At 42.3% G+C, this 285,746-nt stretch overlaps 7 protein-coding genes, 5 long non-coding RNA genes and 8 other non-coding genes across 31 annotated transcripts; 11 read left to right on the plus strand and 9 right to left on the minus strand.

Moving 5' to 3' along the window:
- Nucleotides 1-1,039: 1,039 nt before the first annotated feature.
- On the plus strand, nt 1,040-33,981 carry TAF12 (TATA-box binding protein associated factor 12). Its single transcript, NM_001287043.1, has 6 exons — nt 1,040-1,148; nt 16,991-17,242; nt 18,956-19,033; nt 26,242-26,356; nt 31,923-32,011; nt 33,504-33,981. Exons 2-6 carry the CDS (start codon nt 17,075-17,077, stop codon nt 33,537-33,539), a joined length of 486 nt encoding a protein of 161 aa, NP_001273972.1. The 5' UTR covers nt 1,040-1,148; nt 16,991-17,074; the 3' UTR covers nt 33,540-33,981.
- Nucleotides 33,982-37,090: 3,109 nt separating this feature from the next.
- LOC111093260 lies at nt 37,091-40,935 on the plus strand. Its single transcript, XR_005355915.1, has 3 exons — nt 37,091-39,388; nt 40,040-40,184; nt 40,655-40,935. It is a non-coding gene; the product is annotated as an uncharacterized LOC111093260 (long non-coding RNA).
- Nucleotides 40,678-43,793, minus strand: RAB42 (RAB42, member RAS oncogene family). The gene is made up of 2 exons (XM_038531365.1): nt 43,549-43,793; nt 40,678-42,751 (listed from the first exon to the last, which is right to left on the minus strand). The coding sequence occupies exons 1-2, from the start codon at nt 43,785-43,787 to the stop codon at nt 42,328-42,330; spliced, it is 663 nt and encodes a 220-aa protein (XP_038387293.1). The 5' UTR covers nt 43,788-43,793; the 3' UTR covers nt 40,678-42,327.
- A 6,362-nt stretch (nt 43,794-50,155) lies between these two features.
- LOC610012 lies at nt 50,156-53,440 on the plus strand. The gene is made up of 4 exons (XR_005355914.1): nt 50,156-50,463; nt 52,107-52,183; nt 52,686-52,736; nt 53,313-53,440. It is a non-coding gene; the product is annotated as an uncharacterized LOC610012 (long non-coding RNA).
- On the plus strand, nt 51,235-51,369 carry LOC119870559. The gene has a single exon (XR_005356228.1). It is a non-coding gene; the product is annotated as a small nucleolar RNA SNORA16B/SNORA16A family (small nucleolar RNA).
- Nucleotides 51,862-51,992, plus strand: LOC119870564. Its single transcript, XR_005356231.1, has one exon. It is a non-coding gene; the product is annotated as a small nucleolar RNA SNORA44 (small nucleolar RNA).
- LOC119870567 lies at nt 52,210-52,342 on the plus strand. The gene has a single exon (XR_005356234.1). It is a non-coding gene; the product is annotated as a small nucleolar RNA SNORA61 (small nucleolar RNA).
- Nucleotides 53,169-53,242, plus strand: LOC119870573. Its single transcript, XR_005356238.1, has one exon. It is a non-coding gene; the product is annotated as a small nucleolar RNA SNORD99 (small nucleolar RNA).
- Nucleotides 53,441-53,724: 284 nt separating the features above from the next.
- Nucleotides 53,725-79,580, minus strand: TRNAU1AP (tRNA selenocysteine 1 associated protein 1). Of its 3 annotated transcripts, XM_038531362.1 has the most exons (9): nt 79,469-79,580; nt 78,853-78,950; nt 70,405-70,504; nt 69,739-69,791; nt 67,978-68,109; nt 66,562-66,681; nt 63,007-63,169; nt 62,783-62,816; nt 53,725-54,597 (listed from the first exon to the last, which is right to left on the minus strand). In XM_038531362.1, exons 1-9 carry the CDS (start codon nt 79,493-79,495, stop codon nt 54,461-54,463), a joined length of 864 nt encoding a protein of 287 aa, XP_038387290.1. In that variant the 5' UTR covers nt 79,496-79,580; the 3' UTR covers nt 53,725-54,460. The 3 variants fall into 3 exon arrangements, with proteins under 3 accessions (XP_038387290.1, XP_038387292.1, XP_038387291.1); XM_038531364.1 differs by lacking the exon at nt 67,978-68,109; XM_038531363.1 differs by lacking the exon at nt 66,562-66,681.
- On the plus strand, nt 71,483-71,582 carry LOC119870577. The gene has a single exon (XR_005356241.1). It is a non-coding gene; the product is annotated as a small nucleolar RNA U13 (small nucleolar RNA).
- Nucleotides 79,581-83,697: 4,117 nt separating the features above from the next.
- Nucleotides 83,698-100,004, minus strand: RCC1 (regulator of chromosome condensation 1). The gene is given in 10 exon segments (NM_001205212.1): nt 83,698-85,256; nt 86,215-86,367; nt 86,701-86,820; nt 87,077-87,232; nt 87,725-87,847; nt 87,962-88,058; nt 89,104-89,283; nt 89,463-89,650; nt 91,203-91,284; nt 99,929-100,004. Coding segments are annotated over 9 exon segments (1,266 nt in total). The 5' UTR covers nt 91,276-91,284; nt 99,929-100,004; the 3' UTR covers nt 83,698-85,080.
- Nucleotides 99,985-133,555, plus strand: LOC111093268. 4 transcript variants are annotated; one of them, XR_005355918.1, is made up of 4 exons: nt 99,985-100,372; nt 109,580-111,653; nt 128,592-128,900; nt 132,926-133,555. It is a non-coding gene; the product is annotated as an uncharacterized LOC111093268 (long non-coding RNA). The 4 variants fall into 4 exon arrangements; XR_005355919.1 differs by lacking the exon at nt 132,926-133,555 and adding an exon at nt 129,760-130,398 and having other exon boundaries at nt 109,580-112,331; XR_005355917.1 differs by having other exon boundaries at nt 99,986-100,372; nt 109,542-112,331.
- SNHG3 (small nucleolar RNA host gene 3 (non-protein coding)) lies at nt 108,871-111,613 on the minus strand. Its single transcript, NR_038068.1, has 3 exons — nt 111,557-111,613; nt 110,341-110,374; nt 108,871-109,470 (listed from the first exon to the last, which is right to left on the minus strand). It is a non-coding gene; the product is annotated as a small nucleolar RNA host gene 3 (non-protein coding) (long non-coding RNA).
- LOC119870551 lies at nt 109,550-109,753 on the minus strand. The gene has a single exon (XR_005356222.1). It is a non-coding gene; the product is annotated as a small nucleolar RNA SNORA73 family (small nucleolar RNA).
- On the minus strand, nt 110,479-110,683 carry LOC119870553. The gene has a single exon (XR_005356223.1). It is a non-coding gene; the product is annotated as a small nucleolar RNA SNORA73 family (small nucleolar RNA).
- PHACTR4 (phosphatase and actin regulator 4) lies at nt 118,133-216,678 on the minus strand. Of its 5 annotated transcripts, none has more exons than XM_038531370.1 (15): nt 216,461-216,678; nt 191,726-191,779; nt 149,504-149,531; nt 148,346-148,519; nt 147,703-147,783; nt 140,499-140,663; nt 139,362-139,763; nt 133,694-134,291; nt 132,156-132,340; nt 130,732-130,885; nt 129,035-129,090; nt 127,840-127,901; nt 125,478-125,615; nt 124,795-124,871; nt 118,133-120,353 (listed from the first exon to the last, which is right to left on the minus strand). In XM_038531370.1, the coding sequence occupies exons 4-15, from the start codon at nt 148,485-148,487 to the stop codon at nt 120,338-120,340; spliced, it is 2,076 nt and encodes a 691-aa protein (XP_038387298.1). In that variant the 5' UTR covers nt 148,488-148,519; nt 149,504-149,531; nt 191,726-191,779; nt 216,461-216,678; the 3' UTR covers nt 118,133-120,337. The 5 variants fall into 5 exon arrangements, with proteins under 5 accessions (XP_038387298.1, XP_038387295.1, XP_038387296.1 ...); XM_038531367.1 differs by having other exon boundaries at nt 149,508-149,531; nt 216,461-216,590; XM_038531368.1 differs by lacking the exon at nt 149,504-149,531 and having other exon boundaries at nt 216,461-216,590.
- Nucleotides 158,559-167,478, plus strand: LOC111093269. Of its 2 annotated transcripts, none has more exons than XR_005355920.1 (3): nt 158,559-158,709; nt 166,163-166,434; nt 167,171-167,478. It is a non-coding gene; the product is annotated as an uncharacterized LOC111093269 (long non-coding RNA). The 2 variants fall into 2 exon arrangements; XR_005355921.1 differs by having other exon boundaries at nt 166,181-166,434.
- On the minus strand, nt 160,188-160,607 carry LOC119876077 (60S ribosomal protein L39). Its single transcript, XM_038531373.1, has one exon. The coding sequence runs from the start codon at nt 160,547-160,549 to the stop codon at nt 160,394-160,396; it is 156 nt and encodes a 51-aa protein (XP_038387301.1). The 5' UTR covers nt 160,550-160,607; the 3' UTR covers nt 160,188-160,393.
- LOC119870589 lies at nt 184,086-184,221 on the plus strand. Its single transcript, XR_005356246.1, has one exon. It is a non-coding gene; the product is annotated as a U4 spliceosomal RNA (small nuclear RNA).
- A 31,842-nt stretch (nt 216,679-248,520) lies between the features above and the next one.
- Nucleotides 248,521-256,641, minus strand: MED18 (mediator complex subunit 18). Of its 2 annotated transcripts, none has more exons than XM_038531371.1 (3): nt 256,463-256,641; nt 255,743-255,885; nt 248,521-249,425 (listed from the first exon to the last, which is right to left on the minus strand). In XM_038531371.1, the coding sequence occupies exons 2-3, from the start codon at nt 255,813-255,815 to the stop codon at nt 248,872-248,874; spliced, it is 627 nt and encodes a 208-aa protein (XP_038387299.1). In that variant the 5' UTR covers nt 255,816-255,885; nt 256,463-256,641; the 3' UTR covers nt 248,521-248,871. The 2 variants fall into 2 exon arrangements, with proteins under 2 accessions (XP_038387299.1, XP_038387300.1); XM_038531372.1 differs by having other exon boundaries at nt 256,476-256,635.
- Between the last annotated feature and the right edge of the window lie 29,105 nt (nt 256,642-285,746).

Raw genomic sequence — 285,746 nt, forward strand, 5'->3', positions numbered from 1 at the left:
GATGGTGACTGGAATGGGAGTTTGGTGGGATTTTAAGATAAAAAGACAAGGAGGGCACTGGGGCACCTGGCTGGCTCAGAAGAGTGTGAGACTTTCAGGGTTGGGTTTGAACCCTATGTGGGATATAGACATTACAAAAAAAAAAAAAAAGAGAGAGAGAGAGAGAGACAAGAAGGGCAGGTTACTGCACTGATACATACAGGCGGGAGACATCTCTTCTGATTACTGTGGACAGTTACCATGGCTCACTTTGGGCTGTCACAACCCTTTGTACATTCTTTTACGTTTGTGGGTTCTTCTTCATCTTAGGGTAAATGCCACATTGGCTAGGACTGGGTCTTACATGCCTATCACCTGACATAGGGTTAAAAATAAAATTATCCCAAAGCGCTTGCTAGAAAAACCAAAACCATCAGTTCAATGGTTACATACACGACAGAATCGGGCTTTACAGGGAGACTTCTGAGTTCAGGTTGAGACTGCACAGCTAGAACCTTAATCTCTCACGGGTTTTCTTTAAAAGATTAAATAAATGATAGATACATCGGAAGGGCTGAGCAAAATTCCTGGATGACAGCAAACACTCCATTGATATTATGAGTCGCCGCCAATCCACAGGTACAAACGGTGTCTCGTCTCCAGGTTGTTGCGTTGCCAATTCCCTTGTTGAGGAGCAACAGGATTACGTACGGGGTGATGCGGTCCCAGGTGGTATCTCTGTCCCGAAATCAAGATAAAGGCACCAACTAAAAATGGCGACCTCTCGACCCTCGGAAGGCGTCAATTACCGGTAGTGCTTGCGATAATACGACAGGCAGAGACGGCAAGAAGCAGCCAGGGCACGGTTCCTAACACCTGGCTAGAGGGCGAAGGGCTCGCCCACGCTGCCAGTCAACCACCAGCAGGAAAAACCACCGCGGCCGGAGCGCAGTAACTGCCCAGGACCGCGACCACGTGTCAGAGGGCAGTCTGCGCCTGCGCAAGCCAGGCGCGCGCCCGCCGGCCGGAAGAGCCGCGCGTTTCCGGGTTGGAGGCGGGGAGCGGTGCCGGAAGTACTCGGGGAGGGCCGAGCAGTCGGACCGGCTGCTGAGACGAACGCTTCACTGGGGCAGTCTCCGCATATCATGGGGAGATAGACGCTGCTGCCTGTGAGTCTTGGGCCCTGGCAGTTGAGGAAGAAGAGCGGGAGGAGGGAGTCAGGACCCAGACCCACAGTGGGTCAGTGTTTGAAGAACCAGGTTGTGGAGGAGACCGGGTTGTGCGAGGAATCAGGCTGTTGGGACGGGACTAAGGGGCTCGGGGCTCGGAGAAGACGCGGCTGTGGGGACCGGGGCTGGAGACGGGACTTAGGGAACGGGGATGGATGTGAGTTCCCCGGCACCTGATGGAAAGCGGGGTGCGAGGGACAGGATTGTGAGGACCCGTGCTCCTCGAGAGGAGAGGGTCGGAACGGAAAGGGGCGTGAAGACACGGGCTTCCGAAGGGTAAGAGCGGAGCCGCGAGGACTTGGGCTCCTAAGAGACAGAAGCGGGACAGTGAAGATCCACGCTCCTAAGGATTCAGAAACAGGGCAGCGAGGACTCAGAGAACACTTGGGTTTGGAAGGAACCGCAGCGGGCAGTGAAGATGGGCTTCTCTGGGGACGGGATCAGGGCTTGGAGACTCCGAAGTACCTGAGGGAACCGGGCAGTGAGGACCCGAGCTCCCCCAAAGCGGGGAGTGTAAGGGGTCATGGCTGCGAGGAGATCAGCCTCCAAGGGAAAGGGAGAGAGTTTGGAAAAGATCTAGGGATCCGTTTTTTTCTTTTTTCTTTTTTCTTTTCTTTTTTTTTTTTTTTCTTTCCCCATCACATTCTCTGAATCCTGAGTGGTAAAGGATGTATTCAGGGGAAGAAGACCCTTCCTTCGCGCTGCCTGCTCGGCGTTTGGCAGGCTTTTCTTGTGTCAGATACTTTATCTAGGAAAGCCCACATGCAAGCATCTCCGTTTTCTGCTTCATTCTTAACGAAGCTCTGATGTGAAGTCGAAGCCGTTTGAACTCAGTTCTATGCTCGATAAGTGCTTTAAATACCATTCCACTCGACCCTGATGGAGCACAGATCTCTGCATATCAAACCAAAGAATGTTAGACGGGAGGACAGGATGGCCCAGAAAGATAATCTTTTTTAAACTCCTGTTTTATATGTAAAGAGGCTAAGGTCCAAAGAAGGCACAGGATGGAGGTGAGGCAATGATTGATTAGATCATAATTTTGATAATAGTACCCTGCTGTGCCCAGGAAGTAGGAGAACCTTGGCTAATATCCTTGAAAACATGCTTCTGGAATCTTTGCTTTAACGTCAGACTCAAGAGGGAAATTTTTACAAATTGAGTACTTTGAGGCTTGTCACTATATTGACCTCGATACCATGAATCTCACTTAACCAGTTGAGAGAACCTTTAAACCCATCCGTCCACCCAAAGAAATACAGTAAGCTGTTTGGAAAGTTGAAGTTAAGTAAGTTGTATCCTGTATTTTTAGTATAAGCATTTACTGGAGGTGGCTGCTTTTAGGTAAAAATGTCAGGGATACTTGGGCCAGTCACTTCCCTTCAATAATATCTTTTACTGAAACCTACTCAGACCAATTAGGCACCATCATAAGCACTTCCAAATGTTGTATCATTTAATTATCACAGCCCCACGGGTTAGATGTTGGGAGTCCCATCATACAGATACGGAAATTGATTCCGAGAGATTAAGTCACCCTGCCTGAAAACACATGGTACTAAGTGACCCAGCCCCAGTCAAACCCAGTTATGTGTTTGACTAACTTTTTTTCAACTTTTCTAATTGAATTCTTCTCCATATATCAGTTTGCCCATCAACAAAATAGAAATAAGAGTTATACAGAACATATCATTGAATGAAAGCACTCTCCTCCTCTTTAAGATGTCTCTTAATGTCAAGTACTATAACTTGTTAGGGTCCTTGTCTAGTGTAGTATTTGAGGAGAACTAAATTACTGTGTTTTTAAATAAGCATAAGGCAGTCAAGATAGAAAAATGGGACCTGAATAGAGCTTTTCTTCACAATAGAGTAAGATATATTTAATTTTAAATTGAAGAGGCCAAGAAAGACCAAATTGAAGAACAAGAACTTAAGTTGGATTAACTTTACAATTAATTGTAACATGAAGTAGATGATCAGGGAAATTGGGCTAACTTAGCTGAAACTATTGTTTTCTCCCAAAGGGTTAGACTATTTGCAAATGCCTCTACTGTATGCAAGTGATAAAAACTTACACCAAATTATGAAGTAAAGCATGCCCATGCCACCATTTCAAAGTACTTGATGGTTTAATTAATGGTAACTTATTCCTGAGTTAATATCCTCATTTACATTTGCAAAATGTACTTATTTCACTCATTTGTGGCTCTAGCATTGAGTTATTATAATAGTATTTCAAAGGACCTGATCAGAAAATCATTGTTAGAGCAGATATGAATATAGAACATATTACTTTTGACCTGCAGTCTTCATGGAAAGCCCCCAGATACTTTGGAGATAAGATTCCAGCAGTGTTTAGATTGTACTGTACGTGCAGTACAGGTGCGCTGGGTGCAGAAGACAAACTGAAATTGGTACATATGAACTTAATCTGAAAATCTTACATTAATTCTTAAAGCCAGAAGGGATTTTAAAATTTGTCTGATCCTACTCAATTATAGATGTAGAAACTCTGGTCAAAGGAAGCTTACATAACACAGTGGCAGAAGTAGGATGATACCCAACCCTCTTGACTTCAGTCTTCCCTATGCCATAGTACCCCTCATCAGCCTCTTGTTGACTATTTACCACTACCATTTTATTTTTTAGTCACTGTTGTTTTTTTTTTTAATGTCTATAGTAAAAAAAATGGTTATAGGAGGCCATATCACATACTACAATGGGAAAACCTTTTAGTTTTAATATGCTGATTTTTTAGAACTAAGATCTAGAAAAGAAGAGCATGTATATTATATAATATTAGCAAACATTTATTTGTACTTTCCATGTGCCGGGCACTCTTCAAGGTGCTTTATATACAGAATCTCAATATATTGTCACAATAATCCCATGAGATATACTTTATGACTAAATTTTTCAAATGAGGAAATTATTTAGGCATAAAGAGATTAGATAACTTGCTCAGGGACATAAAGCTAATTAATAAGTGGCAGAGTTGGTACTTGAACCCAGACACTGCCACCAGAGTCCATGCCCTTGATCACTCTACTGCCTTTCTGTTAAATCAAAACTACCTAAATGGGACCAAACTAGTCAAAGAACTAGTGGGAAAAAAATTCCATGTTTCTGTTGCTCTCAAGTCTTACAGAATGCAATTAGTTGATTTTTTTTTTTTTTTTTTTTTTTAGGCTGGGAAATAGGAGTTCATTTAGATACATCTAGAAGCAGTGAGGAGAGAAACAGGTAGAAAACCCAGTCATTAAGTTAAGTCAGTCACCACAATGATAGGGCTTTTATGCTATCATCCTGGTAGTCTCCTTCACCCCAGCATTTGTTTAAATAACTCCTAAACATTTCAGAAGTTAAAGGGTTTTAAAGACAATCTGGTCTTCTACTCCCTTACTCTCTTCACTTAAAAAAATATATATATTTTAAAGGGAGGGAATCTGTAGGGTGCTTGGCTGGCTCAGATGGAGGAGCATGCAATTTTTGATCTCAAGATTTTAAGTTCAAGCCCCCAATATTGGGTGTAAACTTAGAAATAAAATCTTAAAAAAAAAATCTGTTAATGGAACAGATGTCTCTAAAAGGTATGGTCTTATAACTAATACAAGCCATCCCCACATCTCTTACCCTCTGAAAAATCAGATCCTCTTTATACAGTAATAGAGTTATAACTCGGTTTTTGTTTGAGGTACAAGCTGTTAGAAGGAAAAGCAGTTAGGGCTTGTTGTCCTGAGCCTGTCAACCATAGTTTAAATGCAGCTGGTAAAGGGGAGGGTGGATAGACCCAGTATTTATTTATTTATTTGTTTGTTTGTTTGTTTGTTTGTTTTTTATGATAGTCACAGAGAGAGAGAGAGAGAGAGGCAGAGACACAGGCAGAGGGAGAAGCAGGCTCCATGCACCGGGAGCCCGATGTGGGATTCAATCCCGGGTCTCCAGGATCGCTCCCTGGGCCAAAGGCAGGCGCCAAACCGCTGCGCCACCCAGGGATCCCTAGACCCAGTATTTAATTGAACTCCCAGCCACATAATCTTGTTTTGATAAAATTACTAAATAATTTTTACTCTTGATAACTGGGGCATGGACTTTCTGGACTTATTTTGTAAATCCCATAGCGTGTGATTTCCACATAGTAAATGCTAGTTTACTATTATAATTGTTAACTGTCCCACAGTTAATGTCTTTGTTTTTACACTGTACTACTTCCCTATTTCTTGGCATTCCAAGTAAGTGAGCATTAGAAATTTGAGTAGCCCAAAGGCAACCATGGTATATTACATAATAGAATTCAGGTTATTTACAGTCACTTCATTCCATTGTGCTTGGTCAGCATCATCCATAATTTGACTTGATGAAAGTTGTCAGTAAACAGGTAATTTGGAAGTGGAGGCACTGACCATTTCAGAATTGTTGTGATGTTTTATTTTTAAATTTCCGTACCAAAAATCCACCCTTATGAGGGTACAGTTCTATGAGTTGTGACAAATGCATACTGTCACATAAGCACCATAACACTCTTACCTAAAAGTTCCACCACCCCCAAAATTTCCTTTATGCTGCTCCTTTGTAGTCCAATCCTAGCCTACCCCAAGCCACTGGCAACTACTAATCTGTTCTCTCCATCCATATAGTTTTGCCTTTTCCAGAGTGTCATATAAATGGAATCATACAGTTAGTAGCCTTTTGAGTCTTGCCTCTTCCACTTAGCATATGCATTTGAGATTATCCATGTTGTTGCACATATCAGTAGTTCTTACTATTGCTAAGTAGTATTCCATTGTATGGATATATAGTCATAGTTCACCCATTGAAGGATACTGGATTGTTTCCAGCTTTTGACAGTTATAAATAATGTTGCTATAAACATTCACATACCAATTTTTGTTGAATATAAGTTTTTATTTCTTTAGGGTAAATACCAAAGAGTGGGATTACTGGGTCATATAAGTATATATTTAACATTTTTTTAAAGATTTTATTTATTTGACAGAGCACAAGGAGGGGGAGAGGGAGGCAGGCAGAAGGGGAGGAAGAAGCAGGCTCCCCACTGAGCAAGGAGCCCGATGTGAGGCTTGATCCCCAAGGTCCTGGGATCATGACCTGAGCTGAAGGCAGGACGCTTAAGCCACCCAGGCAACCCTATATATTTAACTTTATAAGAAACTGCCGGGATGCCTGGGTGGCTCAGTGGTTGAGCGTCTGCCTTCAGCCCAGGGCTTGGTCCTGGAGTCCCGGGATCAAGTCCCACATTGGGCTCCCTGCGTGGAGCCTGCTTCTCCCTCTCCCTCTGCCTATGTCTCTGCCTCTCTCTTTCTCTGTGTCTCTCATGAATGGATGAATAAAATCTTAAAAAAAAAAAAAAAAAAAAAGGAAAAAGAAAAACTGCCAAACCGGGGTGCTTAGATAGCTCAGTTGGTCAGGCATCTGCCTTCCACTCAGGTCATGATCCCCAGGTCCTAAGATCCAGCCCTGAGTCAGGCTCTCTGCTTGTCAGGGAGTCAGCTTCTCCCTTTGCCCCTCTACCCCACTTGTGGTATGTCACTCTTTCTCCCTGTCTCTCAGATAAATATATAAGATCTCGAGAAAAAAAAAAAAAAACTTCCAAAGTTTTCCAAAGAGATTGTACCATTTTACATTCACACAGAAATATATGACGTTTTCAGTTATTCAATTACTTCTCCAGCACTTGTCTATTTAACAAAAATTTTATTATTCTAATAGTATTTAGTGGTTACTCATTTGCCTAATTGCATTTCCCAGATGACTAATGATATTGAGTATCTTTTCATGTGTTTATTTGCCATCTGTATATCTTCTTAGGTGAGGGATCTGTTCAGAATTTTTGCCCATTTTTTAATTGGGCTGTTTGTTTTCTTATTGTTTAATTTTGAGAGTTCTTTACATATCCTGGATACAAGTTGTTTGTCAGATATGTAATTTGTAAATATTTTCTTTTAGTCTATGACTAAAGTCATAAGTCATAAAGTCATTTGACATATGACTAAGTCAAAAGACTTAGTCTTTTGTCTTTTTAAAAGATTTTATTCAAAAAAAAAATAAAAGATTTTATTCATTTATTCATGAGAGAGAGAGAGAGAGAGACAGGCAGAGGGAGAAGCAGGCTCCATGCAAGGAACCTGATGTGGGTGGGACTCGATCCTGAGACTCTGGGACCACACCCTGAGCCAAAGGCAGACACTCAAACCGCTGAGCCACCCAGGCATCCCTTCCCTGTGCTTTCTTGTAAAAGTTTTATAGTTTTCTATTTTTAAGTCTGTGATCACTTTTGAGTTTGTTTTTGTATAAGGTGTGAGATATAAATTAATGTTCATTTTTGTTGTTACTGATATATTTTTTTGTTATTTTTAAGATTTTTTTTTTTAATCTTAGACATGTGCAATGTAGGGGAAAGGCAGAGGGACGGGAGAGAGAATCTCAAACAGACTCCCTGCTGAGCACGGAGCCCAACAGAGTGTGATCCCTTGACCCTGAAATCATAACCTGAGCTGAAATGAAGAGTCGATCACTCGACTAACTGAGCCATCCAGGCGCCCCGATTTTTTGTTATATTTTTAAAAACAGTTGTCAGAATTACCTATTTTTTCAGAGGAAACAAATCCAATAGTATGCTAATTCTTTTTTCATAGATAACATATGCAGAATTTGAGGTGTATAATGAAAAGTAAATATTCCCCTTTGGTCTCATAGGCCACCCAGATACTACCGTTCCCCTCCCCACCAAGATAATTGCTGTTATCAGTTTATGTATCTTTCCAGGAATAATTTATGCATTTACAATTATATGTCTTTTTTTGTCTTTTAATAAATGACAACAAATTATACTCTTCCATACCTTGCATTTTCTTATTTATTTATTTATTTATTTATTTATTTATTTATTTATGATAGTCACAGAGAGAGAGAGAGAGTCAGAGACATAGGCAGAGGGAGAAGCAGGCTCCATGCCGGGAGCTTGACGTGGGATTTGATCCCGGGTCTCCAGGATCGCACCCTGGTCCAAAGGCAGGCGCTAAACCGCTGCGCCACCCAGGGATCCCTATACCTTGCATTTTCAATGAACAGTGTATCTTAAAGGTCACTTCATGAGCTTCCTTGTTTTTCCAAAGCAGTTTTATTGAGATGCTATTCACATATCATACAATTCACAATTATCAGATGTACGGTTCAGTGGCATTTTTGGATATTCAGGGTTGTGCAGTTATCATCATAATCTAATTTCAGATTATTTTTATCCCCCCTAAAATCCTCTATTATCAGCAGTCAATCCCTATCCCTCTCCTACCCCCCTCCGCCCTGGCAACCACTAATCTACTTTCTGTGTGTGTAGATTTGTCTATTCTGGACATTTCATATAAATGGAATCATACATGTGGTCCTTTTTTTTTAACATGTGGTCTTTTTGACTGAATTCTTTCATTTATTATTTTTTTTAATTTTTAAAATTTTATTTAAGTAACTCTACACCCAACATGGGGCTTGAACTCACGACCGAGATCAAGAGTCGTGTGCTCTTCTGACTGAGCCAGCCAGGCAGTCCTGGATTCTTTCATTCAGCTTAATATTTCCATGAGTCTTACACTTTTCAATATATTTCACTATGTGGTTATACCTTAATTTATTTAACTAGATCAGTTTTTTTTTAAAGATTTTATTTATTTATTTGAGAGTGTGAATGAGTGAGCCTGAGAACACGAATGGGGAGAGGGGCAGAGGAAGAGGTAGAATCAGAGTCCCCTCTGAGCCCAGAACTCCAGGATCATGACCTAAGCCAGAGGCAGACGCTTAAGTGACTGAGCCACGCAGGCACCCCTATTTAGCTACATCACTTTTTTTTTTTAATTTTTTAAAATTTATGATAGTCACACAGAGAGAGAGAGAGAGAGAGTTAGAGGGAGAAGCAGGCTCCATGCACCGGGAGCCCGACGTGGGATTCGATCCCAGATCTCCAGGATCGCGCCCTGGGCCAAAGGCAGGCACCAAACCGCTGCGCCACCCAGGGATCCCCAGCTACATCACGTTTGATGGACATTTAGGTTGATATTCCTCACATGTATAGTATTCTGTTTACATAGAAGTCCAAGCTTGGCACAGTGGAAGTATCATAGCCAATGACGTTTATCGGAGGCCGATTATTGCTAATTGAAACCTTTACATAGAAGCCCAACTATAGGACAGCCCCGGGTGGCTCAGCAGTTTAGCGCTGCCTTCAGTCCAAGTCGTGATCTTGGAGACCCAGGATCAAGTCCCACGTCAGGCTCCCTGCGTGGAGCCTGCTTCTCCCTCTCTCTGCCTGTGTCTCTGCCGCTGTGTGTGTGTGTTATTCTCTCATGAATAAATAAAATATTTTTTTAAAAGTCCAACTATAATATAAATTGCTAAAGATGGAACTATGGGGGCAGCCTGGGTGGCTCAGCGGTTTAGCGCCTGCCTTCATCCCAGGGCGTGATCCTGGAGACCCAGGATCGAGTCCCACATCAGGCTCCCTGCGTGGAGCCTGCTTGTGTCTCTGCCTCTCTCTCTGTCTCTCTTTCTGTCTCTCATGAATAAATAAATAAAATCTTTAAAAATAAAGATGGAACTATGGGATCAAAACAATATGTTTTGCTTTTTTTTTTTTTTTTTTTTTTTTTTAAGAGAGAACACGTGTGAGCAGGGTGAGGGAATGCCAGAGTGAGAGAATTTTTTTTTTTTTTTTTTTTTGAGGGAGAGAATCTTAAGCAGGCTCCATGCACAGCATGGAGCCCAACTTGGGGCTTGATCTCATGACTTTGAATCATGACATGAGCCAAATCAAGAATCAGACACTCAACTGACTGAGCCACCTAGATACCCTAATACATCTTTTCTAATTATGGTAGTACTGCCAAGTAGCTGTTTGTAGAGACCAACAAATTTAATATCCTCCCCCTCCTGTCCAACAATGTGTGAAATGACTATTTCTTTATAAAACTTTCAAACAATATGTATACAACTTTTTCATCATTGCCAAAGGAAGATTTTTTTTTTTTAAAGATTTTATTTATTTATTCATGAGAGACACAGAAAGAGAGAGAGAGAGAGAGAGAAGCAGAGACACAGGCAGAGGGAGAAGCAGACTCTATGCAGGGAGCCCGATGCGGGACTCGATCCTGGGTCTCCGGGATCAGGCCCTGGGCTGAAGGCAGTGCTAAACTGCTGAGCCACCAGGGCTGCCCGGAAGAATGGTTCTAATTTGTATTTTTATTATGAATGAGAATAAGGATTATTTCGTACCTTTAAGGACTATTTTAATTTATTGTACTGTTGGGGTTTTTTGTTTGTTTTTTTGGTTTGTTTTGCAATTTTTCTTTGGGTGTTTGGGTGCTTATTGAAGTTTAGGTATTTTTTATATGTAACAGAAATTAGTCCTTTGTCTTTGATACATTCCATATATTTTTGCTAGTTTGTCTTTTGTCCTTTAACTTTATTATGTTTGTTGCCATGCAGACATTTTAATTTTTATATAAAATTTGTTTTTCTTTCTTTTCATTTTTCTTTTTTAAAAAGATTTATTTATTTATTAAGGAGGGGTGGTGGCAAAGACATAGGCAGAGGGAGAAGCAGGCTCCATGCAGGGAGCCCGATGTGGGACTCAATCTGGGGACTCCGGGATCATGACCCATGCCGAAGGCAGATGCACAACCACTGAGCCACCCAGGCATCCCTATTTATTTATTTTTCAAGCATTTTTTTTTTTATATGATTGAACATGTCAGTCTTTTATGGCTCCTGGGCTTTGCATCATCTTTAGGAGGGCTTCTCTCTCTCTGTCTCTCTCTCTCTCTTTTTAAAGATTTGATTTATTTAGAGAGAGAGAAAGAGGCCAAGTGAGTGGGAACACGAGCAGGGGTCAGGGCGTGCAAGAAAGAGAAAGAGAATCCCAAATGGACTCCACGAGCCTGATGCAGGACATGATCCCACAATCCCGAGCTCATGACCTGGGCGAAACTCAAGAGTTGGCAGCTTAACTGACACACCCAGGCGCCTGTGAGAAGTGCTTTTCATTTACTGCTGAGAATATTTTTTCCTGTTTTTAAAAGTTGAGACAATTGTAGATCTATGCACAGTCAATAAGAAATAATACAGAGGGATCCCTGGATGGCGCAGCGGTTTGGCGCCTGCCTTTGGCCCGGGGCGCGATCCTGGGGACCCGGGATCGAATCCCACGTCGGGCTCCCGGTGCATGGAGCCTGCTTCTCCCTCTGCCTGTGTCTCTGCCTCTCTCTCTCTCTGTGACTATCATAAATAAATAAATAAATACCTTAAAAAAATTAAAAAAAAAAAAAAAAAAGAAATAATACAGAGAATTCCCTTGTGAACTTTGCTCAGTTTTCCCCAATGGTAACGTTTTGAAAGATTGTTGTCTACTGTGACAATCAGGATATCAACATTGGTATAATTCACCAGTCTTACTCAGATTTACCTAGTTTTACTTGTATTCATTTGTGGGTGTATATGGATTAAGTCTATACAATTTAGTCATTTTTGTAGATTATTATTTTTTTTAGCAAAAGGCGAAAGATTTATTCAATCTGAAAAGAAACCAGAGTATTTTTTTTGTAGATTCTTTAATCCATCATTACAGATGATGATTCCATCACAAAGGTCCTCCTATTGCCCTTTTATAACCACATCTGGTTCCCTGCCACCCAGTCCCTGACAGCCTCACTAATCTGCCTCTCTCTAAAATAAATCTTTAAAAAAAGAGTTGCATGCCCTATTGACTAAGCCAGCCAGATGCTCCTCCCTTTTTCATTTATTTATTTATTTATTTTTAATATTTTATTTATTTATTCATGAGAGACACAGGGAGAGAGAGGCAGAAACACAGGCAGAGGGAGAAGCGGGCTCCATGCAGGGAGCCCGAAATGGGACTCGATCCCGGGTCACCAGGATCACACCCCAGGCTGAAGGCGGCGCTAAACCGCTGAGCCACTGGGGCCCCCCTCCCTTTTTCTTTTTAAAATGAACTATTTCTTAGAACAGTTTTAGCTTTATAGAAAAATTGGAAAGATAATACAGTTTCTGTACACTCTGCACCGAGTTTCTCCATAATAACATCTTACATTAGTAGGGCACATTTGTTCCAAGTAATGAACCAATATTGATGTATTGGTTCAGTATTATTGGTTCAGTATCATCGGTTCGGTATTATTAACTGAAGTCCATGATTTATTCAGATCTTAGTTTTTCCATTTGTCTTCATGTCTCTTTTGGCTCCTCTGTGATAGTACATACTTAAATTTTTTAAGAAACTGCAAACTATTTTTACAGAGTGGCTATACTGTTTCCATTCCCACTGGCAATGTACCAGTGATCCAGTTTCTCTTCATCCTTGTCAACATTGGTGCTATCACTATTTTTTATTTTAGTCATACTGATAGATGTGTGGTTTTATCTCACTGCAGATCTTTTTTTTAAGATTTTATTTATTCATTTATTAGAGAGAGCGCACAAGCAGAGGGAGGAGGAGAAGCAGGCAGGGAGCCCCATGTTGGGCCTGATCCCAGAACCCTGGGATCATGACCCCAGCCTAATGCAGACACTTAGGCGGATGAGCCACCTCATTGCAGGGTTAATTTGCCCTTTCCTTAGTAACTGAAGATGTTGAACATCTTTTCCTGTACTTCATTTGCCATCTGTGTATCTTTGGTGAAATGTCTGTTCGTATCTTCTCTCCGTTTTGTGACTGAATTACTTAAAAAAAAAACCGTTGAGTTTTGAGAGTTCTTTACGCATTCTGGTTACAAGTCTTTTGTTTGATATGTACTTTGTAAATATTTTCTCATAGTCTATATCTTGTCTTTTTATCCTTTCCACATGGGGCTTTCACAGAAGAAACTTTTATTTTGATGAGGGCCAATTTTCCAGCATTTCCTTTTATTGATTGTGCATTTGGTGTCAAGTCTAAGAACCTTGCCTAGCTAGAGCCCAAAGATTTTTTTCCTAAAAGTTTTATTAGTTGTACATTTTACTTTAAAGTTTATGATCCCGGGGATCCCTGGGTAGCGCAGTGGTTTGGCGCCTGCCTTTGGCCCAGGGCGCGATCCTGGAGACCCGGGATCAAATCCCACATCGGGCTCCCGGTGCATGGAGCCTGCTTCTCCCTCTGCCTATGTCTCTGCCTCTCTCTCTCTCTCTCTCTCTCTCTGTGACTATCATAAATAAATAAAAATTTAAAAAAAATAAAGTTTATGATCCGGGGTGCCTTGATGGCTCAGTTGATTAAGTGTCTGCTTTTGGCTCAGGTTGTGGTCTCAGGGTCCTGGAATCGAGCCCCACATCAGGTTCCTGGCTCAGCAGGGAACTTGCTTCTCCCTCTCCCCCATGCTTGTGCTCTCTCTATCTCTCTCCCTCTCTCTCAAATAAACAGAATCTTAAAATAATAATAATAATAAAGTCTATGGGATCCCTGGGTGGCGCAGCGGTTTGGCGCCTGTCTTTGGCCCAGGGCGCGATCCTGGAGACCTGGGATCGAATCCCACATCGGGCTCCCGGTGCATGGAGCCTGTTTCTCCATCTGCCTGTGTCTCTGCCTCTCTCTCTCTCTCTCTCTCTCTCTGTGACTATCATAAATAAATAAAAATTTTTAAAAAATAAAATAAAATCTTTAAAAAAATAATAAAGTCTATGATCCATTTTGAATTAGTTTTTGTACAAAATGAGAGGTTTAGATTTCAGAATTTTAAAAAATCTCCTATATTCTAGCATATTATTTTATATTTAAGGTTTAAATATTTGATCCAACAAATATAGAGGAGAGTATGAAGGGAGGAATATATAGTCCCCTCTCATTCCAGGTGGATCAAATATTTAAATTTTAAACATGAACCAGATGTTTTCCAGATGTACTCATATACCATAATTTATTCAATGATCTATATTTTCCCTCTGCTAAATGGAATGAACATTAGTATATAGGTTTGCGTGGGAGCACAAGTATTCATTTTTCTGGGATAATTACCTGAGAGTATAATCCTTTACTTATTTTGGTGAGGGGTGGGAGATTTGATTTATCGTCCTTAATTGTGGTATGATTTATATACAGTAAAATGCACGGATCTTAAATATTCAGTGTGATGTATTTGACATAAGCCCATGTAATCATCACCCATCTGAATGTAGTATTTTAGGAGATCCCTGGGTGGCCCAGTGGTTTAGCGCCTGCCTTTGGCCCAGGGCGCGATCCTGGAGTCCTGGGATCGAGTCCCACGTCAGGCTCCTGGCATGGAACCTGCTTCTCCCTCCTCCTGTGTCTTTGCCTCTCTGTCTCTCTCTCTCTATGTCTATCACGAATAAATAAATAAATCTTTTTAAAAAAATGAATGTAGTATTTTAAATCCAACCCAATAAAGGAATGGTCTAGGAAACTAAGGGCAGTGTCAGTCTGGTAATGAGTGTCTGGTTATTATCTGTTTCGTTTTGTTTTGTTTTATTTATTTATTTTTAATTTTTATTTATTTATGATAGTCACAGAGAGAGAGAGAGGGAGAGGCAGAGACACAGGCAGAGGGAGAAGCAGGCTCCATGCACTGGGAGCCTGACGTGGGATTCGATCCCGGGTCTCCAGGATCGCGCCCTGGGTCAAAGGCAGGCGCCAAACCGCTGCGCCACCCAGGGATCCCACGTTTTGTTTTGTTTTAATGAAAGAAGTAGCTCGCTTATACAGAATTACTGAAAATGCAGAAGTATTGTTGTTCGCTCTTCAGCAAAACAGTGTAGTAAAGTGCTAGTTTCTGAGGGAGAAACTCAGATTTTTCTTACATTGCACGGATTCGTTGTATTTCCTTAATAGCCAGCCATTGGAGCGATTCTTTAAGGTTAATTCCTAAATTTTTATTTTTATTTTTTAAAAGATTTTATTTACTCATGAGAGAGTGAGAGAGAGGCAGAGACACAGGCAGAGGGAGAAGCAGGCTTCCCACAGGTAGCCTGATGTGGAACTCGATCCCAGGGTCTTAGGATCAGGCCCTGAGCCAAGGGTAGACACTCATACACTGAGGCACCCAGGCATCTCAGGTTAATTCCTAATTTAATAAATGATTATTCATATTTGGTGCTGAGAAGATAGGCTATTTTTTGTCTACAGGTCTTAGTATAGAAACTCTATTATATGGAAATCCCTGTTTAAAAAAAGTCTTATTTTGAGCAATACTCAGTTCTATTTGGGAAGCCCCTTGAAGGTTGTGGGACTGTTATTTGAAAGGTATAATATGTTCAATATGGTAAACATACTGATAATCTTTAATAAAGCTCTTTCATAGCTTGCTGTGGGGAAATAGTTTGGCTTTATAGCATTACAGAATTATTACCATGTTAACAATATTTCCCTATCCTGATTCTTCCATTAATAACATTTATGGGTAAGGAAAAAGAAAGCATATGGTTAAAAAACAAACAGGTGACCCAATGTTCTGCTGTCCCCCTCAGCTGACTCTTGGACAAGTTTCTGTTGATCACTTAACCAGTGCATAGTTAGTTGCTTTTATTAAGGGCAAACCAGGAAAGGTGATTTCTCAGAGAGTTAGTTTGCTGGGGAGGAACTCAGCAATAGGGGGCAAGAGTTGATGGGTATAGATATATTCGTTCAGGTTGCTAAGCTTCAACAAGTTCTGAAAACCACTGCCATGATTCCTGCAGGTTCGTTTCACCATTTTGGCAAGTTTTCATATGCTGCTAGCTTACTCCTAACAATAGAACATTGTTTTATTGGAAGAGAATCTATATCACTATAATCATCATTAATTTCAAAAGTTGTGTGTGAAAGAGATGGAGATGTCCAGTATGAATAGGAGACAAGAACAAGGATGTGTTTTGCCACATCCAGTTTGCTAGGATCCTGGTCAGTGAAGTTGTGCCAGGCCACGCAACTGAAATAGTCCTGTGGCAAGGGTGGTGGTTGATGCCAGTTGTTCATTTACAGGTAGCTTTTGAAAATGGCTGCCTCTCATTTCACCGGGCTCACAGCCGTTGCTGATGTAATTAAAGATCTAGACACTCAGATAGCTGTAAGTAAGCTCGTTGAGGCCACTGTTGGCAGAACTCAGTAAATGTGCTTCTGATCTTGATGACACCAAAGCTGCTGTCCACAGAGTCCACTTCATGGCTTTAAAATTTAGGAGTATTGGCTACTCCAGGCTAGGGACTCTGCATGTACTTAAAAGAGTGCTAACACTCAGAGAAAATTTGCTCTTGATGACAAAGAACAGCTTACTTTTAACGGTTGCTAAAAATTGTGTTTATTAGACATAGACCTGACATAGATTTAAGCATGTTTTGAAGTGCCAAAATGAACTAATCTGTTTTCTTAAGTTTTGTGACTGGGTTTTAAGTATGTTATTGTGCCATGACTTATTTGAATTTAACATTATTTGCTGTTCAAAAATAATGCATGTAGTACCTAACCAAGTATTCTATTTTTACAAAGTCTTCAAAAATGTCTTACTCATTCTAGTTTATTTTTGTACATAGATTTCTCGTTTCATTTACTTTCTTCCTTATTTAATTTTGTGGACTATTTCATTTCACTTTTGGAGAAGAGATGGTTTCTAAATATGAGGTGAGAGCAATGAACATTCTTCATTCCCTCCATTTTTAATGTACAGGTACCAAATGGTGACTGTCCCAGCTACCCTGGAGACCCTTCAAGTCTGACAGACCTTCTATAATTTTACTTTCACACCTTATCCTTTATTAAAGGTGTTTCTGGAGCTAGTTCTCTTGTTTTCCTTCTACAGTTGATTGGCCTTGGTCCTCACAGCTCCAAAAAGAAACAGGATCTCGATAAGCTCTATGAGCTGAAGTCCAAAGCTCGGCAGATTATGAACCAGTTTGGCCCCTCAGCCCTAATCAACCTCTCCAATTTCTCATCCATAAAACCGGAACCAGCCAGCACCCCTCCACAAGGCTCCATGGCCAATAGCACTACAGTGGTAAAGATACCAGGCACTCCTGGGACAGGAGGGCGTCTCAGCCCTGAGAACAATCAGGTATCATCTCTTCCTTTTCGCTCTCCTAGGCATCTCTTATCTGTGATTTGAACCAGTAATGCTTTGAGAGTTGTTGATCTCAGATGCTACCTCTTCCTCTCAGCTGGAAAAGAAAGCCTTTTTTTTCCCTTTGGACTTCTAAAGTTCTTTATCAAATGATCATGTACAACATTGATCAGTGTTTACTCTGCAGTGTTTATGTGTGTGTATGTATATGTACATACAGTTACACACAAACAACGTATTGCCTATGACAGGTTTTTATATATGTATATAGAAAAAATATATATATGCTTCTTATATGCTATATAATTCTTAAATAAAATAGTAAAATAACTAATGGATTCATTATTCATTATCCCTGTAATAAAAATACCATTGCTTCTAGTCTTTTCTCCTTCTAGTTCGTCCAGCTGCTGCCATTATTAACTTTCTACACTGGTTCTAAAATCAGCACCCCACCCCCACTCCTTTCTGCCCATGATTCTGATTCTGCCCTCCAGAGCCACAAGAGGCAAGAAATAAGTATAGTCTCTTGTCTTGGGCCTTGTAGGTGGGATAGAATAGGAGGGAGAGACATTTCAAGAAAATGGTGGGAGGGACTAGCAAAGATAAGTAGGGAGGGTTGGGCAGATAGGAAGCTAACGTGTGTTTAATGTGGAGTCTGTTGGAACAGGAGGGAGGTAAAATTGTATAGGAGGGTCATGGGAGAATATACTGGGCAGATACTAGTTAGTCTCCTCTGAAACTTTTGATCATTAGACAGTCTTTGCAAATATTTAATAGAGGAATAAGAGTAACAATAAAAAAAAGTCATGTCTTAGGAGGACTAACTTGGCAGTATGTGGACAAGAAACGTAGGAACCATGGCAGACTGAGAGAAGACAAAGTCTAAAACTTTCACAGTAAATCAAAACATAGAATGAAGACTTGCACTAAGGGGTAATACTAGAATGGATAAATCTGACACATAATTAACAAATATTCATCTAAAAATTTTGTTCTTTATTTCCAAGATAATACATGCTTATCACAGAAACTTATACAGAAGAATAAAGAGCCCATAATTCTACTGCCAAGCCAAAATAACTATGATTAGCATTTTGATGTATATTGTTTAATGGCAAGTGTATGTGACATGACATTTCCTTTATGAAAGAGAGATCATAGTTGTACACACACAAATATTAGACAGAGATGAACAAATGTTCCCTGCCCTCAGGGAGCTTTCAGCCTATTGAGTCAGAAACAGGCAAGCTTATAAATATAGGCAGTGACTGAAGGGTGCACTGGATACAGTGGAGGCCAAGGAGTGATTCCTTTTACCTGGGTGGGCTAGGAAAAGCAGAAAGAAGGCACCATGGACTGAGCAGATAGGAGGAAGGATGGAAGAGCATGTCCAAAGGCAACAGAGGCACGGTACAAGTTGTGGTCAGAAAATTGCAAATAGAAGGTAAGGCACAGTGAGCAAAAGAGACAGAAATAAACTGACAGATGTTGACCTCTCTTGCACACTGCTCTTTCAGCCTTTCCCTGGGCTACTTCTGTCATGAGAGTATAGTCTTATAGCATTCTACTGGGTCAGCCACACTGTTAACTTCTGGAAAGTAGAAACTAAACCCAATACATAGACAGCATTTCTTCGTTAGAGGGTAACACGGTGTTCTGTTTCCTTAATACTTGGCTGAACAATCTTCTCCCAATTAACTGTAGGTATTGACCAAGAAGAAATTACAAGACTTAGTAAGAGAAGTGGATCCTAATGAGCAATTGGATGAAGATGTGGAGGAGGTAAGGTGGGGTTGGACACCCCATAGTCCATGTCCCTGAGAGCCAAAACAGGACAGTGATTAAGAGCACACACTTTACAGGCAGACAGATCTGAATTTGGATCTTGGATCTGCCGCTTCCCAGCTTTGTAGCCGTGGACAAGTCACTTAAGCTTTCTGAGACTCTATTTACTTTTGTGTTGGTGGAGTATGGTACTATTTACCGATAGGGTTATCCTGAGAGTCCCATGGAATCACTGTAAAGCAGTCATCTAGGAGAATGCCTAGCACTTTATACCTAGCAGCTGCCGCTACTTTTGCTTGGCAAAAAGGATTTAGTTTGCTGCTCATAGGCATTCACTTTCAACAATTTTGGTTGTTTCTATAATATTCCTCCATATTTCTAAGTAATACGCTGAAACAGATACTCTTTGATTTCTGTCTACTGACTTCTGGTAGATGAGAATTTTGTTAAGCCACTCGCACATGTCCATCCTTGCTTTCCTTTCCCTCATTTTTCCAATATAGTTTGATAACTCAGAAATTTATGGGGGGGTGGGGGTGGGGTCTTGTTGTTGTTGTTTGTTTTTGTTTGTTTTGCTTTTCTTCCCCCCAGTTGTGGTAAAAAGAAAAATAGACGTCACCTAAAATGGAAAAAAAAAAAAAAAGAAATCAGTATTTAAATTATTCTGACCAAGTACATATTGTTCACCACTGAACCAAGTCCTGCTTTGTACTACATATAAAAGTTGATAATTGACTTTTTAAAATTTAAAGATATTATTTTTTTATTTTTAAATTTTTTATTAAAGATTTTTATTTAGGGGAGCCCCAGTGGCGCAGTGGTTTAGCGCCGCCTGCGGCCTGGGGTGTGATCCTGGAGACCTGGGATCGAGTCCCACATCGGGCTCCTTGCATGCTTCTCCCTCTGCCTGTGTCTCTGCCTTTCTCTCTCTCTCTCTCTCTCTGTGTCTCATGAATAAATAAATAAAATCTTTTAAAAAAATAAAGATTTTTATTTATTTGAGAGAGAGAAAAAAAAAGAGTGAGAGAACGCATGAGGGAGAGAGAGAGAGAGAGAGAAGCAGATTCCTCGCCAAGCAGGAAGCCCGATGCAGGGCTTGAGCCCAGGACCCTGGGATCGTGACCTGAGCCAAAGGCAGACTCTTAACCAACTGAACCACCCAGGAGTCCCATATTTTATTTTTTTAAGTAATCTCTGTACCCAATATGGGGCTCAAACTTACAACCCTGAGATCAAGAGTCGCACACTATACAGACTGAACTAGTCAGGCCACCCCCTTGATTGACTTATTTTTATTTAGTTTGTGCCATTTTTGTTCTCCTTTGCTATCAGCTCCAGTATACACCAGTATACACCTATCAACATTGTTTTCCAAATGGAAAAATAATCACAGATTTGGGTCCTCCCCTCCCTTAGATTTCACTCTCAGAAACCTCCAATGTTCTGGTCTGATTAATTTTAGGCCCCTTGAACAAACCCCTCCTGCGTCTTCCTTTTGCTATTTTTTTTTCTCTTTGGCTCTCTTATTTCCTAGATCCCACATCCTCTTCTTTACTCCCTTTTTTTGTTAGAGCACTTTTTTGTTGTTGTTGTTGTTACTGCCTACAAAAGGATGGATGAGAGGCAAATGTTTGAAAATATCTACATTCTTACCTCACACTTAATTTTTAACTTGAATGGATTTAGAATTAGATTATGAAAGTATTTTTTTCCTTTCAATCATGAAGGCATAAACTCCATTGTTTTCAAAAATCTATTAAGAGATCATGCAGGGCGCCTGGCTGACTCACTCCATAGAGCATGTAACTCTTGACCTTAGGGTCATGAGTTCAGCAAGGAGCCTGCTTAAAAAAAGAAATCTTTTTTTAACTTTTTAAAAAAAAATATTCTGTTTATTTATTCATGAGAGACACAGAGAGAGAAGTAGAGACGGAGAGGGAGAAGAGTAGGCTTCTCGCAGAGAGCCCGATGTGGGACTCGATTCTGGGACCCAGATCACGCTCTGAGCCAAAGGCAGATAGGTGCTTAACTGCTGAGCCACCCAGGCACCCCAAAAGAAAGAAATCTTATGTTATTCTTTTTTTTTTAATTATTTATTTATTTATTCATGAAAGACACAGAGAGATAGAGGCAGAGACACAGGCAGAGGGAGAAGCAGGCCCCTCACAGGGAGCCTGATGCGGTACTCACTCGCTGGACCGTGGGATCACGCCCTGAGCTGCAGGCAGACGCTCAACCCTGAGCCATCCAGGCATCCTGAAATCTTATGTTATTCTGATTCTGATTTTTTTAGTCTTCCTTTTTTTTATTCTGAAATTTCATACGAGCCTTAGTATGTATCTTTTTTCATTTATTGTGCTGGGCTCCTGAATCCTTCTTTTACTTTGGGAATTTGAGTGCCTTATCTCCAGGATTTTTTTTTTTTTTTCAGATTTTATTTATTTATTAGAGCACAAGCAGGGCGAGGGGCAGAGGGAGAGAGAGAAGTAGACTCCCCACTGAGCAGGGAGCCTGGCATGGGGCTTGATGCCAGGACTCTGAGATTGTGACCCAAGCTGAAGGCAGAGGCTTAATTGAGCCACCTAGGCACCCATGTGATGATCTTATTTATTTTGGGGTTTAGAGTTTCTTTTTTTGTGTGTGGGTTTTTTTTTTTTTTTTTTTTTTTGCCTTTGCTGAGGAATATGTAGTGACAGGGAAAAGAAATACAGGTTACAAAAACAGTATGACTTCATTTTTATTTTCATTTTTTAAAAAAGGTTTTATTTATTTATTCATGGGAGACATAGGCAGAGGGAGAAGCAGGCTCCATGCAGGGAGCCCGATGTGGGACTTGATCCCAGGACTCCGGGATCATGCCCTGGGCCAAAGGCAGGCGCTATACTGCTGAGCCACCCAGGGATCCCTATTTTCATTTTTTTACCAGAGGGAAAATATTTGCTCTCTTTGTGTGTATGTGTGGGGGTGGGGTGAGGGTGGGGGTGGGGTAGCAGTTTTATTGAAGTATAATTCATATACCATAAAATTCACTCATTTGAAATTACAGTTCAGTTGTTCTAAGTCTTTTCACTGAATTGTGCAACTCTCAACACAATCATTTTTAGAACATTTTCTTCACTCCTTAAGAAAACCTATACCTACCTGTTGGCAGTCACTCCCATTTTTTCCCAACCCCTACAGCCCCCCCCTTTTTTTTTAAGATTTATTTATTTATTTATGATAGGCAGAGAGAGAGAGAGAGAGAGAGAGAGGCAGGCAGAGACACAGGCAGAGGGAGAAGCAGGCTCAATGCCGGGAGCCCAATGTGGGACTCGATCCCAGGACTCCAGGATCGGGCCCTGGGCCAAAGGCAGGCACTAAACTGCTGAGCCACCCAGGGATCCCCCCCTACAGCCCTTAAGCAACTAACTGCTAATCTACTTTCTGTCTCTGTAGATTGGCCTACTCTGGACATTTCAGATAAATGGAGTCATATGATATGTGGTGTTTGTGACTGGCTTCGTTTATTTAGTATAATGTTTTTAAAGTTCATGTTGTAGCAGGTATGAGTACCTTATTTCTTTTTATGGCTGAATACTCTTCCATTGTTTTTTTTGTTTGTTTTTTAAAGATTTTATTTATTTATTCATGAGAGACACAGAGAGAGAGAGAGAGAGAGAGGCAGAGACACAGGCAGAGGGAGAAGCAGGCTCCAAGCAGGGAGCCCAACATGTGACTCGATCCAGGGTCTCCAGGATCATGACCTGGGCTGAAGGTGGCGTTAAACTGCTGGGCCACCCGGGGCTGCCCCAATACTCTTCCATTGTATGGACATATGTATTTTGTTTATCCCAGTCATCAGTTGATAGATTGTGCCCACCTTTTGGTTACTATGAATAATGTTGCATAAACATTCATGTGCAGATTTTATTTTTATTTTTTTAAAGATTTTATTTATTTGTTCATGAGAGGGCAGCCCCAGTGGCACAGCAGTTTAGCACCACCTGCAGCCCAGGGCATGATCCTGGAGACCCTGGATCGAGTCCCACGTCAGGCTCCCTGCATGGAGCCTGCTTCTCCTTCTGCCTGTGTCTCTGCCTCTCTCTCTCTCTGTCTCTATGAATAAATAAATAAAATCTTTAAAAAAAAATTTTTTTTTTATTCATGAGAGACATATATAGAGAGAAGCAGAGACACAGGCAGAAGGAGAAGCAGGCTCCATGCAGGGAGCCCAATGTGGGACTCAATCCTGGGACTCTGGGATCACACCCTGAGCCAAAGGCAGACGCTCAAGCGCTGAGCCACCCAGGTGTCCCTCATGTGCAGGTTTTAAACAAATTTTTGTTTTTTCTTTTTTTTTTTCTATATTAATATATAGGCGTTTGTGTAGAAATACGTTTTCATTTTTCTTGGTAATATACTGCAGAGTGGAATCGTGGAGTCACGTGATAACTATGTTTTTATAAACTGTTTCTCAAAAATGCTGCATCCTTTTAGATTCCCACCAGTAGTGTGTGAGATTTCTATTTTCTTACATTAGTTTTTTGATAATTTCTTCTCTGCTTTTGCTCTTTCATTCTTTTTTTTTTTTTTAAGATTTATTTACTTATTTGAGAGAGAGAGAGTGAGGGAGAGAATATCTAAGCAGACTCCCATTGAGCATGGAGCTTGAGGCAGAGCTTGATCTCCTGAGCCATGAAATCAAGACCTGAGCTGAATCCAAGAGTAGGATGCTTAACTGACTGAGCCACCCAGGCGCCCCATCTCTTTCTTCCATAGTGACGGTTGTATATTGAATCTTCGGCATTAATTCTCAGGGATTTTTTGTCTTTGCTCTCTTATTTTTCATTTCTTTAAAATTCTGAGTTCTACTTGATAGGAAGATTTCCCTTAGTTTATCTGTTAAACCTTTTTAAGTTTTTTTGTTTTGGGGGGGTTTGTTTGTGGGGTTTTTGGGAAAGATTTTATTTATTCACGAGAGACAGAGAGAGAGGCAGAGACAGAGGGAGAAGTAGGCTCCTCTCAGGGAGCTCAGTGCAGGACTCTATCCCCGTGCCAGGATCACGCCCTGAGCCGAAGGCAGATGCTCAACTGTTGAGCCACCCAGATGTCTGGGGGTTTTTTGACATAAAAATTTTAATTCCCATGAGGTTTTCTTATTGACTAATTGGTCTTTTTTTTTTTTTTTTTTTAAGATTCTGTTTTATAAGTAATCTCTACACCCAAAATGGGTCTTGAACTCACAACCCCAAGATCAAGAGTTGCATGCTGTATTGACTGACCCAGCCAGGTGCCCCTAATTGATCTTTTTTATCCCCAAGCCACTTTGTTCTTATTTTATGATTGTAATATCTTCTCTTACCCTTCTCTCTGAGGAATTAGATTTTTTGACATTTTCTTCTTTTCCCTGTATTATCTTAGTGTCCTCTGTGTCCATTTTTTTCTCCTTTGGTTTATTTTCTTTTTAGTGTTGGAGATTTTCTTCACATGTTTGGTATTCTTGACTATCTGTTTTTAATGACTAAGCCACTAAAAAACTGATTCTCTACATGTTGGTATCTGTAAGTCTTTTCTCTGGAGTCATTTAGCATCTCCAGAGAAAAGTCCTCTAGGCTCCTATCTGGAGGGTTTATCTCTAGCTTCTGATATTCTGGGAGCAAGACAAGAGAGAAAGGCTGTGTCTGTCCCCTACCTCTGCTGTGTCTGGTTGTTCTAATCCAGAGCCATGCCTATTCAGTTCTCTAGAGAATAAACCTGTGTTCTAGGTCAGATGTGTGTGGGGAGGAGTAACTTGTTTGTTTTTGGAGAATGGGGGCATGGGGTCCAGTCTGTATATAGACCTATAATTTCCCAGTTTTTAGTTCCATGCCTCAGCCCAATTTTCCTTGATAGATGACATTTCCAGATCCTGGATCTTTTAGGGATGTCAGGGGGCAAATCAGTTCAATTCTCACTGGGGTCCCCTCTGTGGGCACTTATGTTGTACCTTCTGTGTGCTAAGTCAGATCCCAATTTTCCTGTTACCTCTTTGGCAAAAATTTACTTTGAAAGTTTATTGGGATCAGGTGCCTGGATGGCTCAGTGGTTGAGGTCTGCCTTTGGCTCAGGGTATGATCCCGGAGTCCCAGGATTGAGTCCCACATTGGGCTCCCTGCAGGGCGCCTGCTTCTCCCTCTGCCTATGTCTCTGCCTCTCTCTGTGTCTCTCATGAATAAATTTTTTTAAAAAGTTTATTGGGATCTCTTAAGTTTTTCTCTCCTGTTCTTATTATCTTTGTGGATTTATATGTCTTTTTTTTTCCTTTACTGTTATTTTAGTGCATTTAGGGAAAGAGAGGAGGTTATTTTTGAAATTGGTCTGCCATGTTTAATCATAAATCTCTCCGTCGGGGGTACTTGGATGACTAGGTCAGTATAGCATGTGACTCTTGGTCTTGGGGTGGTGAATTCAAGCCCCATGTTGGGCATAGAGCTAACTTAAAAAAAAAAAAAAAAAGCGAAAGGAAGGAAGGAATCTCTCCATTAGATGGCATCCATTTGATTTCATAGGAAGATGACAATGTGATAGTGGCCTAGCAAAATAAGGAATGTCTTCTGTGGTTTTAATTTTATTTTTGGTCAGTAGAGGAAGCCATGGGGATTGTATTAACTGATGAAAATTCCAGTTTTTTCACATAGATTTTTAGCTTCGCAATTCTGACTTTACTCTTCACATAGTCCAGGATAATTGATAATGAAGTAGAAAGAACCCAAGTTTTGGATATGGAACCTCAAAGTCAAATCGTGATTTCACTCTTTAACAGTTGCATGTCCATGAGTTAGCACCCCTCTGTAGAAGGAAGATAAAATCCATGCCCCATTTTTTTCCACAGGATTATTATAAGGACTTTAGAAACTAAGAGTGAGGAAGTATAATGATTCACTTTTGTTTTCCCACATAATTCTGAAGAAAACATGAGAGTGAGGGTGAGGGCTGGTTGAAGCCTCTAGGTAGAAAGTATGAGAGTCCTCAGAATGGTGTGAGTTGCAGTCTACCTGCTTAATGAGTTGATGTGTTTCTAGTGTTGTCCTCACTCCTCCTCATCCTCACCTTAGCCCAAATGCTGATTCCAGGCCTTCTAATAGAAAGCCTAACAAAATACGTGATTCAAGCAGACAGTTGTCTCAGCAACAGGAGCTTACTCTGCCAATGTCATGGTTACTCTCCCCCACTTTTGTCTTCCCCAGATGCTGCTGCAGATTGCTGATGATTTTATTGAGAGTGTGGTGACAGCAGCCTGCCAGCTTGCTCGGCATCGCAAGTCCAGCACCCTGGAGGTGAAAGATGTCCAGCTGCATCTAGGTATGGGGTCTTGTTTCTCCCTAAGGCATCCACACCCTTCCTCCTTCAGGACTACCAGGAAAGTGTAGTGAGAGGAACTTTCCTGTCAGGATTAGACTTTGGGGCTCTGGGGTAGATGTATTCATTCAGTAGTAGCATTACACAGAGAAGAGAAATCCATCGATGGTCTGGAGAATGAGCCTGTACGCATTGGGTTTGCCACTTTCTGTCTGTTATCACCTTGTCTTTCCTACTTACTTTCTCTTAGAGCCTCTTTCCTCATTTGTAAAGCAGAGATCATAATATCCTTATAGAGTGATAGTGAAAATTATGGGTTATGTTTTAGGTGACCAGCTTGGGGCCTGGCACAAAGTAAGAGTTTTGTAAATGTAGCTATTATGTCTCCACCATTTAAATAATGGTATTTCTTTCCTAGTTTTTAGCCTATTTATGCATTCCCCTTCCCCAAATTATAAGCATAATATACATATAATTAATTCAAGCTTGGGTTTTTCTGATAGATGCTTGTCTAACATTGATAACCATAACCACTTGGGAAATGAATAAGCTCCTCTCTGCATTGATTACAATGTGCTCAAAATAAAGTGAACAATCTTGTGAGTACAAAGATAATCAGGTCAAAAAACAAAACAAAACAAAACCAAAGATAATCAGGTCAACTGAATGAGGCAGAAGATATTAAGAGATTCAGTATAGATCAGCTCATGAGTCATTACTGAAAGGCTTTCTTCCCAGTGTCAGGAAGATGTGGCTTGGGGAGGAGCTGGTAGTCTTGGTAGAATAACACATTTCTGGTTAGCATTGCTGCAGGCATTAGTAACAGATGACAGACATTCCAATTATCTATTATTAGGTAACAATCTTAAAACGGTAATAGTGGCTTAATACAGTAGCAATCGTTTATTCTGTTCATATGTCTGAGGGTTGACTGGCTTAGCTAGGCGGCTTTGCTGAGGGTCTCTCATATAATTAAAGACAAGTGGTAGCTGGGGCTGAGATTGTCTTGAAAGAAGATGTATTAGTCTCCTAGGGCTGCTGTAACAAAGTGCCACAAACTAGGTATCTTCAAACAACAAAATGTAGGGACGTCTGGGTGGCTCAGCCGTTGGACATCTGCCTTTGGCTTAGGGTGTGATTCTGTAGTCCTGGGATCCAGTCCCACGTCAGGCTTCCTGCATGGAGCCTGCTTCTCCCTCTGCCTGTGCCTCTTCCTCTCTTTCTGTGTGTCTTTCATGAATAATTAAATAACATCTTAAAAAAAAGTATTCTCTCACATTTCTAGAGGCCAAAAATCTAAAATCGAGTTATCAGCAGAACCATGATTTGTCCAATGCTTCTACAAAGAATCCTTCCTTTTCCTAGCTGCTGGAGGTGGCTAGCAGTCCTTGGCATTCTCTGTGTATAGCTGCATCACTCCATCTATGGCCTTCTCCCCTGTGTGTGTCCCTCTCACTGTCTCTTCTCCTCTTGTAGGATGCCAGCCATACTGGATTAAGGGCCCACCCTACACCCGTACAACTTTGTCTTAATTAATTGTATCTGCAATAACCTTATTTCCAGTATATTCTAAGGTACTGGGGGTTAGGACTTAAACATGTTTTTTTGAAGGACACAGTTCAACCCATAACAGTTTCATCATGTCCAAGTCTGATACCGGTGCTAGAAACTCTCAAAAATCTGGGACACCGGGGGCACCTGGGTGGTGCAGTATGTTAAGCATCTGATTCTTTGTTCCTGCTAAGGTTATGATCTCATGGTTGTGAGATCAAGCCCCAAGTCAGGCTCAATGAGGAGTCCACTTGGGATTCTCTCTCACTCTCCATTTCCTTCTGCCCCTCTCACTCATGCTCGCTCCTTTTCTCTTGCTCTCTCTCTCTCTCTAAAATAAGTAAACCCATAAAACAACAACAACAAACTTGGGACTCCAAAGGTCTCCCTCTCTTTGTAGTCTCTTGACTGTGCAGTCTGAGGAGATCTGGACTTCTTACCTAGTAGCCAAAGGCTCCCAAGATGAATGTCCCATAACCACCTGACAGAAATTACACAGCCTTTACTAACCCAGTATCTGAAGTCACACAGCATCATTCCTACTGAATTCCATTCTTTTTTTACCCCTAAAGATAGATAGATTGATTGATTGGTTGATTGGGAGGGGGCACAGAACCAGGGGGAGGGGCAGAGGAAGAAGGAGAGAAGCAGACTCTCCAGTGATTCAGGGCTCGATCTCACAACCCTGAGATCAGGTGACCCCTGAATTCTGTTCTTTGAGGCTATCAAAAAGATTTGTCCAGATTCAAGGGGAGGGAACACAAGCTCCACTTCATGATGGGAGGCACGTAAAGGAATTTGCAGGCAGACATGTTTTAAAACCATCACAATGCAAATTGACAGAGACAGAAAGTAGAATGGTGGCAACAACGGGTTGCAGGAGGGGAAATGGGGGCTTATTTAATGTGTACAGAGTTTCAGTTTAAGATGATGAAAGCACTTTGGAGGTGGATAGTGGTAGTAATGGTTGCACAACAATGTGAATATGCAGAATGCCACTAAACTGTATACTTGAAAATGGTTAAAATGGTAAATTTTATGTATATTTTGCCATAAAAATCCCACATACAACAGATTATATTACTTTGAGAGTTTAGCATTCCTATTTTTAAAATTTTTTGTATTTTAATTATTGAAAATAAAATTGGAATGTTGTTTGTTCTTTAAGGATGAGAAGTACTTACCACAGTGACAAGAATACTCACAAATCTGCATGGCCAGAGGAGCTTCTGTAGCAGGCCTAATAGAGACTGAATCATAATCAGAAGATTGCTTAGTGGGGCATGGGATTGTAATGTGGGGAATTAGGGAACCACCTAGATCTGCTGAACACCCCCCCCCCCCAACAAAGATAGGCTTGCCGGTGGGGCTGTAAATTCTGGACACCACCTCTCTCGTAACAGACTGGGATGGGTACAACTGGGTTTGCTTCTAACCGGATTTCCTATGCTTGTGTAACTAACTAATATTCCCTTCTGATGTACAGTCTTAAGAAGTTTAGAAGTTCAATGACATAATGTACATAGAATGCTTTGTATAATGCTGCTATATGCCACACATTTTACTATACCTTTTAATCACTAAATGATTGTTATTGCTATTACATTAATATTACATAAAATATAAATACATACGTATTTAAATATTTTGCCACACACACATAATGTGTGTACATTCTTGCCTGGTAGCTACTTTTTTATTTTTTTAAGATTTAAATGTTTTTGATTTATCTTTATTTTTTTAAAGATTTATATATATATATTTAAATTTTTTTAAAGATTTTATTTATTCATGAGAGAGACAGAGAGAAAGAGAGGCAGAGACACAGGCAGAGGGAGGAGCAGGCTCCATGCAGGAAACCCAATGTGGGACTCAATCCCAGGACTCCAGGATCACACGCTGGGCCAAAGGCAGGCACTAAACCGCTGAGCCACCCAGGGATCCCCTTATTTTAATTTTTTAAAAAATATTTTATTTATTTTGGAGAGAGAATGAATGGGGAGAGGAAGAAGGAAAGAGAATCTCAAGCAGACTTGCACTGAGTGAGGAGCTGGATGCAGACTTGATTCCACAACCCTGAGATCATGACCTGAGCTGAAACCAGGAATTGGATGCCTAACCACCTGAGCTACCCAGGCACCTGGATTTATTTGTGGGAGAAAAAGTCTTAAGCACTGAGTGTAGAACCCAAAGTGGGGCTCAGTCCCACGACCTCAAGATCATGACCTGAGCTAAAACCAAGAGTCAGTCACTCAACCGACTGTGACATTCAGGTTCCCCTAAGATTTTATATATTTTTTTAATTATTATTATTATTTTTTATGATAGTCACACAGAGAGAGAGAGAGAGGCAGAGACACAGGCAGAGGGAGAAGCAGGCTCCATGCACCGGGAGCCCCATGTGGGATTCAATCCTGGGTCTCCAAGATCGCACCCTGGGCCAAAGGCAGGCGCCAAACCACTGCGCCACCCAGGGATCCCCAAGATTTTATATTTTTATGGAATCTCTATACCCAATGTGGAGCTCAGACTCACAACCCTGAGATGGAGTCACATGCTCCACCAACTTAGCCAGCCAGGCACCCTTCTACTCTCTTCCTTTAAAGAGACTTTGCAGATCCATATCCTGACCCACTGAGTGTTGATTGTAATTTAATTCTCAAAGAATATCTCAGTGTCACTGTCTTTTTTTTTTCTTTATTAGAGAGAGAGTGCACACACAAGCAGGGGAAGTGGCAGAGGGAAAGGGAGAAGCGTGCTCCCTGTCTAGCAGGGAACCCAATTGGGAGGTCAACCCTGTGATCATGACCTGAGTTGAAGGCAGACGATTAACTGACTGAACCACCCAGGCACCCCTTTCAGTGTCACTTTCAAGTACTGACAACAGATGATATTAGCAGAAAGCTTCAGACATTTTTATTTTCAAGAAATATTTGAGGAGAGCTGTATGTAAAATTATTCTAGAACCAAACATGAATCACTCATTCACCCAATAGTTACTGTACATTAGACACAAAGTATTACCGTAAAACCACTAATATTCAATTCGATTTAAGTAAGTGCTGTGCCTGGGGCAAAACAGATTTGCAAAGCAAATTTTTCAGTGCTTTTGGGGAGTATGATAAAGTAGACTTAATCCCTAAATAATCTTGCATAAGTCTAATTTTTATATTGGGTATACTTAAAGTGCAGCACACTTAGTAGCTATGCCAATTACTGACATAGTCAAGTAAATAAAAATCTCTGCCCTCTTGGGACTTCTGGTGGCACTCTGACAAGGATGATCATATCCAGTGGCACCAGGACACAGGGCTGTGGCATGGACATACCTATGTCTATATCCATATCTCCGTGAATATATCCCAGGCTCTGAGATTGCCTTATGCCCTTGAATGCCCTCAACCCTCCTGTGAGGCTGTTATTACAGTTGTTACTACCATGTAAAAGATAAAGAAACTGAGAAACTGAGACCTGGCACCATCCAGCTCCACAGTGAAACAGCAAAGTTGGGACTCAGCTCTTAAATCCCGAATGCTAGGAATGCCTTTCTGCTCCTCATCTTCCTTTGGGTTTGAGAGAATTGACTTTGAACATAGGAGTAAGGCAACTGAAGGGGAGTCTGGCTGATTCAGGTAGAGTATGTGACTCTTGATCTTGGTGTCATGAGTTCAAGCCCCACGTTGGGCGTGGAGCCTACTTTAAAAAAAAAAAAAAAAAAAAAGAGGAACAAAGGACTTTCCTCTTTTGTGGAGCTGCATGGAAACCATAGGGCCCAGCGCTTAGAGCCTAGACTATTCCTTTGACTTTGCAAGAAGGTCGAATGATGTCATTTAAAACCTTGGAGGCACCACATGTGATTCACCCATTTGTATTCCACAGAACCCGTCTGCAGGGCTACTGTTAATTACTGTAGTTGGTCACTCATATTAGTCCTCCCTGACCCTTGTCTGAGGGTCACACTGCACCTGGATACTGTCTTCCCTGGTCTCTCATCTCTGTGCTGGCCTCTTCCTTGCAGAACGCCAGTGGAACATGTGGATCCCAGGATTTGGCTCTGAAGAAATCCGACCCTACAAAAAGGCTTGCACCACAGAGGCCCACAAACAGGTGAGGAGTTGTCAGAACCGCAGGGCAGCCCCAGCTGATCCCTTGAGCTGTGTCTCTGAGAGAGTGCACATAGCTCCTGTCCCTGCAGTTGTCATATCCTCCACACAGTAAGCTCCGCTCCCTGGACCAAAGATCAGAGAGGGCAAGAGGCAGTAGGACTCCATGGGAAGAGCAGTCAGTTATTTCTCTGGTACTCTGCTGTTCCTACATGAGGTCTCACTCAGGTTTTTTTCTCAACCCTGATGGATGTCACTTAAAGCTGTTGATTGTAGGTTCTTCTAATATGGCCAGAACTTGCCCCTTCTACATCTTGTCCCTAATGAAATCTTCCTGCATTATGGCTGATTTGAATGTTGTAAGTGGCCCTCTGACAATAGGGCAGTTTAAAGGAAGGAGAGCTATGCCGTCCTTGTGCTGGAGGGTAGCAGCTAAACTGCTGTGCCAGGCATTTTAGCCTCTGTCCCTCTGACTACAGACCTAACGGGTCAGTAAGAGAACCTAACTCCACTTCTGCTGTGGAACAGGTTGCCCCTGCCATTGGTCAGTCTGATGGCAAAGATGACTTCCTTTTGATAAAGTCTTATTTTAACTGGCTGCTCTGATTTGAAAAATGAGCTATTTTTCCAAGTGTGATGGGCACATTTGGGTGGTTCTGGCTGAGTGTCTCTTGCTTGTCCATAGCCTGGGATCTCTGGAGTGTGTATGTTTACAAACCTCACAGAGGAAGCCCTACAGGAAAGCCACCAATAGCCTGAATCAAAGGGGACCACAGTATTCTTCAGAAGGGAGTCCCTCCAGACAACGGATGGCTCTGTTTTCCAATTATCCACTTTGCAGCTCTATCTATGTATCTATTTATCTATCTCTCTATCTCTGTCTCAGCAAGTATCATAATATTAGGACAAGCTCTTGGTCAAAAGAGTATAAGCAGAACAGTCAAAAGAGTATAGCAGAGCAAATTAGTAATTTGGCCAGTAGCTGGTATTAGTAAAATTTGAAACCCATGACCTGAATATTTTCCTGATGGGTCGTGGTGGAAATTGTCAGTGTACATTTCCTTCATTGTAGGTCACCAAGTGTGAAATATCAGCTCTCTTTATGTGTGGCAGCAGGTTTGAAACAGACCCCTTCCCTGTTTTCTTCATCCTCAGAGAGATTAGGGTGGGGGAGCCTAGAAAACATGTTTTGATGGCCTGTCCCTAAGTCCCCAAAAGGCAAGAATTGTCATCTTCTGTTTTTAACTTTTTTGCTATCCTGCTAACCTATGGCACAATTTGGGTCTTTTGGTCAACAAAATGGATCTCCTGGCCTGTCTAAACATCCCTTGGGGCCCTGAAGACTGTTCTCAGGCTCAGAGGAGCCTGCCGGGCTTCTCTGTGCATGTGGGTTCCTGAGAGCTCCAGTCTGTGGTATAGACCGCACCCTACATGGGTGACTAGGTGCAAGTTCCTGACTCTAAGCTATGTAATTGGTTATTTTGCTCTCCTTTCAGAGAATGGCATTGATCCGGAAAACAACCAAGAAATAACACACGGAAAGGTCAGGGGATGGACAACAGTGTATTTGGAGATACTTGAGCTGAGACCTCAGCCATCTCATCCTTGGATTTTTTTTTTAATGCTTTACAGAGAAGCATATATTTTTTATTAACAGTGCAGCAATATCTATAATGACTGAGAGGATCTGCCAAAAGAATAAAGCCTCCTACCCCAACTTCCAGTCCCTTTTCCCTGACGTCTCAAAGAAGAGCAATGTATCTTCCAGAGAAGATTTTATTTGTGGTTTATTATATAAGTGATTGAATATTGGACGAAGCATTATGGTCTTGTTTGGTGAGACAGTATTAGCAGGATTTGTAGAGGTTTGTGTTTCCTTCTCCCTTCCCCTTTTCCCTGTACTTTGTAATGTCAGTGTTTATATGAATATGACTTTCATTTGCTTTTCCAGAATAAAGAAGTTATTAATCGAAAGACAGGGTACATGGCTTCCAGCCTTTGAAAGGCCAGAGGGAGTTGAGGACAAGCAAGGCTGGATGTAGCTCTGTCAGCAGGTGGCAGCACCATTACTCATTTCTGTGAGGCCGAAAACCCAGGAATTTTTCTATTTTACTCCAAAGAAGGCCACACCATCAGTAGGAGTTTGAGTCTGGTCTCTCTGCCATAAGAATGGGGCAGAGTGACCTGTCCTCGTGAACGCCAAGCTGAAGAGGCATCCTGGTTTTGGCAAAGCCTTTTCTGACCCTCTCTTCTGGATCTCCTGGCATTCATCGTTGGTCCTAAGAAAGGACGGCAGTGACCTGGGGAAGAGCCAAGCCAGTCTGCGCAGGTGCATTGTCTGTTCTAGTTGCTGATACCCCTGATCTTGGTATTTTCACCATCCTGCAGAGGAAGCCAGGCCCCTAAGGCCTCCTGACCTTCTGTAACACCCGGCATCATCCTGTCCTGAGCCCAGCATAGCCCTTGTGAATTGTCAGGGTTCCTTGGGCTTCAGAGGGCATGGCTGTTTTATCCAGGGGTTACCAGCACGGGCACATCCTCCTTGCCCTGCTTTTCACTCCCTCCCACTCAGAATTTGACCCCAGAACCCCTCTCTTCAAGCCCGGTAGATCTCTTGAGGCTGTGCTGATGGTCCTGTTGCTCTTGGTCACGGTCTCAACATAGCATGCAGAGAGGCAGCCAGCTTCTCCCCTTCCTCCAGCATCACCTGTTGCCCAGGCACCAGGTCTCTTTTGTGGCCTCCAACCGGGAAGTGGATGTTGAAGGGTTTCACTTTTTCCTGAACCTCCCAGTGCCACTGAGTGACTCTCTCAAAGGATGTTCTGTTGGTGATCTCAAACAGCAAAAGGCCTCCTGCTGTGTTCCCAGATCAGGAGCAAGTCACTGATCTTGACAGCCAAGAAGGAATCAAGAGTTAGTTTTGAATCCTCCATTGAGGACAGAAAGGGACAAAGGAATTGGGGCAATTTAATGAAGAGAGCTGGGGTAGAGCCCAAAGTTCTCAATTCTTGATCAGCTGTGTGACAGGTAAGTGACTTCATCTATCATGAGTTGTCCTACTTGTATGTAGAGAGGCTTATGCATTCAGCAAATATTTATAAGCTGGGCCTGGGCTTGGGCCTGTGCTGGGCAATGGGCTACACTGATGAATAAAAGCACAGGGAGCAGTCCTGCGATAGGGTGAGTGTAAAACTGGACTTGCCTGGGGCGCTTGGGGGGCTCAGTCAATTAAGCATCTGATTTGATTTTTGGCTCAGCTTGTGATCTCAGGCTCCTGGGATAGACCCTGCATGGGGCTTGGGCTCAGCATGAAGTCCGCTTGAGATTTTTCTTTTCCTCTGTCCTGTGTGCTTTCTCTTTCTCTCTCTGGAATAAATAGATACATCTTAAAAACAAAAACAAAGCAAAAAACCTGCCTCTGTGTGCCAGGGTGGCTCGTCATTTAGGTGTCTGCCTTCATCTCAGGTCATGATCTCGAAGTTCCAGGATCAACCTCTGAATCAGGCTCCCTGCTCAGCGGGGAGTCAGCTTCTCCCTCTGTGCCTCCCTCCGTTCCTGCACTCTCTCTGTCTCTCTTGCTCACTCGCTCTCAAATAAATAAAATCTTTAAAAGCAAAAACAAAAGAACCTACCTCTGTGCCTAGGGCTACAAAGGAGAGGTCGACAGGGTGAGAGAGGGAGTCTGACCAGCTGAGTTGAGTGACTCAGGTGAAGGCGTGGAGATCTCTGAGGGAGAGAGACCTGCCTGGAAGCCATCTCAAGCAGTGCTGTGAGGTGGATCAGGTCATGCAGGGCCTTGCAGGCCCCAGCAAGAGTGGGCTTTACCCAGAAGGTAGCGGGAGCAACTGCAGGCCCTTAATCAGATTTGTGTGTGGAGAAAAGGTCACTCTGGCCAGGCAGTGGAGAACGAATAGCTGGGAGGGGAAGAAGACAAGTGTGGAAGCGACAGATCCTTTAGAAGGCTGCTGCCTGATAGAGGTGGTGGTAGTGAAGTGGAGGGCAGGGGAAATCTGAAAGATGGTTGTGTGGTTCATGATCTTTGGTGGCTGTGTGTAGGGATACAGGACAGGGCATCACCATGTGATCTGTAAGGCCTCCTCTGACTTGGTGTGACCATCCCTGCTGCAGCTCAGCCCCACCCTGGGCACGAGGCTAAGTAACCACACCCACTTGACTGAGTCCCAGAGCCCAGCATGATGTGGAAGATAGGGCATTAGGGCCAATGGACTCCTGTGCTCCAGTGTCCTTGCAGAGGGTCCTTGTAGAATGCCTCCAGGTGCCATGTGCTCTGCTAAACACCTTCCATGGATAATCACATTGTGTTTTTCCCACAAGTCTGAAATAAGAATGTGCTTGGTATATGTCACTCACTTTAATTGTAGTATCATGTAATCCCAGGTTTCTGGGTGGAGGGTGGGGGCAAGACTTAAGGAGTTTAAGGAACTTACTCAGGTCACACAGCTTGCTTCAGTGCCAAGGCTTTAGCCAAGTCCATCTGACTCCGGAGCCTGCACTCTTAACTCTGCCTTAACTCCCCCTTAGTCCTATGGAGACAAAATGGGGGTGACCGAGAACAGCATATGCAAAGAACCAGAGGCGTAAAGGTCAGTGCATCAAGATGGCTCAAGCACAAGGTCTAACACTGGGAGAGGACGGCCAGAGATGAACAGGAAGTAAGCTCAAGAGGCGAGCAGCTTGCAGGTATAGTGGCAAGGTCCAGCACCCGGGCTTCAGAGGCTTGCATGTGCATGTGTGTGTGTGTGTGTGTGGTGTGTGTGCAGTGTGTCTGTCCGTCTTGCAGGGGTGGGTGTAGTGTAGGCAGCCCAGCAGACTGGCTTTGGGCTTCCCATCCCTCTTCTGCCTGAGTAATACCTTTTATTTTTTTTTTAAGATTTTATTTATTTATTCATGAGAGACACAGACATAGGCAGAGGGAGAAGCAGGCTCCCTGTGGAGAGTCTGACGAGGGACTCGATCCCAGGACTCTGAGGTCACGACCTGAGCCAAAGGTCAGGTCAGTGAGCCACCCAGGTCACAACCTGAGCCAAAGGCTCAACCAGTGAGCCACCCAGGCATCCCTTTTTTTTTTTTTTTTCTTTTTTTAAAGATTTATTTATTTCTTTATTTGAGAGAGAGGAGAGAGTGAGGGCAGGGAGCAGAAGGAGAGAGAGGAAACTCAGTATAGAGCCCAGTGCGGGATTTGATCTCTGAGATCATGACCTGAGCCGAAATCAAGAGTCAGACACTCAACTGACTGAGCCACCCAGGTGACCCTGAGCAATACCTTTCATAATTGTTGGACATTTTAGGCCGAATAGAAAGACTCCCATCTGATAAAAGGATTCTGATGCTAAAAACAGGCATATAAACAGGTTGAAAACCATGCAGGTGCTAGGGACCGGTGGGGTTTTTGGTGGAGGACTAATGTCATTGTGTTGACATGTTAAAAGCCTTGCTCTGGCTGCCAGTGTAGAGAATGGAGTAGGAAGCAGGTGGGAGAGGGACCAGCCAGGAAGTTGCTGGAGTTATTTTGGGCTAGGAGTAAAAGAATATGGCGTGCGAGGTTTTCCTGAGAAAGTATTAACCAAAAGATAGAGGTAGAGGCTGGTTGCAACAACACAGGTGAGTTTTGAGGATACAGAAGTTGCCATTGGGACCAGAAAGCCATCCTGGAAAGTCCCCTGTACCTGCATGAGGTGAAGCGGGAAGGAGGCAGCTGAACTGGACCGAAGCCTTACAATTGCCTGTAGTTAGGAAAGAAATTAGGCCCTGGTGTCACCCACTGCAGCCCCGCATTTTATAGGTAAAAACATGAAGGTCTGGAGAGGTCATTATGACCTGTCTGAGGTCCCTGAGCAGGCCCCAACCCAGACCTATGCTCTTGGTCCGTTGTCCATCCTTCTCATGGGAGCCCTGGCCTTGAAACGCTACTGTCTAGTGGAGCAAAATAAGAGATAACAGAGCCTGAAATCTCCAGTTGTCCTGAAGACTCAGAGAAGGTATTGATACATTTGGTTAGGCCAAGCCTTGAAGGATGAACCAGAGTTTTGACAGAGATGGAGGAAGGACATTCTAGTGCAGGGTCTGACACGAGAAAGACCCAAAGGGAGTTTATTAGCAGAAGGAACTTAACATTATTGTGCACTTCACATACGTTGTCCTATTTAGTCCTCCAATAAAGCTTCAAGGTTGGAATTGTTCTTGTTTTACCATGAAGACCAAGGCTCAGAGGTAGAGGACAGAGGCTGGGTTCCCACCCAGACATCTTTAGTTCCAGCCTATGTGTGGAGGGTAGAATGTGTCTTCACTCTCCACCCACTAGGTTTCAGTGGCTCCCAGTATGGGTAGGGTCTTTGGAAAGGGTCCCATGGGTGGCCGACTGTCTCTTCAAAAGGGCAAAAGGCATGGACCCAGGCCTGAGAGCCTGACCTTGTCCAAGTCGCTGTGGCTGGAGGGTTTAGTCAGGGTGCGGCTTTGGAGACTGAGTTTTGCTTGCTCAGACTACTAGGGATAGACCCAAAGGGAATGATTCTGGAACTTCATCCTTAGTATGGAAGCAGAGCCCAGTTCACATCTCCAGAGGGGGGGTCACGATCTTCAAGAACTTCGTTAGAGCATGGAGCCCTTGTTATTTCCCCACAGTGTTTTTACTCTGTTCCTTTACAGTGATCAATAAAACCCTGAGGGGAAGAAGAGGACTTCCATTTTGTGGATTCCTAATGTGTGACCAGCACTACCTTTCATTTCTCACCTAAACCTTTCTAAAAGCCTGTGAGTTAGGTATTACCAGACTCATTTTCCAGAGAAGTCCACTGAGGCTTGCAGAGATGAAGTGAGTTCCCGGGTCCCACAGTTACACATAGTGGAGCTGGGAGTTAGACCAGGCTTGACTGCAAAGCCCACCCTAGTTCAGGCAGCTGGGATGCTGTGGTTAAGAAGTGATACTTATCTGAGGCCAATCCCGTCACCCAGGTAGAAGGGAGAGGGCTGGGGGCCATCCAGTGGAAGGGAACCGCGCAAAGCCCGGGGCTGCAGGTGGTTGGGAATTTGTCAGGGCAAAGTGGAGGGTTGAGGTGGTGTGGGGAGGCAGCACCCACCAGCTCTGGGAGGGCCAGGACTATGGGGAGAGGATTTGAGTTATACTCTGCGGTGATACGGAGCCAGGGAAGGAAACTGGGAAGGGGAGCACCCATGTCAAATGTACTTTAAAAACTTCCCTCTGGGGCACTGCGGGTGCTGAATCAACAGGGGCTACCCTACAGGCCTCGAGGGAGGTGGCCCAGCCTACACCAGAGACTGCAGGGCCTGACCTGTGACAGCAGTGGCACCCAGCATGGAGGCTGCTTCTGAGCTGCACTGGGAGGAGAGTCAGGGCTGCCAGGTGGGTCTGCCCCGCCACTGCTCTTCTCTGCTCTTCCTCTAGCCACTGGGCTGGGCAGGGCTGCTTCCTTCTGCTACCAGAATTCTACCCATCGAAGACACTTGCAGTCTCCAGAGGTTTTGCGACACTGAGAGGGGTTTGTGAGGTTGGGACCAGGGCCCTGAGACACAAGTTATGACCTTCTGGGCCTGGCCCGAGGCAGTGGACAAGGCTGTTGGAACACTCAGTTGGCCTGGTTTTAGCAGCTGAGCCACATCAGTTTGCCATCATGGACTTTAAGGTCCCTGTCTATGAAATGGACGGCTCAGCCCCACCTCACAGGGGTTAATAAGCCATAGAAAGAGCCCACAGTGCATGAGCTCGTGTGTGTAGTAGGAATTCACATAATGCCTCATTTAATCCTCACAACACCCCTGTGAGATCGAAACTACTGTTCTCCCCATTTAACAGATGGAAAACTGAGGCTGAGGAGCCTTAGAGATGTGACTGCAGCCTGCTGAACAGTCTTCCAGGGGAGGCATCTGGGGACAGTGGGCAACATCTTCTTGGAGAGGGACCCAGCCTTGGGTGGGCCTGGGCTTCAGGCTTGTCCTCTGGTGGCCAGATAGGATTTGGACAGGGGAAAAGTCAGTTTTTTCTTCCTCTCTTTAGGGATTTGGGTCGGTTCTGAACACCTGACAGCAAACTCCTCACCTCCATCCTCAGGACCAGCTGCTCATCTCCCAAACAAGCTCTGGTTTACACTGTACTCCTATCAGGGAAGCTCAGAGATGAGAAACCACAGACCAAGCTGAAGGTCACTCCCTGCTTGTTCATTTAAAGTAGCTCAGATCTCCAGTAAATTACTAGAAAGAGCCCAGCTCTTTACCTGTCCCTTGCCTTGGGACTTCTCCCTCTGCTTACTGGCTTCAGTTAACCTCACTGGGCCTTAGTCTGCACATCAGTAAAATGGAATAGTAGTACCTACCTCACATGGACATAAGTCCTCAATGTTGGCCACTGCTCCTCATGCCCAGACCTGCCTCTTAGCTTGGCCCCTCTCTTCCCTCCCCCAGCTCTCAGCTCAGGGAGGCCCTCCTGTCCCATCTCTCACACCTGTCTCCAAGATCTGTGGGCCTCTGGCACTTTTACAACTGGAATTTAGTTCACTTATTTACTCATTTTTTTTCTCTCTCCCACTAGAATGTCAACCCCAGGGGAGCTTTTCTTTTCTTTTTTTCTTTTTTCTTATATATATATTTTTTAAAGATTTATTTATTTATTCAGAGAGAGAGAGAGAGAGACAGAGACACAGGCAGAGGGAGAAGCAGGCTCCATGCAGGAAGCCCGACGAGGGACTCAATGCCGGGACTCCAGGATCACACCCTGGGCTGAAGGCAGGTGCCAAACCACTGAGCCACCCAGGGATCCCCCAGGAGAGCTTTTCTGTCATGTTCGCTGCTGCATCCTCAGAGCTCAGAACAGAGTAGATGCTTATTAAAACAAAACAAAACAAAACACAAACAAGTCATACCCCTCTCCCTCTCCAAGTGGTGAAATGAGGGTAACTGCCAACCTTGCAAGACTATCTTAAGGATGAGTGATGTTTTAAAAGAGGAGGTGGTGCATGGGGAGACCCACCCTGGCTCAGCCCCTTGGAGAGGAAGCTAAGAAACCCACCCTGACTGGAAATCTCCCAAGAACCCTTGAAGAAGGGATAATCAGTCATATGATACTGAGGAGGAATCTGGGACCGATTAGCTCCCCAGGTCACAAAGTGAGTGACTGTGTTTGTGGTCTTTATTGTGCCCACTGGCACAATGGCCCCTCCTCTACACTTGCTCATATTACCAACATAAACCCCATCTCCAGGAAGCCTTCCCTGATTGCCCTAGGACATTCTCTGCCTAGCAGCGCCTGTTCCCCTGGAGGCAATTTCTGAGATGAGGATTAGTGGGCTGACATTGATTAGAGGATTGTTGAGATCAACACCTGTTTGGGGGAGGAACTGTAGGAAGTGGGACTGAGCAGAGGGAGACTTTAGCTGTGAGGTAAGAACAATGGGCTCAATCAGCCCCCTGAAGAGTGATGATGCTGGGTTTGACCTTCAGAGCTGGGGCAAGAGAGCCAGGCCTCTACCCCTCAGTAGATCAACAGATCAACACTGGATGCAGTCAGCCCTGAGGGGTAGGCAGTTCCCGGAGGGTGCTGTGAGCACAGCATCATCACTGTCATCACCGTTAAGAGCAGCACTCCCAGCAGCTGGGGGAGGGGGGGGTATTGGAAGTGGGAGGAGGAGGCTGTGGGTGTCCGCTATTTCCTAGCGTCCTCTATTGTCTGACCTAGGATGCTCGCTTGCCTTCATCCCTGCCTCCCAGATCCAGATCCAGCGCCCGGCCTTGGAAACGGGGCATTGGGCAGCAACCCTGAGTTCCAAGGCACACTTTAAGACTCATCCAAGTCTGAGGACCTAAGGAGGCTCCCAGGTAGGCTTGCCCTGAAATTCCTCGCCCGTATGGCAGCGTCCAGACTCAGTGCGTCTCAGCGTCCAAGCTCAGGAGCACTGCCAGAAATGTCACAGAGGAGAAAGGGTGGTGAGGACAGTTCTTGTCATTCAGTTCTTATGGTATGGCTGGCTCTGGCTGAGCATGTCCCCCCATCCATTGTCTCATTTTCACACACCCTCCCAACCCCCACTGTGGCAAGAGCCCCACTGACAACTGAGGAAACATGCTGAAGGACTCTGAAGGACATGAAGCTGCACACCTGGCTTCTTAGAGCTTTCTAGCAGAAAGGGGCTGAGCTCTGAAACCCCAGAATCCAGGAGGTGTGACTGCTAGGATAGTTTATATTAACCCTTTGGATACATCCTGCCATTTGCTCTCAAGAAAGATATTGACACTCCCCATCCCAGCAGCACTTTTGAGGTTGGCACTGCTATAACCCTTTCCCTCCCACAGTCAACACTGGCAAGGACCTGGGGGCTGCTGTCTTGGGGGGGCCCTGGGGACTTGGGTCTTGTGGATGAGCCGGACACCCCCCCAATCCTCCTCCATCTTGATGTCCCCCTGCTCCAGGGCCTGCTGGATGGAGTCAGCAATGGTGTTGAAGGCCAGGTCCACATTGCAGTTATTTTTAGCAGAGGTCTCCATGAAGGCCATGCCCAGGGAGGCAGCCAGCTCCTCGGCCTCCTGAGCAGAGACACAGCGGGTGCTCCGCAGGTCACTCTTGTGGCCAATCAGTAAGAAGATCACTTTGTCGGGGCCCTGAGTGGCTATAACCTCCTGATGCCAGTCGCAGATATGTTCAAAAGACTTCCTGTTTGTCACATCGAAGACCAGTAGGACACCCACCACATTTCGGTAGAAGGACCTGGTGATGCACCTGAAGGAGAGGGAGTGAGCTGGGAGACGTCTATACCTTCAAGGCCCCCCAAAAGGCAGGGCTTTCCCTGCGCCCAAGCTCCTCATAGCTCCCTACACACTGCCAGGTACTTCTCTGCTCCGGTGTCTGTCTCTCACAATATAGTGCCTGTGTCTCAGCCATGGAACAAGCTCGAGTCACATCCTCTCTGGACCATTCCTCCATTTCTGGAGGAAAAGGGATGTTTTCCTGGAGCGCTTTTTTTTTTTTTTTTTTTTTTTTTTTATGATAGTCACAGAGAGAGAGAGGCAGAGACACAAGCAGAGGGAGAAGCAGGCTCCGTGCACCGGGAGCCCGACGTGGGATTCGATCCCAGGTCTCCAGGATCGCGCCCTGGGCCAAAGGCAGGCGCCAAACCGCTGCGCCACCCAGGGATCCCGTTCCTGGAGCTTTTTACAGCTTTTTGCTTCCAGTTCTCTGCCTGGCCAACTCCTAAGGCATGCTTCCAGGCTACCCCAACCCTCTCCTCCTTTCCCGTGTCTCTGATCCTTCTCGCTCTGCTCTAGTGGGCTCTCTCAGCAGCCAGGTCACCCATCCCTCAGGTCTCCGTGGCAGGGCCCTTGCGCCCTCCCAGCGCCAGGGTGTCAGGCCTCTGGGTGAGGGGCTTGGCCCACCGGCTGCATCTGTGGGACGAACGACTCCACGTGGAGGGCCAGAGACCAGGGCAGGGGCCCCTAGGTCTGTACCTGGACCACTGAGGCCGAGCCCTCTGGGGGGACTGCCTCCCCCCCAGGTCCCTCATCCCGCCCCGCCCGCACCTGAAGCGCTCGTGGCCCGCCGTGTCCCAGAGCTGCAGCTTGACGCGCGGCCCGGCCCGCAGCTGCAGCATGCGGCTGTAGAACTCGACGCCCACCGTGGGCGCCGGCTCGGGCTCGGGCTCGGGCTCCGGGGTCCCGGGCGCGCCCGCCACGTAGCGCCGCAGCAGCGACGTCTTGCCCACCGCCGCGTCCCCCAGCAGCGCGATCCGGAACTGGTAGCGGCAGCCCCCCGCGGCCATGGCCTGGGTCCCGCCGCCCCGCCGCCCCGCCGCCCCGCCGCCCAGCCTTCGGTGGCCACCTGCCCCGCCCCGCCGTCGGAGGCTGGCAGCCAGGCCCCGCCCCCTCGCCGCCCCGCCCCGCCCCGCCCCCGGAGCCCAGCTCCTTGCCCCGCCCCTCAGCCCCGGGCGGCAAGACCCTGGGCACGTTCCCGTCCTCTCTGCGGGCCCCAGTTTCGTCCTCTAGTAACCCCTACTACGCGGGATGGGAGATTAAAGAAGGCAATGTGGGGAGGAGGACGAGCGAGGCCCGAGAACCAGACAGGCGCTGGCCCGAGCTTAACGCCCCGAGCGTCCAACAGTCTCCCCCGGGCCGGCTTCTCTCAGCCCCACTCTCCGGGCAGTTCCCTGGTTGGGCCCCTGCGGCTGGAGCTGGAGACACTAGTCTAGAAAGTTGGTGGCTTACAGGTGCCCCTTCCCCACCCAGGTGATCCTTTCCCGGAGCCCCACTGGCCCTGGCGCAGGGCCTCCCAGGGCCTTCCGTTCAATGGTCAGGTTCAATGTTCAACAGCCACCCCCCCCCCCCCCAGGTCCTCAGCACCTGCCCGGGCTAGGCCTCAGGGCTCAGGGAGAGATGCCAACAGGGCTGGTAAGCAGGCGGACATAGGCGAAAGCCATTCCAGAGGGAGTGCAACTGGCCTGTGGAGCGGACAACTTACATTTATGAGGCCAGAGGGTCAGTTCTTCACGCTCAGCGGGCAACAACTTTGAGAGGGCCATAGTGTGCCCATTTTAGAGCCAAGGAGACTGAGGCTTGTCTCAGGTCACAGAGCAGAGCTGAGACTCACATATGAGTTTGTCTCACTCTTCATTACCCCTTGAGCCCACAAAGGGGACTGCAAACCAAGTACCTAGAGGACGGAACACAGTGATCAGGTCCCACTTGGGTTAGTGGCAAGGGTAAGCCATCTCCAAGAGCCAGTCTACCCTCTCCAGTCAGGGCCAAGGTTGGGTTTCTGCTAGTCCCAAAACAGTTCCTCTGTTGGTTTACTTTATTTTTTTAAAGATTTTATTTATTTATTCATGAGAGAGAGGCAGAGACCCAGGCAGAGGGAGAAGCAGGCTCCCTGCAGGGAGCCTGAAGTGGGACTCCATCCTGGGACTCCAGTATCATGCCCTGACCCGAAGGCAGACGCTCAACTGCTGAGCCACCCAGGCGTCCCTCCTCTGTTGGTTTAATCTCACTGTGCACTGTGGGTGGACTTTACCAGTTTCACTTGTTTTGGCAAATTTGTGGTGAGAGAAAATCCTCACTATTGCAAAGTATCAAATCATCATGTTTCCTTCTCACAGAACCTTGCAAGATGTTGCTATTCTGGTCATATTTACAGATGAAAAAATTGAGACTCAGAGAGTGACCCTGAGGTTCCAGCGTCACTAAGGAAGACTAGCTGCCAACTTTTCTCAAGGTCAAAGCCTTTTTTGCTATTTCTGTTTCTGTCTGGACAGGTTGAGGATCTGGGAAGGCCCAGATTTTCTTCTAGCTATTTTTTAAAATGTATGTATGTATGTAAATAAGTAAGTGATGTCTACACCCAAAGTGGGGCTTGAATTCATGACCCCTAGATCAAGAGTCACATGCTCTACCAACTGAGCCAGCCAGGTGCCCTTCTTCTGTTTAACTCCTAACAAATCAATAACAAGCCATTTTGACAGGTCTCCACGTAATCACCTGCATGGTAGAGCCGAGAGGGGCCCCTATCTCTGCTCATCCCCCACCTCTAGGAGTAGTAGAGAGAGAGGAGCCTGAGAATCCAGGAACCCTGAGGAGCCTCAGGAAAAGTGTGTTCTGGGAAGAATCCTTCCTGCCAGCTTCGCCAAAATCAGCCTGCCCCACTGATGCCTCGATCGAGATATTTTCTCTGTCTCACCCTGTTTAGCTGGAAAAATATATTTCTTTAAGATTTTATTTATTTATTCATGAGAGACACACAGAAGCAGAGACACAGGCAGAGGGAGAAGCAGGCTCCATCCTGGGGATCTCAGGATGCCGGGATCACAACCTGAGCTGAAGGCAAGATGCTCAAACACTGAGCCATCCAGATGCCCCTGGAAAAATATTTTGTGTCAAGTCCCTAGGATGCCTCTGGCCCCTTCTTTACCCACCACTGGTACTCTGAGCTCCAGCCATGCTGAACATCTTTCCTCCTCTCAGCCCTCTGCTGGAAACACTCTTCTCCTCTTCAAAGGGCTAACTCCTACTTCAGACCTTAGGTTAGATCCCTGTCCCTCAGGAAGCCTCTCACTGGCCAATGAGGTCACATGCTCTTCTGTCCACTGCAATAGCTATCTCCTTCCTAGGTTACTTGAGGGCAGACATGAATGGTTGTATCCTCAGTGTGTAGCACAAAGGAGGAACTCAGCAAATAGTTATGCTTGAAAGGATGAATGAAAGTGGGTAAGTGCTATTGAGTCATTAATTAATTCAGTCAAATCCCACAAAAGGGCTGGACTGAGGGAGCTACAGGGTCAGCATTGCCTCCTGCAGGATGCTGGGTCTCCCAGGAAAAGTAAGAGCTAGGGAGTTCCAGGAGGAAGGGCGCTCCAGGCAGGAGCAGCTGGAGCAGAGGCAGAGGGGCCTGAAACAGCTTGAAATGCAGTTTGAACCCAGCATTCCCAGAAGCCTTTGTGGTCAGCACATGGGCAGTGCACTGTCAGCATTCAACTCTTTGAACTTCCTCTCTCAGACACTCCCTGCTGTGGGCCAGGGTCAGGTGCCTGCCCCCCCACCCCCACCCCCACCCCCCAGCATCTAGCCCCAGAATCCAGATGTCAGCAGACCTTGCCAGAGACTCTCACTATGTGACTAGGGGTGGGGCCAGTGATGTTTCCTCCCTACCCTGCTTCCCCTTCTGCTAAGTAAGCAAGTCATAGAGCCCACCTCACAAAGTAGTTCTGGAGAACATGCAACACAGCAGGCGAGTTGTACACATTTGTATGAGATCTAGGTGGTCTTGGCCAAGTTTTATTCAGTAATTAATTCATTTATTTGTTTTGTTTTAAAATATTTTTTTAACTTTTTTTAACTTTTTATTTATTTATGATAGTCAGAGAGAGAGAGAGAGAGAGAGAGAGAGAGGCAGAGACATAGGCAGAGGGAGAAGCAGGCTCCATGCACCAGGAGCCCGACGTGGGATTCAATCCCGGGTCTCCAGGATCGTGCCCTGGGCCAAAGGCAGGCGCTAAACCGCTGCGCCACCCAGGGATCCCAATTTGTTTTGTTTTAAAATATTTTATTTATTTAGTCAACAGAGAGAGAGCACAAGCAGGGGGAGTGGTGGGCAGAGGCAGAGGGAGAAGCAGGGTCTCCACTAAGTACACAGCCAAGTAGAGATGGATGCAGGGCTTGATCCCAGGACCCTGGGATCATGACCTGAGCCCAAGGCAGATGCCCAACCAACTGAGGCACCCAGGTGTCCCTAATTAACTAATTTACATAGTAATTATTTGAGAAGTGCTAACTATCTTTTATATACCAGGCACTTACACAGCAATGAAAATTAAAAAAACAAACAAACACAATTCCTGTTTGGGGGAGCTCACGTTGTAATGGGGAAGACAAAATAAATCCATACATAACATGATAGCAAAATGCCACAAGTGCTATAAATAACCAAGGGCAGCCCGGGTGGCTCAGCGGTTTAGCGCCACCTTCAGCCTAGGACGTGATCCTGACGACCTGGGATTGAGTCCCGCGTCAGGCTTCCCGCATGAAGCCTGTGTCTCCCTCAGCCTGTTTCTCCCTCTGCCTGTATCTCTGCCTCTCTCTCTCATTAATAAATAAAAATTTTAAAAAATCTTAAAAAAATAAATATCAAGCAAGCAGGACAATGGCTTGAAGGGTGACAGGGTGCTGTTTCAAAACAGGGTATTCTGAGGAGGTGACTAGAACAGAAAACCAGGGGCTGTGAGGAAGTGAGTAGTGTGGTTGTCTGTGATATCCAGAGGATAGTTCCAGGCAGGAAGAACAGCAAGAGCAAAGGCCCTGAGCTGGGACCAGGCAAGGGGAGAGAATAATGAGGAAGCAAGTGGTGAGTGATGAGGGTAGAGAGGAGGAGGAGTCAAATTATCTGTGGCTTCAGAGGCCATCATGGGACTTCAGCTTTTATTCCAACTGTCTTGCAAAGTCAGTGGTGATTTCGGAGCAGGTGAATAATTTAGTGTAAATTTTTTATTGGTTATGTTTTCTATTTTTATATCTTAATGGAGGTATAAATGACACACAGTAAACTGTACATATTATAGAGTACAATGTAATCAGTTTTGATGCAACTGTGCATCCATGAAACCATTACCACAATCAAGATAATGAACATATATCACCTCATGTCCTTTTTATTTTTATTTATTTATGTATTTGTTTTAAGTAACCTCCATGCCCAGTGTGGAGCCCAACACAGGGCTGAACTCATGATCCTGAGATGAAGACCTGAGCTCACATCAAGAGTCAGACACTTGGGACGCCCGGGTGGCTCAGTGGTTGGGCATCTGCCTTCAGCCCAGGGCGTGATCCTGGAGTCCAGGGATCCAGTCCCACAGCGGGCTCCTTGCATGGAGCCTGTGTCTCCCTCTGCCTATGTCTCTGCCTCTGCCTATGTCTCTGCCTCTCTCTGTGTATCTCATGAATAAATAAAATCTGAAAAAAAATTAGAACACAAAAAGCACAAAGCATAAATAAATGGACATACTGGACTTCATGAAAATTAAAAACTTGGGACGCCTGGGTGGTTCAGTGTTGAGCATCTGCCTTTGGCTCTGGGCATGATTCTGGGATCCGGGATCGAGTCCTGCATGGGGCTCCCTGCAGGGAGCCTGCTTCTCCCTCTGCCTATGTCTCTGCGTCTCTCTCCCTCTCTCTGTTTCTCATGAATGAATGAAGGAATGAATGAATGAATGAAGGAATAAATAAATAAATAAATAAGAAAATTAAAAACTTTTGGTCTTTAAACACGGTAGCTGGTGTGTTGAGACCAGACTATGGGGGAGACCTGCAGAATCAGGGAGACTAATTAGGAGGCCAATGTAGTTGTGAGTCCACAATGAGAGCGTCAGTGGAGGTAGTAAGGGACGGGCTTACCATCCTATTTATTTATTTTTTAATTTACTTATGATAGTCACAGAGAGAGAGAGGCAGAGGAAGAAGCAGGCTCCATGCACCGGGAGCCCGACGTGGGACTCGATTCCGGGTCTCCAGGATCGCGCCCTGGGCCAAAGACAGGCGCCGAACCGCTGCGCCACCCAGGGATCCCGGGCTTACCATCTTAAAGGTGGAGGACACAGGATTTGCTGATGGATTAGAAGTGGGACGTTAGAGAAAGAGGAGACCAGGGTCACTCCAAAGATTTACCGAGATGGGGAAGAGCAGGTGTGGGGGAGGGAAGCCTGTGTTCTGAGAAGCTTATTTACTAGCCACGTACAGGTGTCCAAGAGGCTGCAGGTTGGAAGGTGTGGAGCTCAGGGGACAGGTGAGGCTGGAGAAGCACATCTGGGAGTCACCAGAAAGCTTCTGGCCCTCTCAGAGTCTGTTGCTTTTTCCATAAATGAGAATGATAGTAGTACCCACTTTTTAAAGTGTATATTAAGGATAAAAATGAAAGAATAGTTTAAGCACAGAATAGGTATTTACTTCTTGACAACTTGTTTTACACTGATGCTGGCTCATTCCATGGACAAAACAAATGGATGGCACAGTGCACAGTGACTCTGCGTGAGGTCTCTGCGGTGGACTCGAGGATTCCTGTCCTTATGTCATTAGCTACCTGGGTGATGCATGCCTCAGTTTTTTTATCTGTAAAGTGGGCATAACCGTAATACCGACACGCGGGGTTATTATGAGAACTAGCTGAGATAACGGAGCATCATTTACGCGGCGCTCAGTAAAGGTGTTTATGTATTAGCGGAAGAGGCAAGTGTTGCACAAATAACGCGGTCAGCCTCCGCACTCGGTCGCCTCCTCCGCCCAAAGACGCCCTCCGAGCGGCCCCTCCCCACTCGGCGGCTCGGCGGCGGCTCCCGGCGGTCGGCGCGAAGTCCTGTCGCTGTCCACAGCGTCACCTCCCGGCTTCGGAAGCCTGACGGAACTGCAGCGGACACGGCGGCTCCGCTTCACCGTGAGCCTAGGGCCCGGGGCCGGGCGCCCAGGGAGCGCAGAGCGCGGCGGAGCGCGGCTCCAGCCTCGGCCGAGAGGACTCCGCACGCGGTTAGGGCTGCGAGCGGGACCCGGCGCCTGAGGGCGGGCGGACTACAACTCCCAGCGGTCTGCGCGGCGCTTTGCTCCTTTTGTCGCGCGGCCGCCAGGGGCGAGGCCTATATAAGCCCCCAGCTGCGGCGCGGCCGTCCTTTTTCCCAGCCGCCGTGGTGCTGGCAAGTCTTGGCGCCGAGCCGCTGCTCTGCCGCAACGCACGCTCATCCTCCCCCCACCCCGCCTTGGCGTCGCCGCCATTGGCCCCGCACGCACCGCAGCCTCTGGCCGAGGCCACGGGATGTTGGGAGCGGCTCGGAGCTGCCGGGCCTCCCGGCCTGCTGGGACTAAGGCCCGGAAGGCCGGGTCGGCCGCATGCGCGGTGAGAAGGGCCGGAGCCCGGCGGGGCCGCACATGCTCCCGCCCCGGCCCGCGTGTCCCTGCTCTGCGGGGCGACGGGTGAGTAACGGCAGTCCTGGGCCTGAAGTGGCTTAGTTGGGGAGACGCCGCTCTGGGGTGTTCACCAGGACTTCAGATCTGAAGTTGAATCTGCCGATTACAGCTACCCGTTGGGTGACTTTGGGGAAGTAGCTTCACCTGTCATCTGGCTGCACAGCAGGTTGAGGAGTTCATGCAGGTGGATTAAACGATAGGGTTTCTAGGGGTCACGTTTTAGAGCCCTTGAGGTCCTAATTAGTAGGTAACTTAATTGGTCTTAACGTATTTGTAAGATAAATGGTCCTGTGTAGATTAAATGAGACAAAACTGGTACATAGTAAAATAAAAGTGGTAACTGGGACTATCTGTTCTCAGGATTCCTCGCTGACTCTGTCCGTAGAGCCTGTGACTTTTTTTCCCCCAGATTTTTTTGAGGGAGCACGGGGAGCCCAACCGGAGGCTCCATCCCAGGACTCTGGGATCATGGCCTGAGCCAAAGGCAGCCACTAGCCACCCAGGTGCCCCAGAGCACGAGACTCTTTATCTCAAGGTTGTGAGTTGATCCCTAAATCTCGATTTAAAAAATAATTTGTCTTTGCCTGGCTGGAACTGAGGACAGGAAGATCAAGACTTAACCTGAGCTGAGCACCCCCAGGCGCCCCAAGGGTATCTTCTCTTTATTTGGTCGCCAGTATATTTCAGTAGATAAATTCCAGTTGGGCAGTAGTGCGTGGCTTTTATGGGAGTCTGACCGTTGGACAGCAGTTGGGGCGGTCTTGGGACCTGAATTGCCCTGGCCCTTATCGAAGCTGCAGCTGCTTCCACATAGCTGCTGTGGTCAAAAAGGAGCCCAGAGTGACAGTTTTCCTTGACGGTCGCCGTTCTGTTTGATGTAACTGATCTGCAACATTTCAGGAAAAGACAGTTCCTGTTGAACCTTCCATTTCTCAGGTATAGGTGGAGTCCTTTATTAAAATCGACAGGTTTCCAGAGGCTAGCAGGAACATTCTGTTGATGGGGCCTCGCATATAGTTATTGTCAAAATAAAACTTTTGGGAAGTAAGTTGCTGAGACCAAAAGCCAGTATGGAGGCCAGGGGAGCAGGTTGGACAGGTGTACTGGGAAAATCTAGAGGCATGTGGCACAGATCTCAGCAGTGCTTTGGGTCACTGCCTTGAACGGTGTAAGGCATAAGTACCAGGTTCAAAAACCACACCTTGGATTCTGAAGACGAAGACCATGAGAAGGGAACAGTAAGATCATTCAGGACAACTGTTTTCTCATCTTAGCTGTGCCGGCTGAAGATTCCAGGATGACTTTGAAGTTGAGCTTTCTGGTGAGGATTCTGGGGTCATGACTGATGGAACACAACCACCTCGGGACCTGGTAGGTCTCTGGGAACTACCTGATGGGTCAGTTCAGCATGTTTCCAAGGGCTGTGGCCGGTTGTGGCCATGGGATCTCCAACTGCATGCGAGAGCAACTTGGAGAGACTTTGACAGCACAGGTCAGCATAATACCTGCAGCTGCCACTCGCCTTTCCTATAACCACTCAGGACCTGGGCCAGAAGCCTTCTGCCCCAGTCTAGGTGTTTCTGTAAATGTCCATGTGGTTGGGTGTACTGGATCAACTTTGTTTAGAGCTTTCACACTTTTCTCTGCAGGCTGCCCCCAAGTGTCCTGGCAGCGTCTGTAACTGAAGAATCCAAGGATACCAAGGTGTTGCTGTCCTTTAGACAAGGTAAGTTAGATGTTGAAGACAGCCTGACCCTCCGGTTCCCTTTCCCATCGGATCTGAACGCTGGTCTTGGTGGTCGTAAAAGGAGGAAAAGGAAAAGTGAATCTGGCCCTGCAGTGCTTATAGTCTGGTATATAGCTTGTGGGCTAGTTTCAAACAAGGTTTGAATTCTCTTTAAACTGGTTTCCTCTTCTCTAAAATGTGATTGTCTTAGGCTCTTTTTTTTTTTTTTTTTAAGATTTTATTTACTCATGAGAGACAGACCTAGGCAGAGGGAGAAGCAGGCTCAATCCCAAGACCCTGGGATCATGACTTGAGCCAAAGGGAGAGGCTCAACCACTGGGCCACTCAGGTGCCCCAATAATCTTAGGCTTAAAGGGGGGATGTATGTAAAGCTCCAGGCAGCTGTAGTGCTTGCTGACTTAATTCTGTGTTTGATAAATATCAATGGCTTTCTTGTCTCTTGATTGAGTGTCCTTTTCGGTTGCGGTTTTTTTTTTTTTAGATCTGTTCCCAGTAAAGTTGCCCTTGTCTGTGATTATGGATCCATAGTCGGGTAAGTTGGCTACCTGAAACTTCCATAGCTTCCTTGCAGCTTTGAGTAGTGCTTGAGCTTTGTGAATCCTGAGTAGTGTAGTGAATCAGTATAAGCCTACTCAGGCCTTTGGGAAAGTGTTAGCTTTTTCATACATCATTTACACCTGACCTCCCTGTGTGCCCTACTGGCTGTTAATAGCCAGAAGATAAAAATTTGCCCACTCTTTTGGAAGGCCAAGAGCACATGTGCTAGGAGTAGAAGATACCAGATGCCAAAGCCCTGCACCTTTGGTGGCAAGGGCTGGTTGCTGTGAGTGTACTGTAGTGGTTTGAGCTCATGCTGAAGTTTGGGGAAACCTCAAAACATGGAATCTTACTGGCCCCTGTCCTGGGAGAATGGGAGATGGGTTGGGTAAAAACAGATAGTTCATCTAGCAGGTTTTTTAGGCTGACTGGTCCAGGATGAAACCTAATCTGAGTGGACATCTATGGATGATAAATGCGGATATGGGACTGAGACCAGCTCTTCAGAAAAACCCAGCGTGGCATTAATTAATTGGGGATGTTAACACGCTGGCTTATACTTCCTTTTTAGGAGAGAAACACTATGGGATGAGGCAAGTTGAAAGACAACAGATGATTTTAGTGAAGAATCACGACCTCTGTATTTCTGTGAATGCTGGCACAGGGCATGTAAGTGACCAATAAAAAATTTGGAGTATGTTTGTGTCTTGTCTTTTTTTTTTTTTAAGATTTTTAATTTTCTCTATTCAGAGACAGGCACAGGCAGAGGGAGAAGCAGGCTCCATGCAGGGAGCCTGATTGGACTCCGATCCTGGGTCTCCAGGATCACGCCCCGGGCTGCAGGCGGCACCAAACCACTGCGCCACCAGGGCTGCCCTGTGTTTTAATGTCTCTTGAATTGCTGGATATTCCATACCATTACAGTGTCCATCTTTCCATAAAAATAGGTTGACCTCTCAGGACAATATGATCAATTCCATAACTGCCATCGTATATAATATATCCTTTAATAGGCCTGAAAATTCAGGCAGAGCCTAAGACATGTCCCCTAAAACATCTGAAGGCTTTTTCTGACTTAAGCTATTTATCTTAAGTTGCCCTTGTTGTGGCCCTTCCCCGATATACAATTTCCTGTTGCACAGAAGTAGGGAAGTTCTGATTTTCCACATGGGTACTGGAGAAATTCATACCCATCAAATGAAATTAAGGTCAAGAAACAGGTGAGCCAGGTACACAGAGGTCACAATTAAGACCCTCAACATGGGTTTGTCTGAGTTGCTCTGGGAGCGTGCCCCTAAGTCTAAAGCCTTCTAGTCTAGATTTAGCTGGTTCCATGCAACTTCCTTCCCAGCTGGAAATCTAGCCTGCAAACTTGGCGGGGGGGGAGCTCTGGGTTAAAAAAAAAAAAATCCGAATCCACTTTTATTAATAACCCCAAACTCTCCTTTATCTCCAAGAGAGTATAGATAACTCAGCCTGGGAAGTTGTTTAAATACAATTAGAACCTTGCTCAACAGTGCACCCTGGTTTTCAAACTGGGAAGGCTGATGGGCAAATGAAGGCAGCGGTGTTGCAGGAATGTCAATCTCAGAAGAGTTGATTACTAAAATCTTACAAAACATTTCCAGAAGGGTAAAAGTTCTTCCAATATTACTGTTAAAAAGGAGTCTCTCATCTCCTTCACACAGTCCATCCATTTCGGCTTGTCCTCTGTCCTGACTACATCATGGCAGGGATTTCTGAAGATACGCTGTCGAGGGGCTGCCAGTGACAATCCATAAGGGCATCATATAGCTCCTCACTCTGCTCCATGAACTCCTTGTTGGCCTCTGTCACATCCAACTGCGGCATGGGATCTGCAAGAGAAGTCAGGGTGGGTTCAGGGCACCCGGAGAAGCACTCCAAGGCTTGGACTCCATTCCCTCCTCCCAGGGCTTCCTGTTCCCCACACCCAAGTTCCCTGTCCTTTGAGGATCAAAGTAGAGTCTACTTAGAGAATGCAACAGTAATACTCAAATAATGGTGGCTGTTAGTCCATCTCGTATCTCTGGACTTTACATGCCCTGGCTTTCCTAGTGTGGGCCTTCAATTTTGGGTTATGGAAATCTGATCAAAACTACGAAGTCAAAAAAAAAAAAAAAAAAAAAAAACCTACGAAGTCCAGAGCGCTATTCTTCAAAGGGAACATTATAGAGCAATGAAAATGAGCCTCGGCTGCATTCAACTTGGTGGATCTCACAAATGGTGTTAGTAATTTACCAGGATGCGCACCGAGTAATGTATAGAATTGTCAAGTCACTATACTGTACACTCGGAGCTAATAGACCTATATGTTAATTATAGCAGAATTTTACTGAAAAATGATGTTGAATGAAAAAAGGACAGTACATACAGTACAACTGCATTGTATGAAGTTAAAACAGGCAAAACTAAATCATGTTACTTAAGGATGCAGATCTAGGTGGATAAATGGTTATCACAAAAGTCAACAGTTTTCCCTAGCAGGGTTGTGACTGGGAAGGATAGCTTCTGGAGGCTGGCAATGTTCTCGATCCAAATAAAGGTTTCACAAGCAATTGCTTTATAATTACAGAACTGTATACTTGTTTTACATACTTTTCTGTATACATTATTTTTCACAAAGAAGTTTTAAAACTCCTTAATCACTATGACATAACCCTTTATAGACTTTTACTTGTAGTCTTGTGTTGGTTTAAAATGCACACACACAGGGCAGGGCGCCTGGGTGGTTCAGTCAGCTAAGTGTCTGCCTTTGGCTCAGGTCATGATCTCGGGATCCTGGGATCAAGCTCTATGTGGAGTTTCCTGCTCACCAGGGAGTCTGCTGCTCCTTTTCCCTCTGCTGCTCCCTACTACTTGTGTTCTCTCAAATAAATACGTAAAGTCTTTTAAAAATAAAATGTACAAACATAACCATTCATTAAAACACTTATTTTACAATTAGAGAAATTAAAGAGGACCTAACAAAATAGACATCCTGTGTACAATGGAATATGTTGCTTAAGATAGCAATACGCCCCAAATTGATCTACAGATTCAATGTAATCCCTTGTCAGCTGCTTTGTTTAACAGATGGAGAAGCTAATTGTAACTTAGATGGAAATGCAAAGGATTCATAATAGCAAAAAAAATTTTGAAAAAGAACAAAGTGGGCAGCCTGGGTGGCTCAGCGGTTAGTGCCGCCTTCAGCCTGGGGCATGATCCTGGAGACCCTGGATGGAGTCCCTTGTGAGGCTCCCTACCTGGAGCCTGTTTCTCCCTCTGCCTGTGTCTCTGCCTTTCTCTCTGTCTCTCATGAATGAATGAATGAGTGAATAAATCTTAAAAAAAAAAAAAAAAAGAAAGAAAACAAAGTTCAAGGACTTCTCCATTTCAAAAACTATTACAAAGCAACAGTAATAAAAACTGGCAGTGGCTTAAGGATAGACATGCAGATAAATGGAATAAGTTTTAAGAGTCCAAACCCACGGTATAGATTTATAGTAAGTTGGTTTTCAACAAGGATACCAGACAACTCAATGGTAAAGAACAGTTTTTCAACAAATGGTGCTGGAACAACTGGAAAAAGCACAAAGAATAAAGCTAGACTCTCCATACTTTACACAAGAATGAACTAAAAATGATTTAAAGAACTAAATGTGGGATCCCTGGGTGGCGCAGCGGTTTGGCGCCTGCCTTTGGCCCAGGGCGCGATCCTGGAGGCCCGGGATCGAATCCCACGTCGGGCTCCCGGTGCATGGAGCCTGCTTCTCCCTCTGCCTGTGTCTCTGCGCCTCTCTCTCTCTCTCTGTGACTATCATAAATAAAAAAAAAAAAAAAAAAAAAGAACTAAATGTAAGAGCTAAAACTCTAGGGATCCCTGGGTGGCGCAGCGGTTTGGCGCCTGCCTTTGGCCCAGGGCTGATCCTGGAGACCCGGGATCGAATCCCACGTCGGGCTCCCGGTGCATGGAGCCTGCTTCTCCCTCTGCCTGTGTCTCTGCGCCTCTCTCTCTCTCTCTGACTATCATAAATAAATAAAAATTAAAAAAAAAAAAAAAAGAGCTAAAACTCTAAACTTTGAGAAGGAAACAGGCGTAAACAAGCAGTACCTTTTAGATATGACACCATTTAAGCACAAACAAAAGAAAAAATAGGATTTCACAGAAATGAATGTTTGTGCTTCAAAGGACATTATCTAGAAAGGGGAGTGATACCTCATGGAATGGGATAATTTGTAAAACATATGTCTGATAAGGAACTAGTATCCAGAACAGAATATAAGGAAATCTTATAATGCAACAATAAAAAGACAACCCAATTTAAAAATGGACAAAGGGCTTGAATAGACATTTCTCCAAAGATCTACACACACACACAGCCAATAAGGATACGAAGATGTTCAATATCATTAGCCATTGGGCAGCCCAGGTGGCTCATCAGTTTAGCGCCGCCTTCATTCAGCCCAGGGCCTGATCCTGGAGACCCAGGATCAAGTCCCACACCAGGCTCCCTGCATGGAGCCTGCTCCTCCCTCTGCCTGTGTCTCTGCCTCTCTCTCTCTCTCTCTCTCATGTCTGTCATGAATAAATAAATAAAATCTTTAAAAAAAAAAAACCATATCATTAGCCATCAGGAAACTGCATATCAAAACCCCAATGAGGGATCCCTGGGTGGCGCAGCGGTTTGGCGCCTGCCTTTGGCCCAGGGCACGATCCTGGAGACCCGGGATCGAATCCCACGTTGGGCTCCCGGTGCATGGAGCCTGCTTCTCCCTCTGCCTGTGTCTCTGCCTCTCTCTCTCTCTCTGTTACTATCATAAATAAATAAAATTAAAAAAAAAAAAAAAAAACCCAATGAGATACAACTTGAAGCCCACTAGGATGGCTGTAATAAAATTGAGTAACAATCTACTGGTGAGGATGTGGAGAAACTGCAGCCCTTGTAGGAATGGAAATGGCGCACCCATTTTTGGAAAAGTTTAGTGGGAATGGAAAATGCTGCAGCCCTTTCAGAAAACTCTGGTGGTTCCTCCAATGTAAAGAGTTTGCCATATGATCCAGCAATTCCACTCCTATATAATGAAAACTTATTTATGTCCCCATAAAAACTTACACATGAATGCTCATAAGTAGTATATTCATAATACTATAAGTGGAAACAACCCAAACATCTATCAATAAAATGGATATCCACAGAATGGAATGTTGTTTGGCCATGAAAAAGAATGAAGTAATGACACACTCTACAACACTATGGTTAAGTGAAAGAAGCCATTCACAAAGGACCACACATTATATATAGTTCCATTTATTTAAAATGCCCTGGTGCACCCAGCTGGCTCAGTCAGTAGAGATGCAACTTTACTTTTAATCTCAGAGTTGAGTTCAAGCTCCACATTAGGAGAGAAGCCTACTTAAAAAAATTTTTTAGGGATGCCTGGGTGGCTCAGCGGTTGAGCCTCTGCCTTTGGCTCAAGGCATGATCCCGGGTCTAGGGATCAAGTTCCATGTTGGGCTTCCTGCATGGAGCCTGCTTCTTCTTGTATCTCTGCCTCTCTGTCTCTCATGAATAAATAAATAAAATATTTTTTAAAAAGTTTTTTTTTAGGGCACCTGGGTGGCTCAGTGGTTGAGCATTTGCCTTTGGCTCAGTTCATGATCCCGAGGTCCTGGGATTGAGTCCTGCATCAGGCTCCCTGTAGGGAACCTGCTTCTCCCTCTTCCTGCGTCTCTCCCTCTCTTTATCTCTCATGAATAAATAAAAACCTAAAAAAATATATTAAAAAAAAAAAAAAACCCGCCCAGAATAGGTACATTCAGAGACAGAAAGTAGCTAAGCAGTTGCTGGGGGCAGGAGGGGCTGCATGTGGAGAGGGACTGCCACTGGTCTGGCCACTGGTCACAGGAATTAGTGGTAATGGGTACACAGCTGTGTGACCCTTCTAAAAACTACTGGAGGGCAGCCCCAGTGGCGCAGCGGTTTAGTGCCACCTGCAGGCCAGGGTGTGATCCTGGAGCCCGGGATGGAGTCCCACGTCAGGCTCCTGGCATGGAGCCTGCTTCTCCCTCTGCCTATGTCTCTGCCTCTCTCTCTCTGAATAAATAAATAAATTAAAAAAAAAAAAAAAAAAACTACTGGACTGTATGTGTACCTTAAAAGGTGAAATCTGAAAATAAATAAAAAGGGTAAATAAAAAGGGTAAAGTCTGTTATGTGAGTTATATTCCAAAAAACAAAAACCCTAACGGGGCTTTTACTATGTATCTTATTTTATACCTGGCCCTTTTTTCACTGAAAACATTTCCCTATGTCAATACTTGTAGAAAAAGACCAAGGGAAAAAAAAAAAAAGACTACATCTGTTTAAGAAATCCTCTATACACATTCATCTGGACCACTGATTATCATTTGGGGTAAGATCTTTCAAGGTAAGGGATACCTGGGTGGCTCAGCGGTTGGGTGCCTGCCTTTGGCTCAGGTCATGATCCTGGGCTCCAGGATCGAGTCCTGCATCAGGCTCCCTGTGAGGAGCCTGCTTCTCCCTCTGCCTATGTCTCTGCCTCTCTCTCTCAGTCTGTGTCTCTCATGAATAAATAAATATGAATCTTAAACAAATAAACAAACAAAAAAGATCTTTCAAGTAAAATTACTGATCCAAAGGATATAAACATCATAAAAACTGTAATATAAAATAAAAAATTGGGGCAGCCCAGGTGGCTCAGTGGTTTAGTGCCACCTTCAGTCCAGGGCGTGATCCTGGAGACCCATATCGGGCTCCCTGCATGAAGCCTGCTTCTCCCTCTGCCTGCGTCTCTGCCTCTCTCTCTCTCTGTGTCTCTCATGAATAAATAAATAAAATATTAAAATAAATAAAATAAAATACTAACTTTTTAAGAAACACAGTATGTATTTTATATATATAAATTCTTTAAAAAATATATGTATTTTTTAAGATTTTAAAGTAATCTCTACACCCAAGTTGGGGCTCAAACTCACAACTCTGAGATCAAGAGCCAGCCAGGCACCCTAAGAAACAAAGTATATTTGAATTTAAAATTGCCTATTAATAGTGTGATGGTTAAATTTTTATGTGTCAACTTGGCTAGGTTCTAGTGCCCTGTTTGGTCAAATACCAGTCTAGGTATTGGTGTGAAGGTATTTTATATATGTGATTCACATCTGTAATGAGCTGATTTTAAGATTATCCTTCCGGTGCCCAGATGGCTCCGTGTTAGGTATGGAGCCTGTTTAGGATTTTCTCCCTCTGCCCCACTTCCCCATGCAAGTGCTCTCTCAATAAATAATCCTCAATAATATGGGTGGGATGGGATGCCTGGGTGGCTCGATGGTTGAGCGTCTGCCTTTGGCTCAGGGCATGATCCTGGGATCCAGGATCAAGTCATGTCGGGTTCCTGGCGGGGAGCCTGCTTTTCCCTCTGCCTGTGTGCATCTCTGCCTGTCTCTCACATGAATAAATAAAGTCTTTAAAAAAAAAAATATATATATATGTCGGTCTCATTATCATTTGAAAAAAAATTTTTTTTCATTTGAAAATTTTAAGGCCTTAATTTTGGTGAGGTTTCCCAAAGAAGGAATTCTGCCTCAAGACCATAACATAGAAATCCTGCCTGTGTTTCAAGCTTGCTGGCCTGCCTTACAGATTTACACATCCTATATCCTACTGGTGATATAGTACAGATCGCCTCTGATACAAACAGCATGTTTAAACTTTTTTTTCTTGTGGTTTACAGGCATGTGTGTTTCTTTTGCAAATTATTTCCAGCTTTCTCACTACTCTTAAGAATCTGTTTCCTCTTCCAAACCAGTGCCGAATCTTTTCATGTAAGTCCTATGCCTATTTCTGCACCCAGAAGGATCTTTTCTCTTGGAATTTTAATCTAATTATACAAAGGTTTGAGCATTTACAGAAGCTCCCTATGGAAACTATAAGAGAGCCTGACCAGTCTGGTTTCTCCACTAAGCATAGGTAACAACTTACAGGAACAGTTTAGGAAAGAGCTCGATCAAGGGCAAGCATTTGTGTACGCTGAAGTCCACAGATACATATACAATAGAGCATCCTTCCTCAGTCTGAAGACAGGGCCTGATGAACCATGGCTCACGGAAGCCAAGGAAGGGACAAAGAAGAGCAATGCTCTCTGCTGTGGCCCCGCTGGGTGGTTATTAGGTTGAACTGGGCGGGAGGCTGTAGGACTCAGTGGTAAAAGCACTCCAACTGAGGCAAGACAGCAGGGGTTCCAGGAGTGACTCCCATCAACCTTTAACAAGTAATTTGAATCCTTTACCTTATTTTTTTTATTCAGTAAAACCAGAATAAATTGTACTTACCTCAAAATAGTTGTGAAGTTTAAATGCATTAATAGATGTAAAACAGGAAAAAAAAAAATAGATGTAAAACAGGGCCTGCACATAGTAAAACCTCCATGACTTAGCTATTATTAACTCCCCAAACCTCAGTTTTCTTTTCTGTAGATTGGGGATTATAATGGTACCAATCCACCATCATAATGTTGAAAGGTAGCAGGGCCTGGCACAAAATACGTTTGGTATTAATATATTATATTAATAGATGAGAAAGAGACTGGAAAATTCTAATTCTAAGGAGTTACACAAAAATATTATAATCAGGTTAAGATTAATCTGCTCCTGGAGGGAGAAGTCAGAGACTGAGCATAGAAAGTCAGGAACTAAAAAAAGAAAAAAAAAAAAGAAAGTCAGGGACTCCTGGCCTGATTCAGCATCTAACTCACAGGGTGTGCTTGAGCAGAGCACTTGGGTGGCCAGTTCTCCATGTGTCAACTAGAGCTCCTGTATTTTGCTGGCCCACCTCCAAGGACACTGCTGTTAGAGACAGATGACAGCATGTGTATACAAGTGCTTTATTACTATTTTTTAACTTTTACTTTATATATTTTTTTTAAAGAGAGAGTATGCGTGTGAAAGCAGGGGGTAGGAGGAGGAGTAGAGGGAGAATCTTAAGCAGGCTCCATGCCCAGTGTGGAGCCCGACGGGACATGGGGCTCAATCTCATGACCTAAGCCGAAATCAAGAGTCAGATGCTTAGCTGACTCAGCCACCCAGGTGCCCTAAGATTTTATTTTATTTTTAGTAATCTCTGCACCCAACATGGGGCTTGAACTCACAACCCCAAGATCAAGAGTCACATGCTCCACTGTTGAGTCAGCCAGGTGTCCCTAAATTTTACTTCTTTAAAATTTAACATCTATTCAGAAACATATTAAAATTATTTTTCATAGTTTTTTTAAAGATTTATTTATTTATTCATGAGAGACACAGAGAGAGGCAGAGACATAGGCAGAGGGAGAAGCAGGCTCCATGCAGGGAGCCCGATGTGGGACTTGACCCCTGGACTCCAGGATCATGCCCTAAGCCGAAGGCAGACGCTCAACCAGTGAGCTACCCAGGCGTCCCAAACCTTAGAAATCCTTTAAGTATTAATGATCTCATTTGAAAAGTCATTTGTTTAAAGATTAGCAATTCCTTCAGTTTTACTTTCCTTTTTCTTCTGTTAAATTCAGTAAAAATGACAATAAATGCTTTTAATTAAAAAAAAATATGTCTATTATATGTAGCAGGATCGGGGTGATTTTCAATTTCTTCTTAAGATGTTACCATATTTTCCAAATTTTCAATCATAACTATTACTTGAGAACAAGGAAAAAAATGTAATATAAAATATAGAGAAAAAAATTAAAAGGAGATAAAAAAATGAATTTTATAAACTATCAAACAAACATAAGGCAAGAGATATGCTGGACACCTACAAGTGGGGATTGAATGTCCCACATCTAGGAAGTGACCGGCTCGGTCCCCTGTCGAGCTGCTTCCTCTAGGCTCCCTGGGACTGCGCACACATCTCTGGAGGACACACTCACTTCTTACTATAATTATGCACGTGCTAGTTCTCATTCCTCTGCATCTAGCTAAAGGCACAGTGGCAGCCACAGAGCAATCACCTGACAAAGGAAAGAGGAGTGAGAAAACAAACTTCCTTCTTACCTTCCAACGCATCATCCCCAACTTCTTCGTATGTCTGCCAAGAGACCAAAAAGAGGGTAAGAAGCAGCATAAATTCCTGGCCCAAGACAAGGAGGCCTTATTTTTGACAAAGAGGTCACTTCATCTTTCCTCATTTCTTCTGAAGCCCAAGCTCCCATCCTCACTAATCCCGTGATGGAGGAAGACATGACCCAAGAGGACCAGATCTGCCAAACCATGGTTACCTGCATGGTGCTCTGGGTGTAGCCATACTGGGGGTAGCTGTAGCTGTAGCTGCCTGTGTTCTGGTCATAACCCCATTGGGCGTAGTAATTCTGGTACTGCTGGTAATACTGGTTGTAGCTGTAACTGTACATCTGACTATACTCCACTGGCTTCACACGGCTCCTGAAACAAAGAAAGAAGCAAAAAATAAATGAACACAGGCAAACATTGCCATCACATGGCACATCTACATGGCCAGGGGCTGTCCGGAGTGCTTCCTGCAGATTAACCCATTTAATCCCCACAACAACCTGATTCAATAAGAATACACTTATTCCTATTTTTACAGATGAGGAAACTAAAGTCCAAAAAGGTCACATAATTTGTCCAAAGTCACAGAGATCCAAACCCAGGCAGTTTGGCTCCAGAGCCTAGGTTTCAGAGTCAGGGGTTTTTAACGGTCTCTTATCAAATCTTGTCAGTACTAAAAAAAAAAAAAATATATATATATATATATATATAATAACCATCATCATCATCATCATCATCATCATCATCATCATCTCGTCAGTACTGACTTGTCTTCTTCTCAAGATCCAGGTTAGGGGGTGGGGGAGATGACTGTTTTTCTGCCAGCCACAAAGGCTCAGGTGAACATGGCCTGAAAATTTTGAGTATAGGATGATCCAGGAAACATTTCAAACTACAAAATGTCTAATCACCTCTTTCCCCCAAAGATGAAGTGTTCCAGTAGCCTTATCATCACCACTATAGTCACAGCTATTGTTTATGGATTAGGTACTCAGGATTTGGGTCCACTGTTTTTCATATACAGGCTCCTATTTTAAGTCCTGTACAACCCTATGACAGAGCTATTATTCCCATTATACAGATGAGAATACTGAACCTCTAAAAAGGTTAAGTGACTCACCCAAGGCCACCCAGGACTGGAGCCAAAACCCCAAGACTCATTTCTGAACACTACATCATTACATACAGCACCTGTCCTGACAGATACAAGACATCTTGCCAGGCTCCTATACACGTGCTGCTGAAGTGAGCACTTGCCAGGCTCCTATATCCTGAGCTCACCAATCAGGGCTGAGGCCCAGGCTCAGTGGATAGCTTTTTTCTTGCTAACCACTTGCTACCCCAGCCACTGCCAACCAAAGACAGAATGTCAAGCTTGCAAAGGATGCATTGCTTTCAAAAATACACAAAACCATGTATGAGTAGGCTTATGAGACAGGCCTGGGGTCTGAGCAGAAGTCCTAGACGAGAGAATCAGAACAACATGGCAATGCGCTTCCAGTCATCATACTCCAAAAAGCCAGATTCGTAAGTGCAAAGCAACGTGCAGGAGGCAGAAGCTCAGACCACCATGCCAGGTGGTTTATAAAGAGAATTATAACTGTCACATGGTGTGGAATGCGCCTGCGTCCTCATGACTGGTGTATTCTATTTCCATGGTGAAGCCAGAGACGAAACCAAGTCATAAGCAGGAGTTGAACCACCACAGCAAACCCTGTCACAGGAACCACAAATTCTCAATGTCTGAACGAGCTCTTCACAAGCTCCTTTTGAGTTCAATGTCTACATGGTGAGCAGGACTTGGCCAGAACAGTTAGACAATTCCACGTCTGACTGCCTTAGCACCACTTCCTGATGGGGAGGCTAGGCCCTCTCCCTGCCCAGTGCAAGGCTGGAAACTACTAATGTTCCCCTCTGTGACTACCCCCACCATGTTTCCAAGGAGTCTGCTACCCTCCTGATACGTTCACGTAACTGAAGGGGGTCTCCCTGGCCTGGGTTTGCACATTTCTATTCTTTCTCCACACTGAGCTCTCACAGATGAACTCTCAAAGGAACCTCTCACTGCCCTCAATTCCTAGTGCTTGATAGCACCTCCCTAGACACAGGCACCAAATTCTGACAACAATGATCAACCAAGAAATGGAACAGAAGTAACCTCCTTGCAGAAGGGACTTTGTTTCTCTTGTTTATAGCTACAACTCCAAACTCTAGGTCAGAGCCTAAGAGTTTTAGGGAATCAGTCACTGTTGATCAAATAAATGGTAACACATCAGAAACCAACACCATCAATTATCAGAGGAACTGCAGGCTACCCTGCAGCTGTTAAAATGTATTATGAGGATGTGCAGCTATGTGGGAAAGGGAAGGTATATATAAAGAAAACCAGGGGGAAAAAGAATGAGCACTATTATAATTAAAAATGAATAAATAAATAAATAAAATAAATAAAGAAATCTACCACATGTAAATTGATCCACACGGAGTGTGTGTCTATATCTATATATTACAGATGTTTATGGAGAAGCCTGGAAGTCAGAAATCCTAACAGTCATTTTAGAGTAATGAGGAAATTTTTCTTTTAAATATTTTCTTTAATGGTTTTATATAGTGGAGTTTATTGGTATTTTTAAAATATTTTTTAAAATATTAATTTATTTGAGAGAGAGAGAGAAAGAGAGCACAAGCAGGGGGAGGGGCAGGAGAGGGAGAAGCAGTCTTCCTCACTAAGCAGGGAGCCTGATGTGGGGCTTAATCCTAGGGCCCCGGGATCATGACCTGAGCCAAAGGCTCAGGCTTAACCAACTGAGCCACCCATGCTAGTGGTTTAGAACAAATGACTTATATAGTACTATAAAACAAATAACATTTTGAGGGGAAAATCACGCAGGCTGACCTCCATGTATTGAATCCAGCCAAGCAGCAAAGAACCTCCAAATCTTTTGCTGCTTTGAAAAACCTAGCTATATGAAAGTCCTGTCCTAAGAATGTACCCTTCCAACCCTGGCATGGAATTTCTCAGCCTTGGCATTACTGACCTGGGGGCAGAACAAATAAGTCTGTTGTGGGAGCCATCCTGTACAGTCTAGGATGCTTAGTAGCATCACTGGTCTCCACTCATTAGATGCCTCTAGCACCTCCCCACCCAAGTTGTGACAACCAAAATTATCCCCAGGTGTTGCCAATATCTCCTGCGGGATAAAATTGTCCCCAGTTGAGAACCACTGCTTCAAGCCAAAGGACAGAAGATTCTACGCAGAGAATAGCTGTCTTCTACTGAGTGAGAAACTTGCTTGGAACTGTAAGGGAAGAAGGGCTTTCCACCTGGCAACACAGGTAGGATAGTGATGTATGTAATATTCTGTAATGTTTGGATCATTACCTCTTAGCCATTCTCATAGCTAAAATTGGATATAATTTTCTTTCCTTCTCAATTCTTATTAATTCTGTGGATAAATTTCTAACAGTGACACTGCTGGCAAAGAGCAGGAACATTAAGTATGCAGAGACCAAATGCCTGCTCAATACTGCTACCAGCAATGTCTGAACATGTTTGCCTTTGCTGGTCACAGCTCTGCCCCAACCATAAACTTCCAGAGGGGCAGGGTTATGCTCGCTCGTCTTTAACGAAAGCCTGGCAAATAACAGGCCTCCCTGCAGTCTCCCATCCGGGATGTGGAAGCTCCAACAATCAAGTGGATGAGGAGCGTCCAGGCGGGCATCAGTCCAGAGGCCCTCTATCTTCCCGCCAGCGCAGCACTCACGCTTTGGGGATTGCCACGCTCAGCCGCACTGGTTTAGACCCCAGGCCGACCGCTCCCTGGCATTCAGTCAGAGCTCGCTTCTGTTCCAGTTCATCTGTGAATTTCACAAAACCATAGCCCCTGCAGGAAACAAAAGCACACACCCTATTTAGATCACAAATGTGATGTAGGTGAAGTCTAAGAACGGAGGAGCGGGGGAGTCTATCAAACTCTGCAGGAAGGGATGAGAGTCCCATCAATAGAAATCCGCCGCCGCCGAGCAATGCAAATACTCCAGCACTGCAGGATCCTGAGACTGGAGGAACCCCCACTTTAGTTCACCATTCCCCTCCACACCTTCACTGATGGGATCCTTCCCGAACAGTGGCTTCCCTCCCAATCCACCGGAAATACTGTCACCATCATCATGGTAGCAGTGGTGGTAGTACCAGCTGTAGTTCACTGAGCAAAATTTTACCACATCCGCCCTGTAGAACAGGTATCACGTTAGGCAATGGGGCTCAGCAATCACAAGCAGACAAGCTTCTTGCTCTGAGGGACTCATATTCTCTAAGATTTTATTTATTAGACAGGGAGAGAACACCCATGCGCACGAGTGGGGGGAGGGGCAGAGGGGAAAGGACAGGAAGAGGGAAAGAATCCCAGTAAACTCCACGCTGAACCCAGATCCTCTGAACCCAGATCCTTGCTTGGAGCTGGATCTCCCGACCCTGAGGTCATGACCTGAGTTGAAACCAAGAGTAGGTCGGAACCAAGAGTCAGACACTTAACCAACTGAGCCGGCCCAGCACCCCTGGACTCATATGTTACTTGGGAGATCAACAAATGATAGCTAACATTTCATGCATACTTATTTCCTAGGGGCTCTGCTGAGCATTTCCCCAGGCTTATCTCTTCAAACTGCCCAAAGATTAGATAAGAGTAGTCCGCATTTTACTGAGAAAAAAACCAAGTTCAGAGGGATTTAATCACCTGCCCAATATCATTGTAGAAGCAGGATTCAATCCAGGTTGTGAGTTTTTAACTCAAGCTGTGCTTATAGCTATTACTCTGATCAAGAATAAGCCTTTCTTGCGGTTTCTCCACTTTTGAAGTAACAGTAATAAATAAAATGGCAAACACCTCTCAAGCATACCCTATCTGCTTTATTTACATCACATCATGTAATCATTAGGTCAGCCCTGTGAGCAGGCACGATTAATCTGCATCTGTTGTACGGATGAGGAAATCGGGTCAGGGGTTGGGTAACTTGTTTACTGTAGTATCCCTAGCCAGTACTGGAGTCAGGATGCACACCACAGTCTGGCTCCAGAGCCTGTGCTCTTAACCACCGTGCTACATGGCCTCACTCTAACGCCTCCATCTATGACACAAATGCTGGAACAAGGTGGGCATCAGTAACAGGTAAGGCCTTACTTAGACACGCCTGTCTGGTCCAAAACCACCTTGCCTCCTCGACAGGAGGGGTAGACTTTGACGAAGAATTCATACAGCATGCCATCATCCACATCTGGGGTCAGGTCCCCCACAAAGAGGGAGTACTCAGGGCTGAGAGGAGAGAACAAGATTCAGAGACAGACACCAAAACCTCTGTTCTAACAAGCTCTTCTGGCTCACTTTAAGAAACCTCTCCTGGGCCTTCTCAGGGAACAGCACATCTGATGGGTCCTTAATTTGTTGCATTGGCAGTCCTGGCAGAAGTGTTGTGGAAGCAGCCCCCGTCCCAAGTGCTTAACCCACTGAACAAAACCTGTCTGGCTTTAAATATTAGAAGAGTGCAGGTGGGGGGCCCTGATCAGAGGTCCTCCAGAGAGAAAACTAGACACTCTGTATCTGCTGCAAATGTTTTAAGTAATCTCTATGCCCAATGAGGGGCTCGAACTCATGACCCTAAGATCAAGAGTTGTGTGCCCTACCAACTGAGCCAACCAGGAGCCCATCACTGCATGTTTTTAATTCAAACAGTAAAAGATAGATAATGAGAACTGGACCTTATCTCCTAAGAATGAAAGCATAACTAAAATGAAATATGTCAACTTTTAGAACATAGGTCAGCAAACTTTTTCTGCGAAAGGCCGGATAGTAAAAATTTTAGGCTTGGTGGGACACCTATGGTCTCTGTTTTTGTTTCCACATCCTTTAAAAGCATAAAAACTATTTTTAGCTCATGGGTGATACAAGTCAGGTCACATTTTGTCAACCTCTGTTCTAGAAAAATTATTAAAAAAAAAAGTAAACTCATTCTTAGTTCAAGTATGATACATATCCCTTGTTTAAATCAGAATACACAAAAAGACAAAGAAAAATATAATTACCAATTTCCCAACAACTCAAAAGTAATCACTACGAACACTCTGTTTTATATTTTTGTCTTTGGCTTCTTTTTTTCTTTTTTAAGGTAGACTCTACCCCTCAGCATGCAGCCAAACGCAAGGGCCTAACCTCACAACCTTGAGATCATGACCTGAGCTGAGATCAAGAGCTGAACACTTAACCGACTGACCCATCCAGGCGCCCCTGGCTTCTCTTTTAGAATTTACAAAACTCAGGTATGACTCACTTGTTTTGTTTCTAGCATTTTTTCATTTTCAACCTATCACTAACTTCTTAATGTGTCTTTATTTGCTACAAAATGACATATTAATGGATATATAGTATTCCAATTAATGAACATACTGTCATTTAAGCCACTTCTCTATCATTAAATTATTTGGTTTCCCAATTTCTCCCATTATATGTAACATTTCAATGAATACTTGAGGCCAATCTTACACACATCCACATATAAATTCTGAAGTAGAATTAGGGGTCAGTGGGCACAAATCCTTTTAAATCTCTTATACATTGTTTTAAAGCTTTTGAAGAGCACCCTGAAAGAATCGATTTATGTTGCTACAACAGGTCAATTCTTATTGAATGAAAAAACATCAATACTGTGGTAGTAACAGGGCAGAAGGCAGGACCAAATATAGAGAAGACATGGGACTTGACAAGAAGCACACAGGGCAGGTCCACTAGATGAAGAGGATAGAGAGTCATCCTTCAGGAGGAAGGCAAAGCAGACTAACCTCGGCCCCCCAACCTCCTTTTAGGTAGTGACCAGCATAGTGATGCATCCTGTCTCTATCCAGACATTTCCTGGGGCTTGGAGCTACCTTGGGACTATCCCGTACTTACCTGTTATCTGGTTGTTTCCCATAAGTGGCATAATTCAGCTTAAAACGTTTTGCCTAGAAATTTAAAAACAAACAAACTAAAACAGAGAAAGGTGTTTCAAAAGTCTAACAATATTTGAAAAAAACTGAAATAAATTACCTTGGCCAAAACATCTCCCCCTCTCTAAGCCTCAGCTTTTTCTCCTGTATAAAATGAGGGGGTGGCACGGATGACCGCTAAGGGCATTGCCAGCTCCATGATTCTATGAGCCCAGGTGTGCCAGCGTGATGCAGCTGTAAGCTAAGTAACTGTGGGAAGAGCAGAATGTAACTCTCTTGAAATGTGTCCTCACTGCTGCCAGCCTGTTCTATTTTCTCAATCAGGCAAGAGGTCTAGAGTTTCAAGTCTTCTGTTAAGGGAGGCAGCGGGGCAGGGTGCAAAAAGCACGGATTTTAGAGGCAACCAATCTTCAGTTTGTGTCCTGCCTCTGCCACTTACTATTTGTGCTGCCTCAGACATGTTACTCCACTTCCCTGAGCTTCAGCTTCCTGGACTGTCAAAGATAACGATGCCTACTGTGCAGGGTTGTTACAGGATTAAATAAAGTGAGGATACAGCAGGGATTCAAAAAATGAGTTATCGATGACAATAAAAATGGGAACATCATCATTATCCAAGTGTCCTTACAGGTGTGGCTCCCGGAAGGGGTTTCCCATTAATTTTATGCAAACACTTCTCAGCTGTGGCCAAATCTGCAAATTCTACAAAACAGTAGCCAGCTGGGATTCTGGAAAGAAAGCAAACAAGAGGAAAAGAATGGTTAAAGATGGGATTCCTAGGTGAGACTCAGCCCTGGCCTGAGGAGAGGGAAAAATATTTTTCTAATCAGAGCCTATACTGTTTGTGTTCCCTGCCCTATTCCAGTTCAGAACTAACATACAAACCTAAATATAAGGAATGCCCATCTGGGTCAGTCTCAGACTCAGCTTATTTATGTACTGTATCATCTATGAAGTACTTTTTTTTTTTAAAGATTTTATTCATTAAAAAAGGCAGAGACACAGGCAGAGGAAGAAGCAGGCTCCATGCAGGGAGATCGATGTGGGACTCGATCCCGGGACTCCAGAACCACGCCCTGGGCCAAAGGCAGGCGCTAAACTGCTGAGCCACCCAGGAATCCCATCTATGAAGTACTTTTGCCAAAAAGATTTAAAACTTATTTGAGAGAGAGAGCACGTGCATGCACAAGCAGGGGGAGGGGCAGAGACTTGGAGAGCAGGAGACTCCTTGCTGAGTGCGGAGCCTCATGATGACCCTGAGATGATGACCTGAGCCAAAACCAAGAGTCAGATGCTTAACCTATTGAGCCACCCAGGCGCCCCTAGGAATCAAACCCTTAAATCTAATGTCCTGTTTATAGGAAACATTAGGGACAGAACAAGTAAAACACCACCATAAGGAAGCAAATAAAGGCAGATCCCAGGGGCACCTGGGTGGTTCAGTGGTTGAGCATCTGTTTTTGGCTCAGGGTGTGATCCTGGGGTCCTAGAATGAGTCCCACGGTCAGTCTCCCTACAGGGAGTCTGCTTCTCCCTCTGCCTATGTCTCTGCCTGTCTTTCATGGATAAATAAAATCTTTAAAAAACAAACAAACAAAAACAGATTCCAGAATGTAGGCCCTTATGTAAGACAATTAGTCTCACCTCTAAAAATCCAGGGTTATGAGAAAAGGAGTGTGAGCTTTCCTATACTTAGACAGGAAGTGATCCTTTTGTAGTTCATAAGTGTGATGACTCAGTGTTTATACTGTCGTGACATGTACCTCCCTCAAACTCTTACAACCATGGCACACGACCTGCCTGACATGAAAAAAAAAAAAAAAAAGATTAAAAACCACTATAAAACATATTCTGAGGCATCTGGGTGGCTCAGTCAGTTAAGCCTCCGACTCTTGGTTTCAGCTCAGGTCATGATCTTAAGGTCCTGAAATCCAGCCCCGGGTAGGGCTCTCTCCTCAGCAGGGAGTCTGCTTCTCCCTCCCTCTCACTGTGTACTCCCACTCTATCAAATAAATAGAATCTTTTTATTATACTTTTTTTGTCACATAATTGTCCATCTATCCATCCCTCTACTTACTTATCCTTATTTACTGATATATTTCAAAATTGTAGATATTGATATACTTCCCTCAATTACTTCAACAGGCATTTTATTCAATTATTGTTTACAATTCTTTCTTTCTCTCTTTTGGTTTACAAGCAATGAAATATACATGCAATGAACTACACAAATCTCCTAGACACTGAGTTATTTTTACTACACATAAATTTTGTACATTCTATAATTTTAAGTAAATGGAATCATACAGTAAAAGGCTTCTTCATTTAGCATAATGCTTTTTTTAAAAAAGTAGGCTCCACACCCAACACAGGGCTTGAACTCTGGACCCTGAGATCCAGAGTCACATGCTCCACCAACTGAGCCAGCCAGGTGACCCTTCATTTAGCATAATGCTTGAGAGTCATTCATTTGTTGTTAGATTACTAGTTTGTTCTTTTTATCGCTGAGTGGTATTCACCAATATTTATCTATTTATCTATCTGCGGATACCTGGGCTGCTTGCAATTTTTGGCCATTGTCATAAAGCTGCTATGAACACTCTTTTCAAGTCCTATTTTTAGTGGATAGAAGTTTTCATTTCTCTTAAGTAAATACCTAGGACTAGACTTGCTGACTCATAGGGCAGATGTATATAAGGAACTGCCAGACACTTGCCCCCAGCAGCTATACCATGTTTTAGTCTCATCAGTGATGAATGAAAGATGTGGGTGCTTCACATCTGACTGCCTTCTTTTTTTCTCTTTGAATTTAAAAAATTGTAGTTAAATATATGTAACCTTGGGGTGCCTGGCTGGCTCAGTTAGTAGAGCATATGACTCTTGATCTCCAGGTTGTGGGTTTAAGCCCCATGCTGGGTGTAGATATCACTTAGAAATAGAATCTTCAGGGCATGTGAGTGGCTCAGTGGTTGAGCATCTGCCTTTCGCTCAGGTTGTAATCCCAGCATCCGGGGATTGAGTCCTGCATTAAGTTCCTACGGGGAGCCTGCTTCTCCCTTTGCCTATGTCTCTGTCTCTCATGAATAAATAAATAAAATATTTTTCAAAAATCTATGAAAAGGGAAGCCTGGGTGGCTCAGCGGTTTGGCGCCTCCTGGGAACCCGGGATCGAGTCCTGCATCAGGCTCCCTGCTTGGAGCCTGCTTTTCCCTCTGTCTGTGTCTCTGTCTCTCTCTCTCTTTCTCTGTATCTCTCATGAATAAATAAATAAAATCTTAAAAAAAAAAAAAAAAAGATAGTTCCAAATCTTATTTCAATAAAGTAGAAAGTGTTACAGAATGTGTTTTCAGGGGCACCTGGGTGGCTCAGTGGTTGAACATCTGCCTTTGGCTTCGGTTGTGATCTGGGGTCCTGGGATTGAGTCCTGCATCAGGCTCCCAGCAGGGAGCCTGTTTCTCCCTCTGCCTATGTCTCTGCCTCTCATGAATAAATAAAATCTTTATTTTTTTTAATTTTTATTTATTTATGATAGTCACAGAGAGAGAGAGAGAGGCAGAGACATAGGCAGGGGGAGAAGCAGGCTCCATGCACTGGGAGCCCGAAGTGGGATTCGATCCCGGGTCTCCAGGATCGCACCCTGGGCCAAAGGCAGGCGCCGAACCGGTGCGCCACCCAGGAATCCCAGATAAAATCTTTAAAAAAGAAAAAGAGAGAGAATGTGTTTTCGTACAGTAGCTAATTATCTCGGGTTTTCTGTCTACAAGAGCAAAAATAAGAGATATTTAGGCTAGCATGATCTACCAGTCAGAAAATCTGTTCCTAGAATGTGCAAATAAAAAGCCAGTGGAGACAGTATGTAGAGAACTGGGGGGATGGAGGTACCAACTCTAAAGAGGAGGGAGCAGCAGAGCCCTGGCTTCTCAGGGAAAGGATAGCACACTCTTGGCTCTCCCTGAGAGAAGCTCTTCATCCCTGCCCTGGGCTGCAGCCCCTCAAACCTCAGGATGAAAACTGGGGGCCCGGTGGACTAGGGCAGCTCTACCTGAGACATTCCATGGATGGGCACAGGGTTCTGAGACTGCTGATCAGACCTGAAGGCTCAGAGTCAAGGTGTGTTAGTGGCCTCATGCAGCAGGGGGAAACCCCTCCATGGCTCGCTCTCACCATATTTTCTTCCATACTGCTGCGTGGGTGCTTCTCCCTTTCTTTTTTTTTTTTTTTTTTTTTTTTTTTTTTTGCTTCTCCCTTTCCACCTGTCCTGTCACATCCTGGCATCCCACAATCCAGACAGGGACAGGTAATGAGTTCTCTATGCCTGTCTTGGAGTCACTGAAAACTTCCACTGCATTTCATACAGAAAAACTTACAGAGATAGGCCAGTGGAAATGCGTGTCCTTGACAATTTCAGAGAACAGGCATGGATCTATATAAATATGCTCCTGTCTTGAGTGTTCTACTGCTAGGAGCTTTGAGGAAGTTGGTTAGCAGTTACTACCTGTTGTGGTGCTGGTTTTTCCTCCGTCCCTCCACACTGTATATATGTATGTGAATGGCCTCACGGCTTCCCTGTTTTTTCTCATTTCATAAAATGGTTGAAAGACGAAGGAAAAGAAAGAAAAGAAAGAAAAGAAAAGAAAGAAAAGAAAAGAAAAGAAAAGAAAAGAGAAAAGAAAGAAAAAGAAAAAGGAAAAGGAAAAGGAAAAGGAAAAGGAAAAGGAAAAGAAAAAGGAAAAGAAAAAGAAAAAGAAAAAGAAAAAGAAAAAAAGAAAAAGAGGGATCCCTGGGTGGCGCAGCGGTTTGGAGCCTGCCTTTGGCCCAGGGCACGATCCTGGAGACCCGGGATCAAATCCCACGTGGGGCTCCCGGTGCATGGAGCCTGCTTCTCCCTCTGCCTGTGTCTCTGCCTCTCTCTCTCTCTCTGTGACTCTCGTAAATAAATAAAAAATTTAAAAATAAAAAGAAAAAAAGAAAAAGGAAAAGAAAGAAGAAAGAAGAAAGAAAGAAGAAGGAAGGAAGGAAGGAAGGAAGGAAGGAAGGAAGGAAGGAAGGAAGGAAAGAAAGAAAGAAAGAAAGAAAGAAAGAAAGAAAGAAAGAAAGAAAGAAAGAAAGAAAGAAAGAAAAAGGAAGGAAGGAAGGGAGGGAGGAAAGAGAGAAGAGAAATAAAAGAAAATCGTTTCTTAGGTAGGAAGCTGCTTTTGGCCCCTCTGACCAACATAGTAGTCTTGAAGCATTCTTAGCCCACGTGACTGATTAACTAAACCTTTGACATTTAAAGATCATGCATTCTTTCCTAGAAAAAACAGAAAACTTCTATGTGTCACCATGCTCTCCTACACCACTATGGGCATCAAGGACGCAAATCCTCTTGCACAACATCTCCCCATCCCTGAACCAGAGCCCACTGCAATACCTCCAAGCACTGTGATAACATCTGTTGCTGGCACCATTGAGACTGCACGTAGTCAAGAGTTGTCATACACCACTGCATTCCCTTAACTGATTAACTACCTTAAATCACTTTAAAAATCTCTGGGCCAGGAAAAAACTTGGAATTAGCTTTTGGACAAGAGTCTGCCTTCTTCCCAGGCCTCCTGAATAAAGCTCATCTTCTTTGTCAATCAAAACTGATCTCTGGGAGGGGGTGGAGCAGAATCAGGAGGAAAAAAATAAGAAATAAAACTCTCATCTCTAGAATATTGGCCTTTCCAGCTACAGGCAGCCGAGCTTGGGTTTCAGTAATAGGTACTGGGATTCTGAATACACAAAGGTTTACCTGTCAACCAAACAGCCAGAACTGACCACACTTCATCTCTCTCATCTATATTTTTCAACCATTTGATGTTTTAGCAAGCTGCTTTAGTAGAGTTCCTGGCAGAGTAGCTGCTCAGTAAACACTGTCAAATTGATTTTAAAAATTCTTTTTTTTTTTTTTTTAAGATTTATTTATTTATGATAGACAGAGAGAGAGAGAGAGAGAGAGGCAGAGACACAGGAGCAGGCTCCATGCCAGGAGCCTGATGTGGGACTCGATCCCGGGACTCCAGGATCGCACCCTGGGCCAAAGGCAGGCGCCAAACCACTGAGCCACCCAGGGATCCTCAAAAATTCTTTTTCTAACTAAAACCCTAAGGAAAACTAAAAACCCTTCAGGAGAATGAAGAATGTAGAGGCAATATAGCACCACTATCTCAAAATATTCTCTGCATTTTGTTTTGCTTACATATTTACTGTGTCATTAGAATGTAATTTTTTTTTTTTTTTTTTTTTTTTTTTTTATGATAGAGATTGAGAGAGAGAGAGAGAGAGGCAGAGACACAGGCAGAGGGAGAAGCAGGCTCCATGCTCCGGGAGCCCGACGTGGGATTCGATCCCGGGTCTCCAGGATCGCGCCCTGGGCCAAAGGCAGGCGCCGAACCGCTGCGCCACCCAGGGATCCCCAGAATGTAATTTTTTTTTTTAATTTATTTTTATTTTATGATAGTCACAGAGAGAGAGAGAGAGAGGCAGAGACACAGGCAGAGGGAGAAGCAGGCTCCATGCTCCGGGAGCCCGATGTGGGATTCGATCCCGGGTGTCTCCAGGATCGCGCCCTGGGCCAAAGGCAGGCGCCAAACCGTCTGCGCCACCCAGGGATCCCCATTAGAATGTAATATATATAAACTCCATGAGAAGAGGGACTGTGTGTGTCTGGTTTGTTTCAGCCATGTACCCAAGGAACCTAGAACAATAGCACATAGTACTGTTTCTAAAAATAACGTTTTAAGTGAATGACATAAGAGTTAAGGGCACTCATGATTTTAAGTCTTGGCTTGTCATTTATTGCTCTGTAAACTTGAAGACAGTTAAGAAGCTTCTCTAATAATAGTATTTAGCTCAGACGTTTTTGTCATTAAAAAATACAATTTACAAATTAAAAAATGGGGATCCCTGGGTGGCTCAGTGGTTTAGTGCCTGCCTTTGGCCCGGGCCATGATCCTAGACTCCCAGGATCAAGTCCCGCATCAGGCTCCCTGCATGGAGCCTGCTTCTCCCTCTGCCTGTGTCTCTGCCTCTCTCTCTCTCTCTCTGTGTGTGTGTGTGTCTCTGATGAATAAATAAATTAAAAATGTTTAAAAAATAAATTAAAATTAAAAAATGATTTTAGGGGCACCTGGCTGGCTCAGTCCATGAAGCAGGTGACTCCTGATCTTGGGGTTGTGAGTTTGAGCCCACATTGGGTGTAAAGATTGCTTAAAAGTAAATTTTTTTTTTCTTAAGATTTATTTATTGGAAAAAAAAAGATTTATTTATTGGGGCACCAGGGTAGCGTCTGACTTAATTTCAGTTCAGGTCATGATCTCAGGACTGTATGATTGAGTTCTACATGGCGCTCCACACTCAGCAGAGAGTTTGAGACTCTCTCCCTCTGCCTGCTGTCTCTCCTCAGCTCGTGCTCTCTCTCTCTCTAAAATAAGTAAATCAATAAATCTACAAAAAAATAGTATCTTAAAAAACTTATTTTTTTGAGAGAGCACACGCAAGGGGGTTGGACAGGGGAGACAGAGATAATCTTTTTTTTTTTTTTTTTTTAAAGATTTTATCTATTTAGGATCCCTGGATGGCTCAGCTGTTTAGCGTGGCCTTCAGCCCAGGGCGTGGTCCTGGAGTCCTGGGATAGAGTCCCACATCGGGTTCCCTGCATGGAGCCTGCTTCTCCCTCTGCCTGTGTCTCTGCCTCTCTCTCCCTGTGTCTCTCATGAATAAATAAATACTATCTTTAAAAACAATTTTTTAAAAAAATATATTTGACAGAGAGAGCATGAGCAAAGGGAGGGGCAGAGGGAGAAGCTGACTCCCCGCTGACCAGTGAGCAAAGCACAGGGTTCAATCCCAAGACCCTGAGATCATGACCTGAGCAGAAGGCAGACATTTAACTAAGTCACCCATTTGCCCCAGAAAAAGATAATCTTTTTTTTTTTTTTAGAAAAAGATGATCTTTTTTTTTTTAATATTTTTTTATTTATTTATGAGAGTCACACACAGAGAGAGAGAGGCAGAGACACAGGCAGAGGGAGAAGCAGGCTCCACGCACCGGGAGCCCGACGTGGGATCCGATCCCGGGTCTCCAGGATCGTGCCCTGGGCCAAAGGCAGGCGCCAAACCGCTGCGCCACCCAGGGATCCCAGAAAAAGATAATCTTAAGCAGGATCCACACCCAGCCAAGAGCCCCCCACTGCAGGCTTGACCTCAGGGCCCTGAAATCATGACGTTAGCCAAAAATCAAGAGTCCAGGCTTAACGACGGAGCCACCCAGGCACCCCCACCAAAACATGATTTTAAAGTGCCTACTGCCTAGCAGATCACGATCTGTTTATATTTATAGAGAATTTTCCATATGCCAGACACTGCTTTAAATGCTGAATGCGGGGACGCCTGGGTGGCTCAGTGGTTGAGCATCTGCTTTTGGCTCAGGTCGTGATCCTGGAGTCCTGGGATAGAGTCCCGCATCAGGCTCCCCGCACGGAGCCTGCTTCTCCCTCAGCCTGTGCTTCTGCCTCTGCCTCTCTCTGTCTCTCATGAATAAATAAATAAAATCTTAAAAAAAAAATAAATGCTGAATGCGAATTAACTCATTTAACCCTCACCATAACTCCATGAGGTCTATAGATGGTGTTATGATCTCCATTTTCATAGTCACGGTGAAATGGAAATGGAGAGGTTTAGTAATTTGCCCAAGGTAGCACAGTAGACATAACTTTCACTCTGGCTCTAGGGTCCAGTCCTTAAGCAATGGGCAGCCTGGGTGGCCCAGCGGTTTAGCGCCACCTTCAGCCCAGGGCGTGATCCTGGAGACCAGGGATCGAGTCCCGCGTCTGGCTCCCTGCTTGGAGCCTGCTTCTCCCTCTGCCTGTGTCTCTGCCTTTCTCCTGTCTCTCATGAATTAAAAAAAAAAAAAAAAAAATGTTAGCATCTCTAACAGTCTATTAACTATTATGAGGGGTTGGAAGCCCCGAGTTGTCCATGTTTACATTCTCGAGAATGACCGCAGCACGGTCTATAAAGGGACAACCGAGAAGATCGAAGGAGAAAAATGTACCCAGTGAGGCGGTTTCGGATAATTTTGACGCTCATCACCGTCTCCCCCATGGTGGCAAAGGCTCTGGAGATGAAATTCTCATCCATGTAGGGCTCCAGCTGCGTAAACACAAGAGCAGGGCAGTCAGGGTAGCGTCCGGGCGCCTCGCGGCGGTCGGGGCCGGGCTGCGCGCGGCTGGCGGGGGCGCGGTGAGGGGAGCGGGGCTCTTCATCCACTCGGCGGCCCTGAGTCCCACCTCCCACGTTCCAACGTTCCAATCCTTTGCCTCCCTTCCCGTCACACTTGCTCCCTGTGGGGAGCCCCCTCCCTGGATCTAGGACCCCTAACCCTCCAGTCCACGGGCCACAACAGCCTTCAGCCCGTGGGATTCTTGCCGTTCCATCCCCCCGGGGCGCCTCCCGTTCGCTTCCAGGAACGCAGGCGAGAGGCCAGAAAGCGCCCTCCTCAGACTCCGTCCCTTCACCTAGATTTTGGGACGCGCCTGTGTCACCCAAAGGGCCGTCCTCCCCGTGCACTTCCACCCTTCTGGGATTCGAGGACCCTGCCCCTTCACTCTTCCTCCCCCGGGACGCCAAGACCCGCCCTCCTCGGGCCCGGGCACACCGGCCTCACTCACGTCGCCCATCCACAGGCTTGCCGCCATGCCCGCAGGCCGGCCGGGACTCCGCGGCCCGACGAGGCCCGCGCCGGCGCCACACCGCGGGGCCGGGGCCGCCAGGGAGCATGCGCCTCCGCCGCCCTCTGCGCACGCTCCGAACCTCGGCGCCCAGGGCCGCGCCGGCTCCGGCCGCGCCGGGTTTTGCCGACCGACCCGGCTGGTGGGGCGCGGAGCTCCCGGCTCCCTGAGGGCGGAGCCAGCGGGAGTCCGCGGAGCGGGCGGGAGCGGGCGGGGCACACGCTGCGCCGGCCTGGGGTTGCTCGGCTAATTGGTTTTCTCGGGTTTCTTTCTGATCATGTTTTCAAACACACACACTTACATTTACAATTGCAAAACTAATGTGTGCTCATTGTAAAAACAAAAACTGAAAAACCCTGCAAATATATGCACACTAAAAAAAGTCCCCAGGAAGATCCAGTTCCACTGTGTGACCTTGGGCAAACCCGGACAGGTCTGCCTCAGCCGCCCCCTCCCCCGCATCCCATTTCCCAGTTTGCGAAACGTGAAATTTTTTGTTGAAGTTGGATGGAATTCTTCCTCCATCATTCCTGTACATAGCCCTGGGGTGAAAAGGGGGGGGGGTTTACGGGGCGTGTAAATTGGAGCAACCCTATCATCTCATCCAAGCAATCCCCACGTCCTGTCACTGTTTTCCAGAGTCCCATAGCCACTCTCTAAATGCAAACCTCCAGCTCTAATTTGTCCCAGAACAATGCCCTGTCCCTAGAAGGCCCTCAGCAAACAGGATTTCAATGCCTAGGTAATGCCGGCAGGTTAACCCCAAGTCAGGGACTGTCCCAGGCCAAAGCCTCACTTTGACGCCCATTTCTCAGAATGGGGAGCTTCTGTGAGTAATTTTCAACTTTAACAGGGACGCTCATGCCGACAGCTTGAAGATGCCTTTCTGGGGCTCCCTCTTGGCTGGTGAGCCACTCGGGCCCTTCCTTACCAGTTTTTACCTCCTAAATTTAGGGCGTTGGGCCCGGAAGTCAAGTGCTTACTGATTCAAAAACTTGAGATCCAACCAACAGCTGCCACATTTCCAGTTCATCCTACTTATCACAGCAGTGTAGTTGTCAGGGCGCTTTGGCTGTCAATTGCAACAAACGGAGCACCAATCCCAGCCCTGCTCTAATTATTTTGGCAAGTTACTTAACCTGAGACTAATACGGATAATAGTAGTGCTCACCACATAGGGTGCTGTGAGGAGAAAATGAGAAGTTGGGAAAAGAACTTGGCCCAATGCCTAGTGTCCGGTAAATTCTCCAATATGGCATTTGGAGGCCTTCAAATTATAACTGAGGGCTGCTTATTCAGTAGTTTGCCAGCCCCTTTGCGGTGCTCTTTGCTTACTGCAAGTGGAAGACTTTTAAACATTTGCTTTTAATTTAGATTGTAAGCTTCATGAGACAGGGATTTGTGTGTTTTGTTTCTAATCAAATTTCTACAACAGTGTTGTTTGGGGATAATGGTAGACACTGAGAAAATGTTTGCTAATTTTATGAAATAAACAATAAACAGGGATCCCTGGTGGCTCAGCGGTTGAGCTCCTGCCTTCTGCCCCCGCGTGATCCTGGAGTCCTGGGATTGGGTCCCACATCTGGCTCCCTGCATGGGTCCTGCTTCTCCCTCTGCCTGTGTCTCTACCTCTCTCTCGGTCTCTCATGAATAAACAAAATCTTTTTTTAAAAAAGTAAACAGCAGTCCCTTACCCTATCACTATCCTCAATTCCCACTCCCTTCAGAAAATGTTTCCATGTCTTCCTAGAATCTGCGCATTTTTTTTTTAAAGATTTTATTTACTTATTCACGAGAGACAGAGAGAGCGAGGCAGAGACACAGGCAGAGGGAGAAGCAGGCTGGCTCCACTCAGGGAGCCCGACATGGGACTCGATCCCGAGTCTCCAGGATCACAGCGTGGGCTGAAGGCGGCGCTCAACCGCTGAGCCACCGGGGCTGCCCTATCTGCACATTTCTACATGATATACTTTCTCAATGGTAGTTTCAGATGTTTTAGCAACTGTCCTTCATTCATACGTATACACTTCTCCATCTTCTGATTATAATTTCTGGCAAAGCAGGACCACCTGGCTGGTTCCGTCAGTGGAGCATGCCACTCTAAATCTCGGCGTTGAGTTTAAGCCTCACGTTGGGCAAAAAAATAATTTTGTCAAAGCAATATGAACATTTACAACTTTGTAAATATTTATAGCAGAGCCACATCTTATACAATGATTACATTTGTTTTGGGATAAACAATCCAGGTTGGAGGAGGATGGAGGAAAAGATAAAAGAGTACTTGATGCATTTCAACAAAAGGAAATTGATACTTAGGGACACCTGAGTGGCTCAGCAGTTGAGCGCCTCCCTTCAGACCAGGGTGTGATCCTTTAAGTCCAAGGATGGAGTCCCACACTGGGCTCCCTGCATGGAGCCTGCTTCTCTCATGAATAAATAAAATCTTAAAAAAACAAAACAAAAACAAAAACTGACACTTAAGTCGGGCGCTAAATACTCAACACCAAAAAAATGTACAATTGTCATAAAGGCATAGGGAGTATTATAGAGTACCATGTGCCTGACACTGTTCTAATATATGTAAAGCACCTACAGAGAGCTTTAAAACGCTCACGTGCAATACAAGGAAAAGGAAGTTCTAGGCTCAGGTAGAGGCTGATGTAGATTCCAGCCTAGTTTGTGCATTAGTAGGTAGCTTCTTGAACTCAAGCAAGTCACAAATCTCAGGGACTGTTTCCTGAAGGACAAGTCTGACTTCAGAGGGCTGATACAGGATTAAAAGAGCTATTATTGCATGTAAAGTGTTCAGCACAATGCCTAGCACATTTTACATTCCAATACAGAAAAGCTGTTAAGAACAAGGAATTTTCAACATGCTATACTGTCAAAAGGAAAAACTTCAGTAAATCTAATCGAAATGGGCTTTTTGGGGGGGAATGAGGAAGAGCAGACACACAAGTGTTTCTTTACAAAGAAGATATTATAATCAAGAGACTTAAAAAAAGAGAGAGACACTTTTAAGAAGTTAATTTCCCATCAGTATAGTGCCTGTATCAAAACTAAAACCTCAACGGGAAAAAAAAAAATCACAGAATACATTTGAAGTTCTTTTACATCATATTCATTTTTCCTTCCAAGTCACTGACATCCATGAAGAATCCTTCTGGTGATAATAAAAACTTCCTGTTATATATGTAACAGACCTTCACTGTCTGTTACAGCATTGTCCCCTGTAACTTTCCGCAATTACAAAAATGCTCTATGTTTGCATAGCCCAGAGGCACTAGCCATACAGGACTACTGAGGACTTGCATAGCCCAGAGGCACTAGCCATACAGGACTACTGAGGACTTGCATAGCCCAGAGGCACTAGCCATACAGGACTACTGAGGACTTGCATAGCCCAGAGGCACTAGCCATACAGGACTACTGAGGACTTGAAATGTGGCTAGTGCAACCAAGGAAATTAATTTTAAATGTTTACAAATTTTAAGGGATTCAAATGTAAATAAACACATGTAACTACTGACCACCATTATTGACATGTCAGCTGTATGATTTGGTTGATCAAATGGCTGGGAAAATCTACATTAATACACGTTGTATGGGGCGCCTGGGTGGCTCAGTTGGTTAGACATCTGACTTGACTTCAGCTCAAGTCACGATCTCAAGGTTGTGGGATCAAGCCCTGTGTTAGGCTCTGTGCTCAGTGGGGAGTCTGCTTCAGATTCTCTCACTCTCTCTGCCCTTCCCCCACCCCCCTCTTTCTCTTTAAAATAAATAAATCAATCCTAAAAAAATGGATCTTTAAAAAGGGGCAGCCCAGGTGGTTCAGCAGTTTAACACTGCCTTTAACCCAGGGCCTGATCCTGGAGACCTGGGATCGAGTCCCATTTCAGGCTCCCTGCATGGAGCCTGCTTCTCCCTCTGCCTGGGTCTCTGCCTCTCTCATGAATAAATAATTTAAAAATACACATTGTAAGCAGTCTTAGTTATTATGAGGGACGCCTGGGTGGCTCAGCAGTTGAGCGTCTGCCTTTGGCTCAGGGCATGATCCTGCAGTCTCAGGATCGAGTCCCACATCAGGGTCCCTGCATGGAGCCTGCTTCTCCCTCTGCCTCTGTCTCTGTGTTTGTGAATAAATAAAATCTTAAAAAAAAAAGTTATTATGCAGTTAATCTTGTTTAATCAATTACATCAGCTGTTGAAAATGATATAACAGCAAGCTTAGTATAAGTATTTATAGATATGTACTGTATTCAAATCTTGGTTTGGGATTAGGATATGAAAAGATCCATTCCATGTCTCTTACATTATGCAGCATAATTTTTTTAAAAAAAATCCAGTGAGTGATTCCTGAAACATAAATACCTAAGCAAAAATCAACTTTTTCTCTTTTTTGATTTGTATGAAACAGCCACATCAATAGCTGACTGGCACATACCATGACATTGCAACATCACTTAAGTCCTAGCTTTGACCAGGTGCATAGGTATGGTTTTATTCTGCTCTTCCCAACACAGCAGGTGCTCCCTTAAAAAAGCAGGGAGTATGTAAAAAACAAGTGGCCTGTTTTATAAAACTCTAAATTTATTCAAAGTGTTAAAAGATTTCACTCTCCCCTCCAAAATACTTTACATTTTTAAAAAATCAAAACAGTTTTCTATTTTCTCAGCCACTGTACAAGCTGCTGCTTCCCTTCCTGGGCACCAGCCTCTGGCCCTCTGACCCCCTTCCCCTCCCTCCCTTCACTTTCAATATTGCTATAAGTTTGTTTATAAAACTTTCCTTCCCCTTCCCTCCATGTCCTGCCCTGCAGATGTAGCTTCCTTTCCAGACTTCAGGCCCTTGGCTGCAGGTAAGGCAGGTTGGATGGGCAGGATACTCAGGCAATACCTGAAGGGCAGAATGCTTTGTGCTTCTGGGATAAAGGCTGATTGGCTTTTTTCTTGATCAAGTGGAGGATCATTTTTTCTTCCCCATGAACATCTGTTGAGGGCCACATATTTGGCTTGGGGTTGCCCATGGCTGGGCAGCCCTGCCCCATCTCAGGTTTCCCCCAGGCATAGGTCCATGACAGCTGGGTCTGACCACCATACCATTTATATGCCTGTGGATTGTGAAGGACAGAGTGGCACATGGCTACAGTAGGGCCTGAAGATCCCCAACTTTTCAGAACGTGGGCACCAAATCCCGAGGGGAGGAATTTTTGGTTTTTGGCAGGCAAAACCAGGGTCAGCCAGGACCATGGGAGGTAGGGATGAGGGAGAAAGGTCTAACCACAGAGCTCTGGGGTGAGCAATGTTCCGGCTGCCGAAACCCCCTCCCCTCTTCCATTCCCTCCCACCTCCCCTTCATCCTATAGGTTGCAGGATGATTCAGGAAAGGAGGATGGAAAAGAGGAAAAGGATTCTGTTCTGCTGATAGGAAAAAGGCAGGAGATGACAGAGCACTCGGGGCTGGGGGAGGCTTGCTGGAATCTGTAGTTTTCATAGCTTCTCAGTTCCAGGAGAGAGGGTGGGGGGCCGGGAGCCAGGCCCGCAGAGGCTTCATCAGCTCTGTTCCTTGTCCTTGACTAGTAAGACTGTGTGCTGGCCCCCACTGGACACAGATAAGACCACACGGTTCTCCAGCTGTTTGCCTGTCATCTCCACTGGGCTCCAGGCATCGTCTTCCTGCCCTGTGCCCAGCTGATAGTTGGTGCCCATGCCCCAGGCAAACACACGACCTGCAAGGGAGAGAAATGGGGGCAGCTGTCTCTAGGATCCCTAGCCCCACCTTCCTATATCATGAGAAGCCTGGAACATGAGGGTAAATTCTGGCTTTGGCCTGTAGTAGCCGAGCAATGTCCCTGCCTCTGGGAGTTCAGGGGAGCTGGGAGCCAAGGAGAGGATGGATTAAAAAAACAGCTTTGTCAACCAGAGACCACAGTCCTTACATATTGCCAAAGACTTCTCCCTTCCCCTATGCATGGCATTCAAGGCCCTACATGACTGGCCACTCCCCAAACCCTTACACTAACCTTCCATTCCAAGGACCTCTGAGACCTTTGAGACTGCTCTAGACATTTCTGTGCCTGGGATGAGCTCCATTGCTTATCATAAAGGATTGAGCCTTTAAGGTGTAGTACAAGCTCTACTTCCTCAGGAACTATTCCCACATAATCCCAGGTCAAGCGCTTCCATCAGCTCCAGGCTTCTCAAGGTGTCCATGGCTATCCCACTCACCCACTCAGGCTTTGGTGACCACCTAGTTCACACCCTCCTCTCCTGTACCTGCCAGAACCCTGGTCCTTCTTTCTCCTAATAAAAGTCTAAGTACAACTCCCTTGGAAGGTGGCAATACTAGGCTATAAATCAAGGGGTCACCTTGGTGGAAAATGTAAAGATAAGCCTGAGTTAGGAGTCTGGAGACCTGGATTTAAGGCCTATTGGCTGTCTGGGCCTCAGTGATATGTCTCTCTTTATTATTTTTCTATGCTACAAAACAAATCACCCTCATTAAAATAATCTGTTCACTCATTTTACGTTCATCAAAGCCAGAGCTTCTGACAGTCGAGAGAAAAGCAACGTGCTCTCTGCACCTCAGCTCTATTTGATGATGGACCTCAGAGCCTGATGAGCTCTGGGGGTAAGAACCATGACCCCCAAAACTAAACCACACCAAGTGCAGGCAGCCTCACTTACCATCCTTGGTCACAGCATACCCCACGGAGGCCCCACAAGCCACTGAGGAGACAGCAGGGAGCCTGGAGATGAGGGTGGGTATGCTCTTCTCCTCAGCACCCTCCCCAAGGCCCAGCCGCCCATACTCAGCCCGGCCGAGGCTGTACGCTTTTCCTGTGGGAGGGGGGGAGAGATGAAAAGTAGCAGAAGGTACACTCCAGGTAGACCAGGTTAGGGTTAAGTTCCCGTATCCAAGGGAGCTGGTCCCCACAACCAGGGCGGTGAGAAGCAGGTCTGCAGCATCTCTCCAGGTTTTGGGGGAGGCCTGGGAGAACCTCCTTAGGACCCCACTGAACTCATGCTTGGAAAAGTGCCAGGACTCTGGGGGATGGGGGTGGCCCTCAAGGACCCACATCTGGCCCAACCAATGGAGCAGATCCAGGTTCCAAGGACCATGGTCTCAGGAGTCTGGCCAGGAACACTCCACCCCTGACCCAGAGGTCCCACCTTCTGAATCCATGCAGACTGTATGATGCTGGCCACCAGAGAAGCCCACCCAGGACTTGGTAGAGTTCTTGAAGGATGTCAAGTTTTGGGGTACAAAGCAAGATTCTGTCCCTGGGGTTCCTGGGAGGAAAAGGCCAAGATAGAGCGGTCAGGGGTGAAGCTGTCCAAGGAGGGGTCCTTCTTCATCCCCTCACACAGTGAGGCTGCTTCCCTCACACAAACACCAAGGTACGGATAGTCTCAATTTACAGATGACAAAACTACAGCTCTGAGGGGTTAGCTCACCCCATCAAGGATGCATGACGAATGAGTGGAGAAGCCAGGATTGGAACCCAAGTCACTCTGGGCTATGCCAGGTGTAGGGCTTGGGACTCACCAAGCTGATGATAGTTGGAGAGGCCAAAACCATATACATGGCCCTCACAGGAGATGGCAAAGGTGAAGTAGGCACCACAGAAGGCATCTTGGAATCTGACATGACCCCGGCTTCCTCTGGATTTCAGCATCACACACTTGGGGACCAGGAGTCGTTCTATAGGCAGAGAGGAGGCGAGAGTCAGTGGCAGACACATACAGCTTCTCTCTCTGCCCTGCGTGTTTTTTCCCAAAACTATAGCCCTTGCAGGGAAGCTACACAGGGATTCTTTTCCCTTTTCCCTATTAAAAAGAGGAAACTGAAGCCAAGAGAGTACAAGTGCCTCGCTCAGAATCCCAAAGCCGTAAGAGGTAACATTTACACAGAACCTACCATGTGCCAAACATTCTATGTTAACCTATTTCAGTTCACCACAACCCAATGAAGTAGGTTTAGAGATGAGGAAATATGTCCAGGGTCCCAAAGCCAATAGGTAGTAGAACCAGGATTCAAATCCAGGGTGGTCTGGCTTAGAGTCAGAGTTCTCATCTATCTCCATAGGCCTATCTGATGCAAGGCTAAACACACATAGAGACTCCCTCCTGCATCTGACCTTCACCAAGGGGTGGCTTGCCAAGTTGCCTGGCCAAAGGGACCTGAGCCACCTACCAAGGCCCTGACGGCCACCACGGTTGGCAAATAATTCAGGCACACGGCCCAGCTGGCCCTGCTCCCCGCAGCCCAAAGTGTAGAGGTCACCATCAACTGTCAGCATCACCAAGTGGTCATTTCCTAAGGGGGAGAGGAAGGTAGAGGATACAAGGCTTGTCTGTAAGGCCCAAGACAAGCCCAGCCCCAGAACAAGTTTCTCCAATTCCTGCCTAGAGTGAGTACCCCCAGACTCACCTGAGGCCACCTTCACTACAGGCATAGTCAGCTGCACTTGCACAGGCACCATGCTCTTCTTCATGGGCTCCAAGAGTCCAATCACACCATTATTGTCCTAGAAAGCAGGACACAGCACTTACCAGCCAGTCCTGGCTGCCCCAAACCAGCCAGATCCAGGCTTGCAGGCAACCACAGAGCTGTCTGGTGAAGGGCATTGGTGCCAGATGGGGATAAAGAAGTGGGCAGGAGCCAGGACAAACAGTGAAATACTTAATGAATGAAATCATATGTGGCTTGTCATTTGCATTAAAATAAGAAAGGAATAGGGTAGTGGATGGGAGTAGAGAGGAAACAAGCTTGGCAAAGTTGATGACTGTGAAATGAGGAGATGGATGTTCAATGTATTTTTCTGATTACTTTTATGTGTTTGAAATTCTCCATAAAAAACTTTAAAAATAGCCCTGATGAGGAAACACTTTTGTTTTTGACGTTTCAAAATAAACTAAATACCGAAGTATCACAATTTTAATGTTGACTCTACTGTTTTTATTTTTACTTTTTCTACTGTTTATTTATTTATTTATTTATTTTATTTATTTATTTTTTTATGATAGTCACACAGAGAGAGAGAGGCAGAGACACAGGCAGAGGGAGAAGCAGGCTCCATGCACCGGGAGCCCGACGTGGGATTCGATCCCGGGTCTCCAGGATCGCGCCCTGGGCCAAAGGCAGGCACTAAACCGCTGCGCCACCCAGGGATCCCTTTTTCTACTGTTTAAATTACACTCCCTTCCCTCAGAAATTCTGAGATGTGACAATCCTTCCCATGGACCCCCAAACCCCTGACAGATGTAGAAGAGGGCCTGGGAGGGCAGAGGTTGAAGGCAGGGAGATGGGTGAGAAAGCAGGCTGGCTTCCTGGGTAAGCCTCAGCCCAAAGGCATCCTTGACCCACTCCTTTTCAAGATACACACTTCCTGATACAGATTCAAGGAAACAGCCAATGGTGTAGACGGCTGAAGAGAAGAGACCCGGTCTGAGCCCAAGCTCTGCCTCTGGGCCATGATTTCTCTACCATTAAGTACAACAAGGAAGTGGAAATGGATTATCACTGGGGTCTCACTAGTCAACCTCCATGCAGTCTTCCAGACTTGGTCTTACCCGGAAGGAGCCCCAGAGGAAAACTCGACCATCCTCAGTGAGAGCTGCTGTGTGACTGTCTCCTGCTGACACCTGTACCACTTTCTCTTGCAGTTCCACTTTCCCGGGGACCATCTCTGAGCCCTCCACTGATGTGTCCCGTCCCAGGGCTCCTTCATCGTTGCAGCCGAAGGAGTAGACCTGTGCCCAAGATGCCCCCATTAGTGGAAGGTCTGGCTTCAGTCCATTCTTGTTTAGGCAACTCCCTGCGCAGCTAACCAGCTCCATCTCCACAGAATAATGTGTGTGGCTCAAAGCTCCTTCCCCAAGCCCCCCAATCCTGGGCCCGGTCCAATCCTGTGCCACCCACCCCAACATACCTGGCCACTTTTGCTTAGACACACAGTATGCATGCCCCCAGCCTCAGCTTGCACGATGTCCTCCGGAATGGGCACCAGGGCTGGTTTCTTCCTCTCCATCACATTCTCGCCCAGCCCCAGCTGGCCCACGTCGCCCTGGCCCAGTGTCAGCACGATGCCTGGTTCTGTGCTGTGGGACCTATGGGAGACTGAGGGATGAAGAAGATGGCTCCTGAGTGTGCACGATGACAGGAGGGAGGAGAGGGTCACTGCATGGGCTCTGGAACCACACAGACCTGGGTTCAAGCCCCTGCTCTGCCACAGACCAGTCATAGGATCTTTCTAAGAAGCCTGTCTCCTCATCTATAAAATATGAATAACAAAAATAACTCTGTCACAAAGTTTTTGTGAAAACTAAAAGCTGAGCACGTTATTAATGTGAGGGAAAAGATGGAAACATGAAGACACTCAATACTGTGATATAAATCTTGGTGGGGACGGAAGAGAATAGTGAGGATGCATATAGCTTTCCTGAATGGCTCTAAGTTCTCAGGAGTCACGGTGCCAACAGTGAGGACTCAGGTAACGTCTACCCTTTACTGACTGCTAACTCTATGAATGTTAAATTGCTTCCTAGTCCCTTAAATTATGCTACAAACCTTCTATATTTAGGCTTCTGTTTTACAGGAAAGCAAACAGACTCAGAGAGGTTAAGTAACCTTCCCAAGGTCACGGAAATTTGCACTGAAGCCAAAGGGAACCTACGTGGGTCAGAGCACTGTCCCTAGCCTCCATCCTCCGGCTGAGACTTAACGCCTAGACATATTCCCCAACCCTTCCGCTCCTATCTGGGAGCAGCCAAGCAGCTGAACAGGGAGGGGCAGGAGCAGGGGCAGAAAACCAGCAGATGAGGAAATGTACAAGCCAACCAGGGGACTGCACCGGGCCATCTGCTGGCCAACGGCGGTCGCCGCGGGCCCGGACAGCCAATGGCGTCCAGCTCCTCCCCCGGGGGGCGTGGCCACGGCTGCCAGGGCCGTGACGGCTGCGCAGAGGGTGCCCTGGGCAGGGAGCCACATGGTCGGGTTGTCTGGTCAGGAGGGCTCAGCCTCTGGGCACCTGGAACACGACGGGAGGCAACGGCCCTCACTGCCTGGTTACGACGGTCTGCAAAAGACAGACACTGTCTGAGTGTGGGTTCACACTCTCCCCTCCCAGATTGGGGGTGGATCTCTCTCCTCCCCATCTCCCTCCACAGTCCCAGGAAGGGGGGAAACACAGCTACCTCCCTCAAATGTTAGCAAGATATTATCTCTTTCCTCTTAACAGCCCAGTGAGGTTGGTGCTGTTCTTGCCTCTATTTTATGAATGGGGAAATTCAAGCTCATTGAAGTTAAGTCACTTGCCCATAGCTACAGGGCTAGAAAGTGGCAGAGCCTGGACTTGAACCCATTTCTGGAAGTCAATGGTCCTAGCCCTAGAGCATTACTGCCTAGAGCAAAGTCCTAGCTAGGGTCTTGTTTTGGGGGCTGGTTGGTTGTTGTTGTTTTTGCCAGTACCGCTGTGTAGACAAGTCTCTGCTCCTTCATGATTTCCAGAGGGTGGGATTCAGTAAGCTACAAGAGACCCTCCATCTGGGTGGAGTTTCTGGGCTTCCAGGCTCCTCAGCCTCAGATGTCGAGAAGGAAGGAGCCCAATCCTAGATTCTGGGGGCTCCAAGAGGCCCTCTCCATTCGGAAATAAAGGCCAATACCAACTTACCCTTCACCTTCTTGCTTTTGGGGAGAGCATCTTCTGGGGGTGACCTTCTCTTAGCTATACGTTTTGGTGGCATCTTCCTTTCCTGAAAAACCGAGGCAAATATTCCATTTCAGAAATGGCAATCATTTTCCTGCCCTAACTAGGCAACATTTGCCAAAACCCCAAAAAACATAAGAGGAATTCCAGCAATTCTACTTAGAATTTATCTGAGAAAGCAGCCACTTAACTGACAGAGCCACCAGGTGCCCCAGACATATTTTTTTCTTTGTACCTTTCTATATTATCTAAAGTATCTGACAAATAACTTTACATATATTTCTAAGTTATTTATTATTTATTTTAGGTTTATTTATATATTTTTGTAATCTCTACACACATGGGACTGAGATCATGAGTTGCATGTTCTTCTGACTGAGCCAGCCAGGCACCCTATTTTTTATTTTATTATAAAAAATAAAAATCTTAAAAAATAATAATAATAAAATAAAAATAAAAATCTTGAAGAACAGTATTTTTTTTTTTTTGTTTTTTTTTTTTTTTTGAAGAACAGTATTAAGTAAAGTACCTTTCATAGTACCCCCCCCCCCCCAACCGTGAAATAACCACTAGTAACTTTGGTAAAGACTACTGTTATCAGATCAAAAAAAAAAAGTTATTTTCATTACATAAAACCAAACCAGACCATTTATGCCTTCTGATCCAAAAGTGCCACTCCTGGGAGGAACCTGGCTTTCCTAAACAATCTAGTAAGAAAGAAACACTGTATATACTCACCAGGTGTTAAATAAGGAAGGGGGGAATGACTGATGGGCGAAAGAAAGGTTCTTGGACCTAGCACCATCCAGGATAGCTGAGAGCTTCAGCCTCAAACCCTTCTCTTATTTGGCGGCTGCTGCCCCACAATGGTCTCCCTGTCTTCCTCAAGGCTGCTGAGAACAGAGACATTCTCCCCAGCTCTCTCAATTCCAATCCAGCCCAAATTGTGTCCAAAGCCTTCTTCCTCCACATACCCAGCCCTGGAAATAAATCTTTATAAAGCCCTAGTCTTTAAGATTATAAAAAGCAGGGATCCCTGGGTGGCGCAGCGGTTTAGCGCCTGCCTTTGGCCCAGGGCGCGATCCTGGAGACCCAGGATCGAATCCCACGTTGGGCTCCCAGTGCATGGAGCCTGCTTCTCCCTCTGCCTGTGTCTCTGCCTCTCTCTCTCTCTCACTGTGTGCCTATCATAAATAAAATAAAATAAAAATTAAAAAAAATAAGATTATAAAAAGCAGTCATATTGTCTAAGCCTAGTGTTCCCAAAATCTGGACAGTAAACCCTCTGGAATGGACAGCAGGGGCCAGGGCACTTTAGAGCTATCCTGATAATAGAAGGGGTATAGCCTATGCCAGTGAAGAGTCTCAGGACCAGAATCAGTGCTCAGCTACTTTCTAGATGCTTGACCTTGGGAAAAAACTTAATCTCTTCATGATTCAGTTTCTTCCTCAGTAAAACGGATAATTTTACCTACATCTTTGTTATGTGGGATTAAATGAGCTAATACTATAAACATAATAAGTTAATATTGGCATTATAACATGTAGAGCCTGCCCCACATAATGCTTGAACAGTTCTAATCTAATGCAACCCACCTCTCTTCCATTTTGTAGCTAAGAGATGAGACTCTACCCAAGATAATAAATGGAATAGGAACTCCAAGAGCCCTTCTCAGGCTCACCTGTGGGCCTAACCATCTCTTTCTCCACCAGGTCCTAGAGCATCAGCCTCTCCAGCTCCCCTCTGCATGAGGGCCAATGGCCTCTGAATTTCTGAGCACATTTCTGCTAACTATCCTTAGGGAGAATAAAGGATTGAAGATAAGAAAGTAGCCAGAGGTTTAGAATCCTCCTAGCCTATGTAGCCTAAGTTTCTACAGATTGTGACTGCCCAGTTCTGACTCTGATAAAGTGGCATTTCTGAATGTCAGCCAACTGTTTATTCTCTAGGGGTGACTCCTCCTTTCCAACCCGCCTCTTTGAGACCCCCTCTTACCATGCTAAAATGCACATCCTCTGGCATTAGAGGGAACCGGATTTACCTGCCAGAGCTGTGGCTTGTTCACCCTGGCTTTTGTGACCATGGTTGGCCAGCAGCCTTGACCTCTCTGAGCTCTATCCTCTTTATTTATTTATTTATAAGAGTATTTATTTATTTGAGAGAGAGTGAGAGCCAGAGAACAGGGGGAGTGGGAGAGGGATTTATTCCACAAATATGTGAGTGGCTATTACCGGTGCTTTGGCTTTGGGCCAGGTATAGCAAGGAAAAAGGAGATTAATCCTCTCCCTGTTCTCATGGAGTTTACATTGTAGCAGGAAAGAAACATTAGGGGTGGTGCTGAGTGAAAAATAAGCAAGGTGACATAAGAGATAACCTGGAGGTGAACAACAATGTGAGTGTACTTCACAACACTGAGCTATATGCTTAAAGATGGTTAAAATGGGAAAAAATGGTTAAAATGGTAAATTTTATGCATACTTTACGAAAGAAGAGAAAGAAAGAGAGAAAAAGAAAGAAAGAAAAGAAAAGAACTTGGGTTAGGGGAAGAGAGTGGTCAGAAGGTGCCATTTAAGCTAAGACTTGAAATATGAAAAAACCAGCAGGGCAAGAGCAGGACAAAAGTAGCCTAGTAAATGGTGTGGCAAGTTTGGAAACCTGAAAAAAAAAAAAAAAAAAAAAAAAAAAAAAAAAAAAAAAAAAAAAAAAAAAAAAAAAAAAAAAAAAGTTTGGAAACCTGGAGAGGCCAGTGTGGCTGCAGCTGGAGAAGAAAAGGTCAGCTGGCACAAGGTGAGCAGGGGCTGGGTCATGCAAGGCCTTCTAGGGAAAACAGAACAACTTTAAGAAAGTCTTTATCGGATTTACATTCTTAAATGGTTGTTCTGGCTACTGTAAAGAAACTGGAATGGACTGGCAGAGGAGGCTATTGCAGGCATCCAAGTGAGAGATGATGTTGACTTGATCTGGTCGGTCTGTCTGAGGTAACAGAGAAAAAGGAGACAAAACAGATCAACTTAGAAGACAGATTTGAGGGATCCCTGGGTGGCGCAGCGGCTTGGCGCCTGCATTTGGCCCAGGGCGGAGACCTGGGATCGAATCCCACGTCGGGCTCCCGGTGCATGGAGCCTGCTTCTCTCTCTCTCTCTGTGACTATCATTCATAAATAAATAAATAAATAAATAAATAAAGACAGATTTGATTCACGAATTAGATGTGTAGTAGAGTGAGGGAGAGGGAGGGATCCAGAATGACTTTCTTCATCCTAAAAAAATCCAAGGGATCCCAGGGAGGCCTACCCAGGTTCCCCCTAAGCGCTTGGCCAAACACAAGGACTCTGAGGCGTTGGCTTAAATGACTTGGAGAATGGAATGGGGCGCCTGGCTGGCTCAGCTGGTGGAGTATGTGACTCTTGATCTCAGGGCTGTGAGTTCGAGCCCTACACTGGGTACAGAAATTACTTAAAAATAAAATCTTTTTTAAAAAAAATGACTAAAAGGATGGCAGAGTTCTACATAGTGAGCTGGGACAAGTGGGAGAGGAGACTGGAGAGCCCCATTTTACCAGGTGTTTTCATTAAGTCTGAAGTTGCTGGGAGCCAACAAAAAGGGATGTTAAGCATGCAGAGCTGAGTGGGTTAAGGGGTGTAGGATAGAACAGGTATCCCTTATTTCAGGTAGACAGCTTGTATTTTTGGCCAAGCTGGCAGCCAGTTCACCGTGTCCAAAGCCCTGTCCTACCAAAGGCAAACCTCCTGTCGGCTCATTAGAATGACCTGTAGAGGTCAGCTGTGCCAGGGAGGGAGAGCATATAGTAGCATGGAAAAGCACTCACAACAAGAAGTTAAGTGAACATAGGGAAGAGGGGCACCTGGGTGGCTCTGTGGTTGAGCACCTGCCTTTGGCTCAGGGTGTGATTCTGGGGTCCTGGGATCGAGTCCCACATCAGGCTCCCCAGAGGGAGCCTGCTTCTCTCTCTGCCTACGTCTCTGCCCCTCTCTGTGTGTCTCTCATGAAAAAATAAATAAAATCTTAAAACACTCACACAAACACACACACACACACACACACACACAGAGAGAGAGAAAAGAATTATATCAGCATACTGGTGCTGATGCTAGGCTGACCTGTAGGCAAGGCCTGGAGGAGAGACAGAAAAATAAATACGAAGTGGTTGGTATCACGGGGCACTAACAAAAACGTGTTACTGTGGGTTGGAACCCAGTGAACATCTCCTTAGTCACCTGTGTTTTGGCTAATATCGTGGAGCATCTCACTGCAAGCTAGGCACATTTATCCTACTTTACAGATGAGGAAGCTGAGGCTCAGAAAGGTAAAGTATCTCATTCAGGACTAGAAAAGGAAGTGAAGGTCTCCACCAAGTTGGTCACACTCCACAAAGCTAGTGCCCTTGCCAAATTCTTCCCCGAGCTCCCCATTCTCTCACCTGCCTGGGACCTGTCTCTTATATCCTCTCCCCAGGAAAAGGCAGCCACTTGGCTCTGGTCTTTCTGATCCCCACCCCATGTCATTCCATAAGTCATTCAAGATCTTTCTAAAAGTTGAACCTGAAACAAGCAGCTTCCTTGCTCAGATTCCCCAATGGCTCCCTTTGCCTGGAAGATAAAGCCCATATTTCTTAGCCTGGTGCAAAAGGCCTCCAGAGTCTGGTAATGACTTAACTTTTGGCCTCATCCCTTCTCTGTCAAATCCTCCTTTCCCTTCCCACAGAATTTTGGACTGCTTACTGTTCTCTCCATACTGTTTGCATCTCTATCTCTTCCCATCCCTTATCCTACTGAAGAATGTCTACTCAGTCCCAAAGTCACCTCCACTGGTAAATCTTGATCCCTCCTCTCATCCTAAACTAACCATTCTTTCCCAGAGAAACTGGGACAGAGTTTTGGATCTTGACTACTCTAATTTACATGTTTGTCCACCATACCAACCTAATCCTTAAAATATGAGCCATTCTGGTGGCACTGGCCATGCCTAACTTCTCTATGCCAACAACCTCTTACTTCTCACAACAAGTTGAAGGACTATAACTCTTAATCCAATTGATGGGCCTGAGGCTCACAGAAGTAAATTTATCTGCCCAAGTTCATACAGCCATAAGAGAGTCAGGAACAGAACCCAGGTATATCTGATTGACTTAAAAACCGGCCAAAGGCAGGCCATGATCCAGACAGAGGTGAAGGCAGCCCAGGCAGGCCTTCCCAATCCTCCATGAGCTTGGCCAAACATGATACTTGAGGGCAGAGGCCAACGAAGTGGATGAGGATAGTGAGACCAGAGAGGAGACACTGGGTCTGAGCGAGTGGGTCAGGTGGGTGTGGGAGCCACTGAAAGATGTGAGGAAGGCCAGACCTGAGTTCTCTATGAGCCTCAGAATATTTGCCTCTCAGATGAAGGCCTCTGGATACTGCAGAATGCTGTTGTGGGCAATCCTGGAGGTAGGGCAGGAGATGAGGGCACCTTCTAAAAGGTGGAGCCCCTGGGGGCACCTGGCTGGCTCACTCAAAAGAGCATGCAACTCCTGATCTCAGGGTAGTGAGTTTGAGCCCCATCATGGATGTAGAGATTATTATTATTTTTTAAAGATTTTTAAAATTTATTCATTCATGAGAGACATAGAGAGAGAGAGAGGCAACGACACAGGTAGAGGGAGAAGCAGGCTCCATGCAGGGAGCCCAATGTGGGACTCGATCCCAGGACTCTAGGACCACGCCCTGGGCCAAAGGCAGGTGCTAAACTGCTGAGCCACCCAGGGACCCCCCAAGATGTAGAGATTATTAAAGAAGTGAATAAATAAGCTTAAAATAAATAAGTAAAAATTATAAAAGGTGGAGCCCTGCACCTATTACCCATCTGCAAATCCTCTATTGCACAAATCAGTCCTTTGTACAGTCTCCTTTTTTTTTTTAAAGATTTATTTATTTATTTATTTATTTATTTATTTATTTATTTATTTATTCATGAAAGAGAGAGAGAGAGAGAGGCAGAGACATAGGCAGAGGGAGAAGCAGGCTCCATGCAGGGAGCCTGATGTGGGACTCGATCCCGGGACTCCAGGATCGCGCCCTGAGCCAAAGGCAGGCGCTAAACCGCTGAGCCACCCAGGGATCCCCCAGTCTCTTTCTCTAACTGCTCTGGGTGTGTTTTCTTAACCACACACTAAGTGTCTGGGCTAGGAATAAGTAGCAATCTTTGGTCCACCCCTTACCCCTAACAGACAAACACTGCTTCCATCCTCAGCAGCATACAGTCTGGGAGAAGAGTGAGACACAGTCACAAATAAGTAAAAGATATAGAGTGAACTTCCATGAATATCCAACTATAATGCCCTCTGAGTAAGTGTGTTCACCCTAGTTTTAAAGATAAGAAAGTCGAGGGCAGCCCCGGTGGCGCAGCGGTTTAGCGCCGCCTGCAGCCCGGGGTGTGATCCTGGAGACCCAGGATCGAATCCCATATCTGGCTCCTTGCATGGAACCTGCTTCTCCCTCTGCCTGTGCCTCTACCTCTCTCTCTGTGTCTCTCATGAATAAATAAATAAAATCTTTAAAAAAAAAAAAAAAAAAAAGGTTAAGAGAGTCGAGAGGCTCAGGAAAGTGTCCCAGGCCACAAAGGTGGGATGAGATCCCAGGTCTCCTGACCACTCCTGACCAGGATCTGAGCATCTATCTCCCTTCCTTCCCTCCCCTCTTCTGGGGAGAGTGAATGAAGGCACACCAGACTAGACAGTCTACCAGGGGCCTGGTGCTCCTGTTGTGACCTCCTATGACCTCTCCACAGCCTCTTTTCTGCAAAAAAAGACAGCCCTCTCTCTCTGACCACAGCAGCTGTCCTGGCCACCACCCCACCGCGCCTACATGAGGAGGGCAGACACTTGCCCGACAGTCTCAGAGGCTTAAGAATCTCTTTGTGAGAAAGGTCCCCAGGAGGAAAGGGAGGAGACAGTCTCATGTGTCAACAAACACTTGCTGAGCTCCAATGTGCCAGGCACAGAGCTGGTATCCTTCACTCCTGGAGTTCCTCACCAGAGGAGCCCCCTAGTACACAGAGCTATGCCTGGGGGAAAGGGGCTTGAGCTTCCACCAGATGTTAGAACCACTGCTTTATGAAAAATACAGGATATTAATAATTCTCATCACATGCATCTTAGCTTCATTTTACAGATAAGGAAACTAACACCCAGGGAGATTGGGTGGGTGGCCCCGGAGCACCCAACTAGTAAGCTGCAAAGCCCAACAGTATTCCTGCTCTTGGGATGTCTTTGTAACCAGAGCAGATGATGGCATCCCTGGGTGGCGCAGCGGTTTGGCGCCTGCCTTTGGCCCAGGGCGCGATCCTGGAGACCCTGGGATCGAGTCCCACGTCGGGCTCCCGGTGCATGGAGCCTGCTTCTCCCTCTGCCTGTGTCTCTGCCTCTCTCTCTCTCTGTGACTATCATAAATAAATAAATAAATAAAACTTAAAAAAAAAAAAAAAAAACAAGAGCAGATGAACTGAATTCATCTTTCTAGACTCCATTCTGACGCCCTGCTTGGGTGACACCTGCTCCCCTGCAGTGTTCCTTGGTCTTGCACTCCAGACCTTTCAAGACTTGCCGTACTGTCCCGTTACTCTTTGTGCGCCAGACTTAAATATCTGTGGAATTCGGGATCCCAACAACTCACCTATACCTTCATGCCTTTGCATGCTCCTGCCTGGACTGCACTAACCCCTTCCCCGCAGTCAGCTGCATAACCCTACTACGTTGTCCTTTCACCTGGAAAGCCACCCTGACCCTCCTGGGCAGGCCTGGGAGACCGCCCCCCCCCCCCCAAGAGCCCCCGTACCACTCCGTACACTCAACTTCCGCTAGGGCACAGAAGTCCCACTTGGTCGGAGCACCTCAATTACTAGCAGGTGAACGAATGACTTGCCGGCAGCAGCGCCCCTGGCTCCAGGGACATACTCGGTGACACACGGGACCGTAACGGAGGCCCCCGGATGGGTGTCCCCGTGGGGGCCGGGGGCTGTGTAAGGGCCACGCGGGGCCCTTCTCACCATTGTTCCCCAGCCCCGGCCACTCAGCACGGAGCAGCCAGCCAGTAAATAATCGGCTGACAGACGAGGGGATGCGAGCCTCCCAGCACACCTCTCCAAGGGCCAGCAGTCCTCGTCCCGGCGCCTGGTGACCCCCGCAGAAGCCCTGCGTCCCTCAGGCACACGCTCTCTCCGGGCAGGATCGCTCCCCTGCTCTGCCAAACGCATCCTACAGACGAACGCTGGACCAAATCCCTTTCCCGCTCCGGAAGGGCAGCCCCTGCGGGGGCGGCGGGTCCCGGGCCGCGAGGAGCGCGGGTCTGCGCCCCAGGGTCACCGCGGCCGCGCGCTCCCGGCCCGCCGCGCTCGGGCCGTTTGAATCTCCCGCCCGCGCGGCCGCCGCGGGCCGGGCGAGAGGCGCGGCGGCTGGGGGGCCGCGCGGGCCTCGCCGGAGCCGGGCGGGGCCGGGCGGACGCCAGGGCGCCCCGAGGGGCCGGGGACCCGCGCGCCCGCCCCCGCGCCTTCCTGCCGCCCGGCTTCACGTGGGGCCGGCGCCGCCGACACGAGCGCGCGGGCAGCAGCCCCGGCCCGCCTGGGCTCCGGCTGCGGCCGCCCCGCGCGCCGCCCCCCGCCCCGACCCCCCGCCCGCGACCGGCGCGACCCACCTCGCTGCAGGTCCGCCACAAGCAACTCCTCCGCTCGCCGGCCCCGCCGCCAACTGCCCCAGAGCATGCGCTCTGCGGGCCTCCGGCCCCGACCCCGGGCCAGAAAGGAAAACAAAGAGCCCGGCGGCCCCTGGCGGCCGCCCCGGGAAGTGCAAGTGGCGCGCTCGGGCTGGAGCGCTCTGGACCCGGCTCGCTCCGCCCACGCCCCGGGATTGTGCGTGTGTATTTCCGAGGCTCCAAGTCCCGACCCGGGGACTGACGACCCGAGACAACTTGAAGCCAGGGTCGGCTTGGGAAGATCTGGTGGGGCAGGGGCCGCACGGAGGAGAAAGGTCTTCCCTGCTCTCCAAAGGGTCCCCGTCAGAGAAAGATGAGAAATCAGACTGTCAACCACCACGGAGGGGCATCTGGCTCAGCGTGGGGCTTAAAGGAAGGCTTTTCAAGGTAAGTCTAAGCGGGCAGGGCAGCTAGGACACGTATCCTTTGCGATGACAGGGAACCGATGAAAACCTGGGGTGGTTGCGGGAAATTGCCAAGGTATGCCCTGGGCAGGGGGTGCCCGGGGAGTGAGCTCAGAACGATGGAGGAGGAGGAGAGTCATCACGATGCAGGGCCTCGTGTGTCTAAGGACTACACCCTCTGTTCCCAGGCAGTGGGGAACTAGGGAAGGGATCCGAGCAAAGGAGTGACCTGAGCAGAGTTTTGTTTTAGAGCAAAATGGAGAATGGAACTGGGGAAAGGGGAGACCAAGAGTGAGGGGAGCAAGAGAAGTGTGGGAGATTAGCTAAAAAAGAAGATGAGGGTGTGGATTGGGGTTGGGTGCTCTCTTGTTAACAGTCTTTCCCCAGGATGGATACAAACAGTTCAGGATGTCAGGTGTTCCCTGAGGTGACCTCCTCTGGCCTTTTGACTGTGTCTGGGGATTTCTGAGGTCAGGGCAGGGACCCCTGCAGAAGGGTATTTTCTCCATTTCATGTTGATTCTGACTCTGAAAGTCATTCAATCATACCTGAACTTTTGATGAATATTTACCAACTGAATTTCTTCTACTATGCAGAGCCCACCCCAAAGTACTCCCCCATCTTCAGGGTCTCTTACCTCTCCAAGTTTACTTCTGCCTCCATCATGGACTCCTCTTTTGGATGATATGCTGTGAAACTTCTCCAAATTTAAGCCTGGATCTTTGATCTCTCTGCTGTCTTCTTCCAAGATCTTACTCATTCACATGGCTTAATGTAATTATAAGAATGATTATCACCAATTTTGTAGAATCTTTTACTTTGTTAACTACAGAAACACATCCACTCATGTCCATGAGCTCATTTGTTCCTTACAAAACCTCATGATTGTTGGAAAATGAGACAAATGAGGTTCATAGAGCTGAGGGAAGTTCTGTAGGGTCAACCAGAACTCTTGTTCTTTTAAATGAGAGGACAGTCCAAATGGCCTGATTCTGACCTCCACCCTAAGTTTCAGCCCCATATCTCTTCCCAGAAGACCCAACACCAAAAATAAATCATGTTTTTATTTTCTCCCCTCCCAGCTTCGTCCTTACAGCCAAGATTAAGGTTCTCTGAGAAGTAAAGATTTAATCCTTAACTTCTTTTCTGGTTCTTCCTCCTTCTCTCCTCTTCATGTTTCTGTTTCTGCCCCTCTGGTCTAAAGCACCACCCTCCTGGCTTCTACTTCTGGCTCTCATCCCTTCCCCTCCATTTTGTTCCACCTAGATCTCCCCACATTAGTCTCCCTAACTCATGGCTGTGAGAACATGCCCTGCTTAGAAATCTTGGAAGACTAATCTCTAAAGATGGTATTTCTTTTTTTTTTTTTTTAATATTTTATTTATTTATTTAGGATAGTCACAGAGAGAGAGAGAGAGAGAGAGAGAGAGAGAGGCAGAGACACAGGCAGAGGGAGAAGCAGGCTCCATGCACCGGGAGCCCGACGTGGGATTCAATCCCAGGTCTCCAGGATCGCGCCCTGGGCCAAAGGCAGGCGCCAAACCGCTGCGCCACCCAGGGATCCCAAGACGGTATTTCTTCACTGCTCTGCTTGGAGCACCAGGTGGCAAATGTCCTATTCTCCCCTTAGCCTCTGCAGTGTACTCTGAAGGTGCCCATATTCATCCTACCTTCTCGCCTTATGTGGGCTGTTTTCCCTAACAAATGCCTTTCTTCCTGCCTTGCTGAGGTCTTGATGAATCTTTTTTTTTTTTTTTAAGATTTTATTTATTTATTCATGAGAGACACACACACAGAGAGGCAGACAGAGGTAGAGGTAAAAGCAGGCTCCATGCAGGGAGCCCGATGCAGCATTCCGGGACCGTGGGATCATAGCCCAAGCCGAAGGCAGACACTCAACCGCTCAGGCATCCGAAGTTCTTGATAAATCTTAAGGCTCAATTCAGTTCCCATCTCCATGAAGCCTTCCTTGGCTTCACTTTATCTTTTCCTGTTCTGAACCCAAATACTAATTTTAATTTTTTCACATTCTATCATTATTTTATTTATTGAGCACAAACCATAATAGGAATAATTAATTGAATCTGGCCTAGGAGTGTCTCAAATGATAGACGTGAAAGACATTGAAAGTTATTATAGCTGTATTCCATATGCATAGAAGTTAAGAAGAAACGTAGAAGTTAAAAAGACCCAAAGTGAATTTCTTGGCAGTATCTAAGATTGCAAATATACTGGATGCTATTAACAATAGATTCGATATTGTAAAAGCAATGATTAGTAAACTTGAGGGCATAGCAATAGAATCTATCCAAAATGAAACACAGAGAAAGAATTTTTAAAAATTGAAAATACTATCAGTGAGCTATTGAATAACTTTAAGTGGCCAAATATACAGGAAAGCAAGGAGGAGCTGGGGACAGAGAACATATGAAGAAATAACAGCTTAAAAATTTGCAAACTACAAACCTAGAGATCTGTGATAGGTAATTTTATATGTCTACTTGGCTAGGCTGTGGTGGCCAGCTGTTTGGTCAAATGCCAGTCTAGAAGTTGCTGTGATGGTATTTTTCAGATATGATAACCTTTAAATCAGTAGACTTTGAGGAAACAGATTACCTCCTGTAATGTGAGTGGGCTTCATCCAATCAGTTGAAGGCCTTAAGGGAAGGCATTCTACCAAGACTGCATGTAGGCTCAAGACTGCAGCACCAACTCTTGTGGGAATTTCTAGCCTGCCAAAGTGCCCTACAGATTTCAGACTTGCCAGCCCCCGCAAATACATGTGCCAGTTCTTTAAAATAAATCTCTATCTATCTACACACATACCTCCTGTTGGTTCTGTTTCTCTAGAGAACCTTGACCCACACAAAATCCAAGAAGCTCAAGTAACTCCAAGCACAAGAAACAACATACATCAAAATCAAATTGCTTAAAACCAATGATAGAAAATCTTAAAAGCAGTCAGAAAAAAGACATGTTATATACAGAGAAACCAAGGATACAGTGCAACATGTTAGGTACAGAGGAACAAAGACAAGGATACAATGCAAACAAGATGACAATGGAGCAACATCTTTAAAGTACTCCAGCAAAATTATATCTAATAAGGTAAACCCATCAAAAACATCCTCAAAAATGAAGGTGAAAAGAAGTTATTTTAATATGTACAAAAGCTGAAAGAATTCATCATCAGGGGATCCCTGGGTGGCTCAGAAGTTGAGCACCTACCTTCGGCCCAGGGTGTGATCCTGGAGTCCCGGGATCGAGTCCCACATTGGGCTCCCTGCATGGAGCCTGCTTCTCCCTCTACCTATGTCTCTGCCTCTCTCTCTGTGTCTCTCATGAATAAATAAATAAAATCTTAAAAAAAAAAGAATTAATCACCAGTAGAATCATTGTAAAAGAAATGTTAAGGGAAGACCTTTGGGCAGAAGGAAAATGATACCAGACGAGAATCTAGATCTACACAGAGGAATGAAGAGCACTAGAAAGTACCTTATTTCACCTTCATTTTTTCTTTTTTTTTATTTACGATAGTCACACACACAGAGAGAGAGAGAGAGGCAGAGACACAGGCAGAGAGAGAAGCAGGCTCCATGCACCAGGAGCCCGACGTGGGATTCGATCCTGGGTCTCCAGGATCGCGCCCTGAGCCAAAGGCAGGCGCCAAACCGCTGCTCCACCCAGGGATCCCTATTTTTTTCTTTCTTAAAACTGTAAGAAGGATAATTACCTCTTTTTTTTTTTATGAGAATTACCTCTTTAAACAAAAAAAAAAATACGGGTTTTATAATATATGTAAAAGTGATACATGTGACAACAATACTAAGACTATGAAGTGATAAACATATGGTTCTTATACTATCCTAAGTGAAGTGATATAGTATCAATTAACATGGACTCTGATAAGTTGAAGATGTATACCATAAGCCCTAAAGCAACCACAAAAATAACAAAGTTATAGCTAGTAAGCTAACAAAGAAGGTAATATAGAATCAGAAAAAGATGCTACTCTTTTTGGGGGGAGCAGTGGGAGAGGGAGAGAAAATCTTAAACAGGCTCCACACCTGATGCAGGGCTCAATGCAGGGTTCAATCTTGCAACCCTGAGATCTTGACCTGAGCTCAAATCAAGAGTCGGACACTTAACCAACTGAGCCACCCAAATGCCCAATACGCGTTTTTTAAAAATATATTTATTTGGTTATTTATTTATTTGAAAGAGAGTGCACAGAACTATGGTGGGGTAGGGGCAAAGGGAAAGGAAGGGAGAGAGAGAATCCGAGGCAAGACTCCCTGCTAAGCAAGGAGCCTAATGCAGGGCTCAATCCCACAACTCTGAGATCACGACTTGAGCTAAAATCAAGAGCCAGACACTGACTGAGCCATTCAGGTGCCCCTGATACTCATTTTTTAAAAGGTAGAATAACAAGACAAAAGAAACAAAGAACAGATGAGACAAATAGAAAACGTAGATCAAGATGATAAGACTCAAACCTAAGTACATTAATCATATAAAATAAGGATCTAAACACTCCAGTTAAAAGGCAGAGTTTATCATAATAAATTTTAAAAGACCCAATTATACACGACTTACAAGAAATATAGTTTAAATATAAATACACAAATAGGTTAAGAGCAAAAGGATAGAAAAGACATTCTGATAACACTAGTCAAGAGAAAAAACGCTGGAGCAGCTATAGTAGTAACAAAGTAGATTTCAGGGCAAAGAATATTATTGAAATAAAGGAAGGAATTTCATAAATGATAAAGGAGTCAACTAATCAAAATATACAAGCCTGAACTGATATGCAACTACTAACAGAGTTTCACAATACGTGAACCAAAAACTGGAAGAACTTCTTGAAGAAATAGACAAATCCACAAATATGGCTGGAGATTTTGATAACCCACTCTTGATAATTGATGGAGTAAGCAGGCAGAAAACCAGCAAAGATATAGTAGGCTTAAAGAACACTCTCAACCAACCAGCTTGACTGATTACATTTATAGAATGTTTCACCTGTCTTCACAGCAAAATATATATTCTTCTCAAGTGCCCAGGATACATTTACCAGGAAAGTCCATGTTGTAGGTCACAGAACAAGTCTTGTAAATTTAAAAGGATTCAAGTCGTATGAAGTATGTTCTTAGACTACACTGACATTAAAGTAGAAACCAAAAAAAAAAAAAAAGAAAGTAGAAACCAATAACAAAGATCTTTGGAAAACTCCCAAGTATTTAAAGACAAATGCACTTTTAAATTTCCCATAGGTAAAAGAAATCAAAAGGGAATTTGAAAGTATTTTGAGCTGAATTAAAATGAAAACACAACATATGAGAAGTTGTGGGATACTGTTAAAGCAATTATTAGGGAAAACTGATAGCACTAAATGCCTATTAAAAAAAAAGAAAGCTCTCATATCAATGATCTCAACTTCTACCTTAGGAAATGGGGGGTGGGAAACATTATATGGTCTCATTCATTTGGGGAATATAAATAATAGTGAAAGGGAATAGAGGGGAAGGGAGAAGAAATGGGTAGGAAATATCAGAAAGGGAGACAGAACATGGAAGACTCCTAACTCTGGGAAACGAACTAGGGGTGGTGGAAGGGGAGGAGGGCGGGGGGTGGGGGTGACTGGGTGGGGTGGGGGTGACTAGGTGGCGGGCATTGAGGGGGCACTTGACGGGATGAGCACTGAATGTTATTCTGTATGTTGGCAAATTGAACACCAATAAAAAATAATATTATTTAAAAATAGAAATGGGGGTGGGGAGAGGAAAAAAAGAAATGACTGGAAGAGGGGTGTCTGCGTGGCTCAGTCGGTTAAGGGTCCAACTCTTGATTTCAGCTCAGGTTGTGATCTCAGGGTTATGAGATTGAGCCCGGAGTGTTGCTCTGTGCTGAGTAGGGAGTCTGCTTCAGAGTCCCTCCCTCTGCCCCTACCCCTCCCCACTCATGTGCTCTCTCTCAAATAAATAAATGTTAAGAAAATAAAAAAAAAGAAATGAGGCAGAGTAAACTCCACTTAATCAGAAGAAAACGAGATAGAAGCAGAATCAGTGAAATAGAAGATAGAAAAAAAGTTTGCCATGTGCCAGGCACATACAGGTACTGAGCTTATATATATGGTCCCATTCCTTGAGGCCAAGGAAGGGCTCTCACTCTTTCAGGAAACTATGCATTTCTACTTTATTTTCCAGTGTCTAATAAAACTGAGTGCATGGGTTGTAATTCATTACAACTGAAACTGAGATTTTATGGTGAAGTGGTTATTATATTAGCTTAATAAAAAAAAAGTGGTTTAAACCAGGTAGAAATAGAATTTTTTGAGGCATGACATAGGTTGAAAATAGGTTCTGTAAGTGCCTGCCACTTACTGGCTGTAGGACTTGGCCAAGTTCCTCATATCCTCCAACTGGTTTTCCTTATCTGCAAAATGGGCATAAAGAGTACCTACTTTACAGAGGTACATGGAGTATCAGGTTAAATAATGTACATACGTCACCATGCTGTCTTGTTCAAAGCTAATTCGGTTTTGGGAGTTAGGTCCGAATCCTCGTTCTGCTCCTTACTAGTTAGGTGGTCTTGGGGAAGTTACTAATCCCTTAACTTCTCCTGGAATGATAGGGTTCGTCCTGAGATAAACCTGGTTCAGGAATAGATATGTGATGGTAGACTTTATTCATTCAACAGAATTTATTGGACACTGTATCCTAGGTTGTTTGCTTCAAAAGCAATATTTAACAAACTCATTGTGCCTTTATACATTTTAAACTTTTACAATTAACTCATTTAATGCTCATTAAAACCCCAAGGTAGGTACTTTTGCCATCCACATTCTATGGATGAAAAAAAATCAAGGCAGAAGTCACGTGACCTGCCGAAGGTCACGTGGACAGCAAGTGGTGGTATTAGAATTCAAACGCAGGCAGTCTTCAGACTCCTAGGTTTGGCAACTGATAGGGCTGCCTACATGCAGAAAAAGGCCTGAAGACACCTGGGGGGCTCAGCCTTTGGCTCAGACCTGGGATTGGGTCCCACATTGGGCTCCTTTTGGGGAGCCTGCTTCTCTCTCTGCCTTTGTCTCTGCCTCTCAATCTTAAAAAAAAAAAAAAAAGAAGAGCCTGTTTGGAAAAAGCCTAGACAGGTAGGTTGCAAACAGGTCTGGCACAAAGGGTGGGGCCTAGAATACCTGCTAACAGTGTTGCTTCAGCTACACTTTGGACATGGAAAGAAAAATGCACTTATGTCCTGCCCAGCAAGTTACTCAGCCTTACCTTGTTAATTTGTACCAAAAACTAAAACCCCTGCCTGGTTAGAAGGGGGGAAAAAAACCTCTTCAGACATTTGAGCACTTCCCCTCCATAGGCTGCATATGTGGTAGAGGAAAAGATGAGAATTGGACACAGGGTCGGCCTGGGGTATAGAGGATCCCTCCCAGCAAACCTGCACGAAGATGATTTGCTCAGAGGCTTTACTTCTTAGCTGTGGGCTTGGGCAATCAGCCGGTTAGACTAGCACCTACATTCATCGTATGTGCCAAACTTAGAATGGTGCCTGACACAGGTTAAGTACTGCAAGTGTACTTGTTTGGACAGATCACCTTAGTCATACTCTTTAAAAAAAAATAAACCCAACAAGCTCTCCCAGGTTCTTCATACTACCTTGTTCTATCCAGAGTGAAATTGTCTGGCCAGGCATTCCAGCAGTCTGGGCTAGGGTCCATTACTCAATCTACTTGAATGCCTGGGTGGCTCAGTTGAGCCCCTGCCTTTGGCCCAGCAAATGATCCCAGAGTCCTGGGATCAAGTCCCACATTAGGCCCTGCGTGTAGCCTACTTCTCTGCCTGTCTCTCACCAAAAAAAAAGAAAAAGCAAAAACAAAAACCCAATAGCCCATTTGCCTTTTTCCTGACCCTGAAGGCTTGAACTGGTCACATGGCTGTTAGAAGCCCCCTCCCCACCACATGTTCTTTTAGCCCACTCTGGATCTAGACTCTACCTTCTAGATGGTTCCCTGCTAGACCCCATCCTTCAGGACCTCCACTGCCCTGTAACACTGGCAGCCAGCACAAGCCTCACAAGATTTCCATTGTGACTCAGCTTCACATCACAGGCAGGATGACAATTTTCTCAAGCTTAAATTCCACTGGAAACACTGGCAGTAGATTTTAACCGGGCTCCCTGCACAGAGCCTGCTTCTCCCTCTGCCCCCACCCCCCGCCTCATGAATAAAATCCAAAAAAAAAAAAAAAAAAAAAAGAGGTCCTCTAAATTCGCTCTGTACCATTACATCCCTTTGAATGCAACCAGGAGGCTCTTACATACACACTTAGTAACTGGTAAGAATCAACATGTTCTCTCCAGTGTAAGAGTAACCAAGTATCAGGAGACCAAAAACACACAAGCCTAAGGCCTTTAATCAATGCAGAACCAACCAAACGTTTACATAAAAAAAAAAGCCACACAAATATGCAGTCATCTTTATTATAATTCATAAGTACATCATAAACAGACCTGGATCTTTAATAGAAAACCCACTTAACTTGAGAATATCGGAAAAAGGCAGTTATTTTAGTTTTTTTAAAGAGAAGTTTTCTCCTCATAGGCATTCTGGAATCTTCTGGTTTCGTGGGTGAAAGGACCATACTGTTTTAATAGACTTGCCCATACTCAGTACTGCTCACATTCCTCAATTTTAGCAGGCATCAGTCCCGATTCTTAAAAGTATGGTTTGTGGCTCTGTGGTTGAGTGCCTGTCTGCATTTGGCTCAGGATGGATTCCCACATGGGGCTCCTTGTGTGGAGCCTGCTTCTCCCTCTGCCTCTCATGAATAAATAAAATCTTTATAAAAAGTATGGTTCTAGAGCCATACCTAAGAACTTCCTTTTCTAACCTGCTCCCCACCACCCCGATTTACTTAAAGGGAAGTTTCAAAAGGGGGTCAAATATGCCCAAGCTTCCAAACCTCCACGCTTATCTTATAAACAGCATTTATCATTTTACCAACCCTCCCCTGCCAAATAAAGAACACAAAAGATCAACTGCCAGTTAAGTGAAGCTCCTCTTCTTTCCTGAATGGGGGGAAAAAAAAAAAAAAGAGGATCAGACTCCTAATAACGACCACTAAAAAATTTCATTTTAGTTTTCATTAGATGTTTCCTGCATGGTTTGTCTCCTCAGTCATGGTCCACAGGACTCTGAGAAGCTGTAGGAATATGCAGGCGCAGACTCAAGCCCGGCTTCATCTCCAACGTTGTGGAAAGGGACTGTACGTCACGGGGCAGAGCCCTGAGCTCCCATACGCCACCTGGACAGAGCCCGGGGAGAGTGACCTCCCGGGAGTATCCACGTTGGAATGCCTGATTAAACAGCCTCACTCTCAAAACATTTTCAAGAGATTTCATTTTCCGCATTCCATTCTGCCCAAGTGAATCTGAGGAAAGCTTCTTTAAAACCCAGTTATTACTACTGACTGTTTCATGGTTTCTGTACTTACTGTCCTAGGAATATGCGGGTACATATGCTCACTTTCATTTCTGTTATCTAACAGGGCTTGTACTGGAGACTAAATCCTTGGCTCCCATGCACAGACTTTGACGGAGTATGCATGCTTTATTTATATGGTTTGTATACACGAAGTTTTGCTAATCTTGGTTTTGGTTAATTCATCCAAAATTAGCAGAAATTTCTACCGTATCACATGACAGACAAAGATGCGAAAATATTAACCTTTACTCAATAAAAAGCAATCTTCCCAGACATGAGCATACATCTACAAAACTGTCAATATGCCAACAAGAATACAGTGAAGTTTTAATCTGGATATATTAAATGCAAGGAGCACATTCATGAAAAGAACTGGGCTGGAATGATTAAATGTCAACAGGAAAACACCGACAAGCCAAAACCAATTCTTACCCCCAATTTTTGGATTTACTTACCTCAGATCAAATTATTTGGAATCCTTAGCCATTGCTGCAAAAACAAAGTAAGGTAAGAGCTTAATCCAGTTGTACAGCAGGTAATAAAAGCAGATTTCTTTCCAATCAACCTATATCCAGATAGGGGGTGCTCTAGAGAGCTGTTTCCTGCATGGTTTGTCTCCTCAGTCATGGTCCACAGGACTCTGAGAAGCTGTAGGAATATGCAGGCGCAGACTCAAGGCCCGGCTTCATCTCCAACGTTGTGGAAGGGGACTGTACGTCACCGGGCAGAGCCCTGAGCTCCCGCACGCCACCTGGACAGAGCCCGGGGAGAGTGACCTCCCGGGAGTATCCACGTTGGTCACCGTAATTTCATTTGCTAACTAAAGAGCTAGAAATAAATTTCAACCAGTAGAGGGTGACTTCCCCAGGATATCCATTCTGGGGTAGATACTAAATTCCCAAGTGTCAACGAAGTTCGAGTTCAATACCGACCAGGAGTCTCAGGTCAGTAGTCTAAATGCACTTTCAGCCAGGTACCCAAAACAGAGCTAAAAATCCCAGTAGGCGATTAGCACTACTGTTTAAGAAATGGCACATCCAGCGGGTCCCTGGGTGGCTCAGCGCCGCCTTCGGCCCAGGGCGTGATCCTGGAGACCCGGGATCGAGTCCCGCATCGGGCTCCCTGCATGGAGCCGGTTTCTCCCTCTGCCTCTCTCTTTCATGAATAAAATGTTTAAAAAGAAAAGAAATGGCACATCCAGAGCGCTGACACAGCAATTACGGGTCCTATCTACAACTCGGCCATCAGGAGTGCGCCCTGAGATCACCCTACGTCATAAAACAAGCGGCAGAATTAAGAACGCTCGCTTTCGAAATCGATTCTTAATCTCCGATGGGCCGTCGGGAATAGAATGATCGGCATGCAATCCCACCGCTTCCTAGGAGACCAGATCAAACAACAGGGGCGGGGTGGGCCGAGCATCTGGCATCCTGGTGCGTGAAGCGGCAGCCCCGTAGGTCTCAGCGCGAGCGCCTGGACTATGCGCAAGGCCCGCGGCTCGCGAGGCCTCCGCGGCCCACATCCTGCCCAGCCCCGCTGCGCGAGCAAGCGTAGTCAGCATGGACGCCGCAGAAGGGGCTCCAGAGAGCACGATGCCCACAGGAACAGCTTGCTGGCAGGCCCCGGGGTACTAAAGCTAGAAGTAACCAACCGAAAGGGTAAAACTCTTACCTACTAAAGACCAAACGGCGCCGCAGTCTTTCTCCAAAAGGCCGTACAACCCCCAAGGCATCCTTATTTATACCTTCTGAAGCGGGCGGAAGTCAAGGTATCTCTATTGCGCCTGCGCAGCGCCCTGCGCAGTTAGGGAATCGGAAATTCGCAAAGGATGCTGGGAGTTTAAGCCCCACCCCTACCCGACTCAGAGGCTTCTCGCGACAATAGAGCCTCGCGCGTGGGAACCTGCTGGAGAATGTGAATTACGGAAACGGAGTTTGGGAGTATGTAGCCTGGTGCTGAGCAGCAAGGGTGCTCCTCAGCAATCCGCTCGCCCAGTCTGGACGATATAGACTGAGATAAACCCGCTAGCCTCCATCCCCCAACGCTTTGGAGTAATTCTATGCAAAATGAAAAAAAGCCGCCTAGGGACGCCTGGGTGGCTCAGCGGTAGAGCGCCTGCCTTCGGCCCAGGCCGTGGTCCTGGGATCGTGGGATCGAGTCCCGCATCGGGCTTCCCGCATGGAGCCTGCTTCTCTCTGTGTCTCTCATGAATAAATAAACGAAATCATTTTTAAAAAAAGAGAGAGAGGAAAAAGCCATCTAGAGAAATGCAGGATCTCAACAGTGATTGAATCTGCCCTGTCACATGTGAAATGAACTTTTGATAAATGATAGGAAAATAGGACAGAAAGGCTTTCACATAAATTGGCTAAAACTAAAAGCCTCCTGTACACGATAATGGATGTATTCGATACTTCCGAACTGTACGCCTAAAAAGGTTAAAAAGGTAAATTTTACATCAAGTATATTTTAACACACAGTCGTGTGATATAAAGTAGGCATGTAAAGAATCCTGGAGATACATATTACATGTGAAATTTTGCAAATGTGATAGGATTTTGAATATGGTGTTAAGCGGATAGAGTTAATGTAAAAATAACACAGAGCCATCATAGCTGGGCTATAATGAGTGCAAACACTTATAGTGTTCCTCACATAAGATTTTGTGCCGGATTCTTTACATAGGTTATTTACTAGCACAGCAATTCTAAGACAGTGGTATCATTTACCTAGATTTTTTTAAAATTTATTTTTAAGATTTTATTTATTTACTCATGAGAAACAGAGGCAGACAGAGAAGCAGGGTCCATGTAGGGAGCCTGATGTGGGACTCATCCTAGGACCCCTGGACCAAGCCCTGACCCTGAGGGCAGCCACTCAACCACTGAGCCACCCAGGTGTCCCATTACCTAGATTTTATTTTATTTTTATTTATTTTTAAAAAGATTTTATTTATTCATGAGAGACACAGAGAGAGGGGCAGAGACACAGGCAGAGGGAGAAGCAGGCTCCATCCAGGGAGCCCGATGAGGGACTCAATGCAGGACTCCATCTGGGGACTCCAAGATCATGTCCTGGGCGGAAGGCAGGCGCTAAACCGCTGAGCCACCCAGGGATCCCCCATTACCTAGATTTTAAAACGTGAAACACACCAGGAGCAATGGTTCTCAAAGCAAAGTTGTCAGACCTTAGGGTCTCTGACACTCTTGGGGATCCATGAGGTCCAGACTATTTCATAATACTTAGACTTCCTTTGCCTTTTCACTGTGTTGAATCTCTGCACTGATGTTATAAAGCAAAGTGGTGGGTGGTTTGAGGCTCTGTCACCAAACTATTGTTATCATTATTCTTTATCATCATAAATTTACAGTTAAAAAAATCATTTTCTCAAACTTTTTAGAAGTGAAAACAAGAAAAGTGGTTGCCAGGGACTAGGGGGAGGGTATGTGGAAAGGGGGAGGTGTTATTCAATAGGTAGAGAGTTTCAGTTTAGCAAGATGAAAAAGTACTAGAAATCTGTTATACTGCAGTGTGCATATAGTGACTACTGAAGTGTACACTTAAACATGGCTAAAAAAGGGTCCATTTTATGTTTTTTTAAAAGTATATATATATTTTATTTTTTATATTTTTAAGTATATATATACTTATATATACTATATATATACTATATATATTAAATATACTATATATATAGAGAATATATATATATTTTAAGTAATCGCTACACCCAGTGTGGGCCTTGAACTCACCCTGAGATCAAGGGTCCGTGCTCTTCCAACTTAGCCAGTTAGGTGCTCCACCTCCCTCTGACAAAAGCACATTTTATGTTATGTGTTTTTTACCATGGTAAAAAAGAATATCTATAGCAAATTAAAATTAGAGTCAGCTTGCCCTAAGAATGCCCTTGGTGGAGAAATAAAAGTCATTAATTTAATTCTCAACTTATGAGTATCCATCTTCCTAGAATTTTGTGTGACAAAGTGAGAAGTACATATAAAGTACTTTTGCAGATGCAAAAGACAGCATTTGTCTCCAGGAAAAGCACTTGTATAATCGTTTTGAGTTGTGAGCTGGAATAGCCACATTTTTTCATGAAATACTCTTTAACTTGAAAAAATGGCTGTCATCTTTATGAACGGTGTGGGATTGGATTTTCTTATTTACTTAAATCAAAACAACAGATAGCAACAGATCCAATACAGGAGCAAATTGAGAAATGGACTGTCATCTATTAAATCAGACATTAAAGGGATTTGAAAAAAATGTAGAACAATGCCATTCTTCTCCTTAATTATTTTGGAAAATAGTTATTTTTCACAAAAACACATTGTTAACATGTATTGGGGTTATTTTGAAATGTATTATTTCTTTATAATATTATAATTAATGGTATAAATTATAAAAAGATTTACATTTTTCTCCAGTTTTAATTTTAGTACATCAATAGATATCATAAATAGATAAAAAGTTCTTTGCGGGGGCAGCCCAGGTGGCTCAGCGGTTTAGGGCCGCCTTGGCCCAGGGCCTGATCCTGGAGACCCAGGATCAAGTCGCATGTCAGGCTCCCCTCATGGAGCCTGCTTCTCCCTCTGCCTGTGTCTCTGCCTCTCTCTATCTCGAATAAATAAATAAAATCTTAAAAAAAAAATTCTTTGGGGTTCTGAATAATTTTTAAAATTGTAAAGGAGTTACAAAACCAAAATATTTGAGAACCAGGAGGCTTTTTGGTTTTATTTTTTTTTTTTTTTTAAAAGATTTTATTTATTCATGAGAGACACACAGAGAGAGGCAGAGAAATAGGCAGAGGGAGAAGCAGGCTTCCTGCAAAGAGCCTGATGTGGGACTTGATCCTAGGACCCCGGGATCACAACCTGAGCCAAAGGCAGATGCTTGACCACTGAGCCACCCAGGTGCCCCAGAGAACCAGGAGTTAAAGAAGATAAATAATTCTGCTATTTCTCTGGCCATATTACCAATATTCAGCTCCTATTCAATCATTCATTCAACATTTACTTAGTGATTTATGTGATTTATTTGCTAAGTATTGTGCTAGACACTGGGGTCTCTGACATAAAACTTTTTTAAAAAAGATTTTATTTTTAAGTGATCTGTACATCCAAGTGGGGCTTGAACTTACAACCCCAAGATCAAGACTCGCAGTTTCTACCAACTGAGCAAGCCAGGTGCTGACTTGTGACATGAAACACTTTGTTGTCTGGGAAGAGCCCACAGTGGGAGAAATAGACAAGCCAGCAAATTACATTACCACTTGATGAGTGCTGTATGCTGAGAACACAAAGGACAGGGCAACTGAACAATCTGCTCAAGGCTGAAGGCATTTTTCTGGGAGTTAAAATTTGACCTCAAACTTGAAAGGGGTAAAGGAGTGGGGTATGGACAATGATAGCATTGCAGGCTGAGGAGCTAGCAGGACTATGGTCTCCTGGGAAGGGTAAGAAGTCAGCTTGATGAGGAACATGGAAGGAAGAAGTGCCTGAACTTTTCTTTTCTTTTTAAAAATTTTTATTTATTTATGATAGTCACAGAGAGAGAGAGAGAGAGAGAGGCAGAGACACAGGCAGAGGGAGAAGCAGGCTCCATGCACCGGGAGCCCGACGTGGGATTCGATCCTGGGTCTCCAGGATCACGCCCTGGGCCAAAGGCAGGCGCTAAACCACTGCGCCACCCAGGTATCCCTGAACTTTTCTTCATGAGATGAGAAAGTAGATAAATGCTAAATTATAAAATATGTTGTAGTCCAGGCCAAAGAGTTTAAATTTTCTCTTGCAGGCAACTAGGGACCAATACGTTTTGAAGTAAAGGATTGGTATGACCAGCTTTGCATTTTAGAAAGGTAATTCTAGTGGCAATATTGGAGGATAGATTGGAGAGATCAGAGGTTATAAAGTTCCATTAAATAATGTTGGCTTTGAACTTTGGTAAACAAGGCAAGAAGAGATCTAGGAATTGAGACATTTCTGAGGTAAGAATGCATGGAATTTATTGTCCCACTGGACCTGAGAAAAGAGGAACTTGCAGATAATACCAAAGTTTCAGGCTTATGACAGTGAGCATCATGGTGGTCCTCTAACTCTGGTGATTAAGAAGGTAGGCTGTGAAGGTAGACAGTAAGGTCCACATTGGAGGTGCAGAGGAATTCCCTGGGGAACATTTGGGTGTGTAGATGTCCAAAGGGCAACTGGATATTGGGTTAGATTCCAGCAAGAAATCTAAGTTGCAGATAAAGATGTAGAAGTTGTCAGAATAAGAGTGGTGGCTGATGTCACCTTGGGAGAGCAGGAAGAGTCACAAAAGGACATGAAAACCCATTTAAATGGTGGTCAGAGAAGAAGCCAGCAGGGCAGAGAAAGCATGACCAGAGAACTGGGAGACAGTGGGGTCTGGGAAGCCAAGGAATAAGTTTTGAGGACTAGTTTTGGCCCAAGTGTCAGATGCTGTAGAGGAATCAAATACATTACGAGCTGAAAACAGGTTTAGGAGGTGGCAGTTAACTGAGAAGTCGCTGGTGACCTTAGACTAAACCATTTTAGTTCAGATTTAGTTTAGATTTTGAGGAGGTGAGTGCCTATAACCTTAGAAATGGAAAGCAGTGTGTACAGACCAGAGGTCATAAGCCAATGTCAAGAAGCCTGTTCAGTTTATATCACTTTTTTCTCCACCTGTCACTCATTTAGCTCAACCGCTTGGACTGTACAGGAATTTAAGTGAACATCAGAAGAGGTTACATAAAGGGAGTGTAGAAAAAGCTTGAGATAGTGGGATGCCTCAGTGGCTCACCTTTGGTTCAGGGCATGATCCTGGAGTCCCGGGATCAAGTCCCCCCATCAGGCTCCCTGCAGGAAGCCTGCTTCTCCCTCTGCCTATCTCTGTGTTTCTCATGAATAAATAAAATATTAAAAAAAAAAAAAGCTGGAGGTAGGGCAATAGGTTTAGAAGGTTAAGGGAAGATTTTTTCTGAGGCTGATGGATAGGAAGGCAGGTGATAAACATTGAATGAATGAATGAATGAATGAATGAATGAACGAATGGTGTGTCTCTTCAGTACCAAATGGAGGAAAAATAAGGATGTTTGTCTCTGCCAGATGACCTCTATACTTTGTTGGGGGAAGAAATTAATGTTATCTACACAAGTGATAAGTGAAGCAAGTGGCCCAGGTTGCTGGTGGTTCCTGTTTTACTCTTCATGCCTCCTAGAGCTAGAATTGAATAGAGCCTTGAAGCAGTGGCGTAGGCCGTGTTTTCGTTTCAGGGCTTGGCTTTTCTTTGTTGTGCATTCTCATCCTTCATAGGTATACTTCCTATCGCATCCCCTCCCATTCAGTATCTCCTGTACTTGCCCTTTCTCGGTCTCCAGTTATAGTCCTCCCTCTCCTGGGAACACTAATCTAAGTCTGTAAAGACTGTAAATTCTTTGATCATTTCAGCAAATACTGAGCAATGTGCACCTTCAAAATACCCTTCTGTAGACAATGCTTAACCTCAAAAGAGCAATGGCAATTTGAGACCTCTTTGGAGATTTGGCCCTGTGGGGTTTGGTCTTTAGAGGGCTGGAAGGAAAACCACGGAGCAAGTGGAACCACTTTTGAGCAGTTTTGACTCATGGTTTCTTTTAACTCTTGGTAAAGGGTGGTGTACTAATCAGAGCCATTCTCTCAAGTGACAGGAGGAAAGTGAGTCATTTGGCGAGGCCACCTGGATAGAAACTGGGCTGCTTGCCAGAGGAGTACAGTAGGACTGTCCTACTGTGCTGTAGTCTACTTATATATGGTTCATACACAGTTAAATCCTTGCAGGGACAACTGATTGGGATGCAACTGCTTATCCTTAAATATATACAAAGAGTGACTACATATTTTGCCTTGACCTTTTGGGAAGGGACTTTCACCTCCCAGGTTCTTCACTGGCAATAGGAGTGTATTTTCTCAGACCAGGGGTGGGAGAGGATAAAGGATCTGTGCCATACTTGGTAAATACCATGGGGCGGGGTGGGGGTTGTCACAGTTGGCTTTCTTCTGCTGCATATTCTTTTTCCATACATGTGCAGACACAAACGTGACCGACCTTATCTCTGGGTACATTTAGTATTCTTGGTATTATTTTTTTCCCATCATCTACTTCTCATTTAGGGTGTCCAGCAGTATTTTAGGTATTGTTTATAAGCTATCTTAAATCTTTTGGAATAAGATAGAACATTAAAAAAATAAGCACTTCACACCAGAATAGTATAGTTTGACTTTTTTTTTTTAATTCTAAAATACTTTATAATTAATATTGATAGGAAGACTGATATACAATGCAATTATTTACTTTACAAGGAGATTCTGTACATCAGGGAAGCATCTTGAAGTACAATACATCAGACTTTTATTTATTTTTTACATTTTGATTGTGAATTGTTACTTATACAAAAAGGGAACACAGATCCATTACATATATATATATATATATATATAAAAACACCTGAAAAGACTTGACCCCCAAAATATCTTGTTTCAAAAGAACATGATGAGATGAAAGACAAAGTAGAGTCCAAGGCGGCACACAGAGTGGACAAGTGGCTCAGGAAATCAAATCCTGTTTCAAACTTGGCACATTAAGGGAAAGTCAGGCAGTGGAAGAAGGGTTTGAAAATGCCACCTCAAGCCACAGAGAATGCTGGCATAAGCCAGACAGCCTCCAAACCAACGGAGAGAGGAAGTCATGTGTGTGGCCACCTTATGTACAGGCCTCTAACCACTGTGCAGAATCGTCACTTATCTTACTGTAGTCACGCCAAATGTCAGGAGCTTCAAGGAGCTATGGACCCACTGTAGTTCCATAGCTGCAGAGCATCTAATGGTAACTGAGAAATCAGAATACTTTGTTATTTCCCTTACAGAGAGAAGACACTATCTTTTAAGGTCACCTCAGCTCTTCTGTTTTGACCTGATATTCTGATTTTTCAGCAAATAGTATATGGCCATAAAAGAACATCTACTGAACAGTTCCAACAGAACAGGGATCGCAGAAGGATCTAGGATACAGCCACAACTTTCTGAACATTAAAGTAAGGGGGGGAAAAAGCCACATTTATCAGTTAAATAGGAAATTTTTTTTTCTTCCACTTAGTATGAACAGATATTAGAAGGAAATGGTAAGGCTGTATGGTTTTCAAAATAAAAACTCAAAGAAAACAAATTAATTTTCTGCTTTAAGGAAATCATATTACTATATATTACAAATACAAAAAGGGGCAGGGGCTGAGTCAAGGCCTGGGCACCAATGACACTGGCTACTGCTTGGCAGAGGAGAGATAACTTGAGGCAGAAGCTGCCAGAGGATCAGCAGGTGGAGGCTGGGGGGAGGGGGGGGGAGTGGGGGAGAGAGGGCCAACAGCATGGAGAAGGGAGGAGGAGTTGGTCATGATTGTGCCCCTCCTACTTCCTCCTCCAGAGACTTCTGGTCCAGCACCTGGACCCCGTGGCCCTAGACCTTGTAGTGATTCTGGCTGAAGTGTGGGGCCCCAAAGCAGATGGCTGCTCCCACAGAGTTGTGGAGGAGAATACATCTATTGGTCAGATGAGTTCCAATATCATTTGGTATGACAAAAGTACAACAGCTTATAAAATTTAAGCCATGAGTTAGTTTTCTGCCAAGTTGGCATTAATGATAAAGGCCTTTTTTGGTTTTGGTTTTGTATATAGAAAACATATATGTTTTCTCATTTTCCTGACTTGGAATCTAGTTGCAGCTCAAAACTTAAGTTTCCAGCACCTCTTCAAGATTTTTTTTTTAATTTTAAAAATAAAAATCAGGATGACTTGTGCCAAAATGGAAGAGCATGTCAGATCCTGAGCTTCTTTCAGACTGGACTGCCTGAAGAGGACTATATTGCTGTGTTGAGAGGTATAGTGCAGTGCTTTCAACTGACATGCCAGTGCAGTATGGAGGGGTGCCCTGGAGGTGGGGTACCCTTTGCCAGGAGGCTGAGGGCCTCCAGAAGGTTCTTCCCACCACCAGGTGGATCAGACATTGGTCTGATCCAATGATCAGGGATTTGGTCTTCCACAAGGAGATCTTACAACCAGGACAGAGCAGATAAGGCTAATGGTGCAAACTGTGCCCTAGCACAGGCAGTCATCTTGGGGCAAGGGTGTGGGTGGCCCAGAGCGTGGGTGGCTGGTGAGGAGGACCCCTCAAGTATGCTGCAATATTGAAAGTTCAAAAGCACTGACAAAGTGTTCAGTTTTGCCCAGAGTAGCACATGACCACCCATTCCAGTGAAATGCTACATTCATATAAGTGCTGTTCGCCCCAGAACTACATCCCAGACGACTCAATCCTGGCTGTGCTGGGAAGTGCAGATATTCCTTCCACATCACTCTGAGACTGAAGCAGCCAAGCAGCCCTCTTTTGGGGGTTGTGTAGTTCCTCTCTCAGACTTCAGCATCATGGACGATGGTAGCTAAAACAAGATGAGCAAAAAACTCCAGTTACCAGATACCAATGCTTTGCTATTATGTTAATAGTAATGAAATGTTACACTCTCAATATTCAAAATTGTCTCTCTGCTACTCTAATTCTACCTGACTTTTCTTCTCCTTCTTTTCTTTAAAGTAACCTCCACACCCACTGTGGGGCTTGAACTCACAGACCTCAAGATCAGATGCTTTACTGACAGCCAGCCAGGTACCCTGTTTTCCTTCTTCTTCTTTTTTTTTCTTCCTCCTCCTTCTTTAATTGCTTTTCCTCAGAATGCTTTCCTGGCTCATTTTCCTCTGTCCATCCTTTAGACACAAACAATTTTCCCCTTAAGAACCACCATCTTTCCTCATAATTTTATACCTTTCTTTTTAAGATTGATTGATTTATTCATGAGAGACACACAGAGAAAGAGAGAGAGAGAGAGAGAGAGAGAGAGGCAGAGACATAGGGAGAAGGAGAAGCAGGATACCCACAGGGAGCCCGATGCAGGACTCGATCCTGGATCCCAGGATCATGCCCTGAGCTGAAGGCAGAGGCTCAACTGCTGAGCCACCCAGGCGTCCCTCATAAAACTTTATACCTTGAGGCTCTGCTTTTTTTTTTTTTTTTTAATACCTGGACTCTTGGCCTGAATATCCAACTGTCTTCTAGGCATCTCCACCTCAATGTGTCACAGGTTTGTCAAACTCTTCCAGTTTACTGTCTGCCTTCCCCTTTTAGAATAAAAGCTCATTGAGGTGGAGACATTATCTTGTTCCAGGCTATATTCTGAGCACCAAGTACTGCTATCTACCAGGTAGTAGGTATTGAATAAATATGTGCTGAATAAATATCCTAAAGTGTTCACCTCAACTCCTCATCGACTTCACACATTTCAAAAATCACAAGTTTGAAATCTTAAGAGTCACCTAACTACCTCCTTTAATTTATCCCTGGAATCAAGAGATTGCCCAATGTTGAGTTTATGCTTGAAATTAAAAAAAAAAATATATATATCTATTTACTTGAGAGAGTGAGTGCACAAGCAGGGGGAAGGGCAAAAGGAGAAGGAGACTCCCTGCTGAGCAGGGAGGAGGAGGTGAGACTTGATCCCAGGATCCTGAGATCACAACCTGAGCCAAATGACTTAACCGACGGAGCCACGCAGAGGCCCACTATGCTTGAAATGCTGCTCAAATCTCTCTTGCATTCTCTCGATCTCTTCCCTGGTTTCAGCTACCAGTGTGCTCACTGTGACTATTTTAGTTACTTCCTAACTGGTTTCTGTGCTGCTAGTTTCATCCTACATATTCGACCAGAGCTCCACCTGAAACACTCATACTCCAGTGGTTCCAATGTCCTAGCGTAACAGTCAAAGCTCATTGTGCTGGTCTCCTCTTAACACTGCTCTCGTATGTGTCCTGCTCCAGGACAATGCGTGCAGAGACAATGCACACCTTCTACCTTCTCACCTCCGACAGCCTTGTTAATGCCAGTCCTTCTGCTTATAACGCTGTTTGGTAATGCTGGTTTCTTCCTTTTGGTCCAAATAAATTCTTTCATATGCTTTAAGATCCAGTCTAAGCGGCACCTTCTCTAGGACTCTTTTCTTTAATGTTGCTCACTCTAGTACTTTATTGCTATTATAATAACAATGAGAATGGCTAACACTGACATAGTTAGGAAATGGTAGACTTTGGATACGAAACCTGGCAGATTTAAGACTCAGGACGGCTGAGGCATTTATCATATCGACTGTACTATACTGAGTAGTACACAGGTCTTTTTCCAGATTAGATGACAGTTCCCTGCTGGCAAGCAAGGTTTATTATTTGAGTTCATATTACAATGCCCTGAATAGTGTCACTGTTGTTCAAAAAATTTGCCTTCTCTATTCCTATCAGAGTTTGGCACAAAAAATTCTGTAATTAAAAGAACCAGAGCACTTGGGTGGCTCAGTTGGTTGAGTGTCCAACCAACTCTTGGTTTCAGCTCAGGTCATAGTCTCAGGGTCATGGGATCGAGCCCCGAGTCAGGCTCTGTGCTCAGTTTGCTTGAGCTTCTTCTGTCCCTCTCTCTCTGCCCCTCCCCCCACTCACACATGTTCCCTCTATAATAAATAAATAAATAAATATATTTTTAAATAGTTTATTCATGAGAGAGAGAGAGAGAGAGACAGAGAGAGGCAGAACACAGGCAGAGGGAGAAGCAGGCTCCATGCAGGAAGCCTGACGTGGGACTCGATCCTGGGACTCTAGGACCACGCCCTGGGCCGAAGGCAGGCACTAAACCGCTGAGCCATTCAGGGATCCCTGAATAAATAAATCTTTTTTTTTTTCTTTTGAAAAGTTTTTTTTTTTTAATTTTTTTTAAAATTTTTATTTATTTATGGTAGTCAGAGAGAGAGAGAGAGAGAGAGAGAGAGAGAGAGGCAGAGACACAGGCAGAGGGAGAAGCAGGCTCCATGCACCGGGAGCCCGACGTGGGATTCGATCCCGGGTCTCCAGGATCGCACCCTGGGCCAAAGGCAGGCGCTAAACCGCTGCGCCACCCAGGGATCCCTGAATAAATAAATCTTAAAAAAGAACAATCTGCCTGTATTGTGATGGAAAAATGTTTAACAATATTTTATGTTCCAACTTTGCTTATTTGTTTTTTTTGTTTTTTGTTTTTTTTAATTTATTTATGATAGGCACACAGCGAGAGAGAGAGAGGCAGAGACACAGGCAGAGGAAGAAGCAGGCTCCATGCACCGGGAGCCCGATGTGGGATTTGATCCCGGGTCTCCAGGATCGCGCCCTGGGCCAAAGGCAGGCGCTAAACCACTGCGCCACCCAGGGATCCCTGCTTATTTGTTTTTTATAGCAAACTAATTCTCATTGTATCAACTCCCTTCATTTAACCTTTAACATTTTTTTATTATTAAAAAATTAATTTATTTAGTTATTTTTTATTAAAGATTTTTTATTTTATTTTATTTATTCATGAGACACAGAGAAAGAGAGGGACAGAGACATAGAGGGAGAAGCAGGCTCCTTTTAAGGAGCCTGATGTGGAACTCAATCCCAGGACCGTGGGATCACACCCTGAGCTGAAGGCAGACATTCAATCGCTGAGCCATCCAGGAGTCCCAAGGCTTTTTTTTTTTTTTTTTTTTTTAAAGATTTTACTTATTTGACAGAGAGAGAGAGAGAGAGAGAGAGAGAGAGAGTGCACATAAGCAGGGAGAGTGGGGGAGAGGGAGAAGCAGGCTCCCCGCTGAGCAGGGAGCCCTATGAAGGGCTCCATTCCAGGACCCTGGAATCATGACCTGAATTGAAGGCAGACACTTAACCGATGAGCAACCCAGGTGCCCGCCCATCCTTTTTTTTTTTTTTTTAAACTTTATTTTTAGTTATTTCTACACCCAACAACATGGGGCTTAAACTCATGACCCTGGAGATTAAGAGTTGCATGCTCTTCCAACTGAGCCTGCCAGGTGCCCTTTGCATCTTCACCTACACACTTTCACTGATTGCATTTGTATCCAGCTGATTCTTTAGGTATTGGATGAGTCCTTAATTACAACAGTAATTCCACATCAAAATATTTCTTGGCCTGTTTCATGAAAGCAGCTAATTCAAAACTTGTATCAGACCAGCAGTGCTAGAAATAACTGAAATCAAAGAGGCTGACGTCTTGCCTAACTCAACAACAATTCCCTCATACATACCCTGGGATGGTGAGGTGCAGGAAGAGAGCTCCAGGGACTTTCATTAGTTATTTCTTTCTCCAGTCCTGCTTCTACAACTTGATTAACCCTTCTGGGCCTGTTTCTTTTTTCTTTCTTTCTTTTTTTAATTTTATTTATTTATTCATGAGAGACACAGAGAGAGAGGCAGAGACATTGGCAGAGGGAGAAGCAGGCTCCCTGCGGGAAGCCTGATGTGGGACTTGATCCTGGGATTCCAGGATCACGACCTGAGCCAAAGGCAGATGCTCAACCACTGAGTCACCTAGGCGTCCCTCTTTTTTCTTTTTTAAGTAAGCTCTACACCCAGTGGGGCTTGAACTCACAACCTCCAGATCAAGAGTCTCATGCTCTACCAACTGAGCCAGCCAGGTACCCCCAACCTGTTTTTTCGTCAACAAAATGGAGATATTAACAAAGCCTGCAGGCTCACTGCAAGGATTAAATACTATATATTTCACTTAGTATAGGCACTTCCTACTGCCTCTTAGTCCTCATTTCTTTCTCTTAATGTAGTCTTGCAGTCAACATGCTGTGTCCTTTTGTGTGTGTGTGTGTGTGTGTGTGTGTGTGTGTGTCCTTCTTTTAATGATGTCATTAGAGTCCTTCCCATCTGAACAACTCTGGTATTTGTGGTGGAGCTCTATATAGTTTGCAGTACTTGTGGTGGAGCTCTATATAGCTTGCTGTACTTGTGTCTTTTGGGTCTTACCGTGTAAAATGTTTGCTCTCTTCATGAACCTCCATCTCTGAGCTTTTAAATTCATTTAATTCTTTTCTTATAGCAGCCTGTGGAGTAGAAACAAAAATGTTTCAGCATCTTCTGTCTGCCATAGTATAGCAGTGTCATTTGCCATCTGTTCTCTATTGTGCTTAACTTCATGAGCCAGTGCAAACTGCAGTGGGCAACCCAGAGTGAGGAAAGAAGCCAGGTCTACACACTGAGCCTGATACATGTCGCCTTCTCTGACACCACTCATAGCCTAATGAACCAAGTATCTCTACTTAAAACACTCACAGAGCTAAAAAGAGATATTGTTGCTTTTATAGTTTCCACAACACATAAAAATGCTTTTCCTGTTATAAAAGTGAAATACAAGTAACTATTAAAATCTACCACCCAAACTCCCTCCAACCAAACATAACCACTGTTAAAGTGTGTTTTAATTTCCTACCAGATTTGTGGACTCTGTGAGACAGCAAGAATTTTCTTTTGGTTGTGGTGGTCCTGGTGGTGGTAGAGTTATTAGCATAGAGTTTTACACATCTTGGCATTTTGTATCTTGATTAAAAATTCAACATTATATCAAAAGTGAAAATTTCATGGTTTTCCCTTCTAGTTAGTGTCCTACTTTCTTCAAATAGAGAGAGACACACACACAAACAGCCACCTACCTTGTCAGCAGGAGTCAGTTTGGTCCAAGGTTTGTCGGCTCGCCGGTCATAATCTTGAGCATCTGTTACCTCCACATATTCATTAAACCTCAAAATCTTCCTGGCAAGTAGTTCAGCCACAGTTGGCCTTTGACTGAGCTGAAAGACATAGAGCCTCTTAATTTACTACGCCAGGAATTAGGCATCAATTATGCATTCAAATTGCCTCCAACCCAGCTTCAACCTTAGCTGCACACTGGAATTACCTGGGGGCCTTTAGATACTACAGATTCCTGGGTCCATTCCCAGAGATTCTGGGTATTGGGAGGTTTTTGTTTTGTTTTGTTTTGTTTTTTAAAGCTCCTCAATGCACAGCTAAGATAGAGAACCAAAGCTATAAACCTGTATAACCAGTATAACCGGTGCTTCTCAAACTTTAATATGCATATAGATCATTTGGGGATCTGGTTAAAATGCAGATTCTGATTAAGCAGATCTGAGGTGGAGCTGGAGATTCTTTGTCTCTTACAAGCTCCCAGGTGATGGGGCGCCTGGGTGTCTCAGTCAGTTAAGCGTCTGCCTTTGGCTTGGGTCATGATCTCAGGGTCCTACAATTGAGCCCCGCATGGGGCTATCCGCTCAGCAGCGAGTCTGCTTCTCCTTCTCCCTCTCTGTTCTCTCTTGTTTTCACTCTATCTTAAATAAATAAAATCTAAAAAAAAAAAAATAAATAAATAAATAAATAAATAAATAAATAAAATCTTTTTTTTTTTATTTTTTGAAAAAAATTTTTTTAAAAAGATTTTATTTATTTATTCATGAGAGACACAGACAGAGGCAGAGACCTTGGTAGAGGGAGAAGCAGGCTCCATGCAGGGAGCTTGATGTGGGACTCGATCCCAGTACTCTGGGATCACACCCTGAGCCAAAGGCAGACGCTCAACTGCTGAGGCACCCAGGCGTCCTATAAAATCTTAAAAAACAAAAAAAAACAAAAAAAAAAAACCCAAAAAAACAGAAAACAAAACAAAACAAAACCCAAACAAGCTCCCAGGTGATGCCAATGCTGCTGGTCCAGGGACCACATTTTGGGTAGCAAAAGGATTAGGGCTATAAACTCACATATAATATATTATAAAATGAATACATTTAATATAAAAGCAATATATAGTGGGTAATATAAAGGGTAGATTTCCTTTAAAATGAATAATGCCGAGATTTGGTAATGAATTATGATTTAAGATTGTGCAATCAGGTGACCTGCTCAATCTGAAGGCATCAAGTCCAGCCTGTGGCATCCAGCTCCCCTGAATGTATCAAGAATGATTCCTCTGCTCCCAGGGAAGGGGAAGTAGGAGAAATAAGGAAGATGATGTCTAGATCCATCACTTTTCTGGAGATTCTTATAAGTTTTAAGAACTATCTAGAGAATTTAGGACAAATCAGAATCTATTAGAGGCAATTATAAACTATTATGGCGGGAAGGAAAGGAATCCTCAAGCTTAAAAGCTAACATAGGTCTAGTACAGAAAAAATTGTACCCCATTTGATCTGGGACAAAGAACAAAAATCCCAGTTGGTGTTTTCATACTTTGCAGGTATCACTAAGGGTCAGTTCAGTTCCTTCCAACTAGAAAACAACCAATTTGCAAATCTGAATGCTACGCATTCCTCCTGTTACTGTTGCTATACTTCAACAGGTTTTAAAGTCTACACCAGAATCCCATGTTTACCAAATAAAAAGTCAGAATTTGGGATCCCTGGGTGGCGCAGCGGTTTGGTGCCTGCCTTTGGCCCAGGGCGCGATCCTGGAGACCCGGGATCGAATCCCACGTCAGGCTCCCAGTGCATGGAGCCTGCTTCTCCCTCTGCCTATGTCTCTGCCTCTCTCTCTCTCTCTCTCTGTGGGACTATCATAAATAAATAAAATTAAAAAAAAAATAAAAAATAAAAAGTCAGAATTTATGCAAACATTAATGGAGCACCTTTTTGTGTCAGGTGTTCTTTAAATAGTAAAAATGATTTAAAATTGCTCTTGATAATGCTATATTGTTGGGGCACCTGGGTGGCTCAGTTGGTTAAGCATCTGCCTTTGGCTCAGGTCATGATCCCAGGGTCCTGGAATCAAGTCCCTCATTGGGCTCCCTGCTCAGTGAGGGGTCTGTTTCTCTTTCTCCCTCCCCCCTGCTCGTGCTCTTTCTCTCTAAATAAAATCCTTAAAAAAAAATGCTTTGCTGTCTTCAGTATCTGCATCATGTATTCTAGTTTCATAGCAATTTGTGGCAATTCAAGTAAAATTCATTTCTTTCTAACCAAATAGGTCATTCAAATACAAGATATGTGGCCAGTAGACAGACTAAAACCAAACACTTGGGCTACGTACCTTTCTAGTGAGCCGACGTTTAATCTCTCGTTTTTCTGCCTGCCGATCAGCTTCATTTTTAGCTACAGTCAACAGTCCAAAACAATATTACTTCAAAATAGCAATTTGCATATCAGTGTTTTCAGTAATTACACAGCAGATATTTCTTGTAGGCTCCAAGTCAGAATAAAATACTAACTTTGGGGATGGCTAATCAAAACAATTTTCTTGTCAACTGGTATAGTTGAATAGTTAAGAGCAAGGGTCACCCCCTGGTACCAAATCCAGCCAGTTGGCTATGTTTTTACTGCCCATGAGCTAAGAATGATCTTTCCATTTTTAAATGATTATATATTGAATGGCATGGTAAGTACCTATGTAATAGCTTCCTTTTGCTTTTGGCCTACAAAGATAAATATATTTTCTGTGCCCCTCAGAAAAACTCTGCAGATTCTCACTCAAGAGTAACCAGCAAGAATGAAGAATAAAGATCACACTGAGTTTTGTGTGATATGTCTATAAAGGTCCTCAAGTTTTAAGCTGCATATATCCACACAGTGGTGAGAGAACAGGGGATGGGCTGGTCAAACTGAGCACACCCACAATAGCTCAATGAAGCCTAATCCTCTCAGTGTGGAGGCTTTTAAGGGTAAATTTCACCCCAGAGTCTGGAAAACTGAATCAAATGTCTATTAGATCAGAATGCTATTTTAGGAAGTTAATTATGAACAAAGAAAGAAAATAAAATACATGTTCTTGTTTTGTGACTTTAGATGTATGAAAGTCTTAAGAGATGAAAAAAGCAGGGGGACTCCTACATCTGGAACTTGCTTTGGGTCCCAGCCCTCAAAGTCCACTAGGAACAGGAAGGTCTTCTCCAAATGCACAGCTACTACCTTCCCCGAAGACAGGGAAAAGTTGAGCAGCACCTACATATGCTGTGAAATCCTCCCATATGGCCAAGGCAGTCTCAGGATAAATCATCAGAGCAGAATTTTCTGGCGGTTCCCAGTACATTAAGCAATACCACAACGATATCTTGTAAAAGAAGCTTGGGGGAACTCTGTTCTTCAGGGGAAAAGGTATGAGTGGTCCTTCCTGGGCTGGAACACTCTCTCTTTGGCTCTTGTAGAAAATGCTTTTCTCTAGTCTGTATATTAAATTCCGAAATATACAAAGAAAACTTGTACAACTTTATTCCCATAGCTGGACTCACGTTGTAGTATATTTCGCTGTTCTAGTTCTTCTGGCGTCGGTCTTTGACTCAGTCGTCTGAAAAGGAGATAAATAAGGGTATTGTCCATGTCAAGTCTCCCAATCCTGCTTATAAAGATCTGTTTTGGGCTCAGTTTATATTAGCCCCTAAACTAGCAAGAAAGCAAGAGATTTCCAAACTGTTTAGTTATTTTTATTTCATTTATCTGCTTATGAAATAATTCTCATGTTGAAAGTGTTAATACAGATACTACAACATAAAAAGGAATTGTAAATGCAAAGAGGAGGCCAAAATTCCAGTTGTAGCTCTGGTATTATTTTTTTTTTTTATTATTTTTTATTATTTTTATTTTTTTTTAGCTCTGGTATTATTAATGAGCCGTGTGACCACAAAAAAGCTCAGTTAGATCCTGAGTGGTCTCATTTGTAAAATGAAAGTCTGGACTGGACTGGTAGTTCCCTAAACAGATTTGCTGATGGAGCACAGAATCTAAGGTATATAATAGACATTCTGATTCAGAAAACCAGGGATGAGGACTGATTTCATATATGGATTTTTACAGTCCTTCCCATAGGACTGATGTCTTTCTTTTGATTTTTAAACCAGTGATTTAGCAACCACTGGAATTTAAGGCTGTCTCTTTTGAAGTGATATTGTGTAATTCTATGATTTTAACTTTGGTTCCCTTTGCGAAATACTGATGAAGTTTCTCATTTCATCCACAGCTCTGAGATGTTACCACCGATAACTTGTCACCTCTGGAATCACACAGTTATTCACTTGTTACCTTTGATTAATATTTCTCAGACTATATTTGAACTGCATACTAATAACTCTTTAGCTACCTGCACAGAAAACTCCTAGCCCCATTTTATATACAACTGACAACATTCTTTATGTATTTCAAAGATTTTTTTGCTTCCTCTGAACAAGACCTTCCTTTTTAGGGATGCCTGCATAGCTTAGTGGTTGAGTGTCTGCCTTTGGCTCAGGGCGTGATCCTAAGGTTCCAGGATGCAGTCCTGCATCAGGCTCCCTGCAGGGAGTCTGCTTCTCCCTCTGCCTATGTCTCTACCCCTCTCTCTGTGTTGTGTATAAATAAAATCTTTAAAAAACAAAAACACACAAAAAAACTTCCTTTTAAAATGTTCATTAAACCAAAACCCCACAATCCAGTAATGATATATGTATATACCTATAAAACCATCACCACAATTATAGTGAACAGATCCATCAGCCTTTTACTGGTTTCCTAGGGCTGCCATAACAAACTACCACAAGCTGGGTGGCTTAAAACCACAAAAATTTTTTTTAAAAATACTTTTTTATTTATGTCTTCATGAGAGATACACAGAGAGAGAGAGAGAGGCAGTGACACAGGCAGAGGGAGAAGCAGGCTCCATGCAGGGAACCCGACACGGGACTTGATCCCTGGTCTCCAGGATCACACCCTGAGCTGAAGACGGCTCTAAACCACTGAGCCACCGGGGCTGCCCTATCTCATTGTTTAGAGCTCTAAGAGAGCCATTTGATTCCTTAATTTCCAAATTCCTAGACAACACACAACTGCATACAACGTGTATTTTTAAAAATTATGCTATTTCTAAAATTAAAAAAGAAAAAAGGTAAAAGTTAAGTCTTTAACACACCTACTGGGAAAATCAAATCAAATCAATCTCTTCTAAGCAAAGGCTTACCGGATCAGCGTGTTCCCAATCTGGTGCCGTATTTCATTCCACTCCTCTTTGCTTTTCCGAGGCCAAGAATTCATGTTCAGCTCTGGTTCACTGGGTCTGTGGTTCAACTTCATTGCCAGTGTGTCCTTCCTCTTCACTTTGTTGGCCAGAGCACCTTTATGAAAGGGAAAGAAAAAAAAGTAAACGCTAAGGCTCAACCTCACCTAGAACCAGGCAAGAGTCTGAACAAGCAGTATCACATCTCCCAGCTAATGCAGAGGTGGGGGTAAAGCTGAAGACATCTAAAAATCTAATTAGCCAGATGGACTCAGCTGGGGCAAATATATCTTCTCCTTTCTATATTTTTTACATTTCTCTACATTTCTTATGAGTAAGAGTTGCTATAGAGAGAATTTGTTTTTGTTTTTTTAAAGATTTATTTATTTATTTTATGATAGACATAGAGAGGGAGGGAGGCAGAGACACAGGAGGAGGGAGAAGCAGGCTCCATGCCGGGAGCCCGACATGGGACTCAATCCCGGGACTCCAGGATTGCGCCCTGGGCCAAAGGCAGGTGCTAAACCGCTGAGCCACCCAGGGATCCCCGCTATAGAGAGAATTTGAACATGGGACAGCCCCCTCTGAATTACAATGTAAAGGTATCTGCATTAACACACTTCATAAGATTCCGTTTCTTTCTTTTTTTTTAAAGTAGGCTCTATGCCCAATATGGGGCTTGAACTCATGACCTTGAGATCAAGAGTCACATGCTCTACCGACTGAGTCAGGCAGGAGCCCTGGGATTCCTATTCTTAAAGCTGCCTTCCCACTTTTAGGAATCAGGGTTCCATTATTTGCAGATTTGTGTACATAAACATGTGTTTTTTCTTTGCCCCATGGACACAGTAAGTTCATGAAACTAAAGGAGAGTATTACTATGTCTTTTTAACACAGCCCAAATACCAACTTCTTCTACACTAAATTCTTTAATACCATCAAGGTAAATAGTTTTTCAATCACAAATGGATAAAAACCTGCATGACTCTGGGTGCCTGGGTGGCTCAGTCGGTTGAGTGTCCGACTCTTGATTTTGGCTCAGGTCGTGATCTCAGGGTTGTAGGATTAAGCCCTGAGTCAGACTCCTTACTCAGCATGGAGTCTGCTTGAGATTCCTTCCCTCTCTCCCACTCTGTGTGCTCTCACTAAAATAAATCTTAAACAATGACAAAACAATAAAACCTGCATGACTTAATCTACTTGGCTCTCTCTGACTGGCTTGTTAGAACAGTGGGAATAGCAAGGACAAGGCTCTATCACAGTGGCTTCCAATATTGGTTAGCCAGGTGACTCCAAGGGAAAGGGTGCCCATTCCTCTTATACTTGTTGACACCAGCAAGTAGCTTTATCAGGAAAATAATTTTCTCCTTTGTTTTTCCCTTTCTTACTATGGTGGCTCTCATCTTCATCCTCTTCATCTCGGTACTGAATGGGACCTTCTGAATCAGAGTCACTCTCCTTCTCTTCCTCTTCCTCCTGCAGACACTGTGGTAGTTTAGGAACAGCTGAGGTAGATGCCACATCTTCAATTAATGCAGATGGGTGGGTTTGTTCTTCTTCTTCATCGTCTGGACTAACAAATTAACATAATTACATTTTCCTTTCAGAAACATAAGGGTAACTGATTTGTAAGGCAAAGTACTGAATAACTATAGAGAATTCCACGAGTGAAATAAATTTATTCCTTAAGAATCTTGCTAAGAAACTTTTTAGCAGCTAGTAATCTAAAAGGCTCTGGGCTCAAATCCTAGCTCTACAAGTTATTCACTAGCTTGTAAGTTATTTAACTTTTCTGAAAATGTGAAGAATACCTACTTGCTATGCTTGTTGTGAGAATAAAATAGATAAATTCTAGAATGTACTAGTATTTGGCACACAGGTCCCTACTGATCTATGTGTAAGATGCAAGTTTATTTTGGGCTGATTAAATGAGAAGACCACACAGCATCCAACACGGTGACTGGCTCATGGAAGATATACAATAAAGAACTTAACCCACTTTTTTCCTTTGGTTTAACAATGGAGTAGGACTAAATGATAATCTAATCTAAGGAAGCAAAGAGAAATCAAGATGAAAACTAACCTCTCCCCTTTCCACCCTGGGGGCATAAAACTGTGACTTAGTCCATCTGTTAACTCCTTAACTGTCTCTTTCCAGGATGTAAAAAGATTATACCACCAAGTACAACGATTATGGCAAAGCAGCTGAGCAGTATGTGGCAACAACTCTATAACGATTCTCCAACTTGCAAATCTCTGGTAAATCTCCAACTTGCCAAAAAGTGTTAACCTTCAGTCACAATTTGTTAGAATTTTAAAAAGGCAATTGTTTGAATCTATTGGAGGACAAATGAGGGAGAAAACAAGCTAACCAGTTCTAGTTTATGCAGTTAGAACATTGAACCATCTTTCACAGCCCCCTTCTTTTTCTCTAGACTGCTCTCTGTCCCTCTGTACTGAATTTAGGTGCCAGGCACCATGCTTTCATTTGTCTAATTTCATCCTTAACAAGCCTATGAGGTAGGTATTATTCCTGTGCATGGATCAGACAGCTCGCTCAAGTGCAGAAAGGTTAAGTAACACACTACCGCAAACTAGGAATTAAGAGGTAGATCTGGGATTTGAACCCAGAGCTATCTTACTCCAAGGCCAATGCTCTTAAGCACCATGTTATACAGCCTCCCTTGTATCACATACAAAAAATAGAGTGGTTTTAATTTTCAAGTACAAAATTTTGTGACTGCTATGGAAACAATGTTATTGATTAGCAGGGTAAATAAAGTCCAAATTCTGGAACACATCTTTATTTGTTGAGTATTCTTGCTTTAAATTTAATTACATTTTCTTTTTATAAATAATTTTCTTCCAAGAAAGGCTATATAGAGTAAAGAAGAGGCAACAAAAGGCAAGTTTTAAAGGCACTCACACTTTCAGCATTTCAATAGTGATGGGAAGTGACCTGGTCCGACCCAGGGTACTGCTGTCCTCAGAAAAGTTGTCACTGTACTCAAAGAGCAAGGAATGAGCTCTGTGAGAGCCCTCCAAGGGAGGAGTCATGGGAAGTGGGCTGGTCAGGGCCTGCTGGATACGGATATGCAGTGGGAGTGGAGGCAGCCTACAGGGTATCTGGGGCTCCCCAAAGCTGTGGTCCAGCATCCTCTTGGGTATTTCCTTTTTCTGATCTTCCGGCTGGGAAACCTCCTGGGGTAGGTCTAAGGAAGGTGGAAACTCATTTTCTGTCATAACTTGAAAAGTCTTAGCAGGGAATGGAGGGGACCGTCGGGGTTCAGGAGGTATATGAGTGGGCAGTGGAGGGGATGGAGAGGAGGGTGGGATCATCAACAGTGGTTCAGAGCCCACAGAGCATGTGTTCTTTTCTCTCTGATCACTTGGTGCTTTTGTGGTGGCAGCAGCAACAGACTCCGAGGCGGGTACCAACGTTGATGGAATACCTCTCTTAGGTGGTAAGGGTGGGGATGGTTTTGATAACAATGTACCGCTGTTTATTGCTTGGGACAGTTCAGCTGGAAAAGAGAGAATAACACCTCAGTTTAAGATGGCTTCACAATTCTTTGAGGGGCCAGTCCAGGGCCTAGATTAGAACTGAGCTTACTCTCAGCTTTCAGGCAAATTAGATCATTTCATGGCTTTGCCACAACCTAGGTATCTCCTGCCAAAACAAAATTCATTCATTCATTCATTCATTCATTCAAAAGATTTTATTTATTTATTCATTCATGAGAGACACATACACACAGAGAGAGGCAGAGATACAGGCAGAAGGAGAAGCAGGATCCATGCAGAGCCCAACATGGGACTCGATCCCGGGTCTCCAGGATCAGACCCTGGGCTGAAGGTGGTGCTAAACCGCTGAGCCACCCGGGGCTGCCCCAAAACAAAATTTATATTTAAGTATCTAGAAGGCCTAATAAATATATAGACATGTAGGAAGACCACTACCTTAATACTCTGATGAGAAATTTCTTACTTCTTTGTTCTAATACATAGGACTTTGATCATGCCCTGGGCCAAAGGCAGGCACTTAACTGCTGAGCCACCTAGGGATCCCTACATAAGACTTTGACTCGATGTAGATAAAGTTATTATGATAAGATAAAAAATGTGGATAGTAAGTTCTTCTAACAAAACTCTTTAAAAATGTAATCATGCAGGTAGTAGTAAAAAAAAAAAAAAGACACCAAAATACTATCAGGCATTGTTACCATAACTTGATAAATAATGACATCTAGGTATCCCAACTCTGCATTATAAAATGATCAATAATGACATCTTGATTTTTTTATAGCAAATGCAAAGGCCTTTGAGGAAATCAAAGGCTATCGTTGCTATCCTTGACTTCAGATTCTCCTTATAGAGGAGGTTATCTCTTTTTATTTTATTTTAAATTTAATTTAATTTATTATTTTATAAAAGATTTTCTTTATTTATTCATGAGAGACACAGAGAGAGAGAGAGGCAGAGATACAGGCAGAGGGAGAAGCAGGCTCCAAGCAGGGAGCCTGATGTGGGACTCGATCTGGGGACTCCAGGATCACGCCCTGAGCCAAAGGCAGATACTCAACCACTGAGCCACCCGGGCGTCCTATCTTTACCATTATATATAAGGAAAAACGGAGGCCACAGAAGTTAGGTGACCTGCCCAAGATTATACTTCATATAGGCAAAAGCTGGGTTAGGCCCAGGTCTCATTATTAGACTCCATCTTCTAGATCCCACGGTCTTTGTGATTTTTTTGAGTGTCCATACCTCTTATCCTTTATACCCAAACCCCCATCACCATTTCTCACTACACTATGGGCTCCTTGATGACAGAGCAATCTGTTTCTATCAGCATATCCACAGAGGCTGGCATAGTGCTAGGCACATGGTAAATCCTCAATACATGTTTATTAGAGGAGAGGCCCCTATCTTTTATCAGAAAAGTATATATCCCAATGTGAGCTCCCCAAGCTCAAAATGACCTAAGTTTTGATACAGCAAAGTCCCTTTGGTGGACTCCAAATGGCCTTTAAGAAGTAGATCATCACATCACGCATGGGTTAAACTTGCAAAATAATTAGTCTCTTAATCACCAACCTCCAACCTACTACTCAAATGCTAATTTTGGTTACACTACTTGTTTTCAAATGGCTTCCATATGTCTTATCTAGAGAGTAAAACCTTAAGGTCCCCTGAAATAAAAATTTACTTGCCCCTGAGTCCCATTCCACTGGTAGCATTCAAAGTAAAAAGCTAGCTAATTTGATAATGTTTTAATGGCATTCACCATAAATTTTTTTCATTTTAAACTATAAATTATGAAAATAATTTAAATTAACATAACATAACCATAATTTATTAACTGTGAATAAATTAATTTTATATTACTTTAATAATCATTTAGTTTTTTATGTTATAAATGCTCAAATGCACTCTAAGAAAATGTAATTCCAGGGATGCCGGGGTGGCTCAGCTGTTGGGCACCTAGTTGGGCACCTGCCTTTGGCTCAGGTCGTGATCCTGGAATCCAGGATCGAGTCCCACACTGGGCTTCCTGCGAGGAGCCTGCTTCTCCCTCTGCCTGTGTCTCTGCCTCTCTCTCACAGTCTGTGTCTCTCATGAACAAATAAATAAATCTTTTTAAAAATGTAATTCTAGTATAATTAACAAAGTATTATACAACTTAGGTAAAATTTTTTTATTTTATTATTATTTTTATTAAAAAAATTTTTTTTAAGATTTTATTTATTTATTCCTGAGAGACACACAGAGAGAAAGAGAGAGAGAGAGAGAGAGAGAGAGAGAGAGAGAGAGAGAGGCAGAAACACAGGCAGAGGGAGTAGCAGGCTCCATTCCATGCCTGACGTGGGACTCAATCCCAGGTCTCCAGGATCACACCCTGAGCTGAAGGCGGTGCTAAACCGCTGAGCCACCAGGGCTGCCCAACTTAGGTAAAATTTTAAAAGACTTTCTAAAAAACATTGCATACACATACAAAAAAAGATTTAAAAAAATATTAATTTTAGCCTCAATGAGATTTTTTGGGTACACTGGACATTAGCCGTTTGATACTCCATTTACAACAAAACCTATACCTAACCAAATTTGAGTATTTTATTATTTAAATTGATAAGGTAAATTATCTTTGGTAAGTTAAGGAAAATATATGCCTCAAGATGTTAAAGAACTGTTGCATCTATCCTCACAATGGCATCTGGCTGTAGTTCTGTGGGCAAGATGCTGGAATGTTCACTGGAGGAGTTACAAATCCTTCCATCTGTTCAGCTTCTTATGGTGGTCCTTCCTTTCTCCTAAAACTAATTAGTCCTTAGCCCTAACACTGTTATGCCCATTAGTAGACATAGGAATGTCTAAAGCAGTGGTTTCCAAATGTTTAGATCTCATGGACCAATATAATAACAACTTTTTAAAAAAGATTTTACTTATTTATTCATGAGAGACACAGAAAGAGAGGCACAGATACAGGCAGAGGGAAGAGAAGCAGGCTCCATGCAAGGATCCTGATGTGGGATTCGATCCGGGAATCCGGGATCACGCCCTGAGCAAAAGGCAGATGCTCAACCGCTGAGCCACCCAGGCGTCCCAATGGACCAAAAAATTAAAATGAAATTCTCAACCTCAGGTTGTCAATTTTTAATATTTCCAAGTAGACTTGATATCAAGTAAACCATTTGTGAACATAATGCTTTCATAAAAGAAATGAATTTTTAACATCAAAGAATTAGGAAGGTCATAGTTTCAGAATAAAGGATAGTCCTTTAAATCAAATCTATTTAACCTTAATAAAAACTCTGTAAACTGTTCTATTTTTCTCCTGCTGAGGACCATTCAAGACTGATCTTGATCCCTCAGTCACAAGATCTATTGCTTTGGGCTATTCATCTTAGGCCAAAGTGGCCTCTGTGGCTCAGCCCAGAGAATAATACACATATGGTTTTTTTTTTTTTTTTTTTTTTAATACTGTCTTATCCTGAAAAGGGTAGTGTATTACTGGTTTAGAGCAGTGGTTCTCAATGTGTGGTCCTCACATATGCAGTATCAGTATCACCTGGGAACTTATTAGAAATGCAAATTCTCAGGCCCACCCTACACTTACAGATTCAGAAACTCTCAGGGCAGGGCCCAGCAATCTGTGTTTCAACAAACCCTCCAGGCGATCATGATGAGAACCAGCCTAGACAGCAGTTTGAGAATACAGGTGTACAGGACAGAGGTCTGGGCTCAAGAGCTGAAAAGCCTAGGTTTGGTTTCTATCTCTCATTAAGTGCAACCCTGAGTGAGTCACAACTTCCTCACGTTATAATTGCCCTAACTATATAATAGATAAAATCGCTTTCCTACTTCACAAGGAGGTTCTAGAAGCAAGTATATGAAAGCTGCTTGAGTTACTCAGAGATAAGTCAACATATCACTGTCCATCCAGGGTGATGATAACAGTAATAACCTTGATTCTTTTGTTAATCAAGCCACTCCAACTTGTCATACTCATAATGAATTCTAAGCCTGTTTTTCAGGGTTCTTGTCGCCCCACACAAGTTGGGGGTATTAGCTGTTTGAGTATACTTTATTCTTCCCTTCCATCATGACCAAGAACTTCAAGCCACAGGAAGCCTAGTATCATTTTTCCTGAAAAACTACCTTCCTTCCTCTTCTCCCTTTCTCAAAAATTCCTCTAAGAAGGTATACATGTATGTAAAGAAAAGCTGACCTAAATAGGACTTCAGGTAAATATAAACAATTTTACTAAATTGATAAAAATATACTGGTTATCTTCCTGGTTTTCTATCTTCTACCACTTATTTTATTAAAAGTAGCATTCTTAGGGGCTCAATGGGTAGAGCGATTGACTTTTGACTTTGGCTTGGATCATGATCTCAGGGTCTTGGGGTCGAGCCCCAAGTGGGGTTCTGCACCTAATGTGGAGTTGGCTTGTCCCTTTCCCTCTGCTCCTCCCCAGTTCATGCTTGTTCTCTCTTTTCCTCAACTAAACAAAGAAACAAAATTAAAAAAAAAAAAAAAAAAAAAAAAGAGCATCATTCTTAACTCTCCCAAGATAAAACATGATTTTATCAGGACACTGAATAATATCTTTTACAGTTTGCATGAAGGTATTGTGCCAGCCACTGAATCACAAATTATCCTGGCATCTATATAATCACCTTTTTATCTGTTGGCCTTATGCTGAAGGCAGGCATTGATGGTCTAAAGGTAGGTTAAAAAAAACAACAACAACACATTTTCTCCATGTAGGTCAGACCTATTGTGGTTTTCACATGTCCAGTCCCTCAACCATAAGCAGTATTTCAGAAACACTGTTTTAGGAAAATAGATATTAACCGCCCCCCCAACCAAACTGGAACTGAATTTATAACTATCTGATTCTAGTCCATTTTCATCCATAGCTATCTGCCTCATTTTCAAGACTTTCTCTATATCGAGGGCTTTCAAAGGGACAAGACATGGAGAAGTCTCTCACAGATCAAATCAATACTGTACCAATTATCCAATAAAACAATCATCCAAAACCAAACCCAATCCAACTCAAAGCAATGGAAACCTAAAGACTTACTTACCAATGACAGGATTGCTATTTCTGTGAGCTGGTTTAGGGGGAGGGATTGGGGGCTGCTTGGCAGGGACCGTAGGAGTGAGACTTGGGGTAGCAGTAGTGTTAGTGCTGGCAGGAGCAGCGGGTAGAGTCCTGGGTGCTGGGGTGGGGGGTATAGAAGAACTAACAGTTTTTGCCAGGTTTGTGGCAACAGAGGTGGCAGCAGGTGCCATGGTGGAGGCGGCAGTGGAGGTGGAGGAGATGGACCTGGTGGTGCTGCCAGAGGAAGTGGCATCCTTTGCTTGCCCTTCATTTGCTTGCCCCTCATGAGAAGAGGACAAGGGTCTTTTAGGGGGAAGAAAAGGCTGTTTGGGTGCATTCTCAGGAACGGACTCTGCTTCAGAATTAGACTGGCTTCCAGTTGAGCCTGCATAATAAGGGAAGAAAGAGTAACACGAGACTGAAAAAGTTAACACATCTACAGGCTTGTGGTCAAATGCATCCATTATTTAACTTGCAGATTAGTTTATAAGCAAAGTTTCCCAACCTCAAACTACTTAAGGTATGACACTTTCTCAATCACAATCTCAAAATAAGAGAGGCCTGAATGGTAGTGATTCTTTCCACAGGAGCCAGGCAAGCAGAAGAGGCACAGAATCCTGAGAGGGGAGGACAAGGAACAAGGAATGTGTGGTTTGAAAAAGTCTACAAGTACCTGATGCTTAACATCCTCTTCCATCCTTTAGAATCACAAATTAGGGAATATTCTTTTGGGAATTTAAGAATGACACGGGAAAAATTCCACTTGCAGTTGCTACTAGTTGAGGAATCGCTAGAGGAGAACAGAATTCCCTCTGGATTTTATTTCTCCCCTGGCTCTAGTAAAACTGAGTTTTTTTTTTTTTTTTAAAGATTTTATTTATTTATTCATAAGAGACAGAGACAGAGAGAGAGAGAGAGAGGCAGGCAGAGACACAGGCAGAGGGAGAAGCAGGCTCCATGCAGGGAGCCCGACATGGGACTCGATCCCAGGTCTCCAGGATCAGGCCCTAGGCTGAAGGCGGCACTAAACCGCTGAGCCAGTGGGGCTGCCCAGTAAAACTGCGTTAAATGAGAATGACTGATCCATGGCTCTTACACTAAAAAATTCAGGGTTTCTTACCTAGTCGCTTCTTTGGGTCCTCTTCTGGAACAGGTTTCCTAAGACTTGCTATTCTTCCTAACTCCTCTTCTGCTTGGTCTGGACTAGAAGATCTGGTACTCCCTATGGGAGTAGTATGGCCATTTCTTAACATGGCATGGCTCAGCTTCCCTGGATCCTCAGCACCTGCACAATCAAAAAGGAGAGAGCGAAATGATGGACTGGTGTGGTCAGACAGGGGAAGAGTTGGTGATTTTTAACCTTTTTTTACCCCCTTCTCCCCTTTCCCATTTGAACTTACAACTCAGATCAAGATGATCTGGATCTTTATAGCAGTAACAGAAATAAGTAATTCCTTTTGCCAATGAACATCTGGTTGCCTATTATGTGCCAGGTGTCTTGCTACGTGAATAAGACAAATATACATAAATAATGAATGCTAACTATTCAGACCTATAACAAATGGAGTGCTGGGGTAGGAAAGAAGAAACAATTCTCTTGGGGTGGGAATGAGGTTAGGAAAGCTTCACGAAGAGTGGTGGCTAAACTGGGTCTTGAGGAAAGACAGGAAGAAGGAGTAGCATGGATGAATGTATGAAATCATTTGGCATTTTCGGCAACTGGCATCAAGTTTGTCTGGCAGAACAGATGCACATAAGAAACATCTATGGATAGGACTGGAAAGGCCAGCCAGAGCAGGCTATGAAGGACACTGAATCCATGTAAAGGAGCCTGGGCCAAATCCTGTAGATAACAGGAAGCCAAAGAATTACAGTAGAAGAGAGATCTGATCTGATCTGTCTTTTTGAAGGTTAAATGTGAGAGCTAAGAGGAGGATGGATCAGGCAGGGACTGGAACAGGAAGCTTATAATGAGTGTTGGAATAAAGGTGAGACATGGCAGAGGGTGCCAGGCATTAGGAAAGCACAGCAACGGGTAGAATGGACAGACAAGACACATTCCTACAAACTAAACTGCAGGAATGATCCTTAGGCTGGAGGCTTTGGGAGGACCACTCGTTACTATAAAGACTGCAGGTAAGGTTCCTGCACAGAACAGTTAAGACAAACATTCCAGTTACTGCTGAGCTTCCCTAGATAGAGAGGGAACGGAGAAACATGAGGTTAGACTTACACTCCATCTCACCTTCTAGTGTCATGGGGACTGGAAATAGTTGCTCTCTAGATGATCTCCCTTCTTGGCTTCCCACAGAGACACTCCAGGTAGTATCATTTTGGTGACTCTTTAGTTAGTCCCTGAGTTCTCAGGGACCAGTCTCCCTCACCCCAACCTACCATCTCCTCATTAGATTAGACAGGATCATTCTCCACAGTGTCAATGAGAGGTGGAGCTGGAGGTGAAGTAGTAGAGAATCTGGCAAATGAGTACTAAATGAAAATACATTTCTCAAGATAAAGTATTCTTTTTTTTTTTTAAAGAATATTTATTTATTCATAGAGACACACAGAGAGAGAGAGGCAGAGACACAGGCAGAGGGAGAAGCAGGCTCCATGCAGAGAGCCTGACGTGGGACTCGATCCAGGGTCTCCAGGATCACGCCCTAGGCTGCAGGCGGCGCTAAACCGCTGCGCCACCGGGGCTGCCCAAGATAAAGTATTCTGATGATATTTTAAAACGAGGAAGGTAGCAAGATGACAACTATGCAAATGCAGTAAGTTACTGCTTATGTTAATATAGCCAGCCTTAACAAATATAGGACTGTCTAGAATATTAACTAAGGAATCATTTTTTAAATATTTCATAAATATTTTTTAAATATTTCATAAATATTCATTCATAAGAGGCGCAGAGAAAGAGAGGCAGAGACACAAGCAGGCTCCATGCAGGGACTCCGACGTGGGACTCAATCCCCAGTCTCCAGGATCATATCCTGGGCTGAAGGCAGCGCCAAACCGCTGAGCCACCCAGGCTGCCCAGGAATCATTTCTGAGCCAAAAAAAACCAAAATGCTAACAAAATGGAGTATAAGCAGTATCCAGCTTTTAATATCTATAGATATCCTTGCCCCATCTCAGAAAACATATGAAACATTTTATAATATAGTCAAGTTAGAACCATGCATATTTAAGCCAAAAACTATGTTTGAGTATGAAAAAAACTTCAAAGTTCAAATGTTGCTTTTGGCCTAAACTGGAAATATATAATAATCCAGGTTCTGAGGCCTATCTCAGAGTTTCTTCCTAGAATAAAGCTTTTTGTCAGTTCCTGTGGTGGACAGAGTAGTATCTTGTCCAATGGCTACAACTCATTTATCAATTGGGCCTTTGAGCTTCTAGGCTAAAAACAACTTGGATTAAGAGCCAATAGGAAGCATAGGGCAAAAGAGACTGAATGGAGGTGAAAAACAATAAACAAGTAATGTATAGGGTTTGTGGGATGAGTGAGCAAGAAAGGTGAGACATAGGAGAGGGCATTTGGTAAGGTATGGCCATTATAAAAAAAGCAAAAACAAAAACAAAGCAAGGTTCAAAGGTGCTGCAACAGAGGTGTTACAATTATAGTTAGCCATCTAAAATACCTAGAAGATTTTGTGTCTAAAAGTAAAATTCAAAGTCTCATAAAAAACTGGTTATCCATGCTTATAGCTAACCATGCAGAAAAATAAGAAAAAAAAATCCCACTGTAGTCTCATCCTAATATCCATAGGGAACCAATGCTAATTAATATTTTAGTAATTTCCCTTCATGTTTGTTATCTTTGTTAATTTTTTATATAGTTGAGGGGTGCCTGGGCAGCTCAGTTAGTTAAATGACCAACTCTTGGTTTCAGTTCAGGTTATAAACTCAGGGTCCTGAGATCAAACCCTGTGTTGGGCTCTGTACTCAGAGAGGGGTCTGCTTAGGATTCTCTCTCTCTCCCTCTCCCTCCCTCTCCCTCTCCTCTTCTCCCTCATGTTCTCTTTCTAAAATAAGTAATCTTTAAAAAATCTTAAATCTGGGCAGCCCGGGTGGCTCAGCAGTTTAGCACCACCTTCAGCCCAGGGTGTGATTCTGGAGACCCTGAATCAAGTCCCACATCAGGCTCCCTGCATGGAGCCTGCTTCTCCCTCTGCCTGTGTCTGTGCCTCTCTCTCTCTGTCTCTCATGAATAAATAAATACAATCTTTAAAAAAAACCTTAAATCTACCTAATTTAATTCAATTTTGTGAATAAGCAATATGTTACCATGGTTCAAAACCATACTTCATACTTTTTTTTTTTTTTTTTTTTTTTTTATTTATGATAGTCACAGAGAGAGAGAGAGAGAGAGAGAAGCAGAGACACAGGCAGAGGGAGAAGCAGGCTCCATGCACTGGGAGCCTGATGTGGGATTCGATCCCGGGTCTCCAGGATCGCGCCCTGGGCCAAAGGCAGGCGCCAAACCACTGCGCCACCCAGGGATCCCATACTTTTTGTATGATATCCCATTGGTTTGGTTCCTATTTCCCATTGTCCAAAGGATAGGATACAGTTTTAAAACTTGGCTTTCACATTTGTCTCATGCAAAGGAACTCTAATGAAGAGAAATGAAATACAATCAATGTACTGTAGTCTTAACTCTTCCAATAAGCTGCTTCATAAAAGTCACACATTGAAGAAAAGTCCTGACATTAAGTGAATAAGGAGTGTTGAAATACCAAAACATGACCTTTATGACAAACAGAAGATTAGGGAAGCAATCTGGGCATGGAGACAAATTTGGTTAAAAAACCCCAAACAAACAAGGACGCCTGGGTGGCTCAGACAGTAAAGTGCCCGATTTTTTATTTTGGCTCAGGTCATGATCTTGGGGTCATGGGATTGTGCCTTGCATCAGGCTCCCTGCACTCAGCATGGAGTCGGTCTAAGATTCTGTCCTTCCCCCTACTTTCTCTCTTTAAAACAAATAAATAAAGCCTTTTAAAAAATATTAAAACAAACCAAGGAAAGTGACATAGTAGTGCAGGTGGCACAAAGCTGAGATTGTACAGAGACACAGAGAAGGACGGCCCCAAGGATCCTTCACAAGCCACTCAATTTTGGAGTTAAAGATCACAGCCAGTTGGGATAGATACTTGGGAGAAAAGTGAACAGTCTTTTTTCTTTTTTCCCTACCCCTCACCAAGAAAATGGTTGCCGTTAGTATAGGAAATTGGGAGATAATTATTAGAAGAAATAAAGTAATTTCAGAGCACCTGGATGGCTCAATGGTTGAGCATCTCCCTTTGGCTCACATCATGTTTCTGGGGTCCTGGGATCGAGTCCCCACAGGGAGCCTGCTTCTCCCTCTGCCTATGTCTCTGCCTCTCTCTGTATCTCTCATGAATAATTAAATAAAATCTTAAAAAAAAAGAAATAAAATCATTTCATATTTATACTCGAGATTCCCTAAAAGAATCAGTTATTCTTATTTATGTTTTAGTATTTTCCCTTTACTAATTATTTTCATTCCCACAAAAAATATTTGCCTTCCTTAAATAAATAAAATATAGATAACACAGCATTGAATTTTCTCAAAATATCTTATTAGTACTTTTTTATTGTCAAGTATAGCACTAGTAGAGAAAAAAATGTATAAAACATAAATGTAAATTTCTTTTTTTTAAACTTTTTTTAAAACATTTATTTATTTATTTATTTATGATAGTCACAGAGAGAGAGAGAGAGAGAGAGGCAGAGACATAGGCAGAGGGAGAAGCAGGCTCCATGCACCGGGAGCCTGATGTGGGATTCGATCCTGGTCTCCAGGATCGCGCCCTGGGCCAAAGGCAGGCGCCAAACCGCTGCGCCACCCAGGGATCCCATAAATGTAAATTTCAATGAGCTATTACAAGGACACTTGTGTGATCATCATGGACATTAAGAAATATTTCCAAATAGCCAAACTGTGGAAAGAGCCCTGATGTCCATCTGACAGATAAATGAATAAAGATGTGGTATATATATTATGTATATAAATGGAATATTACTCAGCCAAAAAAAATGAAATCTTACCATTTGCAACGAAGTGGATGGAACTAGAGGGTATTATGCTAAGCGAAATAAATCAATCAGAGAAAGACAATTATCAGATGATCTGACTCATATGTGGAATTTAAGAAGCAAAACAGAGGATCATGGGGAAGGGAGGGAAAATTTTAAAAAAGATGAAATCAGAGAGGGAGACAAATCATAAGAAACTCTTAACTAGGGGATCCCTGGGTGGCGCAGCGGTTTGGCGGCTGCCTTTGGCCCAGGGCACGATCCTGGAGACCCGGGATCGAATCCCACGTCGGGCTCCCGGTGCATGGAGCCTGCTTCTCCCTCTGCCTGTGTCTCTGCCTCTCTCTCTCTCTCTCTCTCTGTGACTATCATAAATAAATTAAAAAAAAAAAAAAAAAAGAAACTCTTAACTATAGGAAACAAACTGTGGGTTGCTGGAGGGGCAGAGGGCCGGGGGATGGGGTAACCAGGTGATGGACATTAAGGAAGGCATGTAATGTAATGAGCACTGGGTGTTATATGCAACAGATGAATCACTGAACTCTACACTTCTGTAACTGATAATATACTATATATTAATTAAATGAATTTTTTAAAAAGTGTTTCCAGAGTGTGCCTGCGTGGCTCAGTTAATTGTCTGACTTCAGTTTAGGTCATGATCACAGAGTCGTGAGATAGAGCCCCCTGTTGGGCTGTGCTCAGAGGGGTGTCTGTTTCTCTCCCTCTCCATCAGCCCCTCCCCCTGCTCATGTGCTCTCTCTCTAAAAATGAATAAATCCTAAATATATACATAACTTGTGATACATTTATAAAATAAAATATTATACAGCAATGAAAACTAACTACACCTGTATATTATGATTCTCATAAGTAATACTGAGCAATTGAAATCAGTCAGGAAAGGATATATATCCTATCATTTCTGTAAATGTAAAGAAAAAACAGGCAATCTTAAACTACAGTATTTAGAGATGCATGCTTAAGTGGTTAAACTATAATAAAACAAAGAAGATTATCCCAAGAGTTCTAAGAGTGATTGCTCTGTGGAGGAAGGAGAAGTGTGTTAGTAGGAGGCAAGGGAGGCCTCAGGGGTCTGGAAACATTTTTTTTTTTTAAGACTTATTTATTTGTTTTAAAGAGAGAGAATGTGCACAAGTAAGGGAAGGGCAGGGGGAGAGGGAGAGAGAGAATCCCAAGCAGACTCCATGCTGAGCACAGACCCTGATGAGGGGCTTAATTTCATAACTCTGAGATCCTAACTTGAGCTGAAATCAAGAGTCGGACACTTAACTGAGCCATCAAGGCACCCCTGTGTATTTTATTATCAGTACACATTTGGGTTGTCTCCAATTTTGCTCTATTGTTAGTAAATACTGCTGCTACAAGCATCTTTGTACATATCTCCTGATAACACATGTATACAAATTTTTGTTGAGTATATACCAAGCTCTGGACATGTTTGCACATACGTTTGCATAGCTTCAGCTTTCACAGATTACACTAAACTATTTTTTTTAAAGATTTTATTTATTTATTCATAGAGATATACAGAGAGAGAGAGGCAGAGACACAGGCAGAGGGAGAAGCAGGCTCCATGCAGGGAGCCCGATGTGGGACTCGATCCAGGGTCTCCAGAATCACGCCCCGGGCTGCAAGTGGCGCTAAACCACTGCGCCACCGGGGCTGCCCTACACTAAACTATTAAAAAAAAATTTTTTTAAAGTAATCTCTATGTCCAACATGGGGGCTCAAGCTCATAATCCTGAAATCAGTTGTTGCATGCTCTACTGACTGACCCAGTCAGATGCCCCCATTTATATGTATTGTTTTTTAAGATTTTATTTATTTACTTGACATAGACAGAGCACAAGCCAGGAGAGGGGAAGGCAGGAGAGAGGCAGGCAGAGGAGCAGGAAGAGAGAGAAGCAGGCTCCCTCCCACTGAGCAGGGAGCCTGATGTGGGACTCAATCCCAGGACCTGGGATCATGACCTGAGCCAAGGGCAGATGCTTAATCAACTGAGCCATCCCGGCACCCCAGTATGTATTCTTTAGTGAACTGTCCAGTACTTTTGTAGAGTCTTCTACTGAGTTGTCTTTTCTCTTTTTATAGAAGTTTGAAAAAAATATTTTAGATGCAAGAACAATTTTAAAAAATCTTCCCTCCCTCCCTACAGCAAAAACAAAAGAATATTAAAATGCCTAGTCAGAATCAAACACCAAGTGTACAGAGACAGACACATGCTATTTTATTTACAAACTTACCCTGCTCAGAGTCTTCCAACAGAACCCCTCTTTTAACCAGCTCTTCTCTTGGTTTTCGCATAGATATTTTTCGCTCTAAAACTAATATTAAATTGGAAAACAGCACTCAGAAATGTGGCAATTAAAGGTCAATTTTAAGCATTCTAACCCAATAGGTAAAAGAACAAAGTGGTTCGATTTTCTATTCTCTGGAACAGGAAAGCTAACTTCAAATTTAAAAACTAAATTTCTTTCATAGCCTACGTTATTGGGAGAGCAGCATTTCTTTTTTTTCTTTTTTTTTTTTGAGAGCAGCATTTCCAAAAGGAACTACTCTTATATAATTTTAGCTCTTTTTTCATTGGCATTTTAATAATAAGGTATCTATGGGTGAACTTTTTCTGAAAGTAGTCAGGGTAGAAAACTACCATTTAGGAACTCCATTCACTCACTACCTGATAAACTTTAATCCCATCAAAATAGCCATCTGGGATGAGGTTATCATATATAAGGCTTAAGTGAGTGACCACTTGGTTTTATTTCTAAAGACTGAATTCCCTCTTCAAATAGCAGGTTATAGAAGCTTGGGAAGAGAATGAGAAAGGTAGTTCTAATAGAAGAAACCCATTAACCTAGAACATATATTTAAATCTTAATATCTCACCTTCTGAGGTCTCTTTGAATTTATCACTACTTTTTTTTTTCCGCCATTTCCAGGGCTTGAAGATCTTGCCAAAGCCTGAGAACTTGCTCTTCCTTTTGGTGGGAGGCGTTGTGTCTCCTGCTTCCACACTGTCCATGACCATGCCTGGGTCTGCAGTGGGGTGGCTTGCTTCTTCTGTAGTATGGTGAAAGGCACATAGGGAAAAGAACAGCCAATTTATTATTTCAGCATAATCTCTAAAAGGTCCCTTCCCCTCTCTTCCTGTGGTATTTGGAAAGGATCAGAGCAATGATAAACAATCATGCAGACAGATTCCTTGACATCACATGGACACCAAACATCAAAATCCGTAGCAGATAAATTACTAAGAGGGAAAAGGAACCAAAACCAAGCTGATGTCATTTTAGGACAAAAATTCAATGAGATGATCATAACCAGCTTAAAATCTCTTAAAGGCGCACACACACACAAATGTGGATGTCTTCAATATGGATGAGATCTTGCCCCAGAGTGGCTTACTGCTGTTGCCATTCTCATCCTTTTGGCAATGGGGGAGGCCTTCCCCGACTAACATTACTGCCTCTGGTATCATGAAACAGGGAGATCCATCTTTAGTGGGTGAGTCATCATTCTCTACTAAACGCTGCTCTCTCCTTACCCTCCTCTTTCAGGTCATTATAGTTCAGAGTGGGTAACACATTAAGTGTTAACACTTTACATGCATCAGTTTTTCGGATTATTTTTGCCCTCACAAGACCTTAAGTTTGGAGCACTGAAGGGAGCCTGGGGCTGGGGCATTACAGAGAGTGCTTTAAAATGAAATCGTTTTGGAAAGTAGAGCTGGGATTCCAGTTTGCTTATCACAATAATACTTTAGGGACAATCATGATCTTAAGGATATGATGACAAAACATAACTGACACGGTATATGTGCGGGACTGAAATGAAAGGCCATGAAATCTCTCATAATGACCACACATGCAGGGTTTAGTTAGTTAGCTTTAGTGGCAGATAAAGGAGCAGCCAAGACTGGGCCAAAAATAATAATAAAAATAAATAAATAAATAAATAAATAAATAAATAAATAAATAAATAAATAAATGCAGGAAAGCAACAAAAAAAAGCAGGAAGGCAACACAATACAGCTTTGCACTCCACCTACTGTCCCAGGGTTCTCTGGAGAAGTCTAGAGGAGAAGAAAAAAAGAGTCATGTGGAATAACCGTCCTGGAATTAAAGCGGAACCTTTATTTACAGAAATACATCAAGGACCACATACTATACTATCACATGCAATAAGTTAACATGTTTATTGTGCACAATTTTCTCATCTGAGGCAAATAACTCTTTTTTTGGGGGGGGGCAAAGTGGGCATAATATATGCACTAAGAGTTTCTTTTAAAACTATAGTTTTTCATAAAAGAAAATACATAATTGACAAGCATGTATTTTTTTTTTTTAAGAAAGACTTGCCAAATTCAACCTTTTTTCAGTTGATAGACGTGAATCTTGGGAAGCCTGTTGATGAAAGTCAGATTCACACAACTGTAATTATCAGAGTGACTGCAGCAGTGACTGCTGGACGCATTATTTTGCTGTATATTGATGACTTAGGCAAAACAGGGTTCTGGTTACTGAAGTGCAACAGATGGAGATGAGAGGACAATGACTCTTTTCTTCCTACTTGGATGATTTACTTGAACACATCCTGGGCCTCAACTACTTTATTTTATTTATTTGTTTGTTTGTTTATTTATTTATTTATTTATGATTTTATTTATTTATTCATGAGGAACACAGAGAGAGAGCCAGAGACACAGGCAAAGGGAGAAGCAGGCTCCATGCAGGAGCCTGACGCAGGACTCGATCCTGGGTCTCCAAGATCGCACCCTGGGCCGCAGGTGGCGCTAAACTGCTGGGCCACCGGGGCTGCCCGGCCTCAACTACTTTAATTCCTTCCATGAAATGCAAGAGAATTTGGTTATCATAATGCCGGACCATATTTTTATAAGTTTACTTGCCAGAGACATCAGAACAACACCTGTCACAACAATTTCCCATCAGTGGTACCCTGGGATGGCCCCTCAGGAGTGGCGCATGGGTGAATACATGAATAAGAGTCAGTGCTTTAAGACAGTATACACCCGGGATCTCTGGGTGGCGCAGCGGTTTAGCGCCTGCCTTTGGCCCAGGGCGCGATCCTGGAGACCCGGGGTCGAATCCCACGTCGGGCTCCAGGTGCATGGAGCCTGCTTCTCTCTCTCAGCCTCTCTCTCTCTCTCTCTCTCTCTGTGTGTGTGTGACTATCATAAATAAATAAAAATTAAAAAAAAAAAAAGACAGTATACACCCAATTATGAGATATCAATGAGACCTCAAGACACTTTAGATATATCATATAATATTTAGCATATGTTAATGATAACACTTTCAGAAATGGAGCCAAGCACCATAAGGTGTTCATAGTCACCTTACTTACTGGAAGCAAGGAGGAACTGAAATGTGAAATATCCTGCTAACCTGTCCACTGAATGGACTTTACTCAGTTCCAAATGATACACAGGAAAATGCCTGTTTGATTATTTTTTTTTTTTTTTTTTTTTTAAATTTTTATTTATTTATGATAGTCACAGAGAGAGAAAGAGAGAGAGGCAGAGACATAGGCAGAGGGAGAAGCAGGCTCCATGCACCGGGAGCCTGATGTGGGATTCGATCCCGGGTCTCCAGGATCGCGCCCTGGGCCAAAGGCAGGCGCCAAACCGCTGCGCCACCCAGGGATCCCTGCCTGTTTGATTAAAAGTAATAGTGAAGATAATATAAAAACTCAAAAAACAAAACCAAACCACTAACAATAGAAAGAAGGGTGAGTGCTTTGCGACACTTTTACAAAGAAAAATAGCCAGAAAGCTTTAGGAGTGTTAGGTAAGAATGGATCACAGTCCTGTCTGCCAATTCCCTCAGTAAGATTCAGCAAGTCTAGCTTGCTGCCAGTATCTTGCCAGGTATCTAACCTAACCACTTTCTAAAGTCAAACTTCGATCATCCCTTTTAATCTTTTATTGAACAATGTATTTAGATATCCCCTTTCTCTTGTACATCCAAAACAATAAAATCATGGTATCCTTTCAAACATATTCATGTCTACTGGCATTTGAGCTCAAGGTAAATTCAGTTAATGTTCAAAAGTACAGTATGTGTGGAAAATACCAACAGCTATGATAAAAATGACTATGTCCGCCATCACATCTATTGCTAAGAATAGCCCTCCTCTTTCGTTGTGTAAAGAAAGTTACTGAATATAGTCGCTAAATACCAAAACCAGAGACAACAGCTATTTATCCTCTGATGTTTATGCAAATATGCTTAATTTTCATGTTTATAAAACTTGTTTTTTTTTTTTTTTTTTTTTTTTTTTAGTTTTCGAGACAGAATGCATAGGCGCATGAGGGAGGGCTAGGAATAGGGGCAAAAGGAGAAGGAGAGAGCATCTTGAGCGTGGAGCATGTCGCAGGGATCCATCTCATGACGAGATCCTGACCTGAGCCTGAGTTGGACACTGAACTGACTGAGCCATCCAGGCATCCCCAAGTTTATAAAACTTTTAGAAGAGGATATGCCTCTTGACTCATGCAGTGGGGGATTCGGCCACAACCAACCCTGACCTGGTTATTACCCAAATTCATTCATTCTTTTTTTTTTCATTCATTCTTATAAATATATTCTCATATATTCTCATATTTTCCACGTTCCTCACCTCCATAGGACAGACATTATTACAGTAAATCCTAATCTGTTCAAATGTTTGATATTAGCCTGGTTGCCTTTTCAAAATACAGAATCTACAGGTAGCGGGACCTAGGAATATGGTTTTAAAAATCTTCACAGGTGGGATCCCTGGGTGGCGCAGCGGTTTGGCGCCTGCCTTTGGCCCAGGGCGCGATCCTAGAGACCCGGGATTGAATCCCACGTCGGGCTCCCGGTGCATGGAGCCTGCTTCTCCCTCTGCCTGTGTCTCTGCCTCTCTCTCTCTCTGTGAGACTATCATAAATAAATAAAAATTAAAAAAAAAAAATCTTCACAGGTGACTCTTATGATCAGTCAGGTTTGTTAAATCCAATCCCAGGTTATTATCTGCAAACCTCATGTTCAAAGAGACAGAGGCAGACCGTTCTCTGTAACCTAATTTTTTGTTGAAGAAAAACAAACTAGAAAATCATGGCACCATTTCAGTGTTTCCTACTTAGGCATTCCTTTTTTTCTTTTTATCCCTACTTAGGTATTCCTACACAAAAACTATAAGGGTCTTTCCTGAGCCTCTTAGCCTCAGATATAGCTTAAATTAAAACAGAAAAACAATTAAAAAAAGCTTGCAGTTATTCTTCTTCCAAATTGTTTTTTTCTTTTTTAAAGATTTTATTTATTTATTCATGAGAGAGACACACACACACACACACAAACACAGAAACACAGGCAGAGAGAGAAGCAGGCTCCATGCAGGGAGCCCAATGTCAGACTCCATCCCGGGACTCCAGGATCACCACCTGGGCCGAAGGTGGTGCTAAACCGCTGAGCCATCCAGGGATCCCCTCTTCCAAATTGTTAATGTACACCTGGAAACACGGTATATTGTGCAGTTGAGGATAGTGTCTACATCTGCCAATAAAGTCAAGTCGTTTAATCACATTGTACAAAATCGTTAACATCCTTTCTGACTTGTTAGCTTTTTCTGTCAATTACTGAGAGGTATGTTAACAACTTTACATATAATAATGGATATATTTCTTTCTCTTTTTAGACACACACACACACACACACACACACACAACACACACACACAACACACACACACACACACACACACAGAGGCAGAGACACAGGCAGAGGGAGAAGCAGGCTCCATGCAGGGAGCCCGATGTGGGACTTGATCTCGGGACTCCAGGAACACGTCCTCGGCCAAAGGCAGGCACTAAACTGCTGAGCCACCCAAGCATCCCAGTTCTATTAATTTTTTGCTTTAAATACCATAAAGCTATGTCTTGGGTATATATAAATTTAGAGTTATTACATCTTTCCCTTAAATTACCCTTTTATCATTATGAAATTCCCTGTGTCAGTATAATAACACTTTTGCCTTAACTTTGTTTTTCTATCTAGTTTGACAATTGTTATCCTTGAGTATTTAGTCCACTTATATTTTTTACTGATGCTTTGCTATTTATTTTCTATTGGTTTGATTTGTTTCTGTGCATCCTTGACTTACTACAATACATTGTTAGTACTTTACTTAATAATGCAAGAATCTGGGCAGCCCCGGTGGCGCAGTGGTTTGGTGCTGCCTGCAGGCTGCAGTGTGATCCTGGAGACCTGGGATCAAGTCCCACATCGGGCTCCCTGCATGGAGCCTGCTTCTCCCTCTCCCTGTGTCTCTGCCTCTCTCTCTGTGTGTCTATGAATAAATAAATAAAATCTTTAAAAAAAATAATGCAAGAATCTTACATTTCAACTCATTTATACTCTGTTATATTTTATTTCAACATACACATAACAATAAACCACAGCAAACATTATTATTGTTGTTCTCACAAATGATAGTCTTTTATATTTCCTACAAATTTGCTTTCTCAGGCACTCTTTATTTCTGTAATCTTGTGTTTACAATTAGGATAATTTTATATCATCATTTTTGAAGGATATTTTCACTGGGTATAGTATTTTCTGTCAGGAGTTGAGTTTTTTTGTTTGTTTATTGCAGCTCTTTATAAGTGTCATTTAATTGGCTTTTTTTCTCCCCTTAGACTGCTTTTCTTTGTATATTTCATTCTTTTGATGCTTTCTCTTTGCCTATAGTGTAAGTGATATAGGTGGGATTCAAGTCCAAGTCTGACTTTAAAAGTCTACAACCCTTTCAATCATACTGCTTTTATTTATTTATTTTTCATACTGCCTTTAATTTCTTTCTTTTTTTTTAAATTTTTTATTTATTTATGATAGTCACAGAGAGAGAGAGAGAGAGAGAGAGGCAGAGACACAGGCAGAGGGAGAAGCAGGCTCCATGCCCCGGGAGCCCGATGTGGGATTCGATCCTGGGTCTCCAAGATCGCGCCCTGGGCCAAAGGCAGGCGCCAAACCGCTGCGCCACCCAGGGATCCCTCATACTGCCTTTAGAATAAAGATTAAGTTGAAATCTTACAAGTCTTTTCAACATCTGGTTTCATTCATCAACAAAAGTTTATAGAATATAATGCAGTAAACTGGCACATTACATGTTTAGTTCTTACAACAATCTGATGATTGGTATTAATCTCTATTTTAAAGATCTAATTTATTTGAGAGAGAGAGAGAGAGAACACCAGTGGGGGGTGGGGTGCAGAGGGAGAGAGAGCAGAGAGTCCAATGCAGGGCTTGATCCCATGACCAGGAAGAGATCATGAACCCAGCCTGAAATCAAGAGTCAGATGCTCAACTGACTGAGCCATCGGGGTGCCCTAATCTTAACAAGTTTGGTATTCATCTCAAATATTGCTCACTACCAAAATTTATGAAGGGTAGAAAGTCTAAAAATTAAGTTTCTTACTGAAGCCTCCTTAAAAACAAATTTGCCATCCCAATATAATTACTTCAAATTTCAATTATTTCTCTTATAAGTCATTACTTTGTACTTAAGTTGGATATAGCAATCAACTTTTATGATTTAGATCAATATTACACATTATTTTTTATCAGATTACTGATTTTTCTTTTTTATTTATCAACTATATTCTGTATTTAGAGTCTTTCTTCACTGACTACTGTGTACCATAATTCTTTAGATCTTGCTTTGAGACAGATTCTTCATGCTTTGATAGGATATGTGGGAGAGTGAGCTAGGACTCGAAGTCACACTCTCAGGTATGGGACTAGTCTGGGAGTGCTCTGGAAACTCAACTTTTAGCTATTAGTCAAGAGCAACACCCATAACTGATTAAAATAAAGAGTTGATAAAGTTCTTCCCACACACTCTTTGCTTAGCTGCCTGCTAAAATAAACAAATTCTGAATCAAGGGAGTGTTCTCATGGGTGAAAGTTATCAGAAAAAGACTAAAGGGAAGCCGATTAATTATTCCTAATGAAAAGGGAAAGAAACAAATCATCTTGTCTTTTCCCCTGATAGCCATTATCTTGACGCCAGAGGAAAATCACAAAAACTTGATTCCATCAAATAAATGTCCTACACACGAAGGGTGAAATCTTCAAGTAATTAAATGATATTGAGGAGGCAGCCAGTCAAGCTTTCCTTTCTTAAGTCCAAAAGTACTTTTAAGAAGAGAAGGTAGTGGACTGAAAATAAACTATGGTAAAATTCCCTGACAAGACCTATTCTGCAGTCTGCTTAAATCCAAATTTGAAGAGCCTAGGTATTAGTCCCCCATTACCAAATTCTATTCGAGCACATATTCTTTGTTATCTGACTAGGTATTATTAATAACTAGAATAGTGGCCAAAGCTATGTACATGTTTTTTTCAAATTTTCATTCCAACTCTGTGTAAAATATGTTTTTTTGTCTAATTTTGTCTAATAAAAGCCTAAAATATGACATATTTACACAAAAGTTTAGGAAACTCCACTTTAGAAGATGGAAAACTGCCCAAAGATGTTTTTTTCTGATAGTGTTATTTGAGGTGATACATAACTGGGAAAATCTTAAATATACAACAATAGATATATGAATAAACTGAAAATTTTATATAAAATAATATATAATCACTAAAACTAAATTTCTAGAATAATTAATAATCTTAGGTTAAAAAAGAACATAAATCTATATGTAAATAATAACTATCACATTATATATTTTGCTGGTAGGATTATGGGAAATTTGTGTTTTTTTCTCTCTAGCTTCATATATACATATATATTTTTCTTTTTTGCAATGAACATGTATGGCTTTTGTGATTAGAAGAAAACCAAATTTACTTTTTACAATGGGAAGTGGGAGCTTTCAAAACACGACAAATAATAAATAAGATCCAGCATATACATAAATACACAGAAGAAAACAATACTCCCTATATACTATGTTCCTATAAAAATGAATTATTTCCCACATGAAAGTCACAGTCTGAAACCACTCAAGGATAAATTTCCTTGGTATTTGGAATAGTAATAATACATGTTAAAATGAGTAGATCTGGATTACCCAAATAATACTTTCTATTCTCACATACTTTTAAGCATATCACCACTGTTTGCCATGAGCACGATTTTGTGCAAAAGGAGTTACAGACCAAATTTAATGATGATCTAAATTCATCAGGTATAAACTTTTCAGCTGTAGAACATATGCATAAATCTGTGATAGCAGTAGCTGACCAGATCTAATGAAGCCACTAATCTCTGTAGCATTCTTAGATCCATTAAAGTTGATACACTGGTTCAGGTTTCTTACTATGAAGTTTTGTCTGACAGGAAGGAAATTCAGTTGCATTGCTTGGAAAACTGAAATAGAAAGAGAAACTGACAGATGAAAAAAATATACAAAGAAAAAGTATATTAAGAATCCAGAAATCATCCCTTTTTAAAATGTTTTTAAAAGATTTTATTTAGTGTGTGGGCAGGGCAGAGGAGAAGGAGAGAGAGATTTCAAGCAGATTCCAGGCTAAGCCTGAATTGCAGGGATCTCATGGCCCCGAGATCACAACCTAAGCCAAAAATAAGAGTCAAAAAAAAAAAAAAAAAAAAAAGTCAGAAACTCAACTGACTGAGCCATCCAAGTGGAATTAAAGGAGCCCCCTCCTTTAAACTTTTTTTTTTTTTTAAAGATTTTATTTATTTATTCATGATAGTCACAGAGAGAGAGAGGCAGAGACACAGGCAGAGGGAGAAGCGGGCTCCATGCAGGGAGCCCGATGTGGGATTTGATCCTGGGTCTCCAGGATCGCGCCCTGGGCCAAAGGCAGGCGCCAAACCGCTGCGCCACCCAGGGATCCCTAAACTTTTTTTTTTTTTAAATTTTTAATTTATTTATTTATGATAGTCACACAGAGAGAGAGAGAGGCAGAGACACAGGCAGAGGGAGAAGCAGGCTCCATGCAGGGATCCCAATGTGGGACTCGATCCCGGGACTCCAGGATCACGCCCCGGGCCGAAGGCAGGCCCGAAACTGCTGAGCCACCCAGGGAATCCCCTTGAAGCTGTTCCTAAGATAATTTGCACATCAACCATATGTTCTCAACAGCTCTGATTTTATGATCATTTCCCTCCATTTCCAATTTGAACAGAAAAAAATAACAGGCTTCGAGTCACATTTAGATACTCCATTGTTTCTGCTTAAACTAGTTATAGTATTTAAAATGGCCCTATGGCTCCATTCTATTTTCCATGAGAGCCTAAGAAAGACCTCTGTTTGTCAGAACACCAAGTGTACGATGCTGGCTATAGTTTTAGGATTGTATGTTCTAAAGAAAACACCTTTTTCTTTGAGTCACACAGCTGTAGCCCACTAGAAAGAAAAGCATGTCTTGGTGTTTCTTGGAGGTAGTAGATGTTGGGAGAGGAAGATAACTAACCAAATTATAGTTTGGAGTTTCTGATTTGAGTAGTACTCTGACACTATGCCCTGGTATTTAAGGTGCTAACTCCCTCACTCAAGTTGTAACACCTCAAATTTAATAGGCTTGTTTCTTATACCATGTATTATGCAGAGTTCTAGTATTTTCTTTTTCAACTCTCAGGTTTTTCCTAGTCAACATTTAATGCAGGTTTTTTAGTTCCAGTTTTGTTTCAGAACTTTAAAATCTTTAAAAATATTTTATTTATGTATTTGAGAGAATGAGAGAGAGCACTTGAGAACATTAGCAGGAGGAAGGGCAGAGTGAGAAGCAGACTCTCCACTGAGCAGGGAGTTGGGGGTGATTTTTAAATGTACAATGTTATTAAAAATTATGTAACACTTTTTATCTTCAGCTAACTATTCATGAGCTATTAGCTGTAGTTACATATATCTCTATTACTTGCTAGAGATAAGAATAAAACACGTTAAATAAGCCTAAGGTCAAAGTGTTCCTTTTAAAATCTGATTATAACCAATTCTTAAGGATTTTTAAAGATTTTATTTATTTATTTATTTATTTATTTATTTATTTATTTACTTACTTACTTACTTACTTACTTACTTACTTATGAGAGAGAGAGAGAGAATGTGAGCGGGAGTGAGGAGCAGAGGGAGGGACAAACAGACTCTGCACTGAGTGCAAGCCCAACTGGGAGCTCAATCTCACAACCCTGAGATCATGACCTAAGCTGAAATCCCGAGTCAGATGCCTAACCAACCACCACCACCCAGGAGCTCTTATAATCAATTCTTAATCATCTTGTTGGAAGGCAAGGTAAGACACAGGCAACTGGAATCAATAGAAAACTTAGTTTTCAACACAGCCTTCACTACCCTCTCCTCTTCATTAGGCTTGGTAATAAGCAACAAAATTATTGGGTCTCAGTTCCACCTCTCTTTCTTGTACCTTATTAAGTTTAAAAAAAAATCTAAACTTTTAAAAAGATTTTATTCATTCACAAGAGACACACAGAGAGGCAGAGGACACAGGCAGAGGGAGAAGCAGGCTTCATGGAGGGAGTCTGATGCAGGACTCGATCCCGGGGCCCTGGGATCAAGCCCGGAGCCAAAGGCAGACGCTCAACCGCTGAGTCACCCAAGCGTCCCAATCTTGTGTTTATACAAGTATTTTCACAGCATCAAAATTTTGTAAATGGAGAACATTAATTTGTGGTACTTACTATAGCACTTACTCATTTTTGCCTTCTGATAAAAGAGGATTATTATTGGATTTAAAGAGCTGTTTTAGAAAACTACAACAAAAGTACAGAAAGCAAAAGCTGCCACAAATGAACAAAGCAGGCTTTGTCTAGCACACGCCCACAACTTCCCTCGGAAACACTGCTAAATTCTGACCTTCAGGAAATAGAACTGGACAAAATGCTGCAGAAGATAGAAGGTCTCTCTGTATCTGCAGGGACAGTTAGGTCTGGGATTCCAACTCTGGTAAAATAGTTTTCTGATCATGACTGTATCAAGATGTGATACCCTTGGCAACTTGATGTGTACATTTTTTTAAATAAGAATTCCAAGTTGAGAGTAAGTTTTATAGTGAAGTGCCAGAAAATAATATATTCTCTCATGGAAAAAAGGCTTAAACTTTCCAAAGTTCTCCTGCAAATAGAAAAAGGGGCTATTAAGAAAATCCACTGGAGCAGAGAAAAGGGACAATAATTTTTGGTTGGTAGTTCACATTTGATAACAGAAAATCCTATAAGGAGTCCATAACAGACCTCTATACTATTGCTTCCTCCTCCTTTCTGATTACATGTGGAAAGTGCCTGTTCCTTCTTAGAAGAAAGCATTTATTGTTACAATTAGATGAGTATGAAAAATATTTCTGATTACTCTCATCACCAAATAATGACAAATGTTTTTCTTCAAAGTGTTACGCAGTTTATTTTTAATTAACCCACCTATTATTTATTCCTGTTAATACTGTTGAATAGCTACATTACATTTTATTAATCAAATGATCTCACTGATTTTTTTTTTTTTTTAAAAGATTTTATTTGAGAGAAAGCACATGAGCAGGGGGAGGAGCAGAGAGAGACACGCTGACTCCCCGTCAAGACCTGAGCCAAAGGCAGACGCTTAGCAGACAGAGCCACACAGGCGTCCCCTAGCCACACTTTAAATACTTTGTTGTCAAGGGCCATTTCTATCACTGCAGAAAGTTCTATCAGACGGTGCTATGTGAGATCTGACAGGAGGGGCAATTCAGTACTTCACAAATCAGGACACAACAGCAGCTCAGCTGAAAGGTCTCACATTTATTACTGAACCAACCTACTGGTATAGAGGCATAGTAACAGAGAAAATCATTCTCTTGATAAGACATGTCTATTGGCCAGGTAGGAAGGATGTTTCCATATTGATAAGATAGGAACATGTGATCTCCATGTGGCTTAAATATGTGTGCCAATTATGTTTGCTATTTCATGATGTGCGGTGCTTCCTCACAGACCCAGTTTGGTTCTTCTCCAGTGTCTCCTCTTGGAATTGTACCTGATTTTATTACCAGTTTTCATCCGAATCCACTGGGGAATAGGACGATTCTGCTTTTGTTTCTTGGCCAGGAATCGCTTGATTCTGAAAGTCTTGTGAGAAGACATGGCGATCACAGTCAACCACACGCAACCAGGATGGCGGCGGAAAGGAGAGACGATCTCACTGATTTTACCTCTAAATGATCATATTTCTTTTTTTCTTTAAAGAATTATTTATTTATTCATGAGAGAGAGAGAGAGAGAGGCAGAGACACAGGCAGAGGGAGAAGCAGGCTCTCTACTAATGCAGAACTCGATCCCAGGACTCCAGGATCACTCCCTGAACCGAAGGCAGACGCTCACCTGCTGAGCCACCCAGGCATCACGTAAATGACTATATATTTCTAAATCACCTTGCCCTAACTGATTCCATCATTATGAGCTTGAGAACCTAAAACTACAAATTTCAGAGCAAAATGAATCAAATGGGAAAAGAATAAAGAAGTATAATACACCATCTTTTAAAGCAATATATTTCTATGTAGAAGTAAAAAAAAAAAAAAAAAAGGCTAATTGGTGAATGAGAGGTACATGAAAGTTCAAAAATGAAAAATAAGAAAACCCTACAAACCTAGAGATGGAGAATGGAAAGGCAGAAAGAAAGTTCCAGACTAGAATTTATTAAAATTCTTTGGTCTTGGGGCACCTAGGGGCTCAGTCAGTTAAGCAACCAACTCTTGATTTCAGCTCAGGTCATGATCTCAGAGTTATGAAATTGAGCTCCAAGTGGGCCTCTGTGCTGGGCATGGAGCCTGCTTGAGATTCTCTCTCTCCTTTTCCCCTGCTCCTCCTCCTCCTCTCTAAAAAAATAAAAATAAAATAAAATTCTCTGGTCTTGTGCCTAATTTAAGGACCTGTGCTGACTATAATTAGCTGGCTGCCCTAAGATGATAAATGGGTAAAGGATTTTAGTGAAGACAGAAATAGCTTTTATGTTGATCAAGAAATACAAAATATTATTACTTGAAAGTTTTATCTGAGTATACAGGCTTCTCTTATGGACGTATTTCACTTGAGGATAATTTTTTTTTATATCAACTACTGAGGATAATTGCTAATTTCCTTGAATGGACACTATAGCATAAATTCCTTCTCTGCATTTTAAAAATGATTTATTTTTATTTTTTTTATTTACTTAAAAGAGAGAGAGAGAGAATGAGCAGGAGAAATGGCAGGCAGAAGGAGACTGCTCACTGAGCCCTATGCAGAATTCAATCCCAGGACCGTGGGATCACCTGAGCCGAAGGGAGATGCTTAACCTACTAAGTCACCCAGGTGGCCCCTTCTCTGCATTTAAATAATCAGTTAGTTCACCAGTTGTTAGAGAGGTCCTATGGTAAAACTCTAAATGGATGCTGACATAACACCTTGTCAATGTGCATATAAGTCCTTGCACAAAGGTTATTTATTTGAAAGCAGACTGTTCTTAGTTAACAGCTCTGGATTCCATCATAAGCCATGGTCAACTAACTTAGAAAAAAGGAATACATCTTACATTTTATCTAAAGACAAATTTTAAAAAATTTGTTTTTAAAGATTTTATTCTTAAGTAACATTTATAGCCAACGTGGAGCTCGAACCCACAACCCTGAGATCAAGAGTCGCATGCTCCACTGACTGAGCCAGCCAGGCATCCCAAGAATATGCCTTATCTTAAACAAATTTATAAATATCTTGGACTTTTTAAAAAAAATATTTTATTTATTCATGAGACAGAGAGAGAGGCAGAGACATAGGCGGGGGAGAAGGAGGTTCCCTGTGGGAAACCTGATGTGGGACTCGATCCCAGGACCGTGGGATCACATCCTGAGGCAAAGGCAGACACTCAACAGCTAAGCCACCCAGGTATCCTGGACTTTTTCTTTTAATATTTAAATTCTCAACTAGAAAGTAAATTTCTCAAGGGCATAAGACATGAGTCATACCTATACAAGCTCCACTAAAACATTTACAGTACCTTGAAAATAATAAATATATTCTATATAGTCAATAATTTATTTTGTATCATTTGGCTTGTCAAACCTAGTACCATGGGGATCACTGGGTGGCGCAGCGGTTTGGCGCCTGCCTTTGGCCCAGGGCGCGATCCTGGAGACCCGGGATCGAATCCCACATCGGGCTCCCGGTGCATGGAGCCTGCTTCTCCCTCTGCCTGTGTCTCTGCCTCTCTCTCTCTCTCTCTCTGACTATCATAAATAAATAAAAATTAAAAAAAAAACTAGTACCATGAATTTTATTTATTTTCATTTTTTCAAAGATTTATTTATTTGACAGAGGAGAGAGAGAGAGAGAGAGAGAGAGAGAGTGCACAAGCAGGGGAAGCAGCAAGCAGAAGGAGCAGGCTCCCCACGGAGCAGGGAGCCTGATGCGGGACTTGATCCCAGAACCCTGGGATCATTACCTAAGCGGAAGGCAGACACTTAACTGACTGGGCCACCCAGGTACCCATCATGAATTTTATTATCAAATTTTTTTTTTTTTTTTTTTTTAAAGATTTTATTTATTTATTCATGATAGTCACAGAGAGAGAGAGGCAGAGACACAGGCAGAGGGAGAAGCAGGCTCCATGCACCGGGAGCCCGATGTGGGATTCGATCCCGGGTCTCCAGGATCGTGCCCTGGGCCAAAGGCAGGCGCCAAACCGCTGCGCCACCCAGGGATCCCTATTATCAAATTTTTTAAAGTAAATTCTACCCCCAGCATGGGGCTCACAACCCCAAGATCAAGAGTCTCATGCTCTACCAACTAGGCCAGCCAGGTGTCCCAATACTATCAATTTTAAAGTCAAAACTAATTACTATATTTCAGGCCTAGAACTGTAAACAAATTATTATTATTATTTTTAATTTTAAAAATTTTTTTTATTTATGATAGTCATACAGAGAGAGAGAGAGGCAGAGACACAGGCAGAGGGAGAAGCAGGCTCCATGCACAGGTAGCCCGACGTGGGATCCGATCCCGGGTCTCCAGGATCGCGCCCTGGGCCAAAGGCAGGCGCCAAACCGCTGCGCCACCCAGGGATCCCCGTAAACAAATTATTTAAATTTTAATTTACTTTGTACATTTATCCTTCCAAAGAATCTGATAAAACTTTCTACATACCCAATCACTGAAATGCTTTTTAAATTTCATTAAGAAACAGTTAGGCGGCCGGGGATGATGGCAGGAAAAAAAAAAGAAACAGTTAGGCTTGGTAAAAGTCTTTAAAGCAATGGTGTAGTCCTCAAAGTTGTCAATGTCAATGACCTGACCTTCATTTGCTCATATAGAATAAATCCTGAATTATGAGAAATTCAGCGGTGCCTGGCTGGTTCAGTCAGTGGAGCATGCGACTCTTGATCTCAGGGTTGTGTGTTCAAGCCCCACACTGGGTATAAAGATTATTTAAAAATAAAATCTTAAAAAAATATATAATAGAATGCAGTCTGTCCATTAAAATAGCTTATAGCCAGCTATGAATTATCTAGGCAATAGGAAATAAAGCTCAAAAATTAAATCTAGAGAGAACATACAAATCTTAGGTACCTGAGTGATTTCTATTTCTTCTTCAGAAGTCTTTTTTTAGGACTACCGGCAGAAAAATTGATGAATTTGATGCTCTCACTTCTTATTAAACAAATATATCAAACTTTATCTACTCGGATGAAATTTTTCGTATATAGATGTTAGATGGGCATTTTTTACAAGTTATATCTTATAAGTAAGTTATACCTCCTTACCCATTTCTTGCCATTCAAAGACCATTCATTTCCATCTCATAGATAAATGTCTAGCATTGTTTAGATCCTCATCCTTATTAATAAAGAAAGACAGGAGAATTTAGTGGCCCAAAAGTGAATTTACTCAATTCAGGAGAGTGGTTACCTCTGGGAGCAAAGCAACAAAATGCCATCACAAGGGAATGTGGGCACATAGATAGGGGCAGGGTGGGATATCTCACTGTTTTTAATTTCAATTCTTAGGCTGGGCAGTGGCTACAGCTGGGCAAGGAATCTTTTATATTTTTCACTATGCCTTTTCCTAGTTATGAAATGTTTCATTAAAAGTAAAAAAAAAATAAAAATCACTGGTGATTTTTACGGTAAAAATTTCATTTTCAAGGTAAAATGAATCAAGTCCTGACTTCAGTCCTAAAAATCTGTTGTGCTATGCCTCACTTTGTAATCCATGTACTTCAGTATTTTTTAAGATTGATTGATTGATTGATTTATGATAGACATAGAGAGAGAGAGAGGCAGAGTCACAGGAGGAGGGAGAAGCAAGCTCCATGCTGGGAGACTGACATGGGACTCGATCCCAGGACTCTAGGATTGTGTCCGGGGCCAAAGGCAGGCGCTAAACCGCTGAGCCACCCAGGGATTCCCCACCATGTACTTCAGTTTTGGTAAAACATGAAAATACTCTGTAGGAATTTCATCTGGGAAGTTCTCGGGGAAAATACACTTTTAGAAACTAAATAATATTAAGTCAGGAGACATTTAGGAATGTTACCTGTGTTTTTACACTTTTAAACTTTTCTTTAAAGTCACCAACATTTTTCATTTCTGAAAAAAGAACAGCCTAGGACTGAACATGTTTTCTGTGGCTTCCTAAATCAAAGAGAAGGTATAAATCTTTTTTTTTTTTTTTAAGTGACATGTCAAGAAATGATTCACAGGCTTTCCCCCATTCTGCTTATATTTCCAACCCTTTAACAAATCCACTTAAAACTAATTTTTCCCACCCTTACATCCTCATCTTACGCAAAACCCCACAGTTGGGAAAATGAATCTTCAGTGACAATGGACTTCCATTTCACTTACAGCCTTGAACCTACACTTGCATTTACCAGCTTGGTCTCTAGCTGTCTCTGAGACAATAATACCTCAAATGTAAACCACTGACTTCAGAAGTGTTTGTACCAAAGAACTGCCTTATGACAAATGGAAATTCTAGCAAAATGGGAAAAGCCTGAGACTTACTTGGAGAATGTATAACTGAGTCTAAGAAATTATGCCAATTCTTAAAAATAGTCCCATTTATAGAAGTCAACAGTTCTAGTTCTCTGCCATATAAATCCTAAGTCTGCAACATGCCAGGAAAACACTGAATTTGAAATATGATTTCCTATAGCACTTATCTTCTGCAAGAGCAAAAAATTAATAAATGACATCCTATCAATATTACATATATTAAAAAAAAAACTCCAGAGGGATCAAGTAAGACAAAACTGAGTAGTAAATTAATATAACTGAATGAAAAACAACTTGCAAATTTTCATTCATTCTTCACAAAGTTGTAAACATCATAAAGTTATAAACAACAAAATGCTCACACTCAACTTCCTATAAAATATTCAACTTCACCTGTTCATCTGCCCTGCCTGTCAAGATTTTGTTTCTTTGCCTTCTATTACTCACCAACTGCATCTGGATTTACCGGTCTGGAGACGTCAGCTTGCCCCATGATTAAATTGTCTGATGTGTCTCACAACAACAAATTGTCCCGGACCAACAAAAACTTTTCTTAAAAAATAAATCCACATATAAAGGGGGCATGCACTCCTCTCTCAGTGTCACTGCCAAACATCAGGAAAAATCATGAGATCGGTTAATCTGCTGGAGTTTCTGTTCCCTGTGTCCCGGCCTGGGCACTTGTGGTTCTTACAAATATGTCTTCACGCTGGCTCTCTTCACACAGGAATGCCTGTCATTCCAGAGCACACACTGTGAAGAGCTGAAGTCAGGAAGGGGAGGAGACTGCCAACTACATTCTAGCTGCTGAGCGGCACAGCCCTAAGAAGCCACACCTACCTTTCCTGACACCAAGCTTGTTTTATAACTCTCCAGACTCACATCCATAGAAGAATGGGAGCCTGCTCAAGAATCTACCAATGAACTTGTAAATGTAATCATACAAAAACCATCAGGGTTATGCACAGCAGACTGACGGGCGCAGAATTCAGCTCAAAGGTAGGTCTTCAATACAGGCTTGCCTCAGAAGTATCGACTGTTCTCACATTTCACTGCTTGCTCTAAAATTGTAGTATTTCCTACCTGTAAGTGGCATACCCAAAGCAGGATAAGATCTATATATGGGGAATTAGTAACATTAAGAATGATATTTTAAGACTGAATATACTTTTTCTAGAAATAAGAAGAAACTGTTCTGAAAATTTTCCTTATTAAAATAATAAGCTTGAAATAAATGTTTGGAAGATATCTTGGGGATTACAAAATATAGGGAGTAACCCTACATGTTGCCTTAATACATGGAAATATCAGCTAACCACCTGCAGCAACTGAGGGTCCAGCTTGCACACTGATTTTTTAAAATAATATAACTAATTTTTCATCTAGCTAAAATACATAAATATTAAGGACACAGCATGAATTTTTATTTAGACAACCCATGTAAGCTAACACTGAATTTTCTAAATGTAAAAAAGACATACCTAACACAAATTTACCGTGGTGTTTAGCCACATACTCTCGATTATTTCACTAACAAATGATAAACTAACACTTGTGAAAAGGAGGTTGACATTGGTTATTGGATTTAAACATCGCCGCAACTAACCAACCATGCATTGTGAAGAACGTATTGTTTAACCTGTTATTAGTTTAGGAAGCTGAGACTACTAAGGTCAAATTCTGTGATTTATGTCATCATCAATTTTTTTTTTTAACTTTTATTTATTTATGATAGGCACACAGTGAGAGAGAGGCAGAGACACAGGCAGAGAGAGAAGCAGGCTCCACGCACCGGGAGCCTGACGTGGGATTCGATCCCGGATATCCAGGACCGCGCCCTGGGCCAAAGGCAGGCACCAAACCGCTGCGCCACCCAGGGATCCCCTGTCATCAAATTTTTAAGTGCCAAAGTCCTTCAATAAATGACAGCTGCTAAAAAAAAACCAGAGCTTTTAGTTTAAATCTTTGTCTTCCAAACTGAGATCACAGTAATTTCCGGGCTTTCCTTTTGCCTTTTCTTAGCACCTTCTTTTCCCCATTATCTTATCCCCATTATCTGCTTTTGATACAGAAAAAAATAACAAAGGTAACGAGTAAGAAAATTATAATGCTAAGGCAGTGGTAAAAAAAATGCAGAAAAATTGATGCAATATTTAATTGTTCATACTGGTAGTAGTCAGAAAAACATTATGTTGATCAATAAAGTAGGAAAGAGTAAAAGGAAAACCATATTGAAAGAATGCTCTAATGTAAGAATGCCCAATACCTTCAAACTCTGGCACTTATTTATTAGCCTAAAAACAGAGCATATGTAATAGCAGTTTCCACACTATAAAATGAGGAGGCAAAAGATGGCAAATGCACTGCCCAAAAATCATTAGGTGCTCAACATACTGTAATAGTTATCATCATCACCCTCATCTTCATCATCATGATTGTAATACAGCAACTGCTTAAGAGGATGAGCTCTGGAGGCAACTGAAATTTTAATTCCAGATCTCACTAGGTGTTAACACTAGACAAGCTGCTTCACCTCTCTGTGTCTCCATTTTCTAATCTGTAAAATGGGCATAACCATACTCAGCAGCAAAAGACAGGTGTAAAGACTAAATGACATGAACATAAAGTCCTCTGTAATGTGCTGGCACATGGAAAACTCAATAAATGTAAGCACCAATGATCACAGTTGTTATAGTAAAAAAACAAGAAAGGAAAGGCAAGGAGCAGCCAGACAATGGTACATAGCAAAAAATGCAGTCATTACAAAGAGGTTGGGCAGAAACGGAAGAGGATGACATTTTTGTATCATGAATCCAGAGAGCAAATTGGAAAAAGCAGGCCAAGAAGGAAGTCTGAATACAATCAGGGTTGGTATACAAATACCTCAAGCAGATGGAACAGCCCACACAAAACTATTACTATGAATAAATTTAAACCAGGGATATTACACACACACACCTAAAACAGTACTATAGAATTCAGTTTGTATTGACTGGACCATACAAGAATACAACATGAAGATTTACAGACCCTAGTATAGTTGCTATTTACCATCTACCAATTTTTTTTTAAAGACTTTATTTATTTATTCATGAGAGACACAGGCAGAGGGAGAAGCAGGCTCCATGCAGGGAGCCTGATGTCAGACTCGATCCCAGGTCTCCAGGATCAGGCCCCGGACCAAAGGCAGCACTAAACCACTGAGCCACCCGGGCTGCCCCCGACCTAACAAATATTAATGCCCATCTTGGTTTGGCTCGTCGCTTCTAGGGTACTGTGAAGGTGACAATAAAACTTAAAAATAGAAGAATGAAATGGCTCTTAGTGACCATTAACTAACTTGCTCAGAGCTAAGACTAAAACCCCAAATGTCCGGATTCCAACTCTAGGACTCACTTCAGCCCTTGTGGAAATGGTCAAGGAAATATTTATTTCCTAAAGATATACATTCTCTACAATAACAACAAATCTCTCCAATCATTCTGCTGCCTATGTACCAAGTGAAAACACTGTCCCTGGCCAGCCTGTTTCAGTTTCATTCCAATAGTCAATATATACTTGCTGCCAACTGGTAAGCAGGTAAGCTAAGAGACAGAGTAAGATACTGGTTCAGTGATGACTTTAAAATGTAACAACAACAAAAAAAGTAACAAAGCCTTGACTACATTCTGGTTTTCCATGTATTATACTTTAGAAATGCAAAGACAGGGCACCTGGGTTGCTCAGCTGGTTTGGTGGCCGACTCTTAGTCTCAGGGTCACGTATTTGAGCCCCGCATTGGGTTCCACACTGGACATGGAGCCTATTTTTTAAAAAATGCAAAGAGCGGGCACCCTGGGTGGCTCAACGGTTTAGCACTGCCTTCAGCCCAGGGAGTGATCCTGGAAGCCCATGTTGGGCTCCCTGTATGGAGCCTGCTTCTTCCTCTGCCTGTGTCTCTGCCTCTCTCTGTTTCTCTCTGTATCTCTCATGAATAAATAAATAAAATCTTTAAAAAAATGCAAAGGGCAATCTTGTTTTAACTTTTTTTTTTAAAGGTTTTATTCATTTATTCATGAGAGACATACAGAGAGAGGCAGAGACACAGGCAGAGGGAGAAGCGGGCTCCACGCAGGGAGCCCGACGTGCGACTCAGTCCTGGGACTCCAGGATTACGCCCTGAGCCAAAGGCAAACGCTCAACTGCTGAGCCACCCAGGCGTCCCTTGTTTTAACTTTTAAAAAAGTACACAACTATTTCTTCTTGTCACTGAATAAAATTAGATACTCTCTTTTTAGAATACTTTTGCTCCACAGTTTACGGCCTCCAGGAATAGGGGAAGTGGCAGATTAAAATTTGTGAATCTCATAAATTTGAATTTATGAAAAGAGCAAGAAGGCCTTGTAAAAATAAGGTTTAACAGGCAAAGATAGCACTTGAAGCTCTCTAATCAGGACCTCATTTTTTAAAAGAACCACTTCTAAACACAGCAGTAACCTATAATGAGCTGGGCATTCAAAGCTCTTAGTGACATTTATAACTCCAAAACCTTTTGTTGGCAAACACGTCATATCACACACTAACATGAGAATATGATTTATATTTTCAATAAGCAGTTTACAAGATCAATCACAGGAGTATAATGCTTTCATTTAAATGTACTTTTATGCTGAAATACCAGTATAAATTGGATTACCTAGGAGAGTAAGCTCTTAGCGATTTTAATCACATCTCCCTTCATTAACTTCACCATACTACTTTCTTCCAGCCTGAGATGTCTCAAGGAGGTGAGTCTAGTGGCAGGTTGGCAAGACAGTCACCTTCCTCCAGGAAAGGCTGGCCAACAGAAAGTACTGACAGGTCACACAGACACATATCGAAGTAAAGGACTAATTTCTCAATTTCTGAATCTATAATTGGAGGAGGCTGTAGCTTCTTATTCTTTACCCTATGATGAAACTCTCATCTAGTCTGGCTGGCTCTGGATAGTTGAAGGAGATAACACCCAACAATAACCCATGTCTCAAACTCCATGTGGGAATTAAAAAGCTTTGCCAGTCACCTGTAAAAACTTTTCAAGGTCTCACCTATTTGTAAAAATTCTTCACTTGGCCTGGGCTTTCTTCCCCAGATCCATCTACTAGTACTCTAAGAACTGGCTCAAATGTTGCCTCTACTCTCAGGAGCCTTTCTTTAGTCATTCAAGCTGAATTCCAATAAAGATTTGCTCATCACTGATTATGTGCCTACAATGTGCTGGTGCTAAAACCAATAGTTTTAGCCCTTCAGGTGCTGATAGTTCAAGTAAATAAGATCTACAATAATCAGTACTGAGGTATATGCAAACATACCAGTAGGGGTGGGAGTGTCTAGCTCTGTCCTGAGCAAAGAAAATATCTCAAAAGAAGCTACATCTAAGATCAAAGAGTCAGTCACAGAAGAGATGACAGAGGTAAGAAAAAGATACAAGCAACAAGACATAAAATTGGAGAGGTAAAGAGCTCATCATGACCAACTGTGCAGGACCTATCACCCTAAATTGCAATGATCTTCAGACCTCTTACAGGTTAGAAACTTCTCATGGGCAGGGACTATGATGTATTTATCCTTAAACCCTCAATGTTTGACACAACTCAGTGCACAGCGGACATGCAACCGGTATTTATTAACCCTGAGTAAAGGGAAGAAATAACATTCTTAAATTTTAAGCTTTGTTCACAAAATCTAGTATCAAAAGGCAATTAGGGTGAAAAGTGCTATAGACGGAGGGTAGAAGAAATCATTCCAAACAATTCTGGTAATTCTTGCAATACTTCAAATTCTTCATTATTATAGTATTTGTTACAATGATCTATAACCAGTGATCTTTGATGTTACTATTGTGATTATTTTGGGGCACCATGAACCCATATGAGACTGTGAACTTAACTTATAAATCTTGTGGGTTTTTTTTTTTTAAACATTTTGTTTATTTATGTGACAGAGAGAGCATGAGCAGGGAGGAGGGGCAGAGGGAGGGAGCAAGAGAGAAGCAAGTTCCCCATGAGCACAGAGCTCTGATGTGATGTGGGGCTTGACCCCAGGACCCTGGGATCGTGACCTGAGCTGAAAACAGACACTTAACTGAGTCACTCAGGTGCCCCTGTAGTGTGTGTTCTGACTGTTTCACCCACCTGCTGTCTATTCTCCCATCTCTCTCCCTCTCCCTAGGCCTCCCTAGTCCCTGAGGCACAATATGGAAATTAGGCCCACTAATAACCCTACAATGTTAGGGTTAGAACACTCTAAGTGTTCAAGTGAGAGGAAGAGTCACAGGTTTCACTAGACTTTTATTTTTAAAAAGATTTTATTTATTTATTCATGAGAGACACACAGAGAGAGGCAGAGACACAGGCAGAGGGAGAAGCAGGCTTCCCACAAGAAGCCCGATGTGAGACTCGATCCCAGGACCCCAGCATCCCGCCCTGAGCCAAAGGCATATGCTCAACCACTGAGTCACCCAGGCGTCCCAGGTTTCACACTTAAAATCAAAAGCTAGAAATGACTGAACTTAGTGAGGGAGGCATCTCAAAGGCCAAGATGGCCAGAAGCTGGACCTCTCGTGCCAAACAGTTTAACCAAGTTGTGAACGCAAAGGAAAGGTCTTGAAGGAAATTAAAAGTGCTACTCCAGTGAATACACGAATGAGGAGAAAACGAAACAGCCTTACTGGTGATTTGGAGAAAGTCTGAGTGGTCTGGACAGAAGATCAAACCAGCCACAACATTCCCTTAAGCTGAAACCTAATTCAGAGCAAGGCCCTAACTCTCTTCAATTCTGTGAAGGCTGAGAGAGGGGAGGAAGCTGCAGAAGAAAAGTGTGAAGCTAGGTGAGGTGGGTTCATGAGGTTTAAGGAAAGAAGCCACTTCCATAGCATAAAAGTGCATAGTGAAGCAGCAAGCCCTGATGTAGAAGCTGCAGCAAGTTATTCAGCAGATCTAGCTCAGGTAATTGATGAAGGTACCTACTCTAAAAAGATTTTCAGGGACGCCTGGGTGGCTCAGCAGTTAAGCGTCTGCCTTCAGCTCAGGGCGTGATCCTGGAGACCCGGGATCAAGTCCCATATTGGGTTCCCTGCATGGAGCCTGCTTCTCCCTCTGCCTCTGCCTCTCTCTCTGTGTTTCTCATGAATAAATAAATAAAATCTTAAAAAAAAAAAAAAAAAAAAAAGAAAAGATTTTCAATGTAGATGGAATAGCCTTAAACTGAAAGATGCCATCCAGGACTTTCATAGCCAGAGAGGAAAAATCAATGCCTGGCTTCAAAACTTCTAAGGACAGGCTAACTCTCTTGTCAAGAGCTAATGAAGCTGGTGACTTTAAGTAGAAGCCAATGTTCACTGACCATTCTAAAAATTCAGGGCCCGTGGGCAGCTCCGGGTGGCGCAGCCGTTTAGCGCCGCCTGCAGCCCAGGGTGTGATCCTGTAGTCCTGGGATTGAGTCCCACATCAGGCTCCCTGCATGGACCCTGCTTCTCCCTCTGCCTATGTCTCTGCCTCTCTCTCTCTCTCTCATGAATAAATAAAATCTTAAAAAACAAAAATCCAGGGCCTTTAAGAACTATGCTAAATCTACTCTGCCTGTGCTCTACAAATGGAACAAAGTCTGGATCATAGCACATCTGTTTACAACATGGTTTACTAAATATTTTAAGCCCACTCTTAAAAACTACTGCTCAGAAAGAAAATATTACTGCTCATTGACAATGCACCTGGTCACCTAAGAGCTCAGATGGAGATGTGTAGTGAGATTAACTTTGTTTCCATGCCTGCTAACACAACACCCATTCTGAAACCCATGGATCAAGGAGTAATTTTGAGCTTCAAGCCTTATTATTTAAGAAATGTATTTTGTATAGCTGTAGCTGTCATAGACGGTGATTACTCTGATGGATCGGGGCAAAGTAAACTGAAAATCTTCAGGAAAGGACGCCAATCAACATGCCAGTAAGAACACTTGTGAATGGGGCACTTGGGTGGCTCAGTCGGTTAAGCACTGAGGCCCACATTGGGCTCCCTGCTCAGCACGGAGCATGCTTCTTCTCCCTTTGCCCCTTCCCTCTTCTCATGTGTACTCTCTCTCTCAAATAAACAAATAAAATCTTAAAAAAAAAAAAAAAAAAAAAAGAACACTTGTGATTCACGGGAAGGATTTTTCCAAATATCAACATTCACAGGACTTTGGAAGAAGTTGATTCCTACCCTCATCGATGACTCTGCAAGGCTCAAGACTTTAGTGGAGGAACTAACTGCAGATAAGATATTAAAAGAAAAACTAGAGAAGCGGAGCCTGACGGTGGAGCCAAATAGCTCAATCTCATGGTAAAACATGAACAGATGAGGAGCTGCTGCTTAGTGATGAGCAAAGAACGTGGTTTCTTGAGATGGAATCTCCTCCTGCTGAAGATGCTGTGAATGTTGTTGGAATGACAACAAAGGATTCCGAATATTAAATAAATTTAGTTGATAAAGCAGCAGGGTTTGAGAGAACTGACTCCATTTTTTTTTTAAGATTTATTTATTTGACAGAGAACGAGAGAGAGAGAGAATATGCGTGTACACATGCACACACCAGCAGGCTGAGGGAGAGCAGATAGCCCTATGCAGGGCTCAATTCCAGGACCCTGGGATCATGACCTGAGCTGAAGGTCATGGCAGATGCTTACGGACTGAGCCACCCAGGTGCCCCACTGACTCCAATTTTGAAAGGAATTCTACTGTGGGTAAAATGCTATCACACAGCATCGTTTGTTACAGAGAAATCATTTGTGAAAGGAATAGTCAACTGATATGGCAAACTTCATTGCTGTCTTATTTTAAGTTGTTCCAGCAACCCCAGCCATCAACACCCACCACCCTGATCAGTCAGCAGCCATCAGCATCAAGGTGAGATCCTCTACCAGCAAAAAGATTATGACTTGCTGAAAACTCAGATGATGGTTAGTGTTTTTTAGCAATAAAGTGTTTTCTTTCTTTTTTAAAGATTTTATTTATTTATTAATGAGAGACACAGAGAGGGAGGCAGAGACACAGGCAGAGGGAGAAGCAGGCTCCATGCAGGAAGCCCGATGCGGGACTCAATCCCAGGACCCCAGGATCATGCCCTGAGCCAAAGGCAGACGCTCAACCACAGAGCCACAGGCATCCCAGTGTTTCTTTTTTAAAAAATAAGCTCTACACCCTACATGGAGCTTGAACTCATAACCCTGAGACAAGGGTTCAATCTCATGACCCATGAGATCACGATCTGAGCAGAAACCAAGAGCCAGATGCTTAACCCACTGAGCCACCTCCCCAGCAACAAAGTATTTTATTTTATTTTGCAACAAAGTATTTTAAAAATAATATGTGTACATTAGTTTTTTAGACATCATACTACTATGCACTTAATAGACTGCAGTACTGTGTACTTTTACTTGCACGAGTAAACAAATTCATTTGGCTCACTTTGTTGTGATATTCGCTTTATTGCAGTGGTCTGGAATTGAACCCACAGTACCCCTGAAGTATGCCTAAGGTGTAGTTCCCTCAGTTCTAATGGAAGCAAAATAAAAGGTGACATTTTCAAAGGTACTACAAATAAATACTGATTACAATAAAGTATATTTTAATGACTGGCACTGAAGTAATAGATGTCAAAGGTGCTGTTCAGTTCTCAAATATCTAAAGATGCACTAATACTACAGTTACTAGCTATACAGATTAAATGTATTAATATTTAATATATTTATATTAAATACAATTTGCAATTCAGTTTCTCAGTTGTACTAGTCAAACTGCAGATGCTCAATACCACACATGGCTACTATGCTGGACAGCGCAGATACAGAACACTTCCATCACTGCAGAAAGTTCTATTGGATTTGCTGAATCTGAAGGGTTTTTAAAGTCCACTAGGAAGTATTCTAATAACAAAACATTTATCTCAAAGCACTAACTGAGGTCCTTGGGTGGCTCAGTTGGTTAAGCGGCTACCTTCAGCTCAGGTCATGATCCCAGGGTGCTGGGATGGAGCCCTGCATTGGGCTCCTTGCTCCGCGGGCAGTCTGCTTCTCCTTCTGCCTACTGCTCCCCTTGCTTGCTCTCTCTCCATCAAATAATAAATAAAATCTTAAAAAAAAAAAAAAAAATCCAGGGCAGCCTGGGTGGCTCAGCAGTTTAGCACCAACTTCAGCCCAGAGTGTGATCCTGGAGACCCGGGATCAAGTCCCACATCAGGCCCCCTACATGGAGCCTGCTTCTCCCTCTGCCTGTGTCTCTGCCTCTTTCTCTCTGTGTCTCTCTCTCTCATGAATAAATAAATAAAATCTTTTAAAAAAATTCAAAGCACTACTGCACTTTTCCTAAGCATGTGGTATCTATCTTCCATGGCACCAACGCTAACCACCACCTACTAAAGGCACTATACCCTCTGAGGGAACCCTGACAGTTAAAAAAATGTTTCTTTTTATACAGTACAACTAGTAAGCTATTAATACTCTCTCTTTAGCACTGAATTACTACTTTTTGTAGTAACATCCAGTTAGCCTTTGACTATTAATAACAATTTAAGGCCTAAGGAAGAATTGTCTTATTTTAAAGATTTACTGAGAGGGGCACTTTACATGTCTCAGTGGTTGAGCTTCTGACTTCAGCTCAGGTCATGATCCCAGGGTCCTGGGATTGAGCCCTGCATCAGGCTCCTCACAAGGAGCCTGCTTCTCCCTCTGCCTCTCTCTCTCTCTGTGTGTGTCTCTCATGAATGAATGAATAAATAAATAAAATCTAAAAAAAATTTACTGAGAATTATATCTATTTGTTATCCATTGAAAACTAATAACCTCCATCTTACTGGCCTTTCATTTACTACTCTTTCTACTCCAAATAGTACTTTTTCATGGGCTGAAGGTAGATTTTGGCAGTTATAGTGAAAGTGATGAGGAGTTTTATTTTTTTTTAATTTTTTAAAGATTTCATTCATTCATTCATTCATTTATAGGCAGACACAGGCAGAGGGAGAAACAGGCTCCATGCAGGGAGCCCGATGTGGGACTCGATCCCAGGGCCCCAGGATCACTCTGTGGGCCAAAGGCAGGTGCTAAACTGCTGAGCCACCCAGGGATCCCCTGATGAGGAGTTTTAAAGAAAAAGTACTTTAGGGATCCCTGGGTGGCGCAGCGGTTTGGCGCCTGCCTTTGGCCCAGGGCGCGATCCTGGAGACCCGGGATTGAGTCCCACATCGGGCTCCCGGTGCATGGAGCCTGCTTCTCCCTCTGCCTGTGTCTCTGCCTCTCTCTCTCTCTCTCTGTGACTATCATTAAAAAAAAAAATAAAAGAAAAAAGAAAAAAAAAAAAAGAAAAAGTACTTTATAAAACATGATATTCATAAAAGCTAAGTCCCAGTGGCTTCTATTAAGGAACCAAAAGCTATCAATGATGCATGAAACTAACCAGTCATAAGTCAAAGAGCTGCCCAACCCAGGGTTTTGAAACAAGTTAAATGTTCTCCAGTAAAGTGGCATTCATTGCTGGTGACTCAGAGAGATGACTATTAGCCACTGCCATTTCTCTCCTTCCTCCTCTCTTTCATTAATTCTTTCTAACTTATCTGGCCCTCAATTTTACTTCAAGTGAGAAAAATACCTAAACATTACCAAGCAATATTCTGAGCCACATATTCAGTAAGAATATAATAAATGTCTGATAATATTTGTAAAGTTACTAAAAAATTTCTAACAAGGAACTTCCTTAAACATTCTTTCCTAGACCATGTGCAGGAGAATAAAGCCTTCATCGTCTACGAAATAAAAATTCTGAGTAATGAACACCTGGCTACACTATGAGTCAACAATAATTCCTGCAATAGGAACCAAGGATGACTATATTAATGGTGTTTCTATCAAACTTGCTCCAACTGGAAATTCAAATGCATTTTATTCTTTGATTTCCATGTATGAGGTATATACCTCTTTTGTACTATATCTTCCCTCAAAGCCCTCAAATCTTTTTCACAACCACAGATTCTAGGAGATGAAGTGCAGGGAGAAAAAAGGTTATGCATATAATTTCTAAATTCAAAAAGAAATTATGTTTTGGGTTATACAAAATTGTGCTTCTAAATCTTGATTTTTAAAAAAAGTAACAGGGGATCCCTGGGTGGCTCAGCGGTTTGGTGCCTGCCTATGGCCCAGGGCCCAATCCTGGGGTCCCAGGATCGAGTCCCACATCAGGTTTCCGGCATGGAGCCTGCTTCTCCCTGCCTGTGTCTCTGGGCCCCCCTCCCCCCTGTGTCTATCATGAATAAATAAAATCTTAAAAAAAAAAGTAACAGTGGGGGCCCCCATAGCATTAGACTCTTGATCTCAGGATTGTAGTAAGTTCAAGTCCTATGTTGGATATAAAAGATTACTTAAAAATAAAATCTTAAAAAAAAATAACAGTGAAACACATTAACATTGTAGGAAAACAATCTAATAAGGTCAGAGAAAATATGGTCAACGTGCATTTTCGCTCACCTGCCTATGCCAAAGCTTAATCCTAGCTAACCTTTTGGAAAAGCTAATCTTTATTAGCACTACTGAGGCTATAAAAATGTAATCACCAAATAAAATCTTTCAAGATATGGGATCCCTGGGTGGCGCAGCGGTTTGGCGCCTGCCTTTGGCCCAGGGCGCGATCCTGGAGACCCAGGATTGAATCCCACGTCGGGCTCTCGGTGCATGGAGCCTGCTTCTCTCTCTGCCTGTGTCTCTGCCTCTCTCTCTCTCCCTCTGTTACTATCATAAATAAATTAAAAAAAAAAAAAAAAAAAAGAAAATGTCTTTAAAAAAAAAAAAAAAAAAAAAAAAAATCTTTCAAGATACAAATCTGACTATTGTTTTTTCAGCCTAAAAATAATTTATTTTATTGAAAGAGCCCTAAATGTATTAGGATCCAATTAGCTATTAAACACTGTACCAATACTCACTTGGTTTCCAGGCCTACACAACAGGGGTCTTCAGAATCCTAAAATCCAAGGAAGAGCTGACAACCAGTTTGTTGTAGTGAAGGAAAAGAAAAGAGATAAATGGCTGAAATAATTCTTCTAGGATTCATGCACTTGGGAAAAAAGTTTTCTGTATCTTTACACAATTTTATAAATCTTCCCAGTCTGACAGAATTTGTTTGTGGCGCACAGCTTTCAATTCTGACATCCTCCTATGTGTGCTTGGGGCAGTGATAGATTATTTCTTACTGCTTCCAGTTTTATTCCTTTCTAATCTGTCCTCAACAGTGGTGCCATAGTGATGTTTATAACAGCACAAATTTAACAATGTTCTTTACAGATTACAAAAAAATCCTTCAAACCCTGATGCAAGCCCATCTTTCTAGCAAGCCTCTTCTCTCACTCCTCTCCCATACCTGCTCATCTTCAGTTCTAGCACTAATTTTTAGTCCCACTGCACCACCTGAAATTCCTAAACTATAACATGTTCTCCTGGGTCTATCTACCTATGTACCTGCTGTTCTAGTTGCCTGGAAAGTCCTCTTCCTCCCTACAATCCCTCATCTGGCTAACTCCTGCTCTTCAAATTCCAGTTTATGTGTCACTTCCTCTTCAAAGCCTTCTCTGAACATCTTCCTTTTGACACTTAAGACTGAGTTAGGTATCCCTCTTCTTCTTTTTTTTTTTTTTAAGATTTTATTTATTTATTCATGGGAGACAGAGAGAGGTAGAGACATAGGCAGAGGGAGAAGCAGGCTCCACAAAGGAACCTGATGCAGGACTTAATCCTGGGACTCCCGGATTACACCCCGAGCCAAAGGCAGATGCCCAACCGCCGAGGCATCTGCCCCCCCCCCCTTTAAAGATTTATTTATTTGAGAGAGGAGAGAGAGAGAGAGAGAGAGCGAGTGCATGTGTGAGCAGGGGAAGGGGCAGAGGGAGACAGAGAATCTTAAGCAGACTCTGCGCTGAGTGTGGAGCCTGATCAGGGCTCTATCTTGTGACTTTGAGATCATGACCCGAGCCAAAATCAAGAGCTGGATGCTTCACCAACTGAGCCACCCAAGTGCCCCTGGTCTAAGTATTTTACATGTATTAATTAATCTAATTCTCACAAGCATGTAAGTATTCCTTTTATTATCCCATTTAATAGATGAGGAAACTGAGTCACAGAGGGGTAAACTTGTCCAGTGAGTTCAGAGCTAATAAATGGCAAAACAGGGGTTCATGTCTAAGTAATCTGGAGGTGAATCTCTACTCCTAATAATACACTGTAGACCTGAAAATATGCTGAATTCACAGAATTTATTTTGAATCTTAGAAAAACTCTAGGAGGTTTTATATAACAAGAGTAAAACTTAGGAACAGAGCAGTTTTGCAAACTGTCCAAACAGCAACGTTAAAATACACATTTGTTCTCTTAGTTCATCCCTGATATTTCCAGTACAACCACCAAGAATGATGCTTATCATAAAACCAATTTTTAAAGGAATTTCTTAGAAAATAAAGGTCTAAAATCAAGAAAAGTTGGGTTTTTCGGACAGAGACATTTCTACCTCTTACTCCTCAAACTAAACCTACAACAAAAATACTCCAGCTCCAGTGTTTTATGAGAAACACAAATTACTGAAGCACCTTTAACCCATCCTGGGAGCATTATTAGCAATATAAAAGTATGTTTCATCATCATGTACTGTCTAGGTCTATCTTTTTTTAAAAAGATTTACTCATTTACTTGAGAGAGACAGAGAAGGGAGAGTCAGGGAGCTGGGGAGGACAGAGGGGAGAGAGACTTTCAGAGAGTCAACTTCCCCCTTAGCATGGAACCCAATGGGGGGCTCAATCTCAGAACGTTGAGATCATGACCTGGGCTGCAATCAAGAGTCAGATACTTAACTGACTACACGACTAAGGTTCCCTGTCCCTCTATATCTTTAAGATAATTAGGAAATCCCTAGTTTTTCTTATCTCCTCAGGTTTTACAAATTTTCTGAATACAAGACAAAACAACAAAAAGTTCTCCTTAAAGAAACTGCCAGGGCAGCTCTGGTGGCTTAGTGGTTTAGCGCCGCCTTCAGCCCAGGGCCTGATCCTGGAGACCCAGGATCGAGTCCCGCATCGGGCTCCCTGCATGGAGCCTGCTTCTCCCTCTGCCTGTGTCTCTGCCTCTCTCTCTCTCTCTCTCTCTCTCTCTCTGTATCTCTCATGAATAAATAAATAAAATCTTAAAAAAGAAAAGAAAAGAAAAGAAAAGAAAAGAAAGAAAAGAAAAGAAAAGAAAAGAAAAGAAAAGAAAAGAAAAGAAAAGAAAAAAGGAAAGAAAAGAAAACTGTCACTAGGGATGCCTGGGTGGCTCAGCAGTTGAGCGTCTGCTTTCAGCCCAGGGCGTGATTCTGGAGTCTCGGGATCAAGTTCCACATCAGGGTCCCTGAGTGGAGCCTGCTTCTCCCTCGGCCTGTGTCTCTGCCTCTCTCTCTGTGTCTCTCACGAATAAATAAATAAAATCTTAAAAAAAAAAAAAGAAAAGAAATTGCCCCTGAACTGTTCAAAGAACACAGATTTAGAAAAGGAAACAGCTATACAAGCAAATCTTGTTTGATAATGTCCTTAAGTAAAAGTCATGCTGAATAACACAACTCTTTGTATATGTATAAAAACATTTCTTCATTTTGGCTCATATTGATAGTTCTTATACTCCTCTTTGAGAGCTGAAACTGTATCTTATTCATTTTTTTCCCTTCATGGTAGTTAGGGCAGTGTGCCAACAAAAATTTATTTATTTATTTATTTTTAGATTTTTATTTGTTATTTATTCATGATAGACATAGAGCGAGAGAGAGGCAGAGACACAGGCAGAGGGAGAAGCAGGCTCCCTGTGGGGACCCTGATGTGGGGCTGGATCCCAGGACACCAGGATCACTACCTGAGCTGAAGGCAGACACTCAATCACCGAGCCACCTACGTGCCCCCTAAAGACTACAATACAATCTGATGTTATTCTGGCTACCACCAGAAAAATGCTGGTTTGATGAAGAAAAAACAAAGCAAATCTTCAATAAGGAACTGAAAGCCACAACTACCATTCCACAAACAATCCATTATACTGCTGTCACCTTCTTGTAATGGAAGCCTCCATTAGGGGATGTGTGTGTATGCACACGTGCATGGGTTCTGGACCCCACTGATGTTCAAACAGCAATCTTGTAAATACTGTGCTGTTTTTGGGTCAAGTCAAAGTTCTACCATGAAAGGTATTTTATTTTATTTTTAAAGATTAATTAATTAATTAATTAATTTATGAGAGACAGAGAGAGTGAGAGAGTGAGACAGAGAGGCAGAGACACAGGCAGAGGGAGAAGCAGGCCCCATGCAGGGAACCGGATGCGGGACTCGATCTGGGTCCCCAGGATCACACCCTGGGCTGAAGGCGGCTCTAAACCGCTGAGCCACCTGGGTTGCCCTGGGTCATTTCTTTTAAAGTAAACTCTACCCCCAATGTGAGGTTCAAACTCACAACCCCGACATCAAGAGTCTCATGCTATACTGACTAAGCCAGCCAGGCACCCCATGAAAGGTCATTTCTAACATGACAGAACACTGATCAAGCCCAAGAAGACAACCACTGAGGCCGTTTTGAAATTAATGGTTTCCTGCCTAATGGGAAATGTTTATACTAGTTTCATTATCAATTTTAAAATCCCAGTGATCAGGACAAACATTATATGGTCTCATTCATTTGGGGAATATAAAAATTAGTGAAAGGGAATAAAGGGAAAGGAGAGAAAATGAGTGAAAATATCTGTGAGGGTGACAAAACATGAGAGACACCTAACTCTGGGAAATGAACAAGGGGTAGTGGAAGGGGAGGTGGGCGGGGGGTTGGGGTGACTGGGTGATGGGCACTGAGGGGGGCACTTGGCGGGATGAGCACTGGGTGTTATGCTATATGTTGGCAAATTGAATTCCAATAAAAAAAATTTTTTTTAAATATATACCAAAAAAAAAAAAAAAAGGAAAACCCAGTGATCATTCTTAATCTGATTTTGAAATAAAGTTGAGGAAATACATTTTTAAAATTAAAGATATTTAGGGGCAACTGGCTCAGTGGTTGAACATCTGCTTTCAGCTTGGGTTGTGATCCCGGTGTCCTGGGATTGAGTCCTACATCAGGATTCCCGTGGGGAGCCTGCTTCTCCCTCTGCCTATGTCTCTACCTCTCTCTCTGTGTCTCTCATGAATAAATGGATAAAATCTTAAAAAAAAAAAAAAGAAAGAAAGAAAGAAAAGGACCCTCTCTACCCACCTCTACTTATCTTTACAAGTAAGAGAAAGCAGAAGCATGCAATTGGGAAAAAAATCAGGCTGGCCCCCTGATTTTCAATCCAGAAAGGTCCACCACTGGACTCCATGTTATATCTGTGATTCATGTGGGCAAATGATTCTCAGCCAGAGAGAACATCAGAATTACCTGTGAGGATCTGTGACTAATGGCTATTTCTTTTATTTATTTATGAGAGACACAGAAAGAGGTAGAGACATAGGCAGAGGAAGAAGCAGGATCCATGCAGGGAGCCCCATGTGAGACTCAATCCCGGGACCCCAGGATCACGCCCTGAGCCAAAGGCAGATGCCCAAATGCTGAGCCACCCAGGTGTCCCTATTTCTTTAGATAAATAACAAACAAGAGGTGCCTGGGTGGTTGAATGTCTGTCTTTAATTCAGGGCATTATCCGGAGGTCCCAGGATAGCATCCCACATCGGGCTCCCCGCATGGAGCCTGCTTCTCCCTCTGCCTATGTCTCTGCCTCTCTCTGTGTGTCTCTCCTGAGTAAATAAAAAAAATCTTAAAAAAAAAAAAAAAGCCTGAAAAGGTAGAATAATAAAGGGATACCATTTTAGATCTTAAAATATAACTATTATAATAATAAGCAGGGCTGCTCGGGTGTCCAGCTCTTGGTTTTGGCTCAGGTCATGATCCCAGGGTTTGGGATTCAGTCCTGCTTCATGCTCCCTGCTCAGCTGGGAATGTTCTTGCTCCCTCTCTTTCCCTCTCCCTTCTCTTCTGCCACCCAATACTCTCTCTCTCTGAAATAAATAAATCTTAAAATAATAATAATAATAAACAATGTAGGGCAGCCCGGGTGGCTCAGTGGTTTAGCGCCACTTTTGGCCCAGGGCCTGATCCTGGAGACCGGGGATCGAGTCCCACATCGGGCTCCCTGCATGGAGCCTACTTCTCCCTCTGCCTGTGTCTCTGCCTCTCTCTCTCTCTCTCTCTCTCTGTCTCTCTCATGAATAATAAAATGTTTAAAAAAGAAAAGAAATCAATCTCAAAAGGCTATGATTCCAAGTATATGACATTCTTGAAAAGGTATGAAAGGAATGAACCACTGATACATGCAACAGCAAGTATGAATCTCAATAGCATTATGCTAAGTGGAAAAAAAAAACAGAAAAGGCTATGTGGTGTACAACTCTATTTATATACCACTATAGAAAAAGGGACAGAATTCAGGTCCAAGTTGCCAGAGGCTGAGGGTGGAAGGATTAGATGGAAATTATTTAAAAAGGTAAGCGGGGTAGTTTTTGGGTGAAAGAAATATCCTATACCCTGATTGTAGTATGGGTTATGCAATCTTACACATTTATCAAAAAACAGGAATATATATTGCTTTGAGCAGTGGCAGTATCGTAGCCAATGAGGTTTATCTGAGGTGTGATTATTGCTAATTGAAAAAACAGGAATATATACCTATAAATGGTAACTTTTATTGTATATAAATTGCATCTCAATTAGTCACATATAAGCAAAAATTTTAAAAAAGGAATCTTCTGGGGGATCCCTGGATGGCTCAGCGGTTTGGTGCCTGCCTTCGACCCAGAGCGTGGTCCTGGGGTCCCGGGATTGAGTCCCACATCGGGCTCCCTGCAGAGATCCTGCTTCTCTCTCTGTGTCTCTCATGAATAAATAAATAAAATCTTAAAAAAAAAAAAAAAACAGGGATCATGTCTTATTCATGTTTATACCCTTAGAGTCTGAGACATTCAGTTAGTATATATTTACTCTGTGTTTGGCACCATGTTATAAATATTACAAGTATGGGGGATCCCTGGGTGGCGCAGTGGTTTGGCGCCTGCCTTTGGCCCAGGGCGCGATCCTGGAGACTCGGGATTGAGTCCCACATCAGGCTCCCGGTGCATGGAGCCTGCTTCTCCCTCTGCCTGTGTCTCTGCCTCTCTCTCTGTGTGACTATCATAAATAAATAAAGAAAAAAAAATTAAAAAATAAAAAAAAAACAAATATTACAAGTATGAATTCATTTAATTCTTATTAGCAACCTGTGGGAAAGGCAAAATCCCTATCCTTATTTTACACGTAAACTGAAGTTCAGCAAGTAACCTGAAGTTCAGCAAGTAACCGTATTGCCTAAAAGGACATAGCCAAGAAATGGCAGAACTGGGATCTGAACTCAAGTTTCTCTGACTCCAGAGCCTGAGGGCTTAACTATTAAAACATGCTGTCGGGGAATCCCTGGATGGCTCAGCGGTTTAGTGCCGCCTTCAATCCAGGGTGTGATCCTGGAATCCCGGGATCGAGTCCAACGTCAGGCTCCCTGCATGGAGCTGCTTCTCCCTCTGCCTGTGTCTCTGCCTCTCTCTCTCTCTCTCATGAATAAATAAATAAAATCTTAAAAAAAATGCTGTTTTGCTGATTGCTGATTTTGCTCAGTGTTCACTGAACAAATGAGTGGCTGAGGAACAAGTCAATTGTGCTGGAGTCTGATAGGTTAATTAACCTAATTCTAATTCATGAGAAGAATAAAATGTCTTATATTTTAAAAGACTGTACTATTATGCAGAGATATAACATGGTTATTTTAGGCATAGCAGTTAAACTGCACATGTAAAATGACCATTATAGTATTTAATTCCCTTTAACAAAATCTTTTTATTATCTTTTAAGTCGAGAAATTAGTTTTATAAATTTTATTTTATTTTTTTTAAAGATTTTATTTAGCCTTTCATGAAGATGGTGCCGAAGGAGAAGAAGGAAGCCTCTGCCCCTCCCAAAGCTGAAGTCAAAGCCAAAGCAAAGGCTTTGAAAGCTAAGAAAGTGGTGCTAAAAGGCATACACAGTCACAAAAAAAAAAAAAAAGAAGATCCATACATCACCTACATTCCAATGACCCAAGACCCTGGGTCTCCAAAGGCAGCCCAAATATCCTTGAAAGAGCGCTCCCAGGAGAAACAAGCTTGATCACTATGCCATCAAGTTCTCCTACTACTGAGTCAGTCATGAAGAAAATAGAAGACAACAACACACTTGTGTTCATTGTGGATGTCAAGGCCAATAAGCACCAGATCAAACAGACTGTGAAGAAGCTCCATGACACTGATGTGGCCAAGGTCAACACCTTGATCAGATTGGGATCATCTAAACTGAGTCCAGCTGGCTATAAATCTAAATATAGGGCAGCCCCGGTGGCTCAGAGGTTTAGTGCCTGCCTTCAGCCCAGGGCGTGATCCTGGAGACCCGGGATCGAGTCCCACATCAGGCTCCCTGCATGGAGCCTGCTTCTCCCTCTGTCTGTGTCTCTGCCTCTCTCTCTTTCTCTCTCTGTCTGTCATGAATAAATAAATAAAATCTTAAAAAATATATATAAATATAAATTTTTTCACCATAAAAAAAAAGATTTTTTCATGAGAGACACAGAGAGAGGCAGAGACATAGGCAGAGGGAGAAGTAGGCTCCCTATGGGGAGCTCAATGTGGGACTTGATCCCAGGACCCTGGGATGACAACCTGAGCCAAAGGCAGACGCTCAACCACTGAGCCACCTAGGTACACCTATAAATTTTATTTTTAACACTGAGAAATATAAAGAAGAAACAAAAATGTCCTTAACAGTACAACCCAGATAAAATCCCTGTTTATAAAAAAAAAAAAAAGAAAAAATTCCGTTTATGTTTTGAAAAATAAAAGTAACACATGTATTTAGTTTGAAGATGCAAACCATACAGGCAAATACAGAATGATAAGTGAAAGCCATTCATCTCTCCTATTACTTCCTTTTAAGTTTAATTTCTATAATCATTGCCTATGCAGTGTTGATGACACACTGATAAGAGCTCAGTATGCAAAAGTAAATTCAGATGGAAACTAGTCTACACATTTATCCGACTTATCCCACTTGCTATGATGTTCTAGGACAAGGAGTAGTCAGAAGGGATGAAAAATGCTGAAAAGAGATGAGAGAGAGTCAGAACTGTCACCACTACCACTTTTCAGGCTTGCATTACCACTATGGTTCATCTTTTTCTAATGACAGAAAAAAAAATTACACAGTATCTGTACTATTAAAGTTTACAGAGGCTGATGTTCTATGCACTCTATTTCCCTTAAAATTGGTAATTCTAGGGGCAGCCTGGGTGGCTCAGAGGTCTAGCGCCACCTTCAGCCCAGCGTGTGATCCTGGAGACCCAGGATCGAGTCCCACGTCGGGATCCCTGCATGGAGCCTGCTTCTCCCTCTGCCTGTGTCTCTGCCTCTCTTTCTGTGTCTCTCATGAATAAATAAATAAAATCTTAAAAAAAAAAAAAAGATTGGTAATTCTACCTTTTTTTTTTTCACAGATTTATTTATGAGAGAGAGAGAACATGAGCTGGAGGGAGAGGGAGAGACTCTCAAGCAGACTCTACACCGAGCACAGAGTCCGATGTGGGGCTTAAGATCATGACAAGATCATGATCCGAGCCGAAACCAAGAGTCAGCTGTTTATCTGACTGAGCTACCTGGCACCCCTGGTAATTCTACTTTACACAGAAAATTTAAAACCACAGTAAGAAATACATACAAATATGTATTGTGTGCTTACTCTTGGACAGTGGAATGTAACAGTAGAAAGAGCTTGCCCTCCATAAGTTTATAGTCCTACCAAGAAAGGAAGATATTTAATATATGTTTTTAATAATGTTTTTTTAAAATTTCTATTCAAAACCTTAGAAAAAATAGAACAAATATCATTTTTGGCATAGTTTAATTCCAAAGGAATTTACCTCCTACTCCCTAAGGATCTCAAAACTAATTAAGTTCATATTTTGGTCTTCATTCATAAAGGAGAGGGAGTGCAGGCTGTGTTATTAAACACATTTTGAACTTCAAGTGATAACAACATAATAGCATCACAAAATGTTTTCCCATGAACTTTGTTTTTGTTTTTTTTTTTTTTAAAGTAACCTCTAAACCCAACTTGTGGTTTGAACTCACAACCCTGATATCAAGAGTCATATGCTCCACTGACCCAGCCAGGCAGGCATACTGTTTTCCTATGAACTTCGAAGTCAAGTGCATTAGCTTTGAGCATGGCTCCTTAACATATGTCCTTGAATAGCTAGGAAAAACCCCATTATAACATTATAATGACTTATAAATTCAGTTACAGAATAGGAAGAAAATAATTAATTTTATTTGCTTAGATATAGCTTGTTTTCTACTTCAACATACCACTTCTCATTTTCTCTATGTGATACAAATTTTAATCCAAAGGAGATATTATCTTGTAAATCTGTTCCTAGAATACCATGCATATGAACAAATATGCAACTAGCTTCAAATTCAGGATTCATACTAATAATGTATCTCGTTAAACAATTATTTCATCAAACACATACCAAAAATTTTTTTTTTCAACAAATTGTGTTCACTTCTATGGAAGGGAGGGTATACAGAAACTTTAAAAAGTTGTCAGAAGATTTTGGGAAGGCAATATAGTATACAGATCCTCTCCTACCCCAAAAACCTTTAGGAGCTTCATATGACAGGGTTTCAGTCCCTTTTCTGGCATGCCATGGGAAGAGTGGCTGTTAACCCATAACAGATGATAAGGGAAGAAGGAAGAAAGCAGAAGCAGTAACAACCATTTTTAAAAGCAGTGGGGTATAAGTGTCACAGTGGCAGAAACTGTACACATATCTTTCCTGGACCCTTCCTTCCTCCAGCACTTAATGTATAGTACAGCCATTACTCCCCCGCCCCAACTCCTCCACTAAAAATTATTATTAATGAATAATACTTTCACTATCAGGTCCTTTTGAAACTGGGGATGAAATGGAAGGAAAAAAAGAGAATTAAGGTGAAAACTATTTGATTCCTTTATCACCTTCCCCACTCCATGAACTTTGAATGTCCATCCCACACCAACACTGGTAGTATTCAAGAGGTCTATTTCTTGGAAGGGATAAAACAACTGGCTTCTGGACTGGAGACAGAAAAGACAGTGGATGGTGGGAACACAGCACTAAAAGCTGAAGGGAACTGGACAACCATGTGCACAATAATGCTCCCCACCAATCCTCTTCACCCCTTACCTCCTAGACCTCTAGTCAGTGACGGGAAGATAAGCTCCTACTGACTTGGGGCTTCTTCCTCAACGAGACAGACAAGAAGCTCACCTTACAGAAAGGCCCAGAGGTATTCAGCCTATGCGTTTAAAGCTTCTAATTTAAAGCTTCTCACTCTTAATCATGAGCAGACAGCTAATTATTAGGAGACATCAGAGGAAAACTCTAACATAAAACAGATCAAAACAAACAGAGAAAAGCAACTTTAGGGGAAAAGGGACTGTGCAAGGCCAAGAAAGTTTGTTGAGGACAATAAAAGGATATGATGAAAGAAATATTCTGTGAACAAAAGAGATCTAGAAGTTCAGAACATAAGAGTAGAAAATTTTAATTGATGATAAAGATGAATAAATCCTCCAGGAGGCAGAGCTAAAGGAAAATGAGGTGAGAATCAGGAAACTTCTGGGAGGCCTAGCATCACGAAGCATGTGGCAATCAAGAAAGAGAAAGACATGAGATTGAGTAGGGCTATCCAGGATGACAGCTGTGCACCACACCCAGAGAAACAGCTGTCCAGATTGGAACAGTGTGACTCAAGAGATATACTGAAGGTGGCTGTCACTACAATCTCTGCTGCCATTTGCCCTCTTCTTGAATATAAGAATGTAGTGCCCAGGTAAGCCTGGTCCTCAGCTTATCTTCACTAAATGCTGATGAATTTCTCCTCAAAATACTCAGAGCTAGCTGTTTAATGAACTCAGAACACTCAATTCATCCCACAGTAGTGTCTTTTTTTTTTTTTTTTTCCACAGTAGTGTCTTAACCGAACTCCCAAAAGCTGTAGGTGGGTCATGGTCAACTTGGGAGGAATCAGAGAACAGCTCACACCGTCTAACCATATTTCTGTCACCTGTCCAAGACTGGGTCCACACTGGAGCCCTGCCCAATACAATTTCCAGGACAAGTCCTGACTTTGCCAAAGTTGCTTTTCTTCCATAGAATAGACTCTTTAAACCTCAGGAAACTGAAGAAAGTGTGGTCCCCAGATGCCTGGGGATCCCCGAGATTCTTCCAGGAGCCTAAGAGGTACACAGATATACTTAGTAATACTAAGGGAATATTCACCTTTTTCACAGTGTTGACACTTGTATCAATGGTACAAAAGCAATAGTGAGCAAAAGGTACCTTACTCAAATCAAGTACCTGCTGGTACCTTAACACAAATCAAGGCAGCAGCACCAAACTGTAATAGGACTCATGGTCTTCATTATCATGTTATTACAGTTAAAAATAATGCCAGTTTTAATTTAAGAATGTCCTTGATAAAGCTGCAAAATTATTAGTTTTAATAAATCTCAATCCTTCAGTACATGTCCCTTTATTATTCTGTATGAGGAAATGACATATACTTAATATATGACATAACATAAACTTAAGTATAACTGCTACCTTTAGTAAAGGCACTTGTGTTGCAAGCTGAACTGAGGTTTTTTTCATGAAATACTGTTTTTACTTAAAGAGTAACTATATTATCCAAGCTTACATATTTGATAGGCATTTTCTCAAAACTGAACAAAAGTGAATCTATCACTACAAAGAAAACTGACAGTACTTGTTGCCAGTGACATAGGTTAGGCTATAGGTCTGTCCCCTCTGGAACCTGATGTGTCAAAATCCCTCACTTCTATTTTCAGAATACAACAAAATAATTCTTTTTCAATCTATCTACATAATTCTTAGCTAATTTAATTACAACAAAATTCTCACCCTAACTTACAGGGGCTCTATCTTCTTAGAAACAAACTTATTTTACATTCATAATTCTTATCTTTATCAGGTGGTATTGAGCAGACCATAAACCAGTAAATATTATATGTTTTGTAAGCAACTAAGAAAATTCCATTTTTCTCTAGAATCCACATTATGAATATAAATGTTAATCAAGTTACAGATTCCAAGATTTAAAGTATAAGAGGAAGAGTCTCACTAGCACAGAACACAACCTTTTTCTCATATTGGTGATCAAAAGCACATTTCGATTTACGTTTCAATTGACTACTGACCAACCCTAACTACCATAGCAACTCTCTTTTTAGTATTCCTTAGTAAATTTAAGTTACATTTAAATTTAAATTAAATTTAATTTAATGATAAATTTAATTAGATCCAATTAAACTTAAGTTATGCTTAAGTTAGGTGAGGTAAAGAGGTCAAAGAGAAAAAATAAATTTCCAGTAACCACCTCTGAGTAGTCAAATGTTCCTCTAGTTTGTCATATGTACATGTTCTTTAGGATTTGTCACCAAGCAACCAAAATCAACTCGATTTACTAAACTGTTCATAAGTAATCCCCTCCAGATAAATCTGGTAATAAATTCTTGGTAATAAAATTTATGACAAAAGTACTGACTGCCCTCTAGTGTTCAGATTGAGGATTATGCTGATGAACTCGTAAAATACCCTTGGGTGGGGAGGGGAACCCAAGGTCCTAATGAAGCCATTTAGGGTCATTAACAGCAGTGGAGAAATTCAGACCTTGCCAAGTGTTCAGCCATCTTCTTAAAGCAAGACAACAGCTATTAACCTGAGCTATCTAATTACTTGTACCAGTAGCCCAAGTACCTGACCTTAGTTATCTGGGGTAACTGGGCAGGAGTAGAATGTAACATTAGTAACATTTTTACTATACTTCAAGTTACACTGGTATAAAAGGAGATTCAGACGTCTTTACACTTGGCAAAGAATCATAAAATGCTTGAATCAAAATCTTACTCCAGCATGCTAAGGTTAAACAAGAAAAACGGCCTCTAATCCCTTTCTTTGCTGATGCATATTTTAAACACCTCTTTTAAATTTTAAGTACTTCCTAGTCTGCAATATGATTTTTTTTGAGAAAAAAAAGGCCAAAAAAAAAAAAAAAAAAGGGCCCACAAATACCATTTACTAAGAAAAATGCAGATGATACTTACCAAATGGATCTTCCATGCCACTATTAACCAGTTTAGGGAGGTGGGGTGTAGTTTCTAAAAAGAGAAAAAGGTAAATGATATATTTACAACATAAAATTCATCACCTTTTACGTTTTTTTTTAACCCAATTCAGTAATGCTGATTAAAATTTAAAATTGGAACATTATAGAAATGTATAATTTATTAAATGAGAATATTACCTACTGGGATTTAAGACAGGTGAGATATAGATATATAGCATAAAAATATCGTAAGACATTTAAGGCTAATTTTCATTTTAAAATATATTATTCTCGGGCAGCCCCGGTGGCACAGCGGTTTGGCGCCGCCTGCAGCCCAGGGTGTGATCCTGGAGACCTGGGATCGAGTCCCATGTCGGGCTCCCCGCATGGAGCCTGCTTCTCCCTCTGCCTGTGTCTCTACCTCTCTCTCTCTCTGTGTCTCTCATGAATAAATAAATAAAATCTTAAAAAAATAAAATATATTATTCTCAGTTTACTCAAGTAAGTTTCCTTTCCAATCCCCAACTTGAATTTATGAGGGTATAAGGAAAAAGGAAAATTTTTATGTAAAACAATACCCCCCCACAACAAAACTCATGTAAGTACCTGAGAAAGGGTATGAGTGATACCTTAGAAGGAACTGGCTTTGCCTAAAGAATGTAGAAGTTATTTAAAGTAAGTTGTCAGTTTAGAATGCTCAAGTATGAAAATAAAAGAATGTTTTGAAAGAAATTTGACTGAGTACAGATATCTAATCTCCCTATCCCTTAATTAGACTAGGATCAGTCTGCCCAATCTTGCTTCCTATTTCTCTTGCGGTTTTGAAACTCTCTAAAGCCGCCCCAGCTCGTGATCCCTAGATATAAGGAGGAATTACCATCTTGGCAGGATTAACTGATCCTTATTATCAGAAAGAAGTAGGGTGGCTGTTCTAGAAGGGGACAATGACAATATATCTGGAACCCAGATGACCCATTTGGGTACCTATTGGTACTCCCTTTCCCAATTCTGAGAGTAAACAAATTGGATACTCTGGCCTGAGAAAAGCATGGTAACTAGTGGTTCAGATCCCTAAGTAATGAGGGTTTAGGTCATACCACGAAGTACTAGCCATCAAGATTGGCGGAGATGTGGGCAACCCGGGTGGCTCAGCAGTTTGGCGCTGCCTTCAGCCCGGGGCATAATCCTGGAGACCCGGGATCGAGTCCCACATCAGGCTCGCTGCATGGAGCCTGCTTCTCCCTCTGCCTGTGTCTCTGCCACTCTCTGTGTGTCTCTCATGAATAAATAAATAAAATATTAAAAAAAAAAAGATTGGTGGAGATGGGGGACACCGGGGTGGCTCAGTTGGTTAAGTGTCTGGACTTTTTGTAAAGGTAATTTTTTAAAAGATGTATTTATTTGAGAGAGAGAAAGGCATAGCATGTGCAGGGGAAGGACACAGGGAGAAAGAGAATTCTCAGGCAGACTCTCCAGTAAGCACAGAGCACAACATGGGCCAATCCTGAGTCAAGCCAAGAGTCAGCCACCTACTCTACTGAGTCACCCAGATACTGCAAGCATCTGACTCTTGATCTCTGCTCAGATCTTGATCTCAGGATCACAAGTTCAAGTCCTGAGGTGGGTTTCACACTGGTGTGGAGCCTACTTAAAAAAAAAAAAAAAGAAAAAAAAAAAAAAAAGAGATGGCGGCTAAGGACAAGGGGAACCTGAACGGAGAATGGAGGGAGGTAATGATTATTATTTGTAACATGGAGACCAGTTACAGCCCAGATACAGTTCATCACACCAACCTTCCCATCCTAAGTATCCCCCAGGAAGAGAGGCCAATCAGAATTCTGGAGGAGCTGTTCTCTCAACACATATAACAAACATGAAGATACAAAATGTCAAAATTTATGGGACACAGCTAAAGCAGTACTTAGAAACATTCAGCTGTAAACACCTACATTAAAAAGAAAGATCTCAAATCAATAACCTAATCTTTACCATAAGACACTGGGGGAAAAAGTAAACAGTAAAGATTAGAGTGGAAATAAATGAGATAGAAAACACAAAAACTGGGCAGCCTGGGTGGCTCAGTGGTTTAGCGCCGCCTTCAGCCCAGGGCCTGATCCTGGAGACCGGGGATGAGTCCCATATCGGGCTCTTTGAATGGAGCCTGCTTCTCCCTCTGCCTGTGTCTCTGCCTCTCTCTCTCTCTCTGTCTCTCATGAATAGATAAATAAATAAAACCTTAAAAAACACACACACGCACACACAAAAATTAACTCAAAATAAATAAAGGATTGAAATATGAGAGCTAAAACTAATTAGACTCTTAGAAGAAAAGACAGGTCTAAATTTATGACCTTTGGTTAGGCAATTAGGTTTCTTAGATACGATACCAAAACCATAAGCAACAAAAGAAAAAGTAGATAGGGATCCCTGGGTGGCGCAGCGGTTTGGCGCCTGCCTTTGGCCCAGGGCGCGATCCTGGGGACCCGGGATCGAGTCCCACATCGGGCTCCCAGTGCATGGAGCCTGCTTCTCCCTCTGCCTGTGTCTCTGCCTCTCTCTCTCTCTCTCTCTCTCTGTGACTATCATAAATAAATAAAAATTAAAAAAAAAAAGTAGATAAAGCTTATATTATCAAAATTAAAGACAGAAAATAACAAGTGTTAAGAGGACCTGGAGAAATTGGAACCCTTGTGTACTCTAACAAAATGGTGCAGCCACCGTGAAAGTAGCATGGCAGTTCCTAAAAAACTTAGGGGTGCCTTGTTGGCTCAGTTGGTTAAGCACCCAACTGAGTTGGGTCAGTTGATCTCAGTTCAGGTCTTGATCTCAGGGTTGTGGGTTCAAGCCCGACACTGAGCTCCCCCTAGGTGTGGAGCCTACTTTAAAAAGATTAAAAACAGGGCAGCCCCGGTGGCGCAGTGGCTTAGTGCCGCCTGCAGCCCGGGTGTGATCCTGGAGACCCCAGATCGAGTCCCACATTGGGCTCCCTGCATGGAGCCTGCTTCTCTCTCTGCCTGGGTCTCTGCCTCTCTTTCGCTCTCTCTGAATAAATAAATAAATAAATCTTAAAAAAAAAAAAAAAAAGATTAAAAACAGAATCATAGCATGATCCAGCAATTCTACTTCTGGATATATACCCAAAATAACTGAAAAGAGGAATTCAAACACATATTTGTATACCCATGTTCATAGTAGCATTAGTGACAATAGCCAAAAGGTAAAAACAACCCAAATACTCATCAACAGATGAATGGATAAATAAAATGTGGAACATATTATTCAGCCTGAACAAGGAACGAAATTCTGACATATGTTACAACAATGTCAATCCTGAGACATTATGCTAAATGAAATAAGCTAAACCCAAAAGGAAAAGATTGTATGATTCCACTTTACCTACAGCAGTCAAATTCAGAGACAGAAAGTCAGATGCTGTTTCCAGGGGCTGAGGGGAAGTGAGAATGAGGAATTATCACTAATGGTTATAAAGTTTCAGTTAGGAAAATGAAAAAGTACTGAAGATAGATGGTGGCAATGGTTATAGAACAACGTGAAAGTACTTCATGTTGCTGACTATACCTTTAAGAAATGGTAAACTTTGTTTACACAAAATATTGTGTATATTTTATTGTAAGTAAAACAACAACTGAATCTTGGTAAGATCAGTGAGTATTATGGCATTTTAACTAGCCTGACTCCCACTTCCATCTCCCTAACTCTGTTAGCCTTGAAAACCAAGAACCTCACAACTACAGTGGCTATGGAAACCAGCAGCCGAGGAGCTACTGAAAAGGACAGAATAAATTTGGAGCTCCCGAAAAGCGCCAGCCCCAGAGAGCCGTTAGTACGTGATCTGACTGCTCCCCGTATCTTTATTTGACCTGACTCACCGTTTGTTCTGTGTGAATAGCTCTATCCTTCAGACATTTTTCAAAACATAGTCAGTGGCAGCTGTTTAACATCCCCACAGCCTAAGGCAGTGATATCAGTCAGCTAGAGTCTAACAGGACACTGAACAAAAAAAACCATAAAGTTCAGGAACAAGAGGTCTATAAGGGACTTTGGAAAACCCTGATGTTCTAGAAACCCTTGGGTATCTAGAAGGGCACATGCATTTGCAGACTGTGCACATACCCAGGAAAAGCCTGAAAGCGCCCTGATATCTTACCTCTGGTTGACCTTGAAATTCTGTGCAGGCAGGAAGTAGTAATGGCTAAAGGAAAATTGTAAATTGCCTGCAGGGAACGTTGCAAATATATGCCAACAGACAGAGCCCCCTTGGCAAAGGCTACTGGATAATTTAAATGTTCAAGACAGTTAAGGAAGTCTTTGTCTAATCATTAGCTAACCACTAAATCAACCAAGCAGAGACTTCAGTGGCCATATACAACAAAAAATACAGGCTCTACAGATATTTAGTCCAGGAAAGTCACTAAATAAACAGCAACAAGAAATCCACAGGAGGGAGGGGTGAATCTGAATGGCAGACTTGCCACATTATTTAAAACACTTAGTTTTCTGAAGAAATTACGAGATACATAAATAAAGAGGAAAGTATGGTCTATATAAGGGGAAAAAGCAGTCAACAAAACCGTACCTGAGGAGGCCTAGGTGTTGGACTTACTAGACAAATACTTTGTTGTTGTTGTTGTTAGAGAGCAAGAGAGGAAGAGCACAAGAGGCAGGAGGGGCAGAGGGAGAGGGAGAAGCAGACTACCTGCTAAGCAGGGAGCCCAAAGTAGGGCTCCACCCCAGAACCCTGGGATCATGTCCTGAGCCAAAGGTAGATATTTAACCAACTGAGCCACCCAGGAGTGCTTAAAGACTTTATTATTTTTTTTTATTTTTTTAAATATTTTTATTTATTTATTTATTCAGAGAGAGAGAGAGAGAGGCAGAGACACAGGCAGAGGGAGAAGCAGGCTCCATGCAGGGAGCCTGATGTGGGACTCGATCCTGGGTCTCCAGGATCACAACCCGGGCTGCAGGAGGCGCTAAACCGCTGGGCCACGGGGGCTGTCCTTTTATTTTTTTTAAAGATTTATTTACCTGACAGAGAGAGAGCACAACAGGGGGAGTAGCCGACAGAGGGGAAGGGTGGGAAGCAGGCTCCCCACTGAGCAGAGAGCCTGATGCAGGGCTCAGGGCTCCATCACAGGACCCTGGGATCATGACCTGAGCTGAAGGCAGATGCTCCACTGACTGTGCCACCTAGGCACCCCTAGACAAAGACTTTTAAGTAAGCTATTCTAAATACTTCAAAGAACTAAAGAAAACCATGTTTGAAGAACTAAAGTATGCGCATAATGCCTCATCAAATAGAGAGTAGCAAGAGAAATTTATTTTATTTTATTTTATTTTATTTTATTTTTTAAAGAAAGAGGGCAGCTCCGGTGGCCCAGGGGTTTAGCGCCGTCTGCAGCCCAGGGTGTGATCCTGGAGACCCGGGATCGGGATCGAGTCCAACGTCAGGCTTCCTGCATGGAGCCTGCTTCTCCCTCTGCCTGTGTCTCTGCCTCTCTCTTGCTCTCTCTGAATGAATAAATAAATAAATCTTAAAAAAAAAAAAAAAGAAAAAGAAAAAGAAAGATTTTCTAGAATTGACAAGTAAAATAACTGAAAAAAATTCTCTAGAGCAACAGCAAAAGTAACTACATAGGTAAATATAAAAGACAGTATAGGGGCGCCTGGGTGGCTCAGCGGTTGAGCATCTATCTTTGGCTAAGGGCATGCTCCTGCAGTCTGGGGATCAAGTCCGGCATCAGGCTCCCCAGGGGAGCCTGCTTCTCTGTCTCTCATGAATAAATAAATAAAATCTTAAAAAAAAAAAAAAGACAGTATAAGTGTATATACTTAATTTTTTCCCTATCTAATTTAAAAGAATGCATAAAGCTATAATTATAAAAGCATGGTAATGGGCTTGTGATATATAAATACATAATTTATATAAGAATAATAGTACCGGGCACTGAGGTGGGCACTTGACGGGATGAGCACTGGGTGTTATTCTGTATGTTAACAAATTGAACACCAATAAAAAAATAAATTTATTAAAAAAAAGAAGAATAGTACCAAGGGGAAAAGGAACAGAGCTATACTGAAAATAAATTGGTATATACCTAAACAAGATTACTAGATTGGGTTAAGGTAAAATGTGAATTGTAATCCCCAGAGCAACCACCAAAAAACAAACAAACAAACAAACAAACAAAAAACTAGCTGGGAGGTCAAATCAGTTGAGTATTAACCTTCCAACAAGTATAAAAGTAATTAGAGAAGGATGAATTAATACGGTCTACAGTCATTAGAAGCCTCAACACAGGGTAATCATTAATGTAAACAAAGTTCCATTCAAACTTTCATGGTAATAGACTGAGGTCTGCACTTTGTTTCAGACATATGTGGCACTGAATAAATGTCTGATATGTAAGTAATGGCAAAGCAGTAATAATCAAGAATCAAATACCTCTGGGTGCCTACGTGGCTCAGTCAGTTAAGCATCTGTCTGTGGTTCAGGCCTTGATCCTGCTCTTGATGGAATCCCAGACAGGGCTCCCTGCTCTGCTGGGAGCCTGCTTCTCCCTGTCCCTCCCTGCCAGTGTGTGCTCTCTGTCAAATAAATAAATAAAATCTAAAAAGGAAAAAAAATAATTGAACATCTGAAAATGGTTGTAAACATAATAGGATTTGCTGGTAGATTGAGAAGACAGAATTAATAGTATCTCAACTGCTGTTAACCACATTATTACTAGATAATCAGAGTGATGATCCTGGGCTAGCTAACAAAAAAGTTTCTTTTTCTTTTCTTATTTTTTTTTTTTTTAAGATTTTGTTTATTTGAGAGAAAGAGAGAGAGAGAGAACACAAGCAGAGGGAGCAGTGGCAGGCAGAGGGAAAGGGAGAAGCAGGCTCCCTGTTCAGGGACCCGAGCTGAAGGCAGACCCCTGACCCGAGCCACCCAGGCACCCTAACACAAAGTTTCAAGTAATAAAACACCTCTGTCCTTAGAGAATCATGAACAGAAGGGTACCCTTTTTTTTTTTTTTTTTTTTTTTAAAGATTTATTCATCTGAGGGCAGCCCACGTGGCTCAGCAGTTTAGTGCCACCTTCAGCCCAGGGTGTGATCCTGGAGACCCAGGATCAAGTCCCACATCGGGCTCCCTGCATGGAGCTTGCTTCTACCTCTGCCTGTGTTCCTACCTCTCTCTCTGTGTGTGTCTCTCATGAATAAATAAATAAAATCTTAAAAAAAAAAAAGATTTATTCATTTGAGAGAGAATGGGCAGAAGGGGCAGAGGGAGAGAGTCTCAAGCAGTTTCTGCACTTAAACAGAGCCTGATACCGAGCTCAATTTCACGATCCTGAGATCATGAAACCAAGAGTTGGACACTTAATTGACTGCACCACCCTGGTATCCCACAGAAGGGTATCTTGCTGAAGAATCCCAAGTAGTAGTCTTTGTAGAAGACTACTCTGTGTCTCCACCTAACCAAATGCCTGTGCTAGAAATACTTCCATGGTTCCTAGGATAACCACCCACATGCAGATGATGCCTAAACCTATATGTATGTTCAGTCCAGATCCCTCTCAAAAGCTCAGAATAGGGGAACCTGGGTGGCTCAGAGGTTTAGCGCCACCTTCGGCCCGGGGCCTGATCCTGGAGACCCGGGATCGAGTCCCATATCAGGCTCCCTGCATGGACCCTGCTTCTCCCTCTGACTGTGTCTCTGTCTCTCTCAGTCTCTCTCTCGTGTGTTTCTCATGAATAAATAAAATCTTAAAAAAAAAAAAAAAAAGCTCAGAGTAAAAGGCAAAATACTCAACAGTTTATAAGGCCCTATGACCATTCTCAATGACTCCATCATGTTCAACTACTCTCTCCCTCACTAAGCTTCAGGTAGGTGAGCCTCCTCACTGTTTCTTGAACCTGCCAGGCATGCTAGGGGCTTTTGTATTTGCTATTCACTCTCTCTGGAATGTTCCTCCCTCAAATATCCATTCCTCAATTCTTTTAGGTCTTTGCTAAAATGTTGCATTCTCAGTGAAGCTTTCCTTCATGACCCAACTTTATTTTTTTTAAAGATTTTATTTATTTATTCATGAGAGACACACACACACCAGAGAGAGAGAGAGAGAGAGAGAGAGAGAGAGGCAGAGACACAGGCAGAGGGAGGGGAGAAGCAGGCTCCATGCTGGGAACCTGACGTGGGACTCAATCCCGGGTCTCCAGGATCATGCCCTGGACTGAAGGTGGTGCTAAACCACTGAGCCACCCAGGCTGCCCACATGACCCAACTTTAAATAAAAATATTCAGCATTACTCCACCCCAACTCACCCTTGCTTTATCTCTTTTACCATCTTTTTATTTCTCAGAGCGCTTATCTTCTACATTGTGCCTTAAATTTATTTTTATTATGTTTATTTTCTTCTCTCACTAAAATATAAATTCTTTCAGGACACATACTTTGCCTATTTTTTTTTCACTACTATATCTTTAACAACTAGAATTGTTGTTAAATAGTTGGAGGGTCATGTGAGTGACACAGTTGGTTAATCACCTGACTCTTGATTTTGGCTCAGGTCGTGATCTCACAATCATGAGATTGAGTCCTAAGTTGGGCTTCATGCTCAGTGCAGTCTGCTTGAGAGTCTCTCTCCCCTTCTTCCTCTGCCCCTCCCCCATGCACACACATGCTCTCTCTCTCCAATAAATCTTAAAACAAAAAAGATATATGTATATATATGTATGTATATATATATTTTTTTTGAATAGTGCCTGGAAAACAGTAAGTACACAATAATATCTGATTTTTAAATGAATGAGCTCCAAATCCACATGTCCAACTCACTAAACACCTCCACTCAGATATCCTCACAAACTTCCATTCAACATACACAAAAACAATTCATTATCTACCTCACTCATCTTTATTCCCTCCTCTTCTGGCAGGTTCCTAGTTCACCACCATCCACCTAGTTGTTCAAACCAGAAATCTCATCCTCCACATCATATGAGTCATTTCCAAAACATATCTCACACGCATCCCTCTCTTCATCTTCATTGCCTGAAGACACGATAGTATCCAAAATATTCTCACTGCCTCTCACAGCTCAGTAATTAAGTATTCCCTAAACTGGGGCCTATGAACTCTTGGTTTTTGTTTTCCCTCCTACTTCAACTGATGTAGTCCCTGCAGGAACCTCCTTTTCTTGGCCTCTAAATGCTGCTGAGCCCTAAGATTTGGCTCTTGAATCTCCATCTCTTCACTATCTTCACTTTCTCCCTCCCTGGAACATCATGAGCATTTTGGCTGGGTCAGTTCTTTACTGAGTACTGTTCTACACATTGCAGGATATTTAGCAACTCTCATTTAGTATTCCCCCCACATTAAATGTCCACAGCCTCCCTAGTTATTATGACATCCAAAATCAGCCCTCTAAATTTCTAAACCCTCCTAGAAAAAGTGTAACACCCCAAACATGAACCCTGACTAATCATCTCATCCAGTTCTATAGCTTTTTTTTAAAGATTTATTTATTTTAGAAAGAGAGCATGAGAAGGAGGAGTAGAGGGAGAAGGAGAGAAAATATCAAGCAGTGTCCACAGTGAGTGTGGGGCCCAACATGGGGCTTGATCTCATGACCCTAAGATCACAAACTGAGCTGAAACCAAGAGTCAGACCTTAACTAACTGCACCACCCAGGATCCCCAGTTCTATAGCTTTAAGTATAATATATATATACTGATGATTTCCAAATTCATATTTCCAGACTGAATTTCTCCTCTGAACTTCAAACTAGTATATCCACAGCCTTACAACATCTTTATTTGGCAATCTAAGAAGTTTCTCAGACACAGCATATATATATATATTTTTAAAAGATTTTATTAATTAATTTCAGAGAGATAGAGCACACACAAGCAGGGTGGAGGGGTAGAGGGAGAGGGAGACTCCCCTCTGAGTAGGGAACCCAAAGTGGGGCTCAATCCCAGGACCCTGGGATCATGACCTGAACTTAAGGCAGATGTTTAACCAACTGTGCCACCCAGATGCCCCAATGTAGTATATTTTAAAAAACAAAACAGAACAAAACAAAACAAAAACAACAACTCTTGATTCCTCACGCCCAACTTGTTCTTCCTCCAGCCTCCCCTACTCAATAGTTAGGGCAATAGATGTATGACACTTACCAAAAAATTAAATAAATAAATAAATAAATAAATAAATTGCTGGCAAGTATGTTAGCTGCTATTTTGGATCATTATCTTGGTTAAGAGGCAACTTAAGTGTTCCAACTGCTCAGGACAAAAACTTTGGTGTCATGATTGAGTCTTCTCTTTCTCTCACAACCACATCTAAATCATCACTAAATTTTACGGCCTCTGCCTTTAAAATATATCCTATAATCTAAACACTTCTCACTACCCAACTCCAAGCTATGGCTACATCTTGCCTAGACTAGTGTGTCAATGCCCTAATCAATCTTCCTTCTTCCACTCAGGCTTTTAAAAATTTTTTAAAATTATTTTTTATATTTTATTTTTAAGATTTTATTTATTAATGAGAAACAGTGAGAAAGAGAGAGAGAGAGAGAGAGAGGCAGGCAGGCAGAGACACAGGCAGAGGGAGAAGCAGGCTCCATGCAGGGCGCCTGACATGGGACTTGATCCCGGGTCTCCAGGATCACGACCTGGGCCGAAGGCGGCGCTAAACCGCTGAGCCACCCAGGCTGCCCTCCACACTCAGGCTCCTATGTTGTGTTGTCCTCAGAGTGCTCTGGGTGATCCTTTAAAAAAGGAAAGCAGATCATGTCTCCCTATTACATCTGAAATTAACTCCCAATTTCTTACCATGACCTTTGAGATCCTACATACTCTTAACCCGTTTCTTACAGACTTTACTTATCACTCTTGCTCACTCTCTTCCTGCCACACTACCCTATTGCTGCTTCTGTAATTCAAAAAACACATTCTTTTTTTTTTTTTTAATTTTTATTTATTTATGATAGTCAGAGAGAGAGAGAGGCAGAGACACAGGCAGAGGGCGAAGCAGGCTCCATGCACCGGAAGCCCGACGTGGATTCGATCCTGGATCCCCAGGATCGCGCCCTGGGCCAAAGGCAGGCGCTAAACCTCTGCGCCACCCAGAGATCCCAACAAACACATTCTTACCCCAGGGCTCTGCAGGTGCTGTTCAGACAGCCTGGAATGCTCCTTTCTCAGAAATTGCATGATTCGCTCCTTTATTTCACATGACAACTCAAATATGACCTGCTCAGAGGGGCCTTGCCCAGACTACCCTGTCTAAAATGGCACATCCCTTTCCATCATACCCTATTCCTTCACCCTATCTTATTTCTATTTTTAACTTATTACTAAGTTAATATATACAAGACCTGAGATAAGACAGATATTTTCCTGTATTTTCTTAATATTTTAAAGTTTTACCCTTCACATTTTGATCATCGATGTACCTAAAACTGATTTTTGTGTATGGTATTAGATAGAGATCCTTTTTTTTCATGGCTAACAATTATCTCAGTCCATTACTGAATAATTTATCTTCTCTCCACTGATATGTAATGCCACCTTTGTCACATATCCCTTTCCCTATATTTATAGGTCTCTCTCCCAGCACTCTGTACTATTCTACAGGTCTATTATTTTTTATCCCAGGGCCAAAAGCCAGACAGTCTAATAATCAGTTTTACAATAAATCTTATAATCAGGTAGGACAAGTTTCCCCATGTTATCTTCAGAAATATGTTGGTTGCTCTGTTCACATTTTAGAATCAACTTGTCAAATTCCATGAAAAAAACTTACTGGAATTTTGATTAGAATTACATTTGATCTAAAATCAAACTGGGAGGGTGCCTGGGTGGCTCAGTCAGTTAAGTGTCTGCCTTCAGCTCAGGTTGTGGTCCCAGGATCCTGGGATTGAGTCCCGTGTGGGGATCCCTGCTCCACAAGGAGCCTGCTGCTTCTCCCTCTGCCTCTGTCTCTCATACATACATACATACATAATTATCTTTTTAAAAAATCAAATCAAATCAAACTAGGGAGGGACGCCTGGGTAGCTCAGCAGTTGCACGTCTGCCTTCAGCTTAGGGCATGATCCCAGGGACCTGGGATCGAGTCCTGCATCGGGCTCCCGGTGCATGGAGCCTGCTTCTCCCTCTGCCTGTGTCTCTGCCTCTCTTTCTCTCTCTCTGTGTCTCTCATGAACAAATAAATAAAATTAAAAAAAAAAAATCAAACTAGGGAGAACTGTCTTCTTTATAATACTAAGTGTTCTAATCCATGAATAGTTTATCTCTCATTTATTCAGTCTCCTTTATTACTTCTCTATTTGGACCATCTTTGTCTTTTAAATAGAGTTTTTGGGGAAAACATCTAATTTATTTCTACTGTGATTAAGAGATATTTTGTATTCCTTTTAACCACCGTATTTTCTATTTTTCATTAGTTCCACTCTTTAGTTTTTTTTTTCTCTTCTGCTGTATCAATTTTTTTCTCATTCCTTTTCCTCATTTCTACTTATCTTTATTCTGTTACTATTCTTTTATTATTACCTCTAAAAGACTAATATGAATATTTTACCTTAAGTCTAAAGTTAATTTAATATCTTTACTCCTTAATTATATAAGAACTCTTGGAATGCTTTCACTTCAAACCCCTTCTCTATTTATATTTGAGTGTTTTCCATTTTTTAAAAAGATTTTATTTATTTATTTATTGGACAGAGAGAGAGCGTGAGCCCACAGAAAGAAAGAGAGGGAGTAGCAGATTCCCCATTGAGCAGGGAGCCTGATGTGGGGCTTGATCCCAGGACCTCAGGATTATGACCGACTGAGCCACCCAGGCACCCCAAGTATGTCCCATTTTTATATCTATAAATAAGATGTTTCTTTATTGTACATTTATTCTTTGCTCATCATTCCCTTGTGCACCTCAGACTCTTGTTTCCAAGAAACAAGAGTTTCCTTTTTCCTGAAGTATATCCTTCAGAAGTTCCTCTGGAGAGGTTCTATGGGAATATGTTCTCAGTTCCCTTGTTTGAAATTTTTCTTTTAAATTTATTTTTGACATAATGGTTTTACTGATACACAATTCTCGGTTGATAGATTTTTTTTCTTTTAGTATTTTGAAAATAATGTTCCACTGTCTTCTTCCTTCTAGTATTGGTTCAACCGGGACACCAACAATATCTCAAAAAGTATATATCCTGCTAGGAAAAACTATATATTCTTGGCATATTCGTTTATATCTGTATTTAAACTCGAGGCTATCTTGGACATTCAAAATGAAACAAAGAATGAAAGCTATTAGTGACAGAAAAAAATTTTTGTTTTTTAAAGTCTGTTCAAAAAAAAAGTTACACTTAGGAAGAGTTTATTTTTAAGCACAATAAAACCTAACATACTACTTAAGGGTAAAGACTTAAAAATGGGACTAGGGGCAACTGGGTGGCTCACCCAGGTAAGTGTCCAACTACTGATGTCAGCTCACGTCTTGATCTTATGGTTGTGAGTTCAAGCCCTGTGTTGGGCTCCACATTGGGCAGGGAGCCTACCTAAAAAAAAAAAAAAAAAAAAAAAAAAAAAAAATTGGACTAATACCCCTTTCAAGAAAAACTAACCTCCTCCTCTTCCTAGTTAAACACAGTCTTTTCTGTTACCACTAAGACGCATGAATCAGCTCTTTAAAATAGAGGTGTGGCTCACTGATAATCAAAAGTACTCTCAAGGAAATATCATTAGTGAATTACAAAGGATATTATTTTCAGGAAAAATACAGATCTCAGAAAGGGTTATCCTACTTTCAAGATAACGCAGATCAGAATTAATCATATAATTTCTTCTCCTCAAATAATTGGGACTAAATTTGGACTTCAGGCAATTATAGTTTCTTTCTAATAGGTGAAGTTTGGTTACATAGATTTCTATGGTGTTGGAAACCTCATAGAAATGATCTGTTGAAAGATGGACTTAAATAGACTTTAAAAAAAGTTTTGTGTATGTCTGGATCATGGTAATACCAAGTATAAATATCTCATAAAATAATATAGGGTCATTACTTACAGGAATTTAATGTGGCATAATTGATGTGTAAGAGGTTAACCCTTTTAATCTCTTCTAGTTAAAAGGAAAAAGTTGCTCAACAACTGCTCTTTAATTTTTCCCTTTCTGTTCTGCCCTCCAAAAGCACTAGCACACACAAAAATACTTTATTTACCAAATCCCTTAAACCTTTTATTATTAATTCCTTAACACCAATGCCCTAAAGACAGTTAAACAGAGAGTTAAGAGGCTAGAGCGGAGCTTCTGACTGCTAAAAAATAAATTTTCTTCTCTCTGTAAGGACAAAGAGGAGATAGCTTAAAAAATACAAAGAAATACTCAAGACACAAAAAGACAAATATTGTATGATTCCACTTATTTGAGACACCTAGAATAGGCAAATTCATAGAGACACAAAGTAGAATAAAGGTTATCACCAGCTGAGAGGGGAAGACAATGGGAAGTACTATTTATTGGATAGTTTCAGTTTGAGATGATGGAAAAGTTTTGCAAGTGGATAGTAGAGATGGCTGCACAATGTTGTGAAGGTGCTTAATGCAACTGAATTGTACTCTTAAAGAAGGTTAACATGGTAAATTCTAAGTGTGCAAGGATTATTGTAGTTGCAAACAAACAGACTTATTTATCTCATGCTACAGATTGCAAAGATACATTCATTTAACAAAATGGTTCTTATTGGCCTGTGGCTAAAGTGAAAGGATGAAGCCCTCTCCCAATTACATAAAGATGCTGTTCCAGAAGCCAGTTATCTACTTTTATATAAACATTAGAGCATATAAGACTGTTAGAAAAATTCCCAATCTTATTGGTATCACCAATAGGTAAGAGGCATTGTGTTACCTTTTAATACATAAAGCAAAGACAAACCCATATCCTGAATCCTAAAGTTCTCCCTCAAATTTAAATTCAGTGAAAGGAACAGGAGGGTGTGTGCAAGTGAGAGGAAATGGAAGTACTCTTCACACCCTGTGGCTTGTTCTATACAGTTACTCTCAGTATCTACTGAAAGCATTTTTAATAGGGATTTAGCCATGAGGAAAGGGAAGAAGAGGTAAGTCTCCCTTAGAAATTCTCCCTTTTCTTCTTGTCACTCACTAGAGGAGGAGGGAGTGTTTCAGGGCTCCAGTTTTTAATCTTATTTAATAAACAATTAACCCCCAAAAGAACAACCATTTCTCTATGAACCCAATTCTGAGGTAAATAAGAACGGAATACATCTTCAACACTAGTGTGAAAAATATACCTTATTATTTTTAAAATAACCTTGACACCTTATATGAAGTGACAATTTTTAATTTCTAATGATCTAGGTAGATATTAGTAGCTCAAGATTAAAATGAATATTTTAGTGTCTTCCAAAGCTCCAAATGTCCTCACAAAACAACTGCTAGTAAAAATAACTGTATATATACCATTATGAAAAAAATTAACTTAGAACATTTTTATCCCATACATTAAAATTGACTTTTCCAAAAGTTAAAAAAAAAAAAAAAAGACTAATAGAAACAGAAGTTGAGGAATTCATAAAGTATTTAATCCATCTAAGGAGAAATAATTTTTCTAATGATGGAAGAAATATAAGAAATTACAATGGAAACAGTGAGTGGCTGTGGCATGAAGGTTTCTGTCAAAACAAAACAAAAATAGAAGCACCTAGCTGGCTCAGTTGGAAGAACATGTGACTCTTGATCTCAGGATCATGAATTCGAGCCCCACATTATATGTAGAGATTACTTAAAAATAAAAAAATCTTTGGGTGCCTGGGTGGTTCAATGGTTAAGCATCTGCCTTTGGCTCAGGTCATGGTCTGGGGATCAAGTCCAATATCAGGCTCCCCACAGGAAGCCTACTTCCTCCTCTGTCTATGTCTCTCCTCTTTCTGTGTCTCTCATGAATAAATAAAATCTTTAAAAAATAAATTTAAAAAAATTAAAATCTGTAAGAAAATAAAAAATACCACAGATGGGGGAAATCTTTCAATATACTTGAAAATAAATTAACATCTACAATAAAAGGCTTACAAAAGTATCTAAGGCCATAAAGACCCAAACGGATAAATGAGCAAAAAGAAAAGAATTTACAGTCATAGGAATAAATGTTTCACTGTCCTAATAATTAAAATGTTAAAACAGTATGCATCCGCAATACTCAAAAACCTTTAAAGTTAAAGCAGTACTTACGTATCATTTACAACTATTAAGCTGGAAATATATTTATTTTAAAATATTAAAATCCATTATTAATAAGGTCGGTTGTGAATAAACATGTACTGTAAACTATTAGTGGCACTGCAAATTAGAGGAGACTGATGTCAGCAGTTTGGTAATACCAATCAAGCACTATATAAATGTTCATATTTGCTGATCTAGTAATTTCATTTTTTTAAGATGACAAGGTTTTTTAAAAAGTATTTTATTTCATTTTGAGACAGCGAGAGTGTGTGCGCATGTGCAAGATTGGGGGGGAGGGGCAGAGGGAGAGGGAGAGAGAATCTTAAGCCCACCCCAGCTGAGTGCAGGAGTGTGGAGCCTACTGTTGGTCTCAATCTCACAACCCTGAGATCAGGACCTGAGCCAAAATCAAGTGTGATGCTCAACTGACTGAGCCACTCAGGTGCCCCCCAGTAATTTTATTTTATTTTTTTATTTTTAAATGTTATTTATTCATGAGAAACAGAGAGAGAGAGAGAGAGGCAGAGACACAGGCAGAGGGAGAAGCAGGCTCCATTCAGGGAGCCTGATGTGGGACTCGATCCTGGGTCTCCAGGATCACACCCCGGCCGAAGGCAGCAGTAAACCACTGAGCCACCCAGGCTGTCCAGTAATTTTATTTATTTTATTTTATTTTATTTTATTTTATTTTATTTTATTATTTTTTTTTTAATTTTTTATTTATTTATTATAGTCACAGAGAGAGAGAGGGGCAGAGACACAGGCAGAGGGAGAAGCAGGCTCCATGCACCGGGAGCCCGACGTGGGATTCAATCCCGGGTCTCCAGGATCGCGCCCTGGGCCAAAGGCAGGCGCCAAACCGCTGCGCCACCCAGGGATCCCTAGTAATTTTATTTTAAAAGAAAAAAAGTTATACATACAAAACCTATGTGGCAGCCTTATTTGTAATAGTTAAATGAAAATCCACAACACAGGAATCTTCCAGTTTATTTCCACAAACAGATACTGTTAGCTGGGAGAGTAAAGAGGTAAAGTCAAGAGGGAAAAGTGACCTACAGAGACACGGTTAAAGTGCTCTGGGATCACTCAAGGTAAGGAGGAATCATTAATCTTTTACACCAATTTTTCATACTGTATTTCCTACCAAAGTGCAAAGGAGAGAATAAGCAGCTGCATAGAGAGAATCAAGTACATTGGTAATCAACTCGATGGTGTGTTGCGGGGTAAAGATGGGGAAGGGGAGTTCTCACTAAGAAACTGAACATGTCGAGTTCCACCAGAATCAGCCATCCACAGAGGAAACAAATTAATAAGCAAGAGCACTTAAGTTTTGTCAGACAATCATAAGATTGTTTTCTATTCTTTTTTTTTTTTAAGATTTTATTTATTTATTCATGACAGAGAGAGAGAGAGAGAGAGAGAGAGAGGCAGAGACACAGGCAGAGGGAGAAGCAGGCTCCATGAGAGAGAGAGAGAGAGAGAGGCAGAGACACAGGCAGAGGGAGAAGCAGGCTCCATGCAGGGAGCCCAACATGGGACTCGATCCGGGGTCTCCAGGATCACACCCCAGGCTGAAGGCGGCGCTAAACCGCTGGGCCACCGGGGCTGTCCGATTGTTTTCTATTCTTAAATAAAATACAGTCAACACTTAACTAAATAGTACTCCTGGAAATGTGACTAACAAGTTCACATCTGAAAGAATAAACGTAGGGAATTTTAACAATGAGAGTTTTTTGGCCACAGATTTTACTAAAATTAGATTTGATTTGAAATGTTTACCTGACAAAAATATCCAGTAACATCACATACTACAAATAAATTTCTAAATCAGTGCACTGACAGCTCACATCCTGAGAGATTTCCCTTGCCACTCAGTACACTTGAATAGAAGGATGCACCTATAGCACTCATCACAATACTACTTTTCCCTTTGCCAGGTCTGATATTTTCTCATATTTATTAAACACCACACAGTTTACAAAGACCTCTTACTTATATTCTTATCTCACATCCCCAAAGAAGTGATTATTATCCCTTTTAACAGATGAGGAACCTAAAGTTTAAGGAGGTTAGCTGACTTGAATAATCAGTGACAACATGGTAGAAATGGAAGTAGAACCCAGGTCTTCAGACTCCAAAGATAGGAAACATATTATATTGAGTAAATAGGTCAGAGCTTTCAGATAGATGGTCAAAACCAACACCTCGTGTTTTATTTTATTTTTTTACAGATTGTATTTATCTTATCATGAGAGACACACAGTGAGAGGCAGAGACACAGGCAGAGGGAGAAGCAGGCTCCACACAGAGAGCCCAACGCGGGACTCGATCCCAGGACTCCAGGATCGCGCCCTGGGCCAAAGGCAGGCGCCAAACCACTGAGCCACCCGGGGATCCCAACACCTCGTGTTTTAAACATAACAGAGAAGTTAAACTGAAAAATCAAGCTCGAATCTGAAAGCTGTATAGTTTTAACCACCTCTTCCCTAAAAATCAAACCGACACTAAACACACTTCCTCTCCTAAAATCCCCTGGAATGTTTTTGGTTGCAAATCATAAAATCTTAGAATTTGAGAGACCAACTAATCCAGAGTACTCTTTTAAGAAATGAGAAAACTGAAGCACAAGGCTTGTGACCTGCTTAGAGATGATGACACCAAAGCCTTCTACGACAATATAGTGTGTTTTCTTCTAAGGCTCATACCAATCGATGGCACTCAAGAGATGCTGTTTTGCTGAGAATACAGGAGACAGAATGCAAGTATTAGCGGAAAGTTCGTGTCTAATCTCAGCTAGGCCCTAACTGCTGGTCAGTGGCCCATTCACTCATCTTTGGTTGGCTCCCTTACCTTTTCCACAACTGCTATTCCAAAACTTTAACCGTTTCTGAAGTTGGCTAACCCACTCTATCTAGCCTTTTATCATTCTGAAGATAACTTAACCCCTTCCTTTGAAAAGAAAGATAAAAAAGAGGTCACTAGACATTAACAGACCTTATAAGGCAGAAATTGTGATCCTGAGCTTTGCAGTCAAAATATATCTGGATTCCAGATCTCTTCCATTACTTATATGGTGCTTTTGGGAAATGAAGTTAATCTCTCTGAGCCATTTCTTCAACTGTCAAATGGGAATGCCCACCCACTCTACAGAATTTTTGGAAAATTAAATAACACATATAAGTGTATCTAAGGTGCCTAACTCAGTCTGTGAAGCATGCAACTCTTGATTTTGAGGTCATGAGTTTAAGTCCCAAACTGGCTGTAGAGGGGCAGCCCCGGTGGTGCAGTGGTTTAGCGCCGCCTGCAGCCCAGGGTGTGATCCTGGAGACCCAGGATAGAGTCCCACATCGGGCTCCCTGCATGGAGCCTGCTTCTCCCTCTGCCTGTGTCTCTCTGCCTCTGCCTCTCTCTCTCTCTCTCTCTGTCTCTCATGAATGAATAAATAAAATCTTAAAAAAAAAAAAAAAAAAAAAAACAACTGGTTGTAGAGCTTACTTAAAAAAAAAAGGTACCTAGATCAGTGTACAGGGTAAGTGGCTGGTGACTACTCCAATTTTAATTCCCATCTCCATCACTTCCAAACACATCTTCCTCCATTCCTTTCTTCATGTTTCACTTTCAAGGCTCACCACTCCATCAGCTCTCAATTTTATCTCCTTCCAAGGCTTCTTTATCATCTCCCATTTCTTTTGTGCCAATCTTCAGTATCTGCCTCTATGCGGTTCCTTTTCCTTCACCTTCAAAGATGTCAAATCTTTCCCATCTTTTAAAATCAAATCAAACAAAAAGTCCCTCAAAATCCAACTCTTCTAGCACTTACTCTAAGTATCTTCCTAAACCCCCTAACCTACCCTAAGACAGCAAACACCTTTCAAAACAGATCAGATTATGGCAATTACCTGCTCTAAAAACCTTTGAGGGTATAACAATTCCCTAAGCATAATGCCTTAGCAAAGCACTGTGAATCCTTCTCAGCAACTGACCATCAAACTTTCCTTTCACCAGCCACTCTATTAACTGTTCAAGCCCAGGGGTCCAGAGACCCCCTAAGTATTTCATAACCCTCTAAAATTATATGCATCTTTGTGTATGTGCAGTTGTCTGGGTGAAAATTTATTGCTTTTCTCAAATTTCTGAGAGGGCATCTGAACCAAAAAATGTTAAAAACCAACTCCAAAACCCTCTTAGCTGTACCAGACTTCACTCTTTCCCAGACACACACCTCAAACTTTCCCCCATCCATTCCTATGCCAAACTGCTTCCTCTGGCTGATCAGGCGTGGTGGTGCTTGGGGGAGTCAGGCTGGAATAACCTTAATAGTAACAGGTCTACTGGGTGAATTCTTATTCACCCCTCAAGAACAAGCTCCAAAATCACTTCCTCTGTAATGCCTTCCTTCACAGTCTACCAAATCAGAATCACTCAGTCCCTTTCCTATACTGTAACACAGATCTACTGAACACTTAACCACTCTCAGGTACTGTAATGTAAGCTTTTCAAGGCAGAGGCTCAATACTGTAACATGTCTGTACCTCCAGAACATAACCCAGATCCTAGCACATGATGGGCAAAACAAAAACCTGCTGAATAAACCATTTTTGGCACTGCATTTGTGTCCTGGTATTCTCCACAACTGCCTCTGACCACTTTTGTTATTTGTTCACTCATTCAACAAACATTTATAAAATTCCAACAAAATACCTGGACCTATGTGCTAAGCAGTAAGGATATAGCCTAGGACGCAGTCCTTGGCATTTAAGACCTTTAACTGTGATGATACAGAACAAATATAATGGGTTTATTTGATGAGTGCACAAAGGGTCATGGTGGCCCATATGAAGAGGTGACTAATGGTCACGGAATGTCCTAAAAGGAAACATTACACTCTCTTAGGCCAGAGTATCTACTCATTCTGTCTCTTTCTTTATAAACAACCTTCTTCCAATGCTCCTTTTCCTTTTCTAAACGTTATAATGTGACCAAATACCCTACTCCTGGAAATAATTCCACAATTATTCCTTAAAATTCCATAATTTACTCCTGGAAATTATTCTACAATAATTCCACAGATAGAGCAGGATGATTATACCCATGTCAAAGATTAGAAAACTAAACTTCAAAGAGGTCACTGCTAAAGGTGGCACATGAATGAATGAGGGAGAATTTTTATTTAGTACTTATCTACTGCCTGACTCTTCCAACCACCCCCCCACCCCCCCAATCAGCCTATAAGCCTCAAGGAAAAGAATTTTGTTTTCATTGCATGGTCCTTAGGATCGGATTCCTGCATTTCCAGGAATCTGATTCCAGTGTCTAGAACACAACAGGCTTTCAGTAAATATATATCAACTGAATGAATGGATTAATTTGAAAATAAAGTGGTCCAATAGTAAAACACACAAGGGAAAAAAATTTCTTTCCATCATGATGGCGTAATAAGAAATTTAAAACAGGTTTCTACTAGTTAGGAAAGGCTAGACCAATTGTACGGACTCAATTCCATTGGCATGTTATGCATTTTACCTAAGAAGAATTTAAATAAAGGAGGTGAAGTAAGTTTCTATTTCTGATGTCACATTCATGGCATGTACTGACATAAGCCAAGATTTAGCTGCAGGTTTGAAACTGATTAATAAAAGTCTTTACAAAAAGCAAACACTAAAGAAGGCATTTTCTTGAGACTTGACATTGCCTGGAAAAGTATCTGAATTTAATTTCTTTCTTCAATGTTAGTTCCAGCAGCCAAAACTGCTGTATAGATGTTTTCCAACATATGCTTCAAAACCTTTAAGCAAAGATTAGCTAAAACTTTTTAGTAATGAGAGACACCTGAGTGGCTCAGTGGTTGAGCATCTTCCTTGTCTCAGGTCATGATCCCAGGGTCCTGGGCTGGAGTCCCACATCAGGCTCCCCATAGGGAGCCTGCTTCTCTCTCTGCCAATGTCTCTGCCTCTTTCTCTGTCTCTCATGAATAAATAAATAAAATATTAAAAAAAAAAACTTTTTAGTAATGATTAGACAAAACCATGCCTAGTAACTCACCACTCTTCCACGCCCAAGGGCTCCATATAATTGCCATTGGTTTGAAGCACAAAATAATCACCGCATAACATCAAACAAGGTGATGAGACCAACGTTGAATATGATTTATGGTTTAGTATGACATTGTTTTATCTTCTAGAAACTCCAGTTCCTTATAAGTCACTTTGTTCTGATTATAAAATATTTCCATTATTTTTCTTCATTATTTAAATTTCAATAAATCATAAGCTGTTGGTGGTGGCATGATGAAAACTGCAACAGGTGTGAGGTAATGAAAAGAGCACTGGACTGGAATATGGTTTACTCTACTATTTCCTATCTAGGTTAACTGTGTGACCTTGGGCAAGTCACTTAACATTCTAGAGGCTGTGAATTTAACATTTATCAGCTGTAAAATGAATACTACCACCTCATGAAACTGTAGCGAGAAAATATATAATATGGGTGCCTGGGTGGCTCGGTTAAGTATCTGCCTTTGGCTGAGGTCATAATCCCAGGGTCCTGGGATAGAGCTTAGCTCAGGCTCCTTGCTCAGCAGGGAGTCTGCCTCTCCCCTCTCCCTTTGCCCCTCCACTCAGTTTGTGCTCTCTTTCTCTCTCAAATAAATAAAATCTTTCAAAAAATAACGTAATATAAATGATGAGTTTTCTAACTAACTAACTAACTAACTAACTAACTAACTAACTAACTAACTAACACACACTAACAGGGCAGCCCGGGTGGCTCAGCAGTTTAGTGCAGCCTTCAGCCCAGGGTGTGATCCTGGAGACCCAGGATCCAGTCCCACATTGGGCTCCCTGCATGGAGCCTGCTTCTCCCCCTGCCTGTGTCTCTGTCTCTGATGAATAAATAAATAAATAAAATCTTAAAAAAAAAAAAAAAACATTAACAGCAACAGCATGTTTGAACAAGTAACAGCCAGTCATTAGCAACTACTGTTCTTAGATTATTTTTAAAATTTCTAGAGCAATTCTACAGATGCTCCTTCAAAACACAACCAAGAAAACAACCAGTCCCTACTCACTGCTGCATTAAACTGAAGAACAACTTCATTAAAGACCTCCATCCCTGTACAATATTACCAACACAATCTGGGATTCCCAGAGTAAATCACTTCCATCATGACATATCTAAATAATAGAGTACAACAGACTTTTATTTCATTTGCCAACTTGACTAGGGAGGGAATTTAACCTATATAACTCTAATAACTTTCCCTGATTCATGTAAAGAACTCCTGGTTGTCCCCATTTCGGAGACTTGAGATACATAATTATTTTTCAAAAAGAGTGTCCACAGTGGCGTCTAGAAAGTTTTGCCTTATGCTGAATCTAGCAATGCATTCTTCCAACTCAACATAAAGTTACCACTATCTAACAAAAGTTGATTAAATCCACACAATTCACCGGTTTCGGTAAGGATCTACTACTACCTTTCCTCCTCAAACTGGCTTCGCTCCTAGTAATTTGGTGAACTGGTCTCTTTGTTGCTTTCTAGAAGCCACTAGGTTTCTGGTTTCCCCATAACGCAGATCCTTCTATTAATAGGCATTTTCTTCCAACTTTTTGTTTCGAGCAAAAGAAATAAAAGGACTGGCGGGTACGAGGGGCGAGGGAATGGGTGGCTGAACAAAGTCCTGTAGCTTTCTTCTGCGTGCAATGAATGAAAAGACTGCTCCGTGCCCTATAAATCACTTTCCTCCAAGATTCAAGAGGTGTGTGAACTATCATTTTGCTCAACCGCGCTGGTTCTTTGGTTCCCGGATCACCGCTGCAACCTATGCAGACACCGCAGCAAATTCGGTCCCTTCCCAGTTTCCTGGGGAGGGGGCTCACTTCTTTTTCACAGGCCCATCCCCCTACGGAGAAAGACGCCTGGAGATTCGTGCCCTGAAGCCGCGCGGGGCTGACGTTTCAGAGTTAGACAATAACCTCGAGGATTTTCAACAGAAATTCCGTCTGCCGCTGCCGGGCGAGCCTCCGCTCTACGCAGCCGGGATGCAGAGGTCCGATAGAGGACGGGTTTGAAAAATGGACTTTGACCTGATCCGGTTGCCGTAACCGGATCCCCAGGGACCGGTCCCCAACAGGGGCGTCCCGGCGGGCTCCCCGGAGGAGGGGACTCCACGCACGGGCACAAAGGGGCAGCCCAGACAAAAGGGCCCCGCCAAGTTGCGGGGGGCGGAGAGGGCCAGCCCGCGCGGCAGGCGGAGAAACCACGGCGGCACCGTTGTGGGAGGGCGGAGGAGGAGCAGGAGCAGGCGGCGGCGGCCCCGGCCCAACCCGCCCCGCCCTGGCCCGACCGCGGCTCCGGCCGTTACCCTCGCCCGGACCGCGACCTCCTCGCGGAGCCAAGAACGCGGCCCGAGTCTAAGAGGCTCCCGCAGCCAGACCCCGCGCACTTCCCGCTCACTTTCCCTCGCTCATCCAACTCACCCGGGTGGCCGCCGCCGCCTCCTCAGCTTCCACAGTAGTTTCCCCCGGAAATCCTACCTGGCCCGCCGGCCGCCAGCCTGCAGCCAGAGCCTTCGCCCCCGGGAGGGGGAGCGGGAGCGGGCCGGACAGTGAGGGGTAGGAAGTGCAGCCGCGGGGGCTCACGGGACTTGTAGTCTTCGGCAAGGGCCAGCTGTGTCGCGGGCTGGACAAGATGGCGAGACTCTGCAATCTCTGTTCGCGTTGGGCGGGGGGGGGGGGGGGGGGGCGGTGGCCCTACCCGGCCTCTCTGGGCATGCGCCACCCGCTGCCAGCGCCCTGCGGTTAGAAGAACTTGGGCACCTTTTCTGGTGCCCGAGGAGGCAAAGGTCTTTGGACTTGGGAGGATAGAATTGAGTACTCGGCTGCAGGCAGTGCGTAAGGAAGGAGCTGTTGCAAGTCTGCTGTTGTAGAAAACTGGGTCCAGTCTCTGGTCAAATTTCATTTATAATTTCTGCAAAAGGAAAAAAAAAAACTATGGAGGGTCACTTTGAAGTACAAAAACTTAGAAGTAAGTTATCCTTAGTTTTGTGCATAAGGAATTAACCCAGTAATCATTCTTGACCCCTCCGTCAGCCTAAGTCCAGTCATTCTACATCCCATGTATCTCAGTTCCATTCCATATTCTGCACTACCATTACCTAGAGGAAGTCACTGGCAGTCCTCTCCAAGTCTTACTAGTTTCAGGCCTCTGGGCTATCTTCCTCCAAACATCTTCCTTGCTGCTGCCAGAAAACCTAGCTAAATGCCAACCCCATTGTGTCACAGCTCAAATTAGACCTGACTGTGTAACCTAAAGCTACAAAACTTGTAGAGGAAAATAGGAAAAAAAAAATCTATGTGACCTACAAACACATAATCCATAAAAGAAAAAAATGATAAATTGTAAGTCATCAAAATTTTAAATTTTGCTCTTTAAGACACTGCTACGAAAATGAAAAGGCAAGCCACACCCTGGGATGAGATCACAGCAAAACCTACATGCAACAAAGGACTAATATGTAGAATTATTTCAATCCATTAAGATAAAGAACCCAGTTTAAAAAGTGATTTGAAAAGACACTTTACCAAAGAAGATAAACCTATGGCAAATAAACACATGAAAGATGTTAGGGAAATGCAAATTGAAACTACAAGGAGATAATCTACACACCATGACTTATAATATCAAGTGATCAAGTGTTAACAAGAATGTAGAACAACAAGAATTCTCATTCATTGTTGGTGGCATTGTAAAATGATACAACCACTTTGGAAAACAGTATTGCAGTTCCTTTAAAACTTAAATATACACCTACCATATGGTCCAACCATTACACTGCAGGTATTTACCCAAGAAAAACTAAAAGCATAAATCTACATAAAGATTTGAACATGAATGTTTATAACAGCCTTATTTGTGATAGCTAAATGCTGGAAACAACTCAATGTCCTTCAAAAGGTGAATGGATATTTATACAATGGAATATTCTTCAATAATAAAAAAGGAATGGGCAGCCCCAGTGGCCCAGCGGTTTAGTGCCGCCTGCAGCCTAGGGTGTGATCCTGGAGACCCTGGATCGAGTCCCAGGTCAGGCTCTCTGCATGGTGCCTGCTTCTCCCTCTGCTTCTGTCTCTGCCTCTCTCTCTCTCTGTGTGTGTGTCTCTATGAATAAATAAATAAATCTTTAAAAAAAAAAAAGGAATGAAGTACTGATATGCACAACATAATGAATCTTAATTATGCTGAGTGAAAGAAGCAAGACATAGAGGAGTATATTCTGTATGACTCCATTTGTATAAAATCCTAGGAAAAGCAAACTGTAGTGACAGAAAGCTGATCAGTGGTTGCCTGGGGACCCAAGAAGGCAGATGTATGGCAGGCAGAGATTATAAAAGGGATAAGGAAGCTTTTATATTATCTTGACCATGGTTATAGTTTCAAGATTGCATGATGCGTGTTTTAAATATATCAAAACTCATCAAATTGCACACTTTAAATATGTGAAATTTATTGTTAATTATACTTCACTAAATCTGAAAAATTGTATAATCAAATATTTCTTTTAGGGATACCTGGGTGGCTCAGTGGTTGAGTGTTCCCCACCTCCCCCAGGGTGTGATCCCAGTCAGGGGAAGGGGATCTAGTCCTGCATCAGGCTCCCTGCAAGGAGCCTGCCTCTACCCCTATGTCTCTGCCTCTCTCTTTCTCTCTCTCTCTCTCTCATGAATAAATAACATCTTAAAAAAAAAAAAAAACCTCTAAGAAAGAAAGAAAGAAAGAAAGAAAGAAAGAAGAAAGAAAGAGGGGTGCTCAGTTAAGTGTCTGCCTTTGGTTGGGTCAGGATCTCAGGGTCCTGGAATTAAACCCCTCATCCAGCCCTGCTTCAGATTCCCTGCTCAGCAGAAAATCTACTTCTCCCTCTCCCTCTGCCCCTGTCTCCCCACTCCTCCTCCCCCTGTGCTCTCTGTTCTCTCTTGTGCTCCCGCTCTCTCTCTCTCTCTTAGAGAAAGAAAAAAAGAAGAAAGAAAGAAAGAAAGAAAGAAAGAAAGAAAGAAAGAAAGAAAGAAAGAAAAGAAAGAAGAAAGAAAGAAAGAAAGAAAGAAAGAAAGAAAGAAAGAAAGAAAGAAAGAAAGAAAGAAAGAAAGAAAGAAAGAAAGAAATCTTTCCTTGGCTACTATTGTTGTAGAAGCTCTAACTGAGGAGTTTCAATATTATGCATGGGGAAGGGGATGGATAGAGATGGCAATTATGAAATCCCAGGTAACTAAAATGATGGTGGTAACAGTAGTAGTGATAGCAGTAATAAAACTCAAAACTTTGTTTTGAGCATCCAGGTCTCTTACATATGCCTTAAATTAGGATTCTCCCCAGAAAGCAGAACCAGAGACAAGTACTAGTTGCAGGTAATTTATTTGGAAGGTGGTCCCAGGAATTTAATGTGAGAACCTAGAGTAAAACAAGAAAGAAGGAGCCAACACAAGGGTGCATTACCAAATGGGCACTGCTGTGAGCACTTGGAGCTAGATCCTACCAAAACCATCTAAAGATTGTCTGGAATGCCTCTCAGCACGGTCCACCCAAGGACTGATCTGAGAAGCATTTATCCATTGGCTCCCATCCCCCATTAATTGGGATTACCCAAGGGGGCATCAACTCTTCCTGTATTCTGAATAGGGTCCCACCAGGGTCCTGTATCTTGGTTTAGGAAAAGCTCCAGGACAGAATACAGAAAGATGCAAGGAGAATTAAAGCCTTTACTAAACTATTTTCTGCGGCTTCAGCTAGAATCTGAGCTAAGTCTGAGAGGACATGTTGTAAGACAACTGAGGTGCCAGACCATCCCTTGCAATGCTCAGATTTGTCCATGTTCTATATTAGATCCAATTCATCAACCTGTTTTCAAGGTGATGGCTGGCAGAAAGACTCAGTGGCACTCATAATTCTTTGCAAAATGTTATGTTCCCCCACATGTCTTTTGTACCCTATAATACACTTCACTCACCCATATGGATGATTCTCATAAATAATATTAAATGAAAGAAACCAGACCAAAGGGGTATATACTGTATGATTTCACATATATAAAATAAAATATGGGCAAAAATATTCTGTTGAAAGCCAGGGTAACAGCTACCCTTCAGGGTAGAAGAGCAGTGTCTGGAGGAAGGTGAGAGGAGGTTTCTGGATGCTGGTATTTTGATCTGGATCTGAGTGCTTGGTCCATGGGTATCTTCAATTTGTAAATTCAGGGGATCCCTGGGTGGCGCAGTGGTTTAGCGCCTGCCTTTGGCCCAGGGTGCGATCCTGGAGACCCGGGATCGAATCCCATGTTGGGCTCCCGGTGCATGGAGCCTGCTTCTCCCTCTGCCTGTGTCTCTGCCTCTCTTTCTCTCTCTCTGTGACTATCATAAATAAATAAATTTAAAAAAATATTTGTAAATTCATTGATTGGGATATACATAATTTTCTGCATATATATTATACTCCTGACATAATTTTTTAAGTGGGAAGTGGCCTGGGCCAAGTTTCTTGTCTTCTGAGAAACCAATTAGCTGTAGACACTAGGGGTACCTGGGTAGCTCAGTCAGTTAAGTGTCTGGTCTTGATTTCTGGGCGATAAGTTCTGGCCCCACGTTGGGTTCCATGCTGGATGAAGAGCCTACTTAAAAGAAGAAGAAGAAGAAGAAGAAGAAGAAGAAGAAGAAGAAGAAGAAGAAGAAGCAGCAGCAGCAGCAGCAGCAGAAGCAGGAGGAGGAGGAGGAGGAGGAGGAGAAAAAGAAGAAGAAGTAAAAAAAAGAAAACGTAAACACTATTGCCAACCATTAATATTTCTGGATTTGGGGCTCATGGGCACTATTGGTGCATAATGTTAAGAGCTTGGGCTTTGGCAATAAAAACTGTTCTGCTACTTCCTATGTGTGTTAAACACAGATAGGTTATTTAAACTGGTTCAGATTCAGTTCCCTCGTTGTAGAATGGGAAACATAATAGTACCTATTATATAGGTTGATGTGATAATAAAGTAACACACATAAAGTGGCCAGCACTGTACCTGATATACATTAAGTACTCAGTAAACAATAACTGTTCTAAGTAACATTAGTTTTTGTCTTTCTATTTTTATTAAGTTCCCAAGTTTTCAACAATGAACAAGGACACAGGCTGCTGGTGCAAGATGTTCACTGTAGTACTATTTGAAATCTCAAAGAACAAAAAATTGGAGATAAGCTAAATATGCATCTACTGGAGAATGGGCAAATAAACTGTGATATATTTGTAATATAGAATAGCACAAAGCAGTTACAGTGAGTCAATTAAAGCTACAGGGATCAACATAGATAAAAGAGAATGTTGAGGGAAAAGAACCAAGTTGTAGGTTATATACAGTATAATATCATGCATGTAAAATTTAAAAACATGCCAAATACTATATACTGTTTAAGTATTTATCTATATATAGTAAGAATATAAAATCATGTATGGCAATAAAATACTCAGGCAACTGATTACTTCTTGGGGAGAAAGGAAAGAAATGGGTGAAAGGAGGGATATATCTGGGCTTAAAGCATCTCTGATATTTTATTTCTTATAAAAACTTTTAAGAAAAAAACAAAACAAAACAAGATTTGAAAGGGGCACCTGGATGGCTCAGTTGGTCAAGCATCTGCCTTTGGCTCAGGTCATGATCCTAGGGTCCTGGAATAGAGTCCCATGTTGTCCTTGTCATGGAGCTCTCTGCTCAGCAGGGAGCCTGCTTCTCCCTCTGCCTCTGCCTTCTACTCCCCCTGCTTGTGCTTTCTATCCCTCTTTCTCGATCAAATAATAAAATCTAAAAAATAATAATAAATTTGCATTAAAAAATATTTGAGGGCAGCCTGGGTGGCTCAGTGGTTTAGCGCTGCCTTCAGCCCAGGGCGTGATCCTGGAGACCTGGCATGGAGTCCCATGTCAGGCTTCCTGCATATGGAGCCTGCTTCTGCCTGTGTCTCTGCCTCTCTCTCTCTTTCTCTCTGTTTCTCTCATGAATAAATAAATAAAATCTTAAAAAAAAAAGAACATTTAAAAAACAAACAAACAAAAAAAAACCAAAAAATATTTGACAAAGTTGGTGAGAAAACTTGGGTATTTGTTATATAAACCTCTCTATTTTTCTACATGCTTGAAATAGTTCTCTATTTAAAAAAAAAAAAAAAAAAAAGCATGGTGGGGCACATGGGTGGCTCAGTGGTTGAGTGCCTGCCTTTGGCTTAGGTTGTGATCCTAGGGTCTTGGGATCAAGTCCCATATTGGGCTCCCAGCAGGGAGCCGCCTTCTCCCTCTGCCTACGCCTCTGCCTCTCTCTCTGTGTGACTATCATGAATAAATAAATAAAATCTTAAAAAAAAAAGAGAGGCAGAGACACAGGCAGAGGGAGAAGCAGGCTCCATGCAGGGAGCCCGACGTGGGATTCGATCCCAGGTCTCCAGGATCGCGCCCCGGGCCAAAGGCAGGCGCCAAACCGCTGCACCACCCAGGGATCCCAATAAATAAAATCTTAAAAAAAAAAAAAAAAAAAAAAAAGCATGGAGCTGAGCAGTGGGCAAAATATTCTACCCTTTTTTGGGGGGTAAAGAAAAACAATAATTTTTTTCAACAATGGCTGTTATACATCCTGAAATCAAACCAATGGCTTTGGTGGGGAAGAAGGCTTTTATTTAGTAATCTCTACCCCCCGCGGGGGGCCTGAGATCAAGAGTCTCATGCTCCACCAATGGAGCTAGACATCCAGGCACCACTGGGTTTTCTTTTGTTTTTTAAACCGGTTTTTTGTTCTTCTATATTGTAAATTTCATTCTTTTTGGTGTTCAGTTCTCTGAGTCAAATACATATGCCTATGTGAACACCATTATAATCTTGGTAAGAACAGTTCTATCACACTAAAATATTCACTCATGCTATCTTTTGTAGTCAACGCCTTCCCTCTACCCAACTTATGGTATTCACTGATCTGTTTTCTATTCTTATAATTTAGCCTTTTTCATAAAATTATGTAAGTGGAATAAAAAATATGTAGCTTTTTGAGACTTTTTTTTTTAAAGGTTTTATTTATTCATTCATGAGAGACAGAGAGAGAGAGAGGCAGAGACACAGGCAGTGGGAAAAGCAGGCTCCATGCAGGGAGCCCGACATGGGACTGGACCCCAGGTCTCCAGTATCACGCTGGGGCCACCAAACCGCTGAGCCACCCAGGCTGCCTGAGACTGGTTGTTTTCAATAAGATGATGCATATGAGGTTCATTCATGTTGTTGCATGTATGAGTAATTTGTTCCCTTCTATTGCTTAATAGTATCCCATTGTATTGCCATACCATAGTTTGTTTCTGTATTTACCAGTTTTAGGACATTGAGATTGTTTTCCTGTTTTTGTCAACCATAAATAAAGCTACTGCAAACATTCATGTACAGATTTTTATATAAACACTTTTATTTCTATTGGGTAATTAGCTAAGATTGGGCTTGCTGAGTTGTGTCAATCCAACATTACTAAAAACCAAAACACAAAACAACAACAACAAAAAAAACCTGACAAACCCAAACTCTTTTCCAAAATGGCTGCACTCTTTTGCATTTCCACCAATAATAATGAGTTCCAGTTGCTCTGTGTGCTTATCAGCATTTGGTATTATCAGGTTTTAAAGAATAGCTTTTAGCCATTCCAAAAGTTTGTAGTGGTGTCTGAATAAAATCTGCATTTCTCTAATGATTGACTAATGACATTCCGTCTCTTTTTATGTGCTCATTGTCCATCTGTATACATTCTTTTTTTGGGGCTGGGGGTGGGATTAGGAGTCAGACTAAAAGGAACAGGACAAGCAGACTCTGTGCTGAACACAGAACCTGATGCAGGGCTCGATCCCATGACCCTGAAATCATGACCTGAACTGACACTGAGTTGGATGCTTAACTGATTGAGCCACCCAGGTACCACCATCTTATATATTCTTTAGTGAAGTATCCATAATAGCCTTGTGCCAATTCTTGTATTTGGGTTGTTTGTTTTCTTATTATTGAATTGTGAGAGTTCTTTATATATTCTAGGCACAAGACCTTTATCATATATGTGATTTGCCAGTGTTCGTCCAGTCTATGGTTTGTCTTTTCATTCTCTCTCTTTTTTTTTTTTAAGATTTTATTTATTTATTCATAAGAGACACAGAGAGAAAGAGTGGCAGAGACACAGGCAGAGGGAGAAGCAGGCTCCATGCAGGAAGCCTGATGTGGGACTCGATCCCAGGTCTCCAGGATCACACCCCGGGCTGAAGGCAGGCACTAAACCACTGAGCCACCCGGGCTGCCCTGTCTTTTCATTCTCTTAAGAGTATCTTTCACAGAGCAGAATTTAAAAGTTTTGAATGTTTAATTCATTCATTTTTTTCTTCTTGTGAATCATATCATACCTAAGAAATCTTTGCCTAGCCCAAGATCACAGAAATCTCCCCCTAAATTTTCTTCTAGAAAAGTTAATAGTTCTAGGTTATCATTTATTTTGAAGGATATGTGTAAATAAATACTTTTATATCCGTAATTTATACTTGGAAGAATATACAAGCTTTCCTCTGTGGTAGGAAAATAGTGCAATTGAATAGTGTATGACAGACAAAGTGATTTCATACTGTATACCCTTACAGGCTATTGAATTTTTCGTTAAATGTAGACCTTACTGTACCATAAAAACAACACCATCAAAAAAGAGAGTTTTTTAAAAAAGCTAAGATCTTGGGGCGCCTGTGTGACTCAGTCAGTTAAGCATCTGACTCTTGATTTCAGCCCAGGTCATGATCTCAGGATCATGGGATTGAGCCCCCTGTCAGGTTTTGCACTCAGCAGGAGTTTGCCTGTCTCTTGCCCTCTGTTCCTTCTCTTGCTCTCTCTCTGTCTCTGTCTCTATCTATCTATCTATCTCAAATACATAAATAAAATCTTTAAAAAAATAAAAGCTAAGATCTCAAGGGGCACCTGGGTGGCTGAGTCAGTTGAGCATCTGACTCTTGATTTCAGCTCTGGTCCTGATCTCAGTCAGGGTCCTGGCATCCAGCCGTGTGTTGGGCTCCAAGCTCCCTGGGAGTGTACATGAGATTCTCTCCTTCCTTCTCCTGCTGTCCCTACCCACTGTAACCCCCTCTTTGTGTAGACTGTCTCTCAATAAATAAATAAATCTTAAAAAGAAAAGGCAACATCTCAAAAAGTGTTGAGGAATCACTGAAACATGGTTCTACCTATCACAGTGATGGTTGTTGGACTTGATGATGTCATCATAGTTTCAAATTCTGAGAGCTCTCTCTTCTTTCACAGATGTGAATGGCTCTACAACCTGGCCGTTCTCTGACTGGGCTGACAACCAAGTCCAATTAACTGGCAAAAATGAATTGGACCAATCAGAACAATATGCAAATGAGCGACTCCCAACTGTACAAAGCTTCCTCCCTGTGGCTTTGAACATTGCAGTTTAGAGACTTAATGTTGCTGCCACCTGCAGGCCACATCTCTCAATAGCGAGTTCCAGGGTATATCCTAGGGGGATTCTTTTCAACTGAGTTCTCTGTGGGGCTCAGAAAGAGTGATATAAATTTCTCCCTCTCCTTTGAAGCCCACTACTCTGCCACAAACCCAAACTAATGGTAGTAATTCCCAAGAGTGGGGACTATGGCATCAGATTGTCTGGCCTTATGTTGGGTCAGATACCTCTTCTATACCTCAGTTTTCTCATCTGTAAGATGCTGATAATAATGATAGCTCCAATGCAGACATGTTGTGAAGATTGAATAAGAACATGTAAACCACTTAGCACAATGGCTGGCATATAGTGAGCACAAAACAAATATCAGTAGTTGTTGGTAGGCAGAGCTTTAGAAGCTTCTCCCATTCTAGGGACGCCTGGGTGGCTCAGCAGTTGACTGACTGCCTTTAGCTCAGGATGTGATCCTGGGGTTGGGGATCCAGTCCCACACTGGGCTCCTTGCAGGGAGCCTGCTTCTCCTTCTGCCTATGTCTCTGCCTCTGTCTTTCTCTCTCTGTGTGTGTCTCTCATGAATAAATAAAATCTTAAAAAAAAAAAAAAAAGAAGAAGAAGAAGCTTCTCCCATTCTAAACAAATAGTACCTTGACTCAAAATAGTGCAGTGGAAAGACCTTTAGCACCTGGCTCTACCACCTCTGGCCTATGACCTTGGGCAAGTGTTTTCACCTCTCTGAACCTTACTTGACCTCACAGATGGTTTTGGATATTACATGAAATCATGTTTCTAATACACCAATCAGAGTGCCTGGCATAGAGTGGACAGTTAAATGCCGTGACGATGGAGTGATGATTAACACCAGAATAGCTACCAAGTATAGTCAAAGGTTGAACAGCTCAGGTTGCAAACAGGCAGGCCTCAGGTAGATATTTTAATTTGGCCTTCAGTGTTTATAATTTTTAAATTACTTCCTAGCATTAAAACCTGAAATTCCATATTTTTTAATTTTTTTTTAATTATTTATTTATTCATGAGAGACACACACAGAGAGGCAGAGACACAGGCAGAGGGAGTAGCAGGCTCTACACAGGGAGCCCAACTTGGGACTTGATCCCAGGTCTCCAGGATCAGGCCCTGGGCTGAAGGCGGCACTAAACCGCTGAGACACCCGGGCTGCCCCTGAAATTCCATACTTAAGGCTTAACTTCTCTTAAAAATGTGAAGGTTTGACAATGTATTATACCAGACCTACAAGGAAGAATGCATACATAACAGAGAAACCTTATTTCTTCCAAGGGAGCTAAGTAATGGTCCCTGAAGAAGTGATGTTAAAAGCTGAGAAATTAAGATTAAATTGAGGTGAGCCTGAAAAAGAGAGAGGGGACAATGTTCCAAGCAGAGGGATTGCCATGTCCAAAGGTGTTGAATTGGGGAGATCAGCAACCTCAAGGAAACTTCAGGAAAGCCCACTGTCTGGACCATGGTGAGCAAGGAGAAGGTGGGAAGAAGATAAGGCTCTGGTTAGCACCTTAACGATTTTGGACTTTATTGTGAGGACCAGTGTAGTTCAAGGCTGGAAGCTGAGAGGTAGCCATTTGGTGTAACAAACTAAGGGGCTAGATGGTCAGAATGGAGAAGGGTCAGGGGTCAATAATTAGCAGCTAAGAAAACAGAAGAGTACTAGGGCAGTATGGGATCTATATCTAGAAACCCCAGGCATACACAGGACAGCCTGTCAGCTGTGATCTGACAAAGGGCAGACTTTACAGGAATCAAGTTGAGTTGGACACCAGGGTGAATATATTATATTTTCCTTTTAATACTGGGAAAATCAGAATAATAAAGATTTGGCCAAGGACTTATAACAAACAAGATACAGAGCTAGATTCACAATACCTATCTCTAATTTGTTGCTCCTTTCACTACATAGTTTTCTCAGGATGAATAAACTCGGCACCAATACTATGTTGCTAATAATAACATCTCATTTATTGAAAGCTTGCTAAATGTTAGGCTCTATGTATATGTGCATTATTAGCTCATTAGTTTGCTCAGTTAACAAATATATTCCACCCAAAATATTATATACCAAGTGAGTATTAGGGACTGGGCAGAAATGAATGGGACAGACCCAATCCCCATCCTATTGGAGTTCACAATCCAGAAAGGAAATGAGTAGTTGAAGAAGTCATTATAAAGGCAATTGGCAGATCCTTTGAGGAGAGTCAGTGAACCCAACCTACCATGAGTGGCAGGGAAGGCTTTCTGGATGAAGTGACAGTCAAGCTGAAAGAGCAGGCATAAAACGTGAGGAGAAGACTATTCCAGGGAGACAGAAGGCACTACCTGGAAAACACTATTTTCACCATAAGCTGATGCAATATGAGCTATGATTATTCCCTTTTCACAGATGAGAAAACTGATGCTCTTAGGGATTAAGTAACTGATCCACTAGATAGTGCTAGAGTAAGAATGTAAACCTGGAGCCACCTAGACCAAAGCTCATTCTCTTAGCTGCTAAGTAGATATTTCTATTAGCTTATCCTTTCCTTCTAATAGTCATATAAGTGGAATGGCATGTCAACTGAGATATCTGCAATGCAGGAAGTTGAAATCATGGCTTACAAATTGTTCAAGCATGTCTATGTCAGGATTGGCTGTCAATTTTGGAATGACAGCTATTTAGTGACACAGCTCTGCACTAATGCCTGAATGGATGTTTAGCGCAAACAGTGGGTGTTTAGCTCAGTCATACTCAGTAGAATATGATTCAACAGCTAGTACTGAGTGCCTACCATGTGCTAGGAAAGGTGCCAGGCACTGTCAGAATTACAGAGATGATGAGACAAATTCCGAAGTGCAAGGCTAAAGATGATGTCCATCGCTAACAAATTAAAAAATTAAATGACAAAGCTGGGATCCTGGCAGTTAGAAACTGTAGGTAATTTGTAATGGCTACCGCATTTTAAAAAAGGATTTTATTTATTTATTCATAAGAGACACAGAGAGAGGGAGGAAGAGACATAGACAGAGGGAGAAGTAGGCTCCATGCAGGGAGCCTGATGCAGGACTCAAGCCCAGGACCCTAGGATCACGACCTGAGCCATAGACAGATGCTTAGCCACTGAACTACCCAGGTATCCAATAGCTACGAGATTTTGAGCATCAATCATGTGCCAAGAACTGAGTTGAGATAACTACATGAAAATAAAAATGATCATGATCTTAACTAAAAACTAGAAGCACATACTGTGTTGAGCAGTTTACATGTACTATTCATTCTTTTAACCAATGTTCATTCTGGAATGCTAATATCATAGTATTAGATGAGGAAACAGATGCAGAGATTTTTGTATGACATCCCAGAGTGAGGAGGTAAAAGAGCTAGGATTCAAACCCAGGGCTACCTGACTCTAAAATTTGGGCTCTAGTGGCACCTTGGTGGCTCAGTGGGTGAAGCATCTGACTTTTGACCTCAGTTTAGTTCTTAATCTCAGGGTCATAATTTCAAGCCCGTTATTAGGCTCTGTGCTGGGCATGGAGCTTACTTACAGAAAAAGACTAAAGAAAAGAAAATTTGGGCTCTAGACCATTGAACCACACTATCTCTGCAAGGAGAATCAGCTTATTAAAACACAGGGGAATGTGGTATGATCTACATGGCCAAGTACACATCCAGACCTAGCAAATAAATGTCAGTGCTTCTAAAACCCTCCAGGGAAGTAGAGAAACAGGAAAAACAACAACAGCAAATAAACAGAAAGCAATGTGTCTAGTAATTTGACACTAGTTAACCCCTAAAACACAGAACCTACCCCGAATATTCATAAACTATTCTTTTTTTAAATTTTTATTTATTTATGATAGTCACACACACACACACAGAGAGAGAGAGGCAGAGACACAGGCAGAGGGAGAAGCAGGTTCCATGCACTGGGACCCCAACGTGGGATTTGATCCCGGGTCTCCAGGATCGCGCTCTGGGCCAAAGGCAGGCGCCAAACCGCTGCGCCACCCAGGGATCCCTCATAAACTATTCTTTTCTGCCATTTAATTCTGGTCAAATTTGCCTGTAGAATTATCTTTAAATTTAATCAGAAACTAAAGCTCAAAATTTTTGGTATCAAGATACATTTCCTTTAATTCTTGTTATATCAATGTGAGGGGAAAAAAACCTGTTTCACAAAAATCAGTGCCAAGCAAGTAAGTGACCCCATTAAGTATGAGGTTAAAACTATGCTTAGCAAACTGTGAGGAAAAATAAACCTGCAGGAGGCAGTCATCAGCCCTGAGTCATGTCAACATTTTGTCTGCAGGCAGGGAGGTATGCAGCCTTGTTCCAGATGTTCAGATATGGCCAGAGGTGAAACCTGTGTAGCTAAAGAAGTACCCAAAGTCGATTCTGTGACACATGAACTAGGAAGATCACTGTTGTGTTCAAACATATGGATATTTGCATTTCCTTCTGCTTATTTACCCTCTGTCTCAACATAAAAATGCAAGAAAAGAAACTAATATTTATCAAGTGCCACTTCATATGTGGTATATTATTGTCTCAACAATTCATTTAGTACTGTAGAAATGAGGTCAGAGAAGTAGGAATTCTATCATAGGAGCTATAAAAAATTACTTATTATAATTACCCTGTTATTAAAACAATAACTATAGCTTCCATTTATTGAGTGCATATTATGTGCCAGGCTCTGTGAAGGGCACTTCTCATCCATTACTTCATTTAATCTTGATGAGCACCCTATGGTATAGGGAGTATCACCCATTTTACAGAATAAGAAACAGATGTTCAGGAGGTAAAACAACTTCCCAAGGCCACACGGTGAGCAAGCAGTATCTGTTCACGTGGCTGTTTCCCCACCAATCACTGTAAATCTCTTAAGAGCAAGCACTGTGTCTTATTCACCTCTGATTCCTGGTCATTCCTGACACTATGCCTTTTGTTTGTGAAAAACAAAATTTCTCAAGAGAAGTGGGAGAGCCATCATTGGGATTTAGGTCTTCTGTCTTCAAATCTAGGTGTGCTTCAATTATGGGTGTGCTTTCCATTAATTATGGAAATATCACCTGCCTAAATTAGGATCCTGATTAATCACTCACATGCTTCTTTTACTCTGGAAATTCCGATTAGACGCTTTCCATAATGAGCATGATAGAGCGATTCCACTTCTCAGCTGTTCTCTACAGAAATACTAGCACATGTGTTTGAGGATGTATTACTAGGGTATCCAGTTTGGTATTTCAGAAAAAAAAAAAGAAAAATAAATGCCCATCAATTGAGGTGTGATTAAATGGTACATCTTTCTACAGAATATTGTACAACTTTAAAGAGAGGAAGATAAATCAGAAAGACAAATACCATATGATTTTACTTATATGTGGAATTTAAAACAAATGAGCAAAGGAGAAAAAAGAGAAAGACAAATCAAGAGACAGATTCTTGGGGGTACCTGGCTGACTCTGTAAGAAAAGCCTGTGATTCGTGATCTTGCAGTGGTGAGTTTGAGCCCCACGTTGGGTGTACAGATTACTTTAAAAAAATAAACTTGGGGGAACCCTGGGTGGCGCAGCGGTTTAGCGCCTGCCTTTGGCCCAGGGCGCGATCCTGGAGACCCGGGATCGAGTCCCACGTCGGGCTCCCAGTGCATGGAGCCTGCTTCTTCCTCTGCCTATGTCTCTGCCTCTCTCTCTCTCTCTGTGTGACTATCATAAATAAATAAAAATTAAAAAAAAATAAACTTGGGGATCCCTGGGTGGCTCAGCGGTTTAGCATCTGACTTTAGCTCAGGGCGTGATCCTGAGTCCCGGGATCGAGTCCCACGTCAGGCTCCCTGCATGGAGCCTGCTTCTTCCTCTGCCTGTGTCTCTGTCTCTCTCTGTGTGTGTGTCTCTCATGAATAAATAAATAAGTAAATCTTTAAAAAACAAACAAATAAATAAATAAACTTTAAAAAAGAAATGGACTCAACTATTGAGAACAAACTGATGGTTACTAGAGGGGAGAGGAAATGGGTAAAATAAGTGATGGGGATCAAGGAGTGCACTTGTCATGATGAGCACCAGGTGATGTATGGAAGTGTTGAATCACTATATTGTACACCTGAAACTTATATAACATTGTGTATTAACTAAGGGGAAATAACAAAATAAAATAGAATAAAGAGAATAAGGTAGACTTCTACTGATGTAGAAGAATGAACAGAAGATTTATTAAGTAGAATAAGCAGGTTTCAGAATGATAAGTATGGCTTAGTGTGCATAATAATAATAATACTGTCTTCAACATTTGTTACGCACCTTGTTTCAGGCACTCTTGGAAGTGCATTACACACATTCCCATATTTCACTGAAACTAAGATATTGTTTATGAATGCTTACAATTACTTGGACCTGTGCTAAACATTCTGATTTCAGAGATAAAGGTGATGGCTATAAATTCTCATGCATCTCATTTTCCTATCCACCTTCTCCCCTCCCAATTCCACTAAAACTTCGGTAAAGGATTGCATTAAAGCACAAAAAATGGTAGAGGGGACAGTAAATACAACAGAACTTTGCAGGTGAAAAAGCAGATAAATGAAGGTTCTGGCATATTCAACATCACTGAGTCCTGGGCCAGAAACTGGAGAAGGTTGAGAAGCAGCCTGCTATGTTCAGGAATTAACATTCTACTGTTATCTTTGGAAGTCGGGGTGAAGAGCAGCTAAAAAAGGACTGGCTGAAAGCTTAGTTCCCTTCCCTACCTTATCCCCCTGAACAGATGTACCTTCTTCTTCTTCAGGGAAAATGAAGTCTGATATGAAAGGTCTGAAGATAATGGCACTAGGTTTCCCAGCTAATGGTTTCTCATGGCCATTGGCTATGGACAATGACCTCATGGTCAATGGCTCTCATTTTCTTTTTCTTTCTTTCTTTCTTTCTTTCTTTCTTTCTTTCTTTCTTTCTTCTTTCTTTCTTTCTTTCTTTCTTCCTTTCTTTCTTTCTTTCTTTCTTTCTTTCTTTCTTTCTTTCTCTTTCTTTCTTTCTCTTTCTTTCTTTCTTTCTTTTCTTCTTTCTCTCTTTTTTATAATTTTTTAAGTATTTCTATGTCCAATGTTGGACTCAGATTCATAACCCACAAAATCTACTGACTGAGTCAGCCAGACACCCTTCAATGGCTCTCATTTTCATGCACAGAGCTTCCAATCAGCTTTAGTGCCCTACTTTAATTCATAAACATAAGGCAAGGATTACCAGAAATGAGGCTTTCTTCTACCAGGAAAGAAAGAGACCAAATAGAAGAAAGAAACTTGGAATAAGTTGAGACAAGGCAGAGGGAAGAGAATTTTAAAAATCATCATGTATATCCTTAAAGAGAAGAAATGATACCCGAATATATGAAACGATAGCAGGAAACAAAAATAAAGAAGGGGGAAAAGTTCTTGGAAATGAAAAAACATGAAAACAGAAGCTATGGCCCAATAGAGAGACTGGGAGAGAAAGTGGAAGAACTCTCCATGGAATGTAGCAAGAAACACAGCTGTGGAAAATAGGAGAAAAAAAATATAAGAAAACTAGAGCACCAGGGGTGCCTGGCTGGCTCAGTCAGTAGAGCATGTGACCCTTGATTTGAGGATTGTACATTTGAGCCGTATGTGGGATGTAGAGACTTAAAAAAAATCTTAAGAGGAGGGGGCAGTTGGCAGGCTCAGTTGGAAGAGCATGTGACTCTTGATCTTGGGGTTGTGAATTTGAGCCCCACATTGGGTGTACAAATTACTTAAAATCTTTAAAAAATAAATAAATAATAAAATAACAAAAATTTAAAAAGGAAAATTAGAGCACCAGCTAAGGAAATGGAACAGCTGAATAAAAGTTCCACAAGGAAAGAATATATTAAAAAGAACTGAGGAAATCATAAAATCATTCAAGAACATTTCCCATAAGTTTTCAGATTGTCCACTGTGTGCCCAGCACAATGAATGAGAATAGACCCACATTAAGACTCACTACTGTGAAATGTCAGACCTCTGTAAATAAAGATTCTATAAGGTCTAAGGAAAAAAGAAACTGGTCCCAGATAGATTAGGGATCAGAATGACTTTGACTTTTCAGCAGCGGCACTGGAAGTAGAAGCAAAGGGAGGAATGCCTTCAAAATTCTGAAAGATGATTTTCTTTTTCTTAAGATTTTATGTATTTATTCATGAGAGACACACAGAGAGAGGCAGAGACATAGGCAGAGGGAGAAGCAGGCTCCATGCAGGGAGCCCGACATGGGACTCCATCCCAGGACTGCAGGATCACGCCCTGAGCCAAAGGCAGACACTCAACCACTGAGCCACCCAGGCATCCCTGAAAGGGGATTTTCATCCTAGGGTTCTATATACCCAGTTAAAACACCAACATCATTAAAACATGTGGATAAAGACATTATCAGATATATGAGGGGTTAAAAATTTTACCTCTTTTTAAAAATTTATTTATTTATTTTAGGGATCCCTACACCCAACATAAGGCTCAAACCCATTACCCCAAGATCAAAAGTCACATGCTCTTCTGACTGAGCTAGCTAGGCATCCCTAAAATTTTTGCCTCTAATGTATCCTTTCATGGGAAGCTACTGACAGATATATAGTTCACCAAAACTAGAGGGCCAACAAAGACTAAAGTTATAGGATTCAGCACACAGGAGAGCCAATACAGGAGAGAAGCAAAGAGAATTCCCAAGAAGCTGGAAGGAATATTCTAGGATGACAACTGTGCTCCAGATGTAGAGGGCCACCTATCCAGACTGGAGCACTCTGACTCAAGAGAGACATATTGAAGGCAGTTGCATTCAAGAACTCTTAAAGTTAAAGGTAAAGAGCCCAGGTGAGTCTGGCTCTGATTCTTACCTTCGTTCAGCTTGTCTTGACCAGGTGGTGATGAAGATCATACACTCCCCAAACTGGGTAATAGGGAAAGTGAAAATGGGATAGTAATATAGCTTTGGGGCTAAAGACACTGTTGCCAACCTCTGGCCTTGCCAGTGCCCTCCTGCCCCAGAATCATCCTGAGGGCTTCCTGACATCAATCATGAAAGTCCTCAAATAGGAAATAGAATCTAAAGGAACTGGGCCTGGTTTAAGTTACTGTAGAGAGGATGGCAGTCACCTTTCTAGGTCTTCCTCTCTTGAGTTGTTCTTTACAGGTGAATCTGAAGGTTCTTGAAAAAGGTCCTCTGGGGTAAGAACTAAATATCCCCTGTGCTACATGGATGGATGATCAGAGGTAGGCAAGGAGACCTCCTTGTAGGGACAACCAGCTGCAGATGACTGAACTGTATATTGTAAACCAGATTATCTAGATTCTTCTGTTACTTGGTACCACTGGCATGAAAAGAAAGGAGAAGAGGGATCATTATAGAATAAAAGGAAACTTAAAGACATAAAAACCGAATGTAACATGTTGACCTCTTTTGGATCCTAACCCAAATGAACCAACCATAAAAGGACATTTTTGAGACAGGAAAATGTGAATAATAATAATAATTGAATATCATGTGATATTAAGTGTTGTTAGTTTTGTTAGATATAATAATGTTATGTTTTTGTTTAAATCTTTATTAAGTTAGAGATGCATACTAAAAGTATTTAAGGATGGAATGGCATGCTCTCTGGGATTTGCTTCAAAATACTCCAGGAGGGGTGTCTGGGTGGCTCAGTGGTTAAGCATCCAACTCTTGGCTTTGGCTAATGTCATGATCTCAGGATTGTGAGATTGAGCTCCTCATCCAGCTCTGTGCTGGGCATGGAGTCTGCTTAAGATTCTCTCTCTCCCTCTCCCTCTGCCCTCTCCACCCACTCACTTGCACATTTTCCCTCTCTCTCTCTCATTAAAAAAAGTGTTGGGGGACATAAATACAAATAAGCAAAGATGAAAAATATTATGCATAATCCTACCATCCATGAACATTTTGTAACTCTTTCCATTTAAAATACATATGTATTTTAAAATTGGGATCATACCAGATGTATGTTTTATATTCTTTTTTTCTCATTTTATATATCACTTTTCCCTATGCATTAAATTTTCTACAGCACCATTCTACCTACACACTTCTATCCTACAGAGTTGTGTAGTATTCTATTGTGTTTTCTATTATACTGTAGGATATGTTGGTTCTTTTGAGATTTTGTTTATTTGAATTATGAATAACACAGCAAAGGGTATTAATCTTAATAGTTTTCCTGGAAAAAGTTCCTCAAATAGTAATGGTTGGGTCAGATATTAGTTTACTTGTACAAATTAAAGGTAGAGGACTAAAAAAATAAAAAATAATAAAAAAAAATAAAGGTGGAGGACTCACTGTCCCATCAAACACCTTATGTTTTCATTCATCTCTATTCTTCTTCTACTTCATTTTGAAATTGTACTCATCTTTTTTTTTTTAAGATTGTATTTATTTGAGAGAGAGAGAAGAGAGCACAAGAGAGGAGGAGGGGCAAAGGGAGAAGTATACTCCCCCCTGAGCATGGAGCCCGATTTGGGGCTTGATCCCAGGATTCCAAGATCACGACCTAAGCCAAAGGCAGATACTTAACCAACTGAGCTGCACAGGCACCCCTGAAATTGTATTCTTTTTATTCTTTTTTAAAAAAAACTTTATTTATTTATTCATGACAGAGAGAGAGAGAGGCAGAGACACAGGCAGAGAGAGAAGCAGGCTTTATGCAGGGAGCCTGACATGGGACTCTATCCAGGGTCTCCAAGATCACACTCCAGGCTGAAGGTGGCGCTAAACCGCTGGGCCACCGGGGCTGCCCTGTATTCATCTTTTTAAGACCTACTTCTAATCCTGAAGTCCTTACAAGATATGTCTTCACTTCTCTAATTAGATTGCCAGTTCCTAGAAAGCAGTATAGAGGGGTCTAATTTGCTTCCAGTTGTAAGATCTAATTTCCAAATGCCTGAAAATGATTTGCAGTTTTGGTGAACAGAGTTGCCTGAAACTAGGAAACAATGGTTCCTAAACCAAAGATCTTCACATTCACCTAGAGATTAATAAGGGAAAAATACAGATTCCTGGGTCCACATTCCAAAGATTCTAATAGGGTTGGCTGGAAAGATTTAGATGATCATCAGGTTTAGCCAATGCTATTTTTAAAAAGATCTTATTTATTTATTCATGAGAGACAGAGAGAGGCAGAGACACAGGTAGAGGGAGAAGCAGGTTCCATGCAGGGAGCCTGACATGGGACTCGATCCCAGGTCTCCAGATCAGGCCCTGGGCTGAAGGCGGTGCTAAATCACTGAGCCACCCAGTCTGCTCTAGCCAATGCTATTTTTGAAAGACTTTATCCACTTACTACCACTTCTACATTCTTTTTATTGGATTATTCATTATATCTTCTTGTTTCTTCAAGTGTTGAGTTCCTTCAGTATTCGCATTTCAGGTGATCCTTGTTCATATAGGGTCTGCAAATGCTGCCAAACTCTTTTTGTGTATAGAGTAGGACTGTTAAGTTCTTATCACCTGAGCTTCTTCGGGTGTCAAGGAATAAATCATTCCCATGCTCCCACTTGCCAAGTCTTATCTGGTTAAATGATAGTGTCTTTGGAGATATCTCATAAGAATCTAGATTCAGACAAGGAGTATCCATTACACTTACCTGCTCCTACTTTGACCACCAATTCACTGTCCAAGGAGCCTCTTAGGGTTCTTGGCCAGGGCTGGGACTCTACCAACCCTGATGTCCTGGACAGTTTGTGTCCACCTCAAAACAACAGAGCAATTCCTCAAAATCCACATTGTAACAAAGTGGACTATACTCCAAAAAAGGGTAGAAGAGACCCTTCTCTTCTACCTTTTCACATTCTGTCACCTGGACCCTAGAGCAGCCCTGCTTGAGACTTGGAATGAAACAGGAAAACAGTTTTAGTTTGCAGTCCCTCTCTCTATAGGACTTGGATACAGGTAGGTCCACAAGGCTGGGCAGTGTGACATCACACTGTCTTCCCCATGCAAGCTTTTTTGTTCCTCCCTATCAATATAAGCCCACCAAATAAATTTGGGCAATTGGTAGGAGCACTACAGTGCAGCTACTGGGTCTTGAGAAGATATGTCTGAAGGCAGCCTAGGTTAAAATGCAGTTCTGCATCTCCTCTCACAGCTGTGATTTTAGCCACGTTTCTCCAAGGGCCTCAGTTTTCTCACCAGTAAAATGAAGACAGTAATATCTGTCTCAAAATATTGTAAGAGTTTAAAACATGATAGTTTTTGTTTTTATCACAGTGCCTAGAACATAATAAGTGCTTCATAAATGGTAATGATGAGGGACACCTGGGTGGCTCAGTGGTTGAGCGCCTGCCTTCGGCTCAGGGCATGGTCCTGGGGTCCCAGGGTCGGGTCCCATATCCGGCTCCCTGTGCAGAGTCTGCGTCTCTCTCTGCCTATGTCTCTGCCTCTCTCTGTGTGTCTCTCATGAACAAATAAATAAAATCTTTTTAAAAAAAATGTTAACGATGATTATTACCTATAGACCACCTACTTTTTCAGGAACATCTAATTTTGGAAGTGGGCCCGATCTATGGTCAGTCTGGGACCCACAACAGTATTTTGAGTGATTCCTTAAATAGAGGACACACCTCATACCGACAAATGAATATTGTTTACTTCAAAGTTGTCATCATCTTGGAGCCAGTGCATTTATCCCAGGGATGCTTCCACTCTCCAAAGCATTACTGGGATGTCCAATTCAGAAATGTCTACAGGGTCTATGACATATGCTCACTGGTAGCACCTTCATCTTTTTTTTTTTTTTTTTTTTTTGAGTGAGAGAGAGTGAGCAGCAGGGTGGGGGTGGAGGGCATGCAGAGGGAAAGGGAGAAAAAAAATCCTAAGCAGGCTCCATGCCCAGTGCCCAACACAGAGCCCAATGTGGGGCTTGATCTCATGACCCCGAGATCTCAACCTAAGCTGAAATTAAAAGTCAGCTCAATATTATTAATATTATTATTTATCCAGCTGAACCACCCAGGTGCCCTGCAAATCTTGACCTTCTATAAATTCCAGTTTCAAAATAATCGGAAGTGAATAAATAGGATACAGAGAAAATGAAGTAGGACTGATTTTCTTTCTTTTTTTTTAAGATTTATTTTTTAGAGAGAGAGCGAGAGCATGAGCTGGGGGAGGGGCAGAGAGAGAATCTCAAGCAGACTCTCCACTGAATGTGGAGCCACTCAGGTGCCCCAGGACTGGTTTTCTTATATGGATCTTGTCCTCTTAAAATAAATTAATGCTTTAAAGATAAAAGCACAAAATCCACTTAGATTAAAACAAAAAAGAAAACTTCCGGAAGCATAGCTCTTTAATATAACTACTATCATCTTGGTGTGTTTTATCTTTCCTGGAGCCTGCTTAATATTCTTTCTCTCTCTTTCCCTCTGCCCCTCCCCCTCACATGCTCTAAAAATAAATAGATTATTAAAAACAAAAAAGAAGTGGGACTTTTGGATCATAGGGTATAAGGATTTGATGGTTCTTTTTAAAAATTTTTTTCTTTTTTCATTTTTTTCAGTGCTTTTTTTTTAAAGATTATTTTATTTTATTATTATTTTTTTTAATGAAAGTCACAGAGGGGTGGGGGGCAGAGACATAGGCAGAGGGAAAAGCAGGCTCCATACACCGGGAGCCCGACGTGGGATTCGATCGCGGGTCTCCAGGATCGCGCCCTGGGCCAAAGGCAGGCGCCAAACCGCTGCGCCACCCAGGGATCCCTAAAGATTATTTTAGAGAGAGAGAGAGAGAGTGAGCACATGCACATGAGTGGGAGGAGTGGCAGAGGGAGAGAGTATCAAGCAGACTCCCCACTGAGCACAGACACTCCACCGCCAATGGGGCTCGATCTCACCACTCATGAGATCACGACCTGAGCCAAAATCAAGTCAGATACTTAATTGACTGAGGCACCCAGGTGCCCCAGAGGATTTGATGTTCTTAATTATTTCCAAATTGCTTTCCAGTAGGTTTTTGATAATTTATAATGCCACTAGAAACACTTGAATAATACCCATTTCACTGCATCTTAAAAAAGCACTTAGTATTAAAAAAAAACTAAACTAAAAAGCACTTAGTATCACAATTTTAATGAATTCGGAGCTAGGGGATCTCTGGGTGGCCCAGCGGTTTGGTGCCTGCCTTCGGCCCAGTGCGTGATCCTGGTAACCCAGGATTGAGTCCCATGTCCAGCTCCCTGCATGGAGCCTGCTTCTCCCTCTGCCTGTGTCTCTGCTACTCTCTCTGTGTCTCTCATGAATAAATAAATAAATAAAATCTTAAAAGAAAAACCAATAAATGTATATGTCTTGTGTAACTTAAAAATAATAATTAAAAACAAAACATGGGGCCTGGGTAGCTCAGTCAGTTGAGCCTCCAACTCTTGGTTTTGGCTCAGGTCATGATCTCAGGGTTGTGGGACTGAGTCCCCTGTTGGGCCCTATGCTCAGTGTGGATTCTGCTTGTGCCTCTTCCTCTGCTCCTCTCCATGTTCCCCACCCCAAATAAATAAAATCTTTTAAAAAACCACAGAAATGGATCATTCCTTTAGTAGGGGAGTGAGGGTGACTGCAATTTTCTTTGTTATCGAGTATGGCTGGTATAAGAGTGTGAAGGAGGGGTTAATCTTTCACTTTAAAAGGTATCTCCCCTTTTCTTAAGGGAGAGATGGACCCACACATCCAGGATGCCCTTAGGCAGTGGCAGGTTCTTAGCAAAGTGGGGCCTGACACTAGAACCAACACTGAACTCTAGAGGTGAACAGGATATGAGTCATCACACTGGCATTCTGTCAGGTTGACTATAATTGTTTCTGTGTTTTCCTTGGAGGTGTAAATGTGAAGTGATGAAATTAATTTGAAAAAACAAATATATCAGAAGATAAACATCTAAATAAGTGGCTCCCTTAAAAATACTTATTTTGAAAAAAAAATACGTATTTTGAGAAATGACACATATTTACAAATTTTTGCTATTGTTCATATAATTTTTTGGATTTTTAGGGGGGGAGTCAAACCAATTGACCTCAAATTTGGTTTGGATGAACTATTTTTTCAGCTCCCAATTTATTACTTTATTTTATTTTATTTTATTTTATTTTATTTTATTTTATTTTATTTTATTTATTAATGAGAGTCACAGAGAAAGAGAGAGAGAGGCAGAGACATAGGCAGAGGGAGAAGTGGGCTCCATTCAAGGAGCCCGATGCAGAACTTGATACATAATTCATTTAATCCTCATGATAACTATAAGGAAGGCAGTATTAATGTTCCCACTTACTGATAAGGAGACTGAGGCAGAGAAGTTAAGTAATCTGTCTAAAGTCACAAAGTTAATAAGTATCTGGAATATTTTTCCATGTCATTAAACTCACTACTACAATTTTTTTTTTGCATAATGTCAAGATACTCCATTTGTGAATAAAGTATCATTTAATTATCCCACCTCCTTTTATGAGACATCTAGATTATTCCCATTTTTTGCTACTATGCACATCACTAAGACGACCAGCTTTAAACTTACCTTTGTGCACATCTTTAATTATTTCCTTAGGCTAAATGCTCTCAAGAACAGTTGCATCAATTTTTATTTCTTCCAGAAAGGTGCTCCTTTCTCTATGTTCTCCATGACATTGAGTGTTGTAACTTTTACCACTTTTTAAAATTTATTTTAAGATTTTATTTATTTATTCATGAGAGACAGAGAGAGAGAGAGAGACTGAGGCAGAGACACAGGCAGAGGGAGAAGCAGGCTCCATGCAGGAAGCCCGACATGGGACTCGATCCCGGGACTCAGGATCATGCGCTGAGCAGAAAGCAGACGCTTAACTGTGGAGCCGCCCAGGCGTCCCACACTTTTGTTTATAGCAATGTTTTAAAATTCATTTTACCAGTTCTGAGAAATAAGTTCAAGTACTAAAGCATGAGTGATTTCTCTAAAATAAAAAAGCCAGTCTAACACCTCCCCCTTTCCATAATCTCCTGCTTTTTTGCAGATGCTAAACCTTATGGCTTACACACTAACTCATCTCAGAGGAATGAAGAATGTTAACCTAGGACAAACCAGCTTACAGAAGCAAGATTCTTGTGGCATACTACTCAGCATTCACTTATTCACTCACTCATTTATTCAATAAATATTTGAAAGGTTATTATATGAGTAGTACTAAGCTAGGCAGGGGTCATGGAGTTCACAGATATAAAATAGAACCTTGCTAAATAAAACAGCACATTACCTAGCACATAATAATTGAGCAAGAAATACATATTGGGGATCCCTGGGTGGCTCAGTGGTTTAGCGCCTGCCTTTGGCCCAGGGCATGGTCCTGGAGTCCTGGGATCCAGTCCCACATCGGGCTCCCTGTGTGGAGCCTGCTTCTCTCTCTGCCTATGTCTCTGCCTCTCTCTTTCTCTGTGTCTCTCATGAGTAAATAAATAAAATCTTTAAAAAAAAAAAAAGAATATTTATGCCATGCACAGTGCTAAATGCTCAATGAGTGGACTATTTCATTTAACCCCTAAACAGCCTCTACAAACTGTGTTCTTTTATCATTCCCATTTTGCAGATAAGAAAACTAAGGCCTAGAGAGGTTTCCCAGCTTGAGGAACATACTTGAGGTGGAATTCACATTTGAACAAGACTCTATAGTCTTAACCATTATGCTATACTATAAGATACAGTTCTTCCCTATAAGAAGCATACTGTCTTCTTAATAATACTGAAACTAAAAACAGCTAAGAAGTATTAAGCACTTATATGTCAATCACTCCATTAGGCCTTTATGCATATTGATCATTTCATTCATATGACAATTCTATGAAGTAGGTATTATTATATTCCTGTTTTACAGATAAGAAAATAGACATTCTGAGAGTTTAACTAACTTGGGCAAGACACAAACAACTATTAAATGGCAGTGTGAGGTGTGCCTGGGTAGCTCAGTTGGCTAAGGCTCTGCCTTCAGTTCACATTATGATCTCAGGGTCCTGAGATTGAGTTCTGCATCAGGCTCCCTGCTCAGCAGGGAGTCGGCTTCTCCCTCTCCCTCTGCCACTCCCCCCTGCTTGTGTGTGCATTCTCTCTCTTAAATAAATAAAATCTTTTAAAAAAATGGCAGTGCAAGAAGCCAGACACATAAAGTATTACTATAGGGACTACATAATGTAATGCGAAACAAATGATGCTACTTAGTTGCCATCAAATGTCAGAAATCGGAGGTTAAGAGATTCTGTGACCTTCTTGTGGTCCAGGAATGACTGCAGGACAGAAAGGGAAAATCCTGGTGACTGTCAGGCCCTGTGTCGAAAGCCTTCATAAGATCTTCTACATGATGAAGGTATTCTTCTTCTCAGTTTGACAGATGAGGAAATAGATCCTCTGGGGAGTGGTGCAATACATGCAAGGTCACATAGCTAGTAAATGCCATGGCTAGAATTGGAACCTTGTTGTCTCTCAAGCCTAAGCTCTAAACCACTATATTAGATGCTTTCCATTGTTTGATTTTTTTTTTTATCCTGCTTTTTGCTTATGCAGGAGTCACATAGGCAGAAATGAATGGAAAAGGCAAAGAGGACAGGGTATTAAGAAAGATAATACATATGCCAGAGTGTTGAGGTATATCCAAGGAAAAGGAAACAAATCTGCTTGGTCATTCATCTGGGGAAGAAGACCTTTGTTCATATACCTTTTATGACTATACAAACTGTATAAATGTCTGTTTCTGCCATTATAATGGGAGCTATTAAAGAAATGGACTGTATCTTAGCAATTATTGTAGCCCAGAATCCAGCATAGTACTTAGCTTATTCCAAGTTGGAAAAATAGGGAGTAGTCACATTGGATAGATCTCTGGATGGCAATTAAAGTAGCCCGTAATTCACATATCTTAAACAAAATAATGGGTATTCAAATCCAACAGGGAATTTAAAAGATAGTATCATGGTGCATTGGAGTGACTCCAGGAATACAAGGATGGCCCAATAGCAGAAAGTCTGTCAAAAATAGACCAGGGGTACCTGGGTGGCACAGTTAATTGAGCATCTGACTCTTGGTTTTGGGTTGAGTTATTATCTCAGAGTCTTGGGGGGATGGGATTGAGCCACGTGTCAGGCTTTGTGCTCAGCGAGGAATCTGCTTGGGGCTCTCTCTTCTTCTGCCTCTCCCCCCTGCTCCCTTACTCTCTCTCTAAAATAAATAAATCTTTAAAAAAATTTTTTCAACTCTATTCAGGGACATAAGAAAACCTGAATAAATGTCATAATTGGTATAACCTCAGCAGTGTAAAGATTTTATTCATTTGTTTAACAAATATTCAGAGTGACTACCAAAGGTTAGACATTGTTTTGAGTGCTAGGGACATAGCAGGAAACAAAACAGAGCATTCCTCCTCATGAGTCTTACATTCTAGTAGAGAAGCAGTAAAAGAATAATCTGAAGTTGGATAGTAATACATGCTAAGTCTATTTTGAGAGGCAAATAAAAGTAGGGATACCTGCCCTACTGGTAGAACTGGCTCTACTACAAAGCCTCAGTAATAAAAACATTATGTTGCTGGCATTGAAACGAAGAAAAAGACCAATAAAGTAGAATGGAGAGTTTAGAAAGAACTTAATATGTGATAAAGGTGGCTCACACAGCATTAAAAAGGCTTTTTAAAATTTATTTATTTATTTATTTATTTATTTATTTATTTATTTATTTATTTATTTATTTATTTATTTATTTATTTATTTATGATAGAATGAGGCAGAGACACAGGAGGAAGGAGAAGCAGGCTCCATGCCAGGAGCCCGACGTGGGACTCGATCCCAGGACTCCTGGATTGCGCCCCTGGCCAAAGGCAGGCGCCAAACCGCTGAGCCACCCAGAGATCCCCTAAAAAGGCTTTTTTGATGGTGATAGAAAAACTAATTCACCATATGAAGAAAAACTATGGATTTTTACTTGAGACTACATTAAAGGTGGATAATAGGTTAAAGACTAAATGTCAGAAATTAAAAACTATAAAGATAAAAAGAAAAAAACTTACCTCTGGGTAAATAAAAACTTCCTAAACAAGACTCCACATCATAAGGTCAAAATTTAGGGCATCTGCTTAACTAACAACATCACATCACAAAGTTAACAGGAAGGTGACAGACTGGGAGAAGGAACTGCAATGTTTAAAACAAACAAGGAACGTCTAGAATATACATATCTTTCCTACCAACTAACAAGACAGGGAACCAGCTAGAAAAATAGGTGAAAGATATAAATACTTCAGTTTCACATACTAAGAAGTCCATATAATTTCCTATATAAAAAGGTATATTATGGGATGCCCGGGTGGCTCAGTGGTTGAGTGTCGGCCTTTGGCTCAGGGTGTGATCCTGGGATCTGGGATCGAGTCCTGCATCAGGTTCCCTGCGAGGAGCCTTCTTCTCCCTCTGCCTATGTCTCTGCCTTTTTCTCTCTGTGTCTCTCATGGATAAATAAATCTTAAAAAAAAAAAAGGCATATTATAAAAGTCTCAAATTTGATTATAACCAGAGAAATGCAAAACAAAACAACCAAGAGCTACCACTTGACATCCTCCAAAGCAGCACAAATTAGAAAGAGGATCCAGGTATAAGAGTTCTTGTATCCTGGTGATAAGAATGTAAATAGCAGAGCCATTCTAAAAATTTATCTAGCAATATCTGGCAAACTTGAGTATGCTCATGATATACGGTTCAGAGGAATATTCCACAACAATGTATAAATTTGCAGGGTGCCTGGGGGACTCAGTTGGTTAAGCATCTGCCTTCAGCTCAGGTCATAATCTCAAGGTGTTGGGACTGAGCCTCACTTTGGGCTCTCTGCTGAGCAGGGAGCCTGCTTCTCTCTCTGTCTCTCTGTGCTCTCCCTCTCTTTCTTTTTGTTTTTTTTCTCCCTCTCTTTCAAATAAATATTTTTAAATTTACAAATTTGCTTATTTTAGCATTTTTTATAGTAATAGAGTTGACGGCAATCTAGGTTTCCATCCTCAAGGGACTGAATGTGTAAAAAACATGGGTGGGTGCAAAGTGGGGATGTACATGGATTTTGGAGCTAGACTGAATTGAAATCCAGTCTCCATTTGCTAATTCTGACTTTGAACAACAGAAGCAGAAAATGAGTAAATTCTCTGTGTCTCACTCTACAAAATGGGAGTTAATAATATCTACCCTAGCTCTATTGTGAGAAGTATATAAGTTAAAGCATTTAAAGCACCTGCCAGAGTTAAGCACTACTCGAGTATCAATATTCCTCTTCATATGAAAGCATATGCAAGTTTTAAGTCATGAGGTACGTTTATACACAACGGTTAAAGCAATGTTATTTTTAAAAAGAAAAAAACCATTTATAGCACAGTAGCATTTGTGTGAATTGAATATGTTTATATAACTCTACATATTACAAGACAGGCATCAGACATCCATCAAACATATCAGAATAGGTGCCTACTGGATAGAGGGAATGAGAATAGAGTTTAGGAATAAAAGGGGAAGAGGAAAAAACAAGAAGGGGCCTTGTCTGAATCATTATGCTAATATGCTATGAAGAAAGGAAGAGGATTTACCCATTTATGCAATCTGCAACTGTGGGGGTGGGGGAAGCTATCTTGAAAACATTCAGGGGAAAGCCAAGAACAGGATCCCACAGCCAGAGAAATAACCAGCTAACCAACTTGGAAGTGCCCTATCTTAGAACTTATCGTTGTGTGAGATAATTCTATCCTTACTGTTTAAGGCAGCTTTGGATGGCTTTTCTGTTACTTGTAGCCCAAAGCATCCTAACAGAATATTCATATAATTTTTCAAGTAACTCCAAAGAGAATTATGATCTGTCCAATGTAGCTCAACTGGGGTGTGATCTAAATGGAGATTATGGAAAAAAATGAAAAATTTGAATAACCTACAAATTTTTAGCAAACCAAACTCTCTTCAGTTTATTAAAAACTTGAGAAGTATTAAAATGAGCAACACTTTTATCCCACTAAGAACTGTTACTTAAAAAAAGAAAAATGTTGGGGCATCTGGGTGGTTCAGTTGGTAAAGTGTCTGACTTCAGCTCAGGTCATGTTCTTGAGGGTTCTGGGATGGAAGCCCCCTTGTTGGGCTCCCTGCTCAGCAGAGTCTGCTTCTCCCTCCCCCTCTCCCCCTCTCCTTGCCCCCCTTCCCATCCGTGCTCGCTCTCAGATAAAGAAAAATATTAAATTCAAATGATAAATGTGAACAATTTTTATAAAAAGCTCTTTATAAATTGATAAAACGAATAATCAATGAAGAAAAGGCAAGTCACATAAGAAAAAGAATGTCCAATAAACAAAAAATGTTAACTTCACTGATGAGTTTCTTTTTAAAGATTTTATTTATTGGACAGAGAGAGAGTTGGGGGAGTTGCAGAGGGAGAAGGAGAAGCAGACCCCCCATTGAAGAAGAAGACCAATGCAGGGCTCAATTCCAGAACCTGTGATGGTGACCTGAGCTGAAGGTAGACGCTTAACTGACTGAGCCACCCACGTGGCCCTGGTGAGTGTTTTAAAAAGAAAACTGTCTCTCATGAATAAATAAACAAAATCTTAAAAAAAAAATAAAAATTAAATAAAAATTAAAAAAAGAAAACTCGGGCACCTGGCTGGGTCAGTTGGTAGAGTGTAGTGCACAGCTCTTGATCCTGGGGTCGTGAGTTCAAGCCTCACATTTGGCACAGAGCTTACATAAAAAAATAAATAAAATTTAAAAATTAAAAGAAAATTCAAACTAGTTACCATTTATCATTAAATGGGAAAAACAAGTTTTCACACTCACATCCAGTTTTGGCAACATTTTTAGGAACCTCATTTACAGCTGGTGAGAGTGAAAACTGGGACATTTCTGCAAGGCATTTGGCAATGCACAGCAGAAGTCTTAAAACAGTGCATACTCTTTGACTCAGCAGTTCCCTAAAATTTATCCTAAAGAATACTCACAGATGTCAACAGTCAACAATGATTTTATTAAAAGCACTCACATTACAGGATTTTTTTTTTTTTTTTAAGATTTTACTCATTTCTTTTGGTGAGAGCACACGCAGAGAGAGAATCTCAAGCAGACTCCTGGCCCAGCACAGAGCTCTATGTGGGGCTCAGTCCCATGACCCTGAGATCATGACTTAAGCCAAAACTAAGAGTCAGACACTCAACAGACTGAGCCACCAGGCACTCCTAGAGGATTGTTTATAAAAGCCAAAAACTGGGAACAAAATAAAAATCCCAAAGTAGAAGAATCAATTAAGTTGTGGAAAATCCATATAATGGGATACACATAGCAATTATGATTATTAATATTTACATGCCAGCTCTGCTAATTAATATCTGTATTAGCCCAAGGAAAACTAATCTCTACCTCGATTTCCCTATTTAAATGAGGTTTTTTGTTTTTACAGAAGGACACTACAGCCTAATATCCTGGAAAGGTGTTAATTATAGATTAAACAAAAAAAGAGGGATGCCTGGGTGGCTCAGTGGTTGGGCGTCTGCCTTCAGCCCAGGGCATGATCCTGGAGACCTGGAATGGAGTCCGGCATTGGGCTCCCTGCATGGAGCCTGGTCCTCCCTCTGCCTCTGCCTGTGTCTCTGCCTCTCTCTCTGTGTGTCTCTCATGAATAAATAAATATTAAAAAATAAATAAAGAAAAGTTTTTCAGTGAACGTGCTACTTTGGTTAAAGGTAAAAACTATTACCTTTATCAGGATTCAAACTAAAAACTGTCATTTTTTGGGATGCCTGGATGGCTCAGTGGTTGAGCATCTGCCTTTGGCCCAGGGCAATCTGGAGTCCCAGGATTGAGTCCCACATCGGGCTCCCTGCATGGAGCATGCTTCTCCCTCTGCCTATGGTGCCTCTCCCTCTGTGTCTCTCATGAATAAATAAATAAAATCTTAAAAAAAAAAAAAAACTGTCATTTTTTTTGGTTCCAATTGGTAGTGAATCCACCCCGAATTAGCAGGGTAATAAAGAATTGGAATCACAGATGCTTCTCTTCATAGCCTTTATTACCCCACAATACAAGCTCACAGTCTCTATAAACCTTACACACAAATAGCAAAACAATTAAAAGATTTTTCTTTCTGAAAGCTAATTTATTCTAGTTTCCTCTCTTTATACAAAGGGACTAGATAGACTTCTCATGTTATCCTGAGCCTTTAATTTGGAAAGGCTGTCACAAAAGTGAACTTGTCACGTGAGGAAAACAGTGTAAAGACCCAACTAAGTTCTTACTGTCCTCCTAAGAATGCCTGGCTGGTAGTAATGAAATGGGGCATTTGTAACATCTTCTCTTTTATAACAGGTGAGGATAGGCCCCAGTGGCGGTCAGACTGTCTTAGTCACATGAGCCTTTTGGGGTCTATTTTCTCTAGGTGAACCAGAGGTTTCAGCTGCTCGGCAAAGTTCCTCATGTCATCAGAGACCATGTCCTGCCCAGCTGGTGCAACAACACTCAGTTCCACAAGATAGGAAAGTGACAAGGCCTCAGTGCTGTCTGTGTTTCCTGGTACCAGGATGCGGAAGATCTTGTATACCATAATCTTCATGATACCCTTACGGAACAAGTGACCCTTGGCAACAAACTCATGGTCCATGCGGAAGCCCATTTCCATCAAGAAGTCAGTGAGGTTCTCAGATGTTGCAATGTCCACACAATTTCGCACCAGGGCATGGCGGTTCTTGTCTCCCATTTCCGGTTGTCCCAGGTAGCGTAGATGCCAGGGTGCCCCGCCCCTATCCATAGAACGCCGAGCCCTTAGAACAAATGGACTAGCCTGCTGGCCCTTAAGGAGGAACACCATTTCATGGTCAAGGAAAGTCTCAGGTTCCATGTTGTCACACAAACCACGAAGGCGATGGATGAGGCTTTCCAAACTGTGATCTAAAACACTTCCTGAAGAACAAAAGAGCATTGTTGAGTCCCATCTTTCATTTGGAGTACTGGGATTAGCAAAAGACTGAAAAAATTTAAATGAAAAACCGAAACAGTTTATTGCAGTGTTTTGTAGAGCACAGGTCCAATATATGAGATTTCAGAGGGGTTATGCTGCCAAGGTATTAGATAACACTATGAGAAACTTAATCCCCTTTCAGTTTTTTGCATTGTCTTATTTGGTACTAGAAAGCCTTTAGGCCTTCCCTAAATGGTAATTGCCAGTGGGCTCTGGGCTCAGAGGCTTTAACAACGAGAATAATAGTACTCTTGTCATTTATTTAAAAAATTATCTTTTATTTCTAGCAACACAAGTTTTCGATCTATAGATTATAACATTTCCTTTTTTTGTAAAATATTTAAGTAAAAGAAAATGAAGTGCTCCATAAAAATAGACTGATCTTTGTTCTCATCTTATTCATCCTCCTAGCAGCATCTGACATGGTTGTTAGATTATACCCACCTTGAATCTATTCTTCCCTTGGCCTCTGGGACACAACTCTTAGTTCTTTACCTAACTCACTGACCATTCCTTTTAAGTCTACTTTGCTGGATCTTTCTCACCTTCCCTAAATACTAAAGGATCCTAGGACTCAATCCTGGTCCTCTTTTTAACAATCTCTTCCTCTCAAGGTGACCTAATTTGGTGCTATGGTTTTAAATGCCACTTATGCCCTGAGGCCTCCCATGTTTAACTCATGAACTATAGACTCATATAGCCAACTGTCTACTCAGTTTCTCCACGTGGATACCTAACAGATATCTTCATCTTCATATGTTGAGTATCCAATTGTTGGCTTTTCCTTCACAATCTTATTCCTCTTGCAGTCTTTCCCATCATAGTGAATGGAAGCTCTCTGCTTCTAGTTCCCCAGGCTCCAAACCACAGAATCATCCTGATTCCTTTCTTTCCCCCATATCCTACACCCAATCCATATTTTAAAAATACATGCATAATCCAACCACTTCTCAGCCCCTCATTCATTTCCATCTAGTCCAAATCTCCTTTATTTCTTGCCTGCTTCTACCCTTCTCCCCATAACAGCCAAGTGGTCTTTTTAGAATATAAAGCAGATAATGATATTCTGCTCAGAATCCTCCAATGCCTTCCCTTGTCATTCAGAATAAATCCCAATGTCTTTATCATCATCTACAAGGCCCTATACATTGTGGTCCCTGCTACCAGTCCAACATCATTTCTTTCCACTATCTCCCTAGATCCTCTCACCAGCCACAGTGATCTTCCTGTTATTTCCTAAAATTGCCAAGTATTTGATAAAGTATTTCTATTCAGAACCTCTTCCCTTAGCCCCTACACTTAGAAAAATTTTCTCACTGGTATCTGCATGCCAAACCTGAATACTTTCTTCAAGTCTTCAGCTCGTGTCACTTTATCAGAGAGGTCTTTTCTGATCACCCTAAATAAGACAGCACATCTTCCTCCAATATCTTTCCACCTCTCTGCTTTAGTTTTTTTTTTTTTTTTTTTTTTTATGATAGTCGCAGAGAGAGAGAGAGGCGCAGAGATACAGGCAGAGGGAGAAGCAGGCTCCATGCACCGGGAGCCCGACGTGGGATTCGATCCCGGGTCTACCAGGATCGCGCCCTGGGCCAAAGGCAGGCGCCAAACCGCTGCTCCACCCAGGGATCCCTTTAGTTTTCTTTAAAAGCATTATCACCTCAATTTTTTAGTCATCTTCGATATATCAATTGTGTATTGATGCTTTACTCATCTTTCTTCCTCCACTGCTGGGAACATATTCAAATATTTATTGAATAAATCATTTAAATAAGAGTATATATTGTTACCATGGTAAATACTGATAGTGGGATCAAAGGACTGAATTCTTGGAAATTAGGAGTATTGTAGTAAAAGCAACAGATCAGGTCCCAGTAACCATAGGATAGAAGATCATGGGAGCAGGGAAGAAGTCTTACATTCAATACATTGTACCCTATACTCAGGACAGTATCAGACATGTGTTTGTTCATTTCTCAAACGCTTGAGGACTTTGTAAGTGTTGGTTCATCAACATATACTTCTTGAATGCTATTCCAGACACTACGCTAGGAAGTAGGGGTCCATGCCCTAATGGAGATTACAATTTATTGGGGAAAACAAAAAATAAATAAGTAAACAAACAAATACAAGGAAATAAAAGGAGATGGGATAGAGAACAATTGGAGGGGTGGAGAAGAGAAGACTTCTCTTAAGGGTTGGTGTGAGAATCCCTGGGTGGCGCAGCGGTTTGGCGCCTGCCTTTGGCCCAGGGCGCGATCCTGGAGACCCGGGATCGAATCCCACGTTGGGCTCCCTGCATGGAGCCTGCTTCTCCCTCTGCCTATGTCTCTGACTCTCTCTCTCTCTCTCTGTGTGACTATCATAAATAAATTAATTAATTAATTAATTAAAAAAGAAAAAAAAAAAGGGTTGGTGTGAGAGAAGGTCTCCCCCAGGGGATACAACTAAACTGAGGCTGGAAGGATGAAAATGAGATGGTTATTTGAATAGTTGGAGAAAAGTACTGGGCCAGAGGGATCATCAAGTTCTAAGCCACAGAGATAGGAAAGGGCTTGAGGAATCAAAGAAAATGGAAAAGTATCAGTTTGCCTGAAGTGCTATAAGGAGGAGGATGATAATGAGGATGATAAGGACTTGGCCTGGGGCATAGCATGTAAGCCTGACATATAATCCATGGTGAAGATGGTATTTTACCCAAAGGTCACTGGGCAGCTATGAGCTCCACACTTCATTTTCAACAAAACAGAGAAAGACATAATTGGATTTACATTTTTAAAAAATATATTTTATTTATTTATTCACAAGAGACACAGAGAGAGTAAGAGACACAGGCAGAGGGAGAAGCAGGCTCCCTGCAGAGAGCCCAATGCAGGACTCGATCCCAGGACCCAGGGATCATGACCTGAGCTAAAGGCAGATACTCAAACACTAAGCCACCCAGGTGCCCTGCATTTACATTTTAAAAGGATAATTCCAGGAAAACTGGTATGGGCTCTTCAACAAGATGGGGGGCGGGGGGGGGGGGGGGGGGGGGGGGGGGCGTGAGGGGAAAAAAGTGTAGGTGAGGGGAGACTGGTCCAAATTAAGAGAGACTTAAGAGACACAATTATCAAATGTAATGCATGATACTTGATTGCATCCTAGTTACAAAACATTTTGGGGAGAAACTTTTGAATATGGAATAGATGTTACATAATATTAAGATGTGTTATTAATTTTCTCAAGATAATAATGATGATATTAAGGTTATGAAGAAAAATATCCGTTTTTTAGAGATGCATACTGAAGAGTTTAAGGGTAAAATGTTATGAGGTAGAAATTTTTTTTAGGGGTGCCTGGGTGGCTCAGTCAGTTGAACAGCTGGTTTTGGCTCAGGTCATGATCTTGGAATCCTGGGATCAAGCCCTATGTCAGACTCCCTGCTCAGGGGGAGTCTGCTTCTCCCTATCCCTCTGCCTCTCCCCCAGCTTGTGCGCGCTCTCTCTCTGATAAATAAATAAAATCCTACAAAAAAAATAATAATAATTTTTCTTTAAGAACAGCAAAAGCAGGGATCCCTGGGTGGCGCAGAGGTTTGGCGCCTGCCTTTGGCCCGGGGCATGATCCTGGAGACCCAGGATCGAGTCCCACGTCGGGCTCCCGGTGCATGGAGCCTGCATCTCCCTCTGCCTGTGTCTCTGCCTCTCTCTCTCTCTCTCTCTGTGTGTGACTATCATAAATAAATAAAAATTAAAAAAAAAAAAAAAGAACAGCAAAAGCAGGGCACCTGGTGGCTCAGTCAGTGGAACATGTGACTCTTGCTCTCAGAGTTGTAAGTCTGGGCCCAATGTTGGGTGTAGAGATTACTTAAATATACAATCTTAAGGGGCACCTGAGTGACTCAATCAGTTAAGGATTCGACTCGATTTTGGTTCAGGTCATAATCTCAGGGTTGTAAGGTCAAGCCCTGCATCAGGCTCTGTGCTGGGAGTAGAGGATGCTTAAGAGATTCTCTCTGTCCAGGATGCCTGGGTAGCTCAGTGGTTAAGCACCTGCATTCAACTCAGGGCGTGATCCTGGTAGTCCCAGGATTGAGTCCTGGGGTCGAGTCCCACATTGGGCTCCCTGCATGGAGCCTGCTTCTCCCTCTGCCTGTGTCTCTGCCTCTCTCTCTCTCTCTCTCTCTCTCTTTCTCTCTGTCTCTCATAAATAAATAAAAATCTTAAAAAAAAAAACTCTGTCCCTCTTAAGAAAAAACCTTAAAAAAAAAAAACAGTGAAAGAAAAAAGATGAAGCAAATATGGCAATATGAAGCAAAATGAAATCTAGATGATAGAAATGGACTGTTCAGTATATCAGTCTCCATTTTCTTTATGTTTAAACTTTTTAAAATATATTTTTTATGTTTTTATTAATGACACAGAGAGAGGCAGAGACATAGGCAGAGGATGAAGCAGAGAGCTCCCTGCAGAGAACTCGATGTGGGACTTGATCCTGGAACTCAGGATCACACCCTGAGCCGAAGGCAGATACTCAACTGCTGAGCCACCCAGATGTTCCTATGTTTGAATTTTTAAATAATAAAACAAATTTAAAAAAAAGATAACTACTGGGGATGCCTGGTAGGTCCCCTGCAGCAGGGACTCTATCATATTAATGGTGCCTCCAGTGACAGGCATAATGCTGACTGGAGGTGCCTTCATGGTGTCTGATTAAGTTGCAAACAACAGAACTGGTTTCAGAATCTCCAGTCAAGCAAAGCATAAGAAACACCTGGAGAAGTGTTACACTGTTACCAGGTTCAGTTGCTAGAGCATGCAACCTTTTTTTTTTTTTAAAGATTTGATAGAGAGCCCTGCACAGGTGGAGACGGGCAGATGGAGGGGGAGGGAAACAGACTCCCCACTGAGGGCAGAGCCTGACATGGGGCTTGATCCCAGACCCTGAGATCAGGACCTAAGCCAAAGTTAATAGTTGGATGCTCCCCCAACTGAGCCACCCAGGTGTCCTGAGCACACAACTCTTAATGTACAGGTCCTGAGTTCAAGCCCTATGCCAGGCATAAAGTTTACTTTAAAAAAAAAAAAAAAAAGATAATAAAAAAAATAAAAAGCTGACTACCTATTGGTATGAGAAGAGATAGTGCTAGTCAGAAGTAGAAACAATGGAATAAGTAAAAGGTTACTAAAGTAGTTCAAATGAGGGATGGTAAACCAGGGTGTGGTACTGTAGGTGGAGAGAATATTTAAAAGATACATTGGAAGTAAAATGAATAGGATTTAGAGATATGCTAGATGTGGGGGTAAAGTGAAAAACAGATTGACTCCTAAATGCTTGGTTCATGCAACTGGTGAATGACAGTGGCACTTACTGGGTTGGGAAAGACTGAAAAGTAGCTTGAGGAGTGAAAATTAATAATGTTGTTCATATTAAGTTACTAAATGGATGATCTGAATTAAAGTCTAACCTCTTCCACTAACATTAAATGACCTCCTGAAAATCACTGCCCTCTCTGGATCTTGAGTTTTCTCATCTGGGCAAGGTACTTTACCTGTTTCCTGATCTATAAAATGGGGCTAATGACAGTATCATAGAATTACTATATGATCCAGTAATCCCACTTCTGGGCATATATCGAAAATTCAAAGCAGGATCTTGAAGAGATATTTGCACACTCACGTTTGCTGCAGCATTATTCATGATAACCAAAAGGTGAAAGCAACCCAAATGACAAATAAATAAATTTTTAAAAATGTAAATAAATAAATTATAAATAAACAGATTATACACACAATGAAATGTTATTCAGCTTTAAAAAGGGGGATCCCGTCAGATGCTACAATAAGGATGAACCTTGAGGACATTATGCTAAGCAAAACAAGCCAGTCAGAAAAAGACAAGCACTGTATGATTCCATTCATCTAAGATATCAAAAGTAGCCAAAATCAGAAACAAAGTCAAAAAGTGGTTGCCAAGAGCTGAGGGAGGGGAAAGGAGTAATTAGTGTTTAATGGGTATAGACTTTCAGTTCTGCAAGATGAAAAAGTTCCTAGAGATCAGTTATACAACAATGTGAATATACTTAACACTACTGAACTGTATGTACACTTAATATTATGTGTTGGTGACCATAATTAACATTTAAAGATTTTTTAAAAGTTGTTGTCTTATTGGGTGCCAGAAATTATGCAGGCTGCCTTTGTGTAACAGCCTCTCATCCCCACAGTGCTGATCAGAAAGAGGAAAACAGGTCATCCAAGTTGCCTGGTTTACTTACCCTGCAGCAGGTACTCCATCATATTAATGGTGCCTCCAGTGACAGGCATCATGGTGACTGGCGGTGCCTCCATGGTGTCTGATTGAGCTGAAGACAACAGAACTGGTTTCGGACTCTCCAGTCAAGTAAAGCACAATAAACACCTGGAGAAGTGTTACATCGTTAATACATGAGCGGGGCACAGAAACAATAGATCTGTTTGTGTCACTGGCCTCGATATGAAAAGATTCATTCAACCATTCAAATTTTTTGAGTAACTGCTATAGGCCAGCTTCAGGAACTGATGATACAGAAATATACAAAGGATACTTGGTCATGGAGTTACAGCACAACCTTTCCAGTCTCAGTGTCTAAACGTTTTCTGTGTAATTTTGAGGAAGTCATCAAACCTGGAAGTCAATGTCTTCCTTATAAAATGGGGCCAACGATATTTAACCAACCAAGACTTTGTGGCTCGGACATGTAAAAACATTCAGAACTGAAAGGTTGTCTGTTAAAAGATTGTCTACTCTTCAATTTATAGATGAAGATAATTGAGTCTCGGAGAGGGGCCCAAGGATACACAGCAAGTCGGTGGCGGAGCTTGAATCAGACTGAAATCTAGGCGTTCCGTCTCTCTGAAAACGCCTTTCCAAGAGAGCGAGGGGGGAAGCGTGAAATTCTTTTAAAAGGATGGTTTAGGTCCTCTTAAGGCAGCATCAAAGACACGTGCCCACTTACACTAGAAACACACCTCCGAGCGCGCTCTGGTCTCTTCTCGCAGAGTGGGTAATGTATCCTCTCCAGCACCTCCGAGCAGCATTTAAATAACTAGCCCCCAGCCCTAAAGTTAAAGCCCTCCAGGTAGTGCAACAACTTCTTTTCTTTCCACTTCCGGCAGGAAGCGGACGTCACGCAAATCTTGACACTGGTGCTCCGCGACGTAAGGGTGCCGAGAAGGGATTAAAAAAAAACCAAACCGCGCTCTTTGCAGCCTCGCAAACAGAAGCGCATGCGCGAGACGCAGGGCCGCGGTATGGAAGATGGCGGCCTGCCTTGGAGGCTTCCCGGGGATTTACGGCGGGGGAGGGGAGGCGCTTGACGTCATTTGGCGTCCTCTAGGAAAATATTTTTTCAAGCTCGACGATCTGGAATGATATTGTCTAGGAAATCTCTTGAAACTGACGGGGGCAAAAGAGAGCCCAGGGAAGGGAGCTGCGGTAAACAGACTTACAAAATAGACTTTTTTTGTTGGGTACCTGACGACCAAGAGACACCTTTTATTGCAAAGCATAATGTTCTGAACAATTAGGGAGCTCAGCAATACACTTAATATTTGTTCACTTCACTGTATATATTTTACTTAATTTGAAAATATAGGAAGATAAATTCAATGAATGTTTGTTGCACGCTGCTAATATTTGTCAAGCATATAAGGTGCAAAGTGAGGACTAGAATGAAGTGAAAGAGGTACCCTCGGAGTGAAAAAAATAAAGGGACACCAGAAACTCGGTAGCTAAGATAAATACTATTTCAATGCGGTATTTTACAAGTTTAAGGCAATAAATAATGAACAAAATACCAAAACTTTAAGTTTGATCCTCAAAGTAGCCCTATGAGCCAAGTACAATGATTACGGTAATTTTACTGATGGGGAAACCCAAGCAACGAGTTGTTAAATAACATGCAAAGGAATGGCTGCAATACCAATATAAGCTGTTGACTTCAGAGCCCTCTCACTTAAAAAATTTTTTTTTAATTTATTCATCACACACACACATACACACACACACACACACACACACAGGCAGAGGGAGAAGCAGGCTCCATGCAGAAGCCCAACATGGGACTCGATCCCAGGACTCCAGGATCACGCCCTGGGCCAAAGGCAGGCCCTAAACCGCTGAGCCACCCAGGGATCCCCAGAGCCCTCTCTTAATTACTGTACTGGACTTACAGCTCTAGTTCCCCTGCTGTAATCCACTATCTCCCATTCATTAATTTTTAAAATATTGAACATTTCTTGAAGGTCTAGACTGTTCTCGACATCTTGTTAGGTGTTAACTCCATCTGTATCCTCAAATGAGTTTACAGGCATGTTGTGGGAATCAGAGGGTTAAACTAAGGAGTCTGTACTATGAAGTTTGATTCAATAGGAAAATGAGATATCAACAGCTCATCCCCTTTGGAAGCAAGCAGGATGCTTGGTCCATCTTGGGGGCATCAAGGAAGGATTCCTGGAAAAGGTAATCAATGCCCAGAGTAACTTGAAGGGTCAATAGGTGTTAGATAAAGAAGGGAGAAAAGGGAATTTCAGGTGAAGGGAACAGTATGTTCAAAAGGATACTGAGTTAAATAGAATTAGGGTATAGAATCTGAGGTCAGGGACTGAAATAAATGAGTCTGGGGAAGGAGTAAGGCCCAGACCCTGGAAGACTTTGCCTGCTGGACTTAAATAACATTTGTGAGCTTTAAAAAGATCACTCTGGCTGGAATGTGAAAAAAAGCTTGAGAAAGGAGAGCCTGGAGAAAGAAGACCAGTTTAGGAGCTTTGGCACAACTCCAGCTGAGAGATAATTATAGGACAAAAGGCAGATTTTAAAAATATAGAAGAGAATGATTTGATGACTAACCAGAGCTAAAGATAGAAGGAGTCACAGGTGTCTAGAATTCTACCTTGAGTGGCTATGGTAGTGCTTTTTTTTGTTTGTTTTTTTTTGAACTAGGAAACACAAAGCAGTGTGGGTGAGGCAGGAAAGATGAGTTCATATGTAGATACGTTGAGCCTGAGGTTTATGAAGCACCCAAGCACTAGTGCCCGGACAGAGTTCAGAGGAGAGTTGGACTGGAGGTAGACCTTTCAGAGTCAGAGCCTCATAGATGGTAGCTAAAGACATGAACATAAATGAGATCACCCTGAAAGAGTGTGTAGAACATGGAGAGAAGATGGCTGAACTGGACCTTGCACAGGACTCTGATAGTTATTAAGGCCGCATATATCCTGGGGCCTAGGATGTGCCTTCTGGTCAGCCTGGTGGGTCACAATGTTGGGCAGAGTGACAAGCTCTCATTACTATAATGATGGGAGGAGATTGTAAAATTGCTGTTGCTCTTTCTTCCTATATGGACACTAACTTCAGAATGGAAAGTTCAGTAAATTATGGGTCCTTTAGGCACCATTGTATTTATTCTTTTTTTTTTTTTAAGATTTTATTTATTTATTCATGGGAGACACAGAGAGAGAGAGGCAGAGACACAGGCAGAGGGAGAAGCAGGCTCCCTGTGGGGAGCCTGATGCAGGGCTTGATCCCAGGACCCCAAGATCACGACCTGAGCCAAAGGCAGATGCTCAATCACTGAGCCACCCAGGCACCCACCATAGTATTTATTCAGATTTTATCTGGAATTTCAAAGTAGGGTTAAATTTTTAAAAATGGGCTAGAGATGGGTGAACAAAATGGTAAAAGTTGGACAAAGCCTAGGAGTTACAGGAATGGATTTTTCTGATAAGGACGTGAGACCTAAAGACCAGAATGGGGCTCACTTCTGTCCTCTGCCACCATCCAGCTGTGCAGCCTTGGGCAATTCACTTCCCCTCTCTGGGCTTCAGCTTCCTTTTTTGTGAAATAGAGATAAAAATAGTACTTTTTTAAGGGGTGGAATTTGTAAAAATTAAATGAGATATTTATGAAACACTTAGAATTCCTGGCTTATTGTAAGCAATCAATAAATGGTAACTATTATTGGTGTTATATCTTGTGTCTCATTTGTGCAAGCATATGCTGTCTTTTTTTTTTAAGTTTTTATTTATTTACTCATGAGAGACACACAGAGAGAGAGAGAGAGAGGCAGAGACATAGGCAGAGGGAGAAGTAGGCTCCCCACAAGGAGCCTGATGTGGGACTCGATCTTGGATCCTGGGATCAGGACCTGAGCCGAAGGCAGCGCTCAACCACTGAGTGATCCAGGCGTCCCAGCATATTCTGTCTTATTGAATTTAGCTTGGCCTGCTATAATAAAATGCCATTAACTGGGCAGCATATAAACAACAGAAATTTATTTTTCACAGTTCTGGAGTCTGGAAGTATAACATTAGGGTACCAGCAGGGTTGGGATTCTGGTGAGAGCCTACTTCTGTGTTGCAGACTGCTGACTTATTGTATCCTCTCATGGTAAGGAGCAGAGCAAAGGAAACTACTCGGGACTTTTATAAAAGCACCAATTCCACTCATGAGGGCATTTCCATCATGACCTCATCTAATCCTAAGTATTCCTAGTACTATTCCCAAAGGCCCCTCCTCCTAGTACTACTATTGCATTGTAAGGTAGGGTTTCAACATATGAGTTTGGGGAGAGACACAAACATTCAGTCCATAATAATGTACTTTGTATATAGTAGGGGTTCAAAAATGTTGAACACATCACAATAGCTATCGATTATTGAATTGCTATATACCGACAACTTGAAACTATATGTGTGTAGATATGACAAATACTGCTAAAATATAGATATCACCATTTCCACGTTACAGAGGAGAAAAAGAATTTTAGAGATGTCAGGTGACTTGCCCAAAGCCAAAAGCCAGCAAAAAGCAGAATTCATATTCAAATTCAATTCTTTGTCACCAAGCCTGTTTCTTTAGCATGCTTCCTGCTGAATTCCCAGGCTCTTTCTCCACAGTAAATTTCCCCAGTTATTACAGTTAGTGGCAGCAAAGGAGGAGAAAAGTTCATACATTAATGCTTCTCAGACAGTCACTAGATTGGGGTTAAAGGATGAGGACCAGTTCTTGAGCAGTCTTCTTCAGGACAGCAGGCCATCAACATGAATTGCAAGACACATGTACATATACACAATTCCTTCATCAGTTCTCTAGAGTGGCCCGCTGGGTATTAAGGTAGATCTACACTACCATTAGATGCAATGCTAGGCTCTCAATCTTAGTGTTATAAACTAATATTTCCCCCAGAAATGTCCTGACATTTATTGGCTGCTTCCTATATGCATAGCCCCATGGAAAAGGTGTAACCATCATTTTTCAACCTAATTAACTCCAGCATCTTCATCAGTTCATGTCATTCTGCCACTCCAAGTAAAATCCAACGTCCTCCTTATGCCTACATGATTTGTCCCCATGACCTGTTACCTCTTCAACCATATACCAACAGTCCCCATCTGTGCTTGCCCCCCATCTGCTCAGTTCTAGCCATGTCTTCTCCTTGCTTTTACTTGAACATGTCAAGGATGCTCCCATCTTGAGTCTTTTGCAATTGTTGTACAATTGCTGCTATATTCTCAAAGTGTGACTACTAGAATATTTTACATTACATATGTGGCTAACATTATATTTCGATTGGATAGCACTTCAAATCTGGATTTGAAGGTGTGGCTTCAGAGCCAGACAGATCTAGGCTTGAATCCTGGATTCTTTTTTTTTTTTTTTTTTAATTTTTTATTTATTTATGATAGTCACAGAGAGAGAGAGGCGCAGAGACACAGGCAGAGGGAAAAGCAGGCTCCATGCACCGGATGGATCAAGCCTGATGTGGGATTCGATCCCGGGTCTCCAGGATCGCGCCCTGGGCCAAAGGCAGGCGCCAAACCGCTGTGCCACCCAGGGATCCCTGAATCCTGGATTCTGCTTATGTGGCCTTAGGCAAGTTATTTAACTTGTTAGGCCTTTGGCAGTGCCTGACACATACTGTGTGTTGTAGGTATGCAATGAATCAGAGTTATTATTAGGAGAATGGTTTAGGAACTGGGGGATATTTAATTTGGAAAAGGGTGGAATGTAACATCTGTCCTCAAGTAGATGAAATTATGATAAGGCCAGCAAGAAAGAGTGGAGAAGAGGAAGGGAATACCTGACATTTATTGAGCATCAGGTACTGGAGACTTTATACATGTTTATCTCATTTAAATCTCACAGTACTTAAACTCATTTGACTGATGAGGGAGAAGTTAAGTTACTTGGTAACAACTGGTAGAGTAAGGATTAAAACTCAGATCTGGGGGAAAAAAAAAAACCCTCAGATCTGGGGACACATGGTAGCTCAGTGGTTGGGCGTCTGCCTTTGGTTCAGGGCGTGATCCTGGAGTCCCGGAATTGAGTCCCACATTGGGATCCTTGCATGGAGCCTGCTTCTCCCTCTGACTGTGTCTCTGCCTCTCTGTGTGTGTGTCTCTCATGAATAAATAAATAAAATCTTAAAAAAAAAAAAAAAAAAAAAAACAACTCCGGTCTGTCTGCCTCTAGAGATCTTGCTTATTGTCCTAAGTCCCTCTGCTCCTAAGAAAAAATAGACTAATTTTGTGTAGTTCCATAGGACCGGACTAGAAATGCTGGGTAGAAGTTATAGAGAGACAGATTTCAGCTTTATGTAAGGAGCACATATAGGCATCACAGTACTGGTGTCCAGTAATGAAAAGGACTACTTCGATGAGAAGTAAGCTCCCTTTCAGTAGAAATATTGAAGCAGAGATTATGGTAGAAGAATTCTTGCCTGGAGTGGAAGCTTAAACTATTATATCGCCTTGATTCTTAGATGCTATCCACTTTAAGTCACAGCTTTTACTTAATAACATTGTTTCAGGCCATTGAAAAAATACCTCCATCTACATGTGCATATGTATTATGAGACAAAGCCTGATAAACATGGACACTAAGTACCTCTTCCAGTTGAAAAATATGGCATTTGAACCCTGTGATTTCATAATTCATAGAGACACCTAGCCTTTGTAATTTTTTGCCTTTGGGTTTTTTTCATATTATGAAAACAACAGCATCATTATTAATAGTAACCACCAACAGCAAACACCCAATGACAAATAATAAATGACACAATTCTTGCTCTTAAGGAGTTTGGTTTGATGAGAGTCTGGTAAAACATCGCAGGTTATTTTGTGTCTAGTAATCTTCACTGGCGGCTGACTCAAGGGCTCACCTCCCTACCCCACCCCTGTATGACAGGCAGCATCAACCATTTCATCCTCTTAATCTCAAGGTGGGGACCTAAGAAAGTCTGTTGCAGAAGGGTAATTGGCCTATTTACTTGCTCCTTTCTACTTGGCCCAGCCAACTTAACCCTGGTCTCTGGTTGACCAGGTGTTGAGGTGCCTAGAGGGAATAAGCTATAATAGTTAATGTATTACATGTATCCATAAAAGATTAAAGATTAGCCTTATTTTAGCTGAACTGTAACTGTCTGTTTGGGTTTCTCCCCTCCCAGGTCTGTCTGGGGAAGTCAGTGTGGTTTCTGCCTGAGGATAATTAACCCTCAAATTCCCCAGATGGAGGCCCCTTGAGAGCTCCCCTTTAGTGCATGCTTACTGGGTACCATACCAGGATCTGTTGGAAGCACTTTTTGTGAGTCTTTATTACTCATTTACTCCTCATATCAGCCTTCTGAAGCAGGTCGTGTTCTTTCAGTCTTATAGCTGTAAGAATTATGAGGCTGCCATGTGCTATCTTTAGAAGTAAAGGGTTTCATCATCATCAACCCCTTCCTTGGGTCAGAGGGCCATATACCACCATCTGCACTATCAATTCAAACATTTCCTGGGGGAGATTCTGTGTACAGCCCAGAGGATGTAAAGAAGCCCAAGGAGACTCCTTGGAGAAGCAGAAGGGCATGGGTTAACACACTCATGCTTAGGATTTAAGATGGGCCCTGGAGTCAGACTGTTTGGGTTAAAATTCTATCACTGACAGGGTGCCTGGCTAGCTCCTTGTCAGCATGCAACTTGTGATCTCAGAGTCGAGGATTCGAGCCCCATGTTGGGAGTAGAATTTACTTAAAAATGTTTTTTTAATTTTAAATTCTATCACTGTCTAGCCAGGTAAAGTTGGGCAATTCATTCATGTCCTCATCTCTCCAGTGGAAAGAATACTGATACTTTCCTCCAAGGTTGTTATGAGGATTGACTGATATACTTAGCAGATAGCAAGTATCAATAAAAATTTTGACTATTCCCAATATCATTGTGGGATTTGGACTCTATTAAACATGGCTTAAAAATAAACAAACATGGGCCATATCTGGACTCAGCTATATACCAGTGTGTGGCCTTGAGCTGTACTTGATTTCTGAGTCTATTTCCTAATCTCTAAAACAAGGAGATTATCTACACGACAAGATTGCTAAGAAGAGTATAGATGATAAAAACCCATACAGATAATGGTACCGGCACTTAGCATGTAATAGGTATTTTCAGACACTGCCTTCAAGCAGCCTGGCTGAGGAGGCAGGGCATAAACATTAAGAAGAGAACCAATGAGGGGCGCCTGGGTGACTCGGTTAAATATCTGACTTTTGATTTCAGCTGAAGTCATGATCTCAGGATTGTGAGATCAAGCCCTGTGTCAGGCTCTGCACTGGGCATGGAGTCTGCTTAAAGTTTTCTTTCTCTATCATTTTTTTTTTTTTTTTAGGGGGAGGAGGGGCAAAGGAGAACTAATGAAAAGAAAATTTTAAGGAGGATTGGTATGTCTCTGTATGGACATACCAAGGCAAATTGTGGCATACTATTCAATCAACACTTACTGTGTGCCTGCTGTAGGCCAGGCATTGTTCTGGTCTCTTGGAATATAAGAATAAGCAGGATTGCCTAAATCCCTCTCCGGTAGAATCTAATTTGTGGAAAGAAATGATAAGGAATTGTGTTTTTTAAAAAAATTATTTATTTATTAGACACACACACACACACACACACACAAAGAAACAGGCAGAGGAAGAAGCAGGCTCCATGCAGGGAGCCCGACTTGGGACTTGATGTCTCCAGGATCATGCGCTGGGTGGAAGGCAGCGCTAAACCACTAAGCCACCGGGGCTGCCCAGGAATTGTGTTTGATTGGCTTTCCACTCTTAGGCTTCTTTCTTCCCATTTCCTTGGGTGAAGGAGTTAGAATGTTGCAGTGACAAAAACCATCCTGGCAGAGCAAAGCTGGGAATAAACAAAGGAGGAAGCAGGCACGGGGCCCTTTGTAATGACTAAGTTAACCAGGGAGCTAATTCTTAATGTGTTGGTCTTCCTGTTTGTTGATTGCTCCCATTTGTTTGTTTATAGTGAATGGAATTTTATCAATTGGCAATTATGCACCAAAACCCCATAGAAAGTCTCACCTTGGCATTATCTACAGATACAAGAATGGTTGAAGACTCAGATCCCAGCTCCTACTATAATGAGAAAAAGAGCTAGTGATAGACAACTCTTAATGGTTAACATGAGCATAGCAATCCTTAGTTCACCAAGTGCTTTTAATTCATCTCAGTCCATTCTCCCACCATCAATAGGAAGAGACAGGAGGAAGGGCAGTATAGCAAAAGACAGAGGCAGACACACCTCACCTAGGCTGAGATGCCAACTTCATCTTCTGTAAGCTGGATGTCCTCAAGGAGTGACATCCTCTCCCTATGGCCATCATGAAGATAAAAGGAAATGTACATGACACCTCTAGCACAGTGCTATGTACTGTGACAGGGTTGCTGGTATTATGGCCACCCCAACTTTGTGGACGTGGACATGGGTCAATAGAAATCATTAAAAAATTGTAAGCAAGAGCTGAGACTTTCTGAGAAATATCCAGGTTGGAAGAATTCTTCATTGCTGTTGTCTGTCCTTTCCCAGAAGAAACAAGAGTGGGCTATGCAGGGAATGGAGACCGTGCCAAAGGGATGACTTAGGGAAAGATCTTCTCACACAAAATCATAGGCTTATAGACTTAAAAGTGAGCTTTTGGATTCATCAGTTCAGCTCCTCTCCCTCACTGGACAGAATATATGAGAAAACCAAGATCCAAGGAACAGAAGGGACTTGCCTAAATGACTCACCATAGAATGGCAAGTCCAAAACAGTGGCTAGACTTTTCTCTTGCTATTTCCTTCTGAACCCAAGCTCTTTAGTTGTACAGACTTGTAAATTCTTGACTCTGTACTAACTATCTGTGTGATATAACATCTCTAATGTTCAGTATCCTCATTTGTCAAATGAAATAATAGCATCTACTTCACTGGTTCAATGTGAATATTAAATTATATAGTGCATGTAGAGTGCATAATAATTCAAATATGTATACATTTCTCATTTTACAGATGAGGAACTGAGACTTGCTGGAACTTCCCTGGGTTCTCTCTGGCCAAAGAGAGAGCCTAGAAGAATTGAAGAAACCTCTGGCTGAATATTGGGTGGGCATAGGGTGAGCCAAGATCTCCTTATACCTGTCCCTAGGAGCCACCTTTCTGCCCAGGAGCTCAGGAAGACACTAGCCACCCAGAGTGACCTTCCCTGCTCCTGCCACTTCAATGCACAAACATGTTGTGAAACAGCCGGGCAGTGACTCAACCTGGGGGCCTGTCCTGCTGGTCAGCGAAGGCAGTTTGGGGCTGTTTGGTTGAGCCCTGAGAGGACATCATGTCTAACAAACACATTGCCTGTCAAAGCCCTGACGGGGGTGCCAAGCAAAGACTGTGAACTCTGGTCCCTGAAGCGTCACAGATGACTGAACTGGGGTGCCTGAGTTGTGTATATCTCCTGGTTGTTAGTGTGACCTGACAAACATCCAAGGCCAATGTCAGGAAGAGGGGAATGTGTTAGAGGCTGGGAAGCTCCCATTTCTCAAGAAGCAGTTCAATGTGGTGGCCAGGCCCTGGGCTTTTGGTGTCCACATTATGCAGACCTGAGTTCAGATCCTGGCTCTGCTGCTTATTGTCCTTGTGACCTTGGGCAGGTGGCTTACCCTTGGTAGGTTTCTTTTTTTTTTTATTTTTATTTATTTATGATAGTCACAGAGAGAGAGAGGCAGAGACACAGGCAGAGGGAGAAGCAGGCTCCATGCACCCGGAGCCCGATGTGGGATTCTATCCCGGGTCTCCAGGATCGTGCCCTGGGCCAAAGGCAGGCGCCAAACTGCTGCACCACCCAGGGATCCCCCTTAGTAGGTTTCAATTTCCTTATTCTATAAAATGTCTGTTTTTGCAAGGTTGCGTTTTGGAAATAAAAGATGTAAATTTCCTAGAACATGGGAACCTCTCCATATATTATTAGGATCCTGTGCCAAGATCTTCCTCTCCCTCCACTCCAAAAGGAAGTTGTCTCTCCTGAACTCAGGACTTAAATTGTAGAGGTACTTTCCCACTCAGCCACAAGTGGCAAAACAGCAATGAGTACAATGTCCCACAGATCTATGCCCCAAGCCAGCTTTTTTTTATTTTTTTTATTTTTTTATTTATGATAGTCACAGAGAGAGAGAGAGAGAGAGAGGCAGAGACATAGGCAGAGGGAGAAGCAGGCTCCATGCACCGGGAGCCTGATGTGGGATTCGATTCCGGGTCTCCAGGATCGCGCCCTGGGCCAAAGGCAGGCGCCAAACCGCTGCGCCACCCAGGGATCCCCCAAGCCAGCTTTTTTTTTTTTTTTTCCAAGCCAGCTTTTTAATTGCAATTCAATTGATTACTGGATTCGTTTCCTAATATTAGAAGTGAAAGAGACATTTTGAACCTGTCAATGTTACCTTATGTGGCAAGAGAGTTTGTAGATGTGATCAAGGGTATTGAGATGGAGAGACTATCCAGATGTGCCCTAAATACAAGCACAGGAATCTTTATAAGAAAGGAGAGGAATAATTGACTACAAAAAAGGGAATATTTAACTACAAAAAAAGGCAATGTGACGAAAAGTGCAGGGGGTGGAGTGACAGGACTAAGCTAAGGAGCTGGAACAGCCACTAGAAACTTGGAAGAGACAAGAAATGAATTCTCCCCTGGAGACTCCAGAAGGGACCAGCTCTGCCAACACCTTGATGTTAGTCCCATAAGACTCATTTCTGAGGGCATCTGGCTCAGTTGGAAAAGCATATGACTTTTTAAAAAAGATTTTATTTATTCATGAGAGGCACAGAGAGAGAGGCAGAGACACAGACAGAAGGAGAAGCAGGCTCCATGCAGGGAGCCGGATGCGGGGCTTGATCCCTGCAGGACTTGATCCCAGGACACTGGGATCACCCTAGCTGAAGGCAGATGCTCAACCACTGAGCCACCCAGGCATCCCAGCATGTGACTCTTGATCTTGGGGTAGTGATTTCAAGCCCCACATTGGGTGTAGTGATTACTTAAGTAAGTAAAAAGTAACTTAAAAAAATGTTTTTTAATAAAAAGTAACTTAAAAAAAAGACTCATTTCTGATTCTGGCCCTCCAGAACCATGAGAGTAAGTATACATTTTTATTGCTTAAAAGAGCTAAATTTCTGGTGATCTGTTACAAAAGCAATAGGAAACTAATCCACGCTTGTGGTTGCCCTATTAATTATACAAAATAATTCTTGTGGTATATATTGACACAGTGGAATATCATTTGACAATAAAAAGGAAAAAAATAAACTAAAATAAAACAAATGTAAAGGAACAAAGTATTGACACATACTACCATGTAAATGGATATTGAGGACATTATGCTAAGTGAAAAAAGCCAGTCACAAAAGGACCACTTATTGTATGGTTCCATTTATATAAAATGATCAGAATAGGCAAATCTAGAGGGGCAGAAAGTAGATCAGCGGTTGCCTAGGGCTGGGGGATGGGAGCATTGGGGGTGATGGCAAAGAGGTGCAGAGTTTCTTTAGGGGTAATGAGAAGATTCTAAAATTGATTGTAGTGTCGGGACGCCCGGGGGGCTCAGCGGGTGGGCATCTGCCTTTGGCTCAGGGCATGATCCTGGGTACAGAGATTGAATCCCATATCCAGCTCCCTGTGAGGAGCCTGCTTCTTCCTCTGCCTGTGTCTCTGCCTCTCTCTCTGTGTCTCTCATGAATAAATGAATAAAATCTTTAAAATAAAATAAAATAAAATTGATTGTGTCATATGATGACACAACCCTGTGACTATACCAAATTATGTAATGTAATCTATGTCTGTAAACTGTATCTCAGTAAAATTGTTAAAAAATAACCAAGAAGTTAACATTTACTGAACACTTATCAGACACTGCTATAGTTTAAGCGCCTTCTCATTTAATTCTGCTATAATAATAATGTGATAACAACTAACCTTAACACTTGCTATATGTCAGGCACTTTTTTTTTTTAGATTTTATGCATTTGAGAGAGAGAGATAGACAGACAGAGCATGAGCACGGGAAGGGGCAGAGAGAGAGAGGGAGAGGGAGAAGCAGACTACCTGCTGAGCAGGGAGCTTGGCTTGGGGCTCTATCCTGGGACCCTAAGATCATGACCTGAGCCAAAGGCAGACACTCAACCAATTGAGCCACCCAGGCACTATGTCAGGCACTATGTTAAAGTATTTTACATGCATTAATTCCTTTAATCCCCATATCAACCCAATAATGTAGATACTGTTATGGCTCCATTGGAAGATAAGAAAACTGAGGTACTGAGAACTTCAATAACTTGTCAAAGCCACATAGCTGGTAAGTGGTAGAACCAAGATTTCATCCCAAGTCATTAGACTCCTGAGCCCAAAATCTTGACAGCTGTGTTTGCCCAAAGATACACCTGCACCATGGGATGGCCAGCCCTTCAGCTGGCTGAGTAGATCTGCAGAATTTCCTAATTCCTAACTACAGTTCCTTGCATTGCTCAGCTGCACTTCCCAAATCTTCATAATAAATTCCCTTTTGTAGTTAAAGCTTTCTATTATTTACACCCCAAAGTGCCCTGATTCAGAAAGTGGCGGACTCCACTCACACCAGGGCAGAGCAGGGGCTTCCTGAGGACTTGGTGAGCACTGACTGTGTTCTGACCTGACATCCGGGGACCCCCAGAAACCATGAAAGACCTAGAAGAAAGATCAAGTGATTTAGCATCTCCCAGGGCCAGCATCTCAGCAGCCCTTGCTGTGTGCATTTCAATGTGTAAAGGCTCTGTGAATGCTTATTTAATTAAAAATAAGTTATATTGGGATGGCTGGGTTGATCAGTGGTTGGCGTGGCTCCCTTTGTGATCCTGGGGTCCTAGGATTGAGTTCCGCATCAGATTCCCGCAGGAAGCCTGCTTCTCCCTCTGCCTGTGTCTCTGCCTCTTTCTCTATGTCTCTCAGGAATAAATAAATAAAATCTTTTTTAAAAAGTCATATTGTGGGGCTTTTTTTAAAAAAAGATTTTAGGGATACCTGGGTGGCACAGCGGTTTGGTGCCTGCCTTTGGCCCAGGGCGCAATCCTGGAGACCCGGGATCGAATCCCACGTCGGGCTCCCGGTGCATGGAGCCTGCTTCTCCCTCTGCCTGTGTCTCTGCCTCTCTCTCTCTCTCTCTCTTTCTCTCTGTGTGACTATCATAAATAAATAAAAATTAAAAAAAAAGATTTTATTTATTTATTCTTGAGAGACATAGAGAGAGAGAGAGGCAGAGACACAGGCAGAGGGAGAAGCAGGCTCCATGCCGGGAGCCTGATGCGGGACTCCAGGATCATGCCCTGGGCCAAAGACAGGTGCTAAACTGCTGAGCCACCCAGGGTTCCCTATTGTGGGGCTTTTAAAAATGTATGATCACTAAAGTTTATTTATAGGTACTATATACAAATATACTATTATACATTACAGTTAAAAAACTGACCTCTGTATTTTGGAAAACAGTTTGGTAGTTTCTTAAAAACTAAGCACATAACTACCATACAACCCAGGAAGCGCAAACCTGTACATTCATTGTGGAGAAATGAAAACTTATGTTAGGACAAAAACCTATGTTTAGAGCACCTTTATTGGTAGTAGCTATAAACTAGAAACAACCCAAATGTCCTTTGATAAATGATTCAACCGTGGTATATCTGTGGAATACCAGTCAACGTGGAATACTACTCAGCAATGAAAAGGAATGCCTTAATGATACACACAAAAACCTGAAGGAATTTCCAAAGAATTATGCTAAATGAAAAAAGCCAATCTCAGAAGATGACATTTGGTACAATTCATTTATGTAACACTCTTGAAATGACAACATTATAGAAATGGAGATCAGATTATTAGTACTAGGTAAAAGAAGGGGTGGAGGCAGGAGGGAACTAGATGTGGCAATGAAAGGGCAACATTGGGATGCCTGGCTGGCTCAGTCTGTGAAGCACGTGACTGGATCTTGGGGTTGTGAGTTTGAGTTCCATGTTGGGTATAGAGATTTCTTAAAAATAAGATCTTGGAGCACCTGGGTGACTCAGTCAGTTAAGCATCCAACTCTTGATTTTGGCTCAGGTCATGATCTCAGAGTTGTGAAATTAAGCCTCACATCAGTCTCTGTGCTTAGCGGGGAGTCTGCTTGAGTTTCTCTCTCCCTTTCTTTGGCTGCCCCTGCCCCTCATACTCTAACTCTCTATAAAATAAATAATAAATAAATAAAATCTTTAAAGATAAAATCTTTAAAAAAAGGCAGCATAAGGAATGATGATGGAAATATTCTGTGTATTGACTGTATCAATGTTGTGATATTGTACTATAGTTTTGAAAGATGGCATTGTTGGGAGAAACTGCATAAAGAGTACATAGCATCTCTTCATTTCATATCTTACAACTGCATGTGAATGAAAATTTATTAAAAAAAATCCTGGACCCTGTGTTCAAAGTATGCCTTCACCATTTGTTATTAGCTCTGTGTGTTAGGATAGATTACATTTCCTCTCTGCCCTCAGGATTCACTTGTCCTAAAGATTTGTTATGAGAAACAAATGATATCACACACAGAAAATGTTAAGTGTAGTACTTGGTACATTGTAAGGACTTAATAAATATTAGTATGATTACAGAAGAATTAGAAAATATAGTCAATCAAAATGAAGAAAATATTTTGTAGAACCATTAATTCTACCCTCATTAATACTTGTATCAATTTCAATGTTTTTAGCTGCAAATGAAATAAAAAATACAACCACAATGAGATGCCCCTTCAAGTGTGTCAGAATGGCTATAATAAAAAAAAAAAAGAAAGGAAAATGTAGAGAAATTGCAAACTGTCATACGTTGCTGATAGAACTATAATATGGTTTACCCTTTGTGGAAAATAATTTGGCAGTTCCTCAAAAAGTTAAACATAGAAATATTCTATGACCCTGAAGTTCCACTGCTGGATAAATACCCCAAATAGTTGAAAACAAGCACTTAAACAAGTACATGTACATACATGTCCATAGCAGTGCTAGGCACAACAGGTAACAGGTGGAAACAGCCCAAATGTCCATCAGTGGATGACTAGATAAAAAATTGTGGTATATACATATTTTATTCAGCCATAAAAATGCATGAGGTATTGATGCATGCTACAATATAGATGAACCTCAAAATACATTATTCTAAGTGAAAGAAGCCAGACACAAAAGGCCATATGTTGTATGACTCCATTTATATGAAGCACTCAGAATAGATAATAAATCCAGGGCACCTGGGTGGCTCAATCAGTGAGGCATCTGCCTTTGGCTCAGGTCATGATCTCAGGGTCCTGGGAATGAGCCCCATCGCCTCAGGCTCCCTGCTCAGTGGGGAGTCTGTTTCTCACTCTCCTTTTCCCCCACTCATGCTCGCTCTCTCGCTCTCTCTCTCTCTCTCAAATAAATAAATAAAATCTTAGAAAAAAAAAAAGAATAGATAAATCCACTGAGACAGAACACATGATGGTGGTTCCAGGGATCAAGGGGAAAGTGGGATGCGAGAAACCACGTAACGGGGAAGGGGTTTTACCCTGAAGTGATAGAAATAATTTGGAATTAGAGGAATGTTGGCACAACACTGTGAATGTACTAAATGTCACTGAACTATGGCATTTAAAGTGGTTGATTTTATGTTATGTGAATTTCATCTCTAAAAAACGAAAATCTCTCAGAATTATTTGGGAAAAATCTATTCTCTTAGATTATGGAGTTCTGAAGTAGAATGGTTCTAGAATCGTGTATTTCAGTAGCTCAAAGATTTCATCAAGGATCCAGGTGCTTTCTATCTCTGTTTTTCCATACTCCGCTTGTTGGCATCCCTCTCTCTTCTGTAGTTGGAAGACGGTTGCCACATTCCAAGTATTGCATGCAGACCTAACATCTAGCTCCCTTAGATTGTAGCGGAACAAAGAAAGGATATCCAGTCCTGTAAGTAGCTCTCTCTCTTTTTAAAAATATCTCAATAAAAAGTTTTATTGAGATAATTCACATACCATACAATTCATCCATGGAAAATATACAACTCAATGGTTGAAATATAGCTGCAGATTTGTGCAACCATCATCACAATCAATTTTGAACATTTTTTCACCTCAAGAAGAAATTTAGCACCTATTAGCCATCACTTCTCATTTTCCCCCAACATATCCTCCACCCCCAACCCTAGGCAACAATGAATCCACTTTCTGTCTCTATAGATTTGTCTATTCTGGATATTTCATCTAAATGGAATCATACAATATCATACAATCATACAATGGTCTTGTGTAACTGACTTAGCTCACTTAGTATAATGCTTTCAAAGTTCATTCATACTGTAACATGTATCAGTATTTCATGCCTTTATTTTGATAAATAATCTTCCATTATATGGAAATTCTTTATCCATTCATCAATTGATGGACATTTGGGTTATTTCCACTTTTTAGTTATTACACATAATGCTGCTCTGGCTATTTGTGTATAAGTTTTTGTGTAGACAGGTGTTTTTACTTCTCTTGGGCATATATCTGAGAGTAGAATTGCTGGCCCATATGGTAACTCTGGGTTTTACCTTTCCAGGAATTGTCATATTGTGTTCCAAAGTGTTTGTACCACTTTATATTCCCACCAGCATTAAATGAGGGTTCCAATTTTCCACATTCTCCTCCGTAAGTCTTTTTTTTTTTTTTTTTTTTAACTGGTGAGAAACCTTCCTGGAAGCCCTCTGGATGACTCTCCTTTCTGTCTTATTGGCCAGGACAATAATTGCGTTTGCCCCCAAAACAATTACTAGCATTTCCATGACTGACTACTCTTAGAGTTAAGTCTTCAGCTAAGCTCTGGATACAGACACCTTCCCTAAAAGGCATATACCTGAAAAACTTGGGGTTCAATGAACAATAAAGAGGAAAGCGGTTTGGAGTAGGCAACAATATTCTCTCATAATGTCTTTCAGGCCTGTTTTTTACAAACATATGAATATATTTTGAAACAAGAAAAGAGATCATACTATAAATTATTTTGTAACTTGATTTATCACTTAATGATATACTAGATATGTCTTCCATGATAATACATATTCATTTGTGACATGATTTTAATGGCTGAATGACATTTGTGAGTGCTTTAAATTCTGTAACTTACAGAAGTCGTTCTAAGTTTGTCTTGGCACACTTAACATCAGATTCGTAGAGGGATTTAAGTACTGGCTCAGAGAGAAAGAGATGGATGATGGCAGAGACTAGTTTCTTGGATCCTCTGTCTCGAATTCGTGGCAAAAACTCAGGCGTCCTCTGTCCCCGTGAAGAGGGATCTGATAAGTGCTCCCTCTACTTTCCTACACTCACTTCAATTCTCTTCACCCCCTAGGGAGCTTGCTTCAGTAATTGTCAAATCTTTTCCTTTTCTTTCTTCCCGGCTGTTTCCCCCTTTCCCTTTCATGTGTCTCTAGAGGCTATGTGGAACTCCTGAGAATGACATTTGGGACCTGTTATAATTGTATTAGTCAGAATTCTTCTGGTTGCAAGTGACAAAAAAGCCAACCTCATGTAATGGAAGAGAGTGGGTGAAGACTTCAGGCATACCTGGATTTAGAGACTCAAAAACAATCATAAAATATTAGTCTCTTTCTCTCTAACTTGCTCTCTGTCTGTCTCTCTCTCTCTCTCTTTGATCTATAAACTTGATTTTCCTTTCTCTTAGCTTCCCTGGTAAAACAGAGCTTCTTCATCCCCAAGAGTTCCAATACAAGTGGTGGGGAGAGTTCTTGTTGATCAGCTTTGGTTATGGGTCCATCCTTGTACCAGTCACCATTGTGTTCTAATTGGCTAGACCAGACTTGATTGTGCGCCCAAATCTGGAAGTATAAAGGTGGGGTCAGGCCTACCAGAACTATATAGAATGAGAGTAGGGTAAATGGACCTCTAAAGCAAAACAGGAGCATGCTGTTCCTAAAAGGTATAAGGGAGGCCAGGTGGGTAGGTATAAGGGAGGCCATCATGCCCTGGGCTGAAGGTGGTGCTAAACCACTGAGCCACCCAGGGATCCCCAACCTCACAGTTTTTTTAAGAACTAAAACACAGGGATCCCTGGGTGGCACAGCGATTTGGCGCCTGCCTTTGGCCCAGGGCGCGATCCTGGAGACCCGGGATCGAATCCCACGTCAGGCTCCTGGTGCATGGAGCCTGCTTGTGTCTCTGCCTCTCTCTCTCTCTCTCTCTCTCTCTCTCTCTCTCTGTGACTATCATAAAAAAAAAAAAGAACTAAAACACATTCGTAATTTATTGATCATATACTATGTGTGTCACAGTCAACATGTGCCTTATAAAGGGCAAATACTTAGTGCTGGCAGACCTGGGACTCAAATATATATATTCATGAGAGAAACAGAGAGAGGCAGAGACATAGGCCGAGGGAGAAGCAGGCTCCCTGCAGGTAGCCGGACGTGGGACTCAATCCCAGGACCCTGGGATCACACCCCTGAGCCAAAGCAGATGCTCAACCACTGAGCCACCCAGGTGCCCCTCAAACATACTTTTCTAAATAGACTATGCCCCTAACCACTATTCCAAATGGCCTTTCACATAGGAGAGGGACAGTGCCTGGTACACACAGGAGTGCAATGAGTGTTGTTAAATGCTTGACTCTGTTGAACTGAATCAAATTCCCTTGGGTGCATTTTCCCCTGGACTGTGGTTTGTCCCTTTCCAGTTCATCCTGCTTGTGCCATCAGACCACGTAACACCCCCCCCCCCATCTTAGGGTGGTGGGGAGACTTAATTCCTGCTGACCTAGAATGTGTTTTCCCAGCACTTCTGTAAACTGGGAGGAGCCATAGGTTGTAAATCCTGGATCTGGGACAGCCCAAAGGTCTTTGTTTGTAACTAACCCAGACAACAGCTGGAACTCCAGCCTAGGGTGATGCTGACTGGTGGGGGAGGGTGAACGTGTGAGTCTGCCCATCCTCCCTACACAGAGGAGTCCAAGGTCCAAGGCTGCAGGTCTCCTGTCTTGAACATGTTGCTCATGCTTTGTGAATTTCTAGTGGTAAAATCACTTCTTCACCTTGAGTCTTCTCACTTTGCAACAGCCTTATGGCTAGATTTTTGTGAAAAGGATCATGGGGATTTGGATCCACCAAATTTATATTCTTGCTCCTGGAAACATTTGTTTCCCCCAAGGTTATTTGTTTTCCCACTTACCAAGCAGTTTGATATGTGCCAAGTGTTGCATTGAACATGTCATGTGCATTATTTAATTCAGGATTTTTCAATCTTGGGACTATGAGCAGTTTGGACTGGAGAATTCTTTGTTGTAAGAGACTGTCTTGTGCATTGTTGGATGTTTAGTAGCATCCCTGGTCTCTACCCACTGGATGCTAGTAGCACCCTCCCTTCTGTGACAACCAAAAAATGTCTTTAGACTTTGCCAAATGTCCTGCAGGGCAAATCATCCCAGGGTGAGAGCCACCGTGGAATATACTCCACAATATACTGTGGAGGGGGAAAACAGATTGTAAAACAGACTGTTTAGTATACTGCCATTTTGTTAGCATATTTAAACATAGAAGGAAGATCTAGAAGATAAATCCTACAAAAAAAAATAACAGTAGTACTCTCCAAGGGTGGATTATTAGCAACTTTTATTATTCTCTTACCTGTATTGTATGATTGTTTTATAATGAAGAGAAAACATCTCTTTTTTTTTCTTCTTTTCTGGTTCCACAAAGAAATAGAGTTTACTTACAGGAAACACATGTAATAAAATAGTGGACAATACAATTAAAAATGTAAATCTCAAGGCCAGGGTAGATGTATAAATCAACGGAACAGATTAAAGAAATCAGGACTAGATTCATACATGTTTTGTCAATTGACTTTCAAAAAAGATTTTAATAAATAATTAAATGAGGAAGGATACTGTTTTTAGCAAATACTGCTGGAACAACTGGATATTTGAGGAAAAAAATGAACTTCTACCATTACCTCACACCATACACAAATATTAACATGAAACGAACCATAGATCTAAGTGTTAATGATGAAATTTCTTGGTGAAAAATAACACAGGACAACCTTTCTGTCACCTTGGGTTAGGCAAAGTTTCCTTGGGTAAAATACAAAAGATCTGAAGTATAAAAAAAAGTGATATATTGATCTTCATCAAAATTACAATATTCTGGGGCATCTGGGTGGTTTAATTAGTTAAGTATCTGCCTTCCCCTTGGGTTTTGGTCCTGGGGTCCTGGGATCTATCCCCACATTGGGCTCCCTGCTCAGGGAGGAGCCTGCCTCTCCCTCATTCTGTGCCCCCACCCCTCATGCTTTCTCTTGTGTGCTCCCTCTCTCAAAAAAAAAAAAAAAAAATACAGGGACACCTGAGTGGCTCAGTGGTTGAGCGTCTACTTCGGCTCAGGGTGTGATCCCAGGGTCCTGGGATCAAGTCCCTTATGAGGCTCCCTGTGGGGAGCCTGCTTCTCCTTCTGCCTGTGTCTCTGCCTCTCTCTGTGTGTCTCTCATGAATAAATAAAATCTTTAAAATAAACAAAAATAAAAATAAATTTAAAAAATTACAATCTTCTGCTCTTCTAGAGAATGAAAAGGCAAGCTACAGTCAAGGAGAAAATATTTGCAGTTCATATACCTGACATAATATAAACCCAGACTACCTAGAATATATAAAGAACTGGTATTACGGAACAAGAAGAAAACAAACAATCCAATAAAGAAAACAAGCAAAAGATTTAAAAAGATACTCAACAGATATACAAGATATACACATAAACAATAAGTACCAGGTGGCTCAGTCAGTTAACCATCTGCCTTTGGCTCAGGTCATGATCCTGGAGATCTGGGATCAAGTCCTGCACTGAGCCCAGCTTTAGGCTCCCTGCTCAGCAGGGAGCCTTCTTCTCCCTCTCCCTGTGCCCCTTCCCCCAATCATGCTCTCATGCTCGCTCACTCTCTCTCTCACATCAATAAAATCTTAAGAAAAAAATCCCAATAAGTACATAAAAAGATGCTCAATATCATTAGTCATCACAGAAATACAAATTAAAAATTATGAGCTACTAAGGCACCTGACTGGCTCAGTTGAAAGAGCATGCAACTCTCGATCTCGTGGTCGTGAGTTCAAGTCTCATGTTGGGTATAGAGATTACTTAAATAAAAGTTGAAAAATAAATAAATAGATAAAAATTAGGAGCAACTATTCCATACCCATGAGAACAGCTAAAGTTACAAAGGCTGACAATACCAAGTGCTGCCAAGGAGGCTGAGCAATTGGCAGTCTTGTATATTGTTGGTGGGACCACAAATGAAACAGCTATTTTGGAAAATGATTTGGTAATTTCTTTTTTTTTTTAAGACTTTATTTATTTGGGGCACCTGGGTGGCTCAGTGGCTGAGCGTCTACCTTCAGCTCAGGTCATGATCCCGAGGTCCTGGGATTGAGTCCCACATTAGGCTCCTGGCAGGGAGCCTGCTTCTCCCTCTATGTCTTTGCCTTTCTCTGTGTGTCTCTCATGAATAAATAAATAAAATCTTTTAAAAAATATTTTATTTATTTATTTGTGAGAGTGAACAAGCATGTGAGTGGAGGGGAATAGCAGAGGGAGAGGGAGAAGCAGTCTCACAGTTGAGCAAGGATCCAGGGGCCTGGACGTGGAGCTCAATCCCAGGACCCCAGGACCATGACCTGAGTTAGAGGCAGAAGCTTAATTGACTGAGCCATTTAGGTGCCCCAACAATTTCTTTTTTTTTTTTTTTAAGATTTTATTTATTTATTCGAGAAACAGAGAGAGAGAGAGGCAGAGACACAGGCAGAGAGAGAAGCAGACTCCATGCAGGGAGCCTGACGTGGGACTCGATCCTAGGACTCCAGGATCACGCCCTGGGCTGAAGGCGGCGCTAAACCCCTGAGCCACCAGGCTGCCCCCGACAATTTCTTATAAAATTAAATATACACCTACCATATGTCCTATCAATCTCACCCCCATGTTTTCACTCAAAAGAAATGAAAACCTATGCCTACACAAATAACAGCTTTATTCATAGTAGCCAAAATTGCAAAAAAACTCATATGTCCATCAACTAGTAAAAGAATAAATAAATTGAGATATAGTTATACAATAGTATTCTACTTGGCAATAAAGGAGAATGAACTACACATACAACATGCAACATGATGAATACACACAACATAACGGGTATCAAAAACATTATGCTAACTGAAAGAAGCCAACCACAAAAGATTACAATGAGTGCTTCCATTTATACAAAGTTCTGGAAAAGTGAAAACTATAGTGACAAAGCCGATCAGTGGTTGCTAGGGGAGGGGGTTGGGGGAAGAACTGATAGTAAAAGAGCCTAAGGAAGTTTTGAGGGAATATTAAAATATTTTATATCGTGATGGTGGTGATGGTTACACGACTGTATATATGGTCAAAACTCAAAGAACTGTACTTAAAATAGGAAAATTTTATTGTATGCAAATTATACCTTAATAAGATCCACTGTGAAAATTCTGTTGCTATGATATACCTATTAGCGTGGCTAAAATGAAAGAGAGTGAAAAAAATAAAATAAAATAAAATAATAAAAAGGGAGTGAGGGATCCCTGGGTGGCGCAGCGGTTTGGCGCCTGCCTTTGGCCCAGGGCGCGATCCTGGAGACCCGGGATCGAATCCCACGTCGGGCTCCCGGTGCATGGAGCCTGCTTCTCCCTCTGCCTGTGTCTCTGCGCCTCTCTCTCTCTCTCTGTGACTATCATAAATAAATAAATTAATTAATTAAAAAAAAAAGGGGGAGTGACTATACCAAGTGTTAAGGAAATGTGGAGCAACTGGTACTCTCAAATATTGTTGGTAAGAATGTAGAATGTTACAATCACTTTAGAGAATAGTTGGGCATTTTTGGTGTGAAATTAAACATACATTTACCATATAACCCAACAATTCCACTTCTAGGTATTTACTCAAAAGAAACACAAATATATGTCCACAAAAAGACTTAGAACTGAACATTTGTAGCAGCTTAATTTAAATAATTGGAAACAAGCCAAATGTTCAGTAAGCGGTGAAGAGAGGAATGACTTGTGGCATATTCACAAGGTGAAATAGCACTCAGCTGTGAAAAAGGAATGACCCGGGATCCCTGGGTGGCGCAGCGGTTTAGCGCCTGCCTTTGGCCCAGGGCGCGATCCTGGAGACCCGGGATCGAATCCCACGTCAGGCTCCCGGTGCATGGAGCCTGCTTCTCCCTCTGCCTGTGTCTCTGTGTGTGTGTGTGTGTGTGTGTGTGTGTGACTATCATAATTAAAAAAAAAAAAGGAATGACCCGCTGATAGAAGAAACTCATGAATGGACTTTAAAAATGTTACACTGAGCAAAATAAATTGTACATAAAAAGTACATACTGTGGGAGTGGTTGGGTGGCTCAATTGATTAAGTAACAGACTCTTGGTGGGGATCTCGCAGTTGTGGGATCGAGCCCCACTTTGGGCTCTGCATCGAGTCTGCTTCAGATTCTCTCTTCCTCTCTCTGCCCCTCTCCCCACTCACACCCACTCACACTCTCTCTCACTCTAAAATATATAAATAAATCTTTAGGGAAAAAAGTACATACTGTATAATTCCATTTATATGAAATTGTAGAACAGACTAAACTAATCTATATTTGAATGCAAAACTACACGGATTGGCAAGATAGATCCATTGAAGATATTTAAGTGAGAGAACAACGTATTTAAGTCTATCTTCCAGGAGATGACTTAAAACTTGTTTGCTATAATTAGAACAAAGGGAAGACATTTTGGTTTTCTTTTTCATGTAATTTGTTGATTTTTTTTCATATTTTAAAAAGTGTTTGAAAAAAAAAAGTGACTATGATTTGGTCCAATTACATGGTCCAGATATAAAGTAGGTATAAAGTTCTAGCATTAACTATTTTAAATTTAGAGTAAACACTTCTACTCATTTACTATTTCTTTGTTTGATATAATGATTGCCTTTCTATTCAACAAGAGACCCTGGGACGCCTGGGTGGTTCAGCAGTTGAGCGTCTGCCTTTGGCTCTGGGTGTGGTGCCCATCCTGGGATCGAGTCCCGCATAGGGCTCCTTGTGAAGAACCTGCTTATTCCTCTGCCTTTGTCTCTGCCTCTCTCTGTGTGTCTCTCATGAATAAGTAAATTAAATAAAATCTTTAAAAAAAGATGCCCTAAAATAGAACTTTACTATTTTTCCACACCTTTTCCTTAAGTTGTCATCTCTTTGAAATTTCAGAACCATTCTAAATTTGTGTATCATGAAATTAAAGGAAGAGATGATGAAAAAAGTTAGAAATGACTATTGATCCCTAATGCTTTCTTTCAAAATGTCCTTTCTTTAGAAATATTTAAATAAAAAATACTGCTTTATAGATAAGTCATCATCTCTCAAAAAGCAATCATGTTATCCATGTTACCTCTTGTAACTTTGTAGGTAGAGTTTTTACCAATACATTCTTTTCTCTAAATGGGCAAATTATGATTATTTTTGTCTCTAATTAGCTACTGTCTATGTATCTAATGACTTCTGTGTTCATTAGCAAATGCCCCAGAATGAAAATACTCTCTAAAGCCTAGTGAAGAAATATGTTTTTTTGTACTTATGTTTTTGTTCTAATGTTTGAATGCAGAACTTCATGATTTGCTAATGAAAAAATGAGTCATTAAGGAAATGAACCTGTAGTGACAGGAAGCAGAGAGTGGTTGTCTGGGGGGACACACGAAAAAAGATTGGAGATTCACTGCAAAAGGTCACACTGGAGTTTGATTTGGGTGGTGTTGCATAGGTGTGCTCTTGCTAAAACTCATGGAACTGTGTGCATTTAAAACCTATGCATTTTTTAAAAAAATAAAAATAAATAAAATAAAAATAAATAAATATAGCCTATGCATTTTATTGTAGGCAAATTATACTTTCATAAGTTTGATTTGAAAGGAAAAATAAATTGGGGTAGGGAAGAGCAGATTAGAGAATATCAACCAGAAGGGGAAGACAGTAGAGCTCAGAGGGTCCTGCTTTGGTTGGTCTGTGGCTTTGGATCTTTGCTTCTCCAAAATCTTACCTATCTGTTTTTTAAAAAAATATTTATTTATTCATGAGAGACACAGAGAGAGAGAGAGGCAGAGACATAGGCAGAGAGAGAAGCAGGCCCCATGTAGGGAGCCCAATGTGGGACTCGATCCCAGGACCCTAGGATCATGCCCTGGGCGGAAGGCATGTGTTCAACCACTGAGCCACCCAGATGTCCCAAAATCTTACCTATCTTTAAGGCCTTGCTGAAATGCCACTGCTCTTAGGAAGTTACCCTGGCTTCCCCAGCCCATGGAGATTTATCTTTGATGTCAATGCTGATTCTGCATATTAATACAAAAAAAAATCTTCCATCAACAAGTATAGTGCTTTCAGTTTATTAAATACTTTCAGCTCATTATCTCAGCTGATTCTCACCTTAACCACAATTCAGGGCAAGGGTTATTTTTCCCATTTAGAGTTGGAGAAACTAAGGCTCAGGAAAGGAAGTAACTTACCTAAATCTACAACCACAAGTTAAACAGAACCTGAACTAGAATCCCGGCCTCCCGTGCTTCTTCCTCTGGAAGGCAGTGTGGGTGGAAAGAGCACTGCCCAAAGGGTCTAGAACTCCTACGAATTTGGGAAATTCCTGGGCAATATTAGTGTTGCTAGATCTCAGTTCCTGCAGCTATCAAATGGGTGAAATCCCTGCCCTTCCTATGTCCTAGGCTTGTGGTTAAGATTGCCTTGAACAGTTTCTCCTTGTTCACTGGTTCCAGTGTGACCCTTTGCACCGAGACCCCAGCCTCTTTTCACTGATAAGTATCAATAAATATTTAATGCAAAAAAAATATTTAATGCAATTAACCAATATGTACTGAGCACTTACTCAGGAACTGTGGTGGATGGTGGGGATAACCAGTGAACAAGGAGATGGGTGAGAAAAGAGATGGCAGGGTAGAGTCAGGTTAAGAAACAGGAATCAAGTCAGAAGTCTGATGAGGTGATGTTCAAGGTGAGAAGTGAAGGTTTAGAAGGAGCTAACCACACACAGGTCTGAGAGAAGAGCATTCCAGGTCTTCGGAATTCTGTATTATCTTGCATTTCGCAACTCCTCTTCACAGATGAGGAGACTGAGGCTATTAGTCTACATAAATAACATTGACCCAATTCCTATCTTCCATTGAAGGGACTCAAGCACTCTATCAATATTTTCTCACTTGATCCTAACAACAATAACTGTCGATGGTAATGTTCCCATTTTATAGGTGAGGAAATTAAAGAAAATCAAATCTCATATAGGTACTTGGTTCTGTTTATTTATACTATGCTGCCTCGTTCCAGATGGACTTGCACTCAAATGTGAGCCTCATCTATCTGGTTCCAAAGTCCAAGCTCTTTCCCCAACATCAACCTGATGCAGAGTGTCTGAGAGCTGGCAACGTAACAACCAGCCAGGCAGAGACAGCCAGAGCAGAGGCCAAGTCTAAAACGTGGGGGAGGTTGTTATTTCTGGAACATCCCCTCCCACCAAGACCCTGCACTATACTAAGCATCCTAGTGGATGGAAAAAAAAAAATATATATATATAAATATATTTGGAAACATATATTTTACATATTTTATTTACTCAGTCCCTACTACCTGCAAGGTCCTGCTCTAGGCTCTGGAGATAAAGCCTTGAACAAAAGCTTCTGCCCCCACCGGGCTTGCAATTAAATGGAGAGATGAGTGAGCTACATGAATGATTATCAAACTAGACAGAAAAAAAATGTCTTGGAAAACCAGAAGGATTTGGTAAGCTTAGGTGAAAGCAGGAAAATGTATACCCAGGGTAGAGATGGGGAGCCAGAGAAAGCTTTCTGGATGAGGGGATTTTAAGTCTAGGTTCAATTATGCCCATCCCTAAAACAGAGTTAATAATAGGCTTTACTATACAGGGCTGTCGTGAGGATCAGATAAGGTCATGGCCATGATGTGTTTCAGTGGAAGTGCCTGGCACATGAGAAATCCTAAATAAGTCTTACTAAGTTCTCTGTTCCTTCTTCCAGTAAATACTATCTATGGTCTAAGTTTAGCTGCTATAACAAAAATACCTTAGTCTGAATGGCTCAAACAGTAGAAATTTCTTTCTTGTGCTTCCGGAGTCTGGGAAGTCCATGATCAAGGTACCAGCCAATTTGGTTCCTGATGAGAAAACCCTTATCCAGGTGATGTCCTCACAGGTCTGGGTGGGGAGCAGTCACTCTCCTGTCTCTTTTTATTAGGACACTAATCCCACCATGGGGGCCCCCAGGCTCATGACCTAATTCCCTCCCAAGCCCCCATCTCCAAATACCATCATCCTGGAGATCAGGGTTTCAGCATATGAATTTGAGGAGGACACGAACATTCAATCCATAGCATCTCTTTTGTGCTACGCAACCAAACCTCCTTTGAAGACTTCCCATGGCCCATAGGATAGGGCCCAAAATTCTAACACGCCTGCCAAGGCCATGACTGATCTGGCCTAGGCTTCCTTCTGCGCCTCGCCCTTCCTCGTGTCCTCCCTGCTCCTTCTGTCCCCACCAGGCTGCCTTCTTCCTGCTTTTCCAGATCTTCCCCCAGGCTGCTTCCTCTGCCAGAAATCTTTGCACCACACTCCTCTCTCCCCTCCCATCCTTGGCCAGCCCTTTCTTATCTGCCCGGTCCAGGGTATTTCCCAGGGAACTGCCACAAGTGTGGGAGTCCCACTGCTATAACTCTCTCATAGCTGTACTTTTTATTCCCCCAGGACTAATCACAAGTACTTGTGTGTTTTGTCTTTTCCACTGGACTTAAAGGAGCATGAGGGCCAGGACTGCATCTGTCTCATTCGTGGGTGCTGCCAGCATCCGGTAGCGTCTGGAACATAGTAAGCAGTCGATAATATTGGCATGACTCCTCTTTGAAGTTTGAGTTCAGATACTCAGAACTGGGACAGAAGCTCCAGGTCCCCCCCACACACAAACCAGCAGTGAGGTCAGAGGTGGTTCAGACATGAGGGGTAAGGATCTCTGCTGCTATCAGCAGCTGAGTCCTGGCTTTTCTCAGGGGCAGAGCCATGGCACACAGGCAGACTTGGGAGAAGATGGGGATGGCCAGACAGGGTACTTAACCTTCTCCCCACAAACGGGAAGTGACCAGCCCAAGGTCTCCAGCCATGGGAGTGGGGATGGGAGGGAACATCTCTTCTGGCCCTTTCACACTGCAGCTGTTGCCTCCAACCTCAGGAAGAGGAGGTTGAGACAGGAAGTTGTGGGACTGATGCAGGTGGTTACCAACTATGACAAGGATCTGAAGGCTCAGGCTTGTGAGACCTCAAGCAAGTCATCTCTCCTCTCTGCTCTGTGAGCAGACTCTGAGGTGGAAATTTGTAAACAGGGGGTTTAGCAGGGATCAAAACCAGAGGGCAGAGCACAGTAGGACGGGGCACAAGTTGGGCAGGGGTGTAGCTGCAGCGTTGACCTCGTAAAGGGGGCCCTGGAGCTGGGACAACCCTTCAGAGTTGTTTCCAATGGAGACAGGCAGCCAGGCCTTTGTATTCTCCTCTCCCATCCACCAGTCATTGAAGGCAGGCTAGACTGCCTGGCACGGCCCTGATCATCAGCCAAGTAGTTCCTTTCAGTCCAGGGCAGTTCCCAGAGAGGGGCTCTGCTGAGATTGTGTAGCAACCGACACTCCCAATGAGGTGGGGGGTGCAGGATGAAATGAGGGCCAGGGTCCCGGTTGCACACAGCAGCATCCATTAGTAGGAATGTAGCTTAGCAGCTTTCCAACTGCCCCATGGAGTCCTCGGGTTCCAAGAAGGTGCAGTGGGTAAGAAACTGC

The sequence above is a fragment of the Canis lupus genome, chromosome 2, assembly GCF_011100685.1.
Source record: "Canis lupus familiaris isolate Mischka breed German Shepherd chromosome 2, alternate assembly UU_Cfam_GSD_1.0, whole genome shotgun sequence".
Lineage (NCBI taxonomy): Eukaryota > Metazoa > Chordata > Mammalia > Carnivora > Canidae > Canis > Canis lupus.

Coding starts and splice junctions, on each gene's coding strand:
- RAB42 (XM_038531365.1), bottom strand. CDS start 43,787: ATGGCCGCGGGGGGCTGCCGCTACCAGTTCCGGATCGCGCTGCTGGGG. Junction 42,752..43,548: donor GCGGGCCACGAGCGCTTCAG/GTGCGGGCGGGG, acceptor CCTCTCCTTCAG/GTGCATCACCAGGTCCTTCT.
- TAF12 (NM_001287043.1), top strand. CDS start 17,075: ATGAACCAGTTTGGCCCCTCAGCCCTAATCAACCTCTCCAATTTCTCA. Junction 26,357..31,922: donor AGATGTCCAGCTGCATCTAG/GTATGGGGTCTT, acceptor TCTTCCTTGCAG/AACGCCAGTGGAACATGTGG. Junction 32,012..33,503: donor CCACAGAGGCCCACAAACAG/GTGAGGAGTTGT, acceptor CTCTCCTTTCAG/AGAATGGCATTGATCCGGAA.
- PHACTR4 (XM_038531366.1), bottom strand. CDS start 165,928: ATGGGGCAAGCTGACGTCTCCAGACCGGTAAATCCAGATGCAGTTG. Junction 125,616..127,839: donor AACGTCGGCTCACTAGAAAG/GTACGTAGCCCA, acceptor TATGTCTTTCAG/CTCAGTCAAAGGCCAACTGT. Junction 124,872..125,477: donor AACTGACTCCTGCTGACAAG/GTAGGTGGCTGT, acceptor TCTACTCCACAG/GCTGCTATAAGAAAAGAATT.
- TRNAU1AP (XM_038531362.1), bottom strand. CDS start 79,495: ATGGCGGCAAGCCTGTGGATGGGCGAC. Junction 69,792..70,404: donor CCCTTCCGGGAGCCACACCT/GTAAGGACACTT, acceptor TTAAATTTCTAG/GCAAAACGTTTTAAGCTGAA. Junction 68,110..69,738: donor GGGAAACAACCAGATAACAG/GTAAGTACGGGA, acceptor CTCTCCTCTCAG/CCCTGAGTACTCCCTCTTTG.
- LOC119876077 (XM_038531373.1), bottom strand. CDS start 160,549: ATGTCTTCTCACAAGACTTTCAGAATCAAGCGATTCCTGGCCAAGAAA.
- MED18 (XM_038531371.1), bottom strand. CDS start 255,815: ATGGAGGCACCGCCAGTCACCATGATGCCTGTCACTGGAGGCACCATT. Junction 249,426..255,742: donor GATGGAGTACCTGCTGCAGG/GTAAGTAAACCA, acceptor TTTGTTCTTCAG/GAAGTGTTTTAGATCACAGT.